The sequence below is a fragment of the Bos indicus x Bos taurus genome, chromosome 8 (assembly GCF_003369695.1).
Source record: "Bos indicus x Bos taurus breed Angus x Brahman F1 hybrid chromosome 8, Bos_hybrid_MaternalHap_v2.0, whole genome shotgun sequence".
NCBI lineage: Eukaryota > Metazoa > Chordata > Mammalia > Artiodactyla > Bovidae > Bos > Bos indicus x Bos taurus.
Genome location: NC_040083.1, coordinates 73,596,938 through 73,840,730, shown reverse-complemented (window position 1 = coordinate 73,840,730; position 243,793 = coordinate 73,596,938). Strand labels below are relative to the sequence as shown.

The following is a 243,793-nucleotide window of genomic DNA, read 5'->3' as shown; positions in this document are numbered from 1 at the left end:
GTCCATGAATTTCTGAGACTCAGGGCTCTTTTCAGAATTAAACCTCAGTGGCCTGGACAAGATTACCAGAAACACGCAGTGAAAACTCCTGAATTAGCACAGTCATCAAAACAAGGCTGAAGACATCCAGAAAGTTTCAGGGAGGGAAGTTTTAAAGGAGGCCCGGGTCAAGCAGCCTGCCTCCTTGAACATCTCAACACAAGACACACCCTGAAACAACCACATTTTGCTTTATTAGGCGTTCCATGGTAATATAACACAGAGTTCTTAAGGAATAATAAACACGAGACTTGTTTTGTTGGTTTTTTTTACCATAATTATTTTGCCATTGAGACAGTGGTTAACAAAAAAAAAAAGGTACTCTTCTGGCTACACATGTAATGAGCTTTAGCACTGAAAGTGAGTTCCTCCACTCGTGGGTCACAATCACAATTCCAAGGATTAAAAACCATCTATGATTAAATCCTACATGGTTGAGAGCATCAAGTCACTGCAGTTACTCAGTTCTGAGACACTGTCGATTTATTTTAGCATTTACACATGACATTCATTTAACAGACACACAAAGCAAGCCAACAGGAAAACATGCTTACACAGCCTGCAGAAATCTTCAGGTTTTAAGTTGTCTCAAGGAAACAATCGAAAGAACCAAGATGAGCATCATGGAAAAACAGGAAGACTCAAGTGAAGAGAAGAGAGCTGCAAGTGTTTCTTAGAATTGAAACAAAAATCTTTCTTTTTTTTTTTCCTGACTGGTTCAATTTCCCTCGCAGTGCAGGTGAGAAAAAAATAAAAAAGCAAATATATTAAGTTAACCAATGATTCTTTAAAAGTGCAATTTCCTTTTAAAATAACAAATAAACAACAACACCAACAAAAAGAAATAAACCCCAACCATAACCCCAAAGGCAAAACGTGTGTGGAGAGACAAGTGTCGTGATGGGATTAGCTATTTTTTGATGTTACGCTTTATGAAAGCAGATTTGGTTTTATAAAAGCCTGCAAACGTAACATGGCTTAGGAGGACCTGTAAACACGTTTGGAAGAAGATGCAACACAGCTCAACAAAGACAGGAACAGGCACAAGGCAGCTAGTGGAAAGGGTGTCTGAGACCAGGAGAGGGTAGGGTGTGGACACAAGGTCGCCTGTGGTCTTTAAGAGGCCACACATCAAATTTACAAGCTTTTTTCCCCACCACAACTCTGACTCACAAAACAGATTTTCCCTCTTGCAAATTAAAATGGTCTTTTTTTTTTTTTTAAACTCTTCATTGAATTTGCCACAATATTGCCTCTGTTTATGTTTTGCTTCTATGGCCCCAAGGCATGTGGGATTCCAGCTCCTTGACCAGGGATCGAACCCACACCACCCACGTTGAAAGGCAAAGTCCCCAAAACTGGACCACCAAGTAAGTTTCCTAAAATGGTCTTTAAGCCAAACTTCCCATGGACTTTCTAGAGTTTAGGAGACCTCCGTATATTGCATGGTATCTTTCTAAATAACTGGACAAGAAAAAAATTTTTTTTTCTCCAAAGTGAGAAGCCCAGTGAACTCTGGTGCCCCCAAAGATACTTAGATGGGAAACAGCAGCCCTTAGGGCCAGCCTCCATCAGCTCAGCACCTCTTAGCTGGTGGCTGGCTGGAGACTGGTTAGTTCACGAGTTACGGGGGCTCGACTGACAGATCTGATTGTGTCTTTAGCCCAGTTAGCACTGCACAGGGGAAAATCTCACAGGTCCTAGAGTCTCAGACTTCTTCAACATCTCGGCACCATTTGAGGTCTATTCTGGGCCCGCGTGTGACAGCGTAGGTAACTCGGCCCTTCCCTGCATATGGGGAGCGTCTCAAACTCAAAGGCACATCCTGGGGATGTGAGTGGGTAGCACTGGTCTTATACAGACTAGGACAGCATCTTACAATGGTTGCAGTGACAAAGCTCACATCTTTCCAGGCAGGTTCTTAGGACCACAGTACAATGGCAGACCTGGTCATTGGCAAAGATCATGGGAGGAAAACAAAAACAAAAAGAGCATGTCAGAGACAAGCGCTGGAGGAAACACAAAGAAAGAGCAGACATGTGAACGTATCCATGAATGACAAAGCGAGAGGGAGAGAGTGCGAGCGAAAGAGAGGTAAAGAGAGGAAACGGGAATCCTCAAAAGATTTCATCTGCAGCAAAAATCCAGGCCAGAAAGAAAACCTTTCCTTTATTAACAGTTGACCCAGAAGACGATGGAATGGCGGTGTGGATGCTGTGCAGCCTCTTAGGAGGGACATGGTGAGTCTGCCCACCACCCTGAATCAGCTTGATGGTTACACAATTGCATCATTAGGATGTCCAGTTCAAACCCCTTGTAGTAATAATGAATTAGGCTTTCCAATTTTGTATTAAAAAAAAAAAAATCTCCCCCCTCCCCTGCCCACCCCCACCCTAAGCCCCAGAAAGAAAACTCTGCTAAAATTTTAAAAAGAAAAACGGCAGCTCTGGGCAATTCACTTTATCTTCCCCTCCCCCGATGACCAGGAAGATGATGACAAATACAACACGGGTTGGAGATGAGAAACACCCTCACTGTGGTTTGCTTTGTTTCGCATGTCTGAGCGTTGGATGCGGTTCTGTGTACAGGCTTGGTGGACTCAAGGGTGTGATATTCCTAGATGTGTGGGGAGGTGGGTGAGCAAAATAGGTGACTCCGGGTGAGGGACGGAGTGTGGGGGCTCGAGAGGGAACCCCAGGAACTGGCTGCCCCACAGTAACTATCACAGGCTCCTAAAAAAAAAAAAAGGAAGGAAAGAAGGAAGGAAGAAAGTCTCAGAAAGTCCTCAGGTGTCCCATCCCCCGCTGACGGCAGCCCTGAACTCTAGCCCAGGCTGGTGATGTTAGCACGGCCACCAGGGGGCGCCACGATGCGCTGGGTGGTGCGGCGAGGGATGTTGTCATCAATCTGGGCACCTGGAGAGGAGAGAGAGGGTCAGAGACAGTTACCCAGACCCCTGCTTTAAACCGAAATAACATAGCTTTTTTTTAAAAATTAATTTTTGTTGAAATAGAGTTGATTTACAATGCTGTGTTTCAAGTGTACAGCACAGTGATTCAGTTAACATATATACATATATCCATTCTTTTTAAGATTCTTTTCCTATTAAGTCACTACAGAGTATTGAGTAGCGTTCCCTGTGCTATACAGTAGGTCCTTATTAGTCATCTAATTTATATACAGTATTGTGTATATGTTAATCCCAATTTTACAACTTATCCCACCCCACCTTTCCCCCTTGGTAACCATAAGCTTGTTTTCCACATCTGTGACTCTCTTTTCTGTTTTGTAACGAAACAACATAGCTTAGGAGAAAACCTGTCAGGCCCATTCATTGTCCTTCTAAAACTTCACCAAAGGGATAAGCCACAAAAAAAGGATGGGCCTCAAGTGGCCTAAGAATCACAGATGGTATAAAGTTGTCCTTGTAGAAGCTAGTTGGATCCATTGCCTAAAAGGTAAAACAATATATAAACAACACATTTCAGGCTTTTGAGCGACTCAGACTACATCCTGTCCCTATGCTCAGTAGGTCAATTAAGTGTGGCTTTTCCAAAGATACACCCTGTCCCCCTAACACTATTCATCTTCTGTGTAGTCAAAGATAGGACTCATCATACTTAATATAGAATATAGTTAACATACAGTTAATATATAGTTAATATAGCGTGCTGTGCTACGCAGTAGGACCTTGTTGCTTATCCATCCTATGTGTAATGCTTTACATCTGCTAATCCCACACTCCCAGTCCTTCCCTCCTGCTTGGCAACTGCCAGTCTGTCCTCTACGTCTGTGAGTCTGTTTAAGTTTCATACATATAGCACAGGGAATACATTCAATAGCCTATGATAAATCATAATGGAAAAGAATACATAAAAGAATGTGTATATGTATAACTGAGTCATCTTACTGTACCACAGAAATTAAACAGAAACTTGTAAATTGACTATACTTCAATATATATTTTCAGAAAAAGGAGTCATGATGGTCTTTATATTTTGGGAATTTTTTTGTTTGTTTTTGTAATAATTAAATTTATTTATGTTCCATTGAAGGATAATTGCTCTACAGTATTGTACTGGTTTCTGCCAAACATCAACACGAATCAGCCATAGGTACACTCATGTCCCCTTCCTCTTGAGCCTCCCTCCCACCTCTTTCCCCACCCCACCTGGTCTTTATGTTTGAATGGCCTGGTAAAAGACAGCACAGATAGGATCATGTAACATGAGGAACATGGATTACTTTATGGAAAAACTAATGCTCATGATTTTTAAATTCTTTGCAAATGGGTAATGTCTATATGGCACCTTTCTAAAACCCAGTATATCTGACAAAAAAAAATGTGTTTCTGATTCACTGTTTCCTTAACCCATCATAGAGATCCGGGTACATATCTGTGACTCATGGAGCTAGAAAAATAGAAGATTTCTAATCACTGGCCAAATGAAGGATTGGAAAGAAGTTCAAGAAGGGAAGCTCTAAATCTGGACTCTTTTCATCTCACCTTTCCTGACATCACATATTTTATCCAGATTAATAGCTAACAATTATCAAAGGACTCGAGTCTAAGCATTTTATATGTATATTAAATCACCTAATCTTCACAACAACCCCAAGAGATAATTACTACCGTTATACCCATTCTATGCATGAGAAGACCAAAGCACAGCTTGCATCTGGGCTGTGAAGTTAAGCCGTTTAAACTCTAGACTCCACAAGCTGAACCACTCCAATTTACTGCATTTGTGAGGGAGAGGAGAGTCTTAAAACACCACAATATCCTTTTTCACGATGGACATAATACATTGAAAAAAATGTCCTCTGATATCCTGCTCAGTGGTAAAGAACCCGCTTGACAATGCAAGAGACATGGGTTCGATCCCTGGGTCGGGAAGATCCCCCGGAGAAGGAAATGATAACCCATTTCAGTATTCTTGCTTAAAAAACCCCACGGACAGAGGAGCCTGGTGGACTACAGTCCACGGTGTCACAAAGAGTGGGACATGACTTAGTGACAAAACAAGAAAAACAGTGTCCTGGATATAGTGTAGCCATCAGAACATTATATGTGATATAGACTCATGTCAAGATTCTGAAAGCCAACCCACCATCTGCTGTGAATTACATCTCTAGTGAATTACATCTTTGGGAGAATGGGTCTATCATTCATTTCCACTTCTTCTTCTACAAGAGTGGTGCCCGCCCCACCAGCAACATGGAGCAAGGCCCTGCAGAAGCAGGCTCTGACCCAGCCATAGCCATACCGGACAAGCTGAATCCAGACTGGTGCAGGTTCCGGACAGGTGGGGCCTGCTGCTTGGCCGGAGACGTCTTAGCCGAGGAGGCCGGAGTGACCGTCTTGGGTGTCACGGACACCTCGCACACAGGTCCGTCGTACAGACCACGGGGAACCCCTCTCAGCTCCGCCAGCTGCAAAACAAAAGAACCCCTCAATGCAGGCCACATTCACAGAGGATACCTACCCGGCAACTACCTGCCTGATGGGGAAGTAACAGGTGCCAGGATGGCCCTGAGGGATTTGGGGGTGGAGGGCTCTCTACGGAGGAGTGTGGCAGGGACAGATACCAGCACGCAGCCAGCACCCCAGCTCCAGTGCAAAGCTTCCTTAACATGCGTCCCACAAAAACTGATGAGCGGCTTCCCTGGTGGCTCGGTTGGTAAAGAATCTGCCTACAATGCAGGAGACTCGGGTTCAGTCTCTGGGTCGGGAAGATCCCCTAGAGAAAGGAAGGGCTGCCCACTCCAGTATTCTTGCCTGGACAATTCCATGTACCCTGGCAGGCTACAGTTCATGTGGTCGCAAAGAGTCGGACATGACTGAGCAATTTAACACACACACACACAGGGAACTAGATCCCACAACTAAGACCAAATGAAGCCAAATAAATACATAAATATTTTTTTTAAAAAACTGATGAACAGGTCTTCCCATTTTCTCCCAAGGCACTTGAGCCTAAACTTCATAGGAATTCCCAAACATGTTGTGAAGAGGGTCTGGTCACATGTTCAACATCTGGCCCCAGAGCTTCCAATCTTACTTTAATTCCAACAGTTCCCTGTTGGAATTAATTCCATTTAATTAATTTAATTCCATTCCCTGCCTCACGGTCCTCAAGCACCAGTGCTAGAGAGTATTCACCACGTCCTAAATACACTCTACATTTTCTATGCTCATAACTTTGTCTCTACCTAATTCCCTTGTTTCCCTTCTTTGACTTATTCAACTTCTACTTAACCTTCAAGACCCAACACAAAATGCCCTCTCCCCATGTCACTTTCTCTTATAACTGCAGCAGCAGTTCCCTCCTCTGAGCCTCATCACAGCACACGCTGCAGTCTCACATCACTCTGGCTGGCTGCAGACATGCCTGACTCCTCCACTGGCATTCTGAATTCCAGGAATAAAAAGACCATGTTTCCCTTCTCCCTAAATCTTCCATACTCACCTCATTAGTTTGACTCAGAGTGCTCCGTGTTAATGGAATTGAACTTTATCCACGAGAGAAACCCCTCTTAAGATCAGAGGTACTCACCCTGCTCCTTGCCTTGATACGCTTGTAAACAAAGTCAGGGAAGGGCTTCCGGGGGATGTAGCGCCCAGAGCCTTCCGTGACATGAAGGGTACCATCCTCCAGGACAATCTTCCCCTGGCTGATGACCACCAGTGGGGAGCCACGGCACTCCATGCCTTCGAAGATGTTGTACTCAAGAGACTAAAAGGGAGGGAACATAGTAAACGTCAGAATTCGCCCTCCATCCTGGCAAAATCTCATCAATCTGGCAGTACCCACTGCTCAGCCATCACTCGGAAGAAAGAAAAGCCCAGAGATGGGGTCCCTCTCCTGACTGACCACTCACCAGGACTTCATCACTAGATCTAAATTCTGTCTGAGTTTCAGCACACACATTTTTGAGGGGCAAAAGTCACGGAAGAGAAAATTTATATAGAAAAGCAGAGGGGTTTGTAAATGCCACACGAATATAAGAAAATGATTCCTCATATAAGCGGTGACTTTGCTCTCACTAACTCAGGCTCCAATCAGGTTAAAACCCCAAGAAGCCTTCTCTGACCAAGTTCTAAATTTAATCTTGAAATGAGCCATCCACGAGTCGGTTTTCCCACTGGTTCACTTGGTTTTCCAATCAGTTAGCGATGTGGTTAAACTGAAGTTGCTAAATGAAAGGACTGTGGTAACTCCAGAGACATGCCATCGATAAAATGCTTGAGGTTTAATTTCCCAACAATGCAGCCATCCTTTTGGTTCCAAGCCTTTCATGGTGAAAGGGAGATGTATGTGTGTGCCCTCTTGAAAAATATCTGGGGTCTCTGTCTGAGTGAGTTCGTTGCTGCGATAACAGTAAAAGTTTCACGTGTCACAGCCCTACCCCACAGCCTCAGCTCACCCACTGCTCCTTCTCCAGATTCCAGACGCCTGTCCTGCTCACAGGTACAGCTGCCTGGACCTGGAGAATTAACAGGCAGCTCCAGGGCAACCCACTCGAGTACTCTTGCCTGGGAAATCCGATGGACAGAGGAGCCTGGCAGGCTACAATCTATGGGGTTGCAAAGAGTAGGACACGACTGAGCAACTAACAACAGTTTCCATCTGTAACAAGCAGCTGGGCTTCTGGGGAGATTCGGACCAGGTTAACAGCACTGAAGAGTTAGTCTGTGAATAGAGCTGATGCACTGCCATTCAGGGCAACATCGCCTGCTTAGTGCAGGGGCTGGTGAGCATGGAGAAGCCCCAGGTTGGCTCATCAGCTCACACTGGACCCGTGGGGTTGACTGAAAACAGCAACAAAACAGCCCTGCTCTGAGACTCAAAGGAGTAACGTGAAAGCTCCTGGAGGAATAAGAGGAAGAGGGGAAAGGAAGGCGACTCTGCACATGGATTCCCAGGACCACAGTGTGTGCCCCCCAGCCCTTCATCGGTTCTAAGACACTGGTCCCTGAAATGAGCCTGTCTCTCACAGCACATGGAGCTGCCCAGTCAATGTCAGCCTAGGCGAAGCTGAGCCCTTCCAGGGGACTGGAGTCAGCTTTTCCCACTGGCCTGGGGGGTTCCCAAACCTGTAAAATGTAACAGGAAAATCTCACCCTCAGCTTTTTTCTGGACCACTGCTCGACACAGCTTGCATAAGCTCCAGCTTTCAGTTCAGATTCTCCAAGAAGCCAGTTTTGCCCTCTCTGAACCAAAAGCCAGTATCAAGAAAGGAAAGATTCTTTGCCATCCCTTCTGTACCTGGCAGATCCAGCTCTCATGTATCCCGTGCTCAGTACAAGCTGGCCCTTGGCAACATAGCATTTAATTTTAGAGCAGTATCCTATTAGACTCCTCCTTCTGGACATGTTTTCTTTCATAGCAGTACCTAAACAGAGTATCTTAAAATTGGTGGCACCTTAAATCTGTTTGAAATCTAGGAGTTATACAACTCCAAGCTTTAATCTTGCCTTAGACCTTCAGTTTCTTCACCTGCCTCCTTCGCAAGGTTCATGTAGAGAAGCATCATATGGGAAAGAATTCTGTCTGCTCTGAAAGGACCTTCCAGAGGGTTATCCTTGAAGGGCTGAATCAAGTCCCAGCTCTTTCATGTCCCGCCCCCACCCCGTTAACTGTCTACACTCTGACAAGCTCCTCTCATGCCCTCCTGTAGTCACAGAGACAACCCTGGCCATGGTGCCATCAGCCCCGGGGTCCACATCCCAGGTCTGCCATTTGCCAGCTGTAGGACTTTGGACAAATCCCTCACACCTCTCTGAGACTCAGCTGCCTCATCTCTAAGGGGACACAGCCCACTTTACAGGAATGATGCTAGGATCACAAGAAATAAAACAAAAGCATCTATCCCACTGCTCAGCATTATGTGGGCATTTAGAAAACCCCTCATTCACCGTCTGGTTCTTTATTGCACTTTCCCAACAAGACTGCAAGCGGCAAAGACATCCTGAGATGCATATGTTGAGTTTAGTTGCCTAACAATGACTGGTATCAGGGGACTTCACTGGTGGTCCAGCGGTTGGGACTTCGCCTTCCAATGCAGCGGGGGTGAGGGTTCAATCCCTGGATTGGAAAGCTAAGATCCCATATGCCTCGTGGCCAAAAAACAAAACATGAAACAGAAATGATATTGTAACATTCAATAAAGACTTTAAAAATGGTTGAGATGGATCTCACCACCAAGGAGATCTATGGGTCACCTCCCATTTTTAAAAAATGTGGAAGAAGAAGTCCTATGGCTCTACGTGACTTAAAATTAACAAGTTCAATGGTCAGTCACAACTTGGGGTGTTCAGAGCCTATACTCTGTCAAGGGCTTCCCTGGTGGCTCAGTTGGTAAAAATTTGCCTGCAATGCTGGAGACCCAGGTTCAATCCGTGGGTCAGAAAGGTCCCCTGGAGAAGGGAATGGCTGCCCACTCCAGTATTCTTGACTGGAGAATCCGATGGACAGAGGAACCTTGTGGGCTACAGTCCATGCGTTGCAAAGAGTAGGCCACGACTTGAGCGACTAACACACACACATACTCTGTCAAACAGTGAGGCACTGAGACCTCATCACTTACCAGGTATAGACCCTTATAACTTCCACCCACATGTGCTTCCTAAAATGACTCATCTGGCTGGATGCTGGGCAGATCCAAGCAGAGGCTTAGTAGCAACAGGGCTGTCAACAAGAGTTAGCTAAATACTTCAATTAAAGCTAATTAGCCCCGTGGTAGGAAATACTGTATTACACGGGGAAAGCCTCCTGCTAGTGTTCTCCTAGATAATTAGTGTTGCACAAACATGCTCTTTCAAAGAGGTTTGGATGGGCGAGAGGCACTGTTAGAAGTCATGATCTCCAGGACTGCCTGGAGGTAAAGGCAGGGAGGGCACTGCTGTTGAATGTCTGGAGGGCAGAATCTGTCTTCTTGAATCATCACTCTTCTACATCCTCTCTTCTGCCGGGTTAAGAGCTTCCCATGCAGGCGCTCTAGTTAGGTCATCTGCAGCTTACACGGTGAGTCCAGTCTGCTCTTTCCATTACCTCTGGGAAGGGGACTCTGTAAGGGAGAAACATTTTTCTCCCTCTGACCCTGACCAAGAGGCTGCGCACACAGTCTGGCAGGGAGAAGCCCTGGACAATTTTGGGTTCTAATTCTAGCTCCACCGCAAAATAGCTATGTAACGTTAGACTGGTCACTTAAGCTCTCTAAGCCTCCGTTTTATTTATCTTCCCGATTGAGATAATAATACCATCCCTTTATTGAGAAGGCCAAATGAAAGGGTAAACGGAGCTGTGATGCTGAAGGCATAAGAGGAGGTAGGTTCACAAGGCAGGACCCTAGGTGGTGGCTGTCGCTGTTGTTCAGTGGCTCAGTCGTGTCCGACTCTTTGCGACCTCATGGGCTGCAGCACGCCAGGCTTTCCTGTCCTTCACTATCTCCCAGAGTTTGCTCAAAATCATGTCCAGTGAGTCAGTGATGCTATCTGTCTCATCCTCTGCTGCCCCCTTCTCCTTTTGGACCCTAGGACCCCTGCCCATAAAAAAGCCAATGATGGGCCCCCGGGAGGTCGTGGCCTAAGTCACCAGTAGGGGGCGCTGTCAGGCTCTGCTGTGGAGCTAAGCCAGCCAGTGCGGAAGAAGGGAAAATCCACCATTAATACTGAGAGCTGAGCAGACTTCCTTAAAGGCACCCATCCACCCAGCATCCACGGGTGCCTGTGCAGCCCAAGCCCCTCTGCACACATAGGAAAGAGGATTAGGATTTAGCTAAGAGTCCAGTGGTGTCCTGGAGAAATGACAGAAGCCCACCAAGCTGGCCCTTGGAGGAGGCGCCCATACTTGCTGGACCAGGACACCTGGAGTGAGCAACCTAGAGTCAGATTCCTCACTGAGCCAGCTTTCAGTTTAGAAGTTTATCTCAAAAAGCCTCTTCATTCACCAAGAATTCACTTCAAGAGTCAAACAGGGGAATTCCCTGGTGGTCCAGGACTCACTGCTGGTTAGGACTCACTGCTGAGGATCTGGCATTTAATCAGGGAATGAAGATCCTATAAGCTGTGATGCTCGGCCAAAGAAAATCATGGAGGTTTCTGACATGAAAAACTCTGTCCTATACCTGTTTCTTTTCCGAAGTTTTCCCTTTTGCCATTTCTATATTATACAGACACACACACAATTTTTTTTATGAAGAACCAATGGTATCTACATCTCCATCTAATGCCTGCTGACTTCACAGTATCCAGGACACTCAGGGGCCTCGTCAAAACCCCTCTTCTAAGCCAACAAGCCCAAGACATGACATGAAGTCACCTCCCCAGGATCCTATTACCAAGGCAGGGCACCCCCAAGCTCTGCCATCTAGACCAAGAGACAAGAGATACCCCAAAACTACAGATCCTAAAATCCTGATCAGAGCACCTTCCAGGGTATTTCTTCTATTTCTTCCAAATCAATTCATGCCTTTAGGACATAAGAGCATCTGCCTTTTAGGCTTCTGTATGGCCACACTGACAATGAGAAAGCAGTGGCCTCAAAAATTGAAAGTGCCCAGTGGGCATCTCAGGAGTGGACATTTGAATGTTTTATTCGAATCCCTTGCACCAGGGGATGTCAGGAGAGATGCTGCACTGAACTATTAAAATGGAATGCTCCCTGACTTCTAGCAGTTTCTGAGGTCCAGGCATGATGCTAGAGGCTCTGAAGGTCCAGAGATATAGACTTTCTAGCCATAGACAGGCCACTGTACTCCAAAGTGATGATAAGATTAACGGTCATGTTGACCTCACTAAAGAGAAGGGAAGAGCTATTTTTTTCTCAGCAAATTGCAAGTTATAACATATCCTGGGGAAAAGTTCCTTCCGATCACAGCGAGTTCTTTTCATAAATCCCGGGGACTGTCCCTGCCTCTGTCCTTCTCTGAGACTGTTACTGGTCTGGATGGGGTCCACGCCGTGAACCGGGCTTACGCTGTTGTGGGTCTTGGCAGAGATGGTCTTCACGCTGTCGGGGTCCCAGATGACCAAGTCAGCATCAGACCCCACAGCAATGCGGCCCTTCCGGGGGTACAGGTTGAAGACTTTGGCAGCATTGGTGCTGGTCACGGCCACAAACTGGTTCTCGTCCATCTTCCCAGTGACCTGAGGAGGACAACACACACACGCGTGTAAGAAAAACAAGTTAAAGAGTTTAAGGGTGGTACACTACTTAGCAATAAAAAGAGACACTTTGGATATTAAGGGCATTACGCTGAGTGGGAAAAAAACAATCTCCAGGGACTTCCATGGTCGTCTAGTGGTTGGAACGTTGCACTTTCACTGTAGAGGGCATGGGTTCGATCCCTGGTCAGAGAACTAAGATCCTACATGCCCTGACATGGCCAAAAAAAAAACAGTCTCCAAAGGTCACATACTGTATGACTTCATTTACAGAGTATTCTCAAAATAACCAGGTTAAGAGATGGACACACCAGGGGTGAGACGGAGATTCCTCGCAGGTTAGGGGTGGGTGCAACTATAAAGGGGCAGTAGCATGGGGGTCTCTGTGATGACGGAGGACACCTCTATTTGATTGCACTGATGGTTACATGAATCTACATATGACAACATGACCCAGAACTAGACGCATGCACCACACCACTGTCGTTCCCCAGGTCTGGAAACCACACTCCAAATATACATGAGACGTAACTATTAGCAGGTGAAGGCTACACAGGACCTTTCTGTCCATCCTGTCTTTGCATAACCCTCTGAAAGTATAATTATTTCAAAGTAAGAAGTATTTTTTTTTAAAAGCTGAAGGGGCCTCAAGGCCTCTTTAGGAAACACGATTTGATGTGAATGGTTGTTCTTTTCCAAAGATACAGGCCCAGACCTCAGCTCCTAGTCCAGCCAACCTAGAAGTCTCAGCGCCCCATCCTTGCAGCAAACTCTGGATGTCCATCACACTCCCCACACGTCCTTCCCCCCACTTTCTCATCTATACATGTGTACTTCGTGTCCCTTTAAATGTGGGATTTGAAGAGATGAATGCACTCTCTGTTAGAAAATCCACTCTAAATCAATAGCAACATGGGCAAAGGAAATGAGCAGGTTGTAAGGGAAAAAAAAATAAAAATGGCTGAAAGCATATGAAAGAAATATACATTTTAATCAGTAACTGAAGAGATTCAATGTAAAACAATGAGATGAAATTCACAATAAAATTGGTGATGCTTTGGGTTTTTTGATGATAACCCTGATCTGGACCTGGTAGGAGGAACTAGGTGACGCCATCTACTGCTGGCAGCACACAAATTTGGTGTGATCTTTCTGGAAGGAACTCTGACAAGAGATATCAAAAGCCTTAAAAATATGCACACCCTTTGACTCAAAAATACCACTTGTAGAAGCTTCTCCTATAAGCATCACTAAAGATGTGTCCAAGGATGTATCTACAAGGGTGTTCAACCCAGAAGTAAAATCAGAAATAACCTAAATGGTCAACCAAAGAATTATAAATGAATTATAATTCAGCATCAAGATGGAAGAGTTAGCTATTGAAAACCAAGTTTTCAAAATTTTTATACTATGTTAATTGTAAAAGATAGGCTACAAAATAGTTTATATGATGCCTGTGTTAACACATTCAGTCATACACACATCATTTACGCACATGTGCACTCTCTCACTAGCAAAAAATCAAAGGCATTCATCAAAATGTTCAGTGTAGTTGGATCTGAAACATGATGTCATGAGTGAGTTTTACTTACTTCTTTATTCTTTTTGCAATAAGGGTATATATAGTTTATATAACTGAAAAAATTCCATAAGAAACAGAAAACCTAAAGTTGTTACATTTTAAGACATTAAAAATAAAAAGCCCCAAAGATTCCTCAAAGTCAGCGTATGTTCAAAGCAGACCTGTCAAATCCTGTAGTGAGGACAAATGTTAAATCCAGAGAGTCCAAAAGACCATTTTAAGGAAACTGAGTCTATTTCCAAGAGCAGGAGATTACATCACCAGGGTGTGAAGAAAGCTTTCTCTTGATTGATGACAAGAGTCATATTTTAAAGACTGTCGTGTTTTTTTTTCCCCCCCAGTCTCTCCTGGTCCACAGATAATAACAGTGACAAATACATATGGGTATTTAAAAAGAAGTAACCTATGGGGAGTGGTCTTAGACTTCCAAACCTAATGTTATCACAGAAATACTGGTTTCTAGAATTTTCTCAACTGCCATTTCAAGGCTCGCATGAGACCCAGGGCCCTCGGATGGGGAGGCAGGAGAAAGCCGAGCCCTGCCCACTGCTCAGAGACCACGCAGTGAGACCACCACTCCTTACCACAGCGTTATCCTACCGCTCAGAGACCACCACCACGAGACCACCGCCCCTTACCACAGCCTTATCCTACCGCTCAGAGACCACCACCACGAGACCACCGCCCCTTACCACAGCCTTATCCTACCGCTCAGAGACCACCACCACGAGACCACCGCCCCTTACCACAGCCTTATCCCAGATGACAGACATCCGCTCCTCCGTGCCGTTGGTGCCCTCAGGGATCAGGGTGAAGTTGTCTTTTCCAACGGCCTTCTGGGCCGTGTTGAAGGTACAGTGAGCACTGCCGGTCACCTGGAGATCTCCACTACAAGGAACACACAGCACTGGCTTTTACTGATCTTTACCTCAGATCATCCTTGAATGTACTTTTTTTATGTGTCTGGCCACTGAAGGTTTTTAAAACAGTCATCCTCCCGCCAGGAGACAGGAAATTCAGGAAGATATGGCCTGACACTAAAGCTTCATTAAATGCTGTGTCTCTAAGTCTCTTTCATGAGGTGTCTTATGAGTGACACTACACACCGTGAAACCCTTTGCTACCTCACTTATCCCCTTTGGTTCACTTTCAAAACGGCCCTGGTTTTTAACCCAGAACCCCCCTCAAAGTATCAAGATGCTAACCTCCTGCTCCCACCCAGCAATCCGAGTTTGGAGGACAAGGTTTCTGTTGGCAAGCTGGCTTCTGCCAGCCATATTGGAACCCACCGGGTCAGCCTGGTCCAAGGAAAGACCAAGAACAGGAGATGGGAACAAGTCGCTGACACTCACCACGACAGCAAGGAGTTCAGAAAGTCTGGAGTGGTTGGGTCGGGGCTCAGGGGCGGGGAGGTGACGAAAGCAGCAGCCTTGGCCCAGTTCTTGCTCCAGTAGTGAGAGCCGTCGGTCCCCAAGCTGGCGGTGATGGGCTCGCCGTACACCACGGTTCCTGACAAAGAGAAGGCAGAGCTGAGCCCGACACAGAGAGGGAGGGAGGGAGCCACCACCGCCGGGAGTCACCGCATCCATGGCAGCACACCACAGGTTCAGCACCCCTTAGGAGGAGCCAGCCTGTCTCCGAGCTGAGGAAACTGGTGTCTGTGCAAGTCAAATACCCCAGCCCTCCAGTCACCAATAAGTGCTCCTTAAGATTTCACCTTTGACCCCTGCTCTTCTTTTCTTTTTAAAAAATTTTTATTTTATATTGGAATATAATTGATTTACAATGTGTTAGTTTCAGGTGTACAGCAAACTGATTCAGTTATACGTATACACGTATCTATTTTTTTGATGGCACTAGCGGTAAAAAACCCGCCTGCCAATGAAGGAGACATAAGAGACACAGGTTCGATCCCTGGGTCGGGAAGATCTCCTGGAGGAGGACACAGCAACCCACTCCAGTATTCTTGCCTGGAAAATCCCATGGACAGAGGATCCCTGCGGGCTACAGTCCAAAAGGTCGAAAAGGGTCGGACACGACTAAAGAAACTGGGCGCGCACACACACACACATTCTTTTTCAAGTCCTGTTCCCATATAGGTCACTACAGATACAGCTCCCTGTGCTGCACAGTAGGTCCTTGCTGATTATCTATTTTATATATAGTAATGTGCATGTGTTAATCCCTGGCTTCCCTTGTGGCTCAGATAGTAAAGAATCTGCTTGCAATGCAAGAGACTCATGTTCGATCCTTAGCTTGAGAAAATCCACTGGAGAAGGAAATCGCAACCCACTCCAGTATTCTTGCCTAGAGAATTCCATGGACAGAGGAGACTGGTGGGCCACAGTCCATGAGGTGGCAGAGTAGTAGGACATGACTGAGTGAATAACACTTTCATTTCACTTTATATGTTAATCCCAGCCTCCTAAGTGATTGCTTCCCCAGACCACTGCTCTACTAATTCAACCCACTCTCCCTCGGAGGACCCAAACATTCTACCTCCTATTCTGTTGATTCCCAAATCTGTTAACAATCTCCAGCTCAGACTGCATTCAAGCTCCCAATCCCAAGCACCACCTACACTCTTATTTTGGGGTGATCCAGGGTACCTCACATTTGACCTCACTGCTCACCAAACACACCCCCTGGCCTGCTCTCCCAACACCTCCCAGTCTTTTTCTCAGTGTCCAGCTATGATTAATAGGCTGAGACAGGAAATAGATGTGACATCAGTTGGATGAAGTATTTGAGAGCAAGTATACAGCCCTCCACATCTGCCCAGATCGCTGAGTCACCATTCTGAGGGCCCCCAGATTCATAGCAGACTTTGTCAGAAGGAGAAGTAAAGGACTTTGCACAGTTATATTACTGAGATTTCAAGGTTTGCAGAAGTCTAGCCCAACTCAACATACTGTCAGGAAAGAATGCTGATTTCCTGGCACTCAACTCATGTCCTCTTCCCTATCCACTCATGGCCAAGCCAGGAAGCTGGACTCATTTATGGCCATCGAAAGCCAATACTGTAATGCCTTACATGCATCCTTTCCTTTCCACTCTGCACGGTGGTGGTTTAGTTGCTAAGTCGTGTCAACTCTTACGACCCCATGGACTGTAGCCCGCCAGGCTCCTCTGTCCATGGGCTTCTCCAGGCAAGAATACTGGAGTGGGTTGCCATTTCCTTCTCCAGGGGATCTTCTTGACCCAGTGATCAAACCCGTGTCTCCTGCATTGCAGGCAGATTATTTACCGACTAGCTACAAGGGACCTACTCTGCATACCTCCCCTTAAATCAGGCCTTCATCATTTCTCCCTGGCTCACTCCAGTAGAGGGCTTCCCAGGTGGCACTAGCAGTAAAGAAACTGCTGTCAATGCAGGAGACAAAAAAGATGCAGGTTCGATCCTTGGGTCGGGAAGATCCCCTGGAGGAGGACATGGCAACCCACTCCAGTATCTGCCTGGAGAATCCCATGGACAGAAGAGCCTGGTGGGCTACAGTCCATGGGGTCACAGAGTCAGACATGACTGAAGCGATTTAGCATGCAGCACGGACCTTCCAATAGAACCTCCCAGTCAGAGTTCAGATTGACTTTTGCTTTCCCCACCTCTTTCCCTGCCTCTGCATCCATTCTCCATGGCACTTCCAATTTTCATGGGCCATTCTCTACATAAAGACCTCTGAAGGGATCCTTCTGCCTTCAAGGATAGAAATGAACTTCTCACTGAAGCATCTCATGCCTTCCTTACCCAGCCTTACACCAAAGCTGGTCTCTCTTTTAACACTATTTTAACACTCCGAAAACCCAATCCCATCCTCCACTTCAATAATCCAATAAGCACTCAGTTTAAATTTTTTTTTTATTTTTCACACAAATATCATACAATATCACTCATATGTGGAATCTAATGTTTTAAAAATGACACAAATGAAGCTGTTTACAAAACAGACTCACAGATCTCAAAAACAAGCCTATGGTTACCAAAGCGGAAACATGTAGAGGGGAGAGGGATAAATTGGGAGATTGGGACTAACATGCACACTCTACTACATATAAAATAGATAACCACCAAGAACCTACTATATATCATAGGGAACTCTACTCAATATTCTATAATAACCTAAATGGGAAAAGAATCTGAAAATGAATGAATGTGTATGTTTATCTGAATCACTCTGCTGTACACCTGAAACTAACCCAACACAGTACACCAATACATTTTTTTAAATAATAGATTTTTTTACTTTTCTACTTGAAGGAGATACCCTGAGGAAAATGACTCTGCACTCAATAACTGTGTGCTGAACTGATTGAAGGGTGTGATATTTTATTAAGTCAAGGGATCCAAGCTGGAATTTGATCTCAGACCAGCCCCACCACCACCAGGAATTCACCTCTTCCATCTCCTCCCACCGTAGGGCTCCTGCACCCCCACAGCGGTCCTGCCAACTCGGCCCTTTTCTCCAAACCCAGGGCCCTCAAGGCCAAACACTTCTCAGTCTGGAATGTGTCTCCTTTCCTCTGCTCAGCCTTTTCCAAGGCCTTATCTCTTGATAACGCAGCACAACACCCACTCCGGGACAGTGGCTGCCTTGCGAGCTGGCTCTGGGAGCTGCCCCCATCCCTCCCACCCCCTACCCCAGATTCAGGAATCTCACAAAGAACACTCTGTTCCTCTGGGGAGTGTTAGAGGCCTGGCAGGCAGCTCACTTGAGGAAGTCAGTGACAATCCCCAAGCAGGAAGGAGGGCCCCAGAACGTGGGGACAGCCTCACCCTAAAGGAAGCCCCCAGGAAGAGGGGGGCCAATGCTCAAAATCACCTGGAAGGTCCCCAGCATTCCTGACCTACTCAGAGCTTCGCAGGCAGGCAGGATGAAGTCCAAGGAGCTGCTGGGCAGGTGCACAGCCTGTTTCAGCTCATCCCAGAGCAGAAAAACCTGCATCTCGAGAAGGCCCTGGCTGCCCTAAGGCACATGTGTGAAATGCAAGTGCCAGGCAGGCCCCCACGGCCCCACAGGCCACGGTTTGTGGCTCAAGGATTAGCAGAAGTGGCTGAGCTGAGGGTGGCCCTTCCGACCCACACAGGTCTAGAGATTCCACTGGCTCTTGTTGCTGTTCAGTTGGTCAGTCCTGTCTGATCCCTTGTGATCCCATGAACTGAAGCACACCAGGCTCCTCTGTCCTTCACTATCTCCCAGAGTTTGCTCAAATTCATGTCCATTGAGTTGGTGATGCTATCTAACCATCTCTTCCTCTGTTACCCACTTCTCTTATCTGAGCATAAAGGTGAGGTCTGGGTGAGACCCTAGGAAAACAGAAGATCTGTAACCTTACAGGTTTCTGAGGACTTCCCTGGCAGTCCAGTGGCTAAGACTCTGTGCTTCCCATGCAGGGGGCCTGGGTTCAATCCCTGGTCAGGGAATTAGATCCCTCATGCTGCAACTAAGAGCTTGCATGCCCCAACTAAAAAAATCCCACATGCCACAATTTTAATTAATTTTAAAAATTCAGTTAAGATTAAAAATTTTTAATTAATTTTAAAATTTAAATGTTTGACTAATTTAAAATTAAATTAAAATTAAATTTTTTAATTAATTTTAAAAAGAAAAAAAGGTTTCCTGGCTTCGTCAATCTGAAACTAATCAAGAGACAGAAATGCCTGGAGAAAAAGAGAGCTGCCGGTCTTTGGAAATCCTTGGCCGAGCGTCAGCGGTTTCCTGATCTTCCCGTAACTCACTATTGTTCGTCCTCTCCTTGATCTGCACTTCAGTCCTGTCTTTGGAAACCTGAGGACCAGGAGGGGCCGGTTCCCGGGATGCATCCTTGCAAGTGTGAGCGCCCTTGATCTCAGCCTTCATCTCACTCCACAAAACACAACTCAGGTGTGGATGGGGGAGCTGGGGAAGGAGCTGAGGCCCATCCTGTCTATGCACAGGCCACACAGCTCGACACAAGGGAAGGAACTCGGCCTTCAGCTTCTACAAAACCCAGAACTGGGTCAGAGTTTCAAGGCCATGGCTGACCAGATCTGCCTCCTTAGCCCGAGGCTGAGCCAGGACTCTTGGGCCAGGGCCAAATGAAGATGGGGGACTTAGAGAAAGAGGAAGGCATCTTTGCAGCTCATTCCTGCTTTGCCCTGTTGAGGGATTCAGAAGTCCTTGTTGCTTTTGGGTTTTCTCCTCTTTAGCCCCCAAAGACAGGGCAGGAGTTACATCACCCCAGAGGAGGCCTCTACCTCTGCCCATTTTATGAACACTGTACCTGAGACAACCACAGATGGACTTCCGGACCCCAGCCAGGCCACAGACACCACTGCAATGCATGCTGGAAATAATTACCACTAATAATAATAAACCACAAACTAGGCTTCACTGGCCTTTCTACATGCCTCCAAACACACTGCTGATGTTTTCTTGGCGGCAAGTTAGACCTTCATGCTTTCCTTCTCCGGGGAAAATCTAAACTGAAAGAGATGACCCCGGGCCAGCCTTTGGCAGGCTCCCTAGGATAGCCGGGAACAGGAGGGCTGGGGTGCTGTTTATTCACAACCGCCTGAGCGCATTCATGGAGAATAAAGGCAGGCTGGGGGTCAGAGATGTTTGACAGCTCCCGCCCAGAGAGTTAGTCATTTCCCATGAACAAGAAGCAGGAGAACAAATCCAGAAAGAAACAATGGGAAAACGTATATGTGTGTGTATTTCAAAACACAGCCTTAAAAGCACAGTGAAAAACTGTATAAACACTGGGAATTCCCTAGCGGTCCAGTGATGAGGGCTCCGCTGTTCCACTGCAGGAGACACAGGTTCCATCACTGGTCAGATAACTAAGACCCCTCAAGCCACGCAGCACGGCCAAAACCAAACAAAAAAACCCAAAATACAAAAAAAAAAACCCTACCCAAACATATACAAGCTCCGGGAATTGGTGATGGACAGGGAAGCCTGGCATGCTCCAGTCCATGGGGTCGCAAAGAGTTGGACACGACTGTGCGGCTGAACTGAAGTGAAACATATACACACACACCCTCTCTCTCTTCTCAGAGACCCCAGGCCAGAACTCAACACCCCAGCCCCTGTCCATGGATAACCCTGTCAGATTTTGGTACCGAGAATAATTCTAAAGGAACAGAATCTTAGAAGTTTTCTGGATGGGTCCTGGGGTTTCTGGAATTGGTTCTCTGATCTGATTTAAGGTACTAATGACTCAGCAGTTATAAGAGAGCGCTGGCAGTGCACGGGATGAGGAGGCAAAAGAAATGCACAAAATACCACATCAAGTGCTTAAAAGAGGCAAAGTTCTGGGTGACTGTATTTGATACCTTAGAATGTTTTTGTCAACCTGAGTATAACAGTATTAGCTGGTTGTTCCTAATTATACTGGACAAAGTGAGGAAAGACAAGGATGACTAAGGGATTCAAATTCCCAGCTCAAGGGTCCCATAAATGAACCAAAAGTTTCTACATCTACCCCAAAAGAGATCCTCATGTTCAGCAGCCTCAAAGCCAAACCGACTGAAAACTGAACCCAGGGTCTCACCCTGCAAGTGGCTGAACTGAATTCCCAATTTGTAAGCATCTGCTACTGAGATGAGGGGATTGATGGGGGAGGAATTCTGCCTCCAGATGACTTCCCATTGCAACATCAATGCTTTCCTGAATCTCCAACCAACCAGCCTACCTGCACACTTGCTTGCCAGTGCCCACAATGCATGAACCAATTCTTTAAAATCTGTGTATGTGTGTGTGTGAGAGAGAGAGAGACAGGGAGAGGGAGAGACAGAGAGAGGGAAAGATTGGTTCTGTTTCTCCAGAGCCCTGCCTAACACCAATTTTGGTGAGATTCATTCACAGCCCAACCAATGGGGCACTCTCTGGGCTCAAGATTACTAGGCTGTACATTAACTTAACACAAAGGATTCATCCCCAAGTTGGGGTGGAACTCGCAGAGCCCTTGACCATGTGCTTCTCATTACACCCCCTCCATTCCTACTGAACCTCAGGGCACAGGAAGTCTTGTCTCAAGTTTGGGTTGTGAACATTTCTACATCTGGGTTTGGGGGTAGGGGAGGGATGTGGCTCAGATGAGGTCAGTGGGCACTGCCCATGTGCCACCACTCACACACAGAAGGCATCGGCACCATGCTCAAGTCCACACGTGGATAAAATGCAGTCGGAGGGAGCCTATTCAAGAGAAATCCCTACAATGGATTCTTCATGAAAAGAGAACAGGTCCAGAGTCTAGATCTAAGGGTTCTATTTCCTAGAGGCTGGATGATCTGGGGCAAAACAGTCCATTTTCACATTTCAGTGTCCCTTCTGTGACGTCAGCCTTTGAAACTGACCAGGGTCTAAGTTCTTTGGAAGGGTGAAAACTGCCCCAGGTATTCTGGTGCTGGCTGTGTCTTCCTTCATTTCCTTGTTTGCAGACTGAGGTCGGTGAGATGCTGTCCTGCTGAATGACACAGGATGAAGGAGGCAACATGGGTGACACTGGCTCTGTGGCCAGTCAAGCAGCCCCTGAAAACAGTCCTCAGTTGGGCTCCATCTTGGGCTTCCCTGGTGGCTCAGACGGTAAAGAACCCACTTGCAATGCAGGAGACCCAGGATCAATCCCTGGGTTGGGAAGACCCCCTGAAGGAGGGCATGGCAACCCACTCCAATATTCTTGCCTGGAGAATCCCAAGGACAGAGGAGCCTGGCGAGCTACACTCCATGGGGTTGCAAAGAGTCAGACACGACTGAGCAACTAACACATGCTCACTCTTCAATCATCATAGTATTAGGTACAGTTATTATATAATCCTTGTGTGCACCATCTCATTTAAGCATCATCCTCCCCATTTAGATCGGAAAATGGGACCAAAAGATGGTAAGTTATCTGCCCAGCATCACAAGCTAATGCCTAGTGGGGCTGGGAGTTGTTTCAGGACAGGATGCTGATCCCAGAGCACTAGCATTCAATACAGCTTTATATTGATTTTCTTCTTGGTCACTGGGGAATCCTGGCTTCCACATTCTCCATGACTTTGCCGAGTGTCAGACTCCAGTTTCTACCCAGTCTGTTAAGGAACCAAACACCAACAGATACCGAGGAGATAGCCACAGCATATCCCATATTAAAATAATCTCAAAACATGAAGGTGAGTCAGACATTAGTGGGGACCTTCATGGCCTGAGGTCAGATGCAGATGATCAAAGCCCAATTCCACATTTCAGCAGCTCTGAGCTCCAGTTTACTCAGCTGCAGAGTAAAGCAAGTATAAAAATTCTTGCCCCAGCGCCTCCCAAAGTAATTATGAAGTTCCCACAAGATGGAAAGAGCCTACAAGCAGGCTAGGATTTCTCCTTCTTGCTAATTAACACCAGGATGCACCAGAAATTCCTTTCTGGCAGCTCAAGTTCATCTAAAGCAAAGGCTTTCAAGGTCTACAGGGCAAGAGCTGTTGAATGCAAGAGCCACTCTGGGAACCACAAGCAAGCACAGTTGGACTCACCCTGAAGGTTCTGAATGAAGAGACTGAAGTCCCTTCTTGGTGCTCAGACCCCAACACCCAAGCAGGTTCTAGATCATAAGGAAAACACGGGGATATCCTGGGGCGCTGAGTCGCAGAGTATCAGAGGGGGCCTGGACTCTAATAACACACTCCAGCTTCAAATAGAAGAGCTGAGACACAGAAAGGAGGAGCCGCAGCACTGCTGGTAGGGCGGGCCCCGAGCCCAGAGCTCTGCAGCCCCACAGCAGGACCAGGGCCACCTGCCCCAGACTGAGACTCTTCCATCTTACAATTCTGATAAGTGAAAGTTGGAATTGGAAAACACGGCTGTAGTGTTTAATTCTGCTAAATTGAATGCTTAATTATATTGAAACTATATTAAAATTTTTGCTTAACTTTCTGTTTCTTCTTTTCATTTGGGTATGGTATGGTTACTAACAAGCTGTGCCCAGCTTCCCCTTTTCAGACACAGTGCCAGCTGTCTCCCCTCTACATGGAAGCAGCAATACTACGATTAGCGCTAGGTGCTGAGGCTGAATCCCACATTGCAGATGTGTGCCTGGGTGACAAAGGGCCCAGATGAGGGAGGGTCACCAGCAGTAATCATCCACGTCTTCTAGAAACACAATTCAAAGCCGATTCTAAGTAAGTGAATAGTGGTGATGATGGTTTAATCACTAAGTCGTGTCTGATTCTTTCTAACCCCAGGGACTGTAGCCCACCAGGTTCCTCTGTCCATGGGATTTCTCAGGCAAGAATACTGGAGTGGGTTGCCATTTCCTTCTCCAGGGAATCTTCCCCACCCAGGGATCAAAACTGGGTCTCCTGTATTGCAGGTGGTCTCCTGCATTGCAGGCAGATACTTTACCAACTCAGCCACCAGAGAATGTTCCATTGCAAAAAGGCAGTTCCTTCTAGCTGCCAGGAGAGGGCAGGTTTCTGAAACACTAGTAAATGCAGCAACCATTTCATGCAGCGCCTGAGGACAGAGACCCCAAGGGAGCTCCAGAGGACAGGGACCAGGAATTCATTGCTGGGGCCATCTAGAAGCCATCAGCTCTTGGGACAAGCTGACTCAGTGGTCATTGAGCAATCTGTTCTAAGTCTTGCACCAACTCACCCACCAGTGAAAAAAAAATCCTCCTGATCCATATGGATCACATCCCACTGAGAACCAGAGAATGAACCAGAGAGGTCAAACGGCTCCCTTGTTAATGGAGAAAAAAAAGATACATGGAGAGAGATAAAGAAATCAAAAAAGAATGAGAGAGAAAGACCAAGAAAGTAATACAGAGACCAGGAGAAAGCCAGAAGAAAGTCAAGAGAGAGAGAGAAATGGAGACAGAGATGGAGAAATGCAGACAATAGGGTTGGGAAATATAATGGAGGGAGAGAAGGAAGAAAGGGAAGATCCTTCTATGATACTCTTGTCCAGATCCAGCCAAGATCCACCTCAAGTCCACTAAACAGAATCAGTCTCCCTTTCTGTGTACTGAGCTACACTCCCAAGCAGAGACCACGGTGGTGTGATTACCCGAACTCATAGTCAAGGTAGCTACAGTAGGGCCGTGTTGCATTCATAATGGATAAGGTGATCGGGGCACATCCCCTGGACCGGTACTTAGTAGATTAGTTTCCAAGAACCTTGCCGCTGGAAATAAGAGCCAGCCTCAGCCCAGAATATATCGCCACCATCTACAGGGCGCCACTGGGGCACCAGAACAGGATATGATGATGGGGTGGAGGAAGGGAAGCCAGGGGTCGGGGCAGAACCATGCCCCCACAAGCCTCTCTTACACACGCCAGCGGAAATCACTCCCTGCCACAGAGGGGAACCACATTTTGCAATGGAAGCTTCCCCAGGATTCTGCGGCAGAGAGAAACTGACGTCATCTGTGTATGTGCCTGGTTTATTTAGACTGCATCAGATTAAATCCAACTCTTCTACAGAAGTGAGGGCAGGAGGCAAAGCGTGTGGCCCACCCACCCTGCACTGTGCACAGCTTTAACTAGATACCAACACGGCTGCAGCCCCGGAACAGAGCGAGAAACAGGAGCGGCCCGCCGCACCAAGATGTAATTAGGTTACCGCTGCAAAGTGATGAGAGCACAGCAACCCACTTGGCAGGAGGAGCTGGAAAAGCAGTCCTTTCCCCGACCTACAACCCCTCCAGAACCTGCGCTTACACAGTGAGACCGCGAGCAACACTTACCCTTTTTCCGGGCCTGGGCGATAACTTCCGCTGCGCTCTTGCTCATCACCTTGGTGATGTACAGAGGGCAGTTGGTCTGGTTGGCGATGGTGATGGAACGGTTCACGGCTTCAGCCTCGACCTGCAGAAGAGCATCCCAGTGTGAGAACTGTGTCCACTGTTCTGTCAGTTCCGAGCTCATCTCTACCCTCCACCCAAGGGGAGGGGCTACAGTGAATCAGAAACTAATGCGTGCTCAGGGTTCTACCCCCAGTGGCACGGAGGGCAAGGGCAGTGACTTGCCCAGCTGACCCTTGTGGATGGATCTAGGTGTGATAAGCAGCCACCTGGAGTCTGTAAAGGAATGCAGTTTCTCATGAGTCTCAGGCCCTTCCCCCATACCCAAAGGGTCAGTAGCTCTGGGGGTGGGACCCAGAAGGGTGGGTCTTACCAACTCTAGGTGATTTTTATGCTTGCTAATGTTTGAGAGCCACCATGCCTAGAAACTGATGGCTCCTAGCTTGGCGCATTCACCCCAAGCGTGTGGTCTCTCCAGTCAAGACATCCAATGTGGAATTTTTGTGCTGGGCTTCAGTCCCATGCTCACAAATGAAGCCAACCTCACCCAAGGAACAATGCGATCTCACAGTGCTCTGGGAACAGGGGCAGGCAGATCTGTGTAAACCAAAGGCCCCTCTGTATGGGCAAACCCATCATCACCAGCCATAGACTGGTACGCCCTTCCACATGAGATGGGAGGGCTGCTCTAACCAATAACCTGATTCTTTAAACCTGATGCTTCAGTGAACGATATTCCAAAGACCCCAAGGGATGGGGCTTCCCTGGTGGCTCCGATGATAAAGAATCCGCCTGCAATGTGGGAGACCTGGGTTTGATCCCCTGGACAAGGGATAGGCTACCCACTCCAATATTCTGGCCTGGAGAATTCCATGGACAGAAGAGCCTTGCAGGCTACAGTCCATGGGATCACAAAGAGTCAGACATGACTTTCACTTTCACTTGTTCACTTTCAGTGAATGATATTCCAAAGACCCCAAGAGATTACTGCTAAACACCTGATCAGGAAAGACGAGTTCTTAGGTCACTGTATCATACAGAGGAATCAGCAGTGTGTGCTGAGCATGGGCAGCTGAAGGAACAAATGCAATGATGAGACAGAGGACCTCAGGAAGCTTCTTGCTCCCTCCCAAATTCTGGCAAAAGGCTGACTTCCACTAACTCTTCTAGGCGAGGGGCTGGGTCTTTCTTGAATTTTTTGCTTCCTCCAGGCAGTTCCCAGGGTAGCTCCTGGTACCCAGCAGGTGCTCAAAAATGTTCACTGAGCAAGTAAGTGACTTCATTTCAGGTTAATGGTTAAAGCTAGGCTGGTTCCATAAAGAGCTGCCACTTTTCATAAGACATGACCAGCTCCAGACTGAATCATCTTAGCTAACCAGTCTCTATGGGAGTTCAGCCAAGAACTGAAGTTCTGTAAACTGCGCTAACGGGTGATCTAATTTAATATAAGAGGACACTATCCTTCATACTTGGTCTCTTGGGCCTCAACTATGTGAAGAGAGATGTCTAGAGACCCACAGGCAAACCAAACAGCCCTTGAAAAAGCTCATTAAACATCCAAGTGTTTTTAATTCCTGGCATAGCTGAATGATCACCCTCCCCTCTCTGTGGCTCCAGTTACAACAGAAGGGCCTCTGGCCCCGGCAGCATAAAGGAGGGACGTCTTGCGTCTCTGCAGTCACCTCAAAAAGTACACAGGGGATGTGCAAACAGGACTCCACTAGAATCTGCGTGCTTTCCAGGGGTGCAGGTGACTGCCTGAATTCACGGTCTCTACCCAAGACTCTTCTGAAAGCGAACAGAGGCGCTATTCATAACTGCCCGGGGCAACGGGTGTGGACCAGGACTGCCTGGGGTGAACCAGAACTCACAGTCAGGCTCATTAGGGAATAAATGGAGCAGAAGTGCCAGTTCCAGGGGGCCCCTACCCAAGAGGAGTGGTTTCTGTTAAGACTGGTTTGGTGGGAGAATCTGGGTCCCAAAGCCCTGTCTGGATTGGCTTATCTACTGTCAGGTGAGTTCTGACCCCTCCCCTTCTCCAGCTGGGCAGTATGGTCATGTGGAGAGAAAAGGTCATATAAACCCCACCTCTCCAAGTTTTACCCAGAACCATGGAAGGATTCATGCATACCCTTCTGCATGTACATACTGTGACCCCGTGGACTGTACCCACCAGGCTCCTCTGTCCATGGGATTCTTCAGGCAAGAATACTGGAGTGGGTTGCCATTTCCTTCTCCAGGGGATCTTCCAGACCCAGGGATAAAACCTGGCTCTCCTGCATTGCAGGCAGATTTTTTACCAACTGAGCTACGAGGGAAGCCTGGTACATGTGTATGCCTCCGCTAGAAAACATAAATTGTCTCATGCACACTGAAATCTGGCTTCAGTATTATGACAACAGTGTTATGTTTAAAAATAAAACTTTGTCTTTGTCTCTTTATAGAGCTGTCAGGGATTTAAGTGGTCACCTGAGCCACGTTTTCTGCTTTTAAAGATGAGCCACCCCAAGTAATGACTGTACCCCGGTCATCCCATGCCAGTTAGGAGTTTTCCTACTCCATCAAAAATTCTGTCACCTTCACCTCCGGGACCCCACTCTCCACCCAGACAACAGGCTGTGTGTGTGTGTGTGTGTGTGTGTGCACGCGCACGCTTTGTTTTTACTTTTGGCCATACAGCGTGGCTTGTAGGATCTCAGTTCCCCAACCAGTGACTGAACCTGGGCCACAGCAGTGAAAGCCCAGAATTCTAACCACTAGGCCAACAGGGAACTCCCCCGACACCAGTCTTACTTCTCTTACTGGCTCAGAACCCCATCACATGTCGCCCCATCTACTTACTCTGCATCTCCCTCTTTCTCCATCCCCCACCCCCCAGCTCACCCAAAATTCCCTTCACAAAGGACCACTTTCTCATCCACCTCGACATCCCCTACAGGCTGAGCACTGCCTCCATCATAATATGCTCTTGGGTACCACTGATGGACAGGAGGTTTCTATTAATAGATTTCTGCATCCCTGTTTGTCTCCCTTTCAATCTTCTCTGCTGAAAACTGGGGGAAATCCTACCAGCCATCTCACTCGGTGAGTTGGAAAGAGCAGCAGAAAGAAGAGTATGTTTTCTGTGGTTCAAGTCAAGTTAACCATCAGGACGCTGTCAATGGATCATGAAACCAGGAAGGAATTCTGTTATTAACTGTGTTTTTTGCACTGGCAGCATCTCCCTAACTTCATACTAAAGCTCAGTTCCCTCAATATACAGCCGTGTTTTATTCTCTTTATTGCTTATGTACAGTATGTGAAAAATACTTAGTGTTAGTCGCTCAGTTGTGTCCAACTCTTTATGACCCCATGGACTATATATATAGCCCACCAGGCTCTTCTGTCCACAGAATTCTCCAGGCAAGAATACTGGAGAGAGTAGCCATTCCCTTCTCCAGGGGATCTTCCCGACCCAGAGATCGAAACTTTGTCTCCTGAACTGCAGGCCCAACAATGGAACCTGGGTCTCCTTTACCATCTGAGTCACCTGGGAGGCCCTACCCAGAATATAACACGCTGTTGTTAACAGATCCCTACCAATGAATTGAAAAACCATCCCCGGGAGCCGAGGAGAAGGTGCCAGCTGGCACCTGGCGGCTCACACGGCTGTCCTAAGGATGCATCTGCTCAGGAGAAGCACCGCACACCGTGCCTGGCCTCGAGTCAGTGCCTCTGAACCAGCTCAGCAGCACGTGCCCCTGGAAAGCAGACAGTCCCAAAGCAGCCTCTCGTGGGACCACAGGACCACCCCCTCAAGGAGCCAGGACCTCCCCGTATTGGAGTGCTGCCGGGGCTGCCAGCTCCCAAAGGAGGATTCTAGGGGTCCCAACACAGCAGCGGCTGCAAAAGAAATGTCCCATGCCTCAAGGTGGAAAAACAGGTGACGTTTGTGGTCATAATGGCAACCAGGCCCCCTCTTCTCTGATAGCTTTGGCCTGTTCAGTAAACCCAGGGGGAACTCGCTTTCTGATCGGGGTGTGCCGGGACCTGGGGAGGCAGTGCAGATGGTGGGAAAGGTAAGACGAGAAGCAAGCCCCCAGGAAGGCTCTGAGATGGAAACCAGCAGGCAGCTCTCACTAGGAGCCCTGGGCCGCAGGAGGAGAGACGTTTACTCTCAGAAGACAATATCCTTTTCCCCTTCTCTGCTGGACGGTTGGAACTGGAGGGGAGGGGCTCCCAGCCAGGCTCCAGGATGAAGGTTAAGAGTAAACATTCTAATGAAGCCCAGCCCCAGGCGTCACCACCTGGTTACACAGGCCACTGGCTTCCCACGGAGCTTGAGCTCCCGGCTGTGTGTGTGTGTGTGTGTGTGTGTGTGTGTGTGTGTGTACACTGAGAGTAGTGGGCGGGGGGCAGGCAGGAACTGCACTTGCTAGCTCTCTGATGCTGAACTTCACACCCCTGTGATTTTTTTCACAAAAGACCCAGGTGACAAAGGCAATGCCTCCAGGCAGCACCACACACAGGCAAGCAGAATGGAACGGGTCCCCTGGACACAGCTGTCCTTTCAACTGAAGGAAATGTCCTGAGTCTCAGATGGTAACGAAGGTGCCCTGGTGTGCACGTGTCTATGTATGTAAATGTGTGTAATTATGTGTGTCTGTGACTCTGTGTGTATCTGTGTATATGTGTGTGTATCTGTAATATGTGTGTCTCTGTGTCTGCGACTCTTGTTTCTGTGACTCTGTATGTGTATATGTCTGTGTATGTATATGGATGTAACTGTGAGTGTCTGTGACTCTATGAGTCTCTGTGTATATGTCTGTGTCTGTGATGCTCTGTGTATGTATGCGTGTGTGTGTGTGTGTATCTCTGTATGAGTGCACATATGTGGTAAGAATGGCAGAACAAGGAAATTAAGCCCTCAGTGCGTGCAAAACACTCCAAGTGATTTCCGCTTTTGCTTTTTTCTGCCTCTTTCCTACAATCTTTCTCCTTTTTCAGCCTCATGTCTCCCCACAAAGCCTGGGGAAAAGCCTGATGAGACGAGGCACTTCTCCTCACCCCAGGCAGCCTGTTGATGGCACCTTCAATGCCACATGCTCAGAACCCATTTTCTTCTAGGGGGAGCAGAGCCCCTGCACCCACGGGTCCTAACCCAAGTGACCCCTCCCCAGACTCAGTGCAGATGTCCTAGGCCTGAAATGCTGTGATCTGGGGGCCCTGGTCCCATCCGTACCCCTCGGACCCAGCATCTTCCACCACCTGTTTCTGGGAGGAAAAATCATAATTTTAAGTCATCATCCACATGGCAATTTTATCTGCCTCCTCTGCCCATCCCTTTTCCCAGGACAGAGTCTCTTCACTTCCATCAGACTCCCAGCATCATCTTTGCTCAGAGCCACCAGGAACTCCAAAACCTGACCTTGAGCCTTTCCTTAAAGAGCTAGCTCCTGAAAAGTATTGAGGCCACAGATTCTCATTTAGAAAAACAGACTCTTCTGTCACGTAAGACGTAAGCCCTCCTTCTCACTCACAAGCTTCGCCATCCAAAGCAGTGACTCTCAACCACTGGGCCAGCAAGAACCCTGCTCTGAATTCTTCTCCCTCAACTGTGAAAGATTTGGTCTACCACGCTCTGCTGATTGTGCTATACCGCATATAGACTTACCATGGAAACACTTACAATCTCCCTTCTGCCTTCTAGATACTTACAAGAGCTTTTATGGCAAGATGTTGGAGGCCCTGGGTTATGAACCACAAAACCCCTATTGCTGGATGCTAATAAAAGCTGTTTGTGTTTGTCTACCTAAGGAAGGGCTTGGAGAATTAGAGACAGAAAGAGGAGTCGTTAGGTTAAACAAGCCACACTGCTTTACCCCACAGCACATTCTAATACTTCACTTTGCCTGTGTAGACACTTCTCAGTGGCGGACTGGGACGTCCCCAGGGACCAAAATCAGCATTCAAGGGAAAAAACCAACATTCTCAACAGGCAGGAAGTGGGCGCTTTGTGGCTCCGGCGGCGCCCACCCCAGAACACAGATTCATCCCCTCCATTCAGCAGGCACTCACCTCCTCAGGCCGGCTCAGCACATGTCCCTCAGGGCCCGTGATGCCCAGATCCAGGATCCTCTGCTGCTCCTGCAATGTTTAAAAGAAAACCAGGCTGTCAACCCAGTCAATCTGAAAGGAAATCAACTCTGAATATTCATTGGAAGGACCTGATATGAAGAGTCAACTTCATTAAAAAAGACGCTGATGCTGGGAAAGATAGAAGGCAGGAGGAGAAGAGGATGACAGATGATGAGATGGTTGGATGTCATCACCAACTCAATGGACAGCAAACTCTGAGAGATGGTGAAGGACAGGGAAGCCTGGCATGCTGCAGCCCGTGGGGTCACAAACAGTTGGACACAAACTGGACAACAACAAGGCTATCAGGGGGAACTGGATCCCACATGAGCCTGATTGCCAAGATCTGGGTAAAAATCACTCCGATGAGACATCAAAATGGAACTGCTGGGACTTTCCTGCCGGTTCAGTGGTTACAACTCCACACTTCCAATTCAGGGGGTACAGGTTTGATCCCTGATCAGGGAACTAAGATCCCCCATGCCATGCAGCATGACCAAAATTAAACTAAAGTGGCACTTTTGACCCTCATCCCAAGACCCCACGAAGAGAGGGCTTGGTATCCCATCCCCGGTCCTGCCCGAGTTATGACAGGTCAGTTACAGCCTCGCCAACAGTACAGCTATCCCCTAGGATACTAAAAGCCAACGTATCCCCAGTCCTGGGCTACAGGGTGACATATCTATATGTGGGTGTCCACACCCGCCTCCCCGCAGGCAGCCACATCACAGCGCTGAGAGAAAGGACTTCTCTATGGAAAGGCTGTTCGTCCTAAGAACACATCAAGGGGCACGTGCATCTCCGACCTTCATGCTGTCGTAAGACTGTTCCCACAGTCCCCCCAGGTCACTCTGCTTGTCCCCCCTAGAGGTGAGCTACGGCAGCCACTCCACTCCTTCGAGCCTGCCTCTCACCCAGGGGGTCATGTGGCAGTGACAACGCGGAAGCACGCACCTCTGCGATGATGTCGCCGTTTTCCGCGTGGACCTGGGCAATCGCTCCAATATCCCGGATCACGCTCAGGACTTCATAGATCTGAGAAAGGGAGGGCGTGGGATCAGAGACAGGGAACTCAGTGTTCCTGGTCATAAGTACCACCACCTCCCTGACAACCACCAGGACTAGCACCAGGACGCCTCGATGCTTCTATGAAGGCCAGCTTTTCTGACATGCCTGAGGGCAGTGTTTCTGGTCACATGTAGCAGAGAAGGACCTCTCAGTAATTAACAGATAATCAACAGAGGCAGGGTAACCTACAGGGCTTAGATGAGGAGAAGCTGGTGGGTGACACCAGCTCTGCACCAGGTTTGCTGAGAGGGGTCTGAGAACCCCTCTCAGTTATACTGCCCCAGGCAGGTGGCTGATTCCAGAGCCTGGGAACACCAGTCCTGGGGGGCCAGGGCACGGGCTTCATACCATCCCCTGAAGGGAGTGACATCAGGGACTTCATTCACCAACCATTTCCCGTGAGCATACACTGGAGGCGGCTGTGAAGACAGCAGCAGTCCACGCTGAGTTTATTTTTGTGTGTGGTGTCAGGGAGTGCTCCCATTGCATTCTTTTACATGTAGCTGTCCAGTTTTCCCAGCACCACTTATTGAATAGACTGTCTTTTCTCCACTGTATATTCTTGCCTCCTTTGCCATAGATTAGCTGATCATAAGTGCATGGGTTTATTTCTGGGCTTTCTATCTTGCTCCATTGATCTATATTTCTGTTTTTGTACCAGTACCATACTGCCAGGTGTTAAACAGATAGCTAGTGGGAAGCTGCATTATAGCACAGGAAGTTCAGTTCAGTGCTCTATGATGACCTAGAGGGGTGGGATGGAGAGGTCCAAGAGAGAGGGGATATATGTGTTCATATAGCTGATTCATTTGGTTATATAGCAGAAACTAATGCAACATTATAAAGCAACTATATGCCAAAAAAAAAAAAAAAAGACAACAGCATTGGCCCAAATGTACCAAATGCCAGTAAGAAAAGCCGGCTTTTCTTACCTGGGAATCCGTGAGCTGGAAGCGATCTTTGAAAGCCATGTACACAAGGAAGGAATTCACCCCTAGAGGACAGACAAAATAGAGAGGTGGAGATATGACTCACAGATAAACCAAATAATCTGGATGGGAATAAGGAAGTTATAATATGTATATGTGTGTGGAGAGAAAAACTCAGAAAGAGGAAGAAAGGAAGAGATAAAGAGAGGCAGAGATAAAGGCAGAGACCAAAAGATAAAGCAAATAAAGGTGATAAAATACCAGCAACTGGCAAATCTGGTACTAGGCTGCATAAGGGTTCTTTTTAATATTTTTATGGTTTCTCTTAATTTAAAACTATATCAAAATTTTAAATTGCCAGTATTTGTACACCCATTTTCAAAGCAGCATTGTTCAAAAGAGCCAAAAGGTAAAAGCAAAATAAGTGTCCATGGATGAAGGGCTAAACAAAATGTCCATCCATACAATGGAATATTATTCAGCCTTAAAATGAAGGGAATTCTAACACAGGCTACAACGTGGATGAGCCTTGAGGACATTCTGCTAAGTGAAATAAGCCAGTCACAAAAGGACAAACGCTGTGGGATTCCACCTATATGCCAAGTTCACAAGGACAAGTAGAATGGGGGTTGGGGGAAGGGAAAGGTATGGTTTAACGGAGACAGAGTTCTAGTTTGGAAAGATGAAAGAAAGGTCTGGAGATGGATGGTGGTGATCCCTGCACAACAGTGGGAATGTCCTTAGTGTCACTGAGCTGTACATTTAAAATGACTAAGACGACAAATTTCACATTATGCTGTATTCTACCATAATTAAAAGTTAAACATTAGAAAGAAATTTGCTCCTAACTGTTGTGCCTTAACAAGAAAGTGAATTCAAAGATCTATAATAAATGTCTTTTCTCCGGTAAACTGACTGCCTTCTATGCTGATTTTTCAGAAATGTTTTAAGACAGACAAGGTCTGTGGGTGCAACAGCAGATGTCACAGCTCTCACCCTGGCATTTTAGATTTCTTGCTTCCAAAAGCACCAGACCAAACATCCCTGATCAACATCCATCACAAGGGTAAACAACTGTACTGACAACCTGCTAGCCCTGGAGCTTAATTCAAGCCACGGGAGGTGCTGGAAGCTGCCTGTGTTCAATGCCTTGGGACACTTCGGCCCTTCTCTCCTGCTAGGCAACAGTTGCTATGGGAACCCTCCAGGCTGATGTGGAGTAAATTCATTATTAGCATTTAATCCATTTGAGTCTCAGTATTTGCCAAAGTGAGAAAGGTCAAGGATTACCTAGTTTCTTTCATGTGGGAATGAATCTTAGGGTATCTAATCCAATATCCTCATGTGAGACTTTTTGTTAAATTGAGACTCATAAAATTTAAGTGATTTGGCCAAGGTCACACAGCCAGTTTATGGAAGAGCAGAGAAATAAGCCCCAGACTACAGATTATCATTCTAAGCTTTTTCCACTGTATCTGTAGGTATCTACCGTATCTATGCCTAGATTTTACTCTCAGCTCATGGTATTTCTTAGCCTAGAAGTTCAGAACCATAGAGCATAGACATTTCCTTGATGGTTTGGATCCAAAGAGGTCAACATGTGACCCCATGTGATCTCCTGTCTATAGCCAAGGTCAAGAAGACCCCCAAAGATGATGTTGTCTGATAACATCACCCAAATCCCTAAGGTTCCTGTGGATAAGAGGGACCCAGAGGCACCCGGAGGTGGTTAAGATTCCCGCAATATCCCTGGAATATCCCAATATCCCTGGGATTCTTTCAGAACCCAGTCCTTAGAATCTGGCTTCCACTATGGAACAAAAAAAAGACACCTCATGTGGTTCCAGAGCCTCATCACCCTCAAATCTACCCTGGTTCTCCTGGGTTTGCAAACAGAGGCTGCCGAAGTCCTGTACTCAGGGTCCCGGGCTCTCCTCTAAGATTACCCAGAATCCTCCCTGGGGGGTGCATTCTTCTCCTTTAAGAGCAAATCCCTCTCTCATCCTCAACTCCCCAGCCTGGCTGGCACGCACACAGTGTGCTTACACCAGTAAGCTGTGACCAGTTGTCTGACCATGGCCATGCCCAGCACAAGCTGCAGGCCACGCCCTCCCTCCTGGCACACAAGGCAGGTGCAGAAGGCCCCTAGGAGCACTATTCACACAGCTTTTCTTCAGAGCTGGGGCAGCTCAGGGTCTGAGAAGGAAACACCTCCAGGAAGTGTTGGGTGGGCACAACCTACCATGGTCCTTCACCAGGGCCTCCATCTCCTCCTGGACGCCCTTGTGCCATTCAGTGATGTCCACGTGCAGAGAGTAGTCACAGCAGGACTTGCTGTCAGCCCATTCCCGCCACTGGTCAAAGGCGGCCAGCAGGCTTGTCCCAGGCTCAGGAACCACGTGGTCAACTAGAAAGGAACAGAAGTGTCGTCGTCACCAATAGGAGCTTCCAGGTGTGCAAGCCAGAAGCTGTTTCCCCATTTCAACCCTGAACAAGGGCTCAAAATTAAGATGGAACTCTACCACCAGGTTTTAAGCATCCACTTAACCAGCAGACTACCCAAAAAGGAGAAAGCAGAAACTTGGCATGGCATGACTGCTCCAGTGAAACCATGCATGACCTGCCCAGATCTGATTTCCCGGCACAAAACCCCTGAAAGTAAAGACCTTGGGCACTTTTCACGGACAATGAGTCCTTTTGGACAATGGCAGTGTCAAATGGCAAGCCGGAGCCACCGAGTCCTTTTACATGTTGATAGCTATTTCGGTGACACCCTCCACTGGACGACAGGGAACTTGAAGATGCTGGACCAGAGCCATGCAGACGGGGCCTTTTAAAAGGTCCCCGGCAACTGCTTCTCCATCTTTCGGCTAAGATCAAATGTAAAGGTTCCCCAGCATATCCACTATCTCATCACCACTCGGATTTCTGCGGCATAATACCACTTTGTAATTCAAGGGCGATCGTTCATCCTAAGAGTTCAAAGCATTTTAAAACTGCAGTTATTGTTATATTATTATTGAAGTAGTCTGATAGGGAGTACAGAGGACTAGTCAGGCTTACGTGGCTTCGTTTCCTGGCTCCACTCCCCACCAGCAAGGTGAGCTACTTCATCTCCACTACACTAAGTTTCTGGATTGGTTTAAAATAGAGATACGGGCACTTCCCTGGTGGTCCAGTAGTTAAGACTTTGCCTTCCAATGAAGGGGGCACGGGTTTGATCCCTGGTTGGGGAGCTAAGATCTCATATGCCTCGGGGCCAAAAAAATGAAATATAAAACAGAAACAATATTGTAACAAATTCAATAAAGACTTTAAAAAGTGGTCCACATCAAGAAAAGTATTTAAAAAAAAAACAGGGATATTACGTACCACACACATTGGTCATGAGGATTCAATGAGACAGCATATCTATCAACATTATGTGATTTAGTCACTAAATCATGTCCAATTCTTTGCAACCCCATGAACTGTAACCCGCCAGGCTCTCTGTCCATGGGATTTCCCAGGCAAGAATATTGGATTGTGTTGCCATTTCCTTCTCCAGGAGATCTTCTCCACTCAGGGATTGAACCTGGGTCTCCTGCATCACAGGCAGATTCTTTACCAACTGAGCCACTAGGGAAGTCCAACCTTAAGTTCCTCCCCAATTTAAATCCTCCAATGGTTTCCCTTTACTCTTCAGATAAAAAAATTTTTTTTATATTTATTTGTCTATTTATTTGGCTGTACCAGGTTTCAGTACAGCAGCAGGATCTTCAGTGAAGCAGGCAGGATGTTTAGTTGCAGCATGCGAACTCTTAGTAGCAGCATGGGGGATCTAGTTCCCTAATCAGAAATCAAACCCAGGTCCCCTGCCCCGGGAGTGCAGAGTCTTATCCACTGGACCTCCCCGATGGCTCAGTGGTAAAGAATCCACCTGCAATGAGGAGTGTGGGTTTGATCCCTGGGTGGGGAAGATCCACTAGAGGAAGAAATGGCAACCCCCTCCAAGTATTCTTCCCTGGAAAATCCCATGGACAGAGTGGCCTGGTGGGCTACAGTCCATGGGGTTGCAGAGATTCTGACACAACTGAGCACACTCCAGGGAAGTCCCAGATAAAAATTAAAGTTCCCAACAAGATCCTCGCCTACCTCTAGAAATCACCCTGGACCATTTACCCCTTGCACTCTGCTCACCAGCTGCTCAGAGGCTGCCACTGAGTTGCTATAATATTATCAGCCTGCTCCCCTCTGCCACAGGGCCTTTGCATGGGCTGTGGTCTCTCTTAGGTCTTGAAGAGTTCTCGCCCAATTGCCATGATTATTATTACTCATCCTCTGCCCAGAGACACTCAAATACAAACCAAAGTGACATGTCCAAGGTTAATTCAAACTTATGCAACCAAGAGGACAAAACCCAGGACTCTTGATGTCTAAAGCAATGAATCATTCTTCTATATATTAGATTTTCTACAGCCAGGTAAGCAGTTCTCAGCTAAGAAAATGCCAGTGCAGGCAACACTAATGAGGTTGAGTTTCTGAAATGGATCAAATCTCACAGACACTGCTCAAGTGCAATCAATTGAGCTTGGCTTTATATGCCTGGAAAATATGAACATCAAAGCTGAATTTTCTTCTGACAAAATTTACTTTTTATAAGTAGCAGCATATGTAATTAATAGGTAAATACATAGCTGGTATTGTAATACATATAACAAACATATAATGTTACCTAATGAAAGCAATGAGGATATATACTTTTTTTAGGCATATAACTGCCTTACAATGCTGTGTTATTTTTTTCTGCAGGAGGTACACTTCTAATACAAGTCTGTTCCATCTGCTAACATAGAAACTCTGACAAAGTGATTCCAAGTTTTCTTTCTAAATTGGTTCCCCATGCCCTCAGCAAAAAAAAAAAAGAAAAAGGACTAAAATTTGACTTAGTAGCATAGTTTTGGCAGAATCTTCCCTAGTCACACCCTTTGCTTCATCACTTGCCCTCCTCCAAAGCCTCCAGTAGCTGCTCATCATCTGTAGAGCAAAACTCTTAACTCCTCTTTTTGGTTCTGAAATCAGCCCCAACTTATCTCTCCAACGTAATCTCTGCTACCTACCCACTGCTCACCACCTTCAGGCCACCCTGGCCGGCCAGGTTTCATTCTTTGACCTGCAAACTCCCCCACCCCCAGATCTTTGCAGGGGCAGTGCCCTCTCTTTGGAAATCCGTTCACCTTGCTCTTTCCTTGGGCTTCTTGGCTTTTTTTTCCCTTCTGATCGTGTTAAATGTCAGCACCCCAGGATCACATTCCCATTTGCAGCAGTTTCTGCATCTGGTTTCCCTTCTTTATGGCATGCATAGAGGACTGGAGGGCTACAGTCCATGGGGTCACAAAGAGTCAGACACGACTGAGCACACTTTACTCTCTGACTCTAGCCCCCACTCCACCCCACCCCACCCTCCTCCATGGGATGTAAAGTCTCCCAGAGCAGGGTGTGGAGGCACTGATACAGGAAGTATGTATTTTCAACAAATGAATGAATGCTCCCTTCCAGCTCATACATCACCCTGCAAGATAGGTCAAGCTCAGAAGGGCATGCCCTCCTGGGAACACAACCAGATTTTCCTGTTCAACCCCAAGCATATGTCAGATCATCAGCTGCTAGGCTCCTCAAACTTCAGAGAAAATTATCTTGAGAGATAATTAAAACCCAGTTTCCTGGACATCACTCCCAGACTTTCAGAGTCTGTAGGCCTGAGTGGGGACCTGAGAATCTGCACTTTTAATAAGCTCCCTGGGAGCTGAGGAGTCTTCCTGGGACCACCCTGAGTATCACTTGCTGTAATTGTTGTTTAGTCGCTCAGTCGTGTCCGACTCTTTGTGACCCCATGGAAGGTAGCCCACCAGGCTCCTCTGTTCATGGGATTTCCCAGGCAAGAATACTGGAATGGGTTGCCATTTCCTTCTCCAGGGGGTCTTTCTGATCCAGGGGTCGAACCCTGTCTCCTTCACTGGCAGGAGGATTCTCTACCACAGAGCCACCAGGGAAGCTGAGTGCAAACCTTTTCCCACTGACTCCCCTCGCCAAGGTCATTCACTTGTGCCTTTTACCATCAGGGTCCTATTTTCTACACAACAGCTTTATCACGTACCAAAAATATCCGGTTCCCTCCCTATCCAAAAACAGCTCTTAGAGTTATGAACCCTTGAAAACTCAGGACACAGGCAAAGCTGAGGACTTTGGGGAATAAACACATTTCCTGCCAGAATGAACGACACTCAGAATCGTGTCCACGAAATGACTCCACATGTTTTCCCACAGTTCTCTTTCCACAGAAGCTCTCCTGGGAAGAGCTGCTCCAGAGAACAGGGCAGAGTGTCACAGTCATTTCCGGAGGGAGCAGAGATGCCCCTCCGAGGAGGACAGAGCCTGGAAACGACTTGCACGGAACCTACAGGCCTTTTCCCTGGTGACTATCCTAAGCCATCTGTCCCTGTGAGGGCCTGGCTTCTGTCTTAGAGGGACATCTCATCAACCCAGTCTGGCAGCAGGCAGGGAAAAGAAGATGGCCTTTGGGGTCGGTGAGCCCCAAGTTCTGATGCTGACTCCCACAGCATCACCCTTCTGCTCTGTATATTCCTTGGAATCACCATCTCTTCACATATGAAACATGGCCATCAAGCATCCATGCATGCAGGGCTTCGAGTTCAAGAAAGCATGTGAAAGCTTCCCTAGTGGCTCAGTGGCAAAGAATCCGCCTGCCAACGTAAGAGACCCAGGTTCGATCTCTGGTCTCGGAAGATCCCCGTACTGCGGAGCAACTACGCCCAGTTCACCACAACTATTGAGCCTGGGCTCCAGAACCCCAGAGCTGCAACACTGAAGCCCATGTGCCCCAGAGTGTGTGCTCCACAACAAGAAAAGCCACCACAATCAGAAGCCCACACACGGTTACTAGAGAGTATCCCCTGCTCGCTGCAACTAGAGAAAAGCCCATGCAGCAACGAAGACCCAGCACAGCTAAAAATAAGTAAATAAAATTAATTTTTACAAAAAGAAAGCACGTGAAAGCACCTGGCAAAATGTCTGGCATGCACTGGGTTTTCATACCCTCAGGAGGAGCATCAGAAACACCACTGTGGTTTCAGTGCGAGGCCTGTGAATCTGGTTTATGAGGGAGCCAAAACATGCCCCAAGACCGTGGCCTGAATTGAGGTGTTCCAACCAGTGTCTGGAAGTGCTTGCATCTAGAGGACACCAGCAATTTCCCAAGGACTTTTATTATTTCTCTTAAAACTGTCAAAGGACGTTACATTTTTTTAACAGCTTTATTGCAATATAATCCACATACCAGCCAATTTGCACATTTAAACTGTTCAGTTCAATGGTTTTTAGTCTCGTCACAGAATTCTACAACCATCACCACAATCTAATTGTAGAACATCATCCAAAAAAAGAAACCCCATACTCTTCAGCAGCCCCTCCCCAGCACCCCCATCTCTGCAACTCCCAGCCCTAAGAGACCATTAATTTGCTTTCTGTCTCTATGGATTTGCCTATTCTGGATATTTCATATAAAAAAAGAATCATACAGCATATGGTCTTTTGTGTCTGGTTTCTTGCAATTAGCATGGTGTTTTTTTCATGGTTCATCCATTATAGCGTGTATCAGCACTTCATTGCTTTTTACTGCCTTGAGTGGTTTTGGTATCCTATTGTTATATGTTCTGGATATCAGCAAAGTGTTAACGCCATATAAATATATTGCTGCTCCTGGAAAATTCAAATCTAGGGCCTTTTTGGAGTTTGCAGTATTTAAAAGACCCTATCTAAAGTCCATGGGGCTGCAAAGAGTTGGACAGGACTTAGCAACTAAACAACAATGATATTTGTGGCAGACTAGATGGCCCAGCAGGTAAAGAATCCACCTGCAGTGCAGGAGACACAGGAGATACAGGTTCAATCCCTGGGTCAGGAAGATCCCCTGGAGGAAATGGCAACCCACTCCAGTATTCTTGTCTGGAGAATCCCATTGACAGAGGAGCCTGGCGGGCTACAGTCCATGGGGTCACAAAGAGTCAGACACAACTGAGTGACTAAGCACACCATCGTGGTAATTAAAGATTCACATGTAGTTGTAAGAAATGATACAGAGAGAGCCTCAGACCCTCCACCCAGTCTGATATCCCCTCCACAAGGGTAATATCTTGCTAAAGTGCATACAACATCACACTTGGGAAGTCAGCCCTGACATAATCTAAGACCCCAGATTTTTAAAAGGCCAGCGGTTTGTGTTTCTAATCAGTTCTTCATATTTAGAACATAGAGAGATGCCAAAAAAAGTCACCCCCGCAGTCCTTGTCCTGGAATTGAGGGGGCTGAATAGGAACCATATTCCAAGCCTGCTGGGAAGATAAGCAGATGGAACAGGAGGAAGATGGGTGTGGGGATTCAGTCCTGCCAGGTCCCACCAAAGGCTCTCCCCCTGCCTCTCTGGAGCCTCAAACACAGACCCCTGTAGCGGCAGGTCTAGAATCTCCTGTAGTCAGTACACACACCGCCCATGCTCCCTGGGGCCTTTACCCTATCAGAATTGCCCCTCTCCAGCCCCCCATTCCAGAATCAGCACTGGGCCTCCTTCTCCAGGCCCTGAGCTTAGCTGTGTGCGTGTTGGCCTCTCCCGTTTCCATCTGAGATACATTAATGGACCTGAATTAAAAGCAAACCACCAGGGAGATGACAGCACAACCACCACTGGCTTATCTCTGGAGTTGCCGGGCCGGCATCTCCCCAGCCAAAGGCCGGGTGACCTATTCAGCAGAGTGTGGCTTTTGTTGCTGGAGAGATAAGAGCCTTTGGGGAGTCCAGGCTGCCAGTTAGGATAACATGGTTTTTGTCTTCAAAAGAGGCAGAAAGGGAAGAGAAAGCACCTGGGCCGGGGAATTAGGAGATGCTGGAGAGGAGAGGTGAGATCAGATGACTGAGTTCCTGGCCTGTTCTGCCATCTCTTCATCACGTGACTATGGGTGAGACGGTCAACCTCTGGGGACTTGACATTCCTCATCTGTAAAATGGGATTGATACTAGTACCTAACCCACAGGCTTCTAGTGAGGTGAAAATGAGTCAATACCGAAACTGCTCTGAAGAGTGCCCGCTACACAAGCATGCTCAAAAAGACCAGCAGGGAAGACAGAGTTATTAATACAATACTTCATAAGGAAAACTCCCTCGTAAATCCCTTTGTGAAATATTAAAATGCCTCTAAACCACATGCTTCCAGGGCTAACTACTCACCTTGTGCAAATATACTGCTTCTCCTGCCATGCAAGGAAGCATTTTCCTAAAAGCTAGAACTATCTAGAACAATCGCAGGCATACCAACTGCTCAAACCTTGAGGCACCAGGGTCATCCTCTTATTTCTCTCTTTCCCGAGCTTCCTTTAACATTATCTTGTTTTTAAAACTAAGCGAGTGTTCCCCAGTGGCTCAGTGGGTAAAGAATCTGCTGCAATGCAAGAGCCACAGAAGATGAGGGTTTGATCCCTGGGTCGGAAGGATCCCCTGGAGGAGGAAATGGCAACTCGCTCCAGCATTCTTGCCTCGGAAATTCCATGGACAGAGGAGCCGGGAGGGTCCATGGGGTCACAGAGTCAGACACAACTGAGCAACTGAGCACACATGTTCATATCAGCCATGTGGAACCATAAGAAACCATTCAGTGTCCAGTGATCACTGCTACAATCATTAAGCTAGAGACCTGGTGGGAATAAAGGCCATGGCAGGAGTCAGCAAAACACGTTTATAAAACAAACAAACAGCCTCTTCATTGATCTGATGAGTGCCAGCTATGGAGCAAACAAACTCTGCTCCTAAAATACTATTTTAGTATTATTTGGGGAAAAAAATACTGGGTTGGCCAAAAGCTTTGTTCAAGTTTTTCCACAGATGTATGGAAAAACTCAAATGAACTTTTGGGCCAACCCAATATACTAAAAGGCACGCATAAGAATGACACTGCTCCATCCTCAGGCTGCTGCTCACTTCCTGCCCTGCCTTTCCTGCCAAGCTGGAAAGGGGTGAGCGCTGTCAACACCCCATGTTTCCGGCCCCCTTCACTCTCGGCCCACTGCATCATTGCCTCCCCCCTGCTTGAACTCACCCCAGGTTCATCCCAGCGCTGCCCATACCATCTTGGTGTGACTCCCCAAAGCACCAATACCCCATCTCCCAGACAGAGTAGTCTCCTGTGTCTTGACTCATCCTTGACCTCAGACTCAGTACTCACTGGGGGATGGATCTGGGGACATGTGCCCTCTTCAGTCTCAGGCAAATCCCTATGCCAAGCAGCTGGAAGCAGGTGGGACCCCAAGGCTACAGGACCTATCAAGGGTAGATCCTGCTGCCCACAGGCATCTGTGCATCCAGAAGCTGCAGGTGGGCACCTGGAGCTCCCCACACCTGCAGCCCATGCCCTCTGCCCCCCAGACTTCCCTTCCTGTGGCCTGGGCCTGCTGGAAGGAGGTTGCCCATTCCTTCCAGGCTGCTGGAAGGCAACCTGGAGAGCCCAGGAATCAGAGTTAGAGACAGAGGGTGGGAAAGGAGAGGTGGGGAGCAGGGCAGAGAGAAGACCCAGATTCCAAACCCAGCATTAGTTCTTATTTTAACGATGATCCTGGAAAGGCCTCTTGGCTTTTCAATCCATTTTCACAATTTAGCACAAGGCATAACCAAAGCTCCCCACTTGATGAAAACATATCTACTCTTACCTACAGAAATTTTTAAAAATAGGAATAGGACCATTAAATCATTTTATAATGTCATGCCAATGTTTGTTTCACAGCAACAATATCAACCTCACCTTGGTACAGCTCTATAGCAAGTAGTCCACAAAGTGCTATGGTGTGCCTTATCAGGTGATGCTCAAATCAGGCGGACAGGGCAGTTTCACCATGCTCACATCACAGACAAGGCAACTGGAGGCTACAGTCTGCAATTCTGCAGACACTGTCTCAGAGTTCAACTCCCAACCTGCCTTGTTCAACAGCCACAACAAACCACCACCTTTTTGGCATATCTATCAATAACACACACCTCAACTTTTCAAACCTAAACCCCCTTCCATCATCGAAAACATATGCAGGTTCACTTAAGCAGGCAGCTATGAGCTTAACCTAGCGGACAGAGGGGATACTGCCAACCTGAGTCACTGAAATTCAATTTGGGGCACCAGGTAAGAGCTTGTCAATATGTCAGCACCTCATAAAACCTTTCTCTTTGAGGCCTGGGTATACTTTGCACACGGCCTCCTTGCATGCATGATCAAAGGCAGAGCTAACGCAATCTTTGTGTGGCAATGAAGGGCCATTTATAATGTGTAAATCCTTGAAGAGGATTTACAAACCAAATGATGCACAGAAATCCTCTCCTTAACTCATCAAAAGCAGACATGGAGAGTCTGAGAGCCCATCTGCAGGCAACATGGGGTCAACCTTCCAGGAAGGGGCCCACCAGAGGCAACTGGTCGGCATGGGGAGGGAAGGAAATCACCTGCTTCACCAGAAAGAGCTTCAAAACCAGCTTCCATGGATTTAAGAGTTTGCTCTCTGCTCACTTGAGGTAGATGTGCATAGTCGCACCTTCAGGAAAAGCGTCATCAAGCCGTGAATGGTGACAGCAGATCCGGAGCCACCAAGAGTGCTTAAGGGACTTCATAGTTTGTGCACAATGATGGCACTAACTGCCCACAAGTTGTTGTTTGCTTTTTTTCACAAATTGTTTATTGACATAAGCAGTCCTGCAGACTCCACTTGAAGAGACCATTAGTGGCTACAATCAGGCTCAGATCCAGAGACCCTTGGAAATGGTTCTAGCTTTTTACTGATAAGGAATCTGAGTCCCAGGAAGTTTCAAGAGTCACTAGAGACACATAACGAAATATAGCAAAACCAGAACTAATCCCAGGTCTGAATCCAAAATCTGTACTGTTTCCTTTACTTTTCTTATTAACAGGAGAAAATATTACCTATAATCCCACCATCCTAATCATAACTATTCATCTTTTTTCTAGATCATCTTCCAGTTTCTAGATCATCTTCCAGATCTGGCACGTATATATGGTTTCTTTTTTGTTTTTTTCTCTTTCTTTTTTATTTTTTAAATTATGCAACACTTTTACAGGACACTTGGAAAATACAGAACAAAACTACATATAGTTCCACTCTATATTACAATTATTTTTTAAGTAGATAAATTAAGATTTTTTAATTGGAGTTTCAATATCAAACTCTCAAAAATTAATAGAATGAATATACAGAAAAGTAAAAGGATACAGTAGACCTAAAAAGCACTATGAACAAATTCAACGTAATTTAATATTTATACAATTTTCATGTGTATCTGTTTTACGTAGGTATAATCACAGGGCGCATTCACTTAACTGTGGCTTTTTTCTTAATACCACGTTGTCTTAGAGTCTTCACAATTCCATTTTTTATGAGAATTATTCTTTGAAGAATCTATTGTGACTTTCTTCACCATTCCCCTGTGTTGAACCTAGAGACTGTTTCCACTTTTCCTCTATTATACACAAGGTTCCTATGGACATGTTCATGCAAATAACTCCCCCTTCCTTTTTTTTTTTCAGCCACTCCACATAGCTTGTGGGATCTTGGTTCCCCTACAAGGAATCAAACTCAGACACCAGCAGTGAAAGCCCTAAGTTCAACCCCTGGACAGCCAGGGAATTCCCATTTTCCCCTTACTTTAAATGGTTTTCTCTGGAGAGGGATCTAGCATCGAGTGAGCTTACTGGGTGAGTTACAGTTCTTAATGCAGATGAATACGCTGCATTCCAGAGCATCATCACTCCATACCGCCTCTAGCTACGCATCAGGATGTCACCCCAGCCAGCGCTGCTATTTTCACTTTATTTGCCTGCTATTTAAGGGAATAAAAACAAAGCTCTTTTCACTATTCTAAGCCGTCTCTGTTTTAGATCAATGGCCACCTTCCAAGACCCAAGTAGGGGACGAAGCAATACATAAGAGAGCAAATCAACCAGCTGGACAAAGAGGTTACTGACAATTTAGCCAGAATATGATGAAATGGTGACAGCCGCCATCTTAGTTCTCCAGTCCCCTCATACCTTCTCTTAGCTTTGTCCATCTGAGTCATAAGCTGATCCCCTCAAGGCCGCCTTGTGAGGCCAACAAGCCAAGGCAGCAGCCCAGGCACTTGGGCCCCAAGTGCACAGAGCACAGCTGTGCTTTCTCTCAGCTCCATGAACGCTTAAAGATAGATAAGACGCTGAATAGGAAGTGCCCGCTGCAAAGCAGCATGATGAAACCATGGCCCGGGGGGAGCAGGCAAGGGAAGCCAGAGGTGAGCATTCCAGCCAAACTCGTTAGAAAGCAAAGCCTCCAACTCCAGGTTCATGCAGAATTTCTCCAAGAGATGTTGAAATCATTGACTAACTGTGGAGAGGGCCCTGTTTCCTGTAATTAGACAGGCATGCTGAGTCTCCGTCTGGAGAAAAGCCAACTTTACGGCCCCTCACATCCATGCATCGGTGGTGGGAGAAACACAGAGTGTGCCTCAGGCTCATGTTTGGATCCTGGAATTCCTCTAAGCCATCTGAAGTCCTGAGGATCCTCACGTACAGGGACTGCACAGGCCTGCGAGCTGGCTGACTCTCAAATGCCCTGATCAGACAACGGGGCTTCAACTCCACCCATCAAATATGCTAGTGTTTGTGAATGTTAGAGTAGGGACTCGCCGGAACTCCAGTGGTTGGGAGTCTGCCTGTCAATGCAAGGGACATGGGTTCGATCCCTGGTCCGGGAAGATCCCACATGCTGCAGGGCAACTAAGCGCTCACACCACAACTACTGAGCCTGTGCTCTAAAGCCCATGCTCCGCAACAAAAAAAGCCACCGTGATGAGAAGCCCACGCACTGCAACTAGAGAAATTCCAGTAAAAATTAATTTTACAGCCAAAAATTAATTTTAGATTAAAAATTAATCTAAAATAATATATTTTTTAAGTTAGAGCACCAGTTGGCAGCCTGAGCTTGCACCCAGCTCTGCCATCCACTAGCTATACAACTCTGAATCCTTCACCTTCTCTAGGCCTCAGTTTTCCTATCTGTTAAATGGGGGTAACAGCATCCCCTTGCAGGGTTGTTAGGAACTGGTGTTTATAAAGGGCTTATCCCAATGTCTGGCAGAGTAGGTCTTACACAACCATTTGCAAAATAAATTGAAAGTAAAATAGGAATGTCTTGAGCCTCTAAGACTGCTTGACCTAACATGAAGTCAGTCTTCCCCACGTGTTCAATTGGGCTTTGACACAGAATATGAAGGGGTCGGGGCTTGGGCACTGGAGGCACAGAACCCTCCAGCGCTGCTGCGGGCTGGGTGGCAGGGACAGGGCTCAGGGCGGGGGTGCAGGGGGTGGTTACAGGCTCAGGTGGAGGACCCATGAGGGGTAACAATGTAGGAAGGGAGCAGATAAAGACATTATTGAGAGGAGAAGGCCAGAGGCTCCCAGTGCCAGGAGAGAGACCTAGGACTTTGAGGTATTCATCCAGCCAAACAGTCTCCAGCATAAAACTGAGTAAGACAAAAACAAGCAAAACAAATCTGTCCTGTTTACACAGCAAGTAGGCACGGGTCATAAAATAAAAGACAGTGAATGCTAAAGCAGGAAGGCTCATAGAGACCCTCTGTCAACAGGCATAAATATAGACTTTTCACCAACCCCACCCCCAACCAGGGAACCACCCTCCCCACCCTCTTTCTGACCTCAGGATACCATGATGGAAACAATCTTCCTGTCCAATGGAATGTCTTAAGCCTGAGGAAATGCATCTATTTGGATTATGAAGAATTGGCCAAGCAGAGCAGAGAACACAAACTAATCATCATGAAAAAAGTCCACGTAATTCCAATCACAAGCAAGGAAACCTGACCTTACCGTGGAAACATCACTGCAGTGTGAATCTCCAGCAGGCTTTCAGAATATTGAGACTGTTTACATTTTCAAGCTCTCACCCGCCCACCCAGGGATACGGTAACTCCAGGCTGCAATGGATGACCTGGTTTTCCCCTTTCGCTCTCCAGGCAGGGAGGAGAAGGAGGTGAGTTTCCTAAATGCTGGAAGCACTGGCAGCCCCAGGATCTGCAGATTTCCTGAGCAGACCCTCCCCTTCCATCAGCATCCTTTACCAGACACAAGGCCCCGGGTACCAGGATGACGACCAGAAGGTATGTGTGTGCATGAGTGTGTGTATATTCGCGTATGCATGTGCGTGTGTGTGCACACATGTGTGTATGCCTGCTTGTGTATGTGCATGTGTGCACCTATGCATGTGTGCCTGCTTGTGTGTGTGTGTGCACATATGTGTGTGTGTGCCTACAGGCCTGTGATGGAGGGAGAAGGGTAGGAGGTGAGCTCCCTATTCTACTTCCTGTGGCCTCCAGGCTGCTTTAAGAAAATGGAAGAGACTTCCCAGTTGCTTTTTTTTTACTTTTAATTGGAGGATAATTGCTTTACAATGTTGTTTGGTTTCTGCCATACATCAAAGTGAATCAGCCATTAAGTATACGTACGTCCACTTCCTCTTGATCCTACCTCCCATCACCATCCTCCACCCGTCTAGGTCATCACAGAGCACCGGGCTGAGCTCCCTGTGTTATACAGCAGCTTCCCACTAGCTAGCTATTTTACATAGAGCAGTGTCTATATTTCAACGCTTCTCTCTCAATTCGTCCCACCCTCTCCATCCCCTGCTGTGTCCAAAAGTCTGTTCTCTACATCTGTGTTCTCTATTCTTGCCCTGCGAAGAGACTTCCCAGTTTTCACCACAAAGTCTGCCATAAATAAATTCCAGACTACAAACAAATGATGAAAAGCATGCAGGAAACTAATGAGGGACGGGGACCCTAGGGGCTTGCGGGGAGACAACTGAAAGGGACCCCGTGTGGGGCTGGGTCAGACTCAGCTCTGAGGAGCTCCACCTCAAAGAGGGGGCAGCCACTGGCCGTGTCGGGACAAGATGAGGTGGCGGGGGAAACATGTGAGTAATGACACTTCCTCTGTTTGTCTCAGCCTTTGGTTGCCTGGGACTACGCGACCACAGATTCGGGACCGGCCTGCCAAAAATAAGAGATTACAGGGCTGTGCGGAACATCACGAAAAAATAAAAGTCACACCACAAGGCTTTCACGTGCAAAGATTGCATCTGTCTGTTTTCCTTCCTGCTGGATCCTTGTGGGGAAGGGAACCTGACCAGAAACTCAAGGATTTACAGCTTCCTAATGAAACACACAGACTGACATACGTAATGTGAAGAGCTATATTGAAACGCTCTGGCCCAAGGTCACTGTCAATAACAGGAAAGGATAGCAAGCCCCTTCATCAAACAGGGTCACATTTACAGTATCAAAGGAGATAATTAAACACACCCTAGGATCTAGTGACAGTCATCTTTCTCTGAAAATACAGGCCACAGTAGAGTGAGGGTCACACTTACTGTAATTCAGGACATCACATGTGGACACCCACCAAATACCATAATAAGGACAAGAGCACCTAGTTCAAACAAGAACTGTTGTAAACACAGGGCTGTAATTAGCAACCGAACAATTCCTCCCTTGTACAAAGCTTGTACAAAGAAGGGCATGGCAACCCACTCCAGTATTCTTCCCCGGAGAATCCCATGGACAGAGGAGTGTGGTGAGCTACAGTCCATGGGGTCGCAGAGAGTCAGACACGACTAAGCAACTAACACACTTGTACAAAGCTGCTGTGACAGACTCGCTGTGTATAATAAAGAAAACAGTGGCAACCAGGCTGGAGTTCAACCCAGAAACAAAAGCACAGGGGATCCGTGCTCTATTCTGTTTATTCCAAAGTTGCACAATTCCCTTTGCATCCCCTCCAAATAAAGGCGGCCAGAGAAGGAAGAGTTGGTGATGTCATGTGTTGACTGGGATCTATCTAGAGCCAGCATAATTGACGGGTGTTTTCCTCCTAGGAATCTGGACTGGATTCAAAAACATAGCATAACATCTCTGCAGCCTGAACCACGGCCCTTGTACCATGATGTGCTGCCCATCTCAGGCTGAGGGCTGGCAGTTCAATGGGTCTTTTTTCCTCTTGTTGATTAAGAAGACTCTGACTAGCAGCCAGTTTATCTGGACAACAAGATCTAAGCTGGATAAGGGACCCAGCTGTTCAGGGAGCTTCCAGGACACTTTATAACTGTGTGGATGGCGGAGAGTTTACGCACTACACAAACACCCCTACATGACTATACATAAATTTAAGCCCTTCCTCACATTATATTTTCTTCCTTCCCAGGAATGACAAGGGTAAGAGACAGCAACCCAGATGAAAATGATAACTTCAAAGGAATTTGCTTGTTATAAAATTCCTTTAAGTGTGAAAGCACTTACACGCCAAAAAATTGAAGGAAAAATTTTATTATTCCATCATTCAAAGAAAATCACTATTAATATGCTGATGTATGCCTGTGCAATCTTTTTTCCTACCCACTATACATACATATATATTCTTTATGAAAATAGTATAGTGTTATAGTTTAAATTACACTTCAATAAAGCTTTTCTCTAAAAAAATGTAAAATCAAATTGGACACGTGATCAAGCCCTGCTTTTTTCCATCAATACACTGTGAACATATTCATATTAATAAATATTTTCTACAATGCTTTTTTATGACTCCATACCATTTTCTTCTAGAAGTGGCCATAATTTACTTAATCAATCACTTATTTTGGCCACTTAGGTTGTTTCTAACTTTTTCTCACAATTGCAGTGAACATCCTTACAACTAAATATTTGCACATAGATTATCCTGGATCAAGAGGTAAGAATATTTTTTCTTCATAAACTTTTTCTTTTTTAAACTTATTTTTTAATTGAGCATAACTGTTTTATAACCATGTGAATCAGCTATATATATACAAATATTCCCTCCCTCTTGAGCCTCTTCCCCACCCACCCCCATGCCTCCCATCTGCTGCTGCATGCTAAGTCGCTTCAGTCGTGTCTGACTCTGTGCAACCCCATAGACGGCAGACCACCAGGCTCCCCCGTCCCTGGGATTCTCCAGGCAAGAACACTGGAGTGGGTTGCCATTACCTTCTCCAATGCATGAAAGTGAAAAGTGAAAGTAAAGTCGCTCAGTTGTGTCCGACTCCTTGCGACCCCATGGACTGCAGCCCACCAGGCCCCTCCGTCCATGGGATTTTCCAGGCAAGAGTACTGGAGTGGGGTGCCATTGCCTTCTCTGATGCCTCCCATCTAGGTCATCACAGATCACCAAGCTGAGTTCCCTGTGCTATACAGCAGCTTCTCATTAGCTGTTTACTTTATGCATGGTAGAGTGTATGTGTCGATGCTACTATAGTTTTAAAGTTCCTGCTAACTAGTGTCTTACTGCCCCCCACAAAGGTCATCCCAATGGAAACACCTATCAGCCGTCTATGAGGCCCATTTCACAGAAACACTGGGTGACACATCTGAAAATTCAGTAGACAAAAACTTAGCTCATTGCTAAGGTAACTTGTATTTCTTTCATTACTCATACAGATGAATATTTCTGCTTAAGTTTAATAGTAGACTTATTTTTGTTTTGTGAATACCTTGTTCGTACCCTTTACCTTCACTATTAAAGCATCTTTCATTACAGTGTTATGACTTCATATTTTAAATATTATCAACTCTATGTCGTATATTGCAAATAAAATTTCCTACTCCTTGTTTTTCTTTCAATTATTTTACTGTGACGGGGGTTTTAATTTCTATGCAGTCCACTGTCACCATCTTTTCTGATTTCCACCTTTGATGAACTACCTTCTATGACCCTTTGATTATATTTTTTTTCTGGTTCTCTTTTGACTTTGTTGTTGAAATTTAACCTTAACCCATTTGGAAGATATTTTGGCATATGATTTGAGGTAAGGAGTTTACTTTTCTTTGTTTTTCAAATAGTTAACTATCTCAGCATAATACTGTATCTATGTTATGATTCCACTATGAGTTACAAGTGTTGTTTTTTTCATACACCAAATACTTAAATACAGTTGGCACGTACGGATTTTCTATTTTTTCCTATTGATGTATGTGCCTCTTCTGGAGCTAGTACCATGCCACCTAAATTATTATATTTTTAAAATATCTAGCAGTCTCATCCTTTTCTTCATTATGCTTTTTACAAATTTCTCTTAGTTCTTATTACCTATTGATTCTTCCACCAGAACTTCAGATTCTGTCAGGTGTCCAAAAACAGAAAAAAAACAACACTTTTTAAAGTTTTGGTTGGAATCACATTGAATTTATAATTAATCTCTAAATAATCTGCTTCTTCAGATTATTAGGTCTTTCTATTCATTAACGTAGCACTTTTTTAATTGATTAAAGTCTTTTCTTGGGTCCAAAACATACAAATGTATTCTCGTAATTCTTGGTTACTTTATATTTTGTGTTGCTATTATGAATGGGATTTTTAAATTATATTTTCCAATTGGTTCTTTCTGGCATATGGCAAAGCTATTCATTTTTAATAGTATATTTCTATCCTCAGTCATTTATTAATAAACCTTTTTCTTAGAGACAATTATCTTCTTCAGTTAATTCCTTTGAGTATTTAAGGCAAACCACCTAACAAATACCAATCATTTGGTTTTTGCTTTCCAACAGTGTTACTTCTTATTTTTCCTGTCACATTATATTGACTAAGACTTCCAGGACAATGTTAAATAACAGTGATATATATTACCCTGTTGAGTAAGGGGGTACTTACTCAACAGGGTAATATATATATACCCAACAAAACTGATACACTTGTAAATTCTAAAGCATTCCACACTATTATTTACCAAACTCCACATGCCTCAATCCACTCACCCATGTCTCTCTTTTAATTGGACACCTCCTCCTAATGCCCACCCTACAATCAGACTCCAGGACAGAATCCTGGCCAGCCTTCAGAGCCTTCATCCAAGTCTTGGACCTATCTGGGGAAGTCTTTTCATAACCATCTCTGGCCCATTTTAAAGATTTCTTCTTCTCTGTTGCCCCTGAACCTTCGTCTAAAAATGATCACATTTTGGGAATTCCCCGGAAGTCCAGTGGTTAAGACTCCACACTTTCATTGCTGAGGTCACAGGTTTGATCCCTGGTTAGGGAGTTAAGATCCCATAAGCCATGTAGTACAGCCAAAAAAAAATTTTTTTTATTTTAAAAATTAAAATGATCACATTTTATTGTAATCCTTTCTTTGTGGGTCTCCCCAGTAAGCAGCAATAGAACAGAATAGAGCCCATATCTGCAGTCTTAATGGCGAGACCAGAACCTACCAAGTGGCCTAATAAAGACCATGACTGTGTGAATGACTTGATGGATGAATGAACAGGGTTTCATAGTGGAGGAAACCACAGAGATTATACAGAGTAATACTGAAATGGCACTGGGAAGGACCACATCCTTCCGGGCTGTTATCTCTCCCTCCACCCACATCAATGCAGCCCCAGCCACCCAGCACCGTCCTCAGTTCACAGTTTTATGAGATGTTTATCACTATGACATCAGAAGCATCCAGAAAGCGATGATGGAGTCATCTGAGATCCAGTGCATGCACTGAAACCATGCATCACACCTGATGACCACAGCAACATGCCAAGCAGGACAGGCACTGACCAGAGATCCAGATGACCAGGGTCTGAATTGTCATTTAGCCTCATATTAGTTGGGTGAATTTGGGCAAGTCACTTAACCTCTCTATTCTGCAATTTCCTCAGAAGAAGTGGGGGTTATTTCCCACCCTCTTGATCAAACCAGTCAATCCTAAAGGAAATCAGTCCTGAACATTCATTGGAAGGACTGATGCTGAAGCTGAAGCTCCAATAATTTGGCCACCTGATGTGAAGAGCTGACTCATTAGAAAAAATCCTGATGCTGGGAAGGATAGAAGGCAGTAGAAGGGGACAACAGAGGATGAGATAGTTGGATGTCATTACCGACTCAATGGACATAAGTTTGAGCAAACTCCAGGAGATAGTGAAGGACAGGGAAGTCTTGCACGCTGCGGTCCGTGGGGTTGCAAAGAGTCAGACATGACCAAGTGACTGAATAACAACAATTGATCTTACAGAGGCAGAAAGCAACCCTGAGTAAAGACTGTAAGCAACAGATACAGGATGTGATTAGTTTTATTATCCTGGCCTATGGAAAGGGGAGATGTCCATCTGAGGCAGGCACAGACTAGCCTGGGAGATCTCCGGTCCTCAGCAGAGACTGCCCTGGCCTGGCAGTCTACAGAAGGTATCAGAGAAAAGGACACTGGAACAAAGAGGCCACAAGGCCTCAGCCAAGTTACCTCCCTGGCACAAGACCTCTTACCTGCCCACCCCACCATAAAGCAGAATAAACACTGTGAAATCATTCAGTCGTGTCCGACTCTTTGCAACCCAGGGACTGCAACCCACCAGGATCCTCTGTCCAAGGGATTTTCCAGGCAAGGACACTGGAGTGGTTTGCCATTTTCTTCTCCAGAGAATCTTCCCGAACCAGTGATCAAATCCGGATCTCATGTACTGCAGTGAGATTCTTCACTGACTGAGCTATCAGGGAAGCCCAAGCAGAATAAAGGGTACTCATAAAAGACAACAAAACAGGACCCACTCTGGGACCCATGGTGACACAGCAGTGCATCTGGAGGGGCAGAGAGGGGTCTGAAAGGAAAGAAAGTGTCCAGCCAGCCAGAGACAGTGAACCCCAGAGTGAGGATTTCTGGGACTGTCAGGGGTGAGGACAGACAGCCCTGTTTTTCTGCATGCATGCATGCTTAGCTGCTCAGTCATGTTCGACTCTGCGACCTCATGAACTGTAGCCCACCAGGCTCTTCAGTACATGAGATTCACCAGGCAAGAATACTGGAGTGGGTTGCCATGGCCTCCTCCAGGAGATCTTCCCAACCGAGGGATCCAATCCACGTCTCCTGCTGAGCCATCAGGGAAGCCTGTTTATCTGGGACATCCCTAATTTCAATTATTCTTTCTCATCTCTTCTGCTGCTGCTGCAGCTAAGTCGCTTCAGTTGTGTCCGACTCTGGGTGACCCCATAGACGGCAGACCACCAGGCTCCCCCATCCCTGGGATTCTCCAGGCAAGAACACTGGAGTGGGTTGCCATTTTCTTCTCCAATGCATGAAAGTGAAAAGTGAAAGTGAAGTCACTCAGTCATGTCCGACTCTATCGACCCCATGGACTGCAGCCTACCAGGCTCCTCCGTCCATGGAATTTTCCAGGCAAGAGTACTGGAGTGGGGTGTCATTGCCTTCTCCATTCTCATCTCTAGGAACATCCTTATACTTTTCACATCTGATGTCCCCATGCGGAATTAGGAAAACATACTCAAAACCAAGTTCTCACATCATGGGTCAAGAAAAGTGTGACTAAAGGTCCATGAACAAGTGGACTGGTTTTATAATAAAGCCTAGAGTCAAAACCATGATGAAATACCACCTCACATCCCTAGGAATGGCTGTAATCCTAAAAAGAAAGCAATAGGTGTTGGTGAAGATACGGAGAAATTGGGGCCCTGGGACGCTGTTGGTCAAAATGCAAAATGTCACTTTGGGAAAACAGTTTGACAGTTCCTCAAAAAGTTAAAGACAGAATTACCATGTGACCCAGCAATTCTGCTCCTGAATATATACTCAAGGGAAAGGAAAATGTATGTCCACATAAAAACTTGCTTACAAGCGATAGTATTCACAGAAAAGCCAAAAAGTGGAAACAGCCTTAAATCCTTCAACTAATCAATGGATAAGCAAAATGTAGTATATTCTACGACATATTATTTGTCCATAAGAAGGAATAAAGTACTAATGCATTCGACAACACGCATCAGTCTTGAAGACATCATGCTAAGGGAAAGAAGCCAGACACAAAAGACCACACATTGTGTGATTCCATTTCTATGAAATGTCCAGAGTAGGCAAATCAGCAGAGAACTTTCTGTTTTAGTTTTTGCCATGGTCTGGGAAATTACAAGTAACTGCTAATTGATATGGAGCTTCTTTGGGGAATAGTAAGAATGTTCTAAGGGCTTCCCTGGTGGCTCAGTAGTAAAGAATCTGCTTGCAACTCAGGAGACTCAGGTTCAATCCCTGGGTCAGGGAGATCCTCTGGAGAAGGAAATAGCAACCCGCTCCAGTATTCTTGCCTGGGAAATCCCACTGACAGAGGAGCCTGGTGGGTTACAGTCTGTGGGGTCACAAAGAGTCAGACATGACTGAGCAACTAAAGAACAACCAATAAAGAATGTTTTGAAATTAGACAGGAGTGATGTTTGCACAATTCTGTGAATACCCTAAAAAAAAAATTGTACACTTTAAAAGAGTGAATTTTATGATAAATTCTATATATTTTTAAAGAGCCAATATAGTGTGTGTAAGCCAATACATTTATTTATACATAAATAAGGACAGAATAAGTGAATGAAGCCTAAACTGACGAGACTCCAGTTACTGAACATCTCCTCTTGATGCAATTCCTAAGAAGAAACAAGAAAAATAGACTGTCTTTTTGCAAATTGCCTTAAAGACAAAGAGAATGAGGAAAAGACAGGGCCAAGCCAATCCACGAAGAGGGAAGGTAATCAGGAAAATAACATTTTCTGGCAGAATCATGGATGGAAAAGCTATCAGTCGCTAGAGGACATCTTCAACTGGCAAGGAGACAGCGGAAAGAGAGGATTTATGTCAGAAAGGCAGAAATGTCTCATAGCATGTGACTTCTGGATCCCCTGACTCTATCAGAACAAAAGCCCGTCTGCACAAGACGAAGGACCCAGAAAATACAGATGAGAGAGCCTTCCATCTCCTGACGAAGATGGCAGTGGGTGGCAGAACTTGCCAATAAACAGAACTGAATGCTTTCAGGCAGGAAAGAAATTTGGGTGACAGTAAAGAGGTACCTCTGTAATGCCCAAGGAAGTGTCATGTCAGAGCTACACTGCCCATTTTAATTGAGTCTCAGTGAAAGAAGAGTAAGAGGAGAGGTGTATAATGAAATGAGAAATAACTGCTAAAGCCAATTGCCACCAGAAAGCAAAGTTAGCCCTTCAAACATCTCAGGATCCAGGTGTCATGATAAAGGGTTTTGACTGGACTTTCCTGGTGGCCCAGTGACTAAGACTCTGGGCTTCCATTACAGGGGGCCTAGGTTCAATCCCTGGTCAGGATACTAGATCTTACATGGATCAACAAAGATGCTGCATGTTACAGCAAAGACCCAGTGCAGCCAAATAAATGTTCTTAAAAAAAGTTTTGACTCTCAGGAGCAAAACTGGGCTGCAGGGACTTCCTTGGTGGTCCAATGGTTAAGACTCTGAGTTCTCAACGCAGAGGGCACAGGTTCGATCCCTGGTCAGGAAACGAGATCACGCACACTGCAATTAAAGATCCCACATGCATCAAGGAAGATCTGGCGTAGCCAAAATAAAATTAAATTCTTAAAAATTGGACTGCAGGGCCTACTCCCCTCCTACAGAACCTGCCTAAGCCGTGTCACACCCGCCATCTCACAAAATCCTTACAGCAACCCTATTAGGCAAGACAGGCTGATCCTGGCCCTTTTGACAACTGACAAAACCAAGACAGAAACATGGGGCAACTTGCCTGAGCTAATAAGCAGAGGGTCAAGACCCGAATTAAGGTCTCTTGATTCCTGGCTCTGTGAAGACGTGTCATCAAGAAGTTGAGGCCTCAAATTCTTTCCATTAGACCTCATGCTTCTCTTTAGAGGATCTCCATAAGGGAAAAATAATACAGAGAGCAGCAACCCCAAGTCTGAGAAACTGTTTGATCTTCCCTGTTCCTGCTCCTCCTCAAAAAATGCCATGTGCCCGAGGTGTTCCCCAGCCAGACTTGTGAAGGGCTGAGCCTTATGACCCTTGCAAGTGGGGGCCGAGCCAACGTAATTCAGAGAAATGGGGAGAGATGGGGCCCAGGCAAGGGTGAGGAGACCTTTGAAGCGGCTTGCGTGCCGCCATCTGGCTATGCACAGAGAAGGGTTCCTGGGCTCCAGAAGAGGGATTAAGTTCAGTTGATGAATGCACAGCATGACTCACTCCTCCTGGTTGCTCTCCAAATCCCTCCTGGGATGCAGGGGGACATCTAAGGCATCCATCCTGTGCTTCTGTTGGGAGACCAGAGATGCTCGGCACACCACCATCTTGGTGAGCATCTTCCCCTGCTGGACGCAGCCTCCAGCTCAGTGACAGACGGTCCCTAGATGATCACTAGTTCCCCCTTCATATCACAGAAAAATGACTTCTACATAAAAGCTGGGTCGAAGGATCTGTTTCTTAGGGACTGGACAGCCCAAGGTCCCATCACAAACTGCAGGTGGGCACTGCATCCGGGATGTTTGTGAAGCATCCTGGGCACAGAGCAGCACTGGTGAGCACACTCTTTGGGGGAGGGGCTAGATTTTTGGTTTGTTTTCATTTGCTGGTTTAGCCATGCAGTGTAGCTTGCAGGATCTTAGTTTACTGACTAGGGATTGAACCCACACCCTCCACAATGAAAGCGCAGTGTACTAACCACTGGGAGCTTCCCAGGCGGTGCTAGTGGTAAAGAACCCACGTGCCAACGCAGGAGACATAACAGATGCAGTTCAATCCCTGAGTTGGGAAGATCCCCTGGAGGAAGGTATGGCAACCCACTCCAGTATTCTTGCCTTGAGAATCCCGTGGACAGAGGAGCCTGACTGGCAGGCTACAGTCCATGGGGTCAAAAAAGAGTCAGACACAACTGAAGTGACATGCACTAACCACTGGACCTCCAGAGAATTCCCGTCAGCACGCTCTTTGACTGTTCAAAAGCAAGCAATGCTCTTTATTCTGTGGTCCGAGAGTGCCAAGAGCCCAGCCCTAACACGTGCAAGCTCCGTGGCTTTAGGCAAGTCACCTGGCTTCTCTGGACTTCCCATTCCTCATTTACAGCATGAGGATGTGTATGTGCATGCTCAGTCGCATCCAACTCTTTGTGACCCCATGGGCTGTAGCCCACCAGGCTCCTTTGTCCACGGGATTTCCCAGGCAGGAATACTGGAGTGGGTTGCCATTTCATCTTCCAGAGGATCTTCCCAACCCAGGGATTGAACCTGCATATCCTGCATGTCCTGCACTGGCATTCGAAATCCTTACCACTGAGCCACCTGGGAAGCCCCACAGCATGAAGACAAGCCCAGCTACCTTCAGGGTCGATGTAAGGACTAGAAATGCTGTGTATAGTCTACGGCCATACCACCCTGAACGCACCCAATCTCGTCTGATCTTGGAAGCTAAGCAGGGTTGGGCTTGGTTAGGACTTGGATGGGAGACCACCTGGGAATACCAGGTGCTGTAGGCTTAATTAAAAAAAAAAAAAAAAGAAAGAAAGAAATGCTATGTACAGGGTTCGCACTGGGGCACAGACTCCAATAAACAGTATCCCTTTTCTGTTCCTTCCAAATCATTTCACCTTCTTCTACTGTATCTTGTGCTAAGGATGGAACCATGCAGCTCCCTGCTACGATTCCTTGCAGGTTGGTGCCTGGGTCCAGAGAGCAGTCAGTGGGTCATTCCCCTTCAGAGGCATTCAGAGGACAAGAGAACTCCATGCAAGCCCCTTGGACAAAGAGGGACACATACTGGGGTGTACCTGGGCAGTCTGCTTTACGCTGTTGTCCTGGCATAACAATTGCTGTTCTGTCGTTTAGTCATGTCCTCATGGACATGTGGACTATGTGACCTCATGGACTGTAGCTCACCAGGCATAACAATTAGTAGCAGCCTTTTCACTCTCAAATGCACATCCAATTTGGACAATAACTTAGATGCCCATTCTACACACAGGGCTTGAAGCCCCCATCTAATTATGTTAAAAGACGCTAAAACACACCACCAATTCTGAGCCTGTTGTTGGGACACTCTGTGGAGCTTGTATTTAACTCTGAAGCAAAAATTACACTGTCTCCAAAACTCAAAGTTCACCCCCCTCCACAGGGCTCAGTGAAGTGAAGTGAAGTGAAAGTCGCTCAGTTATGTCTGACTCTTTGCAACCCCATGAACCATAACCCGCCAGGCTCCTCAGTCCATGGGATTTTCCAGGCAAGAATGGAGTGGGTTGCCATTCCCTTCTCCAGGGGATCTTCCTGACCAAGGAATCGAATCTGGGTCTCCTGTAGGCATATTCTTACTGACTGAGCCACCACGGAAGCCACCAGGGAAGCCACGAGGGAACCGGGCTCAGAGAGACCCCCAAATTATCTGCCAATCCCTCAGGACATAGTTTTCTAACTAAACCCGTTTTTTTGCTTTAACTAGGGATCTGTTCTGCCATTTTTTCCTACCTCCATGATTTGTGGAGCTAATGAGCCAAAGCAAAAAAATTAATAAATGACAATAATAAAGATTCCCAGCTAAATGAAAGAAGCAGAAGTGAATGTCAAAGAAAAAGCGTTGTCTGCCTGGACGGACAACATGGATGGACCTAGAGATTATCATACGAAGTGAAGTAAGCCAGATAGAGAAAGACAAATATCATATGATTTCACTTATATGTGGAATCTTTTTTTAAAAAAAGATACAAATTAACTAATTTCTAAAACAGAAATAGAGCCACAGACATGGAAAACCAATTCGTGGTTACCAAAGGGGAAAGCGTGGGTAGAGATAAATTAGGAGGTTCGGTTAATATATACACACTGAGATATATAAAATGGGGCTTTCCCAGTGGCTCAGTGGGTAAAGAATTTGCCTGCCAATGCATTAGACGCAGGAGACAAGCGTTCGATCCCTGGGTTGGGAAGATCCCCTAGAGAAGGAAATGGCAACCCACTCCAGTATTCCTGCCTGGGAAATCCCATGGATAGAGCAGCCTGGCAGGCAACAGTTAGGAACAACTCAAGCGACTGAGCATGAAAGCACAAATATCAAATAGATAAACCAAGGACTTATTCTATGGCACAAAGAATGATACTCAATATTTTATAGTGGCCTATAAGGGAAAGAAATCTGAAAAAGAATGTGTGTGTGTGTTTATAGCTGAGTCACTGTGCTGTACACCTGAAACTAACAGGTTCGTGAATCAAGTATATTTCAATAAAATACATTAAAAAAAAAAAAAACACATTTTGTGTTTCTTAAATACATTTTAATACATTAAAAAAAAAAATACCAGGCACCATCCATCAGGGCCCAATGCTGTCGCCTCTGAGAGGTCTGACACAGTCCCTTCATTTGATCCCACACGAGAGGAACGGGTCCCTGGCCAGTCTGCCAGAGAGGAGCAAGCTCTGAGTCCCACAGGACTCTTATGCCACGCGTCTCTGAGTGTGAGGCCCTCTAAGGCTAAAAGCTCCTTTGCCAAAACAGCCCCTAGAGAAGAATTTGTCACCAGCACTGCCAGAGGACTGACCCGAGGCCATGCACTGGAAGCACGGCAAGCCTCGAGGCTGTGGGAAGGGTGATGCTTGTGCAAGGGAATGCAGACCTCCTTGCATGAATCCACCACAAAAAACAAGGGGTCCAGGCGCTCAACAGCACGATAACAACCCATTATAAAACTGGCCCCATTTGGATTCCTTTTTTGGCTAAAAAGTCAAATCTAGCAAGAGTTATTCACTGGATGAGCCACTTGTTGATGACACTGCTTTGCATCTGTGGGGTCAAATGAATTGTCAAGAAAATTAAGCCCCAAATTCTTTCAGCGATTATTCAGAGGGCAAAAAAAAAAAGAAGAAAGTGAAAAAAATTTTTTTTGTATAAGAAGTCATTTTAAAGGGCTTTTTATAGATGACGGTTTCTTCTGCTGTGTTGGAAATATGAATTCCATTAACATGGGGTGAAGATTAATCTTGAATTTCTTTCTGATCCCCTCGAGTGGCAGGAAAGGGAAATAACCCATCTGGAATCAGCTGGTACATGACTGAATCCTTGGATCAAGAGAGATGAACATAGTAGAGAGACTGTTGTTCAATAGTTGTCGTGTCTGACTCTTTGCAACCCCATGGACTGCAGCACACCAGGCTTCCCTGTCCTTCACTATCTCCCAGAGTTTGCTCAAACTCATGTCTTTTCAATCACTGATGCCATCCAACCATCTTCTCCTGCCCCACATCGTCCCCTTCTCCTCCTGCCCTCAATCTTTCCCAGCATCAGGGTCTTTTCCATTGAGTTGGCTCTTCACATCAGGTGGCCAAAGTATTGGAGCTTCAGCTTCAGCATCAGTCCTTCCAATGAATATTCAGGATTGACTTCCTTTAGGATTGACTGATTTGATATCCTTGTCCAAGGGACTCTCAAGAGTCTTCTCCAGCACCACAGTTTGAAGCATCACTTCTTTGGTGCTCAGCTTTATTTATGGTCCAACTCTCACATCCATACATGACTACTAGAAAAACCACAGCTTTCACCTTCTGGAGCTTTGTTGGCAAAGTAACGCCTCTGCTTTTTAAAACTCTGTCTAGTTTTGTCATAGCTTTTCTTCTAAAGAGCAAATGTCTTTGAATTTCATGGTTGCAGTCACCCTCTGCAGTGATTTTGGAGCCCAAGAAGACAAAAATCTGCCACTGTTTCCACTTTTTCCCCATCTACTTGACATGTGATGGGACTGGATGTCATGATCTTGCTTTTTGAATGTTGAGATATCAGATTAGATAGATGGATTAAACAGATGATATTGGTTTATATAGAGAAGAAACAGCTAGAAATATGAACTAGATATATAAGAAAAACAACAGATGATGATAGCTTAGATGCCATGCCATCTGTCTCTCGGTCACGTCTGGCTCTTTGCAACCCAATGGACTGTAGGCCACCAGGCTCCTCTGTCCAAGGGATTCTCCAGGCAAGAATACTAGCGTGGGTTGCCATTTCCTTCTCCAGAGGATCTTTCCGACCCAGTGACCAAACCCATGTCTCCTGCATTGGCAGGCAGATTTATTACCACTGAACCACCTGGGAAGCCCCAATTGGTATTGATATTTAGATAGAGAATAGAGATGCTGGCTAAATCATAGATTAGATAGGTAGACAGATCCATTGACCATTGATCCACGGATTCACACGAGTGCCAAAAGTGTCACAATTATCATTTACGCACAGTCTCACTTACCTTGCATATAACCCTAAGAAATAGGAATTTATTAGCTCCATCTTATAGACATGGAAACTGCCATCTAGAAATATACTGAGTGAGTGAAAGTCACTCAGTTGCGTCTGCGTCTGACTCTTCCCAACACTATGGACTGTAGCCCACCAGGCTCCTCTGTCCATGGAATTCTCCAGGCAAGAATACCGGAATGGATAGCTATTCCTTTCTCCAGGAGATCTTCCTGACTCAGAGATGGAACTCGGGTCTCCTGCACTGCACGCAGATTCTTTACCTTCTGAGCCACCAGGGAAGCCATAGAAATATAGGCGCTCACACTCAACCAGAGAGTACTAGAAAGGGAAAATTAAACTTTGGGCTTCTGATTGCTGGACCTCTCCCTGCCCTGCCTGCCTTGTTCTTTGCAGTTTCACCCTCTGGAACATGCTCTAGTTTCTCCCAGCTGAGAGAAAGAGAGAGAGGAGCTGAGACAGACCATATGAATGCTTGCCTTAAAAATCTCTGATTCTATGTTATTACCAGGCCCCTTTGATTTTTCTCTCACAGGCTCTCCACAGGGAAGGATTCCAGGTCTGACCTATCATTAGAGGGAGATTAGGTCATAAACACTATTGACTCAACCTAAAGACAGTAGGGTTTCCTCGGGAAAACCAGCACAGCAGGTGGTCCACAGGGCTGGGCCTGGCGGTCCATATCCCAGCTACACTCTGCCTTCAGCATCCCCTCTCATCCCACGCTGTACCATCTATCATCTCTCACCCACCCTGACTCCAAGTCATGTGCATGAGTGTTAAGTCACTTCAGTCGTGTCCGACTCTGTGCAATCCTAGGAGTTGCAGATTGCCAGGATTCTCTGTCCATGGGATTCTGCAAAGTCCTACCAGCGCCCTACTAGGCACCAGCTAAACAAAACCTTCCCGAAGGAGGAGACCCTTTTCAGTGACCTGAGCTTAGCCCCATCCCATTTCCGAAGTTTCTGAAGGGCATCCAGCTACAGGATCCACCCACTCCAGGTCACACCACTGGAATCCCCCTCCTTTGGCAAAGAGGCCAGGATACAGCAGAGAACTGAGGGCAGAAGGCACCTCTAGCTTTTAGGAAACCTTGGCAGATCTTCATTAAGTTTCAACAGAAATCCAACTGCTGGACTAGGCACCTAGATTTGACTCTTAAGCCTGGCCACCACTGGAAGCTTTAAAACTACCAACCTACCTACTTAGAGGGCTTTCCTGATGGCTCAGTGGTAAAGAATCCACCTGCAATGCAGGAGACTCATGTTCGATCCCTGGGTCAGGAAGATCCCCTGGAGAAGGAAATGGCAACCCACAACAGTATTCTTGCCTGGAAAAATCCATGGGAAGAGGAGCCTGGTGGGCTGCAGTCCACAGGGTGGCACAGAGTTGGACATGACTTAGCAACTAAACCACCACCACCACCTACCTAGCACAGTCAAATCAGAAGTTCTGGTCCCTGGGCTTGGGGAAAACTCCCCAGGGGATTCCAGTGTGCAGCCGAGGTTTGCAACTGGCTCATCACAGAATTTCCCTTCAGAGAATAGCCTCAGCCACAGGGACCCCACCCCCGCAGCATCCTCCCTATCATTAGGGGAACATTTAGTCACATTCAAAGAGCGCTGGCTCCCATAGGGGTTAACCAGAAAGAACTCTAATTTCTACTCACTGTCATTCCCCTGGGTCATTACCATGGCAGTTCAGACAGACTAAAAGCAAGGAATTTGGGTAAATGGCTTCACCCAACAACAGCAGCCAGTTGGAGGCAGAGTCCTCAAAGCCCCGGGAAAATAATCATTTCCCAAGAAAAAACAGGCAAGTCCTTTCAAACAGGAGAAAGGGGAAAGCTGGGAAAAGGGCCCCCAGTGGAGTGATCAGGGACCAGAGCAATGGACAGCAGGTAGAAAAAGGCAGACCCTTCTGCCTATGACAGTCATTTATCCCTTTAAGACACCGTGTACCATTAATCGTTTAAAGAAGGACAGAATGTTCACCTATTATGAAAAGGCACTCTGATGAAAAGCACAGCAGTCCGGGGCCAATCTGGGCAGCGAGATGAAACAGCTGCTCCGTCCTAGTTCCTGTCTTGAACAGGAGGTGCCTTCAAGAAAACCACTGGAAACATACCTCATGGTAGTTTTCCTAAGTGACTAAGTGGGTATGTCCCGTCTTACTAATCACTTCTGACTTCTCCCCTACAACTCAGCACTGAGCCTTTCCAGGGACCAGTCACATTGCCAGGCTTTGGAGAGAAGGTAAGCAGGCAGGGTGGGGGGAGTGATGGAATGCAGGGGGGTGGTTTCCAACTGTGCTTCCCCAAGCCCTAGGATTTCCCAGAGGCAGAGGAGCTGCCAAGACGGAGGGGAAAGAAGGAGTGGAAGAGGATCTGGGCTCTCCCATGGCCCACCAGTGAGCAACAGCTGCCCTCTTTCATCAGTCTCATTTGCCACATAGGGGCTCCCAAGTCAGATTTCACATGAGAAGAGGAGAACAATGCTAAAGACCCCAAGAGAAAAGGAGCCATGGGGTCAAGGCTTTGGTCCAGACTCATGCTGCTGTGTATCAGGCAGCCAGCATGGGCAGCTCCCATGGATGCTGTGGGTCATATAGTAATGGATAGCGCCAGATCCATGCACTCTGGAAATCTCTGTCAAGCTCACTCAGCCAGCACAGGGAACAAGGGTCTCCTTGGACACATATGTATCAGGCAGGCTCTTATCTAGCCTGAGCCCATGCAATGCTGACTGTCGGAAGCCTGTCCCTTTCATCAACGATCAGGAAGACCTTGCTGAAGTCGATCATGGGCATATTCCCAACCACACCCCCTAGTTCTAGCTGTCACTCTGGGCAACAAGACTAACAGGACATTCCCAACCATCAGGATATCCTGCTTCATGAAAAGTCAGAGAATAGGCTCTAGGAGCAACCAGTAATGGGACTCTCCACCCTCTGTGTACAGGAGTTAGACTTGATCACATAGGATGGAGATGCCTTCTTAAGAGATGAATATCACCCTTCCATGGCCTGGGGTGACTCCTAAAGCTGTAACTGCCAGCTCTCAGGGCCAGAGGCCACACAACACACCCTGCATAGATTAGGGTAAATGCCACAGTGTCCATGAAATAGGGTCTAGGGACCCAAACAGAACCGTCTCTGCTTCCACAAGGGCCTCCATGTGTGTGTGCTCAGTTGTATCCAGCTCTTTGTGACCCCATGGACTGCAGCGCACCAGGCTCGTCCGTCCATGGGATTTTCCAGGCAAAAACACTGGAGTGTGTTGCCATTTCCTTCTCTAGGGGATCTTCCTGACCCAGGGATCGAACCCAGGCCTCCTGCATTATAGGCAGATTCTTTACCGTCTGAGCCACCAGGGAATGCTTGTATGTTAAAGTGCAATTATTTTGGATACACAATTGTTGTTCAGTCGAACAGTCGTGTCCAACTCTTTGCAACCTTGAAGACTGTAGCCCACCAGGCTCCTCTGTCCATGGGATTTCCCAGGCAAGAATACTAGAGTGGGTTGCCATTTCCTCCTCCAGGGGATCTTCCCAACCCAGGGGTCAAACTCGCGTCTCCTGTATCTCCTGCACTGGTAGGCAGATTCTTTACCACTGAGCCTCCTGGGAAACTCCCAGAAGGGGCTAACAGACTCTAAATCGCACTGGGCTATGAGCTCAACTCATGAATGGCCTCCTTCACGAGAACAGCATCTATGGATGTGTGTGCTAGCCCTTCAGGAAGTGGGGGCTACATTCCAGAAGGCTTCATCTTTTTCACTCTCTTCCTCTGCTCTGCTTGGCACCAGGTATTAGGTGGTCAAGCAAAAATATCCCAGGGAGTGCATGGGTTCTTCCAGTTCCAGCCATTCATGGCCAAGATTTGCACAGCGACACCTGAGCTGGCCCCATTCCGTGGTGTCGGCTTGCAGAAGGCACTCATGTCCATAGATGAAATGTACACTTTCACCCACGTGACGCTTGAGGGGGGATGAGAGGCGGAGTGGACAAAAAGAACCCACGCCCACAGCCCATCAGATAATGTGGCTTTCTAACTGCCAGCCCACAGGCAGATGTTGTGGGGACAACTCAGGTCCTGGACTCAGAGACTTTTGTCTGATGTGGTTGGGTTTTCCTGTAAGCACTTTCTAACCCAAGTCAAATGAAATGATGCAAAGGGAATAATCAAAGTATGGATTACAGACGCATTCATATTCCAGTGCATGTGTGTGTTCACACATGGACCCGTCAGAGGCAGGGAGTAAACCCAAGCGCCACGTGGATGAAGAAATGACAAGCAGCGGATGTGCCCCAGAGACGCTCCGAGCCACACCTGTCCAGGAAGGCCCTTCACCTTGATGTAGGCCTTCTGCCTCCACCAGCACAGCTCTCTAGGAAGAGCTAGATAAGCCAAGGGGCTTCAGAGATGACTGCTGAGTCCTCCGTGGTGCTCAGGGACCACCCTGTGCACTCAGAGAGCAAGCTCCCTCATGAGACGACCAGCATCCCCACTTCCTTCCAAAAGATGGAAGGAGCAGTCCCCATTCACAACCTCAGAGTGATGCTCAGGCTCTGGGTTTTCCCCTCCAGCTTCCCTCCCCCAACCATTCCAACAGTTGATTGGACCGCAGTGGCCAGGGGCAGGCGACAGAAAAGAGGGCAGTGCTAAAGAGACAGCTGCTTCGGTGGAAATGAACACAACCAGTGAACGCTGTTAACATCAGACGTGTAAACCCTGCTCCCCACCCCCAGGATTCTTGGTCCACTGGCATGACACTCAGATGAAGCAGGAAACCAAGTCCCATGAGCAAATAAGCTCATCCCATCATTCATTCATTCATTCAGCCACGCATCAGTGAAGCAAGTGTCTCAGGAGTAAGACACTGCTGGGGGCGGCGGGTGGCGGGGGGAGGGGGATGAAGAAGAAAGAGACAGGGCTTCCCTGGTGGTCCAGTGGTTAGGACTCCACTTGCCAATACAGGGGTAACAGATTCCATCTCTGGTCCAGGAAGATCCTACGTGTCGCAGAACAGCTAAGCCGATGTGCCACAACTACTGAGCCTGTGCTCTAGAGCCCGAGACATGCAACAAGAGAAGCAACCACAATGAGAAGCCTGTGTGCAGCAACAAAGACCCAGAGCAGCCAAAAATAAATTAATTTATTAATTTTTATAAAGACAAAAGAGGCAGAGGAGCCATGATCAAACCATAACACAGGACAAATGTCCCGAGGACTAAGGCAAGATCCTTAGCCATCTAGAGTCTGCAGGTCTGGCATGGACCTCCAAGAGCCCAACTTTCCAACAGCTCCCCAAGTTCACGTGACAATCACCAGATTCAAATACAGGTTCAAGGGTCCCCTCAGACCCTCCAGGTCAAGAGGCTGGGTAGGGCTCAGGAAGCTGAATGTTTTAAGAGGCACCCCAAGTCACATCAGGGAACCCAGTCTGCTGACCACACTTAGAGAACCCCCGCTCCCACCAAATGGTCAGGTCGGTCCTCCTGCAGTTGGAGCCTCTTTCCTCTGGCTCTGAAGAGAGTAGAGATCCAGAGGGCGTCTCTGTGGAGATGTGAGGTTTCTGGTACCTGATGTGAGATGGAACAATAATAACCACCACAGCTGAGTGCTAACTGAGGGCCGGGTCCTATTCTGATGCCTCACTGTCGATCTCTGTGACAACTATCCCCATTTTGCAGATGAGGCTTAAAGCAGAGGTCGCACAGGTGGTGGGTGGTGGAGCCACAGTTGCAGGTATGCACTCCCATACCTGTAACCTGCACTGGTGAATTGGGTGAGTGCCCTGCCCTCTGGCCTCGGTCTTCCCCTCTATAAAATGGAAATAACTGTTCTCGCCTGCTTCCTAAAGACTCTGGGTTCTGAACAACTCTGATGGTCACAGAGCCCCCAGGACGCCAGCAGCACTTTCAACAAGCAGCACCCTTGCCACCTCCATGACCCCTCAGCTGGTCTGGATGCCGCCTACAGGGTGTGTGTCTAGAGCCTTTGCCCACCAATCACCAGACCAAAAGGGCAAAGGACGTTCCCTCTGCCCCGCATGGAGGGCCCCTTACAAAGATCTCATTGTACATTTCTCAATGACAGCCTCTGTTTCATGGCAATAATATTATTGTCTGCCACTGACGTGTCACCTCCCTTTCCAAACTGGCACTATTTGGCTGCATTGTGCACTGCAGGCTGTGCCTTACAGACAGAAATGGAGCCTCCAGGCCCCATGACCTGAGAAATGCACAGCAGGTAGCAGGTGAAGACACATCAAGTAACAGGACTTGGAGCAACGCAGAAAGATGGGAGAGAGCAGTTACGGGGAGCATGGTACCAACTTCCTTCAATGGCTTATTTCTATGTTTTCACTTGAAACTCTTCAAAGTGTCCGAAGTATTTAGTGCTGGCCTCAATATTCATTAAAGAAGCTACAATCTCATTGAAAGAGCAGGTCATGGGTACCAACGAAGTCTCACTAAGCTAGCTATTATTCCTCTTTGCAAGGCTCCTCTCTAAAGCACACTCCAGCCACTCACTCACCTGAAGCAATACAGAATGCATAATCGGCAAGCAAAAAAAAAATTCTGATTTCCTCATCTGTATTATTACCACGTATCTCCTAAGGGAAGGGCAGGCAGTGGTAATTCTATACAGGTCACCATGGGTGGGCACTTGCAGGAGCAGTTAATATTTCTCCAAGGATATACAAGCAGTGGAGGTCAGAGTGTGACAACTTGGGACCACATTCCCACCACCTCTGCTTACTTTCATTCTTTGAGATTTGCTCATTAAATCTCCCCACTTTTTAACTGCGCCAGCAATTCTGCCTTAAAAGATGCTTGCATTCTGCCCAACTGAGTGGGGCAGGCAGTCAGATTTTTTCCCCCTTCTTTGCTCCCACACACAATAAGGTCATCTGCTGCTTATTCTGGGCCTGTGGTCCAGGAAGCAAGCCTCTGGAGACATCCCACACCCCTCTACAGAAGGAACCCACCTGAAAGTCAGGGAAAGATGCTCATAGCTGCTGAGAAAGAAGGCCAAAGGGAAGGTCAGGGTGTCAGCAGGAAGAGATGTGCTCATGAGTGAAGGTGGGTGGGGGAGGGAAGGCAGAAAGAGACAAGAGGACTTCCCTGGTGGTCCAGTGATTAAGACTCTGCGCTTCTACTGCAGGGGGCACGGGTTCAGCCCTGGTCAGGCAACTAAGATCCCTGACCACATAGCATGGCCACATAGCATGGCCAAAGAAAGAAAAGGACAAGAAGCAGGAAAGTAACCAAAGAATGGATCAAGTGTGAGGAGTGAAGAGGCAGAATCAAGAAAGCAGGATGGAGTCTTTCAAGTAAGTTGGAGAAAAAGCAGAGTATTTACGGACCTGTGGAGCAAAGTACAAGTGATTAGAGGCAAACTCCGTCTCTGAGCTCAGTGAGTTGCCAAATGTGGGAGCTGGAAAGGACATCCAGGATCCTCTAGTGCAAATCTTTACTGTGCAGACGAGCAGCCGCAAGAACTGAGGTGATTCACCCAAAGGTCACACAGCAGGTTGGTGTGGCAGGTAGACCAGATCTCCAAAATCCTCGTTGGATATATTTATACCTCTTAGGGTTGTCCTTTGGCCCAATGATAGATATCACCTATTACTCCCTTGAAGTGAAATGAAAGTCACTCAGTCGTGTCTGACTCTTTGTGATCCCATGGACTGTGGCCCACCAGGCTCCTCTGTCCATGGGATTCTCCAGAATACTGGAGTGGGTTGTCATGCCCTCCTCCAAGGGATCTTTGCAACCTAGGGACTGAACCTGGGTCTTCTGCATTGCAAGCAGATTCTTTACCGTCTGAGCCACTGGGGAAGCATTATTTGTGACTTACTAACAATCTGTGACCAAGGCAGGGGCCTACAGGGCCCCGACAGGGACTCCAAACTGAGGCAGATTAAAACCTTGACTTGGTCTTCCAGGCTGACACCCGAGGAGTCTGTTTCTCTAAGGTCCAGTGTGGCTCTGCGGCCTGCCCTGGAGGAGGTGTGGAAATTCCCACTGGTGCCGGTAAGTCCTAACAGACACCACTGACAAGGCAGCAGGCATCCACACTAGGCCAGTGTCCCAAAGTGTGTGTGGACAGCACCCGCAACCACAGGAATGGTACCCTCTAGGTTAAGAGGTAACATGTGCAGTAAGAAAGAAGTAAGGCTTAAAAAAAAAAAAGCTTTTTCTGCTCAGTGATGACACCCAGAAAACCAGAAAGGACACAAGAAGGTGAATGTTTGATTTAAAAAGTCAAAGAGCTCAGACTAGAAGGGGCTGGCAGTGTTCTGACAGGTGGTAGGGAGGACAAGAGGAAGCTCAGAAACAGACCCTGCAATTACACATTAAAAAGAGCATCAATTCAGAAAGTAACCAGTAAGATAGGTTTTTCTAGAACATAAAGCACTAAGTTCTTTCCACGTTGACCCTCTTTTAAACTGAACTATAAGGTTTTAAGACAGACTGTATATTGGCTTTCATCCTTGGATAAAATCTTAAAAAAAAAAAAAAAAAGAAATAAAAGAATGCCAACTACAGCAACATGGATGGCCCTAGAGATGACCATACTAAGTGAAGAAAGTCAGATGGAAGAAGATAAATATCATATGATACTGCTTATATGTGGAATCTAACAACTGATACAAATGAACTTATTTGTAAAATACAACAGACTTACAGACATAGAAAACAAACTTATGGTTACCAAAGAGGAAAGGAGCAGGGGGAGGGAACAATTACTAGTTTGACATTCAGAGATACACACTGCTGCTGCTGCTAAGTCGCTTCAGTCGTGTCCGACTCTGTGCGACCCCATAGACGGCAGCCCACCAGGCTCCCCCGTCCCTGGGATTCTCCAGGTAAGAACACTGGAGTGGGTTGCCATTTCCTTCTCCAGAGATACACACTACTATATATATATTAATAAACAGATAAACAAGGACTGACTGTATAACATAAGAAACTATATTTACTATCGTGTAACAACTATAATAGAAAAGAATCTGAAAAAGAATAGACATGCACTGATATATAACTGAATCATTTTGCTGTACATCTGAAACTAACACAACTTTGTAAATCAACTACACTTCAATAAACAAATAAAAATTTAAAAATTATGTGTCTAGTGGGTCACTGTACAACTTGCCTACCTTCTCAAAACCAAAATGATATTTGTCAAAAGGACGATAAACAGGCATGCTGGAAACTGACCATTCACAAACAAACACTTCACATTTGTTAGGAAACATACTTTAGATTTGGCTGACTGAAAAGCATACATCTTACGGAGCAATATTCATGAGGCATCAATGTGTCCATGGCAGAACAATCTTCATATCTTAACAACAACTGATATCTTCAGGTGCTTCTCTGAGCAGGACTGCCCAAATCCATTTATGTCAAACCCCAAGCAGGAAGTAATCCTTCCATTTGATGTTCTTATCAGTAGAATTAAGTTCCTGGTTCAACAATTCATCTGCTGTACCCTGGCCTCATTCCAAAAAGATACACCCTTTGGGAATTCTTTAAAAGTCAAAATCAAATACTTAGGAGCAAAGGCTCAAAATTGATAGCCCTGAAGATTACTCCAAGGACTGTTGTTTTCAAAGTGATCACGATCAAATCACATTTTCAATCTAAGAAAGACAAAAGCTCTAGAGTAGAGAAAGCAAGAAGCCACTCTTTTTTTTTTTAATCCTACTGAAATTCTCAAGTTCAACTGAAGAACCTTAGAGCTGGACAGAAAATGAGCCTAAGGCTGGCCTGTCCCCATCACTCCCCTTACTTGGAAGACCCATCCACTGTTCAGTTTGGCAACCTTAAGAAGGAAAGACTCAACAACACAGACTCATGTTCACATGATAATGATTCTCAGGCACTAAGAATATTCTTTGTAAGCTGTCTTACTGATCATGGTGGTTCCTCCAGCCAGGGCTGCCTTGGTGCCTTGAAAGAAGTCATCAGCAGAGGTCATCCCCTGATCAGGCATCTGGAAGCGGGTATGGACGTCAATCCCTCCAGGGATCACCATTCTGGAATGGGCTTCAATGGTCTTCACCCCTCCCGGCACAATCAGGTTTTCTCCTATTTGCCTAAATGAACAGGGTGGGCAATAATGATCATAAATGAAATGTCCTAAATCAAACAGCATCTGACAGACACTTTCACCAAGCCCATAAACATTCCTTCTCTATATTCTAAAGACTTTTCAGATTATTGGTATTGTTATTATTCATAATGTCTGTACCCTACTCCCTACCCACAAGAAGCAATGTAGAGCATACTACAAGACAAAATTTAAATAAGGCATCAGAGGCCAATTCAAGGTTTAGTTACCAGAAAACCCATATGAACAAATGATAACAAAGCACCAAGGTATTTACATAAAATACTACCATACTTCATAACACACCCAGTTGAGTTGCTTATCCTATAACAGTTTTCTCCAGACCTGACTTCACTTTACATTTATTTTCACCATATCCTTTTCAACAAAGAGAAATGAGTATTAAAAGGGTATGGAGTAAAACAAAACAAAGCAAAAATAATAACATTATTATTATAAAAAATAAACACTATGAAAGAAACTACTTAAAAATATGATTAGCAACTCTAGATAACAGAGGTAGAAAATTATTCATTTGTGAATAATGAATATAAATCAAATTCATTAATATGCATTAATTAATATTCATTCATGCGTGACATGAATTCATTTCCCATTTTTTAAAAAAAATACCTCTGCTACATCTTTCTGTCAGTTTTTTGAAAAGGCAAAACTAATCACCAAGGAGTTGGTCAAGTTCTAAAACAAATTAGTGATGACTAAAAATAGCACATGGGCTTATTCACTCTTCCGCCAGAGTCTTACAGACCAGATCATGCTGCTTTCCAGTTGGGGGAAAATGGAACATGAAAGTCATGGTATTTGAGAGCCTGGAGCTGAGACTGTCACAAGCAAACACACATGGAGAAAACATTAAATGTTGAAATGTTAAAACCTCTTTTAGGATCATAAATCAGGGTGTGAGTTTCCAGGCAACAGACCCGTTCACTACACTTTTCCACTCCTCTGGACTGGCTTGCTGCTGGCCCTTGATAAATGTTGCTTATTTAAAAGATGTCATTTGCTACAGTGTTTGTCTTTAAACAGATGTGCTATTTCTCCAGAGCCCTGTGAGCTGTCCCAGTTGGAAGGGCATGAGGATACTGGGATGTTCTCAATGCACTTAACCCTCTAGGGTCCAAAAATACCCTAAATCAATCACTGTTCTGTTGTTTTCTCCTTTGAAACACAATACACAGTAAACACAAGGGCAGTCCTATTTGTGTTCATTGACACTTAAAGAACGAAACCTAAAATTGCCTTGAATGAGGCAGTAATTTGTCTCTGTGGCCTAGTAATTAATTGGGTACCCTTTGGCCCCAACAACTTGGATTCTTGATTAAGAAAGCAGATGTGCCATCGTAACAGATGAGGCTGTATTTTGTATCTGTGTCCTTTGACTGTCCTACCCTCCCCACACAACAACTATGTTCTAGGAACACCTTTAATATAGTCAATGGATCATAACCCAAGTATTTGGCAACAAAAAGACGTTGTGTCACATTGGTTAAAAATAGTCAATTACATAACACCTAAGGAAATGGGTGTGCATCTGATTGTAGCTTTGAATTCCCTAAATCTGAGCTTTCAAATTCACTAATTACCAGCAATCAAGCTGTGTTTAAACAGATATTAAGTTAGTCTCTCTTTGAAGTCACTAGAGCTGATACTAAGCATCTGAATTGGAGATAATGCTTAGGAACACTGCAAGGTACCCAAATTTGTCAAGATGATGAGTTACACTTACTTGATCAACCCATCTTCCATGTATATGTCTGCATAGAAAGACTGGTCATCATTAACAATTTTACCTCCTTTGATCAGAAGACGATCACTCTGAAACAAAGAAGTAGTAAGGTCATAATGCATTCCTGACCCAAGATAAGACAAATGAGCTAAAAACACTTTCACTGTTCCAAAGGGATGCTCAAAATGAGCCAATTTGGGAAAGACTCACTGACAAAGGTGAACCTGTATGTGGCAACCTGTTCATCACTTGATGAGTCAGAACATTCTGGCAGAATTCAAAGCTTATCCTAGAGGAAAAAATCTCTTTCCATTAGACCCAAAAGCAAAAAAGAATTAAAAAAAAAAAAAAAAAGCCCAACAATCTCTCTTTAAAGAGCTATTTAAAAACATTTCAGATAAAGAAGACAATTACTTTAAATAGCTTTAGGCTAAACTTCATTTTAAAACAAAATACACCTACAAGTAGGGGAAGTCAATTCTTGGCGAGGTTTGTGTGGGGGAAAAATTAACCAAAGTCTGTTGTCATGGGATACTCTACACAAACACATTTGGTTCAACCATAGCAAGGTTTCAATTCAGTATGTTCTTTATCTTTGTGGTAAATCACAGCAACTGTAGGTGGGGAGAAAATACTTCAAAGATGCATCATTTTAACTGTTCAGCTGCTAAGCAAAAGGTAAAGTTTTCAGATAAAGTAGATAAGAAGACAAGTTCTAAAACTCTCACAACATTATTGACTGTACATGTACTTATATTTTAATTGGTGCAAAAAAAATATATGACAAGCAGCCCATAAGTCACAAGAATGTAATGATTCATCTCTATAGCAAATGCTGTTGACGGAATCTCATGCTAAAATCCTGTGTTCAACGGATACACACCTGTATTATTCCACACAAGGGTTAAATGACCTTTTAATATGGTTTTAATATAATCCATTTTAACAATAATTAACCCAAAATTCAATTAAAAATATTTTCATCAAGTGCAATTTATGTTTAGCACTTAACAAAAAGAGAAAATTAAAGCAACTCTTTAGAAAAAAATACATGCTGCTTGAGACATAGGGGAAAAGACTTTTACACATAAATGCACACACACTTGGGTTTAAAAAGTATTTATTGTTTCTCTAACATAATGAAAAACATTAAGATTATTTTAATTGTGTACACTGTGGGGGCCTTCGTTCTGCTGTAGACTTTGGAGAGACAGAATAAAGAGGCAGCAACAATTCCTGCATTTACATAAAATAAATGTAAAAACCTTTACAAAATCCTGCCCTGCAAACCATGTCACCCCAGCTGCCAATCAAACCTGTGAGGTGGATGGAGCCAGATTATTGTTCCCAGGACACAGATAGAAACTAAGACTCAGAGAGGTTAAACCACTGGCCCAAAGTCACCTGATCCAGTGCATGAACTGTCTACAATGACCTCCCCCACTTCCCCAGTACCCAGCTTTGACAGGATAAATATCCTTGGGGAGGCAAGGAGAAGCCCTGCCCTTCACCACCTGCTCGCTTTGTCACTGCGGTACCTGTCTCAGCCATCATGCGAATCCCGGAGCCAACATCATGTTAAGAAAAAGAGAGAGAGAGAAACATCACAGCCCAGCTCACTCGTGTGGCTTCTTACATAAGAGGTTGGCCGTGTTGATGGAGGGAGGGAAACCATGCTATAGGTCCCACTATCCTGCAACCAGATTTTGTTAAAGGATAAAGGGGGCGCTCTTTTGAGGGGGGAAAAAAATCAGTCTTGTTGATTGTTTGCTTTTTAAATTTTTTTCTCCCCACACTGTCAAACCGGAACTGCCTTTTTCATTTACGAAGACAGCGGATTACTTCAGGCTTGCAGCAAATCTGCTCTCCACCCGCCCCCCACCCCACGCCCCAGATTCCTTTCTCGGGCGCAATGAACACATAATGTGGTGTGCCCCCGCGCTCGGCCCTTTGGGATTTTGGGTCTCTCGCCCTCCAGAAAAAGCTAGCAGCCACCGCCTCTGCTCTAGCAGCTCATCCGCTAAAACCCTCCGGGGCACACGCCCCCTCCCCCATGCGTTCGCTCCCACATCCCTCTCCTGCGGATGGGTGTGCCCTTGTGCATCCAGTGGAAGCCGGGGTGCCGGTGGCTAAGGAGGAAACCACAGTGAAAGCGCGCCCTCAGACCCAGCCCTAAACACATCGTGACTTTTCAAAGATTCTTTCTTTCCGTCACCGCCTCAGCCCTGGGTTCTACCAGTTGCAATCGCGTTATCATTATATAACAATGAATTTCCCTCGCGTTCCTCCCTCCGCGGGATATCATTCGGGGATGCAGAGAGCTAAGACTGGCGAGAAGAGATGGGGGCGGGGGAGCAGCGGGAACAGGAACCTGTGTTCATCTCCCAAGCATCGCAGAGTCATCGCTTGGAGCTCCTGATTTACAGACTAAGGACCCCAGGGCCCAGGACTGCGCCCTCATCTCCGGCTGCTGCAATCATTGTCTGGCCGAGGCCGGGCCGGGCCATCTGCTCGGCGCGTCGCGCAGCGCCATTACCCTCCCCAAGCCCGGCTCCGTGCTGTCCCCAACGCCCACCCTCCTAGCCCGCTTTGTATAAGCCAACACAGACGCCTCCCCGGCTGCAGACACAAGAAAGCGAGCCCAGAGCCCCGCCAGGATCCCAGCCCCAAACCCTGGGGCGAGAAAGCCAATAGGGCCATCAAAAACCGGTCCTGGTCAACAAAAAGCCCACGCCTGTCCGTCCTTACCACCCCCCACCCCCCGCACCTCCTCCTCTGCTCATCACCACGTCCCTGTTTTTCCTTCCCGTTTCCCCAGGATCCCGGTACACCCAGCCCTTTTCAGCATCCCTCCGCTGTCATTACGCCTCCGGGCTGAAATCGCTCCTTTTTCCGAAGAACCGGAGGAAGGCTCCAGAAAGCCCCTTATGGTGGGGGCGGGAAATGAGGAAGAATCCATTTCCCCGTCTCCCCCATCAGGCTCCAGGAGTCCAGCCCCGCAGCACGCAGCTGGGAGAACAATATCCGAGCTTCAACCATGCATATTCAATCTGGGATCCATTTGCTCACACCCCGCAGGCCGGCACCGCAGCATCTCGCTCTGACAATAAAAGGATACAGCGGATCTGGCGCGCTACCTAAAACGACCTTAATGCACTCACGCTCCTATTTTAATGCCTTAGAAACTATGCGGCTTACAATTCCATAGGATTGCGTCTCCCATCACGATCGCCTTCTTCACTAACAAGAGGGAAAAGAGAGAGAGAAAAAAAAAAGTTGGGTTCCTCTTCCTCCCCCTGCTTTAAAAAAAAATAAATATTCTTTAGACCATTTGTGCTACAAAAAAAAATGTTGCTGGCCGATCTCATATCGCCCAAGTACCCAACTCACCGTGATGCGTGGAATATTTTTCTTCCCCTGATAAGACATCTCTCTCCTGGGAAAAAATTAATTTCAAAAGAGCAGCTTTAAAACAAAAATTGCCAGGAAAGACACTTGGTTATTTTTTTGCAGGATTGAAAAATGTGCAGTCGAATAGCTGGTCTTTCTGATAGCAAATATCAGGAACGTAAGAGATAAATGCAATCCTCTGTCTCTTTTTCTTCCTCTCCTCCAGCACTGCCCCAGCTAGGGCGGAAAAAAAGAAAGAGAGAGAGAGAGAGAGAACAGGAGGGAAGGGGGTGGAAATAAACTACAGCAATAAAAGCCTCGGTTCAAGTCTGCCACCGCGGCGCATGCGCCGCCAGCCACTCCCTTTCCTCTCGGGCCAAAGCCATCCGCTTCGAGAGAGACGAGTCCTGATTGGTCACAATCGTGGGATATGCAAATAAGTGCGGGCGGGGAGGGGAGCGGCGCGAGTGCGCGAATTGCTGCAGTGCAGCCGAGGGCGGCGGTCGGTGCGTGCGCCCGATATGGGAGCGCGCCTTTCGCGCCCTTTCTTTGGACCAGGGCATCGGCCACCGGGGCTGGCAGAGGCCCCAAATGCAGCATCAGCTACGCAGGGATAGCGGAGGGGTGATCGTTATGGACGGGGGAGTCCAGCCCCTAGACGGTGGGCTTAGATGGGGCCCCGGCGGCACGCACCCGCTCGCGCGCGCCCCGGTGGATGCCCGCCCGCGCGCCAATCCGCGGAGGCCGCCGCTGCAGCCCCGCGTGGGGTGACTGCGCCGAGCCAATGGCTTTGCTGGCGGCGAGCGCGCGACTGCACGGCCGGCCGGCGCCGCGCCGCCCGGGAGGGGCGCCCGAACCCTCCTCCCGCCGCCCTCGCCTTTCGCGAAGGCTCGCTCGGCCTCCGCCCAGGAGTCGACGGGGGAATTCAGATGGCAGCGAGCGGAGGGAAGGGGAGCGGGGCGGGAAGGCTCCGCGAGGCGCCGCGCCGGCCACGCCCGGCCCTGGAGAGGGGCGGCTGGACGCGGGCCTGTGGGCGGCCGGCGCCCGGCTGGGCTCCCCGGGGGCGAAGAGGCGCGGGCCGGTGGTGAGGCTGCGGAGAAGTGGAGCCGGAAGCCAGGCTTCGGGCATCCTTGGCCTGGCAGCTGGAAAAGAAAGTCTGAAGCCCTCACTGCTCTAAGCAGGGAAGGAAAGCAGCCAGGGAAGACGTAGTTCGCTGCTGGGGATGGAAACCCCGCCCTGAAACATCCTTTTGTGCCTTGGGGTCGCCAGGAACTTGGGAGCAAGGGAGGAGCATCAAGCGCCTGTTGGGGCCAAAAAAGCCTCGGTCTAGGGCCCGGGTCTCTTTAATAGTCACTCTCACCTACACGATTTAGGGGAATGAAGCAGGAGGCAAGGGGTGTGGGGAGGGCAGGGGAATACATTTCTATGCTGCCTGCAATTCTGTTGAGAAATTTAGGATTAACAGCGCTCAAGGAGCTCAAAGGATGTGCATTGCTATAGACTGGCCCCCCAGTTCACATAATGAAGTCAAAAGCCAGGAGATGAACTGGAGAAGCTGGAGGAATGAAGTAAAGGCGATCTCAAAAAGAAACATATCCTGAGTCATGGAGAGAACCACCCAGAATCCGTTTAAAACAGAGGTAGTCCTAACTCCCCAGCCAGAGATGCTACCACACAGGCCTCTCTCCTAGGGCTAGAAATTGAACAGGTTGGGACCCCTTGGCTCTGTCCAAGTCCTTCTCTGATGCTCTTACTTCAGAATCCCTGTAGAAAGAAGAAGCTGAACCACTTGATCGCGAGCGGTCTATCAAAGGTTGCCCAGTCAAGTACAATGACTAAAACATCTGGGTTGGCCTTGAACTTCTCTACTAGAGATCAAACAATAGATAGAATCCCCACGTAATCTATGCCTTCCGGCAACCATGGAGAGGAGGAAAAAAATCTATTTAATTGGCTCACACCTGCTCAGCAAAGATTAGCCAGATAAACGCAAAATAATCCTGAGGCTAGAATGGGCTCACGTTTCAAAGTCTCTCTGCATCTGGCCACTTTGGATGGTTATTTGTCTCTCCAGAAGGTGTAAGATGCACCCTTTCACTTCTCTTTCTGTAAATTCTAAAGTCGCAGAAAGAGGCTCTGGGGCACCCAGCAAGCTTCCCAGCTGGTTAATTCATTGCAGTTCCAATTAGCTCTGCATCTTAAAAATTGAAAAAAGGAGCACTTCCCCTTCCAACTCTGCGATGTGCTAAGAGCCAAGTGAGTTGAAGTCAGCAAGTATTGGTGTCAGCCTGAAAGGGTCAAAGTCACACATAGAATGTACCTTCCTACCCAGAAAACCCACTGTCATTTCCAACCAGGAGTGGGTGAGGGGCAGCAGGGGAATGAGTATCCTATTAAATCATAAGGAAAATACTACTTGACAAACAAGTAAATGTGGGTCAAATTAAAGCAAAATAACCACTAATGACATTGTTTATTTATATTCTTGTTCTATGTTCCTGCTCCCGAACTGCTTGATCGTAAAGGCTTTAACTATACCTTGTTATTTATGAGTTTGCCCTTAAATATTTTGCTCCCAAGAGCTTTTATATCCATCTTATTTATATCAGTCTTATTTCTATATCCACTGATACAAGGTTCCTAAACCTAATGTCAGCGGTAACTGACATTACAGCTCATAAATATCCAGAGATGTGATGTTTAAATTCATTTGTCTGCTCTGAGTGGAGCCTAAGAGTATTTGGCACATAGAAGGTGCCAAATAGATTTAATTGACCAAGGACAAGAACTGTCAGCAATCTGCATTTCTTACCATACTTACCGCTCAATACAATGCAGAGAAGGAATCGATGTGGGGGAGAATTTTCCACCCACTCTGCATTGATTGACTTGTTAATATACAGTATTTTTACACTGTCTTTGGATGAACACCGAGTGAAAATTGCCTGTAAAGTTACAAATCATTGTCCCTGAACCAAATAGTTGAACCAATTCTCAGGCATGATTTTTCTGAATTTTGTTAAAACTTAAAGCATTATAAGCTGGCCTAGTCCACATTCACGATCCCTTCACAGTCCTTGCCTTCCCAATTCCCATAGGCCTCCCCCAGCATCTAGAAAGAGCCAGAAGTGATGTCGTTGTTTAGTTGTTGTGTCCGACTCTTTGTGACCCCATGGACTGTAATCCACCAGGCTCCTCTGTCCATGGGATGTCCTAGGCAAGAATACTGGAGTGGGTTGCCATTTCCTACTCCAGGGGATCTCCCCAACCCAGGGATCAAAACTCTGTCTCCTGCATCAGCAGGCAGATTCTATACTGCCTTGCCACCAAGGAAGCCCGAGAAGTGATGGACAATGGGTTAATGAAATGGTTCTGCTGCAGACATCCTGGTGATCTGGAGGAAGGGAGACCCTGCCTCATGATCCAAGAGCAGCAGGAGCGGTATCCTAAATCCAGTGATAACCTATATCCAGGTGGTACGTGTGTGCTCAGTCACTTCAGTCGTGTCCAGCTCTTTGTGACCCCATGGACTGTAGCCCGCCAGGCTCCTCTATCCATGGGATTTCCCAGGCAAGAATACTGGAGTGGGTTGCTGTTTCCTCCTCCAGGGGATCTCCCTGATCCAGGGATCGAACCCACATCTCCTTCATCTCTTGCATTACAGGCAAATTCTTTACCATTGAACCATATCCAAGTGAGCACCAAATGAAGTTTGAGGTCACACAGTCTAGGAGCTCTTTCAAGTCTTACTCATCTTTTATCCTAATAAAGAGCCTTAAGGAGAAAGGGTACAAGAAGGATGGGGTACATGGAGTGATGACATCCAGTGTGTTTGAGATGTTCCGGTCCTACAACCTGCCGGGAACCGGGGGTGGGAGGTGAGTCCCAGTCACTCAAGCACTCCAGCGTGACGGCTGCTTTGACTTCCTCGGCAGCAGTGTCCCCTCCTGGACCAGCCCCACCTCTGCTCTCGGTTTCTTCTTCCCCCTCTGGGGAGCAAGGGTAACCATTTCTGCTTCTGTGACCCCCACCCCCGCGCCTCTGCAGAAGTGAAACCTTCAGGATGTCACTGAGCAGGGAGAGTCCAAATATAAATAGTTGGCAAAGAAGAGAAGATTTCAAGTGCTCACTTTGCTGCAGTACAGACGCCAAGGGCAGTGGCCTCGGATGCAGCCTGCTGCTAAGGTTAAATGAATGCGGTGGTAAGAGGAAGGACTGGAATTCTGCCTTGCCAAAAACTAAGGGCATCGGCTAGGACACTGAGAGGGAAGTGTTGCCTGCTTCTCTGCAGCTGGAATTGAGCCATGATGGGTGTAACCCCACAGGGGCAGTCTGCAGGGGCAGTCTCCAATGGGTCCCAGCCTGCCTACTGCCTTTCCCAGTGGGGACATGCTTTACCACGGGGGACAGGGTGGGGGCTGACGAGGATCAGAGGGACTGGTCCTCTGAGCCAGATGCTGACTTTGCTGGAACTGGAAGTTGGGGCTGCGAAGGGTCCTGAGGAAGTCCTTACTGTATGCAGAAGAAGCAAGTTTCATCGTCCAAATCCTGCCGACATCAGGGCACAGAGGAAATTATGCACTTCACAGAATCTAGTAGCTTGTCTACGTTGGCCTTCTCTTCTTATCTCCAGTTGGCTCACAATCCTCCCAAATGACCCCCCTCCCCCCCGCCCCGCACCTTTATCTGCCTGGCACAGCACCCTCTGTGGGACTACAGATTTTCCCTGGGGTCCCTCAGTCAGAGCCAAGACAGACACGTCTCTCTCTGACCATTGTGCCTCAAGCTCGCCATCTGGTGGTGAATGAGGAGAGTGATCTGGTCCCCTTGGTCCTTGTCTAGCGTGATGGATGATGATGACTCAGGACTTGAAAAGGGCCTTGGAGATGCTTATTCCAGCATATCTGGGTCTTAATCACCTAAAGTGATTTTGCCTCTGCATTTGAACCATCCGGGGCTCCAGCTCAGATCATCTGATTAGAAACTCCAGAGGTAAAACCCAGGAATGTTTTTAAACTAGTCTACCTCTGGCCTCTAGACCCAGGGATCCCCAATCTCTGGGATCTAATGCCTGATGATCTGAGGTGGAGCTGATGTCATAATAATAAAAAGAAAACGCACTGTAAATATAATGCACTTGAATCATCCCCAAACCACCCCCACCTCCACCGTCCACGCCCACCTCCACTGTCCACAGAAAAGTTGTCTTCCACAAAACCAATCCCTGTTGCCAAAAAAGGTTGGAGACAGCTGGTCTAGACCACTCCTACCCTCCTTTTACAGGAAAGGAAGCTTGGAGAATATGAACCGAAATGCAATCCCTCCCCAGGACTTTCCCCTCCCCAAAGTACATTGATGGTCCTGCTCTTTCTCCAGCAGGAACATCTTATGAAAGAGTCATTAATGTCATCATCACGATCTTTCTTTTTGTTTTCTAGTAAAACACTGTTATGGGTTTACCAGGTGGAACTAGTGGTAAAGAACCCACCTGCCAATGCAGGTTAGACGTAAGCCATGCCGGTTTGATCCCTAGGTTCAGAAGATCCCCTGGAGAAGGGAATGGCAATCCACTCCAGTATTCTTGCCTGTAGAATTCCATGGACAGAGGAGCCTGGTGGGCTACAGTTTATAGTCTCGCAAGAGTCGGACACGACTGGAGCAACTTAGCAGTGCAGTCAGCGTGGAGGGAAACGACATTCACCGAGCACCTACCAGAGTCTAGATACAAGGACTGGGTGCTTTAAATACATCTTATTCAATCCTCCCCCAAATCTTACTTGGTAAGTCTCCATATCCTTATTTTCTGGACAGGAGTGTAAAGCTCAAAGAAACCTCTTGTTCAAGGCCCGGGTTCACACGAGAGCAACAGGAGGATTGTTGCAATTGTTGTTGGATTGTGTGTAACTGGATTGTTGCACACAATCTAGGCCTGTGTGGAGACCCCAAGCCCAAGGTGCTAGTTATCTGAATGATTAAAGTATTTGCTTAGCAGCAACCAGGGCCCACCATGAAAGAAATGAGCATAGGTGGTCTGCAGTCTCTTTCTTCACCCCTTTCAGTCTCTGGCTGCCACTTGAGGCACCAAGAACGTCCATCAGTCAGTCAGGACCTGTATGTGTTAGACACTTGCCCTTATCCCCAAATTAATTCTCCATCTCTTTCTTTCTTCATCCCCCAGTGAGATTCAGTTTCTCTCAGCGACCCAGCTTTCCTCTCATTGGAAACATGATAGATCAACACCAGAGTTTAAGTGAACAAAGAATCCACAATGCACTGCCCCTGGGCTGAAAGGGGAAGAGCCTGATTGGCTGCTTCCATAAATAAAATGCAAACTGTCTCTTCTCTACAGACTCTTCCTGGGTTCCGCCGCCCCACCCCCACGGGCAGCCCATGGTTTCTGCCTGTTTCCTCCTCTTCTTCCATTTACAGCGGGGCTGGCTCCTCCTGACCCTCCAATACTCTCTGCAGGAGGCAGAGAACAGACTTGTGGGCACACCGGGAGAAGGAAAGCGTGGGACGAATAGAGAGAGTAGCGTTGACATATATACACTACTATGTGTAAGATGGATGGCTGGTGGGAAGCTGCTGTAGAGCCCAGGGAGCTCAGCTCGGGGCTCTGTGAGGACCTAGAGGGGTGGGATGGGGGTGGGGGCAGGAGGGAAGCTCAAGAAGGAGAGGATATATGTATGTACATATAGCTGGTTCACTTCGTTATACTGCAGAGACTAACACAACATTGTAAAGCAACTATCCTCCAATTAAAAAAAAATTTTTTTTAACTCCCTCTGCAGGAAGCTCCTTCCTGCCCACCCTGTCTGAAGTCAGCCCACAGTCACCACTCTTCCCTGTCTTAGTATCGTCTCCTCAGCACCAGTGACCACAAAGTTGGAAGTATTTTGTGTATTCGTGTACTTCCCTCTCACCTGCAAACTGTCTAAGGGGCCTTATTCTCCACCCCAACCAGCACAGACCTCATAATACTCAGTAACACATACATTGAATGAGCAAACCAATGGCAAGCCCTTCCCAGCAACGGCCTTGTGCAGGTGTCCCCGGGCCACGCTGTCCCGCTGAGCCAGCCTGCAGCCTGAGTGACAACCTCTCCTACCCTGATGTGAACCCCAGGTTTTTAAAATGCCAGATGGGGAGGGACTCCCCTGGTAGCCCAGTGATTAAGACTGTGTGCTTCCAATGCAGGGGGCACAAGTTTGATCCCTGGTCTGGGAACTAAGATCTCACCCACATGCTTTGGGTTTGTCACAGAAAATAATAATAATAATTATAATAATATACCGTATGATGCAGGGAACTCAAACCCAGTGCTCTGTGACAACCTAGAGGGGTGGGATGGGGTAAGAAATAGGAAGGAGGCTCAAGAGGGAGGGGACATATGTACACCTATGGCTGATTCATGTTGATGTATGGCAGAAACCAACACGATATTGTAAAGCAATTATCCTCCAATTAAAAATAAATTTTTAAAAAAGATTAGCTAACAAAAAAGAGGGTAAAAAATAAAGGCAAATATTTTATTAATTAAAAAAATGATATAATCCTTGCAAAGTGTGTGTTAGTCACTCAGTTGTGTCAGACTCTTTGCAATTCCATGGACTGTAAGCCCGCCAGGCTCCTCTGTCTGTGGAATTCTCCAGGCAAGAATACTGGAGGGGGTTGCCATTCCCTTCTCCAAATCCTTGCAAAACTTATAAGAAATTCAGTTATGTCAGCAGCATTTTAGAATGACTGTTCATTAAGATATAGGTACTATCTTTTCTAAAAAAAAATAAATTATATATATATATATACACACATATATACATACATAAAACAAAATGCCAGGTGGTGAGAATTCATCTCACTGGGTTGGTCGTGTGTCTGGGCTCCAGTTATCCACTGCAGAGCAGGCAGAGCCCTTTCCCACGGGCATCTTCCCTCCAAAGGCATTCTGCCGCTCAGGTCTACCTGCAGGCCAGTTGTGGGCACCGCAGTCTGCTTCCCTTCCCAAGCCCACTCATGCTCCCCCACATCCAGAAAATAACAGCAGATCCTCATCAACCTGGGCCCTCCTTGAATCAGAAGCTGTGTCAGTTTCAAAAAAGGACCAAGAAAAACGGAGAACTCTATGCCCAGAGAGTGTCAGTTTCAGGAGTTTAAGTCCCTTAAAAGAACCCAGCCATGTTCACAGACTGAGATCTACTCGCTGATTCAAAAACACTCCATGCCTCTTGCCTATTTGCTCAAATGGGTTCCCAAGAGACCTCTTTGGGGTGATTTGTTGGCTTTAGTCTGTGAATTCTTGGAAGTAGTCCAGTTGGATATTGTAAAGATTTCAAGAAATGCAGAATTTCCCCTTAATCAGATTGCTCTGCCTTCCCCTCTTCCTCCCTCCTCTCCTCGACCCACCCACTGTTTGTTTTCAAGTGGGCCAGAGGTTGGGCTTCCCAGGCGGCACAGTGATTAAGAATCCACCTGCCAGTGCAGGAGATGTGAGTTTGATCCCTGGGATGGGAATATCCCATAGAGGAGGAAATAGCAACCCACTCCAGTACTCTTGCCTGGAGAATTCCATGGACAGAGGAGCCTGGCAGGTTACAGTCCATGGGGTCACGAAGAGTCGGACACGACTGAGCAGCTGAGCACGCACATATGGGCCAGAGTTTATTATCCACCGTGGGCCAGCCCAAGAAGATCACAAACTCCACACACACAGCCCCTCCTTATGCTACAAGGTGCTGTGCTTGGCGAGGCCATCGGGTGAGGCATGTGTGCTTGACCAGCTCCAGAAAAGTGTGCCCCAGGCCTGGGCTGGGGGCTCTGTGTTCCCAGAGACTTATGGGTCCCCAGAGACCCATCCAAATACTTGTGAGCACGGCTGGCCTCCCTCCAGAAACAGAGTAGGCCCTCACGAGACAGAAGCGGAGAAGAAAGTCAGCAAAGGAGGAACAGCCAACAGGCGCCGTGCTGCTAGCAGACGCCCCATGGAGGACATGGGCCTTTAGACCAGATGCTATAATCACGGGCAAGGCTGACTTCGTGTGGGTGCTGCAGTCCCACTGGGGGAGGAACTGGAGAGCTTGCACTGTTGTCTATCCAGCTCAGCAGTTCCCCTCTGTTCCTCCAGAATTGAAAAATGGAGTGAAATTGGTAAAACGGCCACTTCAAAGTAAGTGAGCTGAGAGAGGAAGAAGGTAATCCTGGAGGGCTGAGAGAAGGTGGTGTCTTTTCTCTCGCCTCCTGTCTCCTCTCCATCTCAGGCCACGGCGCTCATCTGAGTTGTCACCATCTCTCACAGGCCTAATTCACTGGGACCCTGCTCCTGAGTCTATTCGGTCCTGCAGTCAGAGTACTTTTACAAAAGTGCAAAGCTGGCCATATCATTTACGCTTCTGCTTATCATGTTGGAATTGCTCACAGTCCCTGTGGGCTAAGACCCATAACCCTTAGCATCACATCCCCGGCCTGTGACTAGCCCAGCCTCTGCTTCTGCCCTTGCCTTCCTCAGCCCGCTCTGCAGCCCTAGTGCTCACCCCATGCTCCACACTAAAACCCTTCACTTCCCTTGCATATAGCCTCAGTGTCTGTACTCACATCTGTGTCTCTCCAAATACACCCATCCCTTGCTGACCCCATTCCTGAGTAGAACTGACCACTCCTTCTGTTATACAGCACAGACGTCTCACAAAGCACCTGCAACAGTTTCCTCTGCCTATTTCTTTACACATTGTCTTCTTCTCCTAGACAATAAGCTTCTGGAGGACAGAGATGACACTGTTTTTTCAGCACCCATCATAGTATCTTGTAGACAATAAACACACAGCAAGTTTTGAAAGAACAGATGGGTGGGTAGATAGGTGGATTATGGATGGGTGAGTGGACACATGAATGGATGAAAGGATGGATGGATGGAGAGATGGATTGGTGAGTGGACAGATGGATTGACAGGAGGGGAAATGATGGATACATGAATGACTAAATAAGCTCCTTGAGCAAATGTCCCAGTAATCACATACAGTTACACTGGAACTTGAGTCTAAAATGACCTTCTACTGCACACAGTTTACAACCAGGCTCTGTCTTAGGTCCAATCTATTTAGTGAAAACTGCCAGGAGGACGAATGGGCACTCAAGACAAGCATTTTCTCCCAGTAAAGGAGGCTGTGGAACTGTCACTAAGGCTTGGGCAACTTAACCTGCTACCAGTACCACCCTGTATTCATAGATGGATTATGTCCTCTCTGGGAGAGACACTCTCCACCTTGCAGAAACCTCTAGAATCAGTGGATGTATCTCCAGACACTTCTCCTTCATGGGAATGGGATAGGAGAGCTTGAACAAAGAACACTTTGATAGCACTGGCATCCTCCAGTGTGACAAAAACCTTCTAGGTTGGTATGTGGGAAGTTTAGGTAGGCAAAGGCAGGACAATCAAGGTCACCTAGTGAAATGTCCTTTCAATCCAGCACTGGGACGTAAATTCCTTATCCTGCCCACTCCCATTCGCTATCTTTCCTCTCGTTATGCCCTATCAAGTCATTTGGCCATTTTGCCTACAGAATACCAGAAGTGTTCATGATTTGGTGGGTGATCAAGGTTATGATCGGAACAGAAGTAGTGTGAATTCTAAACTCATGACCCCTGGAAAGCCACTGGTTTGAGCCCCTCCCTTTCAGCCTCCTTTTGGGGTCAAGGCCAGAGCTGAGAGACATAGTGCAAGCCTCACGCAGATCATCTCCTGAGTCATCATTTGCTGGGGAAACCAAATCTGGGCATTCATACAATGACCTCCATATCAGAGTGATGGAGAAGAGCAGTGAGAAAGAGTTCATCCAAGCCACTGTCATTTCTCCTACAAAGATGCAGCAAAACGCTGTCAGGCTGCAAAGTCATAATAAAAATCATAGCATGCAGAGGACTCCCCCTGGTGGTCCAGTGCTTAAAAATCTATCTTGCAATACAGGAGACACAGGTTTGATCCCTGGTCTGGGAACTAAGATCCCACACGCCTCACAGCAACAAAGCCCCACAGGCCAAAACTTCTGAGCCCAAGCACCGCAATTAGAGAGTCCGTGTACCACAAGGAAAGATCTCACATTCCACAACTAGGATGCAACACAGCCAAATAAATAAAATAAATAAATAATATTTTTAAAAGAAAACACAGCATGCAGCATTGGGACCCACAGCCATTGCCAGCTTAAGCCACTCTCTCCAGCTATACATATCTGTATCTCATTGGCCAAAATGCAGCTGGCTTACATCTCTATTTCAGCCTACCAAGGCTAATACTCCTGCACTGGCATGGTAACCCACTCCAGTATTCTTAACTGGAGAATCCCATTGACAGGGGACCCTGAAGGGCTATAGTCCATAGTGTCGCAAAGAGTTGGACACAACTGAAGCGACACATGCAGGCTAATACTCAGCAGCAATTCCTACTGCAACAACTCAGGAAGTGTCCCCTACTTGCTTGTGAAGGTGGATTTGGTTCTCAAGATGACAGCGAGAAGCAGGACAGCTGGCCATGATCCAACCTGTCTTCTGCATCGCCATGAACAATAGAGAAGTGACTCAGCATCTCTGTGCTTTCAGAGCTTTTACAACTCAGACAGCAACACGTGACCAAATGCTTGATTCTCCCTTCCCCAACCATGGCAGGTCCTTCTGATACCTTCCTCCAGGTCTGTCTAAATTACAACCTTGAGTTGCTCTCCTATGACAACCATGCCTGCTCATAGCAGTCTGAGCCCAATCAGCTAATACATGGCTGAGAGAGACAGTGCCATTTGGAATATGACAGGCTATGGCTTTCATCAAAGCATAAAGAAGACAGTGGCCCCAGATGATTTCAGGCTGCACTCCAGGTGGGTGGATTACTGGTAGGAGGACCTCTTGAAAAATGGCAGCCCTCCCCTGGAATAGCTGCCAACCTACTCTGACAGTAGGATTCTGAGGAGCACCGGTTGGTCTACCAACCGGTGCTCCTCAGAATCCTACTCTCAGATCCTATCCCAGGGTTAGGCTTAACTGATGAAACATTGGCCTTTGCACCCTACAATGTGTTAGTCACTTGGTTATGCCTGACTCTTGGCAACCCCATGGACTGTAGCCCACCAGGCTCCTCTGTCCATGGGATTCTCCAAGCAAGAATAATGGAGTGGGTAGTCATTTCCTTCTCCTGGGGATCTTCCCCACCCAGGAGTTGAACCCGCATCTCTTAAGTCTCCTGCATTGCAGCCAGGTTCTTTACCATCTGAGCCACTAAGAAAGCCCATTTTGCACCCTAGAGATGCCCCCACAAATGCCACCCATTGCCACCATTTTGCCTGAAAAGTGACCCAAAAAAGAGCTGAACTCTTTGATGGATGGTACCTGCCCAACTAAGCACCAGAGTCAATCTCCACATGAGTCAATCCCCTTCCATATCCATCCTGTTGCAGGAGGACCTAGGACAGACCACAGCCCCTTCCCACTGCAGGAACCAAGAGTTCTGCCTCAAGGTGTTAGCATAAAACTCCTACTCCTCCCAGGGATCGAACCTGGGTCTCCAGCATCACAAATAGACTATTCACCGTCTGAGTCACCAGGGAAGCCTCCCTACTCCTCACACAGAGGGGGTAGAGTGGATGGAAACAGGGCAGAGAGGTGAGATTCTCCATCCACTGTCAAGTCCCCATGACTCACAAAGTTACAGCCCTGAGAAGCCTGAGACAATATGGAACTCTGCATGAATTGTCCTTCTGACCTCCACCCTGGCTGTATGACAATAGCTAATAAATCAACAGCTGTGTGTCTATGTCTAAGAAAGGGAACCACTTCTGACATGACATCGCCTTTCATGCCACTTCTATCCTGATGTTGTTGTCACTGTTCAGTCGCTAAGTTGTGCCCGACTCTTTGTGACTCCATGGACTGTAGCCCACCAGGCTCGCCTGTCCATGGGATTTCCCAGGCAAGAATATTGGAGTGGGTAGCCATTCCATTTTCGAGGGGATCTTCCTGACCCAGGATTGAACCCGGGTCTCCCACATTGCAGACAGACTCTTTACCATCTGAGCCACCAGGGAAGTCACCAAAGCCCTTCAAGTTTCCCCAAATGAATCCCCAGACATTGTAGAGCAAAGACAATATAGTCTTGCTCCATTGTATTCAAATTCTTGATCCACAGAATCCATGAGCATAATAATACCATCCCTCATTTTTGCCACTAAATTTTGGGGTCATTTGTTACATAGAAATATCCACCTTGTACAGCTGAAGTTAAAGCAATAGGTAAAGGCCACGTATGGAGAACTTTCTAGGCTATGGAAATACATTTGGATTTTACTCCATGTTTACAAAGAAACCATATAAAGGTTTTAATCAAGAAACCAACAAAATCTGATTCATACTTTATCATTCTGGCTGCAGAATGAAAGAATTGAAGGGGAGAGTTGATCATGGCTAAGACTGGGGTCGGGGCAGGTAGTACTGAGACAAATAGACAGATGTACCATTTACATTAGAGGTAATTTTTTTTTTTTGAGATTTTTTTGATGTGGACCATTTTTGAAGCCTTTATTGAATTTGTTACAATATTGCTTCTATTTTATGTTTGTTTCTTTGGCCCTGAGGCATGTTCCCCACCTCCTGCCTTGGAAGGGGATTCTTAACCACTGGACTGACAGGGAAGTCTCTACATTGGTGGAAAAGGAAATGGCAACCCACTCCAGTATTCTTGCCTGCAGAATTCCATGGACAGAGGAGCTTGGCAGGCTACAGTCCATGAGGTCACAAAAGAGTCGGACACGACTGAGTGACTAACACAGACACACACTGAGCCAGGCATTGTTCTAAGTGCTTTACATGTATTAGCTCCAGTTAATCCTCATATTACTTGTATTTGATACTCACAAAACCCCTGTGAGGTAGGTGGAAACAGAAAGAGATTAGGAAACTTTCTCCAGGACACAAAACTAGTAAGTGGCTGAGCCAGGAATCGGGATTATATCAGCTACCATTAAATTAAATAACCATGGACAAGTGCTCTGTCCCCTGTTCTGAAAGGTTCTAGTTCAAATTCAAATTCCTCTTTAGACCTGGAGGCCCCATGAACACTCATCGTATAATTAATGGTGTTTTTTTTTTCCCTTTCTGGTGAGAAGTAAGTGGGACCAGCAAATTGTTCTGAACTCCTAAACTTCTGTCAATTATACTTAGATGGATCACTCTAAGGTCCACATGTACTTTATATATACAAAAATTAACTCGAAATGAATCAAAGACCTAAATATAAAAGATAAAACTATAAAACTCTAAGAAGAAAACATAGGGGCAGACCTTTATGCCCTCAGATTAGGACACTGGTTTCTTGAATATGATACCAAAAACTCAAGCAACAAAAGAAAGATAGATAAATCAGACTTCATCAAAATTTGAAATGTTTGCGCATCAAAGGACACTATCCGGAAAGTGGAAACACACTTCACAGAATGAGAAAAAATATTTGCAAATCCTATAAGTGATAAGTGTTTAGAATCCAGAATATATAAAGAACTCCTAAACTCAACAACAAAAAGACAATCTGGTTTAAAAATGGACAAAGGACTTAAATAGATCTTTCTCCAATAGATCTTCTCCAAGAAGATATACAAATGACCAACAAGCATACAGAAAAATGCTCAACATCATTAGTCATTGCTGCTGCTGTTTTTCAGTTGCTAAGTCATCTCCGACTCTTTGAGACCCCGTGAACTGCAGCATGCCAGGCTTCTCTGTCCATCACTATCTCCCATCATTAGTTGTTAGGGAAATGCAAATCAAAACCACATCCAGTAGGCTAGCTATAATCTAAAATACTATTTAAAAAAAGGTAGGGGGGAAGGGGGACTTCCTTGGTGTTCCTTTAAGAATCCATCTTTCAATGCAGGGGATGTGCCTTTGATCCCTGGTAGGGGAATTAAGATCTCACATGCCCTGAGGCAACTAGACAAGCTCATGCACAGCCAAAAAAAAAGAAACCACTAAAAAAAGTGTGCTATTGAGGATGGGTAAAAATTGGAACCCCTCATATACTGCTGATGGGATTGTAAAGTGGGACAGCCGCTGTGGAAAACAATTTGGCAGGGCCTGAAAAAGTTAAACATAGAGCTACCATATGAACCAGCAATTCAACTCCTAGACATGTATTTAAGAGAACTGAAAACATATGTCCATATAAAAACTTGCACATGAATATTCATAGCAGCATTTTTCATAATAGCTAAAAAATTAAAACAATCCAAATGCCTGTCAACTGATGAAAAAGTAGTACAACCATACAATGAACTATCATTCAGCCAAAGAAAAAATAAAAGGAATGAAGTAACTAATACATATTACACTTGGATGAACTTTGGAAACATTATGCAAGTTCAGGCTGCGGTACCAAAATGCCACCGACTGAGTGGCTTAAGCAATATTCATTTCTCATAGTTCGGGAGGCCAGAAGTCCAAGATCAGGATGTCAACATGGTTGGATTTTGGTGAGAGTTCCCCTCCTGGTTTATAGAGAGCCCTCTACTCATTGTATCCTCACATGACAGAGAGAGAAAGAGAGAGAGAGGAGGAGACCTCTTTGTCTTTTTAGAAGAGCACTAATTCCGTCATGGAAGTCCCATCCTCATGACCTAGTGTATTAGTGTTAGTCGCTCAGTTGTGTCCAACTCTTTGCAACTCCACAGACTGTAGCCCGCCAGACTCCATTGTCCATGGGATTTCCCAGGCAAGAATAGTGGAGGGGATTGCCATTTCCTTCTCAGGGGGATCTTCCCTACCCAGGAATCCAACCAGGGTCTCCTGCATTGCAGGCGGATTCTTTACGATCTGAGCCCCCAAGGAACCCCCACTCTCATGACCTCATCACTTCTCAAACTCTCCACCTCCTAATACCATCCCAATAGGGGTTAGGAATTCAACACATGAATTTTGAGGGGACACAAACATGCACACAGTCCATAAATCTAAGGGAAGGAAGCCAATCACCAAGGGCCATACATTGTATGATTTCCTTTATATAGAAGGTCCAGAGTAGGCAAATCCATAAAAATAAAAAGCAGATTTATGGTTTCCAGGGTCTGGAGGTGGAAGAAATAGAGAATAACTACTTAATGGGCTTCTCTGGGGGAAATGATAGAAAATGTGTTTTTTTTTAAATGTTTTTGTTTATTTTTGCAATTTTTGGCAGTGCTAGGTCTTCACTGCTGTGCAGGCTTTTCCCCTAGTGGCAATGAGGGGTAGCTACTCTCCAGTTGCAATGCACGGGCTTCTCATTGCGGTGGATTCTCTTGTGGAGCACAGGCTCTGGGCCCACACAGGCTTCAGTAGTTGGAGTTCCCAGGCTCTAGAGCACAGGCTCAGTAGTTGTGGCACATGGGCTTAGTTGCTCCACAACATATGGGAACTTCCCACACCAGGGATCAAACCCATGTCTCCTGCATTGGCAAGTGGATTCTTTACCACTGAGCCACCAGGAAAGCCCTAAAAATGTTTTGAAAGTAGACTTTGTGATAGTTGCACAATTTGTGAATAAACTTAAGCCACTGAATTGTATACTTTACAGGGGTAAATTTTTATGGTATGTGAATTATATCTCAATTCAAAAACTGCTTTTTACCAAAGCTCGCTCCTCTCCTGAAGTCCACTCTGACCTCTTGTCCTTGGAAGATATCCTCCCCTCTTCTTTTACCTAAAAATTGAACCCACCAGAGACAAACTCCATTAAGTGCCTCTCTTCCCCTTCAACTCCATCCCTGGGTTCAAACCAGTCAAGGAAAAGCCCTGATCATCCCCCAGGCAACCATATTCACCTTTGCACTGGAAGCCAACCCCCTCCTCATGAGGGAAACACTCCCAGTCTCTATCAGTCCTGTCTACCTCCTGGTGCCTTCATCTCACTAAGATCAGGGTTGCCCATCTTACAAAAAAGCAAATGAACTTATAAACACACAAGAAGCCCTCCTTGTGCCTGTCCCCCTAGCAAACTTCTGTCTTTCCCATGGGCACCAAATTGTGATTCCCCCACCTACCCCCACCACTTCATTCCCAATATCCCCAACCTTATAGCACACAGCCGGTGCTACCTGCCCTCCACCAAGACTGCTCCCACAAAGATCCCAGAACCTAATAGACACTAGTGGTCCCTCCCTTTCAGGCTTCATTGTACTTAAAGTGTCTGTCTACAATGCAGGAGACCTGGGTTCAATCCTTGGGTCGGGAAGACACCCTGGAGAAGGAAATGGCAATCCACTCCAGTATTCTTACCTGAAAAATCCCATGGACAGAGGAGCGGGGCGGGCTACAGTCCATGGGGTTGCAGAGTCAAACAGGACTTAGTGACTAAACCACCATCACTTCAGTTTATTCTGCCTTTGACACTATTGACTATCCTGCAATCTTCTGAAATTTCCTTCCCTTCCTTCCCTATCTTAAGTTTTTAAATATTAATTAATGTAATATGGCCATTGCTTAAGCACCTGCTAATACCACTGTATCTCTACAACCCTTACGGTTAATCAGCTGTGCTATGTAATAGGAATTTGTCTCTGTTTTTCTTATTAGCTCCAGAGCCAGTAGATTTGCTACACTGAGGCCTAGAATTAAATAACTGACTCATCTCGAGCTCCAAATCAATGCTTTATCTACCATGCTGCCATTTTTGTCTACAATTTATCCTATTCCTATGGCTGTTGATCCTTAAACTCTTTTAGACTCTTTGCAACCAGAATTATCACACCCCTAATAAATTCTTCATCCTCCTGCTAAGTCACTATAGAATGAATAATGGATCAATTCATCAAAGTGGTATAATTGTTAATATATCCAGCCAACATTGGAGCACCTAAATATATTAAGCAAATATAACAAATCTGAAGGGAAAAATAGACAATACAATAATAGTAGGAAACTTCAATACCTCCACTTTCAACAATGGATAGATTACCCACTCAAAATCAACAATAAAGTGTTGCACTGGAACTACACCCTGGACCAAATAGACCTAACGGACACATACAGAACATAATAAAAGCCTTTTATGACAAAGTCACAACTGACATCATATGCAATACCTCCCAGCACTGAAAGACCTATACACAGCAATTAGGCAAGAAAAAAAGCATCTAAACTGGAAAAGAAAAAGGAAATTTGTCTCAGTTTGTAGATGATACAACTTTATATATAGGAAATCCTAAAGACTCCACCAAAAAATTATGATAACTTATGAAGGAATTCAGTAAAGTTGCAGGATACAAAATCAACATACAAAAATTATTTGTATTTCTATACACTAACAAAAAACTATCTGAAAGAGAAATAAAACAGTCACATTCATAACAGTGTCAAAAAATAATAAAATACTTAGGAATAAATTTAACCAAGGAGGTTAAAAATCTGTACACTAATAACTATATGACTTTGATTAAAGGAATTGGAGAAGACACAAATGGAATGATATCCATATTCACAGATTGGAAGAATTAATATTGCTAAAATGTCCACAATAAAAAAAAAGTTTTTAATCAAAAAAAATTAAATGTCCGTACAACCCAAAGACATCTACAGAATCAATACAATACCTATGAAAGTTCCAATGGAATTACTCACATAAATAGAAAAAAAATCCTAAAATTCATATGGAATGACAAACCTCCCCAAGAGGTAAGACAACCCTGAGAAAGAACAAAGCTGGAGGCATCACATGTCCTGAGTTCAAACTATATCACAAAGTTTAGTCCTCTAAGCAGTAGGTACTGGCATTAAAAATAGACCAGTGGAAAGGAACTTAACACCAGAAAATAAATCTTCTCATATGTGATCACCTAATACTTGCAAGGGAGCAAGAATACTCAGTAAGGTTAGAATAATTTCTTCAACAAACAGTGCTGGGGAAAACTGGATAATCACATGCAGAATTTTCTAAAATACTAGGCTTAAATTATAAATATATGTGTTTTCAGAGGTTAATTCTTTTCTCAGGACTTCTACTCTGAAGCCACCATCACTTAGACCTGCTGTAATCTCTGTAGTCTCATGGTCATAGTACAAACAGCTATTCGGAAATCTCAAAGTTTTCTTGAGGCTATGTAGCAACATAACTAAAACTAAATATACTTTGTTGCTTATTTTTCAATCATGTTTAAAAATTTCCAAACTATTTTCTAAATTTTATCTCAGACGGTTATAATTTTGAAAAACATTTTATTCTAAAATAAAATAAAATTTATTTATAATACTTTTATTATAATTACAGATGGATTGTTAGCTTTAAAAAAAGATAAGAAGACAATTTCTAACCACATAGCCATATTGTCCACAATTAAAGATCATGAAGAAAATGAAATTGAAATACCAGAAGGTTCTTTGAGTCACCTGTTTCATGCAAAGCATGTTATTTATGCTAACTGGTAATGAGTCTATTATTGCTATTTTTAAATGAATTAATCAATATTTTAAAATTCCAAGCTTTAATGTCTAATATGGCAAATATAGAAAGCTATAACCTACAAAAAGAAAGGCTCCTTGGGGTCATCAATATATTTTTAAGAATGTAAGGGCATCCTGAGTTCAAAAAGTTTGAGGAGCACTGATTTAGAGGACAAATAGAGTGTGGGTCTGGGCTTTCCCTGGTGGTTCAGATGGTAAAGAATCTGCCTGCAATGCAGGAGACCCAAGTTTGATCTCTGGGTTGGGAAGAAACCCTGGAAAAGGGAATGACTACCCACTCCAGTATTCTAGCCTGGAGAATTCCATGGACAGAGGAGCCTGGAGGGCTACAGTCCATAGTGTTGCAAAGAGTCAGACACATTAAGCAACCAACACTTAACACTAGAGTATGAGTCAGCAAAGAGGACTGAGAAGGAGGCTGGTGATTAGGAGGAAAACTAGAGGCATACAGCATCACAGAAATCAGAAAAGTGCTTCAAAGAAGACAGTATTAAATAAATGGGCTCAAGGTGCCTCCTGTATCTTGGCCCTTATGTTATTCGCGTCTTCACAGTACACTGGGACTTTTGGCTCAAAGCCCGCCCACAGCAAACTCAAATTTTCACACATCCGATTGCTTTAAACATAGCCCCCAATAAACATATTTTTAGCCATTTAAAGCCTGCCTGCCAGAGAAGGAAATGGCAACCCACTCGAGTATTCTTGCCTGGAGAAGTCCATGGACAGAGGAGCCTGGTGGGCTACAGTCCATGGGATCACAAAGAGTCGGACACGACTGAGAGACTAAAACTTACATGGACTTACTTACTTACTACTCATGTGCAGCAATATCCATGCTAAGGTCTGACATATTTTGGAGGTTCTTAAAAAGTAAACTTTCTCTGCTGTTTTTATTCATAATGGCCAAAAGTTGGAAGCGTCTAAGATGTCCTTTAGTAGTTGAATGGACGTAGAACATCTAGACAATGGAGCAATATTATTCAGCTGGAGAACACCCACACACTGGAGTGTCATTATTCTGCACTGAAAAGAAATGCTATGGAGTCATGAAAAGACACGCAGGGAACTTAGATGCGTGTTACTATGAAAGAAGTGAATCTGAAAGACTACATACTGGATGACTCCTGCTATATATCATTCTGGAAAAGGGAAAACTATGGATACAGTAAAAAGATCAGAGGTCACAGGGGTTGAGGGGAAGAATGAATAGGCAGAGTATAGAAGAATTTGGGGGTAGTGAAATGATTATGTATCAAACAGTGGTGGATACACTGTTTATACATTTGTCAAACCCCATAAAATTTCAGCAAGAGTGAACTTCAGTGCAAACTATGGACTTTAAGTGATAATGACACGTCAATGAAGGTTCACGGGTTTTAACACATGTTCCATTGTGGTGAGCTCTCAGTAGTGTGGAGAGGTTTTGCCTGTGTAGCTGAAGGAGGTATGTGGCTACTCTGTACTTTCTTTTCAACTTTGCTATGAATCTACAACTGCTATAAAATATAAAGTCTACTTAAAATATGAATCGCTCAGGAGGATTTGATTGAAAAATTTCAGGAGCTGACAGACTGAATGAGGGGCCCAGCGTGTAGAGACCTGGTACTTAAACGCATAAGCACTAGGGATGGTTTTACTTAGGATTTACTAGATTTGGTTTGGAGTTTGTTCTAAAAATCTAGATGTCACATCACTGCATGTTAAATATATACTGTATTTTTTCCATTTGTATACGATAATGCACTTTAAACAGTACTCTTTTTGTTTCTTACTTAGGTTGACATATCTTTAATATGAATGGGGGAGGGGAAAACCGCTTGTTTTTCTTAGGGCTGTGTATGTTTATGTCATTGAAATGAAGGACAACACTTAAATCAAGAAAACTGAAAACAGCCAGACTCACAAGCGGTCTCAAAACAAAAGCAATAAAGTTAAAAATTATCCTCCTGGTTTAGAATGGGGACAAATAAAATGATAGCTTTTCAGTATCAAATAATAGCCATTATTTATACAAGGATGTTTACACTATTATCTGAGAGAAATAAATACTCAGTTTGGATGTTTCCATAGAGTAGGTAGGGGTTGGAGGTTTCCCTTCAATCAAAACATGAAAGTGCTAGCAAATTTTGGGGGAGACAGAGAAAAAAAATTCAGCTGTCATTTGCCTGCTGGTGACTTAAATGGATTGCCTGAGTAATTTCTTATCATTATTTGACTGACCAACAACAGCTTGTTGCATTTTGAAGGAAGAGTGAGAAAGATCAGGGGCCTGAGAAAGAAGAGATGGCTTTTACATCTCTTAACAATCAGTAGTTAACAAACAACAATCAGTAGTTGTTTTTACTAACTCTAATTTAAAGTAATTGTGCAGACAAAAAAAAAAGATAAATATTTTACAAATAACTTTAAAATTTTTCCAGATAATATCTAATATTTTTAAAAGTCACTACAAGACAAAAACAAGGGCCATCTCATTTTGACAAGATAGCACTTGGTTTACATTAAGTTGGTTTTTTTTTTCCCTGTCTGCTGCCAGTTAAAACATAGAATTATAAATTTAAGCCTAATTTAAAACAATGTACAAAGCTATAAATGAATGCTCTCAACATTAAGGAGAGATTTCATAAATAAATAAATAAAGCCTGCCTGCTTTGCACATCCTGAAAAACTGCACCCAACATCTGCTAGCCATAGATTTTAAAATTCTTGTGTCTATTGTTGTTGTGTATTTGCTAAGTCACGTCCCATTCTTTTCGACCCCATGGACTGGATCACACCAGGCTCCCCTGTCCTCCCCTATCTCCCAGAGTTTGCTCAAACTCATATCCATTGAGTTAATGATGCTACCTAACCATCTCATCCTCTATAAAAGGCATTAAAGGATAGCTGCCTTTGACCCAAACACACAACTGTACTACTGAATAACATCATCCACCCTGTAGGACGCCCTTCTCCCCATCGAGGCCCCTTGCCCTCTTTCCCTTTTTGGTGGCAGCCCACACCTCTGTCCTGGGTAGGGTTCCTGCTGGGAGAGACTTCCAATCTCTAGCAACTTGTCAAAGTGAAGTGAAGTGAGTCTTCACTGCAGGCAGATTCTTTAAGGTCTCCCAGGTGACTCAGCGGTAAAGAACCCCCCTGCCAATTCAGAAGATGCAAGAGAAGTGGGTTCGATTCCTGGTTGGGGAAGGCCCCCTGGAAGGGGAAATGGCAACCCACTCCAGAATTCTTTGCCTGGAAAATCCCATGCACAGAGCAGCCTGGCGGGCTACAGTCCATGAGATGGCAGGGAAGCCCAACCTGTATAAGCTCCGCCCCAAAAAGCTGATTGTGTGCTACTGCCATCTAGTGGTCACGTTTGTGCTTTACCAACTTGCGTGTTGGTCGCTCAGTCGTCCCTGACTCTGCAACCCCATGGACTGTAGCCCACCAGGCTCCTCTATCCATGGGATTTTCCAGGCAAGGATAACGGAGTGGGTTGCCATTTCCTTCTCCAGGGGATCTTCCCGACCCAGGGATTGAACCCGGGTCTCCTGCACTGCAGGCAGATTTTCTACCGACTGAGTTATGAGGGAAGCCCTGAACTGTCTTCAAACCCACTACAATAGGCGCTGTCATAAATCACTGGGCTACAGAGTAAAATGACAGTAAAAGGTCCCATTGAATTCACTCCAATTCAATGGAAAATACTATCATCTTACGAGTTTCAGTAGATATAGAAGTCATATTAAAGTCGGTTGAAGAGTGAGTTGTGGTATCTCAAATACATAAACAACTCTTAGAAACCAAAAAGAATAAGACACACATTCCCAGGGAAAAGTAAGATTATAAACAGGCAGTTTGCAAAAGAAATACTATAGACGACTAGAAACTTTTTGAAAATACGCTCCATCTGCTAGCACTCAGACAAAGCCAAGTGGAAATTATGAGCTACGATTTTTAACCTATGTGGCTGAAGTTTTTTTTTTTTTCTTGGCCACATTGCAGGGCATGTGGGATCTTAGTTCCCTGACCAGGGATCAAACCCGTGTCCCTCGCATTGGAAGCATGGAGTCTTAACCACTGGACCACCAGGGAAGTCGTACAATGTTTTATGACTTCATAAGTGCTGGTGAGATCATGGGGAAATAAGATTGCTCCCATAGGGCCGATGGGAGTGTGAAAAGGACAGTCCTTTTCAAGGGTGACTTGACAGTATCTATAATAATGTCAGATGTGCTTACCTTGGGCCTCAGAAGTTTCACTATTCAGTGTGTACCACACCGAAACGCACAGGCCCCCACAAACAAGCAAGCATGTACAGGATGCCACCCAAGCGTAGTTTATTGTCAAGAAAAACCGGAAACAACAAGAAACATGGCTAAAATACGACATGGTACATTCACACTATGCTTCCCAGGCGGCTCAGTGGTAAAGAACCCATCTGCCAAGCAGGAGACTCCCGTCTGATCCCTGGATCGGGAAGATCCCCTGGAGGAGGACATGGCAACCCACTCCAGTATTCTTGCCTGGGAAATCCCACAGACAGATGAGCATGGCAGGTTACAATCCACAGAGTCACAAAGCTTCGGACATAACTTAGTGACTAAACAACAAAAAAACAACACTATTCATACTGAAGAACAATGTCATAATTAGGAGCACAGACTGGAGCCAAATGCCTGATTTTATATCCTGATGTCATCACTTCCTGAGCATCTAACCTTAAGCAAAGTCCTCTTTTTCTGCTTCAGTTTCCTTGTTAAAATGAAGACAATAATATCTACTCCTCAGGGGCCATTAAAAGTCCTAAATAAGTATCCTCAGTAAAACAACTGGAAATAGAGAACAGGTCATGGCAGCACACAATAAATATTGGTAGTATCAGCAGTTAAAAGAATGTGAGTTTAAAGGAACTAACAAGGGTCTTCCCTGGTGAGCCAGTGGCTAAGACTCTGTGTGCCCCAGGTTCAATTTCTGGTCAGGAAACTAGACTCCACGTACCACAACTAAAGATCTCGAATGCTGCAACTAAAAAAACTAAAGACAGTACAGCCAAATAAATAATATTTTAAAATTTTAAATGTTTAAAATAAAAGAATTAACATAATTCACACACACTAACATAGACCTCTGAAACACACAGAGAGAAAAGGAACAGGTTGCCAATATAGTGATATCACTTAGGTAAAACAAACACACGCATGCGTGCACACAAATAATCCTATGCATTTTCTCCAAGGATATATGAGCAGGTAAATATGCAGGGAAGGGGCTGGAAGGATACAAAGGAATCGATAAACCTTGGTTATCTCTGGTCAGGGGAGGGGACAAGGATGGGGAGGATCATTAAAGTGGGCTTTAGCCGTACTTCTGTGTTTACAAATACATTCCTCTGTGACGTACAGAAAGTTTATTTTTTTTAAACAGTGAATGGGACAAGTGGAAATAGCAAATATAGATTAGACTTTAGAAAAGTATCCTAACGAAGGAGTAGAAAAGTTTCAGGATCCAGAGAGGACTGTGGGGTCAAGAGAGGACTTTGTGAGGTTTACCTCTGTTGTTTTATAATGGAGGTGTTAAAGGCTGTTTATGCTGATGGAAATGATCCAGTAGATGACCATGGGGATGGACAGTTTCCAGAGGTGATGGTATTCAGGGCGAACGTGAGCAGATGGTCGTGGCAGACTAGGGACTTTCCTTCTGCTGTGAGCTTAAGGGAAGGGAGGACTGTTCCAGTGACGACAGGCAACAAAATAAGAGGGTTCCTCCCTGAAGATCTGCTCCCCGAGCTACTTCCCAGGGAAGAAAGTGGAGTCATCCACTGAGAGAAGGCAGAAGTAAAGAGTATATATGGTTTGAGTGGAGAAAAGATGTAGAGCATTTGTCTTTGAAAGGGGTGAATGTCCATTTGCAATTTGTGGCCATCAATTAAATGAAAATAAACTCTTCCCACTTTGACACTCCAAGTAATTTCACACCTTTGCTGTGGACCTCATCAAATGGTGCTTTATTTTTACACACCGTTAGATGGGGAGACAATGGACAGTATGACAGACTTTTTATTTTCTTGGGCTCCAAAACCACTGTGGATGGTGATTCAGCCACAAAATTAAAAGATGCTTGCTCCTTGGAAGAAAAGCAATGACAAACCTAGACAGCGTATTAAAAAGCAGAGACATTACTTTGCCTACAAAGGTCCATATAGTCAAAGCTATGGTTTTTCCAGTAGTCATTTATGGATGTGACAATAAAGAAGGCTAAATGCTGAAGAATTGATGCTTTCAAACTGTGGTGCTAGAGAAGACTCTTGAGAGTCTCTTGGACAGCAAGGAGATCAAACCAATAAATCCTAAAGGAAACCAACTCTGAATATTCATTGGAAGGACTGATGCTGAAGCTGAAGCTCCAATACTTTGGCCACTTGATGCAAAGAGCTGACTCACTGGAAAAGACTCTGATGCTGGGAAAGATTGAAGGCAGGAGGAGAAGGGGATGACAGAGGACGGGATGATTGGATGGCATCACCGACTCAGTGGACATGAGTTTGAGTAAACTCTGGGAGATGGTGAAGTGACAGGGAACCCTGGTGTGCTGTGGTCCATGGGGTTGCAAAGAGTTGGACACGACTGAACAACAAAATTTATATGCACGTCCATCTCCTACTCATTTTACAATAACAGCTAAGATTGCTGAGCCCCTACATAGGCCAAGCATTTTACATACAATACTCCATTCAGTCATCCCAATAACTCCAGGAGGTCACTATTTCAATGTTCAGGTCTAAAGGAATAGGTGGTTTGTTCAAAGCCACCATCTGATATAACCAAAAAGCTTTCCGTAACAGGGAAAATTCTCTCAACCTTTTGCATACAATACATTCTCCACTGATACTGAAGAAAACCTCAATAATTGAATGCAAAACACACCTAACGTCAGTACATCTTCTTACATAACTAAATGGCCAAAAGGAAGGAAAAAAAAAAACAGCTGGTGATAATATCAAATAGTTTGTAGCACATCTCTGCATTGCTTTATCTGGCTCCAAACTGGGATAACACCTTGGAGGACTTAATTCCTGAATCCTGCATGATCATTTCAGAGGCCACACCTAATTAGGATATGACCAGACATGCCACAGAGCAGTTAGGGATTATTTCAAGAATAACATTATAAAGATATATTGCTTTTGGTGTACTATTGTTAAGCTAAGATGATTCCAAGTGAGCGAGCTAAGTCGACTCAATTGTGTCCAACTCTTTGTGACCCTATTGACTGTAGCCCACCAAGCTCCTCTGTCCATAGAATTTTCTGGGCAAGAACACTGGCATGGGTAGCCATCCCTTCTCCAGGGGATCTTCCCAACCTAAGGATCGAACCTGGGTCTCCTGCACTGTAGGCAGATTCTTTAACATCTGAGCTATCAGAGACGCCCTTGCAAAGTGAAAGTGAAAGTGAAAGTGAAGTCGTGTCCGACTCTTTGCGACCCCATGGACTGCAGCCTACCAGGCTCCTCCATCCATGGGATTTCTAGGCAAGAGTACTGGAGTGGGATGCCATTGCCTTCAAAAGCACCCAATAATTCTGTACATTTAAGACCAACAGACACATAAGGAGGAAAAGGGGACAACAGAGGATAAGATGGTTGGATTGCATCACTGACTCGATGGATGTGAGTTTGAGCAAGCTCCAGGAGTTGGTGATGGACAGGGAAGCCTGCAGTACTGCAGTCCACGGGGTCACAAAGAGCCAGACACGACTGAGCAGCTGAACTGAACTGAACTGACACATAGGGCCAGAATCTTGTAATAATCTTAGGTCTACTATTACCAGCTAGTATTGTTATATCGATCATGCTTTTTTAGGCTCTGTATTGCTGGTCCTTGGACATCTGGGGCCTGGTGGACCCTGGAGAGACTGTCCCTCCCAGGGCGAGCCAGTTTCTAGATTTCTAGACTCTCCTGGGAGTGTAACTTTAATATGCAAGCCAGTTAATCCAGAAGTCATAATCCTATCTGCCTTCTTTTTAAACATTTTTTGCTATAGCTTTATGTCAGGCAGGATCTTAGTTCCCTGACCAGGGATCGAACCTACATCCCCTGCATTCGAAGCATGCTGTCTTAACCACTAGACTTCAGGGAAGTCTCCCATATGCCTCCTTTTTGAAGCTCTTAAACTCAGGGCCACCCCACCATCCCTTAAGCAAATATCGGACAACTAGAGACGGCTCCTATGTATCAGGGCTGACTACTGCTGCTGCTGCTGCTAAATCGCTTCAGTCGTGTCAGACTCTGTGTGATCCCATAGACGGCAGCCCACCAGGCTCCACCATCCCTGGGATTCTCCAGGCAAGAACACTGGAGTGGGTTGCCATTTCCTTCTTCAATGCAGGACAGTGAAAAGTGAAAGTGAAGTCGTTCGCGACCCCATGGACTGCAGCCTACCAGGCTCCTCGGTCCATGGGATTTTCCAGGCAAGAGTACTGGAGTGGGGTGCCATCGCCTTTTCCAGTCAGGGCTGACTATAATTATCCAAACCAGCCAATCCTGTTAACGATGCCTTGCCTGTTCCTTCCCAGAAACCAGAATAACGGCTCCTATCCACGTCCTCCCCTCACTCTCACTGCCTCCTGACTTGCTCCCGTGCCTCCCATGTAGCCTTGCATTCACGTTCTGTCTCCACCTTCTAGGAATCTAAGAGTATAAAACCTCACGTCTTTGCTTCATGACAGTAACTTCCACACCTGTGTGTCTTTCCATACTTGATTGAAACAAATCCCAGGTGCATTTTATTTTATTTTATTTTCCAGGTGCATTTTAAAACAATTGCCCATGCTGGCCTGGGAGAGGTCATGTCTCTTTATCCAATGGAGAGAAACACTTCTGGAAAGATGCTGTATGGGAAAGGCCAGACGAGGAGAGGTAAGAGATATGCCACCTCTCCAGGGGGAAGGGTGCCAGGGAGGATAGTTAGGGAGTTTGGGATGGACATGTAAACATTGCTGTATTTAAGATAGATAACCAACAAGGACCTACCGTATAGCACAGGGAACTCTGCTCGATAAACTGTAATAACCTACCTGGGAAAAGTGTTTGAAAAACAATGGATACATGTATATGTATAACTGAATCACCTCACTGTACACTGAAAACTAATACAACCATTGTTAGTATATAAATACTAATATAAATATAAAAATAATATATAAAATATAATTATATAAAATACAAAAATTTTAAGAGATATGCCACCTCAACCAATACCAGCCTGGCGGCCACAGTGCCTAGGAGACAAAGTGTTCACAAATCTAGGTTAAAATGAGAAAAACAAGAACAATACATTTAATTTTTAATAAAGCTCAATTTATGCACATGTTTAAAGTCTAGAGTTATTTTTTCCTTTTAATAGTTTTGGTGCTAAAACAATCTTCATTTTGTTAGATGATACTACAGAGTCATGTTGGGGTTATTTGGAGGATTACTTTTGTTTGCTTATTTGTTTATTTTAGCATCCTTATTTTAGCAACATAAAAATTTGGCAACCCTTAAGTTGTTCCCCAAATTTGTTTTTGAAATTTAACTGCACAGTGAAAGCCAAAATCTGCAACTTTGGCACCAGAAATGGGAGTTGGACAAGGATTTGGTGTTTGAATCAATCCACAAACTCTAAGCCTAATAAAGAAGATTCCACTAGTACATGTAGTCAGGGAATGAGGCCAAAGACTGTTCACACCCTCCCCCAGTGAAAACATGGATTCTGAAGGGACTTCACCTGAACTGAAGGTAAATACAAAGGAAAAATATCAAGCTTATGAAAAATTACTACGGGACAAGGAATAAGAGATCCCACTTCCTGGGAGAGAGGAAGGAAGAGTTCAAGAAATGATTTGGCTTCTTCAGTGGAGGACAGAAAGATATCTCTAAAATAGAAACAGACATAAAACACTAAGAAATAGACTCTATCACACCAAGTCCTGATTTTAACAGTATGTTGAGAAACAGAAAATAGTTGCCAAGAGCTGGCCTGGCACTCACAGAAAGGCCTGAGCATTCTCTTGTCGAATGTAAATTTCACAGAGCATCAGTATCAGAGAAAGCCACTCAGTGACCATGGCGGATCAAAAACAAAGACAAGACTCCTCCAGAAAATCACAGGTACCAAAATATGAATATGTCTTCTATGCTGTCTGTTTTATTGGCATATAGTTGTTTGTAGTAGTCTCTTATGATCCTTTGTATTTCTATGGTGTCCATTGTAACTTCTCCCTTTTCATTTCTAATTTTATTGATTTGAGCACTCTCCCTTTTTTTCTTGATGAGTCTGGCTAAAGGTTTATTTATTTTGTTCATCTCAAAGAACCAGCTTTTAGTTTCATTGATCTTTGCTATTGTTTTCTTCATCATTATCAGAGAAATGCAAATCAATACCACAATGAAGTATCACCTCACAATGGTCAGGATAGCCATTATCAAAAAGTCTACTAATAAGTAATAAATGCTGGAGAGAGTGTGGAGAAAAGAGAACCCTCCTACACTGTTGGTGAGAATGTAAATTGGTACAGCCACCGTGGAGAGCAGTATGAAGTGAAGTGAAATACAACCTGCTCAGTAGTGTCCGACTCTTTGTGACCCCATGAACTATACAGTCCATGGACTTCTCCAGGCCAGAATACTGGAGTGGGTAGCCTATCCCTTCTCCAGCGGATCTTCCTGACCCAGGCATTGAACTGGGGTCTCCTGCATTGCAGGTGGATTATTTACTTCTTTATCAGCGAAGCCCAGAGAGCAATAGGAAGGTTCCTTAGAAAACTAAAAATAGAGTTACCACATGACCCAGCAATCTGACTCCTGGGCATATATCTGGAGAAAAACATAATTTGAAAAGATACATGCATCATGATGTTCATTGCAGCACTACTTACAATAGCCTAGACATGGTGGCAACTTAAATGTCCATCGACAGGTAAAGAAGACATGGTAGTTACATACAATGGAATATTAGCCATAAAAAAAGAATGAAATACCTATGGCTAATTCTTGTTGATGTATAATGGAAAACCACAAAGTTCTGTAAAGCAATTATCCTTCAGTTAAAAAATAAAGAAATAAAAAGAATGAAATGTCATTTGCAACAACATAGATGGACCTAGAGATTATCATAGTTAGTGAAGTAAGTCCGACAGAGAGAGAGAAATATCATGATGTCAGGTACATGTGGAATCTAAAAAAAAATGATACAAATGAACTTACAAAACAGAAATACAGTCACAGATGTGGAAAACAAACTTATGGCTACCAGGGAGGAAAGGGGAGGGGAGGGATAAATTGGGAGATTAGGATTGATGCATACACACTACTATACGTAAAGTAGATTACTAATAAGGACCTACTATACAGCACAGGGAACACTTCTCAATACTCTGTAATGGTCTGTACAGGAAAAGAATCTAAAAAGGACTGGATGTGTGCATATGTATAACCAATTCACTTTGCTCTACACCTGAAACTAACACAACATGGTAAACCAACTGTATTCCAACAAAATTTTTAAATAAATAAATAAGAACATTGTCCAAAGTCACAAAATACCAAACAAAATCACCCCATTCTAATTAATATGAGTGCCTGCTGCTTCCTTACCAACCACAGCTTTCAGTCAGTTCAGCTCAGTCTCTCAGTCATGTCCGACTCTTTGCGACCCCATGAATCGCAGCACGCCAGGCCTCCCTGTCCATCACCAACTCCCAGAGTTCACCCAAACTCATGTCCATCGAGTCGGTGATGCCATCCAGCCACCTCATCCTCTGTCGTCCCCTTCTCCTCCTGGCCCCAATCCCTCTCAGCATCAGAGTCTTTTCCAATGAGTCAACTCTTCACATGAGGTGGCCAAAGTACTGGAGTTTCAGCCTTAGCATCAGTCCTTCCAATGAACACCCAGGACTGATTTCCTTTAGAATGGACTGGTTGGATCTCCTTGTAGTCCAAGGGACTCTCAAGAGTCTTCTCCAATACCACAGTTCAAAAGCATCCATTCTTCAGCGCTCAGCTTTCTTCACAGTCCTCAGTCTAATCTGCCCTTATACAGATAAGGGGTATTGAGATATCTAGTCAAAGAACTGTCATCACTTTATGACAGCACCCAGTCCAAAGGGATGCTTACTTCCTTGGGCTCTCCCCAAAATCATCCCACCACAGCCCAAATCTCTCACCTCCTACAGACACCCTATAGCTCCCTATGGTATGTGGTTTTTCTAACTGCAACAAGTAATAAACCCAACTCACTCAACCTCTCATTAAAGTCAGAAATCAAACAGGAAACCCTAATAAAACCACCTCTACTCAACATACCTCTTGTTCAAGCAACGTAATCAGACCAGGAAGAGAAATAATAAATAAAGGCATTGGGGAAAAAAGACATAAAAGCAATATTAAATAATTAAACAGTCCCAAGAGAATCAATTGAAAACTATCAGAAACCAGAGTGAGCTCAATAAAGCAATCTATTATGAATTAACATAAAACTCAGGACTTCCCTGGTAGTCCAGTGGTTAAGAATCTGCCTTCCAATGCAGGGGATGTGGGTTTGATCCATGGTCCAGGAAGATCCCACATGCCGCAGGGCGACTAAGTTCAAGCGTACTAAGCGCTCCCTCTAGAGCCCATGTGCCTCAACTAGAGAAGCCCACGTGCTGCCTGAAGACCCTGTGTGCCACAACTAAGGCCCGATGCAGCCAAATGAATACATGTTTTATGTGTTATGAACTCAAGAGTCCCCAGAAAGTAAACCACAATATATAGTGGGGAAATTTCCCACTCACAATAGCAACAAAACAACTGGGAATAAATGTAAGAAAAAATTTCAGAGGAATAGAACGAAATACCTGAAAAATTGCCTGAAAAACAGCAATACATACTGTAAACTGAGGTAGAAAGTCTTACTATCTTAAAAATAAATATGATTTATTTATATTCATTATAAATTATAATTCGATATTTAAATTTAATATACTTCTGGTAAAATCATATCGGGTTTCTATACTGAAACTATCTTTCATGGAAAAAATGAAGAAAAGCAAGGATATTAAAAAGTTCCAGTATAACACAGGGAATGAAGTCAGTATTTTATAATAACTATAAAAATTTTGAATCACTATGTTGTATACCTGAAACTAATATAACATTGTAAATCAACTATACCTCAATTTTTAAAAAGTTATAGTAACTAAAGTGGTTTTGAATCTTATGAAATTAGAAACACAAATCGGTGAAACAGAGCAGGAAGGCAAAAACACATGCAGAGATATATGAAAAGTTGAGTATATAAAAAATAAGTGGAGAAATATCAGTTATTCGCAAAAATGCCTTTTGGACAACTGACTATTTGGAAAATTAAGTTATACCTTACTTCAAGTTAGAGACAAAAATTAACTGCCAGATTTAAATATAAATAAACATGAAACCCAAAATGATTTTAAAAGACATCCAAGTTAAAAGCAATAATGAAAGGCAAAACGCATGTTAAAACAGATGAACTGACTTAACCATGTAAAGGTTAAATTTGGATGTCAAAAAACAAAGGCAGTAAAAAAAAACTAGATGCAAACTAGGAAATAATGTGTAATAAGCGATTCTAAAATGTATCAATTTTAATATATAATTTTTTACAAATCAGTGTTTAAAATATGAATATATTAGTAGGAAAATCTGCAAAAAGCAGTATACCGCTTGTCATCTATAAATTTTGGAAATATCTATAGGAGCTATAATGCCCAGTGATGTCAGGGATGCTGATAAACAATGTTTCTCTTTCACTTTTGATAGGAGTATAAAGACAGAAAAATAGTATAGGAAATGCTATCCGGGCTCTGATTTTGAGGCAGTTCTCCAATGGAAAGAGTTCTGGGCTAGGGGTTAGGAAGCCAAGCTTATAGTCTCCTCTTTGTCTTCACAGGCTTTCTACTTGCAAGAGCACTTATCTGGGTCTGTCATCAAAATCAGAGCCCAGGCAAGCTGTTTGTATGTCTCAAATGCAAACCTCAAGCCATCTTCAAGACTAGGTGCTTCCCCTTCAAGGCACTATCTGTGTGCAGCTCTTGGCCTCTGCTACCAGCCTTGACCACAGGATGCAACCAACCCAAGTGCCCATCAACACACCTGCCAAGGCTTCTATTGACTCCCTCATTATTTGTAGTTCATGATTTACATCAAGTGGGAAAATCACATTGTCATCACATTACTCCAATCTTAGAAAAGCATGTCATTCATAGGGTCAGAGTTGGCCTCTGTCCAGTGATATCTGAAGCCATGTCTCTTGTTTAAGAATATCATAAGTGTAGGACACATTCATAAAAACAGATCAATGGTCTTTTTCATAAATGGCTCCAGAGTACATGGCAAAACAGAAACCAAAAAAACAGAACTACTCAGAACTATTTTTGCAGGAGTTCAATAGTTAATTCTTTGGAGATAAAATGAGAAAATAATAATTAATATAGAAAACAACTCAGTATACCATAATGATTAAGATGTTCTTTAATCACATAGTGAAAGTCAGGGAGCACAGGTTCAATCCCTGGTCAGGGAATAAGATCCTACAAGCCATGCAGCATAGTCAAAAAATAAAAATAAAAAATTAATTTAAAAATCTTTTAATTAATTTAATTAAAAAATTTTAAAAATACAGGATCTAGACTGTAAATGTACATTCTAGGGAGCAATCAAGTTGACAGATTCATAGGACATGAAGTTCACCTCTTCCCACAAATACATTCTAAAGTTACTTAGTGCTATATAAGTAACAAGGTTTTTGCCATTCCCTTCTCCAGGGGATCTTCCCAACCCAGGGATCAAACCCAAGTTTGATCCTGCATTGCAGGCATATTCTTTACCATCTGAGCCATCAGGGAAGCCCTAAATAACAAGGTTTTACTGGTGTAGGACTGCAGCGGGACTGGGCAGTAAGAGGTCTTCACCCCCACTGTGGGACTGTCACATGAGTTCCACAGGGTGAAGAGTTGTCTTTCTGGGCATCCAATTCTCCACCTCTAAAATGAGATGATCAGACAATCATTAGGTCTCTTTCAAGCTTGGACATTCAGTGGTAGTACACATGTGAATCCATCACCTGACTCTCCTTTCATTCCCAAAGAAGCAGAGAGTGTCACCAAAGAACCCATAAGACTTTGTCTTTACCAAGGGTAGGAAATGCCTCTTCCCTGCCTGATTTCCATGGCCCCCAAGTTGGTGAACCATGTAACATTCAAGAGGTCATGGCCAGACATTGTCACTGGAAGTTCAAGAACAGCAATTGTCCTCTCCACCTTCAAGCTACAGGGCAAGGAAGATGGAAGAGGCTGTTTAGTTGGTAGGAATTTCCATCCGCTCAGGCCTTGGGCCCCAGGCTGGGTGAGTCTACTTTATCCCAACTATTATTCCTACTTCCTCTCACAACGAATTCAGTATAGACCCATTCATTGAGTAACAAATTTTTCAATCATCAATAACTTGTGAAAATTGAACTAACTCTAGGAATATCATTCAGCCTTAAAAAAGAAAGAAATCTCATCGCAGGTTACCACATGGATGAAACTTGAGGGCAGGATGCTAAGTGAAATCAGCCAGTCACAAAAGGACAAAACTATATGAATCCCCTTACGTGAAGTACCTAGAGGAGTCAAATTCCTGGAGACAGACAGTAGGAGGGTGGTTGTCAGGGGAATGGGGAATTCAAAGTTTAATGGGCAGAGAGTTTCAGCTTTGCAAAATGAAAAAATTCTGGATGACTGCATGACAGTATGAATATATTTAACATGACTTAACTGTACCCTTTAAAATGAGAAAGTAAATGGTATGTTATGTGTATTACACCACAATGACTTTTTAAAATTTAGCTAATTATATGATCATTTGGGAAATCAAGAGTAACCAATAATTATAGATCATAATGATTTCCTTCATCTCCCCAAGTACCCTACCTCCTTCAAACCCAGATGGATCTTAGGGTTTTGGGCACCCTGAACACACGAATGTCCATTTTTGAGTCTCCCCTTTTGAAATGATGTGGCTTCTAAAATATCAAGTTAATGCCCTTTTTCTAGGCTCCCAGACAAATCTCTACCACACAACCCGCTAACTAGACATCTATTCTGTTGAACAGGCTAGTCTATTATCAAACAAGTATCTCTGGGGACAACTTGTGTATCGGTTACATAAGAGATGGATGCCTTCAATCTTTGGGATTTCTTTCTAGTTAAGATTAATACAAGGAAGAGATTTTGAATGGGAGAAGGAGGGGGGCAAAGGAGGAGAGAGTGATTTCAGAACTTGTTGCTTTTGGAGAAAGATCTAGAAAAAGCACCATCAAGGGATGGTGTTGAACAGGTAGAGGGCAGCAGAATTACTGGGCACTCAGGGCTGGCAAGATAATTAACACAGGGAGAAGGGATGGGGACACAGAATGGAGGGGAATATCAGAAATCATTATACAGACTTGGGGATTTTGTCAAGTTCAGGACGCTACTGTTTAGTCCACTCACTGGCACCTGCCCACGGAAGTGGAGAATCACTCCCTAACACTCTAGTACTCTAGTTTATGTAGGTTGTTTGCTGCTGGGAAAAGACCCTGAAAGCCCTGGCTGAACAGCTGGTTCTGGCTAAATTGTGTCTGAGTGGAAAGAAAGGGATTCCTAAGAGGAAAGGAAGAGGCTGGGTACCGGCAGGGAGAATTATGCTCTGTTCCAAGAGGCTCGGAGTCCTTCATGGGTGGTGATCTATTTAACCCACTGCAGCCCAAGATGAATGTCCCCAAGGACACAAAGGAAAAAGAGGGTAATGAGATACCCTTCCTCATTCACATTCATTACACCAGCATTTTCTTTTTCCACAATCTACCAAGCCAAACTGAGCCACACCCATTGCTTTCTGCTGCCAACCTGCTCACGCCTGCAAACACAATTGCAAACACTCAACCTCCCCTCATCTCCCACAAACCACATGGCATCTGGGCTAAGGAAGCCTGTACCCTCCTTTCCCAAAGCCTTACTAGAAAAACAGCAGAACCCGCTAGAGCAAAATGTGGACAAAGTCACTTTGGATCATACAATAAGCATACGTAAAAATATAGGTTCATAGGAGGATACAGGTTCAGAGGAGCCCCAGGATCCACTCATTCTAGTTCTCTGCTACCCCTCTTCCAGGGCATGAGATAAGAATGCCCTGGGATGCTGGCAGTTACCCTGCTCATTAGCTGAAAACTGAGTAATGGCTACTCAATTCCATCAAAGTGGTGGGTCCAACCATACTTTTGGAAATAAGCATTACTGCTATATGTGTGTGTGTATGTGTCCCAATCCCTTTTTCTCTCTTGTATAGATAAGAAATCATCAAACATTGATCCTGGTAAATGCTCTTAGTCATGAATGAAAAAATTCCCACAGGAACAGCCGTTATGTGATACGGCAACATCGAAAATGAAAATTCAGGGAAGGCTGCTGAAAGATCAAGCCAGAATCACCCTGTTACTAGTAACTGAATACCTACAGCAAATGTGGTTTGCAGAAGCTAAAACTGCCTGGGGTATTGGTTAAGAATTTCCTCTTCGAATCTCCCCCTCCATGTGCCCTAGGTTTACAATTTAGAATTTCTATGAAATTCAGAGAGTGTTCAAATAAGTAGCTGTGATGATCAAATATCCAAGCTTCTAAATGGGCAGGAAAAGAGATGTGTTATTCAACCCAGCAAAACTTTGCCTTTCAAACTTGAGTTTTAATTCACTGCCATATTTATGAAGATGGCCACTTTCAACCTTTGCCCTCTGATCTGCCATTTTTTAAATGATCTCTTCCTTATCTCAAAGCATTTTTTCTGCTCCCTTTAGGATACAAGAATCTCCATCACAACTAGTTGAAGATGAGGTGATTACACAACCATTATGCCATATAATCAGGGTCTAGTCCTCACCCAGTGCATTTCACATTCCTCAGCTTTCAGTGTAAGTCACATTATTAGAAACATGTACTTCGATTGTCTGATCCAGTGGAATAACACGAGTTCTTGGATTAAGTTCTTCCGACTGACCCATAGTGATATAGGGGTGGCAGGTATCCCCCGCCATAAAATCATAAATCAGAGAACCGAGCTGGGCAAGGAGGAATCAGTTAAGTAACTAATTGTCATTTAAAAAGTGACAGCAAAAGGTTTCTCTCTCCTAGAACTTGTCCTGTATAAGTCAAAAGCTGCAAAACTTTATGCCACATCAGGTAGCCGGAACATGTTCAGATTATTGCCATCAACCTTTAGTTGTTTTCTGATGAGTTCACTGTCAGCCTACAACCTAAGTGCCAGATAAATGCTTATCACTCAGTGGGTTTGTCTGGAGCACTCCCAATGACTCTCGAAGATTTTTAAGAAGAACTCACCTTGAACTTTTTATAGCTAATCTCCACCCTACCCACATACAATAGGTTGTTAATAAATAATCGATTATTGACCGACTTCTCATCTTCACCAATGGGCATGGGAGACAAATAGCAAACAAGAGTTGAAACCTTTCACACTATAATTTATCACTTGAGACATTAAGGCTGAGAGAAAAAAATTGTACAAGTATGAAGGTCACCCTGATAAAGGAAAGCACATGTGGTATGCGAAGACAAAATGCACACTGTACTTATTTCCCGGAGATGACATTTTCTGAAATTCGGTTTACCAAATTGGTCTTCTTTGTTCCCTCATTTAACACAGTATGGGGTGGGGAGCGTATAATTCATCTATGACAATCTATTCAAAATGTGAGGGCTTTTCCCTTTTCTTTTACCCTTTGACTATAATCCACTTAGTCCCCATCCCCAAAGCCCTCCCAAATAGTGGCGAGGTGTGGGGGAGCGCTCTGAGACGCCCTTGCTCAGATACTTAGCGGAACTCTGTTCTCCACATGGGCTATTTAGGAGAGTCGCGGTCTCCTCGCGTGACTCCATTGCTTCCTGGGTTCTTCTCTCGCTGAGAACAGGAGTCAGGGTGATGAGACAGTCTCCCTTGTGGTCCGGGGAGGCGCTGGCCATGGTCCTGACCTCGAGCTCAGGACTCGAGCGCCGAGGGCGCCCAGGAGCGGCGCTGGGAGAGCGCGCAGGGCGCGGCGGGGAGCGGCCGTCGAGGCCCCCGCCCTTCCCGACCCCGGGGGAGCCCGCCGGCCTCCGCGCGAACCCTCCACTGCATGCTCGGAGCTGCATCAAAAAGGGTGGGGCATCCAGCCACAGCTGCAATCGGAAGCCACCCGGGAGGACTGAAGAAGAATGGAAACCCGGCCCGTCCCCTCCCCCTCCAAACATACGACCCCCTCCCCAGTCGGGGATAGGCCGATCCTTTACCCCCCACCCTCCACCTCCCAGGCCCAGGGAGGCGCGGGCAGCCTTTGTGGACGCACGGCCGCCCACCACCGAGCCCGAGCAAAGAGAGGGGTCGGGCAGGGTGGGGTGTGTGTGCACCTGCGAGAAGCGATATTTGAGGCGGGGCAGGACTGTGGGTACGCTGGGATCCTCGGTTCTCTGCCGAGCTGGAAGGGGGCGAGGGAGGGGCGATCCCCACGCCCTATTCTCGGTCTCCAACACCGCCCCCCCCTCCCCCCATACCAACCTGGTCGTTGATGTTCTGCAGAGCTTCCTTGCCCGAGGCCCGCCGGATCTCCACCTTCCTGCTCGATTCAACAGATGGCTCCCCGCCGGCGCGCCGGCCCTGCCGGGAGTAGGGCGTCTGCGGGTCGGGGCCCAAGTGCGCGACGTCCCGCTGCTGGGCCACCACCTGCCCCGAGCCCCGGCCCACCGTCAGCGAGTCGAAGTCGATGGTCTTGTTCTCCGAGGACCCCTCCACCGGGCAGAACATGCCACAGAATTTCTGCCGAGGCTTGGGGCTGCCTGAGCCCAGGTTTTTAAAAAAGGCAGGGACCTCTTCGTCCTCTGCCGCCTTCCCGGATTGCTTCCTCTCAGCCATGGCGTGGGGGCTCGGGGAGGGTCCTTGCCGTTCGTCCGTCCGTCTGCTGGTCCCTACGTCTGCCTGTCTCTAGGCACAAACCCCCTGCCCCGGCTGCAGCCGCGGCTGCCGCTCTCTGCCTACCGCAAGGTGTACAGAAAGGAAGGAGGGCTGGCGAACGAGCGACCCACCCCTCTCGGTCCCTCCCCCTGACCCCGCTTTCTCCCCTCCCTGCCCACGCCCCCCGCCAGCTCCCGCGAGCAGCAAAGTTGGGTCTGGGCGGGTGGCCGCTGCGGCAGCGAGAGCGGAGAGGCTGCCAGTTCCCGGCAGCTGCGGGAGGAGCGAGGCGCGGGCGGGGCGGAGGCGGGGCGCGGCGCGCCGGGGAGGGGAGCGAGGAGCCGGGGAGGCCAGGGAGGGCCTCGCTCCGGAAGTGAAGCTGCCAGACCACCGGCTAATGGAGCGCAGCGGAGGGCCCGCTGACCGCTCTAGGCGCCACGGTGAGTACCCGGCAGGGCACGCGGGGGCGAAGATCGTAGGGCGCAGTCCCTGGTCCCCGCGCCCCTCTCCCGGACCTGCCCGTCCCAGGCGCCTCTTCCTCACCGCATTGCGGAGGTGGGCCCACGACGAGTGCCCACCGTGGGGAGGGCTCCCTCCCCCTGCCCCGGGTGTGAGCTGATGGGTGGGGAAAGTGGCACACTCTGGCGGGCTCCAGGATACCCATGGTGGAGGGGCGGGGGAGAGAAGGAGGGGCGGCACTGGGGATGGGGAAGAGATGGCGCAGGCCGCGCGGAAAAGGGGGGACCATAAGAGGCGCGGGGACACTAGAGCTTCGGTCTAACCACCGGCCGTGGTGGAATACTGGGAGCAGAGATTGAAACGAGATTCTCACTTACTGCTCCCACAGTAGTGATGGTGGGGCGCATCATGGCCGGGAGAGACACAGAGGGGCGTAGCAAATACGAAGTGGGTGGGTGTAGAGACAGAAAATAGATCTACAGTCTGTGCAAGTGTAGCAAGGCGAGGAGTTGGCAGGTACAGCCCAGCGCGGCAACTTAAGGATATAGTGAGAGGGGACACCGGTGCGCGGTATTGGCCGAGGGCGCCGTGTACCGTCGCTGTGCCACTGCGCCAAGAAGGGTCCGGCAGAAGGTCTTCATCTGATATCTTCCGCCCCTCCCTCCTGCCAAAGGGGGAAAGATACACATGGAAGCCCACCCGGCCAAATCCCCAGCCCTACCCGGGGCCACTGGCGCCCCGCCTCATTCTACAGCCCATGTAGCGCACTGCGCCAGATCCGCGGGGTTTCCTAGGCTGCCAGAAGCCGCGTGCCTGGGCGCTAGTGCGCGCGCGTCCAGTACAGGATCAGCATGTGGGGCGCGGCTGTGATGGTTGCCTTGAATTGTGTGAGGCCAAGCAGCGGAAAGGTGTATGGGGACGTGGTGTGTATGCACGAGTAGATCAGCCTCAGCCATGGAATTAGTGGACATCCAGGGGGCATTTTGATGTAACGCCAGTACATCAGGCCAGTAACACGGCCTCCAAGGACCCTTCATTGCTTACTTCTATTCCCCGTGTCTTTTCCACGTCTCAGTCCCTGCCCAGGGTTGATTACAGCCCCGCCCCTCTCTCCACAGTGGCAAAACCCTGCAGAAACGATGCCCATCCTTTGGCAGCTCGAGAAGGAACTCTGGGCATGCTCAGTGATCAGGGTGGGTTTAGACTGGGAAACTGTTAACCACAGGAGCGTCGTGCCAGGCTGAGCAACCAAAGATTCGGTCCCATTGTCAGCCCTTGCCCTTGGAAGGACTAAATGCGGATACCCAGCCCTCCTCCACAAATGCCAGGGAAAGGTGAATGGAGTTAAACTTAGAGGACAACCAATCCCAGTTGGAAGATAAGCCCACCATGATAGGATGAGGAGGAAGGACAGAGGAACGTACCTGTGCAGATGAGAGAGCAGAGACGGACGTTTGGACCCAGCACCAGATGTGCTTTGCATTTGAATAAAGTGCCTCCACACGAATTCCATTTCCTACTCCTAGCAGACCCCTGGGATGAGTGCTTCCTTATCACCACTTTCCAGGGTAGGAAACAGAGTTAGATGCTTTGCCCAAGGTGACTATATGGTTAAATGATCCAACAAATCCAGTGGGGTCTTCCACCTGAAAGTCTAGTTCTTTTTCCACTTTATCCTATCTTTATGTGAGATTTTCACATTTTTTCCCCTATCCAAATATTTCCAGTCTTGGTCTTATCCTGAAGCACCCAGGTGGCTCAGACCATAAAGAATCAGCCTGCAATGCAAGAGACCCAGGTTCCATCCCTGGGTGGGGAAGATACCCTGGAGAAGGAAATTGCAACCCATTCCAGTATTCTTGCCTCAGAAATCCCATGGACAGAGGAGCCTGGAGGGCTGTAGTCCATGAGGTCACAAAGAGTGGGACATGACCAGTGACTAACACTTTCACTGGCCTTACGGTGTACCAGGGATGTTTCATTTGCCATATTTCTATTTGGAAGGTTGCATTACAGATTGAGATAGCCTTTGGAGGAAGAAGCCACTCAAAGGTAGCCTAACCTGAGCAGGACAGTTATGTAAGACTTTAAGAGGTGTTTCTTCCTGGGTATGCAATGTCTTCAACGTCTCTTGTTTCCTCTAAATATTATAACCGGGAAGGTCACCCCTATATCTTAGAAGAGGGTCATGAGGCATGAGGGAGGAGTCAATGTACTCAGATCCCTGGGGCTGCTGGGCAAGGACTCAATCCAGCATTTTGCCCTCCCTGCCCTCTGGCACACGCACCTCCTTTCAGCACCTTCTAGAACTCAGGATATGTGCCTACAGCAGGAGCAGCTCCCCCGCTTTAGCTGCAAGTTGGTGTCTGTGGCATATGGACCCCATTTGGACTGATGGAAAATTTTAGGGCAAGAATGATCATATCCACTTAATACTCCATGACAATAACTCAAGATAGAAGCTCTTCCCTTTTTAAATCAGCCGGTCTCCACCGCTTCTTCACAGATGTGCCTCCTGTCTTTTTCTTTGCTTTTCAAATGACCCATTCAAGTTCAGATGCTAGGAAGAAAGCATTGTGTTACTATCTTAACATTTATAGCAAAAGAAAACCCCTAGTTGTACATTTGCAAAGCATAACCAGGCATAACCAAAGAGAATTAATTCATAACTTCAAGTTTAATTTATTTGGCTCTGAGTTTTTAGTAGATAGTAAAACCTATATTAAGTTGTATTTATGTTAGTATATTAAAGCATATTATGCAAGTTATATTGCTAAACCCATATTAAGTTGATTTTAAATGTTTGAATGATTCTAATTGGATTTTTAATCAAAGGAATGAACTAACTCAATATTGTCTAGTAGCATTAATTAGATTATGAAGGATTTGGGGGGATTTTTTTTTTTTGGCTTCATGGCAATGCTTGTGGGCCTGGCAGTGAAAGCACCAAGTCTCAACCACTGGACTGCAAGAAAATTTCCAAGAATTCCTGTATTTTTCAATAAGTGTATTAACAGTGTTCACCCTGGGTATTGTCATTGTTGAGTCTATAAGTCATGTCTGCTTCCCCATGGACTGTAACCTGCCAGGGTCCTTTGTCCACAGGATTTCCCAGGCAAGAATACTGGAGTGAGTTGCCATTTCCTCCTCCAGGGACATTGGATATTATCGTCATAAAAATACACTATTTACTATATTTATACAGGGCAGCTTGGCTTGGCTGGAGCAGAGACACCCAGACACACCATTGTGCTGAGTGGGTGACATCTTCTTGTACTAGAAGCTGAATACATAAGCGCCTTGGCTGTCACAGAACATTCTGGAACAAACAGGTACCTAACAAACAGCCTCCCGATTTCACTGTTCATGTGAGAAAGATCTTGAGTCCTGTCCATCACTGGAGCTCCATTAACTGGCATGCCTGATGAGTATATGGTGGGGAAGCCCAATTGCAGGAGGGTCCCCAAGAGAATAAAAAGTCACTGTAAGCAAAGAAGAGCGATGATTCAACTATAATATAAGGCAGTCTCCCTGTTCCCCCCTTCCGCTTCCATCCCTCACCAGGTACCCATGCTTCCCAGAAATGAGAGAGCTGTGTGGTAAAACTGAGCCTTGTTTCCCTAGGAGCCCAAGCCACTCTGCTGGGAAACTTCCCTCCAAGAGTTCTGGCTGCCAGAGTGGAGGCATCTCCCCACTGGCTAGAGAGAGGTGAGGAGGAAGAGACCCAGAGAGGGGTGAAAGGAACTACCACGTGTTTCCGGTGGGGCAGGTCCCCACCCGGCCTCCTCAACGAGACTGCAGAGCCTCTGGCCATGGTCCTGTCATAACTGAGATACTAACCTGGGGCAGGTCTGGAGACCTCACGGAAAGGGCCAAGTTCTTGCCACTGAGCAGCAAGGGTGATTGGTCCAGGACCTGTTAACTGGTGAGTTAGAAGTCTAGAAGCTCATCTGGGATATTCTCAATTTGAACTCAGCGCCAGTCTGTCCCATAAGCTAATCAGTAGCCATAGAGTTCCAGCCAGTCAGTATCCAGCAATGGCGCTGGCCCTGTTGGAGGACTGGTGTAGGATTCTGAGTGTGGATGATCAGAAATCACTGATGGTTATGGGGATCCCAGTGGACTGCAGTGAGGATGAGATTCAGGAGGTCCTGCAGGAGACTTTAAAGCCTTTGGGCAGGTATAAACTCCTTGGCAAAATATTCCGGAAGCAGGAGAATGCCAACGCGGTGCTGTTAGAGTTGCTGGAGGACCCTGAGGTCTCTGTGATCCCCAGCAAGGTTCAGGGCAAGGGGGGCATCTGGAAAGTCATCTTCAAGACCCCTAACCAGGACACAGAATTTCTGGAAAGACTGAACCTCTTTCTAGAAAAAGAGGGACAGACGGTCTCGGGAATGTTCCGGGCACTTGGGCACCAGGGGTTGTCTCCAGCAGCCATGCCCTGCATCTCACCAGAGTTACTGGCCCACGTGTTGGGACAGGTGATAGCACATCCCCCTCAGCCTCTGCTCCCCATGAGGTACCGGAAGCTGAGAGTGTTCTCAGGGAGCGCAGTGCCTGCCCCGGAGGAAGAGCCCTTTGAAGTCTGGTTGGAACAGGCCACTGAGATAGTCAAAGAGTGGCCGGTAGCAGAGGCAGAAAAGAAGAGATGGTTGATGGAAAGCCTTCGTGGGCCAGCCCTGGACCTCATGCACATAGTCCAGGCAGACAATCCATCCATCAGCGTGGAGGAGTGTTTGGAAGCATTTAAGCAAGTGTTTGGGAACCTGGAGAGCCGCCGGACCTCCCAGGTGAAGTACCTGAAAACCTATCAGGAGGAAGGAGAGAAAGTCTCAGCCTACGTGTTACGGTTAGAAACCCTGCTGCGGAGAGCGGTGGAGAAGCGGGCGATCCCCAGGAACATCGCTGATCAAATCCGCCTGGAGCAGGTCATGGCCGGGGCAAGCCTCAGTGAGGTACTCTGGTGTCGACTTAGGGAGCTGAAAGACCAGGGCCGACCTCCCAGCTTCCTGCAGTTAATGAAGGTCATCCGGGAAGAAGAGGAGGAAGAGGCCACTTTCGAAAATGAGAATACTGAAGAGCCGGAGGGAGGGGATGGCTATGGCCACTGGGGTAACGAGGCCAATGACTAAAACCCAACTCCGAGGGCGACCCACAGATGGTGGTTGGAGGGACAGCCACGTTATTAGGCTAAGACCTTTTCAGTCTTTTTTTCTCTATAATTTGCACAGTTGAAATCAAAGCATTCAAGCCAGGTTTTATTTTGTTTTTCTTTCATCTTTTTGGCTGCATCGTGGGGTATGTGGGATCTTAGTCCCCCAACCAGGGATTGAATTCATGTGCCCTGCATTGAAAGTGGAGCCTTAACCTCTGAGTGGCCAGGGAAATCCCTCAAGCAAGGAAGATCTTGATTCTTCTTCATAAGGAAAAAAAAAAAATCTGAGAGCTTCTTGGACTCTACATAGATAATTGCTAAGTCTCTTCAGTCGTGTTTGATTCTGTGCAACCCTGACCTAATGGACTATAGCCTACCGGGCTCCTCTGTCCATGGGATTCTCCAGGTAAGAATACTGGAGTGGGTTGCCATGCCCTCCTTCAGGGGATCTTCCCGATCCAGGGACCAACCCTGCGATTCACAGATGATTATTAATAAACAAAAACTTAAATTCCAAATAGGAGGTCAGAAGCCTAAAGGAATCTGAACCAGGTGTCCTTTAAATCCCTCCCAATAGACCAAAAGAAAGAAATGATGTGAGAAAAAAAAAATCTCTTTTGTCATCTATTTAAAAAATCCCAGCTGTTTGAATTAATTTGTTTTCCTTTCTCAAATCAGCAAGCTGTGTCTCTGAGTACCATATAAGACAGTGTTCAGAGAGCTAACCATCATAAACCTACCAGCCTGGCCCTGCTCATGGCCTCTGAATATGAAAAGCTAAATAAATAACCTTGTGTGTAAAGAAGGAAGCACACACTGGAAGCCAGTAGAAGCCAAGAGAAGTGTCGTTGCTGAATGAGTATGACTCCTCCATCCTGGATTCCTCTCTTTCCTTTCTTGGGAAGTACTCTCCACGTCTCTGCTGGGTGTCAGATAGATGGTTCCAGGCAGCGTGTTACCCCCAAGGCCACAGAAGTCCATCGTGTGAGGGACATTCTCAAGAAAGGGTAGACATCACAGGAGGGCCTGGAGGAGCAGGGACGCACTGACCATGTTTTGATTCAGGCCAGTGGTTAGAGAAGAAGATTTTTAGTGACGACAAAAGACAAAGAAGAGAGGAAGTGAGCTGATAGTTACTGAGAAAATGCTCTGCGCCAGGCATCTTACATGTATTTCCTTTCATGTGTACAGCATCCCCAGTGTGGGATAATTATGCTCATTTTAAAAGAGAGGGGGGACTTCCCTGATGTTCCAGTGGTTAGGACTCCACAGTTCCAAAAATAAAAAAGCAGGGGTTGAAGATTTGATCCCTGGTTGGAGAGCTAAGATCCCACATTGCCAAATGGCACAGCCAAAACTAAACAAATTATAATTTTTAAAAATATCTCCCAAATAAAAATAACTAGATAAGTGAGAAAGAAAAAAAAGTCCTCATGGGTTACATGGTCTGCTCAACATCAAAACGCTAACAGGTGGCAGAGCACAACGGAAGTCGGGACCTCTGTGACTCTCCCTAATCCGCTCTCCACCGTGATCGCAGTTTTCAAATCGTGCTTTGTAGTTTTGCAGGGACATTTCAGCAATTCCATGTTGAAATTGTATTTTACACTCTTTAAATCTCTATTAGATAACAGGTAGACAGACACAAGTGTGCTGATATCCAGATTTTAACATACTGGCATTTGCCAGCAGGCTCACTGTTGTTTCCAGATTGACTCATTTTGTGCAGACCTTGGAAAAAAGATTCCCTGGTGAGATCCAAGCACACAGCTAAACTTCTACTCATTCTTCGTAGATTAAGGAAGTCATAGCACTTCAGAGGTGTTTCATTCAGGCTTATGCATGTTCTGTGATGCCAAGTGTGCTTCAAGCATAAATGAGCATCATTCAGTTAAGCACTACCCAAGGCTCCAACACAATCGATGTCTCACATCCTGGCAGCTTTGTATATACAACAAACAATTGGGCTAGCTTCTCTAAGTATCAGTTTTCCTCATCAGAAAAATGGGAGGCCTATAGAATAGGGTTGTTGTTAGGATCAAATGACATAATGCCTTTTAAGCACTTAACGTGGTGTCCGGAACACAGAAAGCCCTCAATACATGGAGGCTCTTTCTCTTATCTTTCCCATGCTTATTGTCTGATCAGTGCATGTTCTCTTCTTTTTCTAAGTCCTGCAATAATGAGTAAATAGGTAATCTGTCCGGTTGCGACAACATTGCATTAGAAACCATTAAGTGCTTGTGGTAAGTTGGCGCGCTTATTGCATTATCTTTGTGATCAGTTTTCCAGCTATTGTTGACTATTGTTAGTGATTATAAGAAATAAATTATTCTTTCTGATGGTAAATAATTTTAACTGAAGGAATATCTTGAGATTGTAAGAAAAGGCTTTTATTTAAAAAAAAAATGTACCACTTGTGAGTACTTACCTTTACAAATAATAGTTCAATTTTTCAATACTGTCAAACAAAGTGATACACCCGGATTTCATGTGTTTTTTGTATTTGTAAAAATGGCCTCATTGTTCTCATGTATTCTCAGTAGTAAAGTGTTATAAATGTGAAGTTATAAAATAAATCCATTCTGGTAAGATTCTGAATTTTTTGTGCTTTGTGTATTATGGTTCTGTATAAACTTTTGCTTAACAAAGGGATTTAATTACTAAAAAAAAATTTTTTTGAGAGATAGAGATTAGAAAATCAAGCTAAAACCACAAAAGATCTTGAATTCTTCTAGGAAAAAAAAAAACCGAGAGCAAAATGCTGGGATGGAAATACTTGGACTTGGTCTCCAAAGATGAGAGGGAGCTTAGTTCACCCATCACTGATTTCCCTTTTAACCTACAAGAAATGACAGATGGAGGCCGGGTCCCTTGGAGACCTCCAGCCCATTTGCTTAGACAAGTAACTGTACCTTGACATTCACCAGCCTCTATTCTGCCAAAGAGGAAGTGACCCAAAGGTGAAATACTGCATTTCTTGGATGAAGTCATTTTTTGCTATATAGATATATTGTCCTGGTGCTCCAGTCATGTCTGACTTTTTGCAACCTCATGGGCTAGCCCACCGGGCTTCTCTGTCCATGGGATTTTCCAGGTAAGAATACTGGAGTGGATTGCTTTTCCTTCTCCAGGGGATCTTCTCGACCCAAGAATTGAACCTGAGTCCCCTATGTCGGCAAGCAGATGTTTTACCGCTGAGCCACCTGAGAAGCCCTATATAGATGTATAGAGGGGTTAAAATTTCTCTTGTCTTTAGCCCTTTTGAAAAGAGGAAGAGCACTTCCTCTTTTCTACAGCACAGTGGGGGAGCATTCCTCAAGGGCTGTACATAGTGCAGATCGACCCACGATAAGTGTCAGGAGGGATGCTCAACACTCTCTCCCAATCACTTGAGCCAAACCTTCCTGGAGATTGGTCTCACCTCTTACTTAATCTGTGTCCAATCCTGACCCTTGGAGTCCAAGGCTTCCAAGATGACATAGTCCACTGCTGAAGTTAACTTTTCATTAGGGGCCTGTCAGGCTGTAGGTGTCACCTGACATCTCCCCCTGTACCAGCCAGTCCTGCCAAGCTTCTCTTTTTGTCCATGCTAAACACAAGATCTCTGGTCATCAGTTCCCAACTTGACTTTCATGTCTACACTACATTGTGTCTCCTCCCCAGTGCTGATCTTTAAGACCCTCCCACATGCCTACTGGATTTCCACAGCGTCCTGAACGACTAGCCTATATGACCAGAGTCCTTGCTGGATACTCTATGACCGTATTCCTTGATTGAACTCTGGTCCTCCTGAGACTCTATTGCCCTCAAGCCCCTTGAGGAGAAGCTGCTCGTTCTCTCCCACATCCAGAGAGACTGGAGAAGGGTAATAACATCTCTTTCTCTCACCATCATCACATCTCCCCTTGCTCCCTCCTGGCAAATGATAACTCACTCTGCCCCACCAGCCACTGTGGATCTGTTGTGACAAGCCTAGACAGAGCATTGGCAAAGAAACTAAAGTTGGTGTGGGTGGGTGGAGTTTAGGACCAAATCTGGCTTGGTGTTATCTAAAGAAATAGGAAGAAAAAATTAATGAGCACAAGCCATATCCAAGGGAGACCTACAAGCAAGACTGAGAAAGCAGGGGGGGTGGGGGGAGTTGTTTGTTTTACTTTTAATTTGGGCTTCCCTTGTGGCTCAGCTGGTGAAGAATCTGCCTACAATGCAGGACACCTGGGTTCGATCCCTGAGTTGGGAGGAACCCCTGGAGAAAGGAAAGGCTACCCACTCTGGTATTCTGGCCTAGAAAATTCCATGAACTCTATAGTCCATGGGGTTGCAAAGAGTTGGACATGACTGAGTGACTTTCACTTTCTTTCACTTTACCTTTAATTGGAGGATAATTGCTTTACAATGTTGTCTTGGTTTCTGCTCTACTATGAAGTGAGCCAGCTATATGTATACACATATCCCCTCCCTCTTGAACCTCCACCCCCATGCCACCCCTCTAGGTCATCACAGAGTGCGAAGCTGAGCTCCCTGTGCGATATGGCAGCTTCCCACTAGCTGTCTATTTTACACATGGTAGTGTATATATCGGAGAAGGCAATGGCACCCCATTCTAGTACTCTTGCCTGGAAAATCCCATGGATGGAGGAGCCTGGAAGGCTGCAGTCCATGGGGTCGCTGAGGGTCAGACACGACTGAGCGACTTCACTTTCACTTTTCACTTTCATGCATTGGAGAAGTAAATGGCAACCCACTTGTGTTCTTGCCTGGAGAATCCCAGGGATGGGGGAGCCTGGTGGGCTGCTGTCTATGGGGTCGCACAGAGTTGGACACAACTGAAGCGACTTAGCAGTAGCAGCAGTATTTATATGTCAATGCTACTCTCTCAATTCCAAAGCAGAGTTTTGAAGCTAGATGGCTGAAGGTGGAGTTTTGAGGGAGTGGAGCCTGAGATGAAATATACAAGTGAAGTATAAGAGGATCTGAGACAAGTATTGTCAAACTCATTCAGGATTTGTTTTGCTGCTGTTGTTGTTGTTGCTGTTGTTTGACCATCAGCATAATCTTTGGATGGTCTAAAGGCCCAGGATTAAAGCAGACATCTCTCCCATCCCCCACCTGTTTGAGGGGACCAGGAACTTCTGAGTTTGCCCAGGGAAGACTTAACACTCATTCAGACAGTCTCTCAGAATGGAAGACAGTGTCCATAGGTGGCTATCTCAAAAGCTAGCCTTCCCACTGAACAGGCCCTGGAGTTGTCCCCATTCAGGATCTACATTATACAGCTCTCCCTGCCCAAGTGGCCCTTGACATCCCAAATGGACATTTTCTTAAAAACCAGAGTAACTCCAGAAGTGCATGCCAGAATCAATTCTATCACAGGAGAAAAGCACCGTGTAGGGTTTCAGTCTCTCTTTCAGGCCACCAACTGGAGCTGTCCATTAGTCTAAGAGACAGCTGAGACCTTTCCCCATCTTCCCCACCCCCACCCACCCATGAAGGGAAATGTTCCCAGAGGGAGTTACCCAGACTTTGAGGGGGTGCCACTGCTGGGAGCCATTGCAAGAAGTCCCCAGGGAAGGTCGGGGATGCTCACCCCCACCTCCCATCCCATCCCAGACCTGCCCCTGCTCTGCACGGACTAAAGGCAGAACCCCACTGAGGGCCTTTCCTGGCTTCTTGGCACAACAGTTTTGCCAACAAACTCAATTACTATTATTACTATTAAAGAATATTACTATTCTTGAAATAATAATGGTCAGAAAAGGAAACTTTATGTTTTTCCAGCTTTTCTGAGGTATAATTAACAAAAACAAATTGTATATATTTTTAAAGTACAGTGTAATTTAAAAATTTGTTATTTCTTTATTTCTGGTTGCACCGGGTCTTCGTTGCTTCACACGGACTTTCTCTGGTTGTGGCGAGAAGGGGCTGCTCTTTAGTTGCAGTGTGTGAGCCTCTCATTTCGGTGGCTTCTCTTGTTGCAGAGCGCGGGCTCTAGGGCACCCGGGCTCAGTAGTTGCTGCTCACGGCTCAGTTGCCCCAAGGTGTGTGGAATCTTCCAGAACCAGAGATCAAACCCAGGTTGGGCTTCTCAGGTGGCACTAGTGGTAAAGAACCCACCTGCCATGTGCAGGAAATGTAAGAAACTCAGGTTCCATCCCTAGGTCAGGAAGATCCCCTGGGGAGGAAATGGCAACCCACTCCAGTATTCTTGCCTGGGAATTCCCAATGGATCCTGGTGGGTTATGGCCCATAAGCGTTGTAAAGAGTTAGACGAGACAGAAGCCACTTAGGACAGACAATACATGGTGAAATGATCTCCACAGTCAAGATAATTAACACATCCATTATCTCACACAGGTACAATTGTGTCTGTGGTAAGAACACTTAAGCTGTCTACTCATCATTAAATTTCAAGTGCACACTGCAGTATTATTAACTATAGTCCCATGTTATATCTTCAGTTCAGTTCAGTCGCTCAGTCGTTTCCGACTCTTTGCGACCCCATGAATCGCAGCATGCCAGGCCTCCCTGTCCATCACCAACTCCCGGAGTTCACTCAGACTCATGTCCATCGAGTCAGTGATGCCATCCAACCATCTCATCCTCTGTCGTCCCCTTCTCCTCTTGCCCCCAATCCCTCCCAGCATCAGAGTCTTTTCCAATGAGTCAACTCTTCACATGAGGTGGCCAAAGTACTGGACTTTCAGCTTTAGCATCATTCCTTCCAAAGAAATCCCAGGGCTGATCTCCTTCAGAATGGACTGGTTGGATCTCCTTGCAGTCCAAGGGACTCTCAAGAGTCTTCTCCAACACCACAGTTCAAAAGCATCAATTCTTCGGCCCTCAGCTTTCTTCACAGTCCAACTCTCACATCCATATATGACCACTGGAAAAACCATAGCCTTGACTAGACGGACCTTTGTTGGAAAAGTAATGTCTCTGCTTTTCAATATGCTATCTAGGTTGGTCATAACTTTTCTTCCAAGGAGTAAGCGTCTTTTAATTTCATGACTGCAGTCACCATCTGCAGTGATTTTGGAGCCCTAAAAAATAAAGTCTGACACTGTTTCCACTGTTTCCCCATCTATTTCCCATGAAGTGATGGGACCAGATGCCATGATCTTAGTTTTCTGAATGTTGAGTTTTAAGCCAACTTTTTCACTCTCCTCTTTCACCTTCATCAAGAGGCTTTTTAGTTCCTCTTCACTTTCTGCCATAAGGGTGGGGTCATCTGCATATCTGAGGTTATTGACATTTCTCCCAGCAGTCTTGATTCCAGCTTGTGCTTCTTCCAGCCCAGCATTTCTCATGATGTACTCTGCATATAAGTTAAATAAGCAGGGTGACAATATACAGCCTTGACATACTCCTTTTCCTATTTGGAACCAGTCTGTTGTTCCATGTCCAGTTCTAACTGTTGCTTCCTGACCTGCATACAAATTTCTCAAGAGGCAGGTCAGGTGGTCTGGTATTCCCATCTCTTTCAGAATTTTCCACAGTTTATTGTGTTTATTCATCCTGAGTAAGTGAAAGTTTGTACCTTTTGACCAGTATGCTCCCATTCCCACTCCCCAACTCCTGATCACCACCATTCTACTGTCTGCTTTGGATTCTACATATAAGTGACACCATACAGTATTTGTCTTTCTGTGTCTGGCTTATTTCATTTAGGATTATGTCCTCAAGGTGCATCCATGTTGCCACAAATGGCAGGATTCTCTTCCACAAAAGCAAACTTTGTATTTCAAATGAACATGTGTAAGACAGTGGAAACCAGGTTGGTGAAGAAAAGACGCTGAGTTCTGCTGACAGGCCATCATAATGCATTCCCTAGTAATATCCCATACAAGGATCTGAGCTTCTGATGACGCTTCCTGAACTTGTTACTGTTGTTCAGTCCAACTCTGCCACACCATGGACTGCAGCAAGCAGGCTTGTCCTTCGCTGTCTCCCAGAGTTTGCTCAAACTCATGTCCACTGAGTCAGTGATGCTATCCAACCATCTCAACCTCTGCCACCACTTTCTCCTCCTGCCTTCAATCTTTCCCATCATCAGATATACTCCAGTTTTTAAAAATTAACCAAATGGTGGCTAGTGAACATTCTAAAGTTTCTAAATAGAAAGCTGTTATACAGGCCTGAGGCAACTGTAAATGTCTAGGTCTGGATGTGTTGCCATCTTGGGAAAAACAAGTAGCAACCAATCCAGAATTACCAGGGTTGTTTCCAATTTGAAGGTGATCTATGGGTCTAAAACTAAGATAGGACTTCCCTGGAGGTCCAGCGGTAAGACTCTGCACTCCAGTGCAGGGGGCGCAGGTTCAATCCCTGGTCAGGGAACTAAGATCCCCCATGCAGCAAAGCATGGCCAAAAATAAATAAATAAGCAAACACAACTAAGATGATGATCCTTTGGACTCCCAAGCCCCATCACAAGTCTGGATTTATGGCCTACAATAGGCAATGTGGGATGAGGACCCAGCGTCAGAGGTTACCCAGGCCATATCAGAGCCTTAGATGGGCTTTTCATTGATGACTAAGATGGCAATTTGGCAGAACCATGGAATTCCTAGTCTATTCCTCCCCAGGACTGGTAGATTTTATCAGCAGCAGAAGTATATGGAAACTAGTCCTTGACCAGAGCCTGGTCGACTGCTCTTTGATGTTTCAGAGTGCTTGGTGGCATGGATCTGAAGTGTATTCCACCTGTAATGGGAATGGTTTTGGCTTAGAAATCCATCAAAGTTGTGCTACAGGGGGTAAAGGCCAGGCCCTTATACCTTCTCTACCAGGTAGGCTGCCAGGAACGGGCAGTTTAACCTGAACTGAGCAATCTGCTTATGAAGTGGACAAAGTTCTCAGGACACAAGAATGGGCCCTGATGCTCGGGCTCAATTGCTCAGTCTTCTCTGACTCTTTGTTACACCATGGACTGTAGCCCACCAGTCTCCTCTGTCCATGGAATTCTTCAGGCAAGAATACTGGAGTGGGTTGCCACTCCAGGGGATCCCCTTTGCCAGGGGATCTTCCTGACCCAGAGATCAAACTCAGGTCTCCTACACTGCAGGTGAATTTACTGTCTGAGCCACCAGGGAAGCCCCTTTCTATGCAGAGTAATTGCATGTAACTTACCCACTCCCTCTCATATACTTTAAATAATTTCTGAATTACCTATAATACCTACTATAATGTAAATGTTATAATAGTTTTTGTTTTTAGAACTGTCTGGATATTCTTTCTGAATATTTCCAATTTGCCTTTGGTTGAATTCACAGATGCAGAACTCGCGGATATGGAGAGCTAACTGTACTCCTGACTTTTCATAAGAAAATACAAAAGCCAGAAGGGCAATAACATTTAAACCCATAATTTTGTTTATAATACTTTAAATATATAAATAACATTTACTTCCCATAATTTTATTATACAATACTCCAAATATTTTCATTATCATTTTTTTCATAGACCATCAACTGGATAAATAAACATTCAGCCAAGATTTAGTACAAATTTGTCTTTAAAATCATCTGAACCTAAAAATATTTGAAAGTGGTTAGAAAGGTAGAGGGAACTACTGATCAGATTTATTTAATGGCTGTTGAACTACTCGAGTTTTCTGTCTTCTTCTGAAGTCAATTTTAGTAGCTCAGATTTGTAATTTTTTTCCATTTTATCTAAGTTTTTTAAATGCATAGGCATAAATTTGTCAGCATTCTATTCAGATGACTTTAATTATTCTTGTTTCTGTAGTTATGGCTCCTTATTCTATTATTTGTCTTTTGCTCTTTCTTTCTGGGTTAATATTCTCATAAGTTTAGCTACTCCATCGATTTTCTTCAAAGAATCAGCTTTTGGATTTGTTCAAGCTCTCCATCATTATTTTAGCAATTTTTATCCTTACTTTTTATTATTTCTTTCTTTACATGTTTAGAATTAATATACCATTTCATTTCCAACTTCTCGAGGATTGTTCCTTCTTTTCTGTTTCATGATTGTTTTACACAAATATATTTAAGCATAGAAATTTATGTCTAACACCACCTTAACTACATCCCATAATTTTGTTATATAATTCTTATGAATGAAATATTTTCATTATGATTTTTCACATAAACCATGAATTCATTTTGAGGACAGTGCAAAGTAGTTAAAGATATTGTGATTGACAATAAATACATATTTCATTCTTCCGGCCACAGTTCATAGCTCACAGCTCCCAAAACTCTTGTAATTTCCTGAGATATAAAAGCAATTGGAGCATCTTTTGTTATAATATTTGTTCTCAGTTCCTGAAATGGCTTCAGAGCCATAAAGGTGAAATAGGAGTCTTGTTATTCACAAGCCCATTTTCACCAGAATTGGGTTTATGTTAATGAGGTGGCTTTTGGAAATCCCCTTTATGAACTGCTTCACCTGCATTCCACAAATTTCTATATTTTTTAATGTTAATCATTTCAAAATATTTCCTAATTTCTTTTATGATCTCTTTTCTGATGCATAAATTATTTGGTAATATGTTGTCCAGTTTCCCATATGTGGGTCTCCAACCATCTTTTCATTACTAACTTCTAACTTAATTCTTTTGTGGGAAAAGAATACACCCTGTATGCTTTCAAAGTCTTGTGACCTAACATATGGTCTGTCTCAGTGAATGTTCCATGCGCACATGAAGATAATGTGGACTCTACTGTTGTAGGTTGTAAGTTTAAGTCAAGTTGGCTGAAAAGCTGTACACTTTTTAATTTTCCTTGCTCATTTTCTGCCTACTTGTTTTCTGAATTACTGAGACAAGGGTGTTACAATATGCAATTATAATTGTGGATTTGTCTGTTTCTCTCTTTTGGTTCTTCCAGGTTTTGCTTCTTTTTTTTCTTTTGTGCATATGGATATCCAACTGCTCTAGCACCATTTGTTGAAAACACTGTTATCATGTCTCTACTGAATGGTTTCTTTAATCTTTGTCAGAGATCTATTGACCACATATGTGCATGTCTGTTTCTGGACTCCATTCTGTCCCGTTGATCTATTTGTCTACCTTGGCACCAATGCTAACTCTCTTATTTACTATAACACTATAATAAGTCTTAACATCAGGTAGCGTAAGTCCTCCAATTTTGTTCTTTCTTAGAGTTGTTCTAACTGTGGTCCTTTGCATTTCAATGTGAATTTTACAACAGACTACTCAATCTCTACCAAAAAAAGAAAAGCCTTCTGGAATTTTGTTGGAATTGCTTTTAATGTATGGATCAACTTGGGGATAACTAAAATTTTTATAATAGTCAATTATATGATCCATGAACATGGTATCTCTCTCCATTTATTAGATCATGTTTAATTTTTATAGCAAAATTTTGTAGGTTTGAATATCAAGGTCCTACACACATTTTGTCAAATATAGTCCTAAGTATTTAATTTTCAGTGATGTTGTGAGTCATTTCATCTTTTGTTTGTGCTAGTATATAGAAATAAAATTAATTTTTATATATTGATATGTATCTTGCAACCTTGCTAAACTCACTTATAGTTCTAGTAACTTTTTTTGATGTTATGAATTTTTTAAAATAAATGATTGTGTTATATGGAATTATTAAAGATAGTTTTACTTCTTTCTTTCCAATCTAGACATCATTTATTTCTTTTTCTTTATTTATGGCACTGGCTGAAACCCTCAGCTCCATATTGAATAGAAGTGGTGAGCACAAACATCGTCTTGCTCCTGAGCTTAAAGGGAAAACATTCAATCTTTTACCATTATATTGGATGTTAGCTGTAGGTAGGTTTTTTTGTAGATACCTGCAATAGGCAGAATTTCTAAAATGGCTCCCCCAAAATATTCCAACTACTCCCTTGAAAGACTGACAAATGGCCAGATCATATATGAAAAAATAGCTCTCTGATTCACAATCTCCACAGCATCCAGCTCACAAGAGTCAACACTTGATCAGTAACTGCTAGGTTCCCTAATTTTTGCTCCCACTTCCAACTTAGGAACAAAAAGAGAAAGTCAAATATACGACATGGAGCAATCACATAGGATATTCTGCTTACAATTAGCCCACCTCTAGCGTCTGCATGTCAAAAACCTTCAATAAGAGCATATGTTAAGCCTTTCCTTTTCCCACTCCTTTCCTGACTTTGAGTCTGAGATCTTGCTCCTGTGATTATGTTATATGCCACAGCTGGGGTTTCCCCTGTGGGTCAGTGATAAAGAAAGAATCCTCCTGCCAAGCAGGAGACGCAGGTACAATCCTTAGGTTGGAAAGATCCCCTGGAGAAGGAAATGGCTACCCACTCCAGCATTCTTGCCTGGAGAAAACATGGATAGAGGAACCTGGAGGGCTACAGTCCACGGGGTTGCAAAGAGTCGGACACGACTAAAAGCAACTGAGCATGTGCGCATATGGTGCAGTTGACTGCAAGAGGGAAATTATCTGGATGCGCCTTATGTAATCATGTAAGCCCTTAAAATGAGAGAACTTATGGTCCAAGGACGGTAATAGACACTTCACCCAGGAAGATATACAGGCAACAAATAAGTTTATGAAAAGATGCTCCACATCATATGTCAATCAGGGAAATGCAAATTAAAACAGCAATAATATACCACTACAGAATTATCAGAACGGTCAGAATTCAGAACCATACCAAATGCTCATAAGGATATGAAGTAAAAGGAATTCTCATTCATTGCTGGTGGGAATAAAAATGGTGCAGCCACTTTGGAAGACAGTTTGGCAGTTTCTTACAAAACTAAACACACTTTTGCCCTAGCATTCAGCAGTCATGAGTCTTGGTATTTATCCAAAGGAGCTGAAAACGTGCTCATGCCAAAACCTCTGCACGTGGATATTTGCGGTCATGGTATTCAGTTGTGTCCAACTCTTTGAGGCCCCATGGACTGTAGTCCACCAAGTTCCTCTGCCTTTGGAATTTTCCAGGCAAGAATACTGGAGTGGGGTGCTATTTCCTACTCCAGGGAATCTTCCTGACCAAGAGATTAAACCTGCCTCTCTCTCCTACACTGGCAGATGGATTCTTTACCGCTAGCGCTACCTGGGAAGCCAACATGGATGTTTATAGTAGCTTTATTCATAATTGACAACATTTGGAACCTACTAAGCAGTCCTCCAGTAAATCAACTGTGGTTCATCCAGACAGTGGAATATTCTTCAGCACTAAAGAGAAATGAGCTATCAAACCATGGAAAGACATAGAGAAAGCTCAAATGGGTATCACTAAGTGAAAGAAGTCAGTCTGAAAAGACTACTTGCTGCATGATTCCAACTATATGACATTCTTGGGAAGACAAAACTATGGAGACAGGAAAAAGATCAGTGGTTGCCAAGGGTTAAGGTGAGGGGTGGGATGAACAGGCAGAGCACAGAGGATTTTTAGGGCACGAAAATACTCTGTGAAAGTGAAGTCGCTCAGTCGTGTCCGACTCTTTGCGACCCGTGGACTGTAGCCCACCAAGCTCCTCTGTCCAGGGGATTCTCCGGGCAAGAATACTGGAGTGGGTTGCCATTTCCTTCTCCAGAAAATACTCTGTATGATACTATAATAACAGATTCATATTATTAGACATTTGCCCAAACCCATAGAATGTAATAAAATACCAAGAATGAATATAGGGGTAAACAATGAACTTAAGGTGCTGATGATGTCAGAGTAGATTTATCAGTTGTAACAAATTGTTGATAATGGTAGGGATTGTTGAGAGGGAATACTCTGGTAAGGGAAGTTGATGGGTGGGGGAAGTTTCTATGCATGGTGGGATAGGAGGTACATGGGAAGTCTCTGTACTTTCCTCTCAATTTTGCTGTGAAACCAAAACTGCTTTAAAAAAAATCTAAGAGAAAAAAATAAGAGGCTTTTCTCTAATTAATAAAAAAAGGCAGTCATGCAGAGTCAAAATGTGAGAACAAGACACATCATTGTTGCTCTGAATATGGAGGGGACCATGTGAGAAGAAATGTGGGTCTCAGGAAACTGATGGCAGAGCCTGGGTACCAGTCAGCAAGGAAATGCAGACCTTAGACCTTCAGCCTACAACCTAGAACCAGGTTCTGCCAACAACATGAATGAGCTCACAAATAGAGTCTTTGGCATGCTTCCAGAGCCCAGCCAACATCAAAATGTGAGATCCTGGGCTTCCCTGGTCGCTTGGTGATGAAGAGTCCACCTAACAATGCAGGAGACATGGGTTTGATCCCTGATCCAGGAAGATCCCACATGCCACAGAGCAACTAAGCCTGTGCACTGCAAGTATTGAGCCTGTGCTCTAGAGCCCAGGAACTACAACCACTGAAGCCCATGAGCCCTAAAGCCCATGCTCCACGACAAGAGAAGTCACCACAATGAGAAGCCTGAGCACCACAATGAAAGAAAGCCCACACACAGCAGTGAAGACCCAACACAGCCAAAAATAACACATCAATAAATAAAATTGTTTGTTAAAAGGAGCAAAATTTATTTTTTAAAAAAGTGAGATCCTAAGCAGAGGGAGAAGTCCAGCCCATACTGATTTCTGTGTTCAGCATTCTTTTAAAAGATTTTAAAAGGAGGGACTTTCCCTGACAGTCCAGTGGTCAAGACTCTGTGCTTCGGGTGCTGGGGGCTCGGGTTCAATCCTGGTAGGGGAACTGACTTCCTATATCCCACAAGCTTCCGGGTTCAGCCAAAAAAATGACTTAGAAATGAGAACAAATGTCTTTTATATTTGCTCACTCATTTAATATTCCTAGTACTCTTCATTTTTTTTATATACATTTGAGTCTCACATCATTTTCCTTCAGCCTGAGGAAACTCCTTTTACAATTTTTTGTGGTGCTAGTATACTGGCAATGAATGATCTCAGCTTATTTTTATGAAAAATCTCTTTATTTCACTCTTTTTTTAAAAATTTCACTCTACTTTTAAAGAACCTTTTTTTTCACTATGTACAGAATTCTAGGATAGAATTTTTTTTTTTAATTTTAGCACATTAAATGTTATTCCTTTATCTTCTGGCTTGTACTGCTTCTGACAAAAATTCTGGAGTAAATCTCCTTTTTGTTCTCTTGAATATGATGTGTCTTTTTTTTCCCTCTCTCTAAAATTTTCCTCTTTTGCACTGGTTTTTATCAGTTAGATTATGATGTGCTTTGATATGGTATTTATTTGTGCCTCTTCATGTTCATTGAACTTCTGGCAGAAAGGCAAGTCTGGTACTAGGGTGGCACACTGCTAAAAAAATCCATCTGCCCATGTAGCAGACACAAGAGACACGGGTTCAATCCCTGGGTGGGGAAGAACCCCTAAAGAAGGAAATGGCAACCCACTCCAGTATTCTTACCTGGAAAATCCCATGCAGAGAGGACATGGAGTCGCTAAGAGTCAGTCACAACTGAGCATGCATGCAACCACACATGCATAGGAAAGAATCATTAGAGAAGAATACGTTGAAACAAAAAAAAAAAAAAAGGAGGAAGACAGGGAGGCTGACGGTCAAGGTCTCTGGAGAGCAGAGCTTTATGCACACATGTCATGGGGGAGGAGGAGAGAAAAGAGTTGGGGGCCGTACAAAGAGAGACAGCAGCTGTTTGGTTGATGTGCAGAGTGTGAAAGCTGGAATTAGCTCAAGGACTGCCTAGTCTAAAGTTCCATTGTATAAATGAAGAAACTTCAGCATCAGGGTCTGTGACTTGCTCAAGGCCATAGTTTCTGTGAGTGGCAGAATCAAATGCAGCCCCTCAGTTTCCATCTCGCCCAGTTTCTTTCCTCACTTGCAGCCCTATTTCAGGATGCTTTGTAGATTCCCTCTCCGCGCATGTCTTCCATACTCCAAACATTTATTGCTCTTATTTGTGCATTAAGCCAAAAGGAAGGGGTGGCTCCACTTAGGCTTGAATATGTAAGCTACTTGAGGATGGACAAATAAGAGAGAAGGGTGATCTGAGTCTGGGGGAAGGACCAGAGGAGAGTCACAAATGATCCATTCTTCTGGAAGCAGAGAAACTGAATCAGCTAGAGCAAAGGATTTTGTCCACGAAGGTTGAAAATTAGGCTGCCAGATTATAGAGAGCTTTGAATGCCATAGAAAGGAATTTAGGGATTATCTCTGCTTTCATTTATTCATCAATTAATTTTTTTAAGTGTTTCAAATGCTCACCCTATGCTGTCTTTTGTCTTGAGACTCGATTGGGAGCCAAAAATTGAAAAAGGCAAATACCAGGAAGTACACAGAATAGTATCAGGTCCTTTGAAACACAGTAGGTAAATCCACATTTGAATACTGATCCTAAAGGACTGTGCATACATCTGTGCTCAGTTGCTTCAGTCGTGTCCAACTCTTTGCGGCCCTGTGGACCGTAGCCCTCCAGGCTTCTCTGTCCGTGGGATTCTCCAGGCAAGAAAACTGGAGTGGTTTTCCATGCCCTCCTCCAGGGGCTCTTCCTGACCCAGGGATCCAACCTGTGTCTCTTGCATCTCCTGCATTACTGGTGGATTCTTCACCACTGAGCCACTAGGGAAGTCTCCCTGAGGGACTATACTTACCTGAAAATATAGGTATTGTCTTTGTTCTCCTGACATGGGTATATACATGGCCAGCTGTGTATTAAATTCAGTGCATGGCAGAGCAGAAAGACCCCTGGATTTGGATTCAGAAGAGCTTGGTTTTGGTCCTGGTTCTGCTTCACTTTACTTCCTAAGCCTTTGTCTCCTCCTCTGCAAAACAAAGAGTGAATTTCCCTAGTGTCCAGTGGTTAAAGTTCTGTGCTTCCAATGCAGGGCATGCACAGGTTTGATCTCTGGTTGGGGAACTAAGATATTTCATGCTGCACAGCACAGCCAAAAAATTAAGAAGAGTGAAGGAGGGGGAGAGAGAGAGAAAAAAAAAAAAAAGGAAGGAAGGAAGAAGGGGAAAAGAGACCACCAATTTCTCTTTTGATTTAAATCCTAAAGCTTGCTTCTCTTGAACAGAATAAGATTCATTTAATTTATTCAGAGACCCTTATTAAGTGACTTCATGCAAAGCACAGTCCCAGTGGCCAGGATACAATTGGAAGAAGATAACAGCCCAGCTTCAAAGCATCCCATTCCAGGATCTCATATGCATTAAAATACGGTGAAGATAGCAGCCCAACCTCAAAGCATCCCACGCTGGGATCTCTTAAACATTAAAATACAGTGAACATGGGTGGATGGAGAAGCAAGGACACATCTGCTTAGGTCACCCAGCCTCCCCACCCTGAATCACTCAGACCTATACAGCCTCTTTTTCCATAATAGGTGGACTCGGGGCCTCCATCAGTCACTTCACAGAGTGCCATATCTGGTGAGAGAAGAGACCTGCAGACACGTGAAGGCACAAGGGTATCACATGGCACGTGGTGAGGGCAGGGAGCCTGCTGGAGCTCCTGGGGGAGCCCACCTCCCTCTCTAGGGAATGTAAAGCAAAGGATTTTAGACTGACATTCCTGAGCCCCAGGCTGACAAGCGGAGCTTCTGTAGCCTAGAGGGAAGTGGTATAAGTGTGCTCAGGCTGCCACAATAAAACACACCATCTGCAGGCTGAAGTCCAAGATCACAGTGTTGGCAGGGTTGATTTCTCCCAAGGCCTCCCTCCTTGGCTTGCAGACAGCCACCCTCTCACTGAGTCCTCACATCGCCTTTCCTCAGAGCCCGTGCATCTCTGGTGTCTCTTCTGTGTTCAATGGCCTCTTCTTATAAAGGCAGCGGGCAGCTTGGATTAGGGCCCACCCCAGTGGGCTCCTTTTAACTTCAGTCAGTCACTCAAATCAGTTACTCAGTTGTGTCCAACTCTTTGCAACCCCATGGACTGCAGCACGCCAGGCCTCCCTGTCCATCACCAACTCCCAGAGTTTGCTCAGACTCATGTCCATCAAGTCGGTGATGCCACCCAACCATATCATCCTCTGTTGTCCCCTTCTCCTCCCACCTTCCATCTTTCCCAGCATCAGGGTCTTTTCCAGTGAGTCGGCTCTTCTCATCAGGGGGCCAAAAGACTGGAGTTTCAGCTTCAGCATCAGTCCTTCCAATGAATATTCAGGATTGATTTCCTTTAGGATTGACCGGTTTGATCTCCTTGCAGTCCAAGGGACTCTCAAGAGTCTTCTCCAACACCACAGTTCAAAAGCATCAATTCTTCAGTGCTGTTTTTTTAATAGTCCAACTCTCACATCCATACCTGACTACTGGAAAAGCCATAGATTTGACTACATGGACCTTTGTCAGCAAAGCAATGTCTCTGCTTTTTAATATGTTGTCTAGGTTGGTTATAGCTTTTCTTCCAAGGAGCAAGCCTCTTTTAATTTCATGGCTGCAGTCACCATCTGCAGTGATTTTGGAGCCCAGAAAAATAAAGTCTGTTACTGTTTCCATTGTTTCCCCATCTATTTGCCATGAAGTGATGGGACCGGATGCCATGATCTTAGTTTTCTGAATGTTGAGTTTTAAGCCAACTTTTTCACTCTCCTCCTTCACTTTCATCAAGAGGCTCTTTAGCTCTTCTTCGCTTTCATCCATAAGGGTTGTCCTTTTAACTTAATCACCTCTTTATGTGATTCTTCCAGTTGGTGCAGGAAGGAGGACCCCTTCCAGGGCCCAAGAGAGGGCTTTTGTCTGACACTCGGAAATGAATTGCCTGAGGAGACACACATGCTAACAAAGTATGAGACTTCATTGGAAAGGAGCGCCTGGGCAGAGAGCAGGAGACTAAGGGAAACCAGGAGGACTGTTCTGCCACGTGGCTCCCAGTCCTGGGCTTTATGGTGATGGGGTTAGTTTCTGGGTTGTCTCTGGCCAATCATTTTGACTCAGGGTCCTTCCTGGTGCCAAGCGCACCGCTCAGCCAAGGTGGATTCCAGCGAGGAAGATTCTGGGAGGTTGGTAGGATATATAGATGAAACTCCGCTCTCTTTTTGACCTTTCCTGAATTTTTCCCATGGGTGGTAGCTTGTTAGCTCCACATTCCTTACCAGGACCTCCTGTTGTAAGAAAACTGCTGCAAGGAGCTACTATGCTGCCTGTCCAGCAGACAAATCTGATGCATGGTGGGAGAATCACAAGTCAGCCTATAACAGAAGTCAGGTCTGGGTCTCACCACTTAGCACACTGAGGTCAAGGTCAAGGATGAGGACACTTTTCCTCTGAGAGGAAAGCACTGCCCATGCACAAGGCACCAAAAAACAAACAAAAAAAAAGACAGTTAAAAAAAAAAAAGGAAGCCAGTAGCTTCCGGGGCAGGCACTGTTGCACAGAATGTGCGAACACGGTCCTCTTCCAAAATTAGAGAGCTCTGCCCGATCGTGTGGCTCAAAATAGTGCCTGTCGATGCTGCTGTCAGCTTTTCTCAGGCCTCCTCCTTGGCATCTCTTAACCCTTTGGTGAGCACCCGAAGGACAGAGGCATTGAATTCTGCCCTCCTGGGCTCTGGCCTGCGCGATCTTCTCTCCTTGTCTGATCTCATTTTCGATGCTGGCCATTACTCCCAAGAAGAGACAGGCGGGGGACTGGTACACCGAAGGAGAAATTATTTCAAAGAAAGCCCGTTGCCATGGGAACCGGTTGTCACATGCTTTTCTGCGCGGGAGGTGTCAAGAGTGGGGCCACAGCTTTCCCTCAGCACTGCCTGCTTTTCGTTTTAATTTGTGACAAGAACAATGAATGATGGGAGAGGGGGGATGGGCAGGAAAGCACTTGTCTGTCAGAAATTCACTGACAGTGAGCCAGGGGCTTAAGGTATGGCCTGTTCTGACGGAGCCTTCGAATCACAGTGCTTAGGGATGGGCTGGGGGCCATGCTGCAGACGTGATGAGGAAGCAGTGGGAAGCCACCTTAGATGGATCAGAACATGCGCCCAAGGCTTTTACTCTGTGTTCAGCCTCAAGCTGGGCTCTGTTGGGGGTTCCTGAGGAAGTCAGATTAGTCTGGAGCTTTCAAGCATTGCAGCTGCCCTGGGAAAGTGGAACCCAGACAGAGAAAGAGAAATGACAGAAGCCAATGCATGATACTGACCAATGCTGCCTCTGTGAAGGTGCTCCATCTCCATATGCAGTGCTGCCCAGAGCGGGTGTTATAGACTTTGAGAACTGCAGGGCTACACGTGACCCATACCGCTGAAGGGCTGTTTCCCTTTGTTTGGGCTTCCCCCAGGGCTTAGTGGTAAAGAATCCTCCTGCAATGTAGAAGTGGGTTTGATCTCTGGATCGGGAAGAGCCCCTGGAGAAGGGAATGACAACCCACTCCAGTATTCTTGCCTGGGAAATCCCATGGAGAGAGAAGACTGGTGGACTACAGTCCATGGGGTTGCAAAGAGTCAGCCACAACTGAGTGCGCACACACACACACACATACACACACACACACACAAAACCACCAGTTTCCATCCTGAAGCTATTTAGGGGCCCTGCCATGAGTCACCTTGTTAGCATAAACTAAGGTATGGTTAGAAGGGATTCATTATAGGGACTTCTTGGTGGTCCAGCGATTAAGACTCCCAACTTCACTACGTGGAGTACAGGTTCAATCCCTGGTTGGGAAATTTAAGATCCCACATGCCGCCTGCCCGAAAAAGAAATAAGAGGGGACTCATTATCAACAACAATAGATGTTCCCATCATCTGGAAAGTTCAAGGTTTTGTTTTTTGTTTTTTGTTTTTTTTTCTTTTTTTTGGTCATACCACGAAGCTTGTGGGATCTTAGTTTCCCGACCAGGGACTGAACTTGGACCCTCACCCTCAGCAGTGAAAGCGTAGAGTCCTAACCACTGGACTGCCAGAAAATTTTCTGGGAAGTCCAAAGGGTTTTGAAGCTCTGTGCCAGGAACTGAAGACAAAGACCATGGCTTTTTTACTGGGTTTTGTTCTTGTTGTTGTTTTAGTATCCCATAGGGACCTGTGAAGGCAAGTAAACCCGGGGACCCATCATGCAGTCCCTGAGCTGTGTTCCCAGGGCCCAGTGGGAGCCGAACTAGGGCCCACCCCATCCAGCTGTTGTCACAACAACCCACATCCCAAGATGGTGCTTCTCTGAAACCCCTCAAACCTAATCTGGTCTCAGCTGATCCCCATCCAATCTCCTGCTCTGCTCAGCCTTCCGACCTGCTGCCTCCCCTAGGCACGGAGACCCTCAGTGCAAAATGTGAATTTGTCCCCTCTGTTGTGGCTCAGGGCTCTCACACTGACTTTGTGACTTTCTGGTCTTGGAACACTCATAAGCCACCTCTGTGAAGTTCAGACTCCCTCCCCTGGCCTCTGCCCTTGAATGGTCAAATATGAAGCTAGTCTCTTCGTGCTTGTTCTTTTGTTTGCTTTTATTTTTAATTACTTTTTCTTAGAGTACAGTTGCTTTACAACGTGTGTTGGCTTCTATTTACAGCAAAGTGAATCGGCTATTCGTACACGTATTTGTTGCTGTTGTTTAGTCGCTAAATTGTATACAACTCTTTTGTGACACCACGGACTGTAACCTGCCAGGCTGCTCTGTCCATGGGATTCTCCAGGCAAGAATACTGGAGTGGGTTGCCATTTCCTCCTCCAGGGGACCTTCCTGACCCAGGGGTCGAATCTGAGTCCCCTGCATTGCAGGTGGATTATTTACCGCTGAGCCACCAGAGAAGTTCATTACGTATACATATATCCCCGCTTTTTTTTTGGATTTCCTTCCCATTTAGGTTACCACAGAGCATTGAGTAGAGTTCTCTGTGCTATACAGTCGGTTCTCATTAGTTATCTATTTTATGCTGAGTATCAATAGTGTATATATGTCAATCCCAGTCTCCTGATTCCTCCCCCTCCTACTTCCCCTCCTTGGGAAGCCAGTCCCTTTAAATGGTTTCCACATCAGAAGCAGTCTTGCTCTGTTTCAGCATCCTCCTGCCTTCCCATCAAGTCAGCTGTCTCCTCAGGCACACGCCCTCAGCTGGCTATTTCAGGCCAGTAATGTGGTATCAGAGAAAAGGACAAGTCTACAAACCAGTCCCAGCTCCTGTATGTCTCCAGGGGCCCCATGCTCATTGCAGGTCCCACTGACAACTTCATCTACTTGAATTTACCAGGAACTGGGAGATTTTAATAAGGGGAGCAAAAAAAGCAATCATCTAATTTTGGAACTTCAGGCGCTCCGACAGCTGGTGAGGGGAGATATTTGGGGTCAGAAGAAGTAGCTCAGATCACACATCCCAGGAGGCTGCTTGCACTGCCTCCTCAGACAGCCAGCTCCATCCAAACACCGTGTCCTTTTAGACACCAGGAGCGATGCTCAACATAGCCTGTGCTTTCACATAAAGTAATGACTTTATAAATGTTGACTTGAAGGCCTTATAATACATGGAGATACAATACAAAGCGAAGTGAACATAAATGATCACTGCAATTAACTTGCAAGAGAAGAGAACGCTGGACTTCCCTGGTGGTCCAGGTATTAAGCAGTTGCCTGCCAGTGCAGGGGACATGGATTTGCTCCCTGGTCCAGGAAGATTCCACACACCTCGGGGCAACTAAGTCTGTGCACTGCAACAACTGAGCCCAAGTGCCCTGGAGCCCATGCTTTTCAACAAAAAAAGCCACGGCAACGGGAAGCCCACGCACCGCAACTAGAGAAAGCCCACCCACAGCAAGGAAGACCCAGCGCAGCCAAAAATAAAGAAATAAATAAAATTAATTTTAAAAAGAGAGAGAGGAGAACTTCAACTGACTTCTGCTGGGTGGACCTCTCTTCTTTTTTTAAATGTTATTGATTTATTTTGTGGCTGTGCTGAGGTTTTGTTACTGGGCAGGCTTTTCTCTAGTTGTGCCAAGTGGGGGCTGCTCTCTAGTTGCGGTGCCTGGGCATCTCATCGCAGTGGCTACTCTTGTTGTGAAGCATGGATGCTAGGGCTCACAGGCTTCGGTAGTTGAATCACATGGGTTCAGTAGTTGCAGCTCCTGGGTTGTAGCTCAGAGGCTCAGTAGTTGTGGTGCATGGACTCAGCTGCCCCACAGTATGTGGGATCTTGCCAGATTAGAGATCAAACCTGCATCTCCTGCATTGCAGGTCTATTTTTTTTACCACTGAGCCACCAGAGAAACCCTGGACCTGTCTTCTTAACATAACTTTTCCCCACTTACTTAATTTCTTCAAGGTTCCTCACAGGGACTCCATGCCTTTCTTATCCTCTTACAACAAAACGGAGCAGAGAGGAATGGGGGTGGGAAGTGGTGAGTTCTAAGCTGCAGAAAGCAGTCTACCCATGGGACCAGCCAGAGGCGGGGGGGGAACCACTCTGCCTTAGGGTCCATGGCAACCCATTCCAGTACTCTTGCCTGGAAAATTCCATGGACGAAGGAGCCTAGTAGGCTACAGTCCATGGGGTCACAGAGTTGGACACGACTGAGCGACTTCAATGTCAAAATGTCAATGTCAAAAAGAAAGTACAGTTTGGCAAGCCATGTTAGCTCTTAGATAGCACCTGTTTCCAGTGGCAGGCCAGGCAAACAGTTGGCAGTAAGTGGTGCAGGGTGGGGGTTGAGGGTGGAATTCTAAAAAGTAGAAAGGAAGAGACTGATATTTATTTAACTCTTTCCATATAACAAACACTATGCCAAGAACTTTGCAATATTATTTCATTTAACCTTATGGCAATCTCTACCAGATGTGAATGGCACATATATAATGGAACATTGCTTAGCCATAAAAAAGAATGAAATAATGTCATTTGCAGCAACATGAATGGACCTAGAGATTATCATACTAAGTGAAGTAAGTCAGAATGAGAAAGACAAATGCCGTATGATACGACTTTTAGGTTGAATCTAAAATATGATACAAATGAACTTATCTACAAAATAGAAACAGACTCACAGACACAGAGAAGACTCATAGTTGCCAAGGGGGAGAGCAGAGGGGAGAGGGATGGATCACTGGTTTGGGGTTAGCAGATGCAAGCTATTACATACAGGATGGATAAACAAGGTCCTGCTCCATAGCACAGAGAACTAAATTCAATATCCTCTGATAAACCATAATGGGAAAGAATATGAATATGGTCTTCCCAGGTTGCTCAGATGGTAAAGAATCCACCTGCAATGCAGGAGACTCGGGTTCAATCCCTGGGTTGAGAAGATGCCCTGGAGAAGGCAACAGCAACTCACTCCATTATTCCTGCCTGGGAAATCCTATGGACAGAGAGGCCTGACAGGCTACGGTCCAAGGGGTCGCAAAAGAGTTGGACACGACTTAGCGACTAAACAACAACATACAAGCTGTAAGTTCCTTTAGCATTCTTTGTGTCCCCAGCTGGTGGTGCAGTACCTGGCTCCACCAGGGGTAGGCGCATCACAAATGGTGGGATGTATGAATGAATGGATGAGTCCTTAATTAAAGGGCAGCATTGCAGAGACTACTTATTCACACAGTGACTGAATAGACGAGGTATCAAGGGGAAGCTAGAGTCCCCCCAACCCCCTGCAGGAACTTCAGCATCTCCTTGTTAGAATTCTCTCCTAGGACTTCTTATACTTCTGAGTTTGACCACTCAATTTTTTAAAACTCACACACATGGTTTATTTTTTCCTACAAACAGAAGGCTGAATTGACTCAGTTTTTCATTTCACTTGCTTTCTGTATATCTGGTGGGCGGGGCTGTACACGGCTTTAGAGAAGGTGGAGAGAAGGTTCTGGGCTTCTCAGAAGCAACCAGCCCATTGTTTACCCAAGGCCACAAAGCCTGGAATCCTAGCATCCTCCTTTGGAGATGTTGCCATGGAAACCATGCTTGGGCTATGCTTACAGAAGGGCAACTTCTAGCACAATCAGCCTTGGCTCCTGAAAGAATGTAGTGCCAGAGGTAGGAACCTGCAGACAAGTCATCAGAAAGAAGAAGCAGAAAGACTGCTTCTCTACAACTAGAGCATACATCTTCCTCTTTCCTCCTCTTGCCCCTGCTTCCCCAGGCATCCCTGTGGGAAACGTGCCAGCCATTTAACGACATGAAGCACAGACCTCCCCTGGCCTGAGTGATGGATTTAACAGGCATTTGCCTTGAAAGGCTGTAATGTTAATTGCACCCTGTCATGTCAGCAGAGGAAATGAGACAAGGTGGAGGGGCTGAGAAGGTATTTTGCACAGAGCAATGACTTTGATGCACTGTGCCATGTGGATGGATGGTGATCGGGTGTAACCAGAACAAGAAAGAAATGCTGCTGCTTCCCTGAACAGGGCGACGAAGTCCACCCCAGCCATCCCTCACACTTCTGGTTAGTCGTTAAGGCAGGAGCCACTGGAGTTGACCCTCTTGTGTTTATTTTTTTAACTTTTTCTTTTATACTGGACTATAGTCAATTAGCAATGTTGTGATAGTTTCGGGTGGACAGTAAATGGACTCAGACACACATATACATGTGTCCATTCTCTCCCAACCCCACCCCCCAATCCAGGCTGCCGCATAACATTGAGCAGAGTTCCCTGTGCTACACAGTAGACCTTGTTGGTTATCCATTTTAAATGTAGCAGCGACACCTTTGCTTTTAATGCTATCTCCTTATCCGCTTCCATGCCACCTACTAGGTGTGAGACCTAGGGACACTGCCCCATCTAAGTCTCTGTTTCCTTCTATAACATCTGCTGCATAAGGTACTTGAAATTTAGAAATGTGGTGATATGTGGGCACATGTGTACGTGTGCTAAGTCTCTTCAGTCGTGTCTGACTCTTTGTGGCCCTATGGACTGTAGCCTGCCAGGCTCCTCTGTCCATGGGATTCTCTAGGCAAGAATACTGGAGTAGGTTGCCATGCCCTCCTCCAGATCTTCCTGACCCAGGGATCGAACCCTCATCTCTTACATCTCCTGCATGGCAGGCAGATTCTTTACCACCAGTGCCTCCTGGGAAGCCTGATATATGGGTGGTCCTCACCATACCTCTGTCTGTTTATACAGCACATGCTCAAGCATAAATTAGAATCTATTGGCAGGATGCAGGGCTGTCTCATAGGACATCAGGAGGGAAACACACCCAGGTCCCTTAAGGGCCTGGATCCAGAACTGGGACCAAATGGCCTCTTGTCTCTTACATTTGATCCTCTCTCTGCTCATCAGCTTGCCCTACCTCTCTGTGTGCAGGGAAGAAATAGTCATGCCAGCATCAACTCCACGTAGGCTTCCAACTGGTAAGCTTAAAAGGAACTAGAAGAGTCTCTGTACCAGTCCCCTGTTCCAGGAAGATGGTCTCATTCACCCACACTCATCAGAGGTCTCCCCTACAGTCAAAGGCCTAGGGTCACCCCTCTCCTTTTGGCAGCAGGACAGGGGGCGGGTGGAATCTCAGACAAGGAAGCACTGAAGGTACCTGAAGTATTTTTCAAGGCTCCCTCAGTGGAATTCTCCCTAAATCTTTGGGCAGATGACTCAACAGGAGGTTGCGGTCCAGACTTTCTCCTAATAAATACCCTGGCCTTGATAAGACAGGCTGCAAGATCCTGGGAGAAACAGAGGGGCCCCATCTGCGCCTATCACGTGGCAACATCATCCATATGCAAAAAGAGGCAGACAAAGCCGAACTCGGGAACTTCCTTCCTGCTAGTCTAACGTTGGGTACAGAAATCCAGATCTTACAAATGCGTCCAGATTTTAGCATCTGGAATACTGAGAACTTCCCTGACACTCTAAGGAAACGGTGATGATGTAAAATACAATCTGACATCAAGTATTTCAGACAGAGTCATATGCTGGGAGAAAGAAACATTATTTTATTATACTGGATCTTTTCCCAGAAAGTTAAAAACCATTCTCCATTGCTGAGCTTAATAAGATTCATCTTTTTTAGAGTCACTTGCATTTTCAGGCAATTGTTTTAAAATAATTTTATTTATTCATTTATGGCTGTGCTAGGTCTTCGTTGCAGAGCACGGGCTCCAGGGCACGTGGGCTTCTGTAGTTGCGGCACATAGACTCAGTAGTTGCAATTCCCGCACCCTGGAGCACAGGCTCAATATTGTGGCACATGGGCTTAGTTGCTCCTCGGCATGTGGGATCTTCCTGGATCAGGGATTGAACCTATGTCTTCTGCATTGACACGCAGACTCTACCACTGAGCCACCAGGGAAGCCCTTCGGGCGATTTTCTGTCTGTGTTATTATGCCAGCCTCAGAAGGCAGTCAGATATAAATCTATTATATTTAAATTATTAATGACGTCACTCAAATGCTCCTATTCTTATTTTTTTCTGTACTTGATAAAATATTCTCAGAGAAATGTTGTTTTTCTTTTCCCTTATATTTCCTCTGATTTTTTTTTTTTGCTTTATGTATCTTTGTTTCTTTGTTGTTAGGTGTGTAATGGTTTATGATGTCTATCTTCTTTGTGAATTGTCCCTTTTATCATTAAAAATATTCATCTTTGTTTCATTTAAAAGAAATAAATAAAATTTTTTTAAAGGCAGTCAGGAGGATCAGTCAGTCTTATATTCAGAATCCTATAGGGGAGTCATTCATGTAGTCATTCATTCACTTGACAAATATTTATCAAGTGCCTGTTAGGAGGGTGACGGTGTATCAAGCACTGGATAAAATGATGGGCAACAGCAGGCAAAATCTCCAGTCTCACAGAGTCTACATCTGGTGGTGAAACAGGCAGTGTGAAAACCACACAAGTTTTGTCTCATTGCACCTGTGACGGGTGTTCCATGCGACAGAAAACCTGTGTTAGAAGAGGGAGGTCTGTCCCGCTCAGGGAGTCAGTTTCTGTGCCAAGTGATGCTTGAGCAGAGTGATGAATCCCAAGTAGATGTTCCCAGAAATCGAGGTGAGGAAGAAGGATTCTAAGTGGAGGAAAGTGCATGGCCAGTGAGTGGAGTGGGGAGGGAAGGCTGTGGTGGCAGGGAACCAGTTAGAGTTTTATCTGTTCTGGAAGCAGGAAGGTAATGTGAGGAGATCTATATGTTGAAGAGGTCCCTCTAGCTCTTGTCCCATTTGCAGTCATTTAGGTGAGGAAAAAGGTAGCCTGGGGCTTCCCTGGTAGCGTAGTGGTAAAGAATCCACCTCCCAATGCAGGAGACATGGTTCGATCCCTGGTCTGGGAGGATCCCACACGTGGCAGAGCAACTAGCCTGTGTACCACAACTATTAAGCCTGTGCTCTAAAGCCTGGGAGCCACAACTACTGAAGCTCCTGGGCCAAGAGCCTGTGTCCCACAAGAGAAACCACCACAATGAGAAGAAGCCACCACAATGAGAAGCCACCACCGCAACCAGAGAGTGGCCCCCGCTTGCTGCAACTAGGAAAAACCCAAGCAGCAACAAAGACACATCACAGCCAAAAATAAGTAAGTAAATATATAAATAAATAAATAAAAATTTTAAGGTAGCCTGAACTAAGCTCTTATTGTATTTGGTGGTGGTGATGGTGGCAGTGGAGAGAACTGGATGGACTTGAAAAATATTTTGGCTAAGAGGATAAGGCAGAGGAGTGATGAAAGCTAATCATGAGAGCTCTGGCTTGCCCAGAAGGATGAGACCGAGATGGGGACTGCTGGAAGAGGACCAGGATTTGGTGTTAAGCATTATAAATTCCTCCACTTCTATAAGTCTTTCTTTGTCTAATCTAGGCTAGATTTATCTCAAAGAGGGATTAGCATTTGCACAGAGCATTGAATAAAGGGGTTAATCAATCTTATTTGACTTTGAGGGATCAGCAGTACCTAGCTGTCAGCTGGGTTACATATTTTATGAAAAGAGAGCAACAGATGGCAAATAAGCATGTGAGCAGATGCAAAACATCGTATGTCATTAGTCAATTAAATCCACAATGACATACCAGGACACACCTATTAGAATGGCAAACATCCAAACACCTGACAATAGCAAATGTTGACAGAGCAGCAGGAACTCTCTTTCACTGCTGGTGGGAATACAGAATGGTACAGCCAACTTGAGAGACAGTTTGGCAGTTTCTTACAAAATTAAACATTCTCTTACCGTACTGTCCAGCAATGGTGCTCCTTGGTATTTATACCCAAGTGAATTTAAAACTTATGTACACACAAAAACCTGCACACGGATATATATATATATATATAGCAGCTTTATTCACAATTGCCAGATCTTGGAAACTACCAAGATGTTGTGCAGTGGGTGAATGGATAAATAAACTGTAGTACATCCAGGCAATGGCAAGTTATTTGGTGCTAAAAAGAGATGAGTTATTCAGCCATGAAAAGACCTGGAGGAAACTCAAGTGCATATTACTAAGTGAAAGAAGCCAACCTGAAAGATTTCATATCATATGATTCCAACTATATGACATTCTAGAAAAGGCATAATTAAGACAGTAAAATGTCTAGTTGCTAGGGATTGAGCCATCAGTGGTAGGGGGTGGGGGAAATGGGAGGAGAGAAAAGAGTGATGAACATGTGGAGCACAGGCAATTTTTCAGGCACTGAAACTAGTCTGTTTAATACTGCGGTGGTGGATACAGACCATTATATTTTTGTCCAAACCCACAGAATTTCTTGCACAACACTAACAGTGGAACTTGATATAAACAAGGAACTTTAGTTAATCGTAGTCTATCAGCATTGTTTAATTAATTGTTATAAATATACAATACCAACAAAGACATTAGTAACAGAAGAAACTGTAGGAGAGAGGAGTATTAAATGAGAACTTTCTGTACTAGCTGCTCAATTTTTCTGTGACTCTAAAATTGCTAAAACATAAAACATGTTAGTTGAAAAAAAAGAGAGCAAATATATGTAGACAATGTTTATTTCTGTGATGAAACTATAAGTGACATCTTTTCTATCTGACTACAATCCCATAATTTCAATATAAGGCTTTATTATATATTTTTTAATTGTTAATTACACAACTGATACATAAATACTTCCTTACCGAAAATATTTGAAACACTACAAAAATATTCATTGTGAATCCCATTCTATCTAAAGTGGTGCGTGCGTGTGACCTAAGTTGCTTCGGTTGTGTTTGACTCTTTGTGACCCTATGGACTGTAGCCAGCCAGGCTTCTCCATCCATGGGATTCTCCAGGCAAGAATACTGGAGTGGTAACCATAGACAATTTGGTGAGACTCCTCTTGGGTAGTTTCTGCACCTTCTCTGGATGTATATGCGTCAACACGCAGTTGTGGTAGCTGGAAATGTATCCATCTAGAAACCTTTGCTAAAAGTGACTTAAACAAATAAGGGTTTGATCTGACTCACAGTCCCTGGTGGCTCAGTCGGTAAAGAATCTGCCTACAATGCAGGAGACTCGAATTCAATCCCTTAGTTGGGAAGATGCCCTGGAGTAGGAAATGGCAACCCACTCCAGTATTCTTGCCTGGGAAACCCCATGGACAGAGAAGCCTGGCGGGCTGCAGCCTTCGGGGTCGCAAGAGTTGGACACGACTTAGCGACTAAACCACCAAGAATTCTGGACACAGTCAGCCATAGTCAGCTTCCCAGAAGCCCGGTGACATTAGGCAGCACTACTGTCGGTGATTCTCTGGAGCTTTCATTCATGCTTTTGACCTCATGGCTGCAACGTGCCTGTACTCTTCTAGTAGTCCACCTGCCACACCTCTGTGTTCAAGATGGGAAGAAGAGGAGAGGAGTGCTGTATCCGACCTTTTTATCAGGAAAGCAAAGATTTCCAGAAATCTACCAACAGACTTCCATGTATGTTTCACTTGTCAAATGGGTCCCATGCCACCTGTAGATGCAACGGAAGACAGAAAGGCAAATATTTAACTGTTCCAACCACGCAAGGAGATGGCACCAAGGAGGTAGTTGGACAGTTAGTTGCTTTGGGGTTTATCAACAGCATTTCTGAAAAAATACCTAATTTTTAAGTTTGTATATGTTTTGTGTTTTTAACTCATTTGTGGATTTTTTTTTTTCCTTTGGCCGCTTCACGCAGCATATGGGATGTAGTTCCCTGACCAGGGATTGAACCTGTGGCCCTTACATTGGAAAGGCAGCCTTGGACCACCAGGGAAGTCCCTGTATATGTTTTCAGTGAACAATATTGTATGTCTTAGAGACTGTCTGTCAATCATTTCATATCATATTTAAAAATTGTGTGTGATATCTCATAGTATAAATAGATGATATTTTATGGTTTCACACTGGTAAACACTTAGATTGTTCTTAAATTTCCCCTGATTTCAAAATAATGCTGCAGCAAACTCCTTGTACAAGTTTCTTTGAGCACATGCAAAAATATTGTTCTAGAATAGTAACAAGTGCAATTGTTTGTCAAAGGATAAGTGCTTTTAAAAAATAATTTTCAGTTTAGTTGTCGCTCTGTTGTGTTCGACTCTTTGTGACCCCATGAACTGTAGCGCACCAGGCCTCCCTGTCCTTCATCTCCCTGAGCTTGCTCAAACTCATACCCATCAAGTCAGTGATGCCATCCAACCATCTCATCCTCTGTCATCCCCTTCTCCTCCAGTCTTCCATCTTTCCCAGCATCAGGGTCTTTTCTGAGGAGTCAGTTCTTCGCATCAGGTGGCCAAAGTATTGGAGCTTCAGCATCAGTCCTTCCAATGAATATTCAGGATTGATTTCCTTTAGGATTGATTGATTTGATCTCCTAGTAGTCCAAGGGGCTCTTAAGAGCTCTCAAGAGCCTTCTTCAATACCACAATTTGAAAGCATCAGTTCTTCAGCACTCAGCCTTCTTTATGTCCCAACTCTTACATGCATACATGACTACTGGAAAAACCGTAGCTTTGACTAGATGGACCTTTGTAGGCAAAATAATTTCTCTGCTTTTTAAAACACTGTCTAGGTTTGTCACAGTTTTACTTCCAAGGAACAAGCGTCTTTTAATTTTATTTATTTATTTATTTTTGTCTGTGCTGGGTCTTGGTTTCTATGAGGGTTTTATTCCTCTAGTTGCAGCAAATGGGGGCCATTATCTAGCTGAGGTGCACGGGCTTCTCATTGCAGTGGTTTCTTTTGTTGTGGAGCTCAGGCTTTAAGCACTTGGGCTTCAATGGTAGTGGCACATGGGCTCAGAAGTTGTGGGCCCCAGAGTCTAGAGCACAGGCTGAATAGTTGTGGCACATGAGCTTAGCTGCTCGGCAGCATCTAGGCTTTTCCTGGATCAGGGATCAAACCCAGGTCTTATGCATTGGCAGGTGGATTCTTTACCACTGAGCCACCAAGGAAGTCCAAAAGTAAGTCCTTTTGAAACTGACAGATTCTGCTGAATTGTCCTCAAAATGGGACAACTTATATCCCTACCAGCCCTGGATATGAGTGTCTATTTCCCACATCCCTACAAACACTGGAAATTCTAAATATTATCCAAATAAGGAACAAAAATATCACAGTTTTATTTTTTTTAATATAAATTTATTTATTTTAATTGGAGGTTAGTTACTTTACAATATTGTATTGGTTTTGCCATATATCAACATGAATCTGCCACAGGTATACCCATGTTCCCCATCCCGAACCCCCCTCCCTCCTCCCTCCTTGTACCATCCCTCTGGGTCATCCCAGTGCACCAGCCCCGAGCATCCTGTATCATGCATCGAACTTGGACTGGCGATTCATTTCATATATGATATTATACATGTTTCAATGCCATTCTCCCAAATCATCCCACCCTCTCCCTCTCCCACAGAGTCCAAAAGACTGTTCTATACATCTGTGTCTCTTCTGCTGTCTTGCATACATTCGTTACCATCTTTCTAAATTCCATATATATGCGTTAGTATACTGTATTGGTGTTTTTCTTTCTGGCTTACTTCACTCCATATAATAGGCTCCAGTTTCATCCACCTCATTAGAACCGATTCAAATGTATTCTTTTTAACGGCTGAGTAACACTCCATTGTGTATATGTGCCACAGCTTTCTTATCCATTCATCTGCTGATGGACATCTAGGTTGCTTCCATGTCCTGGCTGTTATAAACAGTGCTGCGATGAACACTGGGGTACACGTGTCTCTTTTAATTCTGGTTTCCTCGGTGTGTATGCCCAGCAGTGGGATTGCTGGGTCATAAGGCAGTTCTATTTACAGTTTTTTTAAGGAATCTCACACTGTTCTCCATAGTGGCTGTACTAGTTTGCATTCCCACCAACAGTGTAAGAGGGTTCCCTTTTCTCCACACCCTCTGCAGCATTCATTGCTTGTAGAGTTTTGGATAGCAGCCATTCTGACTGGCGTGAAATGGTACCTCATTGTGGTTTTGATTTGCATTTCTCTGATAATGAATAATGTTAAGCATCTTTTCATGTGTTTGTTAGCCATCTGTATGTCTTCTTTGGAGAAAAGTCTATTTAGTTCTTTGGCCCATTTTTTGATTGGGTCGTTTATTTTTCTGGAATTGAGCTGCAGGAGTTGCTTGTATATTTTTATCTATTGGATTATGAGGTTTCAACGGATTCTCTAAGATGTTTATAGGAGATATTTTTAGTAACTGCAGAGAATTTTCTCTTTAACATTTGAAACTTTTATTTAGATTAGCCTTTCTTTTGGTTTTGGGGGACTTTTCAAAAGTCCTTTTCAGTTAAATATTTAGTTCACTTATGTTCTGTTTACTATTTTCTAATATGTGCATTTGAGTCTATACATGTACTCTGGCTACAGCTTTGCATTCATCCATGGATTTTAGTTTATGATGATCTTGGTGACTGCATTTCTAAATAACTTATTTTTTTCAGTGTTTTTTAAATTGAAAGAAGGAAGATCTTACTCCTTGTATATCTTATTCATTTGTTATTTTCCATATTGTTACTTTAGACACTTCAAAATTACACAGAATAGTAAAAAATTCAAGCAAATATTTCCTACATGAGGCTATATGTAAAAATTCCCAGACCTAGTTCTAACTCTTCCCCAGAGGTAATCACCAACAGAAGCTTTTGATTCTTTCCCAAATTACCTTATGAATTTCATTTTATAGTTTCTTTTGCAGTCATTTTTATTATTGTGGCCACCCCACATTTTTGAAATAGAGATTTTGTGTGTGTGTGAGACTTGGTAGCTAATTTTTATTCATGTACCTTATGTACGTAAGCACTTCCCTAGTAGCTCAGCTGGCAGAATCCGCCTGCAATGCAGTAGATCCCAATTTGATTCCTAGGTCAGGAAGATCCCCTGGAGAAAAGATAGGCTACCTACTCCAGTATCCTTGGGTTCCCTGGTGGCTCAGCTGGTAAAGAATCTGACTGCAATGAGGGAGACCAGAGTTCTATCCTTGGGTTGGGAAGATGACCTGAAGAAGGGAACAGCTACCCACTCCAGTATTCTGGCCTGGAGAATTCCATGGAGTGTATAGTCCATGGGGTCGCAAAGAGACACGATTGGGTGACTTTCACTTTAAGTGTGTAAAAATAATGTTTAAAAAGAATAATTTTTCTTTATTGAGTATAAAATTCTACATATAGTTATTTGTGAAATGTCTTCATTTATTCAAATCCTCTGTGTCCTCACCACTTGATTTTTGTTTATTTCAGATACTTTCAATATCTGAAAGAGGTGAATTTTTAAATCTCCTACTACAATTAATTATCATTATCAAGTACCTGGTCCTGGGGTGATTAGGGCAGGCAGACAGTGGCCCACAATGTGTAAACAGATAAAGGAGGTGGTTGGGGTATGGACTCTGGGTTGGTTGGATTGCTTATGAAAGGAGCATTTGCAGGCAAGACTTTATGAGATGCAGGTTTCATCCCTGGGTGGAGAAGATCCCCTGGAGTAGGAAATGGCAACCCACTCCTGTATTCTTGCCTGGAAAATCCCATGGACAGAGGAGCCTAGCAGGCTACAGTCCATGGGGTTGAACAGAGCTGGACATGATTGAAGCAACTTAGCAGCAGCAGCAGGAATTGCCTAGACTTGGAAGGGACAGTATCTCCAAGATCAGCAAAGGCATTGATGTCAAAGCATCAGAAAACACAGGAAATAAAAAGACGTGATGAATACAAAAGTCTCAGCTCAAAGTGGGAACTGAGAATCAGGATTCAGTAACAAGATCAAGGTGCTGACAAATTGGACAATAAGAAACGGTTGCGTGTCCTCTCTAAAGAGGACCTTAGGTCTTACTGTACAGCACAGGGAACTCTGCTCAATGTTATGTGGCAGCCTGGATGGGAGGGAGTTTGGGGGAGAATGGATACATGTTGTATGTGTGGCTGAGTCCCTTTGCTGTCCATCTGAAACTATCACAACATTGTTAATTGGCCATACTCCAGTATAAAAGAAAAAGTTAAGATCGCTTTGGCTATTCGAGGTTTTTTGTATTTCCATACAAATTGTGAAATTATTTGTTCTAGCTCTGTGAAGAATACTGTTGGTAGCTTGATAGGGATTGCATTGAATCTATAAATTGCTTTGGGTAGTATACTCATTTTCACTATATTGATTCTTCCAATCCATGAACATGGTATATTTCTCCATCTATTAGTGTCCTCTTTGATTTCTTTCACCAGTGTTTTATAGTTTTCTATATATAGGTCTTTAGTTTCTTTAGGTAGATATATTCCTAAGTATTTTATTCTTTTCGTTGCAATGGTGAATGGAATTGTTTCCTTAATTTCTCTTTCTGTTTTCTCATTATTAGTGTATAGGAATGCAAGGGATTTCTGTGTGTTGATTTTATATCCTGCAACTTTACTATAATCATTGATTAGTTCTAGTAATTTTCTGGTGGAATCCTTAGGGTTTTCTATGTAGAGGATCATGTCATCTGCAAATAGTGAGAGTTTTACTTCTTCTTTTCCAATTTGGATTCCTTTTATTTCTTTTTCTGCTCTGATTGCTGTAGCCAAAACTTCCAAAACTATGTTGAATAGTAATGGTGAAAGTGGGCACCCTTGTCTTGTTCCTGACTTTAGAGGAAATGCTTTCAATTTTTCACCATTGAGGATAATGTTTGCTGTGGGTTTGTCATATATAGCTTTTATTATGTTGAGGTATGTTCCTTCTATTCCTGCTTTCTGGAGAGTTTTTATCATAAATGGGTGTTGAATTTTTATTAAAGGCTTTCTCTGCATCTATTGAGATAATCATATGGTTTTTGTTTTTCAATTTGTTAATGTGGTGTATTACATTGATTGATTTGCGGATATTGAAGAATCCTTGCATCCCTGGGATAAAGCCCACTTGGTCATGGTGTATGATCTTTTTAATGTGTTGTTGGATTCTGATTGCTAGAATTTTGTTTAGGATTTTTGCATCTATGGAACTGGAGGAATCAACCTACCTGACTTCAGGCTCTACTACAAAGCCACAGTTATCAAGACAGTATGGTACTGGCACAAAGACAGAAATATTGATCAATGGAACAAAATAGAAAGCCCAGAGATAAATCCACACACATATGGACACCTTATCTTTGACAAAGGAGGCAAGAATATACAGTGGATTAAAGACAATCTCTTTAACAAGTGGTGCTGGGAAATCTGGTCAACCACTTGTAAAAGAATGAAACTAGAACACGTTCTAACACCATATACAAAAATAAACTCAAAATGGATTAAAGATCTCAACATAAGACCAGAAACTATAAAACTCCTAGAGGAGAACATAGGCAAAACACTCTCTGACATACATCACAGCAGGATCCTCTATGACCCACCTCCCAGAATATTGGAAATAAAAGCAAAAATAAACAAATGGGACCTAATTAAACTTAAAAGCTTCTGCACATCAAAGGAAACTATTAGCAAGGTGAAAAGACAGCCTTCAGAATGGGAGAAAATAATAGCAAATGAAGCAACCGACAAACAACTAATCTCAAAAATATACAAGCAACTCCTACAGCTCAACTCCAGAAAAATAAATGACCCAATCAAAAAATGGGCCAAAGATCTAAATAGACATTTCTCCAAAGAAGACATACAGATGGCTAACAAACACTTGAAAAGATGCTCAACATCACTCATTATCAGAGAAATGCAAATCAAAACCACAATGAGGTACCATTTCACACCAGTCAGAATGGCTGCGATCCAAAAGTCTACAAATAATAAATGCTGGAGAGGGTGTGGAGAAAAGGGAACCCTCTTACACTGTTGGTGGGAATGCAAACTAGTACAGCCACTATGGAGAACAGTGTGAGATTCCTTAAAAAACTGGAAATAGAACTGCCTTATGATCCAGCAATCCCACTGCTGGGCATACACACTGAGGAAACCAGAAGGGAAAGAGACACGTGTACCCCAATGTTCATCGCAGCACTGTTTATAATAGCCAGGACATGGAAGCAACCTAGATGACCATCAGCAGATGAATGGATAAGAAAGCTGTGGTACATATACACAATGGAGTATTACTCAGCCATTAAAAAGAATACATTTGAATCAGTTCTAATGAGGTGGATGAAACTGGAGCCTATTATACAGAGTGAAGTAAGCCAGAAGGAAAAACATAAATACAGTATACTAACGCATATATATGGACTTTAGAAAGATGGTAACGATAACCCTGTATACGAGACAGCAAAAGAGACACTGATGTATAGAACAGTCTTATGGACTCTGTGGGAGAGGGAGAGGGTGGGAAGATTTGGCAGAATGGCATTGAAACATGTGAAATGTCATGTATGAAATGAGATGCCAGTCCAGGTTCAGTGCACGATGCTGGATGCTTGGGGCTGGTGCTCTGGGACGGCCCAGGGGGATGGTATAGGGAGGGGGGAGGGAGGAGGGTTCAGGATGGGGAGCATGTGTATACCTGAAATTTGAAATTAAAATTAAAAAAAAAAAAAGAATAAAAGGAGAGCTAGCAGAAAAAAGAATAAAGGCAGAATAACACTTTCAGATAAACAATATCTATGAGAAAAAAAAAGAAAAAATAAAAGAAAAAGTTAAAAAAAATGATGGTAAATGAACCAGAGGAAACAGAAAAAATAATAAAGAGGAGGACCTTAGGGATGCTTTCAAAAGGCTGCTTATTAATAGGGTAACTCTAGCCTGTATGGGGGCTTCCTTGGTTCCTCAGTGGTTAAAGAACCCACCCGAAATGCAGGAGACTCGGGTTCTATTTCTGGATTGGGAAGATCTCCTGGAGGAGGGCATGGAAACCCATTCCAGTATCCTTGCCTGGACAATCCCATAGAAACAGGAGGCTGGTGGGCTACAATCCCTGGGGATGCAAAGAGTCAGATACACTGAAGCAACCGAGCACGCATGCACAGCATTCTGTCCAACCTCTAACCTTTCAAAGGAAATTCCTGACGTCACCTAGAGACAGAAAATTATGTCCCAGCTGGAACATCTTACGTCTCACTTTCCCCTTGGCTCACACAACACAAAAATAAGAGCAAGTGACTGTCCACAGGATTTTGTAAATTAGTGAATTTACAGGAAAGATTTTTACAAGGATACAACCTTTATGTGACCTTTAACTGTTACATTTAGCACTTCATCTCCATTCCAGTGAACAAAACAATGATCATCTTAACTACTCCAGATAAACCCAGACCTAACTCAGACTGCTGCTTGGTGTACAAAGCAGTCTGGTTTCTGTGAGGTCGTAGACGGAACCACCTCCACTGCCAATGAACCAAGGACAAGGCAGACAGGACGGGAAGCTGCCAGGCTTCCAGACAGGCACACAGACAGGATGCCAACATACAAATCAACTAGAGTGGGCTGGCCACATCCCCTGGGATTGCCAACTCTGCCAAATCCAGCTGAGACTTTACACAGAGACCATGGGTGACAGGAAGCCCAGCCAGCCTAGAGCCAACCTGTCTGGTCTAATGAAAAGCACTTTGGCTGGTGGTGCTAGGGGAAACAAGGACAATCATCTGCAATGGCTGAGAAAGTCCCTCATCCCTTCTCTCTGCAGTCTTGGCAGCTGTACTTGTTCCAGAACAAAGAAATGCTGGAGCAGCAGGACAGCGAAGACCCAGAGTTCGTAATTCATACAGGGCAGGAGAAAGAAGAGCTCAGTGAGGTCCTTCTCTGCTTCCCATCAGGGACAGAGGCAACAAAGCCAGCAGCTAGGCATCCTCGCCTATGTTTGTAACCATCAAACATTCACACAGCCCCTCCAAGCCAGGCACTGGGCAAGGCACTGTGGGCCTTGCAAAGAATAAACTCCAAGCTCTGTTCTTCGAAAACTCATGGACCAGAAAAGGGATTAGATTAGCACCCAAGGCTGGAACAGACAGAGAAATAGAGTCAGAAATGGCCTCATAGGGCTTCCCTGGTGGCTCAGTGGTAAAGAATCCACCTGTCAAGGCAGGAGACACAGATTCAGTTCCTGGTATGGAAGATGCCACATGCTGCGGAGCAACCAAACCATGTGAGCCACAACTATTGAGCCTGTACTCTAGAGCCTGGGAGCCGCAACTTCTGAAGCCCGCATGCCCTAGAGTCTGTGCTCCACAAGAGAAGCCACCGCACACCACTGGAGAGCAGCCCCTGCCCGCGGCACCTGCAGAAAAGCCCAAGCACCAGTGAAGACCCACCACAGCCAAAAATAAAATAATTTTTTTTAAAAGAAAAGAAATGTTAAAAAAAAAAAGAAACAAACAAACAGCCTCATGGGGAAACAAGGAGACCCCCCACCCCATACCAGCAGCCATCTACTGCTGGTGGAACCACACTGTGCTGGGAGCAGGAATAAACACCCTCTCCTCTCTCAGGAACTGAGCCTAGTCAGAGGATGAGATGTTTGGTTGGCATCACCGACTCAGTGAACATGAGTTTGAGCAAATTCTAAGAGATGGTGAAGGACAGGGGAGGCTGGCGTGCTTCAGTCCATGGGGTTGCAAAGAGTCGGACACTGAGTGACTGAACACCAACCACAAGGGGAGCTAAGGCAGGAATGCATGCAAACACCTCCCTACTGGGGCTGTAGGGAGAGTACCAGCAGCATGTGCTGTGCACAGAAAGAGCATAATGGAGCACTTGACGTGGGTTTTAAAGCATAGGAAGGATATCAACAGAGCAAGCAGAAGAGAGCATCTGTCTTCTGGCCAGAGGGAGCAGAGGCCGGGAGATAAGAATTCTCAGGGAATGCCCAGGTGAGGTCAACAGAGAGAGCGGGTGAGAGGGCCTTGAAAGCCAGGGTGGAGAGGACAGATCTAGTCAACTGACCCAGCAGGTATTTTTTTTTAATTGTGGTGAAAAGCACATAAAATGTATCATCTTAACCACCTTTAAGGACACGGTTTGGTAGTGGGAAGTACATTCACATTGTTGTGATACAAGGGTCTCCAGAATTTTTTCAGCCTGTGAATCTGAAACTCTGTAGCCATTAAACAGCTCCCCTTTGCTCCCCTCTCCCCACTCCAGTTAACTCCCATTCTATTGTCTATATCTGACCACTCTAGGTACCTCATTTAAGTGGAATCATATAGCAAAAGGCTTATTTCACTTAACTGTATCCTCAAGTTTCATCCATGTTATAACACATGACAAGATTTCCTCTTAAGGCTGAATATTATTCCATTGTGTTTATACACCACTTTGTTTAGTGTGGCACGTGGGATCTTCAGCTGTGGCATGTGAACTCTTAGTTGCGGCTTGTGGGATCTAGTTCCCAGACCAGGGATAGAACCCAGGCCGCCTGCATTGACAGCATGGCATCTTAGCCACTGAACCATCAGGGAAGCCCCTATTCTCCTCTTCTTTTACTCAGAACTCATCAGCAAAAGTCTGTCTTCTTCACTCAATACCAATAATCTATGTCTACAAAGGAGGTTTCCAGCATACCTGCATTCATAGCAGTCTTAATTATAATAGTCAAAAGATGGAGCAATGCAAATATCCATCAACAGATGGATGGATAAACAAAGTGTGATGTAGACACAGGATGAAATACTCTTCACCCTTACAAAGGAAGGAAAAGCTGATACACGCTACAATAAGGATAAACTTTAAAGACATTACGCTAAGTAAAATAAGCCAGTCACAAAAAGACAAATATTACACGATTCCACTTACATGAGGTACCTAGAATTCAGAAAGACAGAAAGTAGAATACTAGTTACCAGGAGCTGTGGGAAGGGAAAATGAGAGTTATAAGAATGGATACAGGAACTTAACTGGTGGTCCAGCGGCTAAGACTCCACTCTCCCAACGCAAGGGTCGCAAGTCTGATCCCTGGTCAGGAAACCAGATCCTGCATGCGGCAACTAAGACCCAGTGTGGCCAAATAAATAAATTTTTTTTTTAATTAAAAAAGAAAAGAATGGGTACAGAGCTTCAGTTGGGGATGATGAAAAATTTCTGAAGATAAATGGTGATGGTTGCAACATATTGTGGATGTATGTACTACCACTGAACCATATACTTAAAATGACTAAATGATACATTTATGTTATGTATATTTTATCACAAAACATACATTTTTTTAAAAAAGTTTCCACACTGCCAGTAGGAAAGCTAGCAAACAAACCTCTTCCCCACCTTGAACTCAGTCTCATCATCTTTAATAAGCAGGCTGACTAGAGGCTTCTGGGTCTGCGGTCTAATGTTTCCATGGTAACCAGAAGAAGCAGATGCCTGGTGAGCAGGCTCTCACCATCAAATCAACAGGGCCCACCCTATTGGTCTCCCTCCCACCCGCTCCATTCTCTAAGTTGCTATACACAGAGCTAAAAATCTATCAATGTGCCTCTCTCTGCATCTCACACCACCACTCAGGCATTCTGCACAGTTATTCCAGCTTCAGCGATGCTGTAGTTAATTCCCACTTGTTCTTCCCTCCATTCTAGAACATCTTCTCCTCCTCATGCCCCACTCCCCCAGCTTGTTCATTTACTAGCCCTTCCTTCACCTTCAAATTCTTCGGGGCTAACTACAATGTTGCTTCCTCCAGGAAGTCTTCCTTTTCTGACTGCCCAGAGGACGTCACATCCTTTGTTTCATGTCCCCATGGCTCCCTGCCTCCTCCCAAGGGAAGACATTCATGGAACAAACCACAGTGAGGGTGAGAAAATCAGGAAGTGGGAGAGGGGAGAGTCATTCCAGAGGTCTTTTATCTAACTTAGAGAGAAGCTTATGAGTATTATGGACTTTGGAATCAGAACCCAACAGACTGGAAACCCCAGATCTCATTCTCAGGTGCGGTGTGACCATAACCAAATTACTTAACTGCTTCCAGACTCTGTTTCCTCTTCCGTAAAGCTGAGATAAAGTTTCTTAACTCTCCATGGTGTTGAAAAGTTGATGAGAAGTGATATAGCCGAATAGCTCTTGACTTGGGTAACTCCCCAGCAGTCAAATGTCCTCACCCCTGCTTACCTAATACCTGGATTCCTGCCTGCACTCTACTTCCTCCCCAGCTCATTTCCCAGGTTGCAGCCAGAGCATCTTTCTAAATGGCACCTATGATAACCTCCTGCTTGCCTCTGGTCATTCATTCTCCACTGACTCTGGGATAAAATCTACAGTCATAGTTGGTTCTCTGCTATGCTCTCTTGCCTTATGTCTCTCTACTGCCCCCTATGGCCTGAGTTCCAGCCACACAGAATCTCAGCCCAGGCTCCTTCCTGCCTGTAGTCTTTGCACCCATGAGTGTGAAGCATCATCCACAATCCCACGCTTTGCCTGACAACAGGTATTTGTCCTTTGGCACTACCCTGTGCCCCATACAACCCTGTGATTTTCATCTTCCTGCCCTTTATTGCATTCTTGTGTGCATTACAATTTTTTAAAAACTGGCTTTACCAGTTTTATTAATGTATAGTTGGCATGCAATAGACAGCACATATTTAAGTATGTGATTTGATTACCTCTGACATGTACACACCTATGAAAGAATCACCACAATCAAGATAACAAATTTATCTATCAGCCTTTCAGGTTTCTTTGTTGTCCTCTATTGTCCTTCCTCCTGCCCTCTCCAAACCTTCTCTCATTTGCAGGCAACCACTGACTGACTGGGGCTTCCCTGTTGGCTCAGACAGTAAAGAATCTGCCTGCAATGCAGGAGACCAGGTTCAATCCCTGGGTCAGCAAGGTCCCCTGGGGAAAGGAATGGCAACCCACTCCAGTATTCTTGCCTGAAGAATTCCATGGACAGATGAGGCTGGTGGGTTGCCATCCATAAGGTCACAAAGAGTCAGACACATTTGAAGCAACTGAGTGAGTGAAGATTTACCATTTTAACTGTTTTTAAGTAAATAGTTCAGTAGGCATTAAATACATTCACATTGTTTTACAATCACCACCATCCACCTCCAGAACTTTTGTCATCATCCCAGACTGAAACTCTGTACCATTAAAAACTAATTCCTCATTTCTCCCCACTCCTTCCAGCCCCATGGAAACCAATATTCTGCTTTCTGTCTCTATGAAATTGACTACCCTAGGTACCTCAAATGAATCATACATTTCCTTTCGTCACTGGCTCATTTCACTTAGTGTAATGTCTTCAAGTTCATCCGTGTTGAAGATGTGACAACGTTTCCCTCTTTTTAAGGCTGAATAGTATTCTTTTGTGTATATATATACCACGTTTTGCTTCTCCATTCATCCATCAGTGTACACTTGGGCTGCTTCCATCTTTTGGCTACCGTGGATAATGCTGCTATGAACAGGGGTATACAGATATCTGAGTCTCTCATTAACTGCATTTTAAAATTTTAAATATATTTTTAATTAATTGCATTTTAATGGTTACATACCATTGCCTGAAACAGTGTCTGACACATAACAAGCATTTATTAAATGTATGTGACACTGACAGCCAAATGAATGGAGTGAGTTAATCCCAAACTGCATGCCAACTCAGACAGACTTGTATCACTTGTCCTGTGGGTGCCACTCACGGCATTCTAATGCCAGGATGCCGAGTCAGTTAAGAAACTGATCTCTTTGGATCCCATCCAAGAATGAGAAAACACTCCTCCTGCTTTAATTTGTCACCTTTGCCTCTGCTTGCTGTCCCACGGGAGGCTCAGCTGCCTGAGGCCTCTGGGTCAGTCACAAGATACTCAGTGGGAGGCATAGCCGAGGCTGCTCCGAGAAATTCTTTCCTCTGAGACATCTGAGGAACCACTCACTACCTCCCTTCCCATGAAATAATAACAACATTAATAGCTAACCTTTTCCGTGCTTACCCTGGGCCAGGTGCTTTATAAGCATTATCTCATTTAATTGTTGAATAACCCTTAATTAGGTACCATGAGACTCCTCATTCCACAAAACAAAACAAAAAAAAGCACAGAGAAGTTCATTAACTTGCCCTGGTCACTCATCTAGCAAACGACAGAGCCAGGGTTTGCACGCAGGCACTTTTGACTCCAGAACCTACCATGCAGAATAAAAATCCCTCTGTTGTGCTGTGTAAATAAAGAGGGACCTCACAAGCCACTCTACTCACTCAGAATTGCCTCTGGAGTTCACTGGGTGTTTCAGTAACATTAAGAGCTGACTCAAGCAAAGCCTGCTCAACCTCCCATTATGTAAATCTCTGCAGGAAGATGGACCTCCATGAAGAAGCCTGTCATCAAAGCAGGGCCCACCTGGTGTGTGTCAGTCACTTAGTCGTGTCCTTGCGACCCCATGGATTGTAGTCTGCCAGGCATGGATTGTAGTCTGCCAGGCTCCTCTGTCCATGGGATTCCCCAAGCAAGAATTACTGGAGTGGGTTGCCATTCCCTTCTCCAGGGGATCTTCCCAACCCAGGGATTGAACCTGGGTCTTCTGCACGGCAGGCAGATTCTTTACTGTATGAGCCACCAGGGAAGCCCAGGGCCCATCTGGAGAAGGAAACAAAGGTGGAAGCCAGGTTCAGGAGAGCTGGGTGACTACCACTCTTAGGAGAGAGGGTGCACGCTTATTTGCATACGGCCACATTCTGTGGTTTAGCCTGACTGTTCCATCACTCAAGCTGCTTCCTAAATCCTGGTCCCACAAAGGCAAACTTCACCTGCCCTGACCATTGTCCAGGCATTCACGAAGCCTGCCCTGCCTTTAGGGAGCCCCAGTGTCATGACATCTCTCTCTGCCAAGTCCACCACACCCCTGCACCTTCCCCTTCCCCTCCCTTTGGGGGTGCCACCCTGCCTGCCAGGCTCTTCTGTGTTGCTTCAGCTGTGCCAGGGCCCTGATCTCATTGGGAGGCTGCACCCACTCCCGTGCCACAAAAATGACCGTCCCACCCATTACTGTCTGGACGTGGGAGGAGCTATTTAAAGGCTGCACCTACCCTCAGGGAAACTAAACAGGAAGGATCCTCCCTCCTGGGATACAGGTGGAGAAACTGAGTCACGGAAGCTTCTTGCCAGGGCATTCCCAACCCCTCCATGACTCAGTGAGGTCACAATTCCATGAAGCCCCACCAACAATCTGTGGGACTTCAGGCAGGTACTCTGCCCTGTGCTTTATCATAGACATGGGACCTGCTGGTGCCACAAGTTTCACCCAGGGCTCATCAGTGACAGTTCTGGGATCCCACCTCTCAGGCCCTGTTATGTTGAATCCTGACCCCGTCATAGATGGCAAATCAAGGCATTCTGGCTGAAGATAATCCAGATGGTTCTATATACCTGTGAGAGAGATAAAGCCACCAGATGTGTGTGTCTGTGTGTCTATCCATTCTAACGCAATCGGTACCAGCAAACTCCCTCTGCTGTGCTACATGACAATCCCTAACAAAGACTAAACAAGTTGAGACTGTTGCTGGCCAAAATCTTGGCCTTCTCTGCCCACCGAAGTCAAATAAAAAATACAAAGAGTTTGGAGGAAATAGAAAGGTGGCTTTAATTCTCAGCTGGCAAAGAGGGGAACACAGTAGGCTTATGCCTCAAGAACTGTGCCTTCCCCCTCCATGAGGAGACTAGGGGCTTATATGAGGGCTCACAGTCAGGAATCCGTGATGAGGATCAAAGGTAGTAGGATCTCGATTTTCTTCTTCTTGCACTGTTTCAAAGACACTCAGGCTGGCGTCAGTAACCCAGTCTGGTAGTTCTGTGGCCTTCTTTCAGATATTTAACTACAAGGGGAAGGGTGTTGTGAGGCTAAACACCAAGTACAGGTTGTATTTATCATAGAGTCAAAGGAAAATAGGGGAGAAGGCAATGGCAACCCACTCCAGTACTCTCGCCTGGAAAATCCCATGGACGGAGGAGCCTGGTAGGCTGCAGTCCATGGGGTCACTAAAAGTCACACGAATGAACGACTTCACTTTCACTTTTCACTTTTATGTGCCAGAGAAGGAAATGGTAACCCACTCCAGTGTTCTTGCCTGGAGAATCCCAGGGACAGGGGAGCCTGGTGGGCTGCCGTCTATGGGGTTGCACAGAGTTGGACATGACTGAAGCGACTTAGCAGCAGCAGCAGCAAAGGAAAACAGATGCCAAGTGTAGCTCATGCAGAGTTAGGAGGTACAAAAGCAAACTTGGTTATAGACATGCAGAGTTAGGAGCAGTTAAAGTAAAAACCTAGGAATGTTCAGGTCTCCTCACTGTTCTCTTTATCTACTTTGTTCTCACGAGAGGAAAAAGAGAAATTCATTCCTTTTTTTTTTTTTCCTTTTTCTGCAACAAGACCACAGTTCTAAGGGATGTGCATCTGAGAAGCAGATGATGGACTTCCCTGGTGGTCCAGTGGGTAAGACTCTGTGCTTCCACTGCAGGAGACACAGCTTCAGTCCCTGGTTGGGGAACTAAGATGGTGGGGGAGAAGGGGACAAGTCCTTTAGTTTAAAACAAAAAAGCCAGTTGGAGAAGCAAAGATGGCAGTTCAGGCCAGGTGTCTCTTCTGTTTGACTCTTAGATACCTATTCTGTTGAACTCTATTTGGCTCTTAGCTGTGTTTGTCAAGTGTCCGGCAAAGCCTCATAAGTTCACTTTCTTCCCCTTCCAGGAGGGAAAAGGACTAAGTTATCAAGTAGCGCCAGGCTGGGAACAGCTCTACTTTTAGGTACATCATAAATTTTCAAAACAGTGAGCTGCTGTCCCACCTACAGATGAGGACATGGAGGCTCAGAAAGGCTACCAGCGGGTCACGTTGGAGGCTCTGGATGGGCGGGGCCTTTCCAGCGCGCCTCCCGCTCCTCCGGTCCTGGACCCCAGCAGGCCCGTGCCCCCATCTGACCTTGCTTCCTCGGCCTGGGGAGCCCACATCTCCACTGACCAGATATCCTGCATTTTTCAGGGCCCCAACCTTCTCCCCCGAGACTCACAAACCATGAGGTCACACCCCCTTCAAAACCCTCTACAGGAGACTTCCCTGGTGGTCCAAGGGGTTAAGACTTGGAATTTCCAAAGCAAGGGGCTCAGGTTCAATCCCTGGTCAGGAAATTAAGATCCCAGAAGCCCGGGCAAGGTCAAAACAAAAAGACAAAAACCTACAGCTACCCTTCTCCTGGGTCCTCCTGGTTACCTTATACTCCAGTTACACAGCCCACAAACCGCACCAATACACCGGGAGGTCCCGCTGCGGGTCACTAAGAGCGCCCACCCCTCGGCCAGCCAGCCAGCCAGCGCCGGGGACACGACCTCCCTCCCCTCCCGCTTGGGGCAGCAGCCAAGGGAGGAAAGGGCGGCGGCTGTGAGAACGGCTGGCCAGGGAAGAACCCAAAAGCCCAGAGACGTGCTGTGACCGGAAACCTCCCGGCGGCGCAGCTGTGCGCGGAGCCAAGACTGTGCGGATGACTGCAAACCCGACCCCGACCTGGCGCCCCCCGCGGGCCCCTCCCTCCCCGAGCCCCCTCCCCCAGCAGCTCAGGCTCCGTCTCCTCCTCTCCTGGACCAGTGATGATTCACCAGGGACACCGTCCTCGCCTGGACAGGGGTGGGAGAGGCCGGGATCAGGTCTCCGCCACGGCCCCAGGAAGGCGCCCCCCATCCCCGTGCCCCCTCCCCACCTAGGCCCTCCTCCCTCTTCGCACCCCGCCCCTCCTTCCCTCCCCTTCCCGCCCACCCCGTCACTCTCTCCCCTCCCCACCTGGTTCCCCTCCTCTCCTCCACCCTCCACCCAGTCCCACCCCCACCCTGCTCTCCTCTTCCCTCCTCCCCTGTCTCGCCTCTTCTCCATCCTGTCCCTGTCTCCCCAATCCCCCCACCCCGCCCTTCTCCCGTTTGGCTCTCTTTCCGCCCCGCCCCCGGCGCCCCGCGCGCCCGGCGGCGCAGTCTCCCCGGCTAGGAGCGTCACTGCTCGTCCCACCTCCCGCCCAGCCAATCAGTCCTCTCCTCCTTACCCGGCCTGCCCTCCCCGAGGAGACCAGAGGCTGGAGATGCACGGCGTGTGCAATAACCGGGCGAGAGGGCACTGCCAAGTGCAGAAGAAACAGGAAGGTGGCTGGGGTGGTTGGCGGGGGCGGAAGGAGTAAAGAAGTCCATCCTTCAGCCAAGATCAGCGAGCTGAAATTAGCCCCGTGTATTTAGCACTCTGTCACTTAACAAAAATGCTTTCCTTCAAATGCTCTCTCGAACCTCAGAACAACCCGGGGAGGCGGGTGTTGTCTCCTTCTCAAAGCCGGGGAAAGTACCGCGTGGGGAAATCAAGTCACTGCCCACAAGGTCCCAGGCTGGGTGGCGGAGCCCGGCTGGGTCAGACGTGGACCCAACCCGGACTCCACGTCCTCTTGCCTAGAAACCAGAGACCGCTGGAAGCACGAGTGATGTGCTAGGCCGGCCCCGTTTGAGAGCCACTTGCCTGGATTTCTCTCTTAAGAGTTTCGAGGGTGCAGGCGTGGAAAAACAGGGGGATGAGAGCAGGGATGCGAGGAGGAGCTGAGGGCGGGACAAATGTTTAGGTAGAAGTGGAGAGAAAAGGGTAGACTCTAAGGTTTGCCTTGGGATTTCTTCCGCTGCTAGCCTGGCTGATGTAAGGTGGGGGCGGGGAACTGTATTTTAAAAAGTCTTGGGAGCTGTGATGGAGCGGCAGAAACCCTAGGCAGGAGAGCTTCACTCGCCAGTGCCCCCGAGTTAGCGCAGCGCACGACGCTCCTTAACATCCCAGCGCGCGGAGATCCTACAGCGCCGCGCTCGGAAACCGCGCAACCGGGCTCAGCTAAAACAAAAGGCCTTGGGATCCGGGCCCAGCGAGAATAATTCGGTCGTCTTGCGCAGCCTCTTTCACCCGCTCACTCTGCCTTACCGTTTGCGGCAGCTTCTTCCTCCCGGTATCTATCGGAGCTCACGGCCTGTACTCCAAGGCCCCCTTCCCGGCAAGGGCCCCCTTCCCCTTTGTCTACTTTCCTCCCTAGCATTTAGCAGGGTCTAAGCAGTGCTCCTCAAACACGAATATGCCCGTGGATCCACCTGGAAAACTTGTTACAATGTTACAGGGAAGAATCTATCTGTTTTACTTTGCTTCCCCTTGCTTTTGTTCTTTAGAAGGATAGGTCTGTATACGTAATGGCCTGCCTTGGGGAACCCTGCCCCTCTGCCTGAATTTAAATCTCAGTGCCTTGGGTTCGGGAGACATCCTGACCCAGTTCAGCTGTGAATGGCCACAGGACAGAAGAAATCAACACATCCCCTCGCTGAAGCTGATCATTCCGGAGATATTTGCAAGATTAATGGTCTTTTTACTTTATTTCCTACCTCCCCACCACTTCTATATAAAGAAACTGGCATCCAGACCCCAAGGTAATTTTGAGACACTAGTCTACCATCTTCTCTGCCAGCTTTCCGAATGAAGTCACTATTCTTTGCCTCAACACCTGTCTCCTGTCTTACTGGCTTGGCATGGGGCAAGCAGAGCAAGCTTGGATTCGGTACCAACAACAAAGATACACACTCCGTTGGTTCAAGGTGGATCCTCATGTTTCTAACCTGTTCCCATCTTGTGTCTTTGAATCTGTGAGCGACCCTTTAAATAGAAAAGACTTAAAGCATTAGACCATATCGTATGTATTTTAATAATAATTATATAGGCATATACCCATACACCCATTTACCCAATAACCTTATTCTATCAATATATCTCTAAGAATAAAATAACAGTATGTAAGCATAGACATTTAAGGCTGCTTATTGCAGCGTTATATGTAAATTTAGCAAAATTAAAACAAAGGAAAAACAGAAGAAAAAGTTTCTTTAACAAAATAACCATTTTCTCAACGAACAAGATGTTAATAAATCATGAAAAAAATTTTAAATAAAACATAAAAAATTGGAAAAAATAGATCATATTTTTCATATTTATCTTGTTTTACTTTCTCCCACACTAGAATATAAGTTCCAGGAAGTAAAGATTTGGTTTAATTTCTTGTCTAGTCTGTCTTCAGCACCTAGAAGGGTACTTGGCACACAGTGTGGACTTGTGGTTATTCACGGAAGGGTGGAAGGAAGGAAGAAAGCAGAAGTGATAAATCCAATGTCATACAAAGTAGAATTCAAGGTGAAAACTGTAAATGGAACAAAGGAGATGACTAAAAAAATACATTTTTTGTATTTACTTTTTATATGGGAGGAAATAACAATCACAGATACTTAGATCATGAGTAGTATGATATCAACTTATTTAAAGTAAAAATCACCCAAATAACAAGGAGAATCACAAATATCACATTGAATTTAGAAACCTTAACTCCTCTGTCTTGGTCACATCTCATAGGAAAATGGTGACATAGAAGACTTAAAAACAAAATTAACTTGAGTAACGCTGAAGAAGCTGAAGTTGAATGGTTCTATGAAGCCCTACAAGACCTTTTAGAACTAACACCCAAAAAAGATGTCCTTTTCATTATAGGGGACTGGAATGCAAAAGTAGGAAGTCAAGAAACAACTGGGGTAACAGGCAAATTTGGCCTTGGAATACGGAATGAAGCAGGGCAAAGGCTAATAGAGTTTTGCCAAGAGAATGCACTGGTCATAGCAAACACCCTCTTCCAACAACACAAGAGAAGACTCTACACATGGACATCACCAGATGGTCAACACCGAAATCAGATTGATTATATTCTTTGCAGCCAAAGATGGAGAAGCTCTATACAGTCAGCAAAAACAAGACCAGGAGCTGACTGTGGCTCAGATCATGAACTCCTTATTGCCAAATTCAGACTTAAGTTGAAGAAAGTAGGGAAAACCACTAGACTATTCCGGTATGACCTAAATCAAATCCCTTATGATTGTACAGTGGAAGTGAGAAATAGATTTAAGGGACTAGATCTGATAGATAGCGTGCCTGATGAACTATGAACGGAGGTTTGTGACACTGTACAGGAGACAGGGATCAAGACCATCCCCATGGAAAGGAAATGCAAAAAAGCACAACGGCTGTCTGGGGAGGCCTTACAAATAGCTGTGAAAAGAAGAGAAGCGAAAAGCAAAGGAGAAAAGGAAAGATAAGCATCTGAATGCAGAATTCCAAAGAATAGCAAGGAGAGATAAGAAAGCCTTCCTCAGCGATCAATGCAAAGAAATAGAGAAAAACAACAGAATGGGAAAGACTAGAGATCTCTTCAAGAAAATTAGAGATACCAAGGGAACATTTCATGCACAGATGGGCTCGATAAAGGACAGAAATGGTATGGACCTAACAGAAGCAGAGGATATTAAGAAGAGGTGGCAAAAATACACAGAAGAATTGTACAAAAAAGATCTTCATGTCCAAGATAATCACGATGGTGTGATAACTCACCTAGAGCCAGACATCCTGGAATGTGAAGTCAAGTGGGCCTTAGAAAGCACCACTATGAACAAAACTAGTGGAGATGATGGAATTCCAGTTGAGCTATTTCAAATCCTGAAAGATAATGCTGTGAAAGTGCTGCACTCAATATGCCAACAAATTTGGAGAACTCAGCAGTGGCCACAGGACTGGAAAAGGTCAGTTTTCATTCCAATCCCAAAGAAAGGCAATGCCAAAGAATGCTCAATCTATCACACAATTGCACTCATCTCACATGCTAGTAAGGTAATGCTCAAAATTCAAGCCAAGCTTCAGCAATATGTGAATCGTGAACTTCCAAATATTCAAACTCGTTTTAGAAAAGACAGAGGAACCAGAGATCAAATTGCCAACATCCACTGGATCATTGAAAAAGCAAGAAAGTTCCAGAAAATCTATTTCTGCTTTATTGACTATGCCAAAGCCTTTGACTGTGTGGATCACAATAAACTGTGGAAAATTGTGAAAGAGATGGGAATACCAGACCACCTGATCTGCCTCTTGAGAAATCTATATGCAGGTCAGGAAGCAACAGTTAGAACTGGACATGGAACAACAGACTGGTTCCAAATAGGAAAAGGAGTACGTCAAGGCTGTATATTGTCACCCTGTTTATTTAACTTATACGCCAAGTACATCATGAGAAACGCAGGGCTGGATGAAGCACAAGCTGGAATCAAGATTGCCAGGAGAAATATCAATAACCTCAGATATGCAGATGACACCACCCTTATGGCAGAAAGTGAAGAGAAACTAAAAAGCCTCTTGATGAAAGTGAAAGTGGAGAGTGAAAAAGTTGGCTTAAAGCTCAACATTCAGAAAACTAAGATCATGGCATCTGGTCCCATCACTTCATGGGAAATAGATGGGGAAACAGTGGCTGACTTTATTTTTGTGGGCTCCAAAATCACTGCAGGTGGTGATTGCAGCCATGAAGTTAAAAGACACTCCTTGGAAGGAAAGTTATGACAAACCTAGATAGCAAATTAAAAAGCAGAGACATTACTTTGCCAACAAAGGTCCATCTAGTCAAGGCTATGGTTTTTCCAGTGGTCATGTGGATGTGAGAGTTGGACTGTGAAGAAAGCTGGGTGCTGAAGAATTAATGCTTTTGAACTGTGGTGTTGGAGAAGACTCTTGAGAGTCCCTTGAACTGCAAGGAGATCCAACCAGTCCATTCTAAAGGAGATCAGTCCTGGGTGTTCATTGGAAGGACTAATGCTAAAGCTGAAACTCCAATACTTTGGCCACCTCATGCGAAGAGTTGACTCATTGGAAAAGACTTTGATGCTGGGAGAGATTGGGGGCAGGAGGAGAAGGGGATGACAGAGGATGAGATGGCTGGATGGCATCACCGACTAGATGGACGTGAGTTTGAGTGAACTCCGGGAGTTGGTGATGGACAGGGAGGCCTGGCGTGCTGCAATTCATGGGGTTGCAAAGAGTCGGACACGACTGAGGGACTGAACTGATTTGAGCTGAAGAGTTCTATAGTTACTATTTTATTGTGGTAAAATGTAACATAAAATTTTGAATTTTTGTATGTATGATTCAATGACATTAAGTACATTCATATTGTTGTGCAATATCACCAGCCACAGAAATTTTTCATTTTCTCAAACTGCAACTCTGTACCCACTAAACCCTATCTCCATCATTCCCCCTTCCTCCCCAGCCCTAGGCAACCCACATCCCAATTTCTATCTGTGTATCTGACTGCTCTAGGTACCTCACGTAAGTGGAATCTACAATATTTGTCCTTCTGTGTCAGGCTTATTCACTTTGTTTTCAAGGCATCCATGTTGTGACATGTGTCAGAATTTCCTTCTTAGTTAAAATTGAATAATATTCCATTTTACGTATATATGACATTTTGTTTATTCATTCACCTGTTGATGGACACTTGGGTTGTTCCCACCTTTTGTTTACTGTGATAATGCTGCTCTTTAACTCTTGGATCAAAGAGAAACTCAAGAAGAAATGAAAGAGTCTTTAGAAAATAACACTGAGAACATATAATATTTGAAAAATAAATGTAAGGAAATCAAAACAAAGAGATTAAGGCAAATATTAATTATTATAAAAATTTTAAAAAGCAGTGAACAAATTAAAAAATAAAGCTTTTTTTTTCTAATTACGAAAAATGGCTAAGACTTCCCTGATGGTGCAGTGGTTGGGACTCCATGCTTGCAATGCAGAGGGTTCAGGTTCAATCCCCTGTTGGAGAACTAAGATCTCGCATGCCGCAGGGCATGGCCAAAAAATAAATAAAAAATAAAATGTTTTCAAAAAGAAAATGCTATAGGAGATGGCTAGAAATAGGAGATAAATGCAGGTGGTGCTAAGGAGAAGCGAGAAAAGGAACCATAGGCATATTTTCTTCCTGCTCCACGGCTTGAGGCTGACCTATTCAGACCTCAAGTCTGACAGTCCTTTCACATACTAGGTTTGTCAATGTGGACCCATTATTCAATAGGTCTGAATACTATTGTATTGAATAATAGTATTGAATACTCTCTGAGTTTCAGTGCGTTTATCTGAATAGTAGACATACACCTATCTACTTGTAGAGGCTTCCCTGGTGGCTTATATGGTAAAGAATCTGTCTGCAATGTGCGAGACCCAGGTTCAATCCCAGGTTTGGGAAGATCCCCTGGAGAAATGAATGGCAACCCACTCCAGTATTCTTGCCTGGAGAATCCCATGGACAGAGGAGCCTGGCAGGACTGTAGTCCATGGGGTTGCAGAGGTGGACATGACTGAGTGACTGTCACCTACTTTTTAGGAGGGAGAAGTAAGTGAGCTACTGACCAGAAAGGACTAATACAGGGCTTGGCACACAGGAAGACTTATTACTATTAATTTTGTTGATGATGATATTGTTCATGAGAATATTTATATTTTGTTTCACCCTAGGAGAGGTCATCAAGAGGAGAATGTGAGTAGTGTAAACCTTAAAAAAAATCATTGACAAGTTAGAAAAAGCAAAATGGAGCTTGTTTGGAAGAGCTGAGGAATAGCGAGGCAGGAAAAGCAGGCTATGGTGACCAAACAGGCAAGTCAGAAAAGACAAAAGGAAGGTCAGCTTTTATTAGGTTTTAGGAGGAAATTGGGGAGGGTCATTTTAAACAAAAGTTGATTGGAGGAGAACAAGAGTTCAGGGTTGAGGCAGTTTCTTATCAGCTACCAGAGGTGGTTAGACTATTGTCTCTAGGGCAAGGATGGATCTTCCTTCTTATTCTTAAAAACAGGAGATAAAATCCTCCAGTGGAAAATGCCTTCCATTGTCAGAATAATTCTCATCATTTTTCTCCCTGCTGGTGTCCTGGGCTGAGTGTGTGAGAGCTCCCCCTCAGGACTGCCCAATTCCATTTTAAATGAGGTTTCCTTTGTTTATTTTCATGCCAGCAATCCCCGCATTGGGCATATACCCGGAGAAAACCATAATTCCAAAAGATACAAGTATCCTAATGCTCACTGCAGCTCTATTTACAATAGTCAGGACAGGGAAGCAACCTGAATGTCCATCAACAGAGGACTGGATAAGGAAAATGTGGTGTATATATATACAATGGAATATTACTCATAATAACAAAGAATGACATTGTGGCACTTGCAGAGATGTGGACCTAGAGACTGTCACATAGAGTGAAGTTAGTCAGAAAGAGAAAAACAAATATCATACGTTAACGCATATTTATGGAATCTAGAAAAATGATACACATGAACCTATTTGTAAAGCAGAAATAGAGATACAGACGTAGAGAACAAACACGTGCCCACCAAATGGGAAAGGGGGATGAACTGAGAGATTGGCATTGACACAACTGATGAGAACCTACCATAGAGCACAGGGAATTCTACTCAGTACTCTGTGGTGACCTAAACGGGAAGGAAATCCAAAAGAGGGGGATATATGTATACATGTAGCTGATTCACTTTGCTGTGCATCTGAAACTAACACAACATTGTAAATAAAAATTATAAAAATAACATTTTTACAAAATAAACTAACTTACTCTTTTGGGTATGTTGATGAAGACAGCTCAATAAACTATCAGGCTGGCAACATGTTTGGAAAAAAAAAAGCAAGTGCCCAGTGGAGGGTGGGAGTGGGGGCTGTTCACCCGGGACAAAAGGAAGACAGGCATGCAAGGGGGACAGCAGGTCAGCACGGTCCAGGAGGCTCGTGCTGGTCAAGGCATGACACGCCCTCTCTTCCTCCATCGCCCCACAGGCAAACAAGGGTGAAAATGAACATGTCACCGTCTATACTGGGAGAGGCCTGGTGGTCCCTGAGGCTTTTCCTAGCTCTGCTGGCCTCTGTTCAGGGAACTCTCAGGCTGAGCAGAAGAGAAGCTGGACAGAGGAAAATAGAGCAGGTTTCCAGCTCACACGCTGATTGTGATGAGCTGGTGGTAGCAGCATGCTTACAGAACCATGACCCAGGTATGGACTTCAAAATGTCTTTAGCGTCTCACTCGTCTAAGCTAGGAAAGATAGGAATGGGCCAGTATGAAGCACTGGGCAGACTGAGTTCCCTGCACTCCGAGGAGCCCTGTGAAGGGAGAACCTGATTCGTGGTGGGCAGTCCCAAAGGGCATGATGCAAGGAACAGCACTGAGCTGCTAGCCACCCCGTTGCCAGCCACACCCAGTGTCATGGCCCTAGAGGCACAGACAGCAGAGAGCGTCTATGCTCTAAGCACAGCTCGTTCATTGGGTTACCCCTCCACTGGGTCTTATCTCCTCTGGGCTGGTGAGGAAATGGGGGAAATGCCAGATTCTTGAGCAGAATAAAGTAAAGGCTAGACAGAAAATAGCTAGTGGGAACCTGCCATATAGCACAGGAAGCTCAGCTAGGTGCTCTAGGATGACCTAGAGGGGTGGGGGCAGGATGAGGGGATGGGAAAGAGGCTCAAGAGGGAGGGGATGTATGTATACATCAGCTGACTCACATTGTACAGCAAACACAACATCGTAAAGCAATTATACTCCAATTAAAATAATACTAAAAAAAAATGCTGGACAAAGATGCATCCATCAAAACCACACTAACAGAAGTCAGTGGATACAGTGTCTGTCCATCGTATAAGCTGCCCACAAAATCAAGATGACCAGGAAGCAGCTGGTATTTACAGCCGGGACTTCCCCTGGCCCTCACTTGGGTGGAGGTAGAGAAAGAACATTGCCCTGCAGCACTTTAGGGAATTGCCCCCACCTACACTCTATGATAATCTGCCTCTCTTGTTATGATCTGAGCCAGTTGCCTCCAAGGATGGGCATGTGACCCATGACTCCTGTGGAGAGATTGCCATGGATGTTGCTGTTGTTCGGTCGCTCAGTCGTGTCTGGCTCTTTGCAACCCCATGGACTGCAGCACACCAAGCTTCCCTGTCCTTCATCATCTCCTGGAGTTTGCTCAAACTCATGTCCATTGAGTCAATGAGTCCATCCAACTATCTCATCCACTGTTGTCTATTTCTTCTCCTGCTTTCAATCTTTCCCAGCATCAGGGTCTTTTCCAATGAGTTGGCTCTTCACATCCAGTGGCCATGGATGTAGGGGGGATCTTTTTTTCTGAGATTACCTTTGTAAATGTGGATATGATCAAGGTGGGTGGAGGGCAATTTTAGCCACCCATGGAGAGCTCCTTCCTGACAATGAAGTCACTCTGTGGATAGCAGAGCCATGCCTGCATGCTTCAATTTGCAAGGAGGTAAAGTGTCTTTCTTCCCCTTAAACTAGAGTTCGTCTGAAACTTTCAACTGGAGTTGGCTTAATATACCTGTATGGGTTGAATCTCATACCCTGAAAAGATGTGTTCAACTCTTAATCGCTGGTACCTGCATGTGCGTGTGTGTGTGTGTGTGTTAGTCATTCAGTCGTGTCCAACTCTTTGCAACCCCATGGACTGTACACTGCTGGGCTCCTCTATCCATGGAATTCTACAGGCAAGAATACTGGAGTGAGTAGCCATTCCCTTCTCCAGGGGATTTTCCTGACCCAGGGATCAAATCCAGGTCTCCTACATTGCAGGCAAATTCTTTACCATCTGAAACCATCAGGGAAGTCCTGGTACCTGGGAGTGTGAGCTTTTGGAATTAGGTTCTTTGCAGATGTGATTGCGCTAAGATGAGGCCATAACTAGACTAGGGCAAGGACGCAAACACCCACAGGAGGGAGCACCGTGTAATGGGGGCAGAGACTGGAGTGATGTATCATCAAGCCAAGGGATGCCAGGAGCCCCCAGGAGCTAGGAGAGAGGTGTGAAAATTCCCTCAGGTTCTCTCTCAGAACTTGCAGAAGATGCCAATCCTGCTGATATCTAAGTTTTTAAAAATATTTATTTGTCTGTGCCAGGTCTTGGTTGCAGCACGTGGGATCTTCAGTCTTCACTGAGGCATGCAGGGTCTGTTTTAGTTGGGCCATGCAAGATCTTTAGTTGCAGCATGTAAACTCTCAGTTGTGGCATGTGGGATCTAGTTCCCTGACCAGGGATCGAACCCGGGCCCCCTGCATTGGGAGTGTGGAGGCTTAGCCAGTGAACCACCAGGGAAGTCCTGACACCTGAATTTTCACCTTGTAGCTTCCAGAATCCCAAGAGAATAAATGTCTGTTGTTTTGAATCATCTAGTTAGCAGTGCTTTGTTACGGCAGCCCAAGAACATAATACAACCCCCTCACAGATGGTGCTGGGTATGGTATCATGTTCTACCCCTTCCCTCTAAGAAACACATGCAAGAGACTTTTAGGAAGTGTTATCAGTGGTACAGGGCTTTCTAGGTGGCTCAGTGGTAAAGTATCCACCTGCCAATGCGGGAGACACAAGTTCTAACCTTCAGTTCAGTTTGGTCGCTCAGTTGTGTCTGACTCTTTGAGACCCCATGAACCGCAGAACGCTAGGCCTCCCTGTCCATCACCAACTCCTGGAGTCCACCCAAACCCATGTCCATTGAGTCAGTGATGCCATCCAGCCATCTCATCCTCTGTCATCCCCTTCTCCTCCTGCCCTCAATCTTTCCCAGCATCAGGATCTTTTCAAATGAATTAGCTCTTCGCATGAGGTGGCCAAAGTATTGGAGTTTCAGCTTCAACATCAGTCCTTCCAATGAACACCCAGGACTGATCTCCTTTAGGATGGACTGGTTGGATCTCCTTGCAGTTCAAGGGACTCTCAAGAGTCTTCTCCAATGCCACAGTTCAAAACCATCAACTCTTCTGCACTCAGCTTTCTTTATAGTCCAACACTCACATCCATACATGACCACTGGAAAAACCATAGCCTTGACTAGACGGACCTTTGTTGCCAAAGTAATGTCTCTGCTATTGAATATGCTGTCTAGGTTGGTCATAACTTTCATTCCAAAGAGTAAGCGTCTTTAATTTCATGGCTGCAATCATAATCTGCAGTGATTTTGGAGCCCCCCCAAAAAAGTTAGACACTATTTCCACTGTTTTCCCATCTATATCTGCCATGAAGTGATGGGACCAGATGCCATGATCTTAGTTTTCTGAATGTTGAGCTTTAAGCCAACTTTTTCACTCTCCTCTTTCACTTTCATCAAGAGGCTCTTTAGTTCTTCTTCAGTTTCTGCCATAACGGTGGTGTCATCTGCATATCTGAGGTTATTGATATTTCTTCCAGCAATCTTGATTCCAGCTTGTACTTCATCCAGCCCAGCATTTCTCATGATGTACTCTGCAAATAAGTTAAATAAGCAGGGTGACAATATACAGTCTTGACATACTCCTTTTCCTATTTGGAACCAGTTTGCTGTTCCAGTTCTAACTGTTGCTTCCTGACTGACATACAGGTTTCTCAAGAGGCAGGTCAGGTGGTCTGGTATGCCCATCTCTTTCAGAATTTTCCACAGTTTATTGTGATCCACACAGTCAAAGGCTTTGGCATAGTCAATAAAGCAGAAATAGATGTTTTTCTGGAACTCTCTTCCTTTATCCATGATCCAGTGGATGTTAGCAATTTGATCTCTGGTTCCTCTGCCTTTTCTAAAACCAGCTTGAACATCTGGAAGTTCACGGTTCACATATTGTTGAAGGCTGGCTTGGAGAATTTTGAGCATTACTTTACTAGCGTGTGAGATGAGTGCAATTGTGTGGTAGTTTGAGCATTCTTTGGCATTGCCTTTCTTTGGGATTGGAATGAAAATTGATCTTTTCCAGTCCTGTGGCCACTGCTGAGTTTTCCAAATTTGTTGGCATATTGAGTGCAGCAATTTCACAGCATCATCTTTCAGGATTTGAAATAGCTCAACTGGAATTCTATCACCTCTACTAGCTTTGTTCGTAGTGATGGTTAGGTCGGGAAAATCCCCTGGAGAAGGACATGGCAACCCACTCCAACATTCTTGCCTGAATCCCATGGACAGAGAAGCCTGGCAGGGCTACAGTCCATGGAGTCACAAACAGCAGGACACAACTTAGCAACTAAACAATAACAACAATCAGCGGTACACCATGTCTAACCTAGAGATGAAGTTTTGGCAGTGTTTTCATCAGATCCCAGCTGTTTGGCTACCCTGCTCAACTCCTCCCCCAGTGCCTATGCTATCAGACATCTTAGTGGAAGCCCTCACCATATCTTGCCTAGCTTGCTAAGTCCCCTCAAACTGATGAGTTTCATCATTCCTCTTGTGAAAAATCTCCATTGAGAGACTTCCCTGGAGATCCAGTGGTTAAGAATCCTCCTTCCAGTTCCAGGGACTCGGGTCTGATCCCTGGTCAGAGAACTAAGATCCCAAAATGCCACAAGGAACTCAGCCTGCTCCCTGCATTGAAGACCCAGTGTAACCAAAAAAAATTTTTTTTAAATCTCCATTGGTTACCAAGGCCTGACAGAAAAATTCCAAGCTCTTTAACGTGTGATTGGAGAACCTGAGTAATTTCATCGCAACTCATCTCTATCCTGTCTGCCCTCCTTCCCTAGCCATGTGCCCTATACCTTGATGACACTAAATGTATTACTGTCTCTGGAGTTGTCATATAGAAAATGGTAGCTTCAGGGGGCAGACAGCATAAGCAGACAGTCTGAGAAGGCCTTCATCCTCGATGGCCCCGTCCTCAAGTCAGAAGACCCTAGTTGCAATTCTGATTTTGTCTCCAATTCAATGCACACCATGAGGATTCCAGACACAGGACTGTCATCTCACCCACCTGCAAACCAGATTGTGTCAAGTTCCCATCCCGTTCCCGACTCTGATTTTTCACATGAGCAGACTGAACACTGGGCCAGATGCATGATGAGTTAGGAAAGGGCAAATGGCCACTGGGAGTTTGTTTGCTAACGGCCACCACCTCCGCTGTCTCACCCACCTCTCCATGTCGCTGCTTCTGCCTGTGCTGCTTTGGTGACTGTGCTGTGTAACACACAGGAGGAGGGGGAGGAGGAGGAGGAGGGAAGTTATGGAGAAATGGGGTCAGACGCTGGGCAATCAAACCACATTGTGAAACAGAAGCTGTGATGCAGCTCCCAGAACCACCTCTGGCCACAGCCTCCCAGGTCTGGAGGACAACCCTTCGCTTATACTGACGGGAAATCCCTCGGCCATAAACTGATGGGTACGGTGTACACAGCTTACCCCTTGCCTCAAGGTGGATCAGCTCTGCAGTGTGGCTTATGTCCCAGAACCTTCCCCAAATGGATTAACCCAAAGCTACACATGACTTGAGACTGCATCCTGGCTGGACCCTAGCCCTTCTTGGTCCTGCTTCCCTCTCTCTCGTAGGTTTTTTTCTGGAGAAAGTGAAGTGAAAATGAAATTCACTCAGTTGTGTCTGACTCTTTGTGACCCCAAGAGCACTGTCTTAATAAATCATGTTCAGAACTTCCCTGGAGGTCCAGTGGTTAAGACTCCACCTTGCAACCTACTGCAGAGCATGTGGAACTCTGCTGGATGTTATATGGCGGCCTGAATGGGAGGGGAGTTTGGGGGAGAATGGATACATGTATATGTATGGCTGAGTCCCTTTGCTGTTCACCTGAAACTACCACAACATTGTTTTTTTGAATTTTTTACAATATTGTTCTATGTTTTGGTTTTTGGGTCTCAAGGTATGTGGGTTCTTAGCTTCCCGATCAGATTCTTAGCTTCCCAACCTATACCAATGAAGCCTTAACTACTGGACTTCCAGGGAAGTCCAACAAAATTATTAATTATCTATATTTCAATACAAAATAAAAAGTTCAAAAAAAAAAAAAAAAGAATCCAGGACTTCCCTGGTGGTTCAGTGCTTAAGATTCCATGCTCCCAGTGCAGGGGCCTGAGCTCAATCTCTGGTCTGGGAACTTGATCCCATATGCCACAATCAAGGCCCAGTTCAGTTCAGTTCAGTCGCTCAGTCGTGTCCGACTCTTTGCAACCCCGTGAATCGCAGCACGCCAGGCCTCCCTGTCCATCACCAACGCCCGGAGTTTACCCAAACTCATGTCCATCGAGTCAGTGATGCCATCCAACTATCTCATCCCCTGTCATCCCCTTCTCCTCCCGCCCTCAATCTTTCCCAGCATCAGGGTCTTTTCAAATGAGTCAGCTCTTCGCATCAGATGGCCAAAGTATTGGAGTTTCAGCTTCAACATCAGTCTTTCCAATGAACACCCAGGACTGATCTCCTTTAGGATGGACTGGTTGGATCTCCTTGCATTTCAAGGGACTCTCAAGAGTCTTCTCCAGTGCCACAGTTCAAAACCATCAACTCTTCTGCACTCAGCTTTCTTTATAGTCCCAGTACAGCCAAAAAATAATAATAATAATAATAATAAACTAGAAGCTACCCTGCTTAAAAAAAAAAAAAAAGAATCCTCCTTACAATGCAGGGGACTCAGGTTTGATCCCTGATCACGGAACTAAGAACCCACATGTCAGAGGACGTCTAAGCCTGAATGCCTCAACTAGGGAAGTCTATGTGCTGCAATGAAGACCCAGCTCAACCAAAACTGAAAAGAAATTTTTTTAAATCAGTGATTTTTAAAAATCACAAGAATATCCCTCTCAGGGTCTGGGGACTTGATCTAAAATAAGCCCTTTTACTAAATAAATAAATAAATAAATCAAAATATCATGAATGGGTAAAACATATATGGGACTGTGGGGATGAAACTCCAGATTCATTTTGAAAAGGAAAAGGCTGTGTGTGTCCATTTGTAGGGGAAGGAAGCACAGCTTCCTGTTTGTCCTTGGAGTGCAATAAACTGAACACTTCCCTGGTATCGAAACCCTATTTTCTCCTGATTCAGTTCCTACATCACAGGAAAGCTGACAGCTTCCAAAATAAGGATCAGTCCTATGTTCTTAAAAAGCAGCAGTGTTGATCGTGCAAGAAAGTCCATCCTCTTTGAAGATATACTAAAGGGACCAGAAACCACTTTGAACGAAACTCTAGTGTGAATGTGGTCCTTTTCCTTTTACGGTTCAGACTGATTTGTTGAGTCCAATTCAAAAAGGCCACAAAGGCCCAAACTGGCCAAAGTCACAAGCCTACAGTGGCCACTCAGGTTCCAACTGAGAAGATCACACCTAATACAATGGTCATTCACTGGAAGGACTATTCACTGGAAGAATTGATGTTGCAGCTGAAGCTCCAATACTTTGGCCACCTGATGCAAAGACCCTACCCATTGGAAAAGACCCCAGTGCTGGGAAAGATTGAAAGCAGGAGGAGAAGTGGGCAGCAGAGAATGAAATGGTTGGATAGCATCACTGACTCAATGGACATGAACTTGGCAAACTCTAGGAGACAGTGAGGGACAGTGAAGCCTGGCATGCTGCAGTCCATGGGGTTGCAAAGAGTCGGACACGACTGAGGGACTAAACAAAAACAAAATATAATATAAATATATATAAATACAGTACATAATAAAAAGTTCTCCTGGGCCCATGCCCTGCTCTCAGGCAAATCTCATATCTTCCAGCTCGGTGGTTAAGGACACAAGCTCTGGAACCAGCCTGTGTGTGCTTGATTCCTGGCTCTGCCCCTTGGTGGCTGGATGGCCCAACCTCAGCATCCCTGTCAGTTAAATTAGGGGCTCCTGTATTATTAAATGCATTAATACAGGAGTTGAGCAGAAACCCATGTACATTCCATGATGCAGTTTAGTAAGTTAACTTGTTATTATCATAATAAGCAATTGCTCATTCATTTAAGGGCATGTGGGTCCCCCACTAAGTAGCTCTACATATCTGAGCAAAACACTTAAAAGTGTTTCAAGCTCTTAAACACTAGGTTCAGCCCTATGCCTTCTGAAGTCCTTTCCAGACCTAAAATAGAGCTCAGCTTGGTTCCTATTCCCGGTCCTGAGCTACAGTTATAACCAGGACGTATTTCTCATTGATTCATATGAGACTTGTTTTTTTTCTTTAATGTTCATTTTATTTACTTATTTCTCTGCACCATGTCTTAGTTGCAGCACACGGAATCTTCAGTCTTTGTTTCGGGATCTTTAGTTGTGGCATGCTAACTCTTAGCTGCGTCCTGTGGGATCCAGTTCCCTGACCAGGGATGGAACCCAGGCCCCCTGCCTTGGGGGTGTGGAGTCCTAGTCATTAGACCCCCAGGGAAGTCCCCATATGAGATTTGTGCTGGGTGACTTTGTGTGTCAGCTTGACTGGGCCTGGATATTTGGTTAAACCTCATGCTAGGTGTGTCTGCGATGGTCTGATGAACAACACTGCTGGGATCCTTACAAGAGGATGTGAGAACCAGGAAGAGGGGGACCTTGAAGACCCGGCAGGCCTTGTCTCCCAGGCTCCACCCTCTCAAGGCCAACTGACATCCAGGGAGACCTAGATGACCCAGCTTCCTCAGACCATAAAAATAAACAAGCAGCCAGGGCACTTCCAAGTATGGTCAGCTGTGTCCTGACTCAAGTTCTGTCAACAAAACTGATGGATTTATAACTACAGTTATAATTGCTGAGCTCATGTTGACCAGTTCTTCCCATTCTCCCAAGAATGAGACACTTCAGCAGTATTTATGGTAGCAATTGGAGGGCCACATGGGGGTCATGTAGATGTGCCCAGACAGTAGACTCTTGAGAACAGCTGTCCATAGAAATGAGCATCTTTTTAAGGAGACTCTGTTCACAAAATAACAGTAACTGCCATTCACTGGGCCTAGCTCCACACTCTTTACAGGTATGAACCCATCTAGGCCTCCCAGAAAACCTGCCAGGCACATATTATGTGGAATCTTAAAAATACCACAAACTAGTGAATATAACCCAAACAGAAGCAGACTCACAATCTAGAGAACAAACTCCTAATTACCACTGGGGAGAGGGAAGGGAAGAGGGACAAGATAGAGGTAGCGGATGAAGAGGAACAAACCATTATGTATAAAAGGAAATACTGTACACCATGGGGAATAGAGTCAGTATTTTATAACAACTAAGCTATGCTGTGCTTAGTCACTCAGTCGTATCTGACTCTTTGTGACCCCATGGACTATAGCCCTCCATGCTCCTCTGTCCATGGAATTCTCCAGGCAAGAACACCAGAGCGGATAGCCATTCTCTTCTCCAAGGGATCTTCCTGACCCAGGGATCAAACACGCATGTCTTGGGTCTCCTGCATTGCAGGCAGATTCTATAATGGCTATGGCTGATTCATGTTGATGCATGGCAGAAACCATCACAATATTGTAATTATCCTCCAATTAAAAATAAAATAAAATTTAAAAAAAAGATTCTGTGCTTCCCATGCAGGGGGTGCATGGTAAATCCCTGGTTGGGGAACTAGGATCCCATGTGCCGCTTGGAGTGGACAGAAAAAAAAAAGAAAAATTTTGAGATGAAGTGCTTGTCTTGGATTATCCAGTAGGCCCTAGTGGTCACCATGAGTGTCCTTATAAGAGAGAATCAGAGGAGATTAGGTGAACACACAGGGGTGAAGGTCTGTGAAGATGGAGTTGGAGGCTGTAGGGAAGCAACCAACCACAGAACGCCTGGAGCCTCCAGAAACTAGAAGAGGTGAGGAGAGCTCCTCCAGCTGCCAACAACTTGATTTCAGACTCTAGAACTGGGAGAGAGTAAGTCTCTGTGGTTTTAAGCCTTTACATTTGTGGTGAATTGTTACATCAGTCACAGGAAACTAATACACAACCCAAACTCATGGGTGCGTCCAGGTTGTCACGCCGCGTGTGTATTCCATCTGGTCTGGCTGGACTTCAAGTGGCCAGCTCTTTGCTGTCTTCAGATCTCAGCACAAGTTTAGGTCTTGCCTTCTCAGAGAGACCCTCTTCAACCCCACAACGTCTCCTGATGGGCCCTCAGCACTCTCTATTACATCATCCTGTTTCTTGTCTCCATAGCACTTGTCACTGATGTTATTATCATTTGTAACTTATTGTAAATAAGGCGGTTATAACAAGCCACTTACCAAGTGGCTCAGTGGTAAAGAATCCACCTGACCATTCAGGAAATACAGGAGATGTGGGTTTGATCCCTGAGTTGGGAAGATCCCCTGGAGGAGGAAATGGCAACTCACTCCAGTATTCTTGCCAGAAGAATCCCATGGACAGAGGAGCCTGGTGGGCTACAGCCATGGGGTCACAAAGAGTCGGACATGACAGCATGGAGCATGAACATGCATGAACAAGCCACAAATATAATAAAATGTGAATGAATTTCTGCCTCTTATTTATTTCTCCATGACCTAATTTGTAAGAGCAAGGACTTTATCTATCTTATTCAAATGTTTAAATACCAGTGCCCAGAACACTGCTGTGTTTCTTAGGATGGCTATAACAAAATACCACAGACTGAGGGGCTTCAACAGCAGACATTTATTTTTCTCACAGTTCTGGAGGCAGCAAGTCCAAGATCAAGGGGTTGGCAGGTTTAGTTTGTTCTGAGCCCTCTTTTCTTGGCTCATATATGCCACCTCCTCCATACGTCCTCACGTCCTCTTTGCATCTGTCCTAATCCTTTCTTCTTATGGGGACACCAGACACACTGCATTAGGGTCCACCCACGTGACTTCATTTCACCTTAATTATTTCTTCCAAGGGCCCATCTCCAGTCCATTTCTGAGATACTGGGGGATTCAATATATGGATTTTTAGAGGACAAAATTGCCTGTAACACCTGCTTAACATAGAGTAGGCAAGCAACACGTGTGCTCTTGAGTGAATAACAGAACTATAAGAATAGCTGTGAAAAACATATGAAGGTGATAAGTTGGAAAATCAAAAAGAAAACTCAAATGGAGAGTGAAAGTCTTAGTCGCTCAGTAGTATCTGACTCTTTGTGACCCCATGGACTGTAGCCCACCAGTCTCCTCTGTCCATGGGATTCTCCAGACAAGAGTACTGGAGTGCATTACCATTCCCTTCTCTAGGGGTTCTTCCTGACCCAGGGATCAAACCCAGGTTTCCTGCATTGCAGACAGATTCTTTACCATCTGAGCCACCAGGGAAGCCCCAAATGGACAGTAAACATAAAAATATGTCTGATCTCGCTAGAGTCAAAGAGACAAAAATTAAGAGAAAAAGGAGATATTATCATTTGCCTATCAAGACAGCCAAGGTTAAAAAGAATGGATAGCAAAATGGCCAAGGTTAAGAATAGACAGTGGGGGGCTTCCCTGGTGGCTCAGTGGTAAAGAATCCACCTGTCAAGCAGGAGACACAGGTTTGATCCCTGACCCAGGAAGATCCCACATGCCACAGAGCAACTAAGCCAGTGCACCACAACTCTTGGGCCTGTGCTCTAGAGCCGGGGAGCTGCAACTCCTAAAGCCTGTGCGTCTACAGCCTGTGCTCAACAAGAGAAGCCACCGCAACCAGAGTAGCCTCAACTCACAACTAGAGAAAGCCTGAGCAGCACTAAAAGACCCACAATAGCCACAAATAAATAAATCAAACAAACAAACAAAGAGAATAGACAATGGCCATCTGTAGGTATGGGAACACGGGGAACCAGCCCTTTATTTGATGTTATGCTGGTGAGGGTGTACTTGGAACACACCTTCTGCCAAGCAGCTTAGCAGGACGTACTTTGCAGAGCACAGTGGTCTGAAGGGTGAGCGGACTTCCTTAAAGAAGTGACCCAAAGGGTAGGTCTTAGTCAAATGAAGGGGGAGAAGGGAGCAAATGAGGCAGAAATAACAGTTTGTGTGAAGGCCCAGAAGCCAGGAAGCATGGTGCCTTCAAAGACCTGAGACAGTGGAAAGGGAAGGTGTCCAATTATGCTGTCCCTCATAGACCAAGGTCAACACCAAAGTCACCTTCCTCCCCAAATCACACCTATTCCAACATCTACATTCACATCTGGTGGATCACTCTGTTTTCTTCTCTTTCTTTTTCTTTCTTTTTCTTTTTTTTTTAAATAATATTTCTCTATAGTTAACAATCAGAGAAGGCAATGGCACCCCACTCCAGTACTCTTGCCTGGAAAATCCCATGGACGGAGGAACCTGGTGGGCTGCAGTCCATGGGGTCGCTAAGGTCGGACACGACTGAGCGACTTTGCTTTCACTTTTCACTTTCATGCATTGGAGAAGGAAATGGCAACCCACTCCAGTGTTCTTGCCTGCAGAATCCCAGGGATGGGGAAGCCTGGTGGGCTGCCGTCTACGGGGTCGCACAGAGTCAGACACGACTGAAGCGACTTAGCAGTAGTAGCAGCAGCATAGTTAACAATGTCTAGATTCTAGGAATCTGATGGTAAACAAACCAGGGAAGGTACCTACCTTGGGGGACTTCCATTGTCATGGGGAATGCAACTTTATTTTTTAAATATGTATTTATTTATTTGGCTGAGCCAGGTCTTAGTTGCGGCATGCAAGATCTAGTTCCTTGACCAGAAATAGAACCTAGGCCCCCTGCACTGGGAGCATGGAGTCTTAGCTGCTGGACCACCAGGGAAGTCCCTAAAATGGGCTTTTTAATAAAATTTATTTAAATGTCTATTTGTTTATTTTTATCTTTCCCCGCTTGACGAGAACAGGAGTTTGACCTTTACAACAGCGGCCGCTGTAAGCAACTGAAGAGATTTAAACAAAAGACTGTCTGGTCAGATTTGCATTTTAGAAAACTACTCTGGCTGCCACCTACAGAATCCCCTGAAGGCTGGTAACCTGGAGGCAGGAAGGCTTATCAGCCCTACTCCGTAATCCAGACCAAAGTTTAGAATGAGCAAACTGGAGGCGAGGCAGTATGGAGAAGTAGATTGACAAGAAATACAGGAGTCAGGGCCAATGGACTTTTGATACATTTGACCAGGGGAGGCAGGCAGAGAAGGAATATAGGTGCCACTCAGGTTTAGACTTGAGCTGCTGAGTGCTGGCAACACTTCCCAGGGGCAGACAAAGAACAAGAGAAGGAGTTTGGGGGGAATGGGTTAAGTTCCTTCTTTGATATAATGAAGTACTAGGAGATCTCTTCACTGGAGAAGTCCCAGGAGGCAACACATGTATAAAGATATTATCTAAATAAAGTCGGGGGCTTCCCTGGTGGTCCAGTGGTTAAGAATCTGCCTGCCAATCCAGGGGAAATGGGTTCGATCCCTGGTCAAGGAAGATCCCACATGCCTCAGAGCAACTAAGCCTGTGTGCCACAACTGCTGAGCCTGTGCACCTAGAGACTGCTCCACAAGCAGAGGAGCCATCACCAGGAGAAGACTATGCGCCACAACTAGAGAAAGCCTGCACAGCCAAAAACAGATAAATAAATATTTTTAAAGAAAGGAAAAAAAATTTTTTTAAGGAATAAAGTCAAACCGGAAGTCAAAACCCACAGTTGAGATGAGATCTTCCAGGTTGGATGTTAAGACTCCCCAGGACCTGTCCACCCATCTCCACCTCTAGGGTCCAAGAACAAGAAATCCAAGTGGGGTCAGGGGACTGCCAGAACCTGGGGGCGGACACATTGCTTGATGGAGAACTGTGGGAGCTGAGCACTGTCCCCACAGAAGGCGGATTCTTTTTTTATTTTTGAAAACTAGGGTTTTGGTTTTTTTTTAATTGGAGGATAATTGCTCTACAATGTTGTGTTGGAGAAGGCTGATTCTGACAGAAGGGTTTCACAGATTTTATGAACTCCAAAAATTATCACATAGCATCTCCTGTAAAGGCCTTTCCTGAATCACAACCCTCTCCCTTCTCCCCACTTCATCTACTCACATGTAAATGGAAATGGGGGGCAAGGGGTGCCTTAGAAGAAGAAGCAATTTTTCTTTTGTCACATTTGTTCAATGACCTTTTCCCAGTTTATCATTTATCTGTAGACTTTGTTTATGGTATTTTTCACATATGAGTTTACATTTTCTCGACAATAAAATTTCAGTCTTCAAATATTTCCCTTAGGATTTTTGAGCTCAAGTCTGGGGCTCCGAATGTTTGATAAACCTTCTTTTTCTTTGTTGTTCTTCTTTTTCTGACCCCATGGTGGGTGGATCTTGTTTCTTTGCCAGGGATCGGATCCATGCCCCCTGCCTTAGAAGCAGGGAGTCTTAATCACTGGACCGCCAGGGAAGTCCTCTCTGTTTTTCATGCATCAATTTGGAAGATTATAAAAAACTAAGAGCTCACAAAGACAAGATCAGCGCTATCTTAGGCAAAGGGCTCTTCCACACAAGCCAAGCTGTGGTTTGCTGCCCCACTGACTTTCTAAAAAATTTAGTACTGTATTTTGTTCTGGAGATAACTGGTGAGCATTCAAGTACGGACAGGACACTCTGTCCTTTTAAAATACGTCTCAGGGGAAAAACATCTTTCAGGCATCACTGATCAGAACTGCACAATTTTAAAAAAAAGTACTATGCGATTGGCTTGTTTTAATTTTTTGTACTGTGTGAATGATGTCTTGGATTATGTTTCCCCCTTTGCACTGGATGCTGGGATGGTCAGATCCAATTTTCCTTTAATAAAATAATGTATCTTCCCAAAGCATGTGTTTGGGGAATTCATATTTGCTCTAACTTTAGAGTTTTCCTCTATCTTTTCTTTTTCTTCCCTCCAATTTACCTTTTATACTCATCTTTGATATGGTATAACAAGCACTTTTAAAAGGGTGGGAAAGAAAAGAATGCAGAAGAGAGAGAAATGGAAGAGCAAGACATAGAAAATTTTCCCAAAGCACATACTTGGCAAGTGCATTAATTATTTATATTACCAAATTACATTTAACTTCACCATGGGATTCTTTCATGCAAAGTTCTCTGAAAACATTTACATTTCCATTTGCTTTATTAAAAAACCATTCCTGATAAGCACAGTATCTTTTCAACACATCTGCTGTATAAAGTGAACTTTATCTGTATTTCAAAATTGAGAAAACCACCCATATTGAGCAAAAACTGTAACGCGGAAAACTCAGCTATGGGCTGAACTTGACTATTATCTACCCAGCTCCCTTTGGGTGTTTCCCTTTATTTACTCTAGCTGGCCTTATGATTAAGTGTTTGACACATGTCAGCCCATATATTTCTTCTAATCCTCATTATGAAGAGACTGAGGGGCTTCCTGTTGGCGAAGTGGTAAAGAATCCCCCTGCAATGCAAGGGACTGAGGAGATGTAGGTTCAATACCTGGATCAAGAAGATCCCTTGGAGTAGGAAATGCCAACCCACTCCATTATTCTTCCCTGAAAAATACCATGGACAGAGGAGCCTAGTGGGTTGCCGTCCAAAGTGTCATCAAGAGTCAGACACGACTGAGCACACAAACACACGAAGAGGCTGAGAAGTCACAAGATCACTCACAGAAACTCAAGCCAATTGCAAAAAGACAAGACTTCCTTTCTCCTCTGCCTAGGTTTTTGCCACCAGATCACCTGTATCCTCATTCTCAAATAATTCCAATTATATTCTCCATGCTAATTAGCAAAAACAAGCAGTTCATACCTATGCATTCTCTCTCTCTCCCTCTCTCACATTCACACACATATAAGTGTCTGCTAATTATGTTGTATATCTAACTTAATGTAAATCATTTCTGGAGAAAAATTGAAAATTTAAGTTCTGATCACCTTACACAGATTTAGGATGACTATTGTCAAAAAAAAGGAGAGAGAAAAAAAAAAACAGAAAATAACACCTGCTGGGGAGTGGGGAGGATGGGAGAAATTGGAACCCCTGTACATTGCTAGTGGGAATGCAAATTGGTGCAGCTGCTGTGGAAAATAGTATGGAGGTTCCTCAGAAAAAGTTAAAAATAGAATTACCATATGATCCAGCAATTCCGCTTCCGGGTATATATCCAAAGGAATTGAAAGTGAGGCCTCAAAGAGATATTTGTACATCCACGTTCATAGCAGCATTATTCATAATAGCAAAGAGATGGTAGCAGGTCAAGTATCCATTGACATTTTAATGGAAAATGTGATATATACACAACTGAATATTATCCGACCTTTTTAAAGAAGGAAATTCTGTCACATGCTACAACATGGATGAACCTTGAGGACGCCATGCTAAGGAAAATAAGCCAGTCAGCAAAAGACAAACGGGGTGTGGCTCTACTAAGCTGAGGTATCTAGAGAGGTCAAATTCATAAAGACAGAAAGCAGAAGCATGGTTGACAGGGGCTGGGGTTTGGAGGAAACGAGGAAATGTGATGTAGTTTAATGCATGCAGTTTCGGGTTTCCAAGATGAAGAAGTTTTCTAGAACTGTTACACAGCAATGCACACATCACACTACTAAACAGCACACTTAAAAATGGTTGTGTGGCCTCAGTCATTCAGTCGTGCCTGACTCTTTGCGGCCCCCTGAATTGCAGCCCGCCAGGCTCCTTTGTCCATGGGATTTTCCAGGCAAGAATACTGGAGTGGCCATTTCCTTCTCCAGGGGATCTTCTCGACCCAGGGATGAAACCCACACCTCCTGTGTCTCTGGCACTGCAGGCGGATTCTTTACCGCTGAGCCACTGGGGAACTATTTAACTTCAATAACACCCTTTTCCCTTGTGACTTATGGCCCAGTTTGAAAATGGGCCAAAGACCTTACCAGACACTTCACCATGGAAGAAGGGCAGAAGACAAATAAACATATGTAAAAATGTTCTGCATCATATGTCATCAGGGAAATGCAGGTTAAAACAATGATGAGGGACTTTCCTGGTGACCTAGTGGCTGAAAATACACCTTGCAATCCAGGGTATTGCAAGAACTAACTCCACATGCCTCAGAGCAACTAAGCCTGCGAGCTGCAACTACTGAGCCCTTGTCTCACAACTAGAGTCCATGCGCCACAACAAAACGTCAGTCATGGTGCAACTAAGATATGATGCAGCCAAATAAATATTTTAAAGGAAAAAAGCAACAATGAGATACCACAGCCCAACAGTTAGAATGGCCAAAATCCAGAATGCTGGAGAGGGTGTGCAGCAACAAGAACTCTCATTCATTGCTGGTGGGGTAACCACTTTGGAAGACAAGTTGGCAGTTTCTTACAAAACTAAGCATACTCTTAACATATGACCCAGCAGTTGTGCTCCTGGTATTTACACAAAGGAGTTCAAAACTTATGTCTACAAAAAAACCTGCACAGACATGTTTATAGAAGCTTTATTCATCATTGCCAAAACTTGGAAGCAACCCATATGTCCTTCAGTAGGTGAATGGACAAATAAACTCTGGCAGACCCAGACAATGAAATATGATTTGGTGCTAAAAAGGATTTGGTGCCATCAAGTCATAAAAAGACCTGAGGAAACTTACATGCATACTACTAAATGATAAAAATCAATCTGAAAAAGTTGCATTTGGTAGAATTTCAATTATATGACATTCTGGAAAGACAAAACTATGAACAGGGTAAAAAGACTACTGGTTACCAGAGGTTAGGGAAGACAGAGAGAACAGGTGGAGCATAGAGAACTTTTAGGGCAGTGAAACTATTCTATATGAAACTGTAGGGACTTTCCTGGTGGTCTAGAGGCTAAGATTCTTTGCTCCCAATGCATAGAGACCCGGTTCGATTCCTGGTCAGGGAACTAGATCCCACATGTTATAACTAAAGATCCTGAATACGGTGACTAAGACTTGGTGCAACCAAATAGATAAGTATTAAAAAAAAAAGAAACTGTAATTACAGAGACATATCATTATCTATTTATTCAAACTCAACACTAAAAGTACACAATGGACTCGCAGTGATCATCATGTATCAGTGTAGTTCCATCAACTGTAACATACTTATCACTCTGGTGGGAGATGTTTTTAGTGTGGGAGGCTTGCCTGAGGGCTGGGGGCGGGGTGCAGCAGGCATAGAGAAGTCTGTACTTTCCACTCAATTTTTCTGTGAACCTAAAACTGCTGTAAAAAGGTAAAGTCTATTTAAAAATAATAATTTTTAAAATGGTTCCAATGGTAAAATTTTATGTTATGTGTCTTGTTTAGTTGCTCAGTCGTGTCTGACCCTTTTGTGACCCCCTGGGCTGTAGCCCTCCAGTCCCCTCTGTCCATGGTATTTTCCAGGCAAGAGTGGGATGCCATTTCTTCTTCCAGGGGATCTTCCTGACCCAGGGATTGAACCCATGTCTCCTGCATTGCAGGCTGATTCTTAATGCTGAGCTACCAGGGAAGCCCGTTATGTGTTTAGCTACAATTAGAAAAGAAAACTCCTTTGGTCTCAAAAAGACTAATCAAAGTCTATCAGTTGGGGAGACTCAGAATTTGACTTTAATGAGAAAAGATTGATAAATTCATGTTTGCAAATGTAATTATTCATATCAAGAAAACCACCTATTTTAATTTAAGCATTAAATCCTGATTAGTCATATTCTAACCCAAAAAGTTGGAAGGGCTTTATTCAGGAGATTTATCCATTTGTCTAAGACTTTAAGCTCTGAAATGTTCATTTATCTTATTCACATCTTCCCACTCCACCCACACGCTTCTTTCTCCTTCCCTCTCCACCCCCAACCCCACCACCGTCATGAAGTGCCTTTCCCTACCCTCCCCTCTCCCCGTGCCCATCTTTCTTTTAAGTTATTTTATTTTTTGGCTGTGCCATGAGGCACCTGGGCTCCTTCCCTGGTGGCTCAACAATAAAGAATCTGCCTGCAATGCAGGAGACTTGGGTTCAATCTGGTTAGGAAGATTCCCTGGGGGAGGGCATGGCAACTCACTCCAGTATTCTTGCCTGGAAAATCCCATGGACAGAGGAGCCTGATGGGCTACATACAGTCCATGGGGTCACAAAGAGTCGAACACAACTGAAGTGACTTTGCTTGCATGCTTAAAATCTACAGTAGGAATAGAAAAGCCAAACTGAGGACTATAGCCTGGATGACAGCCTCCCAGGTAACTCTGAGGAACTGCTCTGGAGAAGCATGATTTTCAGCACAGTTTACTCTCTTGTCAAAACAAAGACCATCAAACAAGCCAGGGTACATTCTTTCAAGGCTTAAACAAAGCAAAACAAAATCAGATCAGCACACACACAGTTTGTCGGTACCAGTTCAGCCCCTGGGAAGGAAATCTTACTGAAAGCGACCCACACTGGGATCCCAGGAAGAGAGGCATTTAACCTGTATTTTTAACATGGCTATTCTTTACTTCTGGTCAATGTGCCCTTTTCTCTGTTAGTTAAAACAGAAAAGAGAAAGTGTTAGTTGCTCAGTTGTGTCCAACTCTGCAACCCTATGAACTGTAGCCGGTCAGGCTCCTCTGTCCATAGGCTTCTCCAGGCAAGAATACTGGAGTGGGCTGCTATTCCTTTTCCCAGGGGATATTCCCAACCCAGGGATCAAACCCAGCAGGATTGCAGACAGATCCTTTATGGTCTAAGCCACCAGGGAAGCCCAGATGTACAATGCCCAGACGTAAAATGTTTTAAAATTAAAACAGATGTACAATGTATGTTTGATAGGCTACCAAAAGGCTGTTGTAGTCAGCAAACATTTCAAGTTAATTCCTATATAAGCCAGAATGACTTCCCCAGACCTCAATATGTGAAATTCTCTTTTATCAGTGTGTGTACACATGCACACACTTTAGGATAAGAGTAGAATTTGGCAGGCAAGCAAGTCACCCTGGAAGCCATGGAGAGATCTCCATGTTTCAAAAGTGGAGACCTACCCAGGCGACTAGGGGGGATGGTCCATGAGGTGGAAGAGGTCAGTCCTTTGGTGGGAAGAGGAAAGTGACCCAACTTCAGGCAAAGTGGACTCACTGAGTCTGAAGGAGGAAAGGCTAGCGATTCAGGAGAAGGTCATGAGTCCCACTCATGTACAAATGAATCCAGTTATGTATGTCAAAAGTCTTCAGAAAGCAGCATGACATATATACACTACCATGTGTAAAATAGCAAATGGGAAGCTTCACCGTAAGCTATCATCCTGGGGGCTTGTCCAGGATCTTTAGGACAAGGTAAGGACACTCAGAGCCCTAGCCTTTCTGCTTTTTCAGTATACACATTTTCTGCTTTACTTTACTAACTCTATGCTGTGCTTGTGTGAATGAATGACACGCCCTACGCAAAGCAAGTGATAAGCCCTGCTCTGCAGTTTCGAGGTGCTTCGTAATGACTGAAGGCAGCCCCCAAAAGGGGAGCCTTGTCAGGGTTTATACCGACCTGCCAATGCCAAGAGACACCCAGTGGAGCAGCCAGAAACGGGCACAAAGCGTGTGGACCGAACTTTCCTTTCTCAGGCGCCTTTTCCTGGTCTCTTTGACCATTTCATAATTGTGTGGGGAATTAGAACTACTTATCTAATCTTTTGGATCACAGACTTTCAAGGGACTTGCGATCCATACTGTTACTATGTACTTTTACTAGATCCCATGTATGGAAGAGCCTAGCCTTGCTATGAGCCAAAAGTTATGTGAGTACATTGGGAGCAAGGCAGAGCTCTAGCTCCAGGAACATCTTTCAGGCTAGAGGTCACTCTCTTGGCTGCCTGCCTCAGGGGCCAGAGTCCTCAAAGTGAGTCCTTGTCATTGCTGCGCCTCTGAACTATGTGGATGGAAGCGCTGCTACCGAGCGTGAGTTTCTAAGAACATAGATCAGAAATCCCAGATTGGAAGTACAGCGGGGTTCTTCCTTTGTAGAGCTAGCTCTTAGCGGACTAGAGAAAGCTCTCCAATGGCTTCTGTCTCAACTCCTTAGATATTTCTTTTGTGGAATCTGTGGAAATGAACTGGAAGGATTGGTCCTGGTAGCTTGAGGACAAAAATCACTTTTTCCTCTCTGGTCAACCCTCCACAGCCTCTTTCTCTATCACATACACTGGTATGGTGACACTCAGAAGGGACATCTTAGTTATTGTTCGTCTCTTTATGACTCACTGCTTCTACTGTGGTCAGGACTGTACTCAGGAATGTGCATAGGCACATGGAGCATGGATGCGTCCCCTAGTAGGCGTAGCTTGGGAAACATTCCAGGAAAGCTACTCTGCTCCACCCCAGGTGGCATCAGAAGAAAAGGGCACATCAAACAAAGGTCTTGGTGGTAAGGAACTGGAAATCAATTTGGGATGCCATCAGGTCTACCCCTGGTACGTCTCCACCCCATCTCAGTGGTAGAACCAGGAGGGACAAGTAAGGTGCCTGTGTCAGGAAGTGACAGACTAAGTCCGGCCAGGGAAGGAAAGCTTTGGTGGAAAATCTGTCTACACCCCCATCTAGAGCAAGGAGGGACACCTCCGGTGGAAAGAAGCCATGGCTGTGGATGCCACTTTTTTCTCTCCTACAGATGGGAGCTAGCAGTTCCAGAACCACTCCTTTACAGTGTATTTAAAAAAAAACTGGGACAAGTTGGATCCCCAGAATTTTTAAAAAAAGACAAACCTGATCTTCTTCTGTGATACTGAATGGCCACAGTATCCTTTGGAAGACAGGGAACGCTGGCCTGTTGAAGGGTCTCTTAATTACAATACTGTTTTACAACTAGACAGGTTCTGTAGAAATGAAGAGAAATGGGCAGAAGTGCCATATATGTTGCTCTTTATCTCTCTGCAAGACATGGCAGACTTATGTCCTAAGGGTGCAGATTTGGGTGTGAAACCTTCAGCTCCTTCCTGTCTGCTAACTTTCCCCTGTATCTATCTGGGGCTCCCAACTGAACAGGCTGAGAATCAGGGCACCCTTCCAGCAGGGGTTGCCTCAGTCTGGGTAGAATTTCAAACACTCCCAATTGTGGTCAAGACTATTTAGAGGATCCAAAAAGATGCCTTTATGGAACTAACTTATGACCTTACTTGGAGAGATGTAATGAACACCTTCGGACAGATGCTGACTGCTGACTCCAGAGCTTGAGTTTTGGGGGAAGCTACTGCTTTTGGAGATGAATGACTTGAGCGTGAGGCAAAGGGAAAGAGGAACATGAAATAGCCCTCCTCCCTACCGGGAGCCAAGCAGTTCCCATAACAGAGTCACTTTGCTAGAAGTAATCCTGAAGGACTTAAGCGAGTGCACACTAAGACTTTAAACTATGCCAACCTGGCTGACATAGAACAGGGAGAGAATAAAACTCCTCATAAATTCCTAGATAGACTTTGGGAGCAGAGAAGGCAATGGCAGCCCACTCTGGTACTCTTGCCTGGAAAATCCCATGGACGGAGGAGCCTGGTAGGCTGCAGTCAATGGCGTCACTAAGAGTCAGACACGACTGAGCGACTCCACTTTCACTTTTCACTTTCATGCATTGGAGAAGGAAATGGCAACCCACTCCAGTGTTCTTGCCTGGAGAATCCCAGGGACGGTGAAGCCTGGCGGGCTGCCGTCTATGGGGTCACACAGAGTCGGACAGGACTGAAGCAACTTAGCAGCAGCAGCAGACTATGGGAGCCTTTCTGAAAGTTTACTGACATTGATTCTGAAAGTTCAGAGAGAGAAATAATCTTAAAAGATAGATTTCTCACTCAGTTGGCTCCAGATATCTGCCGTAAGTTATGAAAACAGGTGTTTGGACCAAATCAGTCTTTAAAAAACGGTTACAACTGGTTCAGACAGTATATTACAGTAGAGAATATGAGGAGGAAAATAGGAGGCAGAAAAAAAAAAAGAAGCAGGCAAAAGACTGAAGCCCCAGCATGGCTGTTAGATCTGCTATGAAACAGCATGTGGAAAAATGCCCAGAGGAACCCAGGTGAAAAGGGACTTGTTATTACTATGAAAAGGAGGGGCATCTCAAGCAGGATTGCCCTCAGGCATCTAAGCCACCAGGGCTCCCTGTTGGGTCTGTAAAGGACCACACCTGAGGAGAGACTGCCCTCTGAGGCACAGGCCCCAGGGTCAGACTCTCAGGACAATCAGGACTGAAATTGCCTGGGGGTCCTCACACAAGCTCCTGTCCTAATTACACCTAAGGAACCCCAGGTATTAATAACTGTGGGGGGCCAATCAGTCGATTCCTTTTGGACACTGGGGCAACTTTGTCAGTGTTCACTGAAGCCCCTGATCCTCCTGATTGACTACCATAATGAGATTGTCTGGATGGGCCTAATGTTACTATTTCAGTTGGCCTTTATGCTGCAACTGGGTCTCTGTACTATTTTCTAGAGTTTCTAATCGTCCCAGAGACTCCCTCACCCCTTCCGGGGAGGGATATACTGAGCAAGGTCCAGGCCTCTGTTTTCATGAATATGGAACCTGCTCTTTTTAATTTTCAAAATGTAAATCCTAGAGTGTGGGCTGATGAAAAACCTGTGGGTTGGGCACAAAATACTGTTCATGTTGTTATCAAGCTCAAAGACCCTCACCTATTTTCACAACAAATGCAGTATTTGCTAAAGCCGAAGGTTTAAGGAGTGGGTGAAATCTTACTGTACTGACTTCTCATGATGTAAGTGGGATCTTAAACTCTGATCTTAAGTTCAGAGCAACAATGCTCCATCTTTAAAGCTACTGTAACTCATGGAGTGTCAAAAATTCTAGGAATAGAATATCACTTACACTGTTCCTGGAGACCCCGATCTTCAGGAAAGTTTGAAAAGGCTAATGCCATTATTAAAAGACATCCATGTAAACTAACTCAGGAAACACAGACAGTTGGTTTAAAGTTTCACCCATGGCTTTAATGAGGGCTTGAACTGTTCCTAAGAAGAAGAGACTATCTCTGTGAGAGACTGTTTTTGCTCACAGATATTGTCATAGACGGAGAAGGCAATGGCACCCCACTCCAGTACTCTTGCCTGGAAAATCCCATGGACGGAGGAGCCTGGTAGGCTGCAGTCCATGGGGTCACACAGAGTCGGACACGACTGAGCAACTTCACTTTCACTTTTCACTTTCATGCATTGGAGAAGGAAATGGCAACCCACTCCAGTGTTCTTGCCTGGAGAATCCCAGGGACGGGGGGCCTGGTGGGCTGCGGTCTATGGGGTCGCACAGAGTCGGACACGACTGAAGCGACTTAGCAGCAGCAGCAGCATTGTCATAGATCCTGAAGCCTCAGAATTTAACTATGTGACTCAGCTTTCAGCTTCTCAACCTCCTCATCAATTGAAAACTTCCCATGGTGAGTTTCTCCACTTCAAGGAAAGGACTTTCTTCAGCTCTGCGAATACCTTCACCAACAACAATCATATGTGACCTCTTCTGGACCTGATGACATCTAACAATCCTAAAATGGACTGATGTCTTTTAATTTTGATTATGTTTTAACTTGGTTTAATGACTATTTTGCCTTACATCGGTAACTGTAAAATGAGGTTTGTTTCTAACAGTCTGAGAGCTTTTAAGTTACAAATGGTTGTTCAAGCTCCTATGAGTGCCATAACCTCCTTCAATTTTTACTTGGGGCCCCTGGATCAGAGACCCTGAATATGAAGATTAGGAGAATATGTTGCCTCAACAATTTAGGGATGACGCCCCCAGCAGCAGGAAGTAGTTATGGAATGAAAATGACACTTCTTTCCTTTGGTAACATAATTCTCCTAAAAGAAAAGGGTTGGGGGGAGGGGATGAGAAAGTCAATTCCTAGGCAGGTTGATAAGAAGTGCAGGGTCCCCAAGGAGGAGAAAGGGATCCGGAGCCCTCAAGAAGGAGAAAGGGGTCTGAGGCTCTCAAGGAGATAAGGACAAACTTTTTTCTACATTGCTTTGTCCTAGTCAATATAACAATGTATTTTGCTCAAAGACAAGCTTCTCCTTAACAAAAACCTTCTGACTAATCTTATTATCTTAAGACATATATTGTGGGAGTGGGTCTGGTAAGACCTTTCTATTTTTAGTTCTAATCTTGTTAATTTAAGATGTATGTTGTAGGAGTGGGTCTGGTATAAGTATATAAGGCCTTGATAAGACTAGTGTGTGGGGGGCTTTCTCCATCCCCTCTTCTGATGGCTATGTCAGACACCTTCTCTGTTCCTTTTCAGACTTTAATAAAACTCTGCTACACAAAAGCTCTTGAGTGATCAAGGCTGGTTCCTGGCCCTGAAGCTAAATCTTCTTCTTTGGAGATCACAAATCCGACACTGTTCACAGTAAGCTATCACAACTATCCTCCAATCGGAAAAAAAAAAAAAAAAAAATCATAGCCAAGGGATATTGGGACTTACCTGGTGGTCCAATGATTAGGACTCTGAGTTTCCACCATAGAGGGCGCAGGTTAGATTACTGGTCAGGGAACTAAGCTCTTGTATGCCTTGTGGAGCTGCTAAAAATTTTTTAAATAAGCAAGTAGAAAAAAAAAATCATGGCCAAGTTTTGTTTATTTCAGGAAAGGGAAAATGATTTTGCATTAAATCTCCTAATATAATTTGCCATGTTAACATGCAAAAGTAAAATATATCATCTCCTCTCAAAAGATTCAGAAAAGATATGCAATATAGGTCAAAGTCCATTATGTCGAAATTTCTTTTTCTATTTTTTAAAAATAAACATGCACATGCACAGAGGTTTCTGGAAATGGGATGATACCACACTCACTGTTTGGGGCAATGACCTTCCCTCTCCCTCACCTTCTTCTATTTCAGGTCCCCCATTGCCATACCTCCTATTACTCATTTTTCTCCAAAGTCTAACAGTGCCACACACACCCACATCTACATATGTACACTGATATAGAAATGAAGTGGACACTATTAAATAAAAATAATAGTATTTACAGTCTGTTTTGCATCATACTTCTTTTCACAGAACAATACCTCAAGGAGTTCCTTGCAAGACAACTGATATGACCTTAATTTATTCTTTATTTTCTTCTAGTTTTACTGAGACATAATGGACACACAGCACTGTATAAATTTACAATGTAATCATTTAAGCATAATGATTTGACTTACATACATACTGAAATGATTATCCCAGTAAGTTTAGGGAACATCCATCATCTCAGATGGATACAAAATTAAAGAAATATATTTAAAAATAAAAGTTTTTCCTTGTGATGAAAATTCTTAGGATTTAGCCTAACAACTTTCATATACAACAGACAGCAATTTCGATTATGTTTATCACGTTATACATTCCATCCTAGTACTTATTTATTTTATAACTGGAAGTTTGTACCTTTTAACCACCATCGTCCAATTTCTCCTCCCCATTCCCCACCTCTGGTAACCACAAATCTGATATTTTTTCTATAAATTTGTTTTTGAAGTATAATTGACCTACAATGCTGTTATTTCCTTTTACACAAAATAGTGATTTGGTACTTCCATACATTTCAAGATGATCACCACTGTTCATCAGTGATATTGGTCTGTTCGAGAAGGATAGGTATTAACTCTTCTCTAAATGTTTGGTAGAATTCACCTGTAAAGCTGTCTGGTCCTGAACTTTTGTTTGCTGGGCATTTATTTTTAAATTACTGATTCAATGTCATTACTAGCAATTTGTTCATATTTTCTGTTTCTTCCTGGATCGATCTTGGGAGATTGTTGCTAGGAATTAGTCAATTTATTCCAGATTGTCCATTTTATTGGTGTATAACTATTTGCATTAACTTATAATGATTCTTTATATTTCTGTCCTGTTGGCTGAAACCTTTCCTTTTCCATTTCTGATTTTATTTATTTGGACCCTGTTTTTCTCTTGATGAATCTTAATAAAGGTTTATCAATTTTGTTTATCTTTTCAAAGAACTAGCTCTTAGTCTCACTAATCTTTTTTTAGTCTCTGTTTCATTTATTTCTACTCTGATCTTTATGACTTCTTTCCTTCTGCTTACTTTGGGTTTTGTTTGCTTCCTTTTTTTTTTCTAGTTCTTTTATGTTCAAGGTCAGGTTGTTTATTTCAGAATTTTGTCTTGTTTCCTGGGGTAGATTTGTATCACTCTAAACTTTCCTCTTAGAACTGCTTCTGGTGCATCTCATAGATTTCAGACTGTTGTTTTCATTTTCATTCATTTTGGGGTATTTTTTAAAAATTTCTCCCTTGATTTCTTCTGTGATCTACTGGTTGTTTAACCTCCATGCATTTGGGTTTTTGCAATTTTTTTTTTCTTGTGGTTGATGTCTAGCTAATGGCTGTTTAACTAACATTCCACAATGTGGGTGAACCATGGCTCAGCCATCTCCACTTACAGGCTCATGCTCAGTCACTTCTGTCCAACTCTTTGCAACCCCATGGACTGTAGCCCTAGAGGCTCCTCTGTCCATGGGGGTTTTACAGGCAAGAATACTGGAGTAGGTTGTCATGCCCTCCTCCAGGGGATCGTCACAGGGATCAAATCCACGTCTCCTGCGTCTACTGCATTGCAGGCAGACTGTGCCATTACTACTGAGCCACTGGAGCAGCCCCTCCCCACTTACAGGCCTTTGTTTTTTTCTAGTTCTGGCCTCTACAAACACCACAGGCACACACTCTTGTATTCCTGTCATTACAAACTTGGAACTTTTTTCCCACAGGAAAGATTCTCAAGAGCCAGATTCAAAGACCAAAAACCATATATATATACATCAAATGGTACATGCTGCCAGATCATCTCCCAACGGCCCCCAAAATCTTCTCCTCCCCTCCCGTCATGAGAGAACTCTTTAAGTTTTGCCAGTCTGCTGTATATAAAGTAGTGACTCATGTTTATTTCAATTGCAATTTTCCTGATGGTTTATAAATTTGAGCTTCTTTTACTTTTATTTAGCTTTATTTTTATCAAAGTTCTACATCTACATAGTTCAACAAAGTCAAATAGAGGCCTCGGATTGGAGAGGGCAAATCCAACACGCTTATCTACCTCTGTTACCTCCTGAGATCCTATGAAAATGACAGTAGAGATGGGTTTCTTAAAGGCATAAAGGAGCTCCCAGATAGTGCTTGCCTTTTTTCAGTTGGCTGGTGGCATTCATTCTGTTATTTTGCATATCTTTTTTTTTTTTTTTGCTGCACTGGGTCTTGAATGCAGCGTGCAGGCTCTCCAGCTGTGATGTATTTCAACTATCCTCTGGTGCAGAACATTAAAGACCTGTTTATATATTTTCTTTGTATAATTGTATTTATTTATTTTTGGCTCTCTTGGGTCTTTGTTGCTGCATGCAGGCTTCTTGTGGTGGTGGTTTCTCTTGTTGGGGCTCCCAGGCTCTGGAGCACAGGCTCAGTAGTTGTGGCCCATGGGCTTAGTTGCTCCATGGCATGTGGGATCTTCCCAGATCAAGGATTGAACCCGTGTCTCCCGACAGGTGGATTCTTTACCACTGAGCCACCAGGGAAGGCAGCCCCAGGATTTTGTTCTTACTATAAGAACAATAAGAACAATATGAGGATGTGCGGATTTGGGGGTGGGTGATGGAACTGTTGGTGTGTTAATTACAGTGGTGGTTATATAACTCTATGCATTGGTCAAAATTCGAAGAACTGTACACTAAAAAGCTTTACTTTATGTAACTGAAACCTAACTTTTTTTCATGAAGAAAAACAAGTTATCTGGTAAGTTCAGCTTTCTCTGAATCACAGTTTTGACTCAGTTGTGAAACACAACATCACTTTGAGTACCCCCAAATAATCTACTTAGTCTCTGGGACAAGCAGGGCAGATTTCACTGGAGATTTTGTTTGGGGAAAAAGAGGTTTACATTCCAAAGTGCCTCTCAGATAGAGAATATCTGTGGCCTCTTTCCTCTTCCGGCTACTTCTCCATCCCCTAGGGACCTGATCTCTACACTCACCCCAAATTCCTCTGCCTGGATTTTGAAGAACAGTTTAGCTTTCTGCCTTGTGCTCTCAAACTGACAGACCAGGTGTGACTGCATGGTTGGATGTAGTTGCACATTCGTTGTTGTTCAGTCGCTCAGTCATTTCTGACTCTGCAACCCCTATGCAGCTCTCCAGGCTTCTCTGTCCACATATGCCTTTAAAAATCATTTTAGAGACTTCCCTGGTATCCCAGTGGTTAGGGCCCTGCACGTCCACTGCAGGGAGCCCAGGTTCAATCCCTAATCAGGGAATAAAGATCTTGCATGCTTCAAGGTGCAGTCAAAAAATAAATCACTTAGAAGCAATATTTTTTGGTTTAATGGTATTGAAGGTAACCACATCACTGTACTCAGAAAAACTGCACTCTGCCCCCCACCCCCCAATGCTAGGCATTGGGCTATGGAGCACTCAGGGGCTTGGAGGAGAGAGTCCCAGTGAGACATCTCAAGGCAGCTTCTTCTTTCTCAGGGCCATTGATCTTTTTTTATTCTTCAGTTCAGTTCAATTCAGTTCAGTCGCTCAGTTGTGTCCGACTCTTTGTGACCCCATGAATCGCAGCACGCCAGGCTTCCCTGTCCATCACCAACTCCCGGAATTCACTCAGACTCACGTCCATAGAGTCAGTGATGCCATCCAGCCATCTCATCCTCTGTCGTCCCCTTCTCCTCCTGCCCCCAACCCCTCCCAGCATCAGAGTCTTTTCCAATAAGTCAACTCTTTGCATGAGGTGGCCAAAGTACTGGAGTTTCAGCTTTAGCATCATTCCTTCCAAAGAAATCCCATTATTACTGGAGTATAATTACTTAAGAATGTTGTGTTGTTTCTGCTGTACAATGAAGTGAATCAGCTCTGTGTATACACATAGCCCGGCATGCTACAGTCGAAGGGGTCACAAAGAATCAGACATAACTTAGAGACTAAATAACAACCTCCCTCATGGACCTCCCTTCCACCCACACCCCTCCAACCCACCCCTCTAGGTCATCACAGAGCACCCAGCTGAGCTCCCTGTGCTGTACAATGGCTTCCCACTAGCGATCTACCTTACATGTGGTACTGTATATATGTCAATGCTATTCTCTCAATTGTCCTCCCCTCCCCTTCCCCACCCTGTGTCTATAAGTCTGTTCTCTACATCTGCTTCTCTATTCCTGCCAGCACACAGGTTCATCTGTAACGTTTTTCTAGTGATCTTTATGTAGCAAAAGGGGAGTAGAGAAAAACCCTGCTCACTTGTATCTCTCCTTTATCTTCAAATTCTTTTTCTACTAGATCCTTCTCTTACATATTTAAATATGCTGAAATCTGTTCAGCTTTAAAAAAGAAAAAAAAACCTCCCTCAAGTCCTAAGCCCCAGTCACCATCCTATCTCTTCTCCTTTGTGGCCACATGTTCCAGAAAGGACTGTGCCTGTTCCTCCGCCTCAGTAAAGCTCTCTAGCCCAGCTCCCACCCCCAGCCACTTTCCAACTGGGCTGCGGTTCCGATCAGTGTTTCCATGTTGATGAAACCAGCAAATGCTCTGCAGTCCCTCATGTAAATTGATCTTGAAACAACATTTGGCATCGCTGCTCTATAAATACACTCTTCTCTCAGTTCCCACGCCTGGCTTTCCTCCTCCTCCCTGGCTCTTCCTTTTCAACCTCCTTTTAGCTTCCCCCCTGTCCAAATCGTTCCACGTTGCCATTTATCTTGGGCTCTTTCTAGACTGTCTGTCTTCTCTCCCTCTAGACCAGCAGTCCCCAACCATTTTGGCACTAGGGAGTGATTTTGTGGAAGACAATCTTTCCAGAGACCGGGGGTGGGGGCATGGTTTGGGGATGATTCAAGTGCATTACATATACTGTGCACTTTGCTTCTAGTCTAAGGCTGCTGATGATTTGATAGGAAGTCCCAGTCTTTGGCTCAGAGGCTGGGGACCCTTGTTCTAGGTGGCACCTACTCCGTGGCTTCATCTGATTAAGACCAAACTCTAGGTTGATCTTTCTTATGAGTTCCAGACTCATCCATCCAGTGACCTGGTGTGCATGTCTGTTTGGCGGTCTGAAAGCGCTCCATCTCATTCTGGACCACTAGGCTGACTGTCCCTCAGGAAATTGGACTCTCACCTGGTGGTACTCTAAGAGTAACCCTTTTCATCTTTGGGTGATAGCCAATTATTCATTCCAACCTGTTGATATTACTTCCCAGATATTCCTCAAATCCCTTTATTCTCCCATTTCTTCAACCACAGATTTTCTGTTGTTTAGTCGCTAAGTTGTGTCCAACTTTTTTGCAGCCCCATAGACTATAACCCACCAGGCTCCTCTGTCCATGGGATTCTCCAGGCAAGAATACTGGATGGGTTGCCATTTCTTCCTCCAGGGGATATTCCCAACCCAAAGACTGAACTCGTGTCTCCTGCTTTACCACTGAAGACACCTTCATGTTAAACCACTATCATCTCTTTGTCCTAATTGGTCAACCCACACCCATTCTTGTCCTTCTCAAGTTCATTCTCTAAATTTGAAAGAGTGGTCTTTTAATTATGCAAACCTATGCCTGTTGATTTTCTGGTTAAAATTCTTCAATGACATTCCTGAACTCATGTGAAGTCCACAGTTGTTAGCCTGGCCTCCAAGACTCTGCATGTTCTGTTGTCTGCCTCTCTGGTTTCCCTCCAACACTCTAAATCACATCACTCTGACTTCTTTCAGTTATTCACACACATTTTCTTTTATCTTCAGAGCATATGCTGCTCCCTATGTTTACAAAGATCTCCTCCACCCTTTTCTTCCTGCAGCTGTTTCTCGGTTTCCAGGGCTCAGTTTAAAGCCACCTCCTCTGCTCCTTCACATTCATTTAAATCTCCATGATAGGCTCTCCAGGTTTCCTGTTCTTCACACTTATTGCAATGATATGTATGATTATTTGTTTCCCTGCTAGACGGAAATTTCCATGTCTGTTTTGTTCAGTCATAGACGCCATTTGTCTTTCCTTTCAGTGACGTGGCACCTAAACTTTCTAGCTTAGAAGAATCAACCAAACAAACAAAAAGAATCAACCATTTAGGGACTTCCCTGGTGGTTCCAGGTGGCACATTTGGTGAAGACTCCACCTGCCAGTGCAGGAGGTGCAGGAGACATCAGCAACACCCCCTGGAGGAGGAAACGGCAACCCACTCCAGTATGTGAAGTGAAGTTGCTCAGTCGTGTCCGACTCTTTGCGACCCCATGTACTGTAGCCTACCAGATTCCTCCATCCATGGAATTTTCCAGGCAAGAGTACTGGAGTGGGTTGCCATTTCCTTCTCCAGAGGATCTTCCCAACTCAGGGATCGAACCCAGGTTTCCTGCATTGCGGGCAGATGCTTTACCATCTGAGCTATTCTCCCCTGGAAAATTCCATGGACAGGGGAGGCTGGCAGGCTAAAGTTCCTGGGGTCGCAAAGGGTCTGATATACTGAGCATACTGATATACTATGCATTGGTCGTCCAAGACTTTGCATTTCCACTGCAGGAGGCCCAGGTTCAGTCCCTGGTTGGGGAACTAAGATCCCGCATACCTCAAGATACAGTCAAAAAAATAAAGAACCAACAATTCAGTGAATCCTGGTGGGAGAGGCAGGAAGGCCAAAGACCACCCATTTGCCTTTCGAGGCTCCCCTGAACCTGAGACATGAGCATCCCCCCATCAGGAACATCAACAGAGGATTTGGGATCAAGAACTGATCACACAGGAAGAATTTCAGAGTTGGAAGGATCATTCCTCTCCTTCTGGCAGAAGCAGTGGTGGTGGCTCCAAGAGTGAGTGACTGGGACAGAAACAGTTTTGGTCCTGGCAGTGACAGGGGCTGCCAAGTGAGGTCCTGGCATAGGATTGAAAAGTGTCCTTGCTGTACAGCAGAAACTAACACAATACTGAAAGTCAACTGTACTCCAATAAAACCACAAAAAATAAAATAAAATGACCATCAGTTAAAAAAAAAGAGAGAGAGAGAGACAGAAAAATGTAGTCCTAGGATTTAGGAACTTCATTGGTTCAGAGGTGTGGCTTTCCAGCCCTCTCCATGGTTCTGTCACTTGTAATGAACTTTTTAAATGACCGTATGTGCATCAGACTATACCACAATCCACTAGTCAGAGGTGACTAATGAATGCAGCAGCTATAAATCTAGCATCTCAGAGGAGTTCCTGACATGAAACACATATACTATTAATATTTGCTGGTTAAAGGAATGCATGAAACAAAAGGATCATAGATGTCTTTGTGGACTGAAGAGCCTATATATACTTACAGAGGACAATTTTCAAACTTCACATCTACCTTACATTTAAACAGGTCTTCCCTGGTGGCTCAGATGGTAAAGAATCTACTTGCAGTGCAAGAGACCTGGGTTCAATTCCTGAATTGGGAAGATCCCCTGGAGAAGGGAATGACAACCCACTCCAGTATTCTTGCCTGAGAAATTCCCATGGGCAGAGGAGCCTGGGGGGCTACAGTCCACGGGGTCTCAAAGAGTTGGACACAACTGAGTGACTCACTTTCAACATTTAAGTGGCAAAAGTTACCAAAGTTAAACCAAAGTTTGGAAATACTGCATTTGTTGATATTGGAAATTCATTTAAGACTGTGCTCACTGCATTAATACCTGATTTCTTTTCCCACTAGGAAAAAAAAAAAAAAGGGACTTCCCTGGTGGTCCAGTGGTTAAGAATTCGCCTTGCAATGCAGGGGGTGAGGGTTCGATCCCTGGTCTGGGAACTAAGATCCCACGTGCTGCAGGGCAACTAAGCACGTGTGGGACGACTAGAGTCTGTGTGCCAAAATGAAGAGACTGCATGCTGTAATTAAGACCCGATGCGGCCAAATAAATAAATATTTTTTTAAAATCACATCCACCAAAGAATAAAAAGTTGACCCAGCAACCAGGGAGTTAGCATTATAGCAAGGGCAGTTCACCTGGATCTAAGGCTCCCAGGCTTATAGACTAAAACCCAAAGGAATCCAGAAGTTGCTCTATGAGTAAGAACGTGGGTGAGATCTGGGTCATTTATTGAACCTAGATTTTCTCTTCTGTAAAATCGCAAGAGCAACAATATGGGCTATTGTGAGGATTAAAGAATGTAAGAGCTCAAATCCACTAAGTGCTCTGTGGTGACCTAAATGGGAAGGAAATCCAAAAAGAGGGGATATATGCATACATGCAGCTGATTCACTTTCCTGTACAGTAGAAACTGACACAGCACTGTAAAGCAACTATATCCAATAAAAATTTTTTTAAAAAAGAATATAAGATTCAATTTCTGGTCAGTGCTAAATGGTCCCCCAGTGTTTTCATATTTCCTTCCTCCCTCCAGTCTTCCTTCCCTTGCCCCTCACTCTTCATCTCAAAAAGCGATGTATTTATTAAATCACATGGCTAACATGGCAATGTTTAAGAAGCCAGTGATACTGACAGTTTCTTCATGCTGTTCTCAGCCTGAATTACACTGCACCCAAAATACAGATTCTTTGGCAGGAACGTTATAACATGGATAAAGGCACAGATGATATGAAAATTAACTTTCGGAAATCGTAAAATGTGTATAGGCTTTTTTTTTTCAGATTTATTCCCGATGCTGAACTTGGCGATGCCCACATGGATGGCTTGAAGCTTCAAAAAAATCTATCTTTGCACAAGGCATGTTAATGTTGCCAATATAACAAAATGTGCCACTCACTCTGACAATACTGCCCAGGGTTTGATTCAATTCTGTTATTTCCTAGATTTGGGCTTCCCAGGCGGCTAGTTGGTAAAGAATCTACCTGCCAATACTGGACATGTAGGAGTCGTGGGTTTGACCCCCCTGGGTTGGGCAGATCCCTTGGAGGAGGAAATGGCTACCCACTCCAGTATTCTTGCCTGGGAAATCCCATTGATAGAGGAGCCTGGCGGGCTATAGTCCATGAGGTCACAAAGAGTCAGATGCAACTTAGCGACTGAACCCATATGCACCATTAGAACAGTTGACAAGTATTTTCAAGAAAATTAGTTACTGCAGAAATCTAATGTTTGGGTTAGAGGCTGTGATTTTCAGGATATAAATAGACACTTAAGAAATCCCAGACATTTGATTTTAAAAAGAGCCCTGAAAAGTGATTTGTTTTAAATTAGCATCTCAACTCTAATTTATGAATGATGTAATATAGGTGAATTATTTAAGACCTCTGAGCCCTGATTCCTTCATCTATAAAATTACCTAATATAGGAGTCTATTAAGTAACAGCAACCACAATGCTCAGCAAAAAGAAAATCCTCACCGGATGCAGTTTTTCTCAGCAGGCAGTGAAGACAATGTGTTAGAAACACTGACTTTAAAAATTCTCACGAAATCTTGCCATTTGCAACAACATGGATGGATTTGGAGGGCATTATGCTCAGTGAAGTAAGTCAGAGAAAGACAAATTCTGTGTGATATCACTTATATGGGAATCTAAATAATACAACAAACTAGTGAATATAACAAAAAAACAGACTGGAAGATACAGACAACACACTAGCAGTTACTGGCATAGATGGGAGGGGCAGTATAGGGGTAGGGGAGTAAGAGGTACGGACTGTTAGGTATAAAATAAGTTATAAGGATATATTGTACAATATGGGGAATAGATTCTGGGTTTAATTAGAAGGCTAAATAATCAGCTTGGCCCATTCAGCTTAAAGAGATTTCCATAAGCTCTGTTCTTTCTCTTAAGTGTTTCTTATTTTCTTTCCTCTTCTCTCTCCAAAATGAAACTTCTCAAAAATCTGTTGCCACTCTATACAATTTCCCTAGAGTTCAATCCTCCCTAAGTCTTTTTTTTTTTTAAGGCTTAAAATGTATTTTAATAAGTTCATGTTGCATTATTCATTTCTCAGAAAAACTTCAAAGGTATTAGGGACAAATGAAACATGGTACACCAATAAAAAATGCACAGCATAACTACCTAAGATAGGCAAAGCTAAGAGCTATCGTCTGACACTCAGCATACAGCAACCCTGTTCTCAAGATTGTACTAGGCCTATCAAGAAAGCTGTGAATGGCAACATCACAGACACAAAAGGGCCATTTCTGGGTTGTCCTTACCCAAGAAAAAGATGTAGGCAAGTTTAACACAAGATTTTTTTAAAGATACACTAAATGAAAATCTCTAAGAGAAAATGTCTTCCTTGGGACATGAAAGGGTAATATATGGGACATAACAGAACCGTATGTATGTTGTCTGTGACCTCTGTGGACATGTGCCTGAATTCCCACCTGGGAGTGATTGGAACAGTGGGGCCAAGGTCACTGGGGGATGTTTGGTTTTTGTGGTATATGTGGCAGGATCTCTGGGGTGAGACAGTGCACTAAGTCGTGTCCGACTCTTGCGACCCCATGGACTGTAGCCTGCCAGGCTCCTCTGTCTATGGGATTCTCCAGGCAAGAATACTGGAGTGGGTTGCCATTTCCTTCTCCTCAATCCTCCCTAATTCTTAAGTTATCTCGAAATATTTGCTACTCCACTTCAGGTAAATTCAATAAAACTGGCCTAAAACTAGCTCTGTGTGTGTGTATTGAAAAAACAAAATTCACTTGGAAGAAATGGGCTTCCGTGGTGGCTCAGTGATAAAGAATCTGCTTACAATGCAGGAGACACAGGTTCAATCCCTGGGTCGGAAAGATCCACTGGAAAAGGAAATGGCAACCCACTCCAGTATTTTTGCCTGGCAAATTCCATGGGTAGAGGAGCCCGGTGGGGTCGCAAAGAGTTGGACGTGACTTAGCAACTAAACAACAACAAATTCAATAAAACTAGCCTGAAACTAGCTCTGTGTATATGTGTTGAACACAAAATTCAGTGATTTTCACTATTTTTAGCACGCATGTGGTGACAAGCACTGTCAGTTTTGGGATGCTGTAGAAAACAAACCAGATACAGCACTTAACTGAGAGAGCCTCAGGACCTGTGAGGCATGGAAACAGACTGTCATAGTTCAGGGTGAACTGTGCTGCAATGGGGGTAAATGCCAAATGTGAGGGGGCCATCCTGGCAGATGAAACCATATTCACAAGGGCCAAGAGTTAGAAGAGCATGAAGATCTGGTCAGTCTGACCTGTGTTGGGGAGGGAGCCACTGGAGAGTTGAGGCTGAGACAGGCAGAGCCTGATGGGAAGGGCCTGGCAGCAAGCTCAGCTGCTCAGTTGCTCAGTCTATTTGAGACCCCATGGGCTGTAGCCCACCAGGCTCCTCTGTCCAGGGAATTTTCCAGGCAAGAATACTGGAGTGGGTTGCCATGTCCTACTCTAGATCTTCCCAACCCAGGGATCAAACTCACATTTCCTACATTGGGAGGCAGATTCTTTACCACTAAGCCAGCCAGGAATCCCGCCAGCAAACTTAACGACACTTTACCCTTAAGATAACAGGGAACCATTTGACACCGTGATCTGATCAGAGTTGTACTTGAGAACAATTAACTCTGGCTGTCAAGGAGACCAGTCAGGAAGCTCCCACAGTGGCCCAACAAAGGGGTTTGGGAGGTGGCCTGAATTAAGGGAGGGGAAGGTGGGGAGAAGTAGGTGGAGCTATTTTGAAGGTGGAATTAATAGCCCGTGGTGACAGACTGGAGAAGTGGAGAAGGAAAATAACTGAAGAACTTCGGATTTGGGCAACTGATAGGATACTTGTGTTAATTCACAGACAACATAAGAAGATGTGGAAGGGAAGATGAAGAAGATGAGTTCAGGACATAAGAAATTTAAAATGCCAGTGGTAGGACTTCCCTGGTGGTCCAGTGGTTAAGAATTCACCTTGCAATTCAGGGGCACAGGTTCAATCCCTGGTCCAGGAACTAAGAGCCCACAGGCTGCAGGGCAATTAAGCCTGTGTGCAACAACTACTGAACCCACATGCCCTAAAGCCCATGCTCTGCAGGAAGAGAAGCCACTGCAATGAGAAGCCCAAGCACCACAATGAAGAGAAACCCCTGCTCATCGAATGCAAGTAGAGAAAGCCCAAGTGCAGCAACGAAGACCTGGTGCAGCCAAAAATTTTTAAAAAGAAGTTAACAATCTTAAAATAAAATATCAATGGTAGCTGGATATGTGGATCTGGAGTCCAGTAGAGATCTGCCATGATTACAGCTGTGGACATCCTTCCCATGTACCTGTGAATCAGTGAGTCAAAATCTTAGCTGTGCATAAGAATCATTTTTGGAGATCTTTGTTTTTTTTGAAAAGCCTGTTAATTCATTGAGGTTGAAGAAGTAAAGACATTTTTGTTTGTTGAGCATTTCAAGAAATGATACGAGCTGCCTGTGGGCTGCGGCGGGCGGGGAGGGGGGCAGCAGCGGGTATGTGTGTGTGTATCTTTTACTAAGTGGTAAGCAAACGATTTGTGATGTGACTTATAGCTCTTCTTCCCTCACTCCAAGCTTCCAGCCTCATTTCACTCAGGCAAACTTCAAATTTGCATTTCCAAGTCAAAGACTTGAACAGCAGCTTAACTATCCATTAACACTCAAAACTCTTGGAAACAGCTCAAACGCTCTTTCTGGTTATAGGATTTAGCATGGTCCACTGACTTCTGATTGAGTGCTTTCTGTCTTTTCAGCTGGAGAAATGAGGCCTTTTTCTTTGAACTTATAAACTGATGAATTTCATGACCTTTATATTTGTGTTTCTAATTAAGAAATAATAACAAATGAAGTAGATGACATGGTAATCTTTACAAATTCTCCACTCCAAAGTTTTCACTGTTTTATAATTAATCTAGAAAAGTGGCTGTGACTTTGAACTTGATACCCCCCACAGAGCAGAGCTATTAATAAACAATCCCAGGCTAAAACACACAAAAATTTAAATATCAGGAATGGGGTTTACTAATTCACTAATGATTAAATCATTTATTTGGAATCCTTGCTTTTCTGCAACCAGAATATATAGCTTTTCCTCTGCATTCTGGTTCATTACCTTGTCCATTTACCAAGAGACGTAGGGAGACTCAGAAAAACATCCTTTCTTGTTTCACCAACAAATATATAGAGGAATACTTCTAAGATGTCCGTAACGCCTATACATCATTCTGCTATTCTCAATTCTGCTTTTTAGACCGAACTGTAATTTATTGACAGCAATTACATAATTAAAAGGTCCCAAGACATCATTTAGTCCAATCTGAGACAGCTGAAAACGCAAAAGCATCATCCAGGCTGAAAGGTAGCAGAACCTGGTCTGGTCTTCCAGCTGACTCAACGTCAAGGAATGCTTGGGGAAGATGCCAGGAGCAATTAAAAGGCTCCAGGAGTCTCCTGCTCTTAGTTCCAGCTGCTTTCAGATCAGGAGATACTGATGAAAAACAGTTCCATCTTCCTTCAGCATCTACCACCATCCACACCTTTAAAGACCTAGCCTTCATGGAGAAAAATAGAGCCCATCATGTGTGAATTTCCTCCGTTCTGTGTTGCTCACAGATCTCTCTTCACCTTTTCTCACCTATCTCGTCATTTCCTACTGTGAATATTTCGGTTCAGTGAATTTTGAATGGTTCCAACAGTTCCTCTTCCTCTTTCCAAGGTTAATCTCCTGAGTCCTAAATATATTCTTGTCTTGGATAAGGTCCTGTTTGTGCATGCTTAGTCATTCAGTCATGTCCGACTCTTTGTGACCCCATGAATTGTAGCCTGCCAGGCTCCTCTGTCCACAGGATTCTCCAGGTCATGATCCCAGAGGACCATTATTTATCTGCTCCCTTGCATCTTTAGTATTTCCTTTTGTGCTTTCTCCTAATCCTACATTCACCCCTCCCACCTTCTATACCCCAACCTAAGCAAACAATCCAATCAGCTGGTCTCCTCTTGGAAATCTTCCCCTTCATCTCCAAACTGACTGAGAAGAGTCAACACTTTCTTAGTTGCTATTCATTCTTTGACCCAATTCAATTTAACCTGGGACCTCTCTTTTGCTCTGACAGAAAATGCTCTTGCAAAGATTAGCAGTGATTTAATTGCCAAGTTCAAGCTTCTTTTCAATTCACCCTCTTAAATTGGACAGTGTTGGTCACCATCTCTTTTCAGGGAAGGGTGGTTCTCCCACCACACTATTTTCCATCACTCACCTTTTTGAGCTTCTCTTCTGCTCAGACGCTGCACTTTACTATTTTCCTGACTTCTCTCATCTGTCCTCATGTCCAAATCTTCAAATATGATACCACACACACACACGTGTGTCTCAGTGTGCCTGTTTCATTTCCACTCCACACCTGACTCCTGAGTGGTAGTTCTATACAACGTGTCAGGCACTTCACTGGTGGGTGGTCCAGTGGTCAGGATGCCACACTTCCACTGCAGGGGGCACGGGTTCAACTCATGAGAGAAGAACTAGGATCCCACATGGTGCTTTGTCAAGGCCAAAAAAGGAAAAAATTAAAAAACAGTGTCTACTGGGTAAGCTCAAATCAGGTAAAATGTATTCAAAATTGAAATCATCTCTCTCTCCCCTTACCACTCCATTCTTCTTCCCACCCTTTCTCAGTTAATGGCATCAATAAACATTCAGGCCAAAAAAAAAAAAAAAAAGATCACACATGCCTTCTTCCTCTCTCGACCATCTCCTTATCATTGACTTGGGTTTGTCTCTCAAACCTATCCTAGCCCACCTTCCCCCGCCTAGAGTTACAGCTGAGGGCACGGCATTATTCCTTCCTTAGAGTTCACAGGTCTCCTGGCCTTTGGTACTCATCACCTTTCATAACCATCTAAAGGTTGTCTTCAAACATTTTCCTGCTTTAAATAACCCCCTGAAAGATATCTTTCTATTCAAATAAGTTCAACCCCTCAGAGGGCATGTAAACTTCGGTTTTGGTCCACCGCTTCACAACACTTTCAGTGTCCTCTCTACCTACCGTGTTTTCCAGCCACAATGAACTTGGTTATGTCCGGAATGTCTTTTCACGTGTCAGTTACAGGCATGTGCGTAATCTCTTTTGTATTTGGTGAACACTTACTCATCCTTCAGTAGATTCCCTCCTCTGTGAGCAATGCCTTGATGCTTTCTGGCAGAACAAATGCTCTAAACCAGTAGTCCCCAACCTTTTTGGCACCAGGGATTGGCTTCGTGAAAGATGGTTTTTCCGAGGGCCAGGGGTGGGAGAGGGGATGGTTTCAGGATGGTTCAAGTGCATTACAGTCATTGTGCACTTTCTCTTATTAAGACATCAGCTCCACCTCAGATCAGCATCAGGCATGAGACCCCGGAGGCTGGGGAGCCCTGCTCTAAACACAGAACCCCGTGGTACCTCATACATGATAAATGATCACGTCGTGTGATGGCTGTCTCCCCAACCCCAGAGTAGCAGTCCCAGGAGGGCAGGGACGTCATCCACTCCTGTGAGCCAGACACACTGCAGGTCCTCTAGAATCTGAGCAACTCAATGGAAAATGTGTATGTCGACGGGTATTCCCCTCAGCTCCCAGGCAACACACGGGACATAAAATCATATACTGACAGAAAGGGTTTTGTGATAGCTTTAATAGCACAAAATGTTTGTTGCTACAAGTTATACATGGATTGTAAACTGTATATCATGATACAAAGTGCTAACTAAATAGATGAGGAATGCATAATCACTTTGGCTCAGTTAAGTCCGATAATTTCAACAACTGGTTCACTTGAAGATTCATCTGACTGGCTAAATCTTCAGTTTTCATTGTTTAGAATAGTCAATGTTTTTACTGCAATCAGAATAACTTGCTGCACTTGTCAATGTGCAAGTTTGTGCAGTTTTGCTCTTGATTATATTTACAAATATCTTACGCCAGTTTTCATCAAACGTAGGAAAAGGAAGCCTGCCTTTTTGTCCCCAAATTGTGAACAGGCATAAAGCTTTTTAAACGTTGATCTTAAAACATGTCAACTGTTCATTGTCCAATTCTCCTTTCCAATCACACAATCTGGCTCCAGTCAAAACAAATCTGGTGAGGAGCATAAACATTTATCCCACACGTTAAGGTTATTGATAAATACTGCATGATTTCATCTTATGATTAAGTTCTACTCTGATCATGTATTCATGTTCTAAGTAATAGTCCAAAATTTCACAGCTATTTGAAGAAAAGGGGCAGAACTACATTTATTTTCAATGTTGGAAAACAAACAAACAAAAAAACCCCACAAATGTACTCAATCACACTCCTGATAGGATTACTACTGAATTTCAAAACAGAGTCCTGTGTTGTCTGTATAAACTTGCTTTTCTCTAATTTTACCTTTCCCTCCCATGATACTCAATGTAATACAAACTGTGTTATCAGAACAGTTTAGCTCTTTAGTTCACTTAAGTTTACCGGCCTTTCCAATTTTATTCAAGGCTTTTCGAAGTCCAATGAGCCAGCAGATGTACTTTCTTCCCAAAGAAAAATGAAGACTTGAAATAAATAGGTTATAGAAGGCAAATCAGGTGTTATTAGATTTGTGAATAAGACACAGAAACAAGGCATAGTAAAAAGATGGCCAAAATTGTTGAGACAACAAAAACTAGAAAGAAAAAGTCAAAGAATTCAGAAGACTACCTGGATATACCATCTTCCTTAAAGATATCCAGATGTATTCTTGAATAAAGAGGTCAGAAACTAATTTTTTTTGTTTAAGCTATACGTTATTTTCCACTATAACACATCAACTTTACAAAACTTGATGTGAGAGAGAAGACAGATAGTTTCTGCAAACTAGCAAACCTGGTGGTTCAGAGTGCTTTTATTCAAGTTGACCTGGTTTTCCCTATGGTTCTCTAAATATTCAATGTCTATACCATAAACAGTAATTATTTATATATGACACATATAACAGCATCCCTTCAGAGTCATGCTGTGTGTTCAGAGAGCCAATCAACCTCCTTGAGATAAATGGTAACTGATGCTTTCTAACAATTTGGTCCTAAAGCTTCACATTCGAGAAACGAACACAAAAGTGTATCATGAGAGGAAGTTGTTGAATGTTCTGGGACTTGCGGAGTGGAACTAGAAAGATGGCTACGGGAGGAGGAAGTGGCCAGCGCCTGTGGAATCACAGGAATCGTCTCAGGCAGGTTGTATGGCAAACATGAGAAAGGGAGTGAGCAGAAGAAAACCGATGGCTTCTCTTCAAAACTCTGTCAACTGTTCCCACAACCCAGGTCTGGTTTTCCAAGTTTCCCAAGAGCTTGAAATAACTCTGAGACAACTGTCTTCAGAGCTGAAAGGCTTCAGAGTGTAAGTGATGCTTCCTAAAACAAGAAGCCTGTATTTATACCACAAATTGGAACTCATTCCAAAGCCTCTTAGGAAAAAATAAAAAAGGAAAGAAAATTCAAAGTCGTGAAAAATTCACATGCAGCTAATAAACATAAAAATAACACACACACACACACACACAAACCCCCAAAGCAATTTCATAGATTTCTAGGCCTGAGACATTCCTTATCTACACTATTGAAAAGACAGCATTATAACCTACTGGTATTAAAATCTCCTAATGTATTCTAGTTCTTGTACTTTATACCTATCATTTACGTAGCCTGCCTCCGACAAATTACAAAGGCGCCATTAAGAGGCTTAGACAAAGAGTGGCTCCAAAGCTGGTTTAAAATAACTTTTTATTGCCCAGGATATTTTTTTCCTTGTGTCATATTTTGTCTGTTTTATTTGTTTTTCTTTTCTTTTTTCATAACTATAAATTCAAGCTTAGGGAAGCTTGCCTTTGTCTTGAAAAACAAAACAACAAAGCTTTCATATCATTTGCAACCTGGTCCCATTAGAAGAGACAGGTGGGTTATCTTGTAAGAGTAAGATTTATACCACGAATGGTGCAGGTCTAGGTCTGGTGGTACTGAGAGAAGACAATGGCATTCTTGACAAAATTACAATCTGCTGGTGGCGTTTGCGGAAAAGAAGCCCTTGCAAATTTCTAAACGACAGTAAACTCTTATTAGGAAATTCTAAAGTGTTTTACAGGCCAAAAAGGGAATGAGGTTATTAGTAAAATGCCTCAACAGAGTTGGAATAAAATACTGGATTTGAGAGTTACTGGAACTTGGATACGTAAAAAGAGGGTGGAGGTTGGGTCATGCTTACAATGGTCTCAAGTTCAAATAAACTACTGTGACAAGACACCACTTCACAAGTCACACGCTGGCCCAGGGACTCTTCTCCTCCCTTAGTAGGTGCTGGCAGAAGGCGTGCTCAGTCGTTTTCCAATGTAGATGCTGAAAGGGAAACAGAGTGTGTTGTGTTTCATCTGTTTCAAGAGCTCTATACCAACTTGTCCACAGACTGCTGTACAAAGGAACGTCTTCAGCCGTTTGCAAAAAAGGGCTTTCTAAAGGTCTACATGCACGGTTCCAACACCCTGAAATCATCACTGACTTACCTGAAGCTAATCACCAACCAGCTAAACTGGTTTTATGTGATTATGTTTACTCGTGGGGCAGGACTGGACAGCAAAGGGCAGTGATTAGACACAGTCAAGCCAGAGAAAACAGATGCTTCTGAAGAGACAAGCAGAGCCAACCTCCTTTGAGGTGGTCTGCTGTGGTGGACAAAAAATTCTACCGATATTTAAGCTAAGAAATACAGCAATATACCTAACTACAAAGCTGCCTGTGCTATAAATGTTCTAACAGTTTAATTCTTTTTTAAAAAATTGTTTCATGATTCTTTTCTTCTCTTTAAATTTATTTACTTCTAATTTCGTGTTAACTGCTTTACAATATTGTGTTGGTTTCTGTCATACATCAACATGAATCAGCCATTGGTATACACATGTTCCCTGCTTCTTGAACCTCCCCTTCCCACTCCATCTAGGCTGTCACAGAGCACCAGGTTTGAGCTCCCTGCATCATACAGCAAACTCCCACTGGCTACTGATTTTACATATGGTAATGTAGGTTTCCATGCTACTCTCTTCATTCATCTCACCCCTCTCCTTCCCCGGCAGTGTACCAGTTTAATTCTTAAGGGCCTTATATCACTTTCCCATGCCCAGCAAGGGTTTTACCCTTATAGAACAGAAGCAGAAGGGAAGTTAAGTTAAGGAAAAATACAGAACCAGCCCACACCCCAATGTAATGAAACTAATTTTTTCTACGTTTATTTTAACTGCGCTGGGTCTCAGTTGCAGCTCCTGGGATCTTCCCTGCAGCGTGCTGACTTATTAGCTGTGGCGTGCGTGTGGGTTATCTGCTTTCCCAACTGGGGACCAAACCTGGACCCCTGCACTGGAAACTTAGAGTTCTACACACTGGCCCCAGGAAGTCCCCCAATAATACTTTCCAAAATCCTTTTTTCCTCCATCTGATTGTATCAGTAGTTACACCAGCAAAAGAAACAGTCCAAAGATTCACAAAAGGAAGATAATTCAAGGTGCAAAAGCCAGCCAGCTTCCCGAGGGCAAATGAACTCCTGTGCAGTCAACCCTGTGGCGGGGAGTCTGAGCTCTGAGCCTGCCCCACGCCAGCCACACAACTTTCACACACTCCCTGTGTTGCTGTGCGCTGAGGCTGTCCTCACCCTCACGGAAGCAGGCACCCAGAAAGACACAAGAGGTGTGTGAGACAGTCAGGTGTGTTTGCAAGTTCACGACTGCGAACATCTCTCCCACAGGCTGAGCTCCTTATAGGGAAGTTAAAAGACGCTGTATCTTCTGTGCATTCTACCCAGAAAATGACCCACTGGGCATGCTCAAAGAGAAGGCCGGATATATCCTGAATATAAGTAACAGCAAGTGCCTAACTCCTAAAATACAGGGTTGGCCAGAAAGTTTGTTTGGGTTTTGTCCACAAGGTGTTATGTTAAGAATGAACTTTCTGGCCAACCAGTATTTAAAAAATATATTTCCTCAATTGTTCAAATTAAAAAAAAAAACACAAGGAATTTAAAAGACATGCCAGAAAAATGAATGAATTACAGGTAAATGTGGGGTCAATTTTAGAAGAATTAAAAAAAAAAGACTATAAGGAGAGAAGAATCGTACTAATAGTATCAACCAATTTTTCAGTTTCACTCAAGGACTATTCAATAGAAGTGTGCTTTCCCACAAGAAATATTCACACCAACCCCAGCTTTACACACTAAAGGTTCATCTACTTTCAAACTCAGCTGATCCTGAGTAATTTATAGACAACAGCAACAAAACCCAAAAAGAAAAATCAAACACAGAAGAGTTCACTTAAAAAAATGATCATTTCAGGGATTAAATCATAGAAACAACTTGTTTTCAAATGAGGAAAAAACTCTACCATTACAAATCCTTGTTGGGACAGGTGTACCCCACTTTTTCAAAGTTTGATTTACGTCACTTCACTACGTAAGTTAGACCTACATTAGTACGTGTTTTTGTTCACTGAAAGAAATCTGAAGAGGAGTTTCACTTGTATCAAAAAAAAAAGGCAAAAAGTGAAAATACCACTTAGGACTGGTTTTGCAGAGAGCTGTTAGAGAGACAGGGCGCCCCAAGCAGTGAGAACTGCCCTGCCAAGCTCCTTCCTAGGGACCACACAGCATCTCAGCACCCAGCCTCCAGAGACGTGAACCGAGTCTGTGAGCATCTGTGCTTTATCTTGCACCCACTAGCAAGACGTGTCCTCAGGTGACTGCTGCTTCACCTTGTGCCATTTTAGCTTACGGAAGCTTTCCTAGAAATGCTGTTCTTTCAGAGTGGGGGAACGTGTTATCAATAGTGTATCGTTATCGACTCATTCTTCTAAGCTCACTCCACTTGTGCTAACACATGAAAAGGAAAACTACACAAACTGCTTTCACATGTATTCCTTACATCCTGAAAACCAAATCTGTGCAGAAAATGAGTGGAAAAAACTTCAGCCATTGACCAGTACTTACCCTAGCCCCAAAGCCAAAACATGGGAGAGGAAGAGAGATGGAATGAACACCTTGAGAAACTCTGCGGAGAAGATCCCCCCTTTCTTCATGGCTCCACTTTTCCTCATGCTTAAGGAAACGGAACGCTTAGGGTGCCTGAAGTGGAACTCCCTGGGGGAAGAAACGCAGAGGAGGGTGTCAGACACACGTCAGACAGTGTCTGGGGCACTGGCGGGCCCACGCTGCTGCACCGTGTCCACTGCAAAGGGACATGCACCGACTTACTTGGGTGGAATGTTTTCAGGTCTACTGGACCAGTCGGACACCCAGTCTACGCTTTTCTTCAGAGCATCCACTTCTTTCTCTCCTTCTGCAACTTCTTCTTCTGACTGTAGAGGAGAATGCACACTTTAAAAAAGGAGAAAAGGAAGATAGAGCCTTCCTACTACAGAAGACAAATATGGACAGAAAATATACAAGAATCATAAACTTGGGCATCAGTAATTTTTATGTAAGAAACATGCCATGTTTCTAAAAAAGCTGATAAAATAATCTAAGATCAGAGTATTTAATATCTTTAAAAAAAAAAAACCTTGAGTGAGTTTTACTGTGGTTATATAAACATAAAATGAACCTGAAACTTGAATTATATCTCAATTTAAGAATATGAATCTGGATGCTTGGGGCTGGTACACTGGGACGACCCAGAGGGATGGTGTGGGGAGGGAGGAGGGAGGAGGGTTCAGGATGGGGAACACATGTATGCCTGTGGCGGATTCATTTTGATATTTGGCAAAACTAATACAATTATGTAAAGTTTAAAAATAAAAAAAAAAAAAAAGAATATGAATCTGAAAAAAGTGTACATTAGAACATGTTAACTGAAGTGTGGAAAGCACTGATAATTGTTGAATCCGAGTGGTACGTGTATGGATGGCCATCATAATAGGGTCTATTTACTTTTGTATGCATTCAAAAGTTTTCATAATTAAAAACTAAAGGGAACATATCAAAAAGTATATGCTAACAAATAGAAAAAAAAAAACTGGGAGAGGTGTTGCAGAAACAATTTAAATAATTATTAACAAATAGTTTAAAATAAATAGTATTTATTAAGCATTTATCAAGAGACAAGTATCGATCTAAGCACTTTCCATGTACTAAGCACTTTTCCCTATTAAAAAAAGGAACTATTACTATTCCATTTTACAGATGAGGAAACTGAGACATAAATAACTACCTAAGACTGTATGAGTAGTAAGTAGCAGGGCCGTATTCAAACCCAGGCAAACTGTCTCTATAGCCCCCACTCTTAGGGATTAAGTTCTTTTTTATTCCCTGGAAGGAGATTATAGTTTTTAGACAAATTGCTATCCAAATATTTCCCAAACTTTATTCAAAACCGGTGCACTACAGGTAAAGAATCTGCCTGCCAATGAGAGGGCACAGGAGACACTGGTTCAATCCCTAGGTCGGGAAGATCCCCCGGAGAAGGAAATGACAACCTACTCCAGTATCCTGGCCTAGAAAACTCCATGGACAGAGGAGCCTGGCAGGCCACAGTCTATGGGGTCACAAAGAGCTGGACATGACTGAACAACAAACTACATAAGCCAAAAGTTTTAAAAAGTAATTTAATACTGAGTAAGAATTTGACATCTTTCATATCAAATCTCTTTCTTGCTAATGAGAACCTAAACTTTTGGCCTGAGAACACAACATTTCCAATACCTTCTCTTTCAACAGAATCCACAGGGATGAACAATTTCTGAAAAATGACACAGATTTATTTATTCAGTTTTCAGGAATATGACCCAAAACCAAAGGGTCTCAAATGACCTGAAACCAAAGGATCTCGAAGCTAAGAATTATTTTGATGTCCTTTTGTTTGGACAGTTAACTTTTTGACCCAAACTTTCATTCTTTTCAGTAGGTAGTTATGAAAATTCTCTATGAAACAGCTGCCCCAGGAAGGTAACTTCAGAGAATCTCTAGGTATAGATGGCCCCTTTTGCCGTCAAACTGAAATTAAATCCCTGTGGATTTCTGCTGCTCTGGTACTGTCATTCTTAGTTCTGCTGGGCTTGACAAATTCCCCTGAATGACACAATGCAGCCTTTAGGATTAAGCTTGTTCCCACTGGGTTTTGAGATTACTGGGAACCATGAGTTGGCTCTCTGGAGTAAATCTGAAAACACTAAATCAAAACTGATCAACTGCTACAATTTACTTAGAGATCAGCCTGTCACAATGTCTCATTCAACATACTGTGGGTCACTTGAGTTTCTACCCTTGGTCTCAATCACCTCTTTTAAAACCACTCAAAGATTTAGATTTACATTTGTGAATAAGGTAATATTTCATCCTTTCCAAAAGAATGAAAATATAATAAGATTTTATGCTAATTTTTAGAGATGATGATCTTCAGACTATGATTTAGGGGAAAAAAAACAAAACCCTGATCAGTTTAGAATGCTGACCTTAAGAATAAGGGCTGTAACCTTTCCTCATTCACTACCTTTTGCTTACTTTTATTAACCGTAAATTTACCAGTTTTAGGCTTTAAATTGCCTTCTGATTTTTAGAATTTTAGAATACTGTAAAAATGTGCTTCATCTAATGAAGTGAGAGTCATGCCTTTATCCAAATCAATACCCCTCGTCCCACATCCACGTCTATTATAATAGAAGATTCTGATCATTTCAGGGTGTCATCATGTGGAAGTCCCTTACTTTCTAATTGCTTACATTTTCCTTCTCTGGCCCACCCCAAGCTCTCTGAGGTCTCTGAACATGGATATTAAATTCCATACCACGGTACAGATAAACCACAGTTTTACAGGAGAGAAAAGGAAGGCATTTTCAGTTTGTATCATCTTCCAACCCACGCTGGCCTTTTTGGTCCCAGAAACACATTGAGAATTGCCTCTGAGAGACAATCTGTGGTCCATTTTCTGCTACAAACATGAGATTCAAGAGGACCATCATCCTAAAAGTTCAGTTTGAACAATCTTTCTCCTAAACGCATTACATCTTAGGCTTCCCTGTACCATGAACAACTCACCTGACGTCTCAGTTCATTCTCACGACCTTGTGAGTGCTCCTGAAATCAATCCCATTCATCAGCTTACTTTAGTACAACAGGGGGCACAGGACCAGACAGCCGGGGTTTCAGCCCTATCACTTACTTCCTTGGGGACTTTAGCTAAGTAACTTAATTAAGACAAAGCTTCGTGTTTCCAGTTTATTCATGGGGATACTGTCATCTCTTTCACTGAACTGAAAATAATGTGGGAAAAACTTTTAAAAATATTCTAATAAATGAGTGTGGAGATTTCTTAAAAAACTGGAAATAGAACTGCCATACGACCCAGCAATCCCACTGCTGGGCATACACATCTAGGAAACCAGGATTGAAAGAGACGTGTACCCCAATGATCATCGCAGCACTGTTTACAATAGCCAGGACATGGAAGCAACCTAGATGTCCATCAGCAGATGAATGGATAAGAAAGCTGTGGTACATATACACAATGGAATCTTACTCAGCTATTAAAAAGAGTGCATTTGAATCAGTTCTAATGAGGTGGATGAAACTGGAGCCTATTATACAGAGTGAAGTAAGTCAGAGAGAAAAACACCAATACTGTATATTAACACATATATATGGAATTTAGAAAGATGGTAATGATGACCCTATATGTGAGATAGCAAAAGAGACACAGATGTAAAGAACAGACTGTTGGGACTCTGTGGGAGAAGGCGAGGGTAGGATGATTTGAGAGACTAGCATTGAAACATGTATATTATCATATGTGAAATAGATTGCCAGTCCAGGTTCGATGCATGAGGCAGGGTGCTCAGGGCTGGTGCACTGGGATGACCCTGAGGGATGGGATGTGGAGGGAGGTGGGAGGGAGGGTCAGGATGGGGAGCACATGTACACCCATGGCTGATTCATGTGACTGTATGGCAAAAACCACCACAATATCGTAAAGCAATTAGCCTACAATTAAAATTTTTAAAAAAATTCTAATAAATGAGCGCCTTTCCTTTGTCTTCCTAAAAAGGCTAAAAAAGTCATGTATTCTTCATGTGGACGATATAAAAATATTCAATAAAAGCCAGTAATAGGCCTTTGTTAACTGTTTTTAACTGTTTCCTAACCCTAAGCTTCCTTCCCATTTATGAAAAAATTCATCCTTTTAAACCCTAAAGTAATTAAATGATCACTTCTTCAATTAAAAACAAGCAATATAAAAAGCTTTTTGAAAGTGTAAGTAAATTACACCTATTGATTTCTCCCTTACTAAGAGTCCTACTTTGAAGGATATAATGTTTTTCTACAGGAGTTAGACTGCTTTTCAAAAAACATAACCTGGCTTAAATAGACTGATCTGATTGTTAGCATCACTTACGCAGTGCTTGATGATAACAGAGTTCTTTTAGGTACTTGTTTCTGAATAGGGATCTCAACAGTGATCCCATCACAATTTGACAAGAGACCAAACTCTTTTCTCTCCTGAATTTCACAAATTCCTTTGGAATTCTAGGATGGATGCAGTCGGCTCTAGAATTCCACTTAAAATACAATTCTCAGGTGAGCCTAATTGTACACCTGCCACCCCATGAGCCAGGACTGTTCTTATCTGTGGTTGTTAGTTATCAGGTAGATTATTAGGGGGAAAAGGTGTATGTGGAGGGGGAGGGAGGTCTAAGGTCAAATAAGTTCGGGAAGCAGTCAGCTCTCAGTATCGGTGGGTCACACATCCTCGAGTATGGAAGCTGACTGCACTACCAGTTTACAGAAGGGACTTGATCATCCGTAGACTGTAGTATTGGGGGTAGGTGGTGGTGGTCCTGGGACCAGTCCCCTGAGAATACCGAGGAATGCCTGCACTTGGTGGAAATCAACAGACTTCTTTACTGCAGGAATTTACAAAGCCTTTAATGTGTTTCTCATGCCCTGGTGCCACTGGAGAGGGAAAGTGAGTGAACCTGGGGACTGCAGTGTATTTCCCAGATATCTGACTTCAGAACTACTTTATGGAACCTCCCATCGAGCAAATGTTCCTTAAAATGTTTTTAGGGAAATACTAACTCTGGACTTTCGACTTGTCTGTAGAAAAGGCTATATGGATGGAGACAGCTAATTCAGGAAAAGACTGAAGCAAACAATTAATTCACTTCTCCATCCTGGGATTCCTTAGTACACTTTTTCCACCCCCACCCCACCCCCGGCATGGAAGCGTCATATAGTTTCCTCCTTGTTAGCTACAGCTAACTGCACACAACAAAACCGATGGACAGAGGCGAGCAACTCCACAATCACAGGCAGCCAGCTCCCTACATGAGTGCCTTGCTGCTACAAGCTTCTCTACAACATAAAGCTCACTGTAAAATCGTTAGTAGTCAGTCCCATAGATTTTCTAGGTTTCAGAAAACAGCACAAATGAAGCACAGTCAACAAAAGGAGAAAGTGTGCAGCTTCTCAAACAGAAAGAACGCTGAGTGGATCCCAGGTAACATGCAAAATATTTCCAGTGCAAAGGGAGTCAGAACACTGCAGAGTGAGAACCCCACAAAACAGTTTTTGTTAGCATTCACTGAAACATTCATTCAACATACATTCTTCAAGTACCTTAACGTGGGAGAAAAAAAACAATGCTTCCTGTTCTCAAGAATTTGCACTCTGACACTGGGAGGTGATCTGACACTGGGAGGTGATCTGACATGTCAATAAAGTCAAGGGCTGGTTATGAACATTCTACTTCATTAACATCCATTACTTATTTATCACAAGGTTTATAATAAAAATCTTTGTAAGCTTTCAATACTACATCCACCTATATTTCCAACAGTGTCAACTCCTAGTGAAAATTTACTTCTTCACCTTAAGGAACTTGGCGTGTGTAATTTAGGTGAGTTTTATCTCTTGCTGCTGAAAATCATCGCAACAGTCACTGACTTGATTCTAGGTGTAAAAAAAGCTTCACACCTGGTTCTACAACAGCTTTCATTTATTCTGTGACCTTAAATTAGTCATCAGTCTCAGTTTTCAAATATTTATAAATTCAAGACACTAGCCTGGAATATCAGAATGGTAGAGACAAAAGAATTTCCCAATTCTTTTAGGTGACAAGATCCCAAATTCTTGGTTGTAAAGGAGCACATTCATGACCATAGGCATAAGTAAATTTCAACATCAGAACCTCAGTAAGTTAAAAGAGCTTCAAACTATTTTTTAAAGTCTTTACTAAAGTCTTTACTCATAATCTTTACTGTATTTTAGCAAAACAGACTTAGAGATTTGTATTTTCCTAATTATTGTAAATCACAAAATTAAACAAACATACACACACACCTGAGAGCTATGGTCCTTGCTGGTGTGCATTTCCACATCAAACATGATCTGCCCATCTTCTTGTGGGGAAGGGCTGGAAGAAAAAGACATTGAGCCGTTAGTTTTCTTTCAATTTGTCAAGTAAATTAGCCTCTACTGGATATTAGAAAATTCAAAGTTACAGTAGTATGGCTTTCAAAAAGCAGCAAATCAGAAAGTATACCATAATGCTGTGTAATAAAAATTAAACTGAGCACTCTTACTGTCCAAATGATCTAGAATTTTTCAGTGGTGTTAAATTCCTTCACAGTGATAAATATGCAATGGAAATATTACCTAAAGACAGAAAAGCCTGTGACATTTTCTTATTTTTACTCCTTTTCCCAATAATGGTAAAAGGATCTTCAAATTCAGAAACTCCAGTTTGGGATTCTTTTTCTCAATGCTCTCTCATCGTTAAATAATTCACCAGTAGTCCTCAAAGTGTGAAAACAGCTCTTAAAGACTCTTTCAGAAGGTCTGTAAGGTTAAAACTGTTTTTACAACACCATTAGGATTTATTTGCCTCTTTCATGCTCATTTGCTCATGCGAGTCCAGCGCAATTTTCCAAAGGCTGCATTATGTATAATATCATGACAGAGAGAATGCAAAAGCACATGAGAATCCAGCTGTTTTCTATTAAGTCAGATATTAAAGAGATGTGCATAAATATAAAACAATGCCACTATTCTTACAAATTTCTTGGCTATGGAAAACAGTTACTTTCTGTTTAAAAAAGTTACTTACGGTAATGTTTGTTGTTTGGTATGGTAGGTTTGTTATTATTGACTGAATGAATACATATTTTTTTAATGCCCTCAGTTTTACTTTCTACTACAGTAAATATCAAAACATATAACCCACATAAATAAAAGATCTTTGGGGTCCCTAATAGTTTTCACGAGTGTAAAGGAGTACTGAGACCAAAAAGTTTGAGAACCACTATTTTACTTATTTTTAGAAATATTAACTCTGAGATATTTCAGAGTGAATTATAAAAGCTTATAACAAGTGATAACCTTTAACAAGTACAAGAATTATAAACTTTTAGACAAAGATACATGATCAAGAGTTGTACTTGATACAATAGATGAATACAACGTGGTTATTCTTAGCTGTATCGATGACTCCTTCTGTAACCATAGCGAGTCACTACGTCTTTCACTACACAACCCACCTCCCCACATGTAAACTCAAGTGGGCATGAAGGATGCTCCAGGCTTAACTTGCTCAAAGGAATTGATAATGACTATTATGAAATTAAAAGACGCTTACTCCTTGGAAGGTAAGTTATGACCAACCTGGATAGCATGTTAAAAAGCAGAGATATTACTTTGCCAACAAAGGTCCGTCTAGTCAAGGTTATGTTTTTCCAGTGGTCATGTATGGATGAGAGAGTTGGACTGTGAAGAAAGCTAAGTGCCGAAGAATTGATGTTTTTGAACTCTGGTGTTGGAGAAGACTCTTGAGAGTCCCTTGGACTGCAAGGAGATCCAACTAGTCCATCCTAAAGGAGATCAGTCCTGGGTGTTCATTGGAAGGACTGATGCTGAGGCTGAAACTCCAATACTTTGGCCACCTCATGCAAAGAGTTGACTCATTGGAAAAGACCCTGGGAGGGATTGGGGGCAGGAGGAGAAGGGGATGACAGAGGATGAGATGGTTGGATGGCATCACTGACTCGATGGACATGAGTTTGGGTAAACTCTGGGAGTTGGTGATGGACAGGGAAGCCTGGAGTGCTGCGGTTCATGGGGTCGCAAAGAGTTGGACACAACTGAGTGACTGAACTGAACTGATTAGAGCTGCCAAGAGCATGTGTACGATGGTAATACATAGAGATGCTGGTGAGACTGACTAAAAAGTGAAATCCCCAGAAATGTGTCAGATATTTCCAAAGGTCTAGGAGTCTTTGACTATTATAACTGACATAAGTGAAAAGTATTAGTCGCTCAGTCATGTCCAACTGTTTGCAACCCTGAGGACTCTAGCCCACCAGGCTCCTCTGTCCGTGGAATTCTCCGTGTGAGAATACTAGAGTGGGGAGCCATTCCCTTCTTCAGAGGATCTTCCCAACCCAGGTCTCTCGCACTGTGGGCAGATTCTTTACCATCTAAGCCACCAGGGAAGTCCCATAACTGACATAAGAGATTCTACAATGAGGGTAGGAAAAGGGAAAAGCTGGTTCTATATCAAACCACCATATCAACGTATTTAGAAAATTTCTGTCTTGAACTGGAACAGAAATTTCAGGCTACATAGCACAGGAACCCAGTAAAATGAGGGACTCTTATCCTCAGTGTACGGTCATTAGGCTGCTAACACTGCTGAATTCACAGCCACAGATCAGGTGAGGGGCCAGCCTCACACAGCCATGATGATGAGGACAAGGCAGCCAAACGATCAAGTCAAGAATCCCAGAGAAGCACTGTTCTTCTCTACACTCATCTTACCATGGCAAGCTCAAAGTATGCTCACTTAGATTAACACTCAGCATTTCACTGGTAGGCTGATCTGAACAATCTGGTGTGCATTATTATCCTGGCTCATTGGCTTAAAGCTCAACATTCAGAAAACTAAGATCATGGCATCTGGTCCCATCACTTCATGGGAAATAGATGGGGAAACAGTGGAAACAGTGTCAGACTTTATTTTTTGGAGCTCCAAAATCACTGCAGATGGTGACTGCAGCCATGAAATAAAATGACGCTTACTCCTTGGAAGGAAAGTTATGACCAACCTAGATAGCATATTCAAAAGCAGAGATATTACTTTGCCAACAAAGGTCCGTCTAATCAAGGCTATGGTTTTTCCAGTGGTCATGTATGGATGTGAGAGTTGGACTGTGAAGAAAGCTGAGCGCTGAAGAATTGATGCTTTTGAACTGTGGTGTTGGAGAAGACTCTTGAGAGTCCCTTGGACTGCAAGGAGATCCAACCAGTCCGTCCTAAAGGAGACCAGTCCTAGGTGTTCATTGGAAGGACTGATGCTGAGGCTGAAATTCCAATACTTTGGCCACCTGATGCGAAGAGTTGACTCATTTGAAAAGACCCTGATGTTGGGAGGGATTGGGGGCAGGAGGAGAAGGGGACGACAGAGGATGAGATGGCTGGATGGCATCACTGACTCGATCGACGTGAGTCTGAGTGAACTCTGGGAGTTGGTGATGGACAGGGAGGCCTGGCGTACTGCAATTCATGGGGTCACAGAGAGTCAGACACGACTGAGCGACTGAACTGAACTGAGGAAGCTTTTAAAATTTTCTCCTGTCTTGACAACAGGATGAGAATCTCTAGGGACAGGGTCTCTGCGCTAGTATTTTTAAAAGCTCCTGGGGTGAATCTAGTGTACAGGTTGGAAACTCCAACAAGAGGCTGGAACACAAAGCAAACACACAGAGGTTATTTTCTAATAATCACTGCAGTGACAATCATGTTTGTTTGTTTTAGTCGCTAAGTCATGTCTGACTCTGTGTGACCCTATGGACTATAGGATTTCCCAGGCTCCTCCGTCCATGGGATTTCCCAGGCAAGAATATTGGAGTGGGCTGCCATTTCCTTCCCCAAGTGGCAGTCATATAGCTACAGGATAATTTTTAAATTAAAAATATACATAGGGACTTCCTTGGTGGTCAAGCGGTTAAGAATTCAACTTGCAAAGCAGGGGACATGGGTTTGATCCCTGGTCCGGGAACTAAGATCCCACAAGCTGCAGGGCAACTAAACCTGAGCACCACAACTACTGAGCCTGTGCACTCTGGAGTGACCTGATGTAGCCAAATAAATAAATGAGTATTTTAAAATAAATATATAAATATTTTAAAATAAATAAAAATACACATAAGTTAGCTTTGGAACTATAGCCAACACTCCTAAAACACTTCCGCCTGCAAGAAACAGTTCTTAACAATTCCAAGTGTAGACACATTGGCAATTTTGATGACATGAGCTGTAAAGATGTTTTTAAATGTTCAGGTGTTAGATATCCCTAGAAAGCATCACTGAGCTAGAGTCTGAGGCCTCCTCTGAGGGGTGACTGGTAACCCAGAGCCTGAAAATGAGTCAGTGAGAACACGAAAGTGTCTAAGAGCACCTACCACACATCAATTAACATGTTTAGAAACCTAACTGGAACACGTTCATGGGAAGATGAATTTGTATTACATCACAAATATAACTGCAACCCCTGGTGGTCAGTGGTAAAGAACCCACCTGCCAATGCAGGAGACGTGTGTCCCATCCCTGGGTCAGAAACATCCCCTGGGGGAGGAAATGGCAACCCACTCCAGTATTCTTGCCTAGAGAATCCCATGAACAGAGGAGCCTGGTGGGCTATAGTCTACAGGGTCGCACAAGATCAGACATGACTTCTTGACTAAACACACACATAAGTGACACAAGATGACCAGAAGGTGGGCAGGTGATCTTTTCTCTGCTCAATAACAGCACCAAGGGAACGGCCAGTTAAAGGACTCGCCAGTTCCCATGATGCAGGATTGCATATTTGAACATATAATAAAAGTCTTATCAGCAGGCCCATAACCAGCAGAAGACTTCAGAAGCCCATCAGTGAGTCCCACAACATAATATAAATGTGATTCACAAAAACAGACTTCTGCTGGAGCTCCTATACCTGGCGGCAAGCTGCTCAGAGGCACGCCATCTGCTCATAACAAGAGCCATCCTGGCTCCTCAGAAGCCCAGGGACATGTGAGCAATGTGAGGAGGTGTTGGGGGAGAGGGTGTGCCACACGGCCATCACACCAGTCCTTTGTACCTCAGTAATAGCAGTGGATCACCCGTCATGCAGGAACTTTGAATATGATTTAACTCTTAATTCTCCTTTTCTACATTTTCTGGTAAGAAACAACAGCATGTACTATGCACAATTTTTACAAAGTATAAAAACTCTGAAGACCGATGGCCAGCATTGCATCCCCTACAGACAATCACTGTTTACGTTTCAAGATGGCTCCTTAATCTATTTCCTGTGTATCTGCATTTTCTATATGGCCAGTGTCAGTGAACTCTCATTAGCCAGAAGATCATCCAATAACCCAAAGTGCTAATACTACAGCTGTCACCAGTCTAAGAATTGTTCAATATACCGCTAATGTCATTTAATTCCTAGTCCCTCTGGAAAAAAGAGAAGGCTGTACTGAGAAGTACACTAACAACTCAGTTCCACTCTCCTCATATATATTTGTATCCTGAACTCCTTCACAATAAGCAGTCCTTCATCAGAAGAACTAGTCTCCCCAAGCCAAATATAGGAAAACAAGAAATAAAACTTCTTTTGAGCTTTAAGGAAATTCAATAGCCTTCAAAATTAACTATCTTTACAGACCCTGGTTGGTGCCTCCATCAGACTAATACTGGTATAACTTGAATCAGCTTGTAGTTCCTGCAACTCAGACATTTAGTGAGTGGCTACTATATGCCAGCACCATGACTGTCAAGAGTGAAGCTGGACCCCTGCCTTTTAAAGCCTCACAGACTACATAAGGGAGGACAGATACATACAAAGATAACTGTATATGAGGCAGAAAGAGACTTGTGAAAGGACAAAGGAAATGGGAGAAAGATTAATTCTCTTAGTAAACATACATATCACTGCCTGGTAAATATCTGAAAATGATACAATCTGAAAAAGGAAACTAACTGATTTAATCTAAGGAAAAAGTGGGAACTCATGTCCTTGTCAACTGGCTGTCTGATTTAAACACACGCTGCCAAGAAATTGGGAGCTATATTTTTGTCAAATGAGGATGTAACTGATTTATTTTTTCTAATGGGAATTAACCTGGCAGCCCACCCATTTCTGGAACTCCACCAGAACATGGATCTCACTCACCTGTCGCAATGAGAACTGCCTCTTGAACTGCTCTGTCCGGATTCATGCTGTGCGTCCAAAAGAATCTTCTCCATGTCCCCATTGTGGATGGAGGATGAGGAGGGTACGTGCTCTAGCCCCCCATTCTTCCCATTGCCATTATCATTGCCATTGCTGCTGTTCATGGGGAGCTCCACCCAGGAACCTGTTGGACAAGTGAGATAACTGCCGTCAACCACAGCAAACGGCGGGCTTGAGTGTGCATGTACCATGCAGCCATGGTGAATTCAGATAAGAATTCTGGCTCGCCTGGAACCAGAGGTCCAAGTATTCTCAAGAAAATAAACAAAGAGCAATAAAAGTCAGAAGATCTACACCGCTCTGTTCCTGAAGGTTCTTGTGCAATCCACCGATGTAGAAGAAGCTGGAACTCTAAAATGAGGAACTTAGAAACATGTCTTTCAGCCAGTTTTCTCTCTGGTTAAAACTTATGTACAATAAACACTGCAGGAGAACTTTTAGGTTGCTTTTCAGAAAATAAATAGCTACTTTATTACCAGATAGGCTACTTACCTTTAATATTTTAGTTACATATATACGTATTTTCCATAGTCTGCCTTTATCTACTTAGTTGTATAGTCTCTATCTGGCTTAGAAATTTCATAAAGTTTATCTTAGTAGTTAGCAACTGTGCCTTGATTAGTACAAACAACTGAGAAGCTCCTGGAGAGGCAACTTAAGCTGATCGTAAACATGTCAATTTGTGTGCAAGTCTGGAGCATAAAAATGAATGCAGCTGGCTCTTTGTTAAATCAGGTGAGAATGCTAAAAGCTCTAAAAAACGCTTTCCTGTCCCACAAATTAGTTTCTTCCCTTCCTTTATACCGTATTCTTTCCATTCCTTCTCCTTTCTCTATGCACTAAACATACCTTGCAAACTTGGCTTTTCTTTCTTCGCTCCCACAAGTTCCACTGCCTAGGGTTTTCATGAGGCCGAACCAGTGCGGGGGCGGGGCGGGGGGGGGAGGCGGGGGGCGGAGCGCGCATGGGCAACACTGCCTCAGACGGAAAAGAGGGTGGAGCCACAGGAAATGGGCGGGGCCCTGGACATTTGGATTGGTCTTGAAAATATGGCTCCATGAGTTTGCTGACTACAAGAATGTCCTTTAATTTTAGTAAGAATTGACAATAGCCAATAAAGCAACTTCACAACAAAAGAAAAGAGTAGTATATTTTTTCTCATAATTTCCATTCCTTACAACAAATTTTGTTTATAAAAGGTAATCACATAAGTTGGTGGAATCGTTCCTGTAAACTCCAAGCACAAGTGTTGGAGTTCTGTGGCTGAACAGTCTCCTATCAGTAAGTCAGAATAACAGTCTCAAACCCTAAACTGCACCCTAAATGAGGTGATGGCTAATCCAGACTCAGAAGTGAACTCAATATGACCGGTCTACAAAGGAAAAGCTCAAAAGGTAGCCCTGGCTGGAAATCTGACTTTCCCACTTACTGTGACTTCAGTTGCCTCATCTGTAAAATAATGATAACAAAGTACCTTCCTCCCAGCGTTGCTGTGAGGACTAAATAGAGGAATACAGGAAAAGTGTCTCGTAAAGAGAAGATGTTTGTCTATGCACTAGTTAAAAGAGTTGATATTTGTAATGTACAGTGTTTGCTCCATAAAAATGAAGTTCCCTTTTCCTTCCTTTTCCCTCCAAGGCAGTCCCAGTGGCTGTCATAATCCCATCACCACCACCAAGTCTTTGGCATTGTATTGTCAAACAACACAATTGTGAGACATCTCCGAGGTCGTCTTCTGTCCACACACAAAAATGTACACAGACTGGACAGGACTCAAAACAGATGAACAAATTCCACTAGCAAAGCTAAGAAAGATCTAACATTGGAGGTCATTTAACTAAATGCTTATGCTTGGAGGGCATATGGAGTACATAAGAAATACACTAAAAGCATCCTTAAGTTTACAGCTCTGTCAAAATATTTTCTTTCCTAAAGGCTATCAACCCAGAATATTCACTGGAAGGACTGACGCTGAAGCTCCAACACTTTGGCCACCTGATGCAAAGAGCTGACTCACTGGAAAAGACCCTGATGCTGGGAAAGACTGAAGGCAAAAGGAGAAGGGGGCCGCAGAGGATGAGATGGTTAGATAGCATCACTGAGTCATGAATTTGAACAAACTCAGAGAGATAGTGGAGGACAGATAGAGGAACTTGGTGTGCTATAGTCCGCGGGTAGCAAAAGTTGAACATTGACTTAGCAGCTGAACAACAAGAAAGTATTTTAACTGAAAAGAGTGACAGATAAAGGTATATGATGAACAAACTGTTTTGTTTTCTACTCCCACTCTTTTCTAGGACTGAAAAAACCTAATTTACACCAATAAGACCAGTTCTTCTTGTTCAGAAGCCCAATGTGACAAATAAAAGCCTAGAGTTGCTCTGGTAGAAGTAGAACTAAGGAACCAGGAGTTCTAGAAGGGTCTCTGTGAAAGCCAGTCTTCCCTAAAATATAATTAACGTTCACTGGAAGCAGCTGATTGGGAGGAAAAAGGCTGTAACAATATGAGGGTTTGGAGACCTTGCTTTTTGTTTGAAGGACTTCCAAACCCATATGTAAATTCCACTTTCTACATTAAACGTATGTAAGTAATCAGAGTGTAGGAACTTGAGGAGACACACCTAGAAAGGCTTGGTGAAAATGACCTGCAACAGCCTTAATGTGTGTGTGTGCTCAGTCACTCAGTCATGGCCCCCCAGGCTCCTCTGTCCATGGGATTCTCCAGGCAAGAAGACTGGAGTGGTTTACCATTTCCTCCTCCAGGGGATCTGGCGTCTCTTCTGTCTCCTGCACTGGCAGGCGGGTTCTTTACCACTAGCGCCACCTGGGAAGCAACCACCTCTACTGCGTGATATCATCTCAAAGGAAGAAGAAACCTCTGGCGTAAGTCCTGGTAATACCACCATGTGATAAACAGCGTGATGACTACAGTTAATAACTGCATTGTGTATCTGAATGAAAAGAGAGTAGCTCTTAGAAGTTTTCACCATAGGAAAAAATTTTTTGTAACTTTGTGATGATGAATGTTAACTAGACTCAACTGTATTGGTCACTTCAGAATAAATAAATAAAACCATTATTTTGTACACATGAAACTCATACAATGTTGTATCTCAGTTACACCTCAATTTAACACACACACACACACACACACACACACACACACACAGAGGCAGCCTGGATGGGAGGGGACGTTTGGAGGATACATACATGTGTATGTATGGATGAGTCCCTTTGCTGTCCATGTGAAACCATCACAACACTGTTAATCAGCTATGTTCAAACATAAAATAAAAAATTAAAAGAATACAGAAGGGTTGCATGCACACAGTGCAAAAGCAAAAACAAAACAAAACACATCTACCTCATAGAGTTGTTGGGAGGATCACAGGAATAATAAAAATAAAGTGCTGTGTGTTAGTTACTATTATAGTTCTACTCATTATCTTTTAAAAAACACCTATTACAAAATTAATGCATTCCTTGAAAATGTAAACAGTACATGAAGGACAAATTCAACCCCGTTCCCAACCTCCCATTCCTACTCCTAAAGGAAACTACTTTAAATAGCTTCATTTGGAGACTTCCAGAGAATACTTCATTTTTTTGTGTTTTGCTTTTACAAAAAAAAAAAAAAAAGGAACTGTATTGCACCTACTTTTCTGTAACCAGTGTTTCTTACCTAACAACTTGATGTTTTTCAATGTCAATATATGTTGCTTTACCTTATTCCTTTGCATTGCATCCCATCATAAAGATATACCATGCTTTAACCATTATCCAAATGGCAATGGTTAATCATTACCCAAATGACTGTCTCTTAATATTTTGTTATTACCCAGGACTTCCGTGAACATTCTGCCAAGTAATCTGGCAATATCCATTAAAAGCCTTAAAAAAGGAGATTGTCGTTAACTCTTAATTCTCTTCCAGAAATATCATCTATGGAAATATTCAGAGAAGAGCAAGTTAGACACGGATATCCATTAAATGTTTACATAGTAGCTTTATCTTTTGAGTAAAAATGAAAAAAGGCAGACTTGTCTTTCTCAATAGATGAACTACATATGCCTTTTTCTCATCACCTACTTCATTCCTGATTTGCAGCCTCAGAATTCCTGCCTGGTCTAAGGTTACCAAGTCCCTTTTTCCTTGGAAAGGAAACAAGGCAAGATATGAGCACTGTGCTGTCCAAGTATTACAAAGTTGAAAGAAAAACCTCAATGAATTCTCTTCCTAATAAATAAGGTTTAAAATTAAAAACTGGAGGCTCTATTATGTTAAAAGACTACTTACAAACTAACCATGGTTCTGTTGTGTCAGGTTGCACATATACACACTACAGGAGCTATTTTCTAGCTGAAGTGTGAGAACTGCTAAGAGGATTCAGAGAAGCATGCCTCCACACTGTGAAGGCTGGTCCAGTAATTGTGATTACATTCATGACTGCTTGGTGTGTTTGCTCTTTAGAATTTTATAACCACCAGTTCAATCCTCTTGCAAGAAGGGAAAATGGGAAAGTGAGAGAATGTGGGAAGGGAGAGAAGGAAAAAGAGTTTTTCTCACTCTTTCCCCAAGTTTTCAATCCCATGTGCAACTCATTCTAACCCAGGGTAACACATTTCATTATGTCTTATTTTCTTTCCTCAAAACCTTTCTTTTACTTCAAGTACCTGATGCTGGAATCCAGCTGAGAACAGTCACTGACATTTTTCTTTAAAACAACAATAACAACAAAACAGTATTATAAGGCACTGAAGTGTCATGTATCATAGCCTTAAAGGCCTTCTTGTAGTCCTGGGGAACCAAGTACACCATAGCTGAAGATGTTTAAAAGATTAAAAAAAAAAAAAAAAAAAGGCTGTACTGCCTACATGAAATAATAACAAAAACTGGATTACTACTGTAATTTTCCTCATCTTACCTACTGA

At 44.5% G+C, this 243,793-nt stretch overlaps 3 protein-coding genes and 1 non-coding gene across 7 annotated transcripts in view; 2 read left to right on the top strand and 2 right to left on the bottom strand.

Moving 5' to 3' along the window:
* Window positions 1-211: 211 nt before the first annotated feature.
* Window positions 212-118,744, bottom strand: DPYSL2 (dihydropyrimidinase like 2). 3 transcript variants are annotated; one of them, XM_027549960.1, is made up of 15 exons: window positions 79,117-79,429; window positions 78,925-78,966; window positions 75,727-75,815; window positions 73,781-73,965; window positions 35,907-36,071; window positions 33,668-33,729; window positions 32,622-32,702; window positions 31,608-31,676; window positions 25,494-25,614; window positions 15,143-15,299; window positions 14,537-14,678; window positions 12,020-12,190; window positions 6,597-6,776; window positions 5,307-5,472; window positions 212-2,954 (listed from the first exon to the last, which is right to left on the bottom strand). In XM_027549960.1, the coding sequence occupies exons 3-15, from the start codon at window positions 75,744-75,746 to the stop codon at window positions 2,863-2,865; spliced, it is 1,611 nt and encodes a 536-aa protein (XP_027405761.1). In that variant the 5' UTR covers window positions 75,747-75,815; window positions 78,925-78,966; window positions 79,117-79,429; the 3' UTR covers window positions 212-2,862. The 3 variants fall into 3 exon arrangements, with proteins under 3 accessions (XP_027405761.1, XP_027405759.1, XP_027405760.1); XM_027549958.1 differs by lacking the exons at window positions 78,925-78,966; window positions 79,117-79,429 and adding an exon at window positions 118,179-118,744; XM_027549959.1 differs by lacking the exon at window positions 78,925-78,966 and having other exon boundaries at window positions 79,117-79,462.
* Window positions 59,978-60,096, top strand: LOC113897932. Its single transcript, XR_003512455.1, has one exon. It is a non-coding gene; the product is annotated as a 5S ribosomal RNA (ribosomal RNA).
* Window positions 118,745-118,775: 31 nt separating the features above from the next.
* On the top strand, window positions 118,776-126,783 carry PNMA2 (PNMA family member 2). The gene is made up of 3 exons (XM_027549961.1): window positions 118,776-119,008; window positions 122,233-122,359; window positions 122,652-126,783. The coding sequence occupies exon 3, from the start codon at window positions 123,065-123,067 to the stop codon at window positions 124,157-124,159; it is 1,095 nt and encodes a 364-aa protein (XP_027405762.1). The 5' UTR covers window positions 118,776-119,008; window positions 122,233-122,359; window positions 122,652-123,064; the 3' UTR covers window positions 124,160-126,783.
* Window positions 126,784-221,224: 94,441 nt separating this feature from the next.
* Window positions 221,225-243,793, bottom strand: part of BNIP3L (BCL2 interacting protein 3 like) — a 25,524-nt gene continuing 2,955 nt past the window's right edge. The window contains exons 1-6 of one of the 2 annotated variants that reach the window (XM_027549957.1): window positions 239,712-239,786; window positions 238,803-238,986; window positions 232,931-233,003; window positions 226,853-226,956; window positions 226,589-226,738; window positions 221,225-223,956 (exon numbers count right to left, since the gene is read on the bottom strand). In XM_027549957.1, the coding sequence (XP_027405758.1) occupies window positions 223,908-223,956; window positions 226,589-226,738; window positions 226,853-226,956; window positions 232,931-233,003; window positions 238,803-238,966 (540 nt within the window). In that variant the 5' untranslated portion in view covers window positions 238,967-238,986; window positions 239,712-239,786 and the 3' untranslated portion in view covers window positions 221,225-223,907. Of the gene's footprint in view, window positions 223,957-226,588; window positions 226,739-226,852; window positions 226,957-232,930; window positions 233,004-238,802; window positions 238,987-239,711; window positions 239,787-243,793 lie in introns of those variants that run through there. The other variant, XM_027549956.1, reaches the window with a different exon arrangement.

Bases quoted from the DNA above. Each gene is read 5' to 3' on its own strand.
- DPYSL2 (XM_027549958.1), bottom strand. From the start codon at position 118,532: ATGGCTGAGAGGAAGCAATCCGGGAAGGCGGCAGAGGACGAAGAGGTC. The intron at 33,730-35,906 runs GTAGGTTGTGCC...TCTGTCCTCTAG, and splicing joins GGCCCTGGTGAAGGACCATG to GGGTGAATTCCTTCCTTGTG. The intron at 12,191-14,536 runs GTAAGGGGCGGT...TGTCCTCCTCAG, and splicing joins TCATCTGGGATAAGGCTGTG to GTCACTGGGAAGATGGACGA.
- PNMA2 (XM_027549961.1), top strand. From the start codon at position 123,065: ATGGCGCTGGCCCTGTTGGAGGACTGGTGTAGGATTCTGAGTGTGGAT.